This window comes from Platichthys flesus, chromosome 11, assembly GCF_949316205.1.
Source record: "Platichthys flesus chromosome 11, fPlaFle2.1, whole genome shotgun sequence".
Lineage (NCBI taxonomy): Eukaryota > Metazoa > Chordata > Actinopteri > Pleuronectiformes > Pleuronectidae > Platichthys > Platichthys flesus.
The window spans coordinates 4,856,426-5,144,783 of NC_084955.1; the positions used below are offsets into that span (position 1 = coordinate 4,856,426).

The window sequence follows — 288,358 nt, forward strand, 5'->3', positions numbered from 1 at the left end:
TGACACACGGATAATACCGATCAACTCATAATTTCTCTATAGTATATTGATCAATTTGTTGCAAAATCAATTTCAATTATGCTGGCAAGTGGGATTTGATATGAAATGATTACTTTAATGTCGAAAGCCAGATTTCAGAATTAATTACTAGTGTGTACAGATTTAGTTTACGTTTAAGTCTGTAGATAACAAGCCTACAGATAAAACTAAAAACTTGCCAAATTTGTGAATGCAAGTAAATTAAAAGCAGCTCATTGAATAGTTTAAACAATATTTGAAGTATTTGATGGCATAAAGTCCTATTTTTTTTCCCGGTATACAATAGTTGTCATAGATAGAAAAGAAACACAAATTTGAACAGGCCAGACAAGTTTAAATTACATTCATGAGCCATTTAGTTGTTATTAAAATACAATTTACTTAAGGTTACGAATAGTTTTAGGGTTGCAAAAAGGGTTAAGGTTAGGGTTGCAATTAAGGTTAGGGCTAGGCAGTCCATAGGCAAAGGAAATATTCTTGAATAACTTTTTTGGTGGAAGAGACTTGGGTATGGAGGACCATACATGACATAAGTAAAAATAAATAAATAAATAAATGTATAAATAAATACAGAAATAAATAAATAAATGAATAAATAAAAATGGAAATAAATAAATAAATACAGAAATAAATAAATAAATATGCTAATACCAAAAGAAATGTCAAAAGAAATGTCTTAAATATATTTTAACATTTATTTTTTCCCTGATACATTTCCTTTGCATTTGCAGTGTCCTTATGCTAATGAGAAAGGCGGGCCTAGCCGCAGTCTCATGCAGGATTGGTCACAGGAGTGTAATGATCCAGCCCTACTACTTCTGCCTTTCAATGCTGGTGTTCAGTAGCTGTTTGCAGCGTTGAGCCAGTTCACACTTAAAATGAACTAGTTCAAGTTCAGAGGGTTAGTTAAGGTTATTTTTTATTGGGATGATTTAGCTGTCAGTAGTCCTGACTGTGAGCGTCACGTCTCGTGTTGTACTGAGCACAATGAGCGAGCCGAGAGGAGGAGGAGGAAACATAAACTCCAGCCCGGTACAAACCACCTGCAGCCTCTGCTCTGATCATGAAGCCGCTGATCTCTGAGCAGATGTGACCAGAGAAACTCTGTGTTTCCACTGTTTCCACTGTTCCACAGAGTCACTAACTGCCTGCTTCACGGTGAAGAGCTCAATCTCAGTCACTGCCCGTGTCTCTGAGCGAGTGTGTGACGGAGCGCAGGGGCTGTGTGTGTGTAGCTCAGTTGACCAATCCTGCTCGAGACTGAGGTTAGGCCCGCCTTTCTCATTAGCATAAGGACACTGAAATGTGGAAATAAATAAATGTGGAAATAAATAAAAGTTGCAATAAAAGTGGAAATAAATAAATAAATGTGGAAATAAGTTTAAGACATTGATTTATTTAATTCTGCATTTATTTCCATATTTATTTATTTATTTCCACATTTATTCCAACTTTTATTTTTCGATTTCAGTGTCCTTATGCTAATGAGAAAGGCGGGCCTAACCTCAGTCTCGAGCAGGATTGGTCAACTGAGCTACACACACACAGCCCCTGCGCTCCGTCACACACTCGCTCAGAGACACGGGCAGTGACTGAGATTGAGCTCTTCACCGTGAAGCAGGCAGTTAGTGACTCTGTGGAACAGTGGAAACAGTGAAAACACAGAGTTTCTCTGGTCACATCTGCTCAGAGATCAGCGGCTTCATGTTCAGAGCAGAGGCGGCAGGTGGTTTGTACCGAGCTGGAGTTTCTGTTTCCTCCTCCTCTCGGCTCGCTCCTTGTGCTCAGTACAACACGAGACGTGACGCTCACAGTCAGGACTACTGACAGCTAAATCATCCCAATAAAAAATAACCTTAACTAACCCTCTGAACTTGAACTAGTTCATTTTAAGTGTGAACTGGCTCAACGCTGCAAACAGCTACTGGACACCAGCATTGAAAGGCAGAAGTAGTAGGGCTGGATCATTACACTCCTGTGACCAATCCTGCATGAGACTGCGGTTAGGCCCGCCTTTCTCATTAGCATAAGGACACTGCAACTGCAAAGGAAATGTATCAGGGAAAAAATAAATGTTAAAATATATTTAAGACATTTCTTTTGACATTTCTTTTGGTATTAACATATTTATTTATTTATTTCTGTATTTATTTATTTATTTCCATTTTTATTTATTCATTTATTTATTTATTTCTGTATTTATTTATACATTTATTTATTTATTTATTTTTACTTATGTCATGTATGGTCCTCCATACTTGGGAGTGGGCTCTACCCCAACTAAGGCTGGCAGGCCCATTCAATTGCTACCATCTATGAGTTGGTACGACCTTGGTAAGTGTAGGATACATTACATTACATGTAATTTTAGTCCAAAGTGACTTACATTTTTAGTACACTCAACATTTATGAGGGGCCATTTAGGAGTTCAGTATCTTGCCAGGGACACTTAGGCATGCAGATGGGAAAGAGTGGGATTTGAGCCGGCAACCTTCTTGTTGCAGAACACCCACTCTATCCCCTAGGCCACGCTCTCCCCCACAGGATAAAAATACTGAATGTTTTAAGGGCGGCTGTGGCTGAGTGGTAGAGTGGTCATCCTCCAACCTGAAGGTTCCCAGTCTGACCCATCTGTATGCCGATGAGTCCTTGGGCAAGATGCTGAAACCCGAATGGCCCCCCATAGAATAACAAAGTGCTGCGAATAGATGCACTGTATGAATGTGTGTGTGTGAATGGGTGAATGTAAAAATGTACTCTAAATCGCTTTGAGTGGTCATCAAGACTAGATATGCGTTATATAAATACAAAACCATTTATAGGTTTTTTGTTTTACAACGGTTAATTTAACAAATGATTTGTGTGAAGCAGAAATTTGATTTCATTTGTTTTTTGGCAGGGGAATGTGGAATTTATGAATTTCCCTTGTTAAATAATATGAATAGCATTAGGATTCTATCCACTGAATACAAAATTTAACGTCACAATAGATAAACAAATTGTTACATTAGTTCTTATTTTTTCACATCATGAACCTGTATAACACGTCTTTAACAGGACAAAATCTGGGCAAGTGAACTTGTTTTGATTTATTTTTAATTCAATATGTGTTCAGGGACGAGCTTTCTATCGCCTACAAAGAAAACAATGGTTTGCTGTAGAAGGTGAAACTCAGTTCAAAACTGTGTGTGTGTGTGTGTGTGTGTGTGCGAACGTGTGTTTGTTACTGCAAGGTTTACTCACGTGCGTGTGTGTTTGCCCGTGCCTGTGCATGCGTGTGCTGCGTTTGTTGTGTGAGTGTATGTGCGTGTTTGAGTGTCGTGCCACCACATCCATTCAGAAACGTCGGTTACTTTCTGGCGCGTCACGTGATCACCGCTCTGACGAATCACGTCGCCCCGAAGCGGTGACGCAGAATATTCAAAGTTGCAGCGACGTGCCCTCTCCTCCGCGGCGAAGAAGCGGCTTCCACCTCCAGCGCTTCTGTTTGGAAACTTTATCAAAGTTAAGCGTCTCCATGTTTCCTCACGACTGAGGCGGGCTCTCGGTGTCAGAATGGAGGGCAACGTCATTGGACCGGGTCCGTACCGGGCCACGAAGCTGGTGAGTCCGCTGGTAGCGTTAGTGAGACCCGGTTAAAGACCCAACTAAAGGTGGTTACCACCGTGAAGGAAGTCGTTACGGAGGATCAACAATCTCTTTTCATGGAGCTTAGTTGAGAGTGTAACGTCTCAGTTGAGTGTGTGCATATCTTACTTACACGGGGAGTTTAAGTGTTTGAAGTCTTGTACACTACAGCTGGACGTTTAGAAGGTGCACTGCCTCTTCCACAGCCTCTTTGTCTTAAAACATATGGTCCTGACATTGTGTGCACTTAACCTGCCATGTCTCAGTGACAACGACGAAGTATTAGCGTTATTAGAAGTAGTATACCCATTTATAAAGCATTTACCCACATTTTGTTATGTATAAGTACTTCCATTACTAACCGGTTCCTACGTACAACTTTATGTACATCACATTAACAACTGTGCTTTTTATTCTACGTCACAAGTGTATCTACTGAACAGAAAATGATATTTCCAATACAACAGAAACACATACTGTATAACATTAAAGGAGCAAACCGAATTTGTATTATAAACAGATAACTAAAACACCCCAAAATGGGAAAACAGAGGGAGGAAGGTGTTTGTGTTGAACAGAAATATGATGGATTGTTTCGTTATTGTGGGTTGACATGTTGAGGTAAGGAGGATATGGTGAGAGGAATCAACTTAGGATGACTGATAGGAATGGAGACTGGGTGTTCTGGATCCTGCAATCTTGGCTTGAGCTGGTCTAGGTTTGCTGTTTTTAATTTCATGTAAAAGCATCATGCACAACTCAGTTTTCTCTAGCCGCTTTCAGACATGCACTGAACTCTCCGGACAGCCCCCATAGTACAAACTCTGGAGACTGTCCGAATGAGCCCATGTGAGAATACAGCAGAAGGTCCTACAGAGGATTCACCCCGGGCGAGTTGGCGTGCTGATGACCTATCTAACACACGAGGGACACAAACAAAACAAAAGCATTAAAAACAATGACACGATTTATGTCAGTATGAAAAAGCAGTGCAGTGTACATAGAAGACACCAATCAAAATATCAAGACTAGCTTTTGGCGATAAGCGTCGACACAAGTGTTGTTGCGCTGTAAACAAAAATCATGTGATCTCCGCAGCAGAATTTGAACATTACCTCTTGCCCCTGACTGCTGCTCCACCCCTTAACATGAGCCACCCCTCACCTGAACACTCCGGAGATCCCTCTGCTGTTGGAGAGTGGAGAATCTCCTGCTGAGAAGTAGCTCCAGAGAAAGCCTGGACCTACTTGTGCGGACAGTTCATATGTGACTATGGCTTGGGGTCTTCAACACTCATGGATTAATGTGTTTATTATTGCACAATAATATACTGAATTTATGGACATGTCATAACATGAGAGGTCAGAATTTATCAAACCTACAATGGGACGTTATTGCATGAATGCTATAAGCCATTTTTCTTTTACAGGAGGCTGTTAACAACATGGATGCAATGTTCTACTCAAGTTCCCTATTACAATGTAGCAGCGAGCCAGAGTGAACAATACCAGGACCCCTTCCCTCCACTGTTAATATCATTGATATATTGTAGGGAAAGCCGAGGCGTAGATAATACAATGATTGATGGCATAATTCCCTTTAGCTGCTTCAGGTTTATAAATCACAAATAGGAAGTCATTTGCTGAATCAGCAAACTTGAGTTATAAAGTTTGGTTATGATAATCTTGAGAAGCAAGAATAGCCATAGAATATGATTTGATGCTTGCACTGTTAAGTCAAAAAGACATAACACAGTAGATTGAGACAACAGGAAACATGCCAAAATACAAAGACATCAAAAACGTGATGATAGCAGATTAATAATTTATTTAATTAATAAGGTCAGTTGTTGGGGGGGGGGGGGTATATAGAGCTGCATGTATATGTGTGGGAAGGTTTGTGTGATCAAATGATAAAAGCTTAATGCATAATCTATGGAATCAAAAATCATTACAGCTGCCACTTTGTTGGTTGTGTTTTATTACTTTTTAAATGATAAGCCACTCCAATCCCTCCCCCGATGCTGTGAACTCTTGGCTCTCGTCTCTGCTTTTTAATCTCATCACACGCTGAGCTCTTGTCAAGATTCCGAGCTGCCTGTCAGCGGCCTCTGCCTAATACAGTTTAATGCTCTGTGGAGTTGTAATGACCTTGTGTTTCCTCATTCTCTCTCTGTCGCTCTCACCCCCTGCTTTGATTTGTTTTGTTCATTGTCATCCTATTCATTTGAATACTTAGTGAGATCTAATGATCCACAACCTCTGTAACACCTAAAGCACTACTGGAAGATAATGCTCTATTTGTTGTGATGCTGACTACTTTTCTGATGTCTAGAAGAGATGAGGGTTATTTCAGGGCAGCATTGTTGGGTAGCAAAAATGATGTGCATGAACAAAATGAGTTATGAATATTAACAGGCCATATTTGATTGAGCTAGATTGATTGCAAGCAATGTGAAATATGCTACTGGACTGAAGGGACTGTATCTAATTGTGGACATTCTACAGCATTTCCTGAAGCTCACTCTTGTATCTCTCCTTGATATGTAGTGGAATGAAACCATTAAGCTCTTCCGTGGGGGCATGCCGCTGAGAAGGCACTGGGCAAACTTCCGCTACTATGACTGCAGTTTCACAGGATCCGAGGCTATTGATTACTTGCACGAGCTACTGAGGTGCAACTACAACTTTGGGCCTGAGGTGACTCGCAACCAGACGCTGCAGCTGCTCAGAAAGTTCTTCAAGGCCCATGTCATTGAAGATATCAAAGGACGTCACGGGACAGAGGACTTCGAGGACAACAGTCATCTGTACAGGTACACCAAAACACCACAAGACATTTTCGCTGCGACTTTGATCCCTTTTTTCCTCCTTAGGCTGAGCTCTTTGTTTTTTTCTCTCCAGGTTCCCCACACTGTCTCCTCTGAAATCTTTTCCAACAAGGCCTCTGTTGAGAGACAGCTGTGACCTGCCCAGACTCATCCGCTGGGATGACTATGAAGAATTGCCTCAACAGGAAAATGTTGCACCCCTGAAGACTGCTGTCATGGTGAGAAAGCCAAAAATGTTTTAGCCCATCCTGTGTTTTCTTTGATTCATGCTGCAGGAATTCTAGGCAGCTTAGGCGCTGTGGTGACGGTAATGAGAGGATATTCGTCAGTGTGCATTGTGAAACTACATATTTTAACATAATAATTTGGACTCGTATTGTTATAATATTTACAAACACATAATACAGGTTGTTTTTCACACTACAGTCAGACATTAGAAAGAAGGAAAACTAAGCAATTCTGCTCATTGATGAAGTGAGCCAAAGATCTTATAACTCGTTTAACAAGGCCTCTAATTGACAATCATATTTTTGTGAGTGATGACATTAGGTGCCATAAAAAATATCTCTGGCAAAACAAACTGAATTTAAAGTGCAATTACCTCATGTTACAATGAAATTGCGTTTGGCTGTTCTCCTTTTGGTCCAGATGGTAGATGGTAGCAAAATCTTTGCATAGTTTCTTTTTCTTTTAATTTCTATAAGGTGCTGTGCAAAAAACACAATGTTTAAGTTGTGCTTGAAGTGTCTAAATTTACGCAAACTTATTAGAACGCAAATAGCTAAATGAAATAATTCCAAGTATTTCAATTACTAATATGTAATATGACATTTACATAATATTTACTAAAATAGAAAAAAGTAAAAGGTACATTTGATTTGATATGATGCTGTAAAGCAGCCCAACAAAACAACAAAACACTTATTAGAGTTTCTGGTTCAGTTCAGACCTCGACCTCAGTTTTTTCTTGGTTCAACAGCATTGAAAAATTAAGATTCTAACATTTGGTCCACCACATTTATATATATGGAGGAAAAAAACAACTAACATCACACCCAACAGTGCAATCGGTTCCTTTTGAACAAGGAATTAACTACTTTTTGACAACAAATTTCCATAGAGTAAACATTACCATATCTGACACAATGTAAAAAGAAAAAAACACATTTTTTACAAAGTTTCATGAGACTGTTATTGGATATGTAGACTGAATCTATTTACTATCTTCTGCTGCTGTTGTGTCATCTAAAATAAATGTTTTGTCTTCTCTTCTTTTTGATCAGACTTCAGATTTGTGGAATAAAAGACACAGTGTAGCGATTGGAGATGTAAGCGAATGCAAGCTCATACGGAGGAAGGAGATTACTTCAAAACAAGTTGACCACATTTGGAAATCAATGACTGTTGCACAGTAAGTAATTCTGGTACATTACTTTTTGGGAACATTTCCACTGTTCATGCTGACTTAATTAATAAATGTCATGCTGTTGCTGCTGTTTTAGTTTACAGAGAGTGCTGGGCCTGCAGTCATTGGATGGAGTGTTAAACCTCAAGCATGTAAACAGCAAACACGTTTTTCACAATGTGTTCAGTGTTAATAAGACTGGGATAGTCATTCTGGAGAACAAAGCTGGTATGATACATCAAATCACTAAAGCAAGAAAAACTCTGTGTCTTGATGCAACTTATACGACTATTTAAACTCGCCAATTTGTTTTTCTGTCTCTAGAGGACATGCCCTATTGGGTGGTATCCGCAATGAAATGCCTCGCCAACTGTGAGTATATATTTTATATGTGCTGACTTTAAACATAAATGTATTAAAAAAAAATTACCATTTGAAGGAATAACTAATAAATAAAAAAATGACAAGAATCCATCCGAAAACCTTGTATCTTTCATTCCCTTGGCCATTTTGGTACTTCTCAGTCTTATGAGATTTTAAACTCAGGATATTGTGATGTGGTCCTGCTAGTGGAACAATTTAGGTGTTCTGGCCACCCTAGGTGCATATGCAGGGCTTGCTGCTGGGAGCCGGCTTCGGTGCTGCTAATACCAGCCCAATGTTTTACATAGGGTTGAATAAAAGTAGTCATACATCTTCTAGTCATGCAAATATTTTACAATCAAATTTGTATTAAAACAAATGTATTGAGTCATCACAGCAAGTCTAACAAATATTGATACATCAATGACACATTCAACAGATTGAAATTGAAACTGTGAATCTCTTGAGGAGCAGCGCAGCTCACACAGGCAGTGTGGCTGCTCTGAATTGGTAAAATGGGCGACAAAATAAAAGGCAAGATGTTCCATGAAACAAATACGCCACTCGTGCATCCAGTGTGGCTCGGCTGTTTGCTGTAATCCTAGTGTACGCATGTTCCATCAAGTATTATGTGTCATTGTGCTTTTTTATTTGCATGTATTTAACATTACGTTTGACTTCTTTCTCAGGGCCTAATGGCAATGAAACCAAACAGCCCGTGTACCCAGGATTCGAGAGAGATGTTCTGAGAACAGTAGCCGATTATTTTCAGAGACTCAAAGAACCCCTGCTGACTTTCCATCTATATGAAGTCTTTGTCAACATTCTTAGTAAGTACTTCAAAATTTGATTCAACTTCTAATATTTGCTCTGTTCTACAGATAAACCCTGTGATCCAGTGTTGATCTTAGTCAAGGCTTTGTGTGTTCGCTCTCAGGAGAAAGACTCTTCTCTCTTCATATCTCTGCAGGTCTGCTGCAGGAGGAGGAGGTAGCCACTGAGGCGCTTCAAGTCAGCGGTCTGTTACTGCCGCCACCCAACCGAAGACGCCTCCAGCTGTTACTGCGTCTCATGGCGCGGGTCTGCCAGAATCCCCACCTGCCTCCACTCAATGACACTATTACCACCCGCACACTGGTACCACTTCCCATCAATCATTCCCTACATGTACACTACACACAACGTCCAGCACACAAACAATAAAAAAGTGGCAGTATATTGTTAAAGGATTAATTAACAACGAGGAATCATTCTGAAGTAGCTCTGGAGCATTAGAAAAGCCGTGGCGGTTTTTCAACTTTCTGCTTGTTTCAACACATTTGCCATACTACTGATGTAGTGTACATTATCCATGAAAATGTAGTATTTTGTATTCAGATATAACTTTCACCATCAATGCAAAGTTTCCAGCCGTAACACTTCTACACTTGAACTACACACTCCACAGAATAGGGAATACTAGGCCACACTTGTCCAGGGAAAGTAAGATACTTTATAACCCACATTTCACTGCGTAAACAAACTACATGCTTCAAGATAAGGTGCTGAAAAAAGATATAGGAACATACCAGGAGAATATATTCTGCATTCTAGATTTGAGTGAGAATTTTCTTACTTGACTGTAGGAAGAGATATCTCTGGCTGGCAGCATTAATTATGCTCCATTTTTTCGTGTAGATATTACCACTAGATTCATAACTATTAGTATGCAGCACTGTGCATAGACAATTTAAGTTTAACTGCTGTGGCTCAGGGGTTACAGTACGTTGTCCACAGATCAGTAGGTTGTGGTTTGATCCCTGGCTCCTCCTGTCTGCAAACCAAAGTTTCATTGGGCAAGATGCTGAACCCTAATTGCACCTCTGTGTGAGAGCAAAAGTGCAGCATATAGTAGTGTGTATGTATGTGTGTGTTTGTGTCAGTGTGAGAGAATGTGAGAGTGTGCAGGGGTTTTACTGTAAAGCAATTTGTGGTCCATAAGACTAGAGAAGCACTACATAAATACAGTCCATTTACGATTTAATGTATAGTGTATCTCAAAGTGTAATTGATGAACTGACATCATACTTTTCTGTTTTGACAACAGACATCATAGTTTCACCAATAGATACAATTGGTGGGTTCAATATCACTTCAATAAGCTGACTGGAGGAGCCTGGGTTCAACTAACAACCTTCTGATTAGTGGACAACCCACTCCTATCTCCTCAGCTAGAGTTTTTCCAGTTTGGCAGCTGGTTTCTAATCTCTTAATCCATCTCTTATCGTGGTCTCTTGTCCAGATGCTGCAGATGTTCTCTCACTGCGTTCTGGGATCAGTAGATGAGATGGACTTGGACGAGCTGCTGGCCACTAAACTGGTAACCTTCATGATGGAGCACCACAACACCATCTTCCAAGTGCCCGCCAAGCTGCGTGGCCAGGTTGAGGAGCATATGTCCCATCTCAAAAGAGTTCAGGTGAGTAGATTTTCTCATGTTACAATCTGTTAACAAACGAGTCGATTAAACCTGCTGCACTTCTGCTAGATCTGTTCCCTGCAATCCATACACACATATCAATTATGGTGCATCACCATTGATGAATATGTGCCAAATGTGATTGGTTCCATAGTTTTTCATGTGAATGGAGATCTCTTGACTCTTTACAGGCCTATTATTATTGTCTGTCTTGGGTGATCCAATCAAAAGTCGACTGCTTTAAGTGGCCACATTCTATATCACTGCATGAGTGCAAATGCATCCTGGGCCATATATAAAGAACGACCTAAGTATCTCTATACTTCTCTGTGTTTCCCATACATCATAACAAACTGAGGTCTGTGACAAAGAGCTGTCAGGCCTCGGACCCAGCTCAATCTTCTTCTACGTCCTCAGATTAACTACAGCAACTGGGTCAAATCACTGCAAGGTCACTTCGATGATTTTCTTTCTTATTTCACTAAATCGGACTGACTAAGACACGGGTGCAGTATTTTCCGATCTCTATCACAGCATTAACATTAATAGAATCTCTTCCAGTTTTGGCAATTTGTAAAAGAAAATGTTCTTTTTTGTTGCTCCCATGCTTTATATCCACCTGAATTACAGAGCTTTTATTGGGAAAATCTTTGAACTTGGGTCTGAAGATTGTGTCTATTGCTTAACGGACCCTGTTAAATAGCTGACTTGCAATTTATGAACAAACAACCCCAGTTAAGTTAATCATTCAAACGTATATATCAACCAAACAAGTGAACATCTAAACTAATGCAAATTCAGTTTAATTTCATGAAAAAACAAGCAAACAGACCATTCTTAACAGGCAGGTTTAGAGCGACAATGCACAAGTACATTTTAATTCCACTTACTGATGTACTTAGAGCTGCGCACTTGTGATCAGATCAAAATTATGAGCGGGGTCAAATGTTTTGTTTTAAACCTGTATGTTTAGCTGGTTCATATGGATGTGTATTGTTCAGAAAATAAGAAAATATGGAAAACCCACTGTTAAAAGAGTCTATGTTCTACATACAAAAGAGCTGATTGATTTTTTTCTTTGAATGCGACAGTATTCAACGGTTTACACTCCTACACTGTGAAGGGACCAAATGCTTTTATCATAATTGAATGCTATAGATGCTATAGATTTTAAAACCAACCCCTCTGCACACTCTATACTATTCATATGTTCGAGCCATATTAATTATCCTCATTCAAGTGTACTGTCAAACCAGCAAATCATAAGCCACCCACTGAGAATTGTTTATTAAAATTTCTGAGAAACCAACAACATTTTAATGTTGACTCATTATGGGCTTACTGATTTTCAACATAAGGCAATGATATTCTGACTAAACACAATTCGGTATTACACAGTTCACATTCTTTTCACATACTGACGCCTATAGCATTTTATTAGACCATGCTGACTTTGCTTTACGCAGTGCACATTAAGAATTTGATGGTTTGTCACAAATCCAATCCACCATTATTCTGTTTTTCCCATATTTGCTGTCTAATGTTGAATGCATTTAACTTTATTCAAATCCATTCCCTTTGTGTCTTCCATCAGATCAAATACGCAGGTTCAGATACAGACTTTAGTCTATCTCCAGCCTTTTGTAAACAAATCCGCAGGGTGGAGTCTGAGGAGCAGAAGGTGATCGGTACCCAGACCCCCCTGCAGCAGCTTCTGGAGGGTCTGATAGCAGACAAAGAACTCCCGGCCAAGGACAAAAGAAAAAGGCTGAAACAGGTACGTCCACGCGATTAGGAAAGGATATGTGGTAAGTCTTTGGTCAGAGGAATACGGTAAATTAAGACTGCTTCTGTGCAATAGGATGTTAGCATTTGTATATAGTCACTGGAATTAATTGAGTTTAACCAAAGCAGTTCTCTTTTTCCTCAGTTTGAAGGTTTGTAGAGGCTTAAAAAGAGTTGAAAGAATGCAGTATAACAATAACAAAATATAAACACATTTCTGTGTCAGAAAACAAACACGTTAAGATGGATTCCCTTCCCCTTTCAGTTCCAGAGGTCATACCCGGAAGTCTACCAAAATCGATTTCCAACAGAGGAAAGCAAAGCTGCTGTCATACCGGCGAAAACTCCTCGACTCAAACCTCATCTCATGTTCCTCAAGAAACCTTTCCAGCCTTTTCAGAGGAGCTGGAGTTTCAGAGCATGATTTGCCACCACTGACATATCTACACTGCTGGCTGTTTATACATCTCAACCTCAGTGTCCTGAGAGTTTGGCTGACATGGCGCTCTGGCCACAGGCTTGGTACCTCTGATTAACCACTACGGTTTGTATTCAAAATAATGAATTTGACTTTGTAGCACTACTGAACTTAAGACATTAAAGGTTCAGTTCACTCAAATTTCAAAATAGTTTTGAGATTTCCCACTGATTTCTTGTAATGCACATTGTGTTGTTGCTGTGGAACATTTGCAACTATTTTCCAACTTTTAACAAATAGTGCATATAATTAATGTGGAGGGGTGAACTGACCATTTAAGGGCATCTCTATGTTTTTACTTAATATTGCCAGAACACTTGAATAGAATACAAAATATCTGAAACATTTACTAACTGTAAAATAACCACTGATGTTTCCTAAAATGCCTGTTTTGTAGTTTTTGTAAAATTGTGTATGGGTTAATGTTTCTACTTATATGATACTATATTTTACAAAGCCTTATATACTATTAAGTGGCTTTGGTACCTCAACACTCTGCAGTCCAATGAAATGCATACAAAATAGACAAAACACAAGATAATTACATAAAAACATCTTCACCAATATCTCAATGCCTGGCACATTCAGCAAATATTCATATCATTTTCAATCTCTGACAGGAAAATATAAAATATAGTGTATATATAGTAACCTATATACACAACATGCATGCAGGGTATGTATCGTACCTCTAAACTGCCCTTAATTTGCTTATATTTTGTCTATTTTCACATGTTTTCAAAGATTGCATTGCATTGAGCTCACAGAGCCACCGTACTAAGACATCAAATTGGATAACTTGAATGAAATGCATTTCAAAAGTGTTAATGACCTATTTGGTTTTGATGTTGTAGGTTCAAAAACTATTAATAATCAAAGTATGTCAATCTTTTAAAATATTTATATTGATAAACAGCTCAATATTGTAGCTTGTTAAACTGTACTGCAGGTGCAGTGATATTCCTAAAAAACCTTCAGCCCTGGAATTCCATGGGCTAGTCTCATTTCACGATCACTTTTCATATATGGAATTTTTGATGCTGCATCATAAATGATGTTTGAATTAACATATCAAGGGTTTGTCCAGAAAGGGAGTGTCTGTGTCTGTGACGTGTTACCTAAAAATAACCTATAGTTGCGTTTAAGTGGATAATTATGTTTGTAACTAAAACACAGATGATAACAAAAGCCCAGAATATGTGGGTGAAAATTGCTTTAAAAACAATTTCTATTGGTTTTATATCATACCTAGTCTCAGAGAGGGGAGGAAGACGCATGAGGTTTATGATGTGCTGTTAATTGTCACCGCAATTTTTTCCTAAACCCTTCCTGTAATTTACTTGATTACTGTATGTGCCCTCTACTTTCATTTCATGGATCTACTTGTTGGTTTTATTCTGTATATAAGAACTATTGTCTTAATTGGTACATATTTCAATGTCTCTGATGATCCTTTAGATGTGTTCGTCATCATTTTCTGTTACCTGCTGTTCTCTCATGTCAGTCAGGTGGTTTCTCACTTAATTTGAAACCTAAATTGTTTAAAATTTTTATAATGATTAACTGCTGAGTTTCATAAATGCGCTTGAACAAAAGTGTTAATGCTGGAAAAACTGTTACACTTGAATTGCTGCTGTGTGCTGGAAAAAATCAACAGGATAAAAGTGAATTTGTGTTGATGCTGATTTTCATATAAAAACTACTGTAATTGGAATCTGTTCTCCTCTTGTGGGTTATTGGTTTTGTTTGAATTTGTCAGATCGGCAAATGGCTGTTTACATTTAACTTTTAACTGGAAAATATTGTGTTATGCGTGTGACATTAATACATTTAATCAACCATTATCCAGTTATGTTAACAAGAGTTCTGGTCCTTGAGGTATTTGTGTCTCAATGGGTCTATAAATGCAGCTTAATTAAGCATTGCATTAAATACAAAAAAAAAGCAAACACAGCATAGCAGGGAATTCAATTCTGCTTTCATGCAATGTTTAATTACCATTATTCTTTAATATACAACTGTTTAAGCAATGTGGTTTTCTAGAGGATGAGGGGGGGATACAGTTTTTATTTTAGAGGAGATTTACAGTTGTCTAATCCTTCCCATTATCTCTCATTTCTTGCTGTGTGCACATATAAAAATCTTTCATCTGAAGGTAATCATGCTGCGTAATGGAGCTGCAGGGAGGTAAAGTGATAGTGAGATGATTAGCTGCAACTAGGGGGGGGGGGGGGCTGCAATCAGCAGCTGACACCTGCATGATTTCATAAGGAAGCGTCCCACGGGATAAGCGCTTTGGGCTCATACACAAGAAAACGTCCACTTCGCTATCACGGCACTACCTTATTTGCAACCATGCTGCCAACAGCATATGTTTTGTTCAGGGTGAACATACCTCTAGGTTTTTATTTGATGTAGATAAAAAACACTCAAAAACTATAATAGTTTTTGAGTTATAGTGAATATGAGGTAATGGAGCTCGCATTTTCTGGCGAGGTCCAGAAAATGCAGGCAAAAACTTTGTGCTAGAAAATGTGTAGCAAGTAGCAGACTTGTTGCTTAGACCCATTTCCATCTCTGATGGATCGAATGTGATCCAGTTTCATAATTCTAGTCTGTTGTGAGGAGCGAGAGTCATCTGTAGGGAACCACAGGTTAAGGAGCTTTGTCCAAGCAGGTTTGTTTAGAATGGGCACTGCACTAGTAATGGAGCTAACACTTAATGACTGCAGCTCTCAGTGAAAGAGATGTCAGTAACACTCAAATGAACAGTGGTGTGGAGAGGTCTGCGCTTATCATGCCCACGGTATTATTAGAGCATTAATATTCCAGCCTGTGCGAGTGCAGATAGTCCAGTAAGTGTTTCATCCAGGGCGATAGGGCGTAGCTGGTCTCTGCGGTGGAGTGGAGGAGTGGGAATTATCTCTTAACTCAGGGACCTCTTCAGCCTTTGTAACCACGGGGGGGCAAAAACCTGACGTGAATACGAAGCTGCCAATTGGCTGACATGGATGGAGATTACATAAATAGCATCTCACACAGCCTGGAATACTGTTTATGGTCACATGACTCAACTGAGTTGTGCCGATATGATCTCTCGGAAATTGACCGAAACATCAGAGGTAACCCATGAATTCTGGGAAACTTTCATTTTCCGGGATGCTGTCTTAGAAAAATATTAATTTCCTGTCAAGAGTCTTACTAAGAGAGGGCTTTTGCATTTGTATCCAGCTGTGTCCCTACCATGGCTATAATGATGTTGCTATAGTCAGTGGCCTCTCGCAGGGCTTCAGCTGATTCTTGGAAAGTCTAAAAAAAGTCATTAGCACTACTTGTATGATTAAAATATGTCTTTTGTATGCATGGTAAAGCCTCTGTGTGTTGAAGTTCATTCATAAGGATTACAGATATTAGCACCGTGCAATAAAACTACAAACAAGACCAATTGATAACCTGCAAAAATACTAGACTTTACTTAGCAGGGTGATGGGAAGAATGTGAATACCGACTGTCTCTGTCTGTAGTTTGAGAGAAAACATGGCATAGAAGAGTAAGTAATTCTGAGACTTTTTTAAGACATAGGTCTTAAATTTAATTTATAACGATTGAAGACCTTAAAAAGTCTTAAATTGAACTTGTGCAAACCTGCAGAGAACCTGTCCCGTTCATGTTTAGTCCATGTCCGTGCAGTTTTGTTGCTGCTTTTTCCCCCACGGATGCAAATATGGCAGCTTCTCTTGATTCTGTGAGTACATCAAACTGAATGTTTGCTTCCCACATTCTTTCTCTTCACTTCTGAGGCTGTCAAGGTCGTGTATGCATCAACATCTTCGGGTACTATGTGTTAGTGAGTCAGCCCGTGCTCTCCACTTAGGAAAGCCCATGCTGTTTCCCTAATGCTTTTCTGGGAACAGACATGTAGCCTTGGTAATTGTTTTTTCAGTCTGGTAGGGTTTTTGCCGAGCTGCGTGTATAGCACGACCACAGCGACGGAAAGCAATGCAACACAAGGATACATAATACCTTGCTGTACATGCAATGTTTTCCCACTTTCACGTGCGGAAGAATGTTAGAAAATAGGATACTGATTGCAAGAATTTGTTGCGCTGCCAACACAAATGTGCTGGCTTAACTGCTGCTACTGGATTATAGTTTGTTTCAGCCAGCAGCAGAAACATGGTGTTTCAAGTTAAAATCCCCTATTATCCAAAATTAAGAAAAAAATCATCCTAAGTACAAACCATGCATCAATTTACTAATTCCCATGTACAGTATATCTGTTATTCTGTATTTCTGTTGGTTTGATTCGCCCCCGGGAAGTTCAGTCCTGAGTTTGGTGTGATTTGGACAATATTTATAAAAGTGGATTCAACAGCTGTTAGTCCGATAAGGTGAAATAAAAATGTAAAAAAAATATCAAAGCGATCAGGCAGTGAATTTCAGAGCATTTATATTGAAACTTCACTGTAGACTCTTTATCAACATCTCTGCAGACAACGTCCAGCATACAAACAACAAAAAAGTGAGTCTATTGTACGACCCACTAATGACAAGGATGAATCAGAAGGAGCATTAACACAGACCATTCCAAACAAGCAGGTTTAGAACGGACACTGCACTTGTTGGTCATAATTACAAAAGCTCCAACATTCACAGGATGACATTCACAAATCCTCTGCAGCGAGGCAGCACAGTACACTACCGAAATTGCAGTACATATTGGTGAGGACCAAAACAAAGGTCAGGGAAGGTAACGTAAAATTCAGTTCACACAATTATGTAAATAGTTGTCATAAAACCAACTTGTCTAGAGAGAAAGGCTTTCATTTAAGATGCAGCTTCAAAAAGCCAGGCAGATATTTATACGTTTCAGGGAATTAATGGCAGCTTACATGCATTTTAAGGAATCATCTCAAAGGTTAAATGCAGCAACACAAACACTTCGTAATGGGCGACCTTTTCCAGCCTGCGCTGCCGCTCGGGCGAAGACAAACTCAAGCTCGTTCCCTCTCTCCGTCAACGTCAACCGGATAGCGCCAGTTTAAGAAGAAATGAGGCTGCAGTGTGTGTACGTGGGCAGAGTGAGCAACAGGCTTGTTTATGGGCGAGTGATGGGGAGAGTTATCTTATCGTCTAGATGCTGATTTCTGCTCGAGTCCAGTGTTTTTCTGCTGCTCTGCAGTGAAAGGGCTTTTTGTCTCTTATCCTCTTAGGATTGTAAGATTAGCAGCAATATGGTTATTTTGCAGATAAGAGAAATAAAACAGCATTATGTACTCCTTTAAGTAGCCTTAAAAGCATCCAGACCCTGTTCTTCCTCTGTGTATTTCTTCTATGGAAGAAAAATCTGTCTATTTGTAATGGAAGGACAGTAATGACTTATTATGTAAATGCAGCTCGTCTTCCTAAAAAAACATGAAATGCAAGATAGTGTTGATCCTGAGTTGTAGAGCTACTTATACTCTTATACAGGTGGAAATTTGAAGTGTTCATCAGTGGCAGAGTTGCTCTCTTTTGGGAGGAGGGGGAAGGGGGGGGGGGGTATCACTGACGTCTATCTGATTCGTGATCATAATGACTTTTGATGGCAAGTAGCCAGCTAGAGTCTGCCCCCATTGAGGTGTGCGGCTCAGAGGGGTTGAAAATATAAGCAGCTATCAAAAAATAAATGGAGGCAGTCGCAGAAAGTGGGAGTAAATCCACTGTCACGCGCTGTGTGACAGAGAAGGCGTCCATTTAACACCTCCATGATCACTGAGTTATCTGCAAACATTGGATAGAAAACACATAATTGTATGAGTGAATCCAAATCCTGGCTAACTAATACATTTGTCCATGTGAGTAAGTTTTTTTTATTTGTGTAATTATCAGTCTGGCTATTTAAAACTACCATTATTAACATTGTTTTGGATAAACAAAATGTACTTAGCCAACATGCATATCACGGATATGTCCACACTCCCAGGTGTGATCCCACAGGCCATGAAACTGCCGTCATCTACTAAGGAAAATCAACTCATCATATTCACCACCATGCCGGTGGAGGGGTGGGTGAAGTGTATGAGTCCACAAAGCACTTTGGGAGTTTCAGGGGTAAACAGTGTTTCAGCCCAGTCTACACAGGTACTGAACTAGTCCTCTCTCATTCTCCTTTTTCAGTTGTTTTCCCTGGACCTGATTTTCATGACAACAACCGCAATGTCCCATTTGTGATTTCATCTCGGTTGTGGACCTTAGAAACAACTCCTCCAGTAGTATCTAAATGTTTTGTCTATTTTATTCATGGCAATTCTTCTGCTCTGAAAGAGGCCCCTCCTTGCTCGACATTTACAGTACAATGCATCATGGGAAGACAGAGTGTTTCCACAGACCTCTTAGGGACCATTGAGTTGATATGATGCCAGGAAGAGGGCTCCACTGGTGTGTGGGAACCTACACTGCTGTTTTCTTACTTTTGGCCACAGCTCCCTGTGACATCGAGGGAGGTGAGAGTTCTGTAGAAAAGCTCCTTCTGTAGAAGTGAAGGCTTCAGTGAGACTGAGAGATTTCCATTTATAAGGCCGGAGAAGGTATAAAAAGATAGAAGACATGGCAGCTCCTTTAAAGGTCGTGCCTCTGCAGTGTAGAACGCCACCTCTTCCATGTAAGTGGTTTGGACTTGGATGTCATTTCAGGTAATTTTGATCACACTGATGTTTGTTCAAGTTTTATTTTCCCACTCAGTTTGGTTTCAATTACTTGGTTGATGCTGTAAAAACCTGGTGAAACATCATGATTGACAGCTGAGACTGGTTCATGATTGGTGGAGCGTGTGTTTCAGTGGAACCTTGCTACCACCACTCAATTCTCAGATCACTACAGCAGACCCATTCGTCTTTATGCACCGTCTATGGAAAAAACTATAGACGTTACAGACTATTGACTATAGATGGAAAAGACTTCTAATATATATTTATAAAACATAAGATGACAATAGCAGCTATCTGTTACAGCTACCCTTTCATGAAGGTACAAGCTGAGTGGTCCGCCTCCACCATACAGTTTAAATGTCATCAAAACCATCACCTTCTGTCCTGTGGTGGCGGCTCCAGAAAGAGAGAAAATGCAAAGCAGGTGCTATTTATGAAATACGAATATTTCTTCAGTCAAATGCCACAGAGTTTATTAGAATCATAGAGTATTTGCACTGCATATAAACAATCAAAGCCTGGCTTTATTTCAAAATACATCAAGATATGGAGAACTTCAGAAAGCCTCAGTTCTTTCTCACTTGTTGCATTTCAAGCACAAATAGACAAAAATAATCTTTTTTTTAATAATTCTGGCTAATCACTTGATTTCACTTCTGAACTACAACAGAACATTTTACAGAAAAGTAAGCTCACGACAGGAAAACGTCAATATAGCACACAAAGCACAGAAAATCTGTACAGACACTATCATCAAGTGAATAAATAAATAGAAACTGTCAAATGAAATGTAGATGCCACAAGAAAAAAAACTACAGGAAACAGTGCCTTTATTGTATGGCCACAACCAGTGTGTGTTTGTGTTTGCTGCACACACTCAATGACTTGAATGTCTTTAAGAGAAATGTCATGTTCAGTCATAAAAACTGATACAAATCTGCAGAAAGGTAATAGATTAAAGGTTACTAAGATACAGCCTGCCAATTAAAATCACATCATATTAAGTAAAACAGAAAAGATAAAGGGAAAAGGATGGTAACAAATGAACCTGTAATTAGATATTTGCCTTTGTATGCATAAGACTATTTATGTATATATATTATCTATTAGTATTTACTAAATAATTAAACGGTCATTTTATGGGCTGTAATATAAACATTTTTAAAAAACAATGCATTCTCTGCCGGAAAAGTTATTTTTTGATCATGTGCTCGTTAGATGACGTTATCGTTGTTCCCTGTCTGTATCATTTGCAACAGAAACTCTATTTAGCAATGAACGTCCGACATAATCCCACCAACAAAAAAACTGTGTCCTTCACTTTCAACAAGATTAGGTCTCCATGCACATCCCCTTTTTTTAGAAACCGGATATTCCTCAGCCTTGTGCAAGCATGAAGAAACATCCCCTTCTGTACAGCCGGCACTTAGGCATCATCAACTGCACCCCCTTGTGCCCTGTGGGAATAATCCTTATACAGATCCTCAGTGGGAGGAAGGATGAGAGTCTTCTGATTACACTGAGGAGTTCCACCTCTAAGGATGGAGTCGGCGGTACCCACTCACATCAGCTGCTGCTGCAAGGAGCCCCCCCCCCTTCAACGGCGCATGGTTGCGTAACCTCGGGCTGAGAATCCATGCTTAGATTACTTTGTGATGTTTTATCAGGTTCAAGATACGTCACATTCCTTCAAGTCAACAATGTTGGAGATGCATGTCAAAATACTGTAGGTCCAAGTTTAAGGTCTCTTGTTGTTTCGTTTGATTGGTTTGTTGAAATGAGGTAAAGCTGCTGTGCAGAGGCTTGGCACTTCACATAGAAACATGGCTACCAGACACAGAGCAAGCATGGAGCTTCATATGCCCAACAGCCTGGCTCAGTCATACAGCACAGCACAATGTGAAAACTGTTAAAATAGCATAACAAAACAATATAGACACAGGCAAATGTAAATATCAGCTTCAGTGTCCATTACATTTGCTGATTAAAGTACAGACTTTATTCATTCTGGGTATAATTAATGGCAATGGTATTTTATCTTAATCTACGGTGACAACCTTTCTCTGGCAGTGTTTGGGCAATTTAATGAAAAATGTAATCAATGCGGCCTACGAGTAACACATCCCTTTTATTTTCCACACATTGAGTCTGCGTTTACAATATCTAGAAATAAAAACAAAATGTTGTACGTTAATAAGGTTCCAGCGTACATACAGTTCGGAGGTACTGTCTGTGCATGATCTGCAGTTAGAGCTGACACTGTGTAGCAGATATTGGGCCTTGTTTAAAACAATTAATATGAACATATTAGTTGTGTGTATGGGTAATTTGAGTAGGAGAACTTGCTGAATTCACCACTTCTCTCATATTTAAAATGTTCTTCCAGATATAAAACACTTTTGTTGAGTGGTCGAGGGCTGTTGTGGGAGTCACGTGAAATGTCTCTGCTATTATTGAAATCAAGATCTTTTGTTTTTTCATTACTTTAAAGTAATTGTGAATGAATACATGAATAACACCTCATAATATGGTGATTCATCTTTTTAACTCTGCAATTTGCATAACAATTTAATTTTACATTTTTGATGTACGTGCTACATGTTGTTGCACATTGGGCAGGGGAGCAGACGATTCTTTCATGTTGTTAAGCCCACAGAGTGCTGGTGGCAAAGACTTTAATGGAGATGGCTGGTTTAGCTTGTGAGATATTTTCAGGTAATTTACCCTAAATCTCACTATTTTCTCCAGGTGATAAATTGAATGCTTGAACTCCCTGGTTCATGAAACCTAGAGCCCCCATATATGCACTTATACCATGGAAGAGAGCAAAATGGTTGTGAAGGCCAGGTGGGTGTGCCTTGAAACAGCTGGTGAGCCGCTCTATCTGCCAGAGAAGGTTTGTCAAATTAGTTTTGCATGCAGCATATTGCAATGAACAAAGGTGCAATGATCAAGCGTCAGCAGAAAACATGCTAGTGCAGCATTGCAGTGTTTGTCTGATGGACAACCATGCACATTTCACAAATATAAAGAGTCATTTCAAAATGAATTTTCCAGAAAAAAGATAATAAAGCTCAGCATCTGTGGTTCTTTTTACAATGTTGTTTTCCAAACAGGGGACAGGGGCAGGTTTTAGAAACCACAGGAACCTGGTGGAGCAGAGAAGACTTTTGTGGCTTCTGTTTGCAAAAGAAAACCGCTGAGGAATGAACAATGACTGTTACAGCAGCCTAGCCTGTCTACTACTGATGTTGTAATCATCTCTGTAAAATACACTCTCCCTTTTTTTCCGGAACAAACAGGGTAAAAAAATCTTTCATGATTTTACAAGGTAGTCACGTTATTATTGTCTCTATTTATCCCATAATTTATGGCAATGGAGTTCTATTTAAGCTCGTCAACGGCTTGTCAGCTTTGTTCCTTCTGACAACTATCTGAAGTATGAAATCCATCCAATCCAACGTTGAAGTCTGTCTTTGAGAAACTGGTAACTGTGGTACTGACTGGAGTGCCCATGAAAATCGACCTGATGCTATTGAAGCATAAAATCATGTTGAGGGATGATGTAATGTACAAAGTTTAATTCACATTATGCAGCAGATTGCAGTGAATAACATTGATCCTTTTGGAGCGACCAATACAAACAGTGGAAGGAAAAAATGGGGAAGCTGGCAACTGGCTAGCGGTGCGTTTTCCTTCCTGTTGGTCCTGGATGTTAAAGCAGGATACACGTGGCTTTGCCCTGATGCATTTAATTGCAACCGGGCAAAGCCACAGATGCAATTAAATGGCAGCGGAAATTAAACTGCCTCTTAACTAGAATAAAATAGGGGATTTCTATGGGTTTGTTGGAAATGCTTTATATAATGTAAGTACACAAGTCAACAAATGTATAACATAGGTCATTTTTATTCCTTTGTAATGTTTCATATTTTATGATTTAGCTTTAAGCTAACCAAGCTCTGTTTTCCACTGAATTCACAGAGTGGAAACAGACATGAACCCATCATCTGACTCCTACTGGGATTATTAAATGGTGTTATTACCTAACTCCTACTGATTCCTGAAGAGTAATCTCAGTTCTGTAAAAACACTGCTCCTTGGACAGAATTTTTTTTCAAAATGGGGCCTTTCTGATTTATTGGCTTGTAAATGAGTCATATACATATTGTCTGCAATCATTAGGGTTTTCTCTCCAGGTTGTCCTCTTGTTTTCCTGAGTTTCAGACGCCACAGGCTTTAATGCAAGGAAGAGCTGCAGGAAACAGAGACTGGTCAAAGAGTCAGTATTCATGTTGTGCGTGGCTTTATCTCTTCAGGTCCTATGAACAGAGCTTATGTGGAACAGCACAGGTGTACCACTATCTAAGCAACTACACCTACCTACATTGAAAAAACATCCTCATGTCACTTCTACTTTACGCTGATTCCCATTGTGGCCATTGCCTTAAATTCGTTTTCATATCACCTTCCAATCCTTGTCCGTCAAACGTTGGTGCAGTTAGTCGAGGGCGGCGTCTCCGCTTTGCTGCGGATCTCCTTAATGTCGTTGAGCGGGGAGTCACTGCTTCCGATCTGGCATTTGAACACCTGCTTGTAAGCCTTCCTGAAGTTCTCCGACAGGAAGGCGTAGATGACCGGGTTGACGGAAGAGTTGCTGTACGCCAGGCAGTGGGCGGCCACCCGTAACACGAAGGAGGCCTGGTTCAGCGGGAAGGTCCCAAACACCACCCAGAGGTGAACGACGTGATGAGGGAGCCAGGAGAGGCAGAACACCACCACCACCACCAGCACTGTCTGAGCCGTCTGGGGATGAATGGGTGAGCAAAAGAAAGCACAAAGGAAAGAAAAGGGGGAGGTTTAATCTTTGCCATTTTGTCAAAATCAAATTATAAAATCCATCTCATGCGATATATATCAATCCTGATAATGTCGTTATCCTGATAATCCACCCTTTTACAACTGAATCAAATTAATCATCTTTTGTTACAGTCACTTAATAATTATATTAATGCAGATTTCACTGAAAGGGCAAAGAGAGAAGTTAAGGTTTAAGCTGCACTTGGGAGTTGTTAATGTGATATTCGTAGTACATCATCAGCACTTTGTTAGACTGGTATTTTTCAGGGTCGCAAAAATGGTGCAAGACTTGATTTGTTTTGTGATAAACTAAGGGCAAAAAGTTTTATCATGTCATCATATTATTATGGGCTTATTAAAACATGCTACGGGCACAATTTTATGCAGTGTCTCAAAGGAAAGTGGTGGTTATTACTCTATTCCTTTGGCCAAGACTACATCAGTTAGGCCAAAGGCTAGCGCTCCAAACTGTGCTCGTTAAAAAGAACAAAAAACCAATTATATGCTGCCTGATCTTCTGGGCCGCTCCACTGCCTTTCTTGAGAGTAAGTCCATTTTTTCCATAAGTAATTAGCTCCCATCATCTAACATAAATATAGAGAAACCTGACATTAGCTTGGTTTGCTGCTGTTTTCTGAACTTTTGCTTTAGGAAGAATGTAAATAACAAATAAAACATTACAACACTTGTGTAACAGTCATCGAGTGCAAAGAGACAACTAGAAGAAAGACAGAAACACAGTATGAGACATTGTTAATGCATTTACATGCAAAAACTGGAATGGCACTTGCATACCTCCACCAAGCTAAACACCAAACAGTCCGCGTGTTAAACCACATTTAAATTCATTTCAGGCTTTGTCCTGAAAACATATCAGAGAAGTATCAGGTCAAAAGTTTCTGCTTGTTGAACGTAGGAACATGCGATGTGGTTTAAATCCTGCTCTTTTATTCTCCCATGATTAAACCTGAACTTATCATACTTCCAACTTAACAGCTGATCAAATGACAATGTAATTAATACCAAGCTCTGCTCCTAGGCACATCTCTATAAACCTGTTTAGCAAACTTTACTTTATGGTTCACCCTCAACCGACTCAACAAATGAATGCCAATATTGCTCGTTGTCTGCTGGGTGTGTAGCTAGGGAGCTGTTTGCTAAGAAGTTTGCATTTGTTATTGAAGTGTGTACAATTTACTTACAATGCCAAAGGCCCCAAACAAAAAAGCAAGAACATAAATCCAATTAACTCAGATTTAAAATAGCATGAGCACCAAAGAAAGTCAATATTGCAAAAGGACAAACAGGTTACTAGGGTTGTGTTTGATTTTTTCTAATTAGATTTTTTTTTAGAAACACAGATAGTTAACTTTTGGGCTCAGATCAAAATCTATGAACTAACTGTAGAGTTGTAGCCTGTTCACTGATGAGAAGAGCATTAATAATAACATGTCGGTGCAAATTTTAATACAGTCTGATCGAACGCTGTATTGTGGAGCGCAGTATTGATCTTTTATACAATGAATGTGGAATGAAACTACACGTCATCGATCAAGTCAGATATAAACATCACCAAGTGGAACGTGTCCAATTTAAAATGAAATGTCAATATTGGCCTGAAATATCAGCCCAACCCTATGCACAAGAATGCACACACGCACACACACACACACACAAACACACACACGCACAAGCACACGCATACACACGCACACGCACTAACACAGGAACTAGGGACAGGTTTCCCACAGTTTTTCACGTGGCTGTATGTTAACAGCCTTGCTTTGTTTGGCCAGCCTCCATAAAACATTCATATTTTCACCTCAACCCCCTGAGAGCCATCAGTTAGGCTTATGGAAACAGCAGCAACACCACAGGAAGAAGTAACTGATGAACTAATAATAAAAAGACAAATAAACTCTGTGCCTTTCAACCCTGTCTCTGCAGCCACATTGTCTCACTTGTCACAGACAGCTGGATGGTCTCTAAAAAGTCTTCATTAATTGACATTAGGCTATATCTTACATTTCATTTTTACAGTGTGGAAATTTGGTAATGTGAATATATTGTACTGAAGGTTGCCTTTCCTTAGTATCAAAAAAACACATTTGAATCCCCTTTAAACACTTATCATAATGCCTTTCCAGCCACTGCTCTTGTGTAAATATGGTGAGTTTAGTGAATAAAGATCAACAGTTGAAGGCAGTAATTCTCCAGTCGAGTGCAATGAGAGGTTTAAATGCAGCAATTTAACCTTGAAATGTGTAAGACCATGAAGGAATCATGACTGAAACAAGGCATGTATGTCATGTATCACTTCAAGAAGCACTCTTGATATATTTTGTATTATTATTTAGTATTTACTCAGAGAAATAACACCAACCTGCTGATCTGCAGTTAGACCATTGTATGGGTGTGTTTTGCATTTGTGAAGCTAAAAGCCGAGGTAATGTTACGAACTAAATATACCGCTAAATAAATTAGATTTAAAGAATGAAGTATTCATAACATTTTATAATGTTTATTCAAATCTCTCAGGAAGACACTTGATTACTGGCTGATGTCGAGGGACACAGTGAATTGATTAAGTTTGGATAGTGACAAGTACATGTTTTGCAATAGTTACACTCAATTGATAATAATGACACACTGTCAGCAGTTTGTTTTCTGATCATTTAGCTGTCTTAATTTCAATCTGAAAACGACTTGGCCAAATATTATTTTGTATAATTACCCACTCCTATTGCTCTTTGTCGAATGCCTGACTCATAACATTGAGAGAACTCTCCTCAGGCTACAACGCTAATTACTGGCTTTTTAACCTCTGGTTCAGCACAGGGAATCCATTAAAAACATAGCTGTTTGCTAAGAAAAATGAAATCCCTCGACTGGTATTCCCCAGAACATTACGCAGGAGCCACAGTGAATGAGGCCAAAAAATGTTGGAGATATTGTTTATCTCGACACAACATAAAACCACAGGGGTTAAGAATTTATTAGAAACTGATTTTTCCCATCTTTGCACAAAGATAAGTATACTAAAAGAAGATTGACGATTTTCTTTGGAGGCGGAGTGACTCCCACTCTATGTATCTGACAACCACAGTGGGAGTAACCTTCCTCTTCCCAGCTGTCACTCACATTATGTTTCACAGGCCTGATGTTGAGCTGCACCGCAGCACTACAGCTGCACGTTACCATACAAACTATTGATGGAACACTTTTTTAATAAATTAACTAAATTAAACTAACCCTAACCCTTTCCACCGAGCACATTGTTTGACCAACTGTAAACTGCTCACTTGTCTCTTTCTCTTGCAAACATGACTGACCTCATAATCTACTGATGCTGAAAGGTAGTAAAATCATTGTTGGCCTTTTGAGATCTCGTAGTTAATGTTTAAAGTAAAGCATTTGGAAGAAATCCTTATTCCTTTTCTTGCAGATAGATTAAGACAATTAAGTCAATATGATTTTTGATGAAATATTCACCTCAAATCTCTTCAGCTGCTTTTAGACATGCAAAGAGCTCCTTAGTCAGTAGCTGCAGTAATTATGTGGAGCTTTTCCTGCCACTTCTAGTAACAACTCCAGATAATCTCTGAGTGAGTTCATGGGAAAATAGACCAGGAGATTCTCCGGAGGATTCACCGCATGGAGTTGGTGTAAAAAAAGAAAAGAAAAGAAAACAAATATCTGCAAAGGAATAAGATGTCTGGTTATGTAGAAGAGACCAACAACGTTTTGAACTTGCAAAGACAACTAGATTTGAGAGGCTTTGTTGATAAGACGTGTGCTGTAAACTAAAGCATGCATGATCTCTGCAGCTGAATGTATATTTGCAATATTGACCTGAATAAACTTTTTTCTATAAATTACAATTGAATAGGGTTGTCTTGTTGTCAACATCAGGTACTTTGAATCTAGGGAGTGTTTCAAGTCTTCTATTGCTTTACTGTGTCTCAAAGCTCTTGTGATGTTATGCTGCCATGAAGGAAAGAAATTTGTGAAGACCGGTGCGGTGTCCGCAGTAAGGTGGATGTTGTACTTGAGCACTGTGGTAAAGAAGGGGCTTAAAGACACAGCTCTCATCCACCACTTTGTCTATATTATGACTAGTCTAGACTACATTGCATTTCATGACATTTCATCTAGCTGACGCTTTAACTATGGTCATAAGCTTTAGGAATTGACAAAAAGAATATCATGGATACAAGGAGAGACAAAATAAACAGTGTCCATAGGAGGGCCGGCCCTGGCAATGTTGGAGCCCTAGGCAAGATTTCAGATTGGCCTGGGAACAACGCAGGGCTTAGCCTTCTGCCGCCAAGACCTGACCTCACATACAGCCCATCAAGTAGAAGAAAATAAAGGGCTAGATTGAAAAAAAAAATGTATAGTATCCCCGGAGAGACTTGCTGCAGAAATGAACCAAAGAGAATGTCTATCAAGCAGCCAAGAATTACAGCTGTCAGGGATGATGAGATCAAAAAGAAAGATACTTTCTGTGAAATGATTTTGACCACTTCCATGGGAAAAGAGAAAAAGCCTTTAGCAGAGATGACTATTCTTTCTTTGGATTAATATAAGATGACTGTTTCCTATCCCAAAAACGAATTTCTCAACAGCAGATTTTGGAAAAAGGGGACTCTCTTATAATTGGGGTCATATTACATACATTTAGGAAAAGGAAAATGGTGCACGTGACAGAGTCAGAATAACGGTGTATTATTCTGTTCTTTCCATTCTGATGATATAGTGTAAAAATAGCTATAACCCCTAGTTTTTGTGCAATACTAGAGCAGTGCCTGTTCTAAACATATAATGGGCAGGCAACACAATTGTTTTGTGCTGTTTTGAGCACAGGACACACACACTGCAGCAGCCAGGCTGTTTACAGCCTCTCACTAGACTGAGGAGAGAGCAGCGGGTGAGTTGTGTAATTTTGGGACCTCCAGTTTGACAGGTGACAAGTTTCGTCTCCTCTCAAAAATGTGTTTTGCCCGGTAGCACCACATTATTGATTTTTTAATCGCCAAGCTAAAATCATCTATTTGCGTCTCATTGCAAATTCATTATTCCACTTCCTACTGATTTTATCAGTTTTGCATTTTTTAATTTGAAATTATTGCACCAGTGTCCATGTTTCTCAGTGTTTAAGTAGCTGATTCTTTATTTTAAATTGAACTTGTGCCAACACACTATCTCATCTGCTGTGACACATTACATTACACTACATAACATTACATGTCATTTAGCTGATGCTTTTATTCAAAGCGACTTCCAATTAGTGCATTCACCATCTATGAGGGGCTATGAGGGGTTCAGCTTCTTGCTCAAGGACACTTCGGCAGGGGTTGGGATTGGAGGACCGCTCTTCCCCCTTAGCCACAGCCGACACTAGGTGAACAGTTGCCACCCTGTTGAAATCTATAGCATGTATCACAGTCAGGGTTTAATGAGGTGTTTGCGGACAGTTTCTCACCGAGCTGTCAGTGTCGCGTCCCCTCTGTGAGTTCTCCATCACTGCTCTGCACAGTAAATCATCACAGTGTGTGAGCTCCATGACATCTCCTTCCCCGGTCTGTTTCGAGCCCCGTGCCATAAATCATCGGACATAGGTTTACACCAAGCATATTTTATTCTCATCAATCCTTCCTCTACCGGCTGACCCAGATTATTTACTCCTGGCTTCATAGCACAAGGCTGCTAAACTGACCAGCTGTGAAGAACAATGGATGGACAGACAGACATAACAGCAATTAAGCAGGAGACAGCAGATAACTGGCTCTCTGCAAAGCTAAATTACCTCCTCCAAGAATAATGAAGACCAGATGATAGAGAAAATTTTGAGTGTGGTAGGTAAATGGTAGGTTATATTAAGTATGACTAGATTTGTAACCACGAGGCAGGAAATAGTCTTTTATTTCAGATGCCTGCTGAATTGGATGAAACTGGTACCACGTACGGTACTGAAATCCTAGTTATTATCATGGTTTAGTGTGATATATATGTATATATATATATATATATATACTTCTAAAGGTCAAGAAAACTGACCTCTGCTGTGAATCCAACCATGTCATATGCTTTGTAAGCCATGAAATGCAGTGATCAGGAGAGATAAAGGATATACGAGGCAGGAAATAGTCTTTTATTTCAGATGCCTGCTGAATTGGATGAAACTGGTACCACGTACGGTACTGAAATCCTAGTTATTATCATGGTTTAGTGTGATATATATGTATATATATATATATACTTCTAAAGGTCAATAAAACTGACCTCTGCTGTGAATCCAACCATGTCATATGCTTTGTGAGCCATGAAATGCAGTGATCAGGAGAGATAAAGGATATATGAGAGAAGATATGACTTACGAGTGCCCTTTCTCAAGATTTACATAAAGGCTGACTAGCATTAACAATCAGTGCAAATTTCAGTATCACAAGTATTTCCAGTGATTTAAATATCGTTTTACTGGATTTATATCTTTCTCAGACTAAGAACCTAAAATTCCAAAGTCATATGATGTGATTCAGCAGATAGCAAGTCACCATCATCGCCTTCTCATCTGTCATTTAGTCTTGATTCAGTGTTTGTAACTGATGACAGTCCCTTCCCCAAAAGACTGGAACAATACATACCTTTTTCTTTGATGCCTCTGACTTTTTGGACATGTTCCTTAGTTTTTTGTGCAAATGATTTAAAACCTGTAAGTTGGAAAATAAAGGTAAGATATTTATTTTTGATAGTTCAATCTTTTCCACTATTGGAAAAAGACCCGTGACCCAGTGTGATGAGAGGTTCTTACCTTTGCGTAACAGAAGGAAATCAGCAGCAGAGGCAACACATAGCCAAACACGAACGTGCACACCACGTAGACTTTCCTCTGGTTTAGACCCGGCCACTCTTCCCAGCAGTAGGTGTGATTTCCCCTGGGGAAAATGTTCTGGTAGTACATGACGGGCGCTGCCATGGCCAGGGAGAGTATCCAAATCACCACCACCCCGATCAACGCGTGCCTCGCCACGCGGATGGAGGAGGACTTTCTGGAGTGCACGATGGCAACGTACCGGTCCACGGACATGGCAGACAACGTGAAGATGCTCACCAGCATGGACACCGTGAAGAAATAGTGGATGAACTTGCAGATGAACGCGCCCAGGACCCAGGTCGGCATCATGTAGATGGTGGACTGGAAGGGGATGCAGAAGAGCAGGTAGGAGAGGTCCGCGATGCTCAGGTTGAGGATGAAGATATTGGTGGTGCTCCGCGGTTTCCCCGGTTTGCTGCGCGCCAGCACGGTGATCACCATGGAGTTGCCCAGCACGCCGAGCGTAAAGATGAGCCCGAACACCAGCAGCGTGATGAAATTATCCGTGCCGATGCCGAATAAAAGTTTTTCATCGTCTTCCTCCTGCGTGCTGAGGTTCCAGGGCTCGTCCTCGAGCCAAGCAGAATCGGACAGGTTCATTGTTGCCCTTGTTTTTAGATGGACTTTTAACGACAGCAGGTTGACCTGTGGAAGGTCTGTGCGCCAAGGCTACTTCATGGCACGCACTTCTCAGAGCAGGTGTCTCTGGTCCGGTGCGCCTCCAGCAGCGCCCCTGAACATGTTGTCTCTATCTAAAGCTCTCGAGAAGAAATAGTCTTACTCCTTTCTCCTCACACCAGTTAACAAATCTCCTAAAGCTATTTTGTTCACTGGTCGTGCCGCCGTGAGTCTCTGAGTCCTTCTCTCCTGGCGTCTGCGCATCCAACGGGCTGATCCACTCTCTGCTCTATCTGTCTGCGTTTGGACTTCTCCCTCTTAATATTATAGCAGGGGCTGGGCTATGCCCATTCACGTCAGCACCTATCAGACCACATCCAGAGAAATCCTCAGAAAAAAAGAATATATAGCCTATCTCTATGTATGAGGATATATTTCCCCCTGCACATTTCACAACCCATCCCCGTAATTTAAATGACAAAGGCCAGTCCGTGCTATTTTCTCAATCATTTTGACACAGTAAGGGTTGGGTGCAAATGTTATTATCATTATCAGCCTGATGGACTGTCACAATTACTCTAGGATCAAATCCTCTCTTCTAGCTCTCATTTCCTTTTTTGAGTTTCATTCTTTTTCACTATGGAGAAATAAACTGAGAGTGTGGTCATTTCTGTCCACATTATTCCACTAATCTATGTGCATGAATGACAATGAGGAGTTGAGTGATAGTGCTGGTCACATAACATTACACATATGTCAAAATCAAGAAGTCACGAAATAAATCAAATGGATTCTAAAGGCCAATCAGCTTTTATATTTCTTTAACATCAGACAGCTCAGAACAAACACATTGAGCGAACAGCGTAACTGTTCAAAGATCTACTGCTCGTAATTAAAGATATCAAATAAACACTCCCCTGAGAGCCTGACAAATGTGAAACTGACATTTTTTTAAGAAAATCCTTTTTGTTACAAACAATGCTGCTGCAGTTCTAATGGCAGCTGTCCAGATAAGACTCTGAAGTGAACAGTTTTTGTCCAAAGGCCAAACGGAGATCCCTGGAGATGTGCACATTCCCCTGGAGACAGAGGGGTCAAGTTGTAGAGTTGCTGATGAAAATTTCATGCGAGCCAGGTCACTGTTATGGAAAACCCTCTGAGCTGCAGCTTATTGTGCCGTGCTTCACTGAAAACCCAATGTTGAAACACTGACGTAGACGCATTTATCTCCATAATCACACGATTCTTCCGCTGACATAGCTTGTGTTTAATCGATTAGCCTGACAATCTGGCAATACCTGATATGGTCCATCAGTTGGGATAATCTATATCCGTCAGAAAGTATAGGAACCAGAGGGCTGCATGTTTAGTCTCACCATGTTAAAGAAAGTGAGAAAAAGAAACTGGCCCTTTAGCTGCATGATAATGGGGTTCTTCCTTGGATCATGCCCCATGAAATCCATTCCGTGGTTATTGAGTTATCCTCCTGACAAACAGACAGACAAGCACCATTGCAAACAGTCAAATCCTCTTTACGTCCTGATAGCCATCAATAAATGACATCATCTGGTGTCTGTGGCCCTTGCAGGACTGTTATAAACACAGTCAATCGCTTCATCGAGACGAAATGAAACGATTGGCTGGCCTGCTTGCTTGTGCCAACCCTGTACGTGTTCTCACTGCACATGACCGGAGTCTTCAGTCGGAGAGACCCTGAAGCAGAGACGATAGTCAGAAGTTAGCGGGTGAGTTATGTTTTTTGTTTGTGTTGGGGGCATAGCTATGACGAGGGCCGATGGGAGGGGCTGGGATGCATTGGTGTTATTTTTTAAAGTTTTGTCAGGATTAACAACCCTAGCTTTAAACGAATAATAGATCCTCAAAATATTAGCCTTTTTTTTCCAGTTAACTCACCAAACAATTCCTTGTAATTTTCACGACATGTGAAATTAGATGAAACTCCACTTGGACATCCTGCATACTTACCACGCATTTATCCATTTATTTCGAGAATTTGGCCATGCAATGAAAAAGTACACACTAATACTCATCAGTTATACAATATTTAGCAACAAATGAGGTTAAAGATATCAAAGTAATGCTTATAATATAAAAGTTGCCTTCTGTCAGAAGTCAGATATCCATTCTCCGTTTAGCTTGATCTTGGTCTTCACCAGTTCCTGGGGGAAATATCTGGCTATACGTGCTAAAATACTCAGATTGTCAATAGCTGTCAGCAGCCAGAGCAAAGTCGGCTTTGAGAACTAGTTTTAGTCCTGATAGCAGCTTGGTGGAGATGAGAATGAGCCAATGAGAGCAGTGAGTGAACTAAAACAGTGAAGCTGTGGGCCATTTAACTGACACTATAAATCACTGTAAAGCCCAGGAGAGCTGCCGATTCAGGTGATATCTTAAACTTATAATAAACTTCATCATCACTAAGTGAGCCCTTTTTCCCATTGTCATTTGATACATTGCTTTAATATTTTCTGATTATTGTCGCTTTACGTTTCTGTTTGACTTCTGTTTCTGTAGGTGCAGTTATTTTCATTTTCTCTACCAGTGCCTCTACTTCTAATCGCCCGCTTCTTCTTCTTTCTTTCTTCTTCTTTTCCCCCCTGAAAAAACTTTTAATGTGAAATACAACACTCCCGTATACAAGAGTTTTTGTACACAAATGGTTTGGAAGGGTAAATACAAAACCTTTCCCCAAATGGATATAGTGCTTTATTGTAGTGATAGAAAAAAGCATTTGGGATATTTTTCAATGCAGCACTGTTCCGACTGCAATGACACATTTGAATACGAGACACTTTTTTTCAGCCCTCTGCGAACACATTTTAGCTTTATTAAAATGAATCTTGGCGCACAGAGATATACTGGTTCTAGGCCTTTCCCTGTGGTTAGTAATTACCTTCATGTCAAAAGGCATGTTCCTTTCCTCTGTCCATTGTTTGCCTTTCTGCTCCTCCACTGGCATCCTTTCTATTGCTTTTTGTCCCATTAGACTCAGCTGAGGTAGAAAATGAGACGGTGCAGGTTCATCGAGCTCTGTCAGCGGCAACGGCAACCATTTGAAAGGCACAGGTGAGGACGGGTCAAGGAGAAATAATTCAGTGGTTTCTGCTCCAGTCAGACATTCAGAGGCCGCCAGTGTAGCTCTGCACTTGCCATGCCTCCCAGCAAACAAGGACAGAACTGAGAAGAGGCCCCACAGCAGCCATCCATCCGTTTGACAATCATTCGATTGTGTGTAACCCCTAAATGTTCAGCCTAATTGTTATTCAAAGGTCAGACACACAACAACAACCAATACAAGATGGATACGGTTATTCTTCTGTGATATGATCATATGAACATTTTGTGATTGACATTTTGTATATTGTATATGTACTATACACATATTTACTGTCTCTGTAATAACTGTATTCCATGTGTGTGTATATCTTTGAATATTTACTTTTTTTATCATTTCTTTATCTCAGCAAGTTCTGTAGGTTCTCATGAAGCTAAAGACTGTACACATTTTTTATTACAATTTTCATTGTTTTATTATACACTCACCGGCCAATTTATTAGGCACACCTGTTCAATTGCTTATTTACAAAAATAGCGAATCATGTGTGTTAGATGTAGACCCCGGAGTATCTTACCTGTCCTCATAGTCTCTGTGCGCACAAAGAAAAGTTACAAAGACAAAACAAAAGTAGGCTGCTAACAACTTAAATGATACAGTTTAACAAAGGTGGTAAAACTAAAGATAAATCAATACACCAGAAAACAACCAAGCAAGACCAAGCAAAAACAATCAGAGCTCTGCCACAGCTCAAGCCAAAAAAGAACACTGTACGTAACAGTAGTGCAATGAGGTTTCGATGAGTTGACCAACTTTTGCAATCTGCAGGTGGCGTTGATAGAGACAGGAATGCACCAGCAAAAGCAGAGAAGGAGACAACAGATTGCGAGTGAGCACAAACGATAGTCTGATGCACATAATAAACAATACAGTTTGAAACCCTCATACTTCAGTAGAACCTCACAGACACCCATAACACATTTTTTGTAACGTAAATGCAGATGTATAAACTCCATAGGAATAATGCAACAATTTAGACTTGATGCTTGAAAGAGACAGCTTTAAAAATGATGGTCAAAGTCGATGTCAAGACATCCTCGGGATGTTGGTCCCTAGTACTGCATGTGTCAATCTCTATAAACACTGAATCTTAAGAAGACATAACATCATCTGGGTTATTTCTTCTTCACAATAAAAGAGAGAAACACATTTATGCCAAAAAGTATTTTTGCTGGCTGAGTAGAGCAAACAATATGTCTAAAACGGTGTTTTGATTTCCAATGTGGGCAATAAAAGTCTTACAGCAGCAATAATAATCAGTTTCAATGATACGAGAAAAACAAGGAGATAGAGCAGAACCAATAGTTTATTAAAATCATAGCAGCCTGTTTGTTTTTGACATTTTTTAGGATATCTTCCACTAGATGGGGCTATTTTATTTTGAAGAGATGCATTAAAGAGTTTTTTTGTAGTAAAACAATCTGTGGTGGATATGTATTGTTTATACTTGTAACAATTTGAATGTTTATGATCTGCTGAATTACTGTTTTCTGCTGTCTCTGGCACTAATTTCCTCTCTATTTGGTGAGCTGTCATCCGTGGAAATAATGAGAACACTGTACCAGCCAATTTGATTTAGGGGAGTCGTGCAGGTTAATCACAGTGGTTTCAAACATCATTTACATATACAGCTTCAACATTTACTAATGCAATAACCACATTGGGAATGGCCCTGTGTTGCCACTTCCACAAAAACTGCTGCAGTAAATGAGTCTTTTTATGTTGTCGTTTTGCTGCACATGAGAGCTTATTTCCCGCATTCAAAATTTTCCCTGGTCTGAATCAGGCATGCTGTAATGTAGGTTGCTGTCACATTACAGAAAGTTGATAAAGTCAGAGAACAAGCAGCTGTTATAATTTTGTGAGATTTTTGAGGGTTTGGCATTAAGTCTTTTGGTTTCTTCTTACGGTCAGCATAGTTGTAAGACAATAGCTGCTCACACAAACAAAGCCCTAAATAGGATAGCTGCGCAAACACATATGTGGGTGTGTGTGTGAGTATACACAAATTTCTGTTACCTTTTACTGTCTCATAAATACTGGAACAGAACACGATACTGTACCACTCAGGATCAGTACACCTCTTGTGGAACAAAGCCTAATAGGGTTAACATGCCATTTATGTGCTTCCAGTAAAGGTTGGGATAAGGTTTTAGGTAAGCTGTCCATGATGAATGGAAGACGGGGCAAAGTCAATGTCCTAATAAAAATAGCGGCACAAACCTGTGTGTGTGTGTATGTGTGCGTTAGCTTTAGACTGGCTTAAACTGGCCTTTCAACAGGCTGAATGTATTTTCCATTACACATTCAGAAGAGACTAAATCCTTCTATCTATTTTCTCCGAAAAGCTGAATCTGTATATATTTTCGGGGGGTAAATTTGGACTATTCTGTGTATCTGCACCACACAACCTCTATATCCAAACCATGCAACCATATCTATCAGTCAACCAGAGCCTGTGTGAGATGAGAGTCTTTGTGTGAATGATTCGTGTTTATTGCCATGCCTGGCAGTGGTCAGGGCTTTGCTCTGTGTGTGAGATGTTATCTGAGCTTTTTCCCCCTTCCATGTGATTAAAACCTAAGAAGGTGAAACCAGGTAATGTTTAATATCCATCAGTTTTCTTGGAGGTCATTAGCCAAATGTGTAGAGATAAGGTGCAACTGCTCGTCATACGCCCTGAGGTGCCCTTTCTGTGGAAGTGCCATTTTTTCCAACTATATAATAACTCTAATAGCATTAGAAAATGTCATCTTTAAATTTAAGGCACTGAGATGTCTCACATAAAGAGGTTTTTGCTTCATTACTTTTCAAATATTACATGTTCCAGATGCGCTGCTGCCTGTGGGGTTTTTGAGTTAAATATTTAGCATTTGTTATTTAATTGTTGTCATAATTCACCTAGATATAAACAACAATCGATTTCAAGTAAGTAAGTTGGAGACTTAGGAAGATAGTCTAGCTTGAGAATCAAAAAGGTTCCCTGCGGGCAGGTATAGACCCAGCAGACAATCATAGATATTCTTATTTACAGTTCTCAGCGAACGCCATTTAACAGAGGGAAACAGACAAAAAAAGAAATAAATTTCAATCAAACCATATAACCATAGATACTGGTGAGAACGCGGCTTAACCTCCAACTTCTCGTTATTCAGGATCTACGATTCCCTTAGCCTTAGACACAGCACTCTGACTCCACAGAACATCTGCTAACCTTCTTTTACACATAAAGAAGCTCATGTAGAAAGTTAAATGGGTCTATAAAAGTGATTTAACTGAAACATTACTATCACTGCCTAAGAATAACGAAAGCAAACTTTCCTGTAGAAAAAAGAAAACCCCTGAATTCCGTTTGCCCCAGTGACATCCTCTATGATGTCACTAGGATTTTAATAATCAGGTCAAGCTGGGCAGTGCCCTTCCAAACCATATCCTACACGTTGGCTCTAAACGAAGGAAAAAACAATTAGACAATTTTCTAACCTGCCTCGAATAAAACATAGGGTTAAATAAAACTAAATAAATATAACTCAGGGTTGTGTGTTATCTCAGATATAATGATGAACTTGAATGTAAACTGTAACATATTGACAACTTAATAAAACGGGGATAGAGAGAAGTGCAATGTGACAGAGGCATAAATAAAATTAAGATTAAGATACATTTATTTATCCCACAGACATGCACAGGCACACTCATGCAATTGTAGGGAAATTTAACCTCTGCTTTTGACCCATCTGGTGCAGGACACACAGAGCAGTGAGCGACCATGTACAGCGCCCGGGGAGCAGATGTTGGGGGAGTAAGGTGCCTTGCTCATGGGCACTAGACAGGGTAGGGAGAATCCTCTTGGATTTTTGGACAGATCAATCCAGGTTCGTCTTTTGTTTTTTTCTCTGTGGTGTCGAACCAGAGACGAACCAGAGACCTTCTCTGCCCATAGTCCAAGTTTCTGCCACTAGACCACCGCCGTATTTAGAAACTATCAAGTGTGTAATGTACTCGAAAGAGACCAGGGACTAATCATGACTGAAAGGGAGTTCTCACAACCTTTGTTACAAGAGCCGACGTGTTATCACTTCCTGCAGTTATTCAAGGTCGCAATATTTTGCTTTATTTATGCAATATCCTATATCAGGCCAAAATGCGAGAGACTAGGAGCCAGCTGCATCTCGTCTTAGTCTTAATTTGTTTGCACAAGATGGCTGAGCCTATATCCAAAATATTGTATAAAAGCAGGAAGTGTTGGTACATTGTCCATCTATATATTATGTCTGTTTTTATACCTCAGAATAATGCTATAAACAAAGCGCATGACTTTAATTGGCTTGCTATATATGTGTGTACATATATATATATATACACCAAGCCAAAACTAAAATATATTGTAATTTCTCCCATATATAATATAACCATTAGGAAAAAGTCAAATTTGTATTGAAATAAATTCACTTTTGACTGTAATTCTTTTGTAATGTTTTTGAATCACATTACTAGGCACGAACCAGCCAGAAAACAGCATGAGAGAACTGCCCACTTATATAGCTACAAGATCTCCAAGCCAGATCTAAACTAACCTTTTAGTTAAAGATGAGAGGAAATCCTTCTTGCTGCTCCATTGCATGAGGACATCCAATCAAGCTAATTACATCCCAGACAAATAGAGATGAGTGCAAGACACCTGAATTTGTTTCCACAGAGTAATCACGCTAAACATCCGGCGATACATAAATACATGAAATCACGAGGATTTGTCTGTTTCAGACCTGTACTTCACCATCTGTCCTTGTGTACACCTGCACCAAAAAGGAACACTGTTGTCCACTTTCAATAAATAACTGAGGATATCACAATTTCTACTTTTCAGGAAATATGACCCGATACATCTGGCTAAGCAATCAGCATAAGTCAACAACACCGATATAGAGACGACAAACAAGTCCCCCCTCTTCCCCAGACTTACTGGGATGGATAATCCATGTGTTTTTAGGCCCATTACTGCAACCAAGGCTGGGCTATTTCCATGACAACAAGTTTCTGTATCAGTGAAAATCGCAGCAGGCTCTAAGCTAATGGGATATTATTATATGACTGAGGATGTCGAGTCAGTTCCTCTGCCTTAAGCTGATCCCCATGATAAGCCATCGGATTGTTGATTCTGCCAGCGACCCCCCCCCCCCCCCCCCCCCATTATCCAAGGCTATTTAACATCTCTGGCAATCACTGCATCATCGTGTTACAGCATCAAATCTGATCATCTCTAAGCAGGATTTCCGTGGCTCGAATGTGAAGAGCCTCTGAAAATTTTCAACGGAGACATTTCACACTCGGTTGCTGTTAAACTGACACTGGGACTATTTTACCCACATCTCTCTGAAGCGTTTGAAAAGTTTGGAATGACGGTATGTGGTTTTCGTGTCCCCAGGATGACCTTTGTTGATTTATCTAGCACTGCCTCATCAATATTTCGGTTTATCAACAAATAGTTTCACCCAATGTCAACTGGGATTGGCTCCAGCCCCTCCTAGATAATGGATGGATGACCGCAGTTGCTGCAAAGCTAATGACCTTCCCTCCAGCCTCAGCTGCAGTTTCAATCTAATTTGCACACTAACACATCAATTCATACACCAATCAATCTATCAAATTTGATTTGTATAGCTCATAGTCACAAATCACAATTTGTCTTATTGGGCTTTATCAATTTGTGACATCCTCTGCCCTTAACCCTCAACAAGAGTTAGGAACAACTTTTAACAGGGAACAAAGAACGTAGTAACCTCAGAGAGAGCCACATGTGAGGGATTACTCTCTTAGGATGGACAGAAGAGCAATAGATGCCACGTGTAAGAGAGAACATCAGAAAATAAGAGTATTTATTTGAGTAGACATATTGTATTTCAAGCAGCCCTGTTGTAATCATAGTCCATGATCAGCAGCCACCATCACGATCCATTTCATCATAACCTTTAAGGTATTATGGTGCCATTTACTGCACTGGTTTAAAAGAGAGAAAAACTGATGGCCAACGTAAATAACTACAGTAAAATTTTATGAAATGAAATAAATGAACAGACCATGTCCTCTTGTGCCTTTCAGGGAAGGGGACACAAGTTATTATAAAGTTGGGTTAAATTCAAACAATTGGATTTAACTGAAGTTCATCGCTGAAGTCTGATTTAAGTTCACCTTCACTTTCAAAGCCAGGGAAGTTTTTTCCAGTTTTGCTCTTAAAGGATAAAAATAATAAGAGTGTTATTTTATCAGTGTCAGCAGCAGGAGCAGGAGCAAATTTGATTACATGGTTCAGAGAATTCATGAGATATGGAAGTCATCACAGAGGGATTGTGGGAAAATCTTTCATGGTAATATTTTTTTTAAACGATACAAAAATGGAAAATGAACAAACCTGATATTTAAATGTTCACTTTTCTGCAATTATTATAGTTAGGATCAGTATTAAATATCCAGTATATTTAATTTCACCTCAATTACATAAAGTACTTTTAACACTTATACTACTACTACTAATAACATACTAACCTACTACGTATACTACTACTAATAATGATATCTTCATCTGTTGAGCACCTTTCAACACAATGTAAAGTATCTACTACACAACAACCAAAAAATGGTTGAAATACAGAAGGAAGTTCTTACATATTGGTAATAATAACAACAATGACAATAACATGAATAACAATCATCATCATCATCATCATCATCATCATCAATCATCATAATAATAACCTAGCAAACCAAAGAGATTCAGGGCTTAATTAAAGGACGTAATTATGCTCTGGTCTCCAGGAATAATATAATTTATCTATATAATACATTTCCCATGACTTTTCTCACAAATCATGATGCATTTAATATTTTTAAGAAAACCATATGTCATTTTCATACACATCATAAGTGAAATCTTTTACTTATGTGTCTTCAATTTGATTGAACCCCACCTATTTTCATAACACAATCAAATACTTACAAAAGCCTGGTGTTTAAAGTAATCTGACTAAAATACACTTAATTAATTGAGAAACGGGCTAACGCCACGTTGGATAGTAATATAAAATGCTAACTTTATAAGATCTTAGTCGGTTAGCATGTGTTTTCTGAAGTGGCAGTGCGTTGAGCCGTCAGAGCCCGGAAGGACGACCACCTCAGCAGCACTGCAGCTGTCAGGCATCTCATATGATGGAGTGGAGAGACGTAAGCCTCTTGGAGGAAAAGGCATGCAGCCCGGAAAAGCACAGGTGTAAATAATACTTTTTCCCGAAGGCTCGGTTGTGCTTCAGTTCAAGTGAACCCATGTATTCCCTTGACAGTGTGACACAACATCTACAATGCTCGGTGACAAATGAAAAGCCTGCCTTCAAAATGATTGAGGCGCTGTCAACAAACTGCACCTTAAGTGTCAGAAGTGTAATACAGCAGAATCGCCTCTGTCATTACTATTAATATTAATCTTGATACAGGCTTGTTTTTTACAGATGCATTAATATGTGGGCAGAGTTGTAGCGTTGAGCTCATTGTGAAGACATCACAGTGACGTACAGCTGAGCCTCGGCAGCTGTGACACACATGTGGCTGAATGAAAGTACAATATGTGTCCCTGTAATGTAGAAAGTACATAGAATAGTGCAAAATGGAAATTGTACTTTAGCCCAGTAAACCATCAGCCACTGATCAGGTGCAGCAGAGCATGATGGAAGACTTTAACATGTGGAAACCGTTTCATGCATGAGTCAGTGGAACCAACTCTCCTCTGACGGAGTTCAAGATGACTTAGTGTAAAATTATGTGTGTCTTTGTTAAAATGAAATGTATTCATTAACTGTCATCTATTGTTTACTGTCATCAACTGTTTCTTTGCTGTTATCAAGTTAATTTTACACATTAGCATCTTCTTAGTAATCTCTACAATGTATTAGCCCAATGGTTTCTGCACTCATAAATCATTTTGTAACATTTTGTCAATCGCTTGTGAAGCAATTTGAACTGTTTGTTTGAAAGGTGCTATTGATGGATGATTGTTCAAGCACTTTTACTTGGGCAGCCATCAGAGAATGTTAAATATAAACCAGTGACCTGTTTTAATATGGCGATCCGTATACATCTGTCTAACTGTTAGATAAAGCATATACCATCTGTATAACAAATATGAATCAAATGTATTTAGAACATCTATATAGTATATAGTATAATCTGATTGTAATTAAACTGTCAAATATTTGTGTTTTCACTCCAGCATTATACATTTCCTGGAAGCAAAATTAAAAAGCTACTTAGATCAATTCATCCCCAGCAACATGCAATCATTTTAAGGAGATTATTCACCACAAATGAACATTCACTCATGATCTACTCACCACTCTGCCGATGGAGGGGTGGGTGAAGTGTTCTTCTCTTGAGCTCTCCTCTAAGAGTATGCGTGGAGTGCATATTAGGATCTCTACACCTGTAGCGGACATTTAGGCTTAACTGTGTAAAAGAAGCAGTTTCAAGGTCGGGTTTGAAGGTCGGGCTTACTTATAAGTGGGTGACACCACAGCAGCTGTATGGAGGCATGTTATGTTTGTAATCTTTATTACGTTTTTAGAAGTGGTTACCATTGACATGAATTGTTTTTGATGTGGCTGCAACACTGTTTACCCGTGAGACCCCCAAAGCGTTTTGTTGTGTCATCCACTTCACTGACCCCTCCATCGGCATAATGGTGATTAGATAGTCAAGGAAATTTCATTTTTCAGTGAACTATCCCTTTAAATATTAATCTATAGTTATAACAATAATAATAATTAAAAAAAAAATCAAAAGTAAACAATGTGGGATATTTTGAAAACTTCCAGGACCAACCAACCTGGAACACCTTCCCCACAAACACTGTCACAAGAGTTTTCACCCCTTGTCACCTGTTGGTGCCCTTTAGCAAGGCACACAGACACTGTCCAGAGCAAAGTGAAGTGGTGCAGGAGGTGACGCTCACCTTTAGTTACTCACAGCAACTGAGACCCTTTTCTGTCATATTTCAAAATAACATGAGGAGACTGGTGCCTGTGTTGAACCTCCTCCTTATCATGCACGGACGTGCACCAACGTGCCCTGTAAGCCCACATATCTTGGCGGACTGAAGCTGCATTCCGCCCCACCCCTTACAAACATCATCATTGCCACTGTACCTCAATCAGGAAGCGCCGAGATACGTTTGTGTTTTTCTTTTCTTTTTTTTACTTTATTTCAGATTTTTTCTGGTCTTTATTGTGAAGGAGTGATCGGGGCAGCGGTGGATCAGGAAGGGGGGGCGAAGGTGTTTCTCGTAGCCGAGCACCGTGGATCTGTGCTGGAGGAAAGGAGACTGACAGTTGGCCATATCCAGTCCAAGGCTCTCAGCTGTAGATGACACAACCGGAGAAGGGTACGTGCACACACCGAGGCAGATGCTAGCGAAGCCCGTTCAGGCGAACACATGGTTTGCATCCCACTCCGCTGCTTTGTATTTATTGTGGTTCGCGGTGTAAACACGGGCTCCACGTCCACTTGTTTACTGTGCGTAAGGGACGGACATGCAGGGGGACATGTGGTCGTGGTGTGGCCGTGTCCTCCCGGTCCACCTTAAGTCAGCCTGAGCATATGTTGTTTAATAATAAGCATCAGCCTGTGTCTCTGTTTGTCATGTGCTTCCACTGTGTCCCCCTCCTCTCCCCGCAACCCCCACTACTACAAACACCCTCTCTCCGTCTGTGCGGCTGCACCAATCACAGCCGACACACCCGGCACTTTAACGCGTCTTTGCTCAGAAGTGATAGAATTCCCAGCGGTGATTGAAGGACGGAGGTCTGATCTCGATCGTGAGAGGGTTCTCTTGAAATCGGCGTGCACGCAGCAAACCAAACAAGACTGTGAGCTCATAATATTCACGTTTCCCTCTGATTGCTTCGTGCCGCTCTCTACCGGAAACACCACTGCGTTGTGGTGGTAGAGGGCTGGTGCACTAACAGGGAAGCCAGCTGTTCAGTTCAATTACATCAAACATAACCGTTTACATGGGGGTCAAACATAAGCCGAATTCAATAGGAGGTCCAGTAGATTCTTCTGATGTTAAATGTGGTGTTACACGAGGTATGGCAACTTGTTCCAAAGCTTGCCACATATAAATTAGAGGATTCTAAAGGGAGTTTGCACTCAGGAATGAGAGGGGGATGTGAACATATTAGCATTGACCTACTGTGACTGTGAGCAGTTTTTTTTTAATTTAATTATAATTTATGAATGATTCCAAGCACATTTGATCATGTGCATAACATAAAGGAACCAATCATCTTGTGATAACAACAACAAACATTTCATCATGTGACATCTACTTGGAATTTACCACAAATACAATTGCATCAACTTTAGAATACTGAATTATTTCCTGTAAATGTTTTCATCACTGCTTTAATGTTAAAGACATGCGGTTTGTTTTCTTTTAAAAAAAAAAAAAAAATCTGTGTTCAGTAGAAAGTCACTCAGTAAGCACACACCAATGCCAAGGCCCAACAGTCTTTTTTCACACTTTCTTCTGTCTCGCAATATTAAAGAAAGTGAAGCTTTTGATCCACACCAAAATGTAGCGGGTTCTTCCCTGATGTACACAGCATCCTTCCATCATGTTTTGTGTATTTATGCGATCAGTTGTTTTTATGTACTCATGCATACAAAACAAGCCATATCGCAAACAGACAGGGGTGAAAACATAACCTCCTTCAGTGTTGTCTCTCTTGCCGTCTGGTTTTCCTATCCTGTATTTTCCTGTCTTGTCTTGCCCAGTGGACACACTGGTCTGCTGTTATCCATAAGACAGAAACATACATTGTTAAGCCTGGAGGACATTAAGTATTACATCACTGTGTATAGGCTAGAACCCGTCGGCAGGAAGCCCCACTTGTTACTTTATATTAAAAACAGAGCAACAGGAAGTGTACAGGCTTCATAGGCGTATGTGTAGAAGGCAGCTGTTAACCACTGCACTGTCGGTGGAAAGAACAGCATCACAGGACAACAGTCCAAGATCCCAGGACAGGCTTTGAGCTTTATAGATTTACACATGGTTACTTCGATATAAAACAAGAAATCGGAGGTCAAAGCTTTAGCGATCTGCTAACGCACTGTCACTGTTATACACGGTCTATAATTAAAGAGCTCACACATGAGTGGCCGCTTATGTCTGAACTGCGCTGATTTATAAAGCCTGCAGCCCTGCAGATCCTCTGGTCAGACAACACTCATCAAGGTAACCTCTGGCTCTGGTTTGATGCAAATTACACCCGCGTTTATCCATCATTGTGTCTATCTTCAGAGGATGAAGAGCACAAATCATGATTTGCTGAAAAACAGAGGAATCTCACGTTTTGATTAATCCTGTCAGCTTCACCATGAAATTTGAATATCGCGCCGTCACGGTCACAGCATTGTCAGATAAGATGATTGTGCTAATAATGTTTCACTTTAGTGACAGATTGGAGCAGCGGTGATAGGAATCTCTTTTGGTAAGATCTAATGGATTTGATGGAGGGTCAGTGATTATGAATGGGACAGAAATAGCTTCGAGTGACTGTAGATGCCGTGGAAAGGTGCCTGCTATTGAAATGTAACCTTCACGCAGTGTTAGGAGAGAGCTGTGTTTGCCCGGCGAATACCTGCATTCCTTTGCCTTCTTACAGGATTGGCCTCAGCTCAGCTAGGAGAGAAAATGCCAAGAGGTTTTCTCAGCCGTCTCGTGTCTCACTTGGCATTCCTTTGTCGTTAAGCACAAGACGGCCTTATAGCAGCAAACCGACCCTGAGTGTAGTTTTGCAGACAGTTATATGGAAAGTTAGCCGGTCTTTCATAATTTTCCATAATTAGTGAAGCTTTTCTTTCTGCTCACTTTATGTATGAGTGACTGCACATGCACCACATCCACATCTGCTTTATCTTTGCAGGTGATGCACTGAGGTTAGTCAACTTCCGTGCTCACTGACTCGTAAACTTCCTCTCTTCTCTCACTTCCCCTCCTGTCTGCGCCTGTTTTTGGCAGACAGGTTGAGTCACATTACCTATAACACAATCGTCTTGCGAGTTCTTGCCGAAGGCGTGGTGCTGTCACTCCGTCGCCTCAGGGTGCTACGGTGACAGCGTATCCTGTCATCTGCTGTGGCGTCACAGCCTGTAGTGTGTCACCTCCTCATGGCAATCACACCATATGGTGGAGTTGAATATATATTTTCCTCCAGATCCAATGGAGAGGTTGTAGCTTGTAATAAGGCAAACCCCAGGTGGCAGTGGCAGTATCTCCACTTAAAGCCTGAGGTCCTATCACTAGAGCACCCCGGGGAGTGACAGGAGGTGCCCATGCATAACGAAGCAAAACAAATATGTGCTTGAATTACCAAAGCGATAATTTGACAAAGCACTAGACCCCTGGGGCTGAGAGTATTATCCCCCCACCATTTTTCTAATACCGTCTTTAAATAGAAAAGACACATCATTTTTGTCAGAAAATGTGCACAGTAACAGCTGTCCAGATGTTCGCACCCCCTCCATCATTATCTCGTGGTAGAGAGAGTAGAGATCTGAGAAAGCGCTGGTCCTGATGCTTCAGACAGGCAGCTGGAACCCAGAGGCGTCCTTCTGTGGTGGAGCCGCTGTTCAGCCAGACAGTCAGGACTTGCTGTTCACTGAGCTGACAAACCTATGACTTATCCTCCAGCTTCATTCCAGTGAGCCACTGCCCTCACTTATTCACAGAATTGAGCTCCAACCACACTGGCTGACAGTGTTGCCTGGGAGCGGTGATGGTCATGATGAAGATACGGTGATGTTAGGATGAGAATGAGTGTATTCCGTATGATTGTGACAGTCAGAAGTGCTCCACAGATGCACCCTCCATCTTAAAGGAATAGTTAAACCAGAAATGAAAATTCACACTTAATCTCCTCCCCACTAAGCTTCAGATGTAATAACACAACAGAAAATACAAGCCTCCATATTGCTCGTGTGGTGTCATCCAAGTGTCCGCAAGCTCGAAACGAGGTCATTTCCACCGTGTTTCAGCCTAAAAGGTTTTCTGGAAGTAAAGCTCATCATTAGTCAATCAATCAATAAATCAGTCAAGCTTTATTATTATATTGAAAAAACCTTTGAATACAGGTTTGTGCATTTCAAAGTTCTTAATTTTAAAAGCTAAAATAATACATTTTGATTAAAGTATAATTAATTTAGAAAATAAAATTCAATAAAAAATACTCATAGTATTAATAGACGGATAAAATGGTTTACAAATAGATGAAATAAAAGTAGTAAACTACTTAACTGTAATTAGTTGGGTAGAAAGCTATGAAGACATAAATCAAACAAATGTCTTACATCATTGCATTTGTATTTCAGGTTTTGTCAATGCTATGAAACAATGTAGTATTGCTCTTAATAAAGCCATGTTTTGATATGTAGGGAAATCCAGAGCTTGAACAACTTGTTTTGGTAACTGTGTTTTCTAAGCTGCAATTGTTGCTTTGAGAATAGTTTTGGTGATGGTCACTTTATTATTATATTGCCAGGTTGACATTAGTTTTGTTGTTTTGTTCCTCTCATTGTAACATAGAAAGACAAATAGGTTAGATTGAGACACTTGAGTTTCAGGAGTCAGTATTAGACAAGCTCCAGGCCCTGCGGTCATGTCTTTATCCTCTGCTCCCTACAGAAAAGGAGTGTGGTGCATCACATGTTGTATATGTGCATTGTATATACCCATACAATGCATGTTGTACCTTGTTCCTCTTCTTCACTTCCTTTCTTCACTCAATGGAAGTCACAGTCTTAACCTTATATTCTTATTCAGTTAAATCTCTCAGTGCTACAGATATTACAAGGGATATCTATATCCTGCAGAGCAGCCACTGAACTCAGGATCAAAACCTGTGTAGGAGTCCAGGGGTTCATCCAGAACTAATGACTGGGCCTGGAAAAGTCCGGATATGACTGAGGTATTGAAGCGTAGACACATTTATATATATATAAAGATCCATCTATCCATCCATTGTCTTCCACTTATCATTGCGAGGGTCCAGAGAGCTTTCCAGCTCTTCCTGAGGGGAAATGTAATCCCTCCAGTGAGTTCTGGGCAGCCCGGTAAACCTCCAACAGAAGGTGCCCACTGGGCATCCTGATGAGATGCCCAGACCAACTCAGCTGTCCCGTTTCCATGTGAGGGAGCCGTGGTTCTACTCCAAGCTCCCTCCAAACTCCTCTAGAAGGCAGTGCCCAGCCACCCGATGGAGAAACCTAATTTCTGACGCTTGTACTCACAGTGTAGTTCTTTGCCTCAGTACTATACTATGGGTTTTGTCTTTTTTAATGAATGAAAACGGTGTGTGTTATACTGTTGGAAGATATTAGTTTGCCTGGTACTAATGCAAACATTTCACACAGGCCTATTATGTATTATGATTCGAAATTTAAAAATGTATGATTAACATTAGAAAATATGCTAGTGTGCTTGTTTACCTATCAGTGGCAGATTAAGTTATGTTGGCCTTTTTTTAGAAGATGGCTTAATGTGGCTTTTCATAGTTTTCTTAATAACTAATCATTGCAGCCTAACTAATCATAATAAGAAAAGCCTTTTTAAAAACAGATGTGCATGTTTCGACGAAACTCCTAGAGGAGAGACGGCCACGCCTCTGGATCTCCCGACGTTCCCACCGGTGTTTATACTGAATGAACATCGGTTGACATGCCTTTTCAGGGCAATGTTTTATTTCTTGGCATTTTTTGACTGTGGATTAAAATTGATGAAACTAACCACAAGAATGCAACACAAGGTGTATTCAGGTATATCCCCAGAGTAAAGTGCTTGTGTTGTTTTTAATATGTTCTGAGGGAGTTAAGTAGAGAGTAAAGCAATGGAAATAAGATAAATAAATACAAGCAATAATAAAACAGAATGTGCGTGGTGAAGACAACACCCATCATGTTGCCAAAGTCCTGATCGAAGGCACCGTCACACCCTGATGCAATGGGACACCTTTGCCATTATACTCCAGCCTCCACTATCACGTTGGAAAGTTGCGGCTTGGACAGTTCTTTGCTCATTAGTAAACAGGCAAAGCAGAAAAACAACTGTCTATGCAGACTTGTGATGGACACAGAGCCGGGATACACAACCCTCCCTTCTTGTCCCTGAGATGCAATGGGAAGGAAGCAGAAACTCTAAAACAAGAAAAACATGGAGCTACAGTGCTCCTTGCGTGGATTAGTTTACACTGGTAGGGAGACCATAACAGTCCTCAAGCACTCAAGACAATCCCATGAGGGATCACTGTATCCAACCATAAGCCATAGTCAGGCCGTTCCCTTTAAAAATGTATCACCAATGAAAGTGACCTGTGACAACTCTTCAATCAATACAACAAGCTGATATAGCAGCCAAGTGCACTTTAACTGTAGAGATGCAAATACCCTACCTCAACAGCTCCTGCAGGAAAGACAAACCCTTTTCTTAAAGATGTTTCTGTTTCACACTGTATGTAAAGTATGTCTAATGTTCATTTTCCCTTGCAACTTTTGTCTTGATTGGTTGTTTAATGCCATGAAATCAATTGTCATGATTGGCAGCTGAGACAGACTCCCAGTCAACCTCATTAACAGGGCTCCACGACACAAACACTACTGTGCACACTCTAAAGCCAGAGTATATTGATATGCAGGGTATTTTAGCTTCCGTTTTGTACCGGAGGAAGTGGAATATCTGTATTTTTGCATCTGCTGCAGAGCTTGTTTATTCAGTTATCAGATGTGGCATCATGGTGAACACCACATACTACACCTTCTCCTTCAATCGTCACAGAGAAGAACACGCCCTGGCTGAAAGAGAAGACTTCCTGCTGTGTGCACTCATCACAATACAAGCAGATGCCCTCTCTCGTGGACAGAGGTTGACCTTTGACCTCAAATCTCTTGTTATATAGAGCAGCACACTTCCCCGGGTTGCGAGGCAGCGTGTAACTGTATTGCTATTTCTCATTGCACCGTCTCTTCTGCACCCCCCGTTCATACACACAGACCCACATGCTCCGTATTCATTACGTAATTGACTCTAGCAGTACAGCATTACACAGTGCAGTCACTGAGGGCAGCTGCAGGGTTAGAAGGAGCCGTTGTATTGCTTGCACAAGAGCAAACTTGAAGCGAAACAAAGGAACCAGGAAACGTCACACAGATACACATGTGCTCTGGCTACTTCCGGCTGTTATTGCCGCCTGAGAGATGGTTTAATTATCAGCAGGACCCTGCGCAGTGTTCTATATCATGCAGGCCTTTTATTGAATCAAATATGCATGCAGTGGTTAAAGAATACATCTACTGCAGATAAGTGCATCTCTAGTGCTTCATGTATTTCTCAGTCATATGTTTGTGTTTGAAAAGTCATGAGGACAAGGCTAAATAGGGATGTGCGTGTGTACCTACTTCAGAGGAGAGAGGTGTTATCTGTATGTCCACACGGAGTGATTCAGGGGAGGGAGTGCGGAGAGCCAGGGTGACGTGTTACTGAATGTGTGCACAATAGTCGAAGCAAGGTGTGCACATGCTGCACCACAAAAACTGGTAATATGCTAATATTCAGTTGATTCACATTATGACAAAAAAAATGGAATGTTGTTATTACAAGAAAGGTTTTTTCATCTTGTTATAGTACAAAGAATGTCTAATAAACTTTTCACATTATGACCAGATACTAATTCATTTATGTTTTTCTGGCATGGCAGCTTCGCACTTCTGAAGCTTAATACTAGTGTTGCATGAAGCACTTCTTATCGTCGGAACTTCAAACATTGGAATGTATTCTACATTCAACTCGGAGGGGACTCAGTAGAGTGCTTACCTCTAGCACAGCCCAACGTTCCCCCCCATTCGACTAGATCCTGATTTTTTTTTTTATTTGGATTTGCACCAAACACTCCTGAATAAATATAATATTGAAAAGCGACCTATTTTCCAATGCACACATTTCTGGATCTGCCCTGTGCTCTGGATCCACAAAGAAATCATCAGAATTTCCTCCCAGTTAGCACATAATGGAAAATGAATGTCTTTTGTATGGAGCTATGCAAGGACTGTCAGTTACAGATGTAGAGATATGACCTGTGATGGTCCCTTTGAGCAGAGACTCTACAGGGACAGAAGGTCTGCTCACTGACTCATCCGCCCGTTAGTGTTGATGGTACCTGAGATCTGTGGACAGATATTAGCACGGACCAAACTGACTAGTTTCCACACACTGCTCACTAGAATTCCACGCTCTCACATCTGTTAGCCAGAGATAATATCTCTGCAGCAAACACAAACCGACTTTAGAGTTTCAGAGTTTTTTTAATTGTCTGTCCCTCTCATAAATGTGATCAGCGGATTTGCGATGAGATTTCCACAGACAGCTGACCATCCTGAGTCATGACGCCCCTGCAAACTGCTGGGGGTCCTTACAGGTTACAACCATTCTCATCACAGTTCATAGAGTAGCCATGACCCAAGGCAGCTAACATAGCCACCTATCATCTACAAGACGTTTTAGAATCAAATAAAAACCTGTTGCAACAACTCAATTTCCGTGAAGGAAGTGTTTCATACCTAGCGCAGCCTTACCCGAACTATTTACAACTAGAACGGCACTCATAGAAGACACCCCTCCACTAAGTCCCCTAGATTCAGATTGTTATTTGGATCTGCACGAAATTAAACACACTCATAAATATCAGAGCCAGGACAAATGATGATTGGCCCCTTCATCACCGTACTGCATATATAATGTAAGAGAGAGTGAGATCAGATTCACCATTTACACAGACATTTTCTTCAATTTGCTCACATTAAACGCAGGAAAAGTATCTGTTCTCTAACATAGTTGCTGGGGATATTTGTTACTGTAAAGTAAGAACCCCTCCAAAAGATTTACTGTGATGGAGAAAATATGGATAATTGTCCAGATCTGCACATAATTTCACCTATTCTTAGATTTTTTTTCTTACTATTTCCATTAACATCTCTCTAATATTCCCTTAAAACGTTGTAGCCAATCCCTACACCAAGTTTCAAGGCTTCACTAGTGGTAGTTAACCCTGCCACTAAAGCTTAGTCAAGAGGGAGGTAACAAGTAGCCACTGCGTAAACATAATATTTTACGGAGAAAAGGAAATACGAAGAGTGATCTTGGGAAGGATACAGCCATTATTACTGTGTTGCTGAAGCAGTAGTGTTACCCGCTGCAATTTAGTGAACATCAGTTTAAAGGACCTGTTAGAATCTGCTTATTTGACTCTAAGACGAGAATCAGGAAGCAGCTAGTTAAGCTATACCATGATTACAAGTAGGAGTGAGAAACCTTTAAGCTGGCGCTTTTCAAACTTAAGTTATTTTGAGGGTGTCGTGTGCTGGAACAGTTTATTCATCCACCTGCTGCTTCTGTGCGGCATCTGGTTGCCTGGCAACCGCACAGGGATGATTCTGGGAACTCGCTGCAGCCGGCGGTTGCTCACCAAGAAATAGTTACAGCAACTTCGACAAATTTGTGAAACCACAAAGTTTCATTTGTACATGTGAATAACTTTTTTGCACTTCTTTTGGCATCATGCTTATTTCCACAGTCTAACTATGTGCAGGTTTATTATTTCACAATCCCCTTTTTTTAAATAATTTTCACCAATAATAGCTGGATCTGCACCAAATGTGGTTTCTTTCCTGACCCACTCTGCACCTTTCTAGCAAGTATCATAAACATCTGTCCATCAGTTTTTAAATTATCCTGGTAAAGGACAAGTAGTGATTAGAGGTGGGATGTACCAACCAAATTTAAGGTTATACATTCTTGTTGTATGTAGGGGGGCGATATAGACAAATGTTATGCTAAAAACAAAATTGTTATTGAACATTATTGATTATTATCAAGGTAAATAACATTAAAGTCTTTATTTCTCTCAGGTAAAATGTCAGATTATTTTGCTCTGGAGTCAAATATGAGGAAATCTGACAAACACTTAACAGCTAATTATTTCACTAATCCAGGCAAGAGCATTTGAGGTTGTTATTTGTCATGCTCTCACTTTGCTTTAACAATACAGAAGCGTTGTATGGATTTATATTGTTATATTGCTATTATGCAAAACTATATCCCCGTCCCATGTTTTCCCATGATCTCAGCCTGCCTTTAGTACTCACACAGGAGGAGACCAGGTAGGAATGACCTACTTTTACACCCCCCTCCTCTTGCGTGATGGTTTTCTCCCTGTGTGAAGGATCTTGAAAAAAGGTTGTTTAATCTTCTGAACATCATCACACCGACCTGTTCTTGAACTCCACAATAACCGCTGTTGATTTGTGCATTGATCAGCGGACAGGATGCATGGATCTATGCTAAAATGATACAACTCTGACTGCCCATAGTGTTTTTCTGCTTCATCTCCTTTGTTAAGCCTTCAGTGACCTCTGCCTATAGCATATCTGATTAAATCCCATAAAACCAGAAGCTAACCACCATGAGGTCCATATCCCCCAAAGATGTTTATATTTCCTATGTTTTTTTGTGGGAAAATTGAATGTATGTTATCTACCGGGTGAGAGCATTTTGATGTGCAATCCTGGTGCATGGTAGCCTGGATGCCAGACAAATTTAGCCCCGCCCACAACATTTGAGGTCGGGAAGTTCGGTCTGGAGTCGCTCCGTTGGGGAGAAATTATGCCCGGTTCGAAAAACATCCGGACCAATCAGATTGTCAAGGCGGGCTTTATACGATGATGGACAGATGATCAATGGTAACGTAATCAACCACGTCATCAAAGTGCCCTTGTGTTGAACTTGTTTTCAACAAACATGCCTGCCGCTGGAGAGCTGAGATGTATAGATGCTGCCATTCAGTCTGTTTTAGAAGACATCGACAGCGCATTCATTTTGAAAGAGGAACAGAGAACGCGGAGGCGACACCAAAGCACCGCGCGAATCCCTATCGCGCCGGCGCTTGGCTGTTCACACCGGACATTGAAGCGACGCTGAACCGCCGGGCAGCGCTAATAATATCACCCGTTGATCCAGTAGTATAAAAGCATATACTTACTTGTTGCTCCAACATTAAGCAACAGCGTCCCGACATTTGTCTTTCTTGGTGTTGTCTTTATACAACATGTTCCGAGGATCATACAACTCACTGTACTTCTCCCCTTCAATTATTAATTTAATGTCATCCATGTTGAAGAACTTCACTGTTTGCTCCGTTAAATGTCGGTGTCGGGGGTAAATTACGTATTCTCCACTCAAGCCTATGTGGAGAATACGTAGTCCCCCCCCCCCTCTCTCTTTTTATCTGTATCACTGCTTGTGTGGCTGTAGTGGATGGGCAGAGGGGGACATTTAATAATGTCATTGGTCAAATTAAAACTCCAGGACAACAGAAGGGGACTTCAAAGTATGGGATGCATATTTGATCATTTATATCATATAAAATATGTTATCAATATAGTTTAAGATCGTTTTTCAGTGTGTTTTCTGGTGCGATACACTCGCGTCAAGCGCAAAAAATAGACTCAATGCCGAAACGATTGCTGCACGGCCTGAGGCAGCCTTGGCGCAGGGCGGCGTTTCAGCCTCTGGTGTGACCCGCACAAATTTTTAACATGGGAGTGGATGGGAGCCAGCTGTTATTTAAGGCTTGACGCTGCGCTGAAGGGTTGCTTCGGCATCACTTCAGCGTCCGTTGTGAACCCGGCGTTAGTAAATAACTCACAATGCGTTGCTTAACATACGTCAGATACTACGTTGCTCTGATTGGTTGTAGGTCTATCCAATTGAGCGAAGAGGAATTTTATTTCCTGGTCAGTTGAAACACGCCCCATAATCACAGCCCAATGGAGCGGTCTCAGACTCACATTCTGACTAGAATTGTGAGTCTGACAACGTCAGGCTAGGTGCATGGAACAAAACACACCACATTGTTGACTCGGCTCCTCACTTCCGTCTTTTCTGTGAGTCATAGTCTCACATCACTTGGTTTGTCCTCTCTGACCCTTTGTTTGTCCTCGCTCAGACGGAGGAATCGTGGTGTGGTTCGTAATTGTTCCCCTCCAAAAAATATAAACAAGAAACATAAGTTTCTGAGGTCTGATAGAGCAAAGACGTGATCTTTTTTGATACCTTAATCTCCCCAGGAGTTTTACTGCTGAAGCGGTTGTAGATTAATCCATCCTCCCTCTTTGTCAGCATTATAAAAAAAAACAAAAAACTCACCAGGTCCTGACAGGAAGATTTATGTTGCAGCACGGTAATATCCCTGTTATCTTCACAGGCCAGTGAAATAAGTAGCTGTACCACCTCTATCCTCACAGAATTAAACATGGAGGATTGCCTTTATCAGCTGATCAAATGTTACCTGAACTGAAATTAGCAGGACGGGCAAGGAAAGGTTTTCTGTTGCCCTGCAGCTATCACACACACACACGTTTATTTTTTCAGCAAAATGGAAAAGCACGGGTTATCCTCAGGGAGATAAACTACTTTTGATGATCTCGATTAAACTCTTCAGGTGTGAACACTGATCCCTGAAATCCCAAGGAAGAAGAAAATGGGGTTTGTGCTGCAAACAGATAACATATGGTGGGAAGTGTGTTTAACTGTCAGAATCCAGCACCCCCCCCCCCCCCCCCCCCTGTTTTTCAAGCAAATGAGCCCTATGTCTTGTCCGCCAAAACGAAGCCGTGCAAAAACATTAGCGGTTTATGAGGACATGGATTTGAAATGGCCTCAGGTAATAGGGTTAGGGTTAGGGTTAGGCTCAGACAGACGTAATTGCTCATACATACTGCCTGCAGACTCTGCCTTGAGCTGCTAATGGCACCTGCAGGTGCTGGCCTGCATGTAGCCTCGCCCTAATAAGAGCATCTTCCATTTTGATTTAAAAGACAAAGAGAAATGTTTCAGAGGACGCACTGAGCTCATGGCAATCAACAGCAACCTATATGGGATGAATTGTGAAATGTGACTTTTTCCTCTCGCTGACTGTTTCCCCGCAGCTTCAATTCTCTAAATTACAGGACGATGCGTGAGCACACAATAAAAACTTTTTCTTTCTTTGCCGAGATGTAATTGCAGCTTTCTGTCACACTCGCACTACGTCTTCCTCTCTGCTCCTCTCTCTCTTCTCTCTCTCTCTCTCTCTCTCTCTCCCACTCATACTCTATTATGCAACCGTCTTTTCTTGCAAGTCGTCGCAGGATCTCAGGTTTGATTGTGTAACGCTCGAGAGTGAAACTGCCTGCGAGGCCCCTCATCCAGCCAACAGTCTTTCCTGGATATACATTTCACACAAAACTGAATGTGCAGCTGCTAGGAGATATTGTTGTGTTTTGTTGGGGCCTGTTTCAGCTTATTTTTGTCCTTCCTTGTTTATGCTTTCTCAAACTGTTTTGGTTCAACCACAAGCAGCTTTGCTTCAACCCCCCCTGTCCCCCCCCCCCGTTTGAGGTTTTCCATACCAACATATCTCTCTGCAATTTTAAACCCCAGACAAACATTATGTCTGGTGATGGCGTGCTGGCCTCTAAAAGTCACAAGTCATGAATCTTGGCTGACTGTATCATCAAGGTTGTGGACGATCACCGTAGCTGAGTAAAGATATGCTATTAAAAGACAGACTGATTTGAGGGTTTCTGAAACTGTCTCCACAGGCTCGACCGATTTCAATCCGAAAAACGAAAAACATCCAGAGAGCAGCAGCTCTGTGGACGTGAGCGTTTTGTTGATGACAGAGATCAGCAGAGGTTCATGCACATTTAACGCTTGATTTACTTAAATGGATCCACTCATTATCTACTCCATACCAATGGAGGGGTGGGTGAAGTGTTTGATTCCACAAAGCACTTTTGGAGTCTCAGGGGTAAACATTGTTGAGGCCAAACCCAATACAATGGAAGTGAATCTTTCTCAAGGTCTTTCTCAATGATAACGATATTAGCTGTTACTAAGCTACAAGCAAGACCAACGAGGAACTGATAACTGATGCTGTACAAACACCCCGGTCAGACTTGATCTCAGCACACTCAGCTTGGCTTTGAGAAAGACAATCGATACCTACTGTCTGTAGATAACACAGTGTTTTGTGGGCTTGTCAAGGTTTATTCTCCGCCAGTCTACTTCACCTTATCCAAAATGATGGGGAAGAGTAAGTAATCCCGCTGATATTCTCACATATCTATCATTCCTGACATAACACTTTACAACAGTGGTGGGCAGCACAGCATCTCAGAAAGCACAACACGTCCAGCCTTGAGGTGGATGAGCTACAACAGCAGGAGACCACGTCAGGCTCTGTTAGTGTCCGACGATAACACACATCTGAGGCTGCAGTGGACACAAACTCTCCAAAACTGTACCGAGGAGCTTTGGCCACTATAAGTCATTGAATACTGACAGCGGTGTCCACAATGCTTATCTTACAGCTGCACTACCTTCAAGTAATTGACTTGTCTAAGAGATTGCATAAAATGGTCACGTCAAGTCCTTTCGATAACATATATTTGGTTTGTGACAGTAACTGCATTACCGATTTAACGCATTATCGCAATACCACAGTTTTTTTTCTTCAGTATTTGCCGACTCTGTCAGTAACCTACCGCTCCTCTAAGTGTCTCTATCAATCACGCTGCTCACTGCCAACCATATCAAACCAAACCAAGCAGAGCATCTCCTTAGGCTCTGCATACATTGTCTTAGTTTAGTGTGTGCATCGTGTGTGAGAGAGGAAGAGAGCGAGCAGAGTGCGCACTGCTATAAAGAAAGATTCAACTCATTGAAGAAATTTATCGGTCATTGTGTGGTGATCAGTGTTGATATTGTGGTTTCCTTTCAAACAAATCAACGTTTATACTGTCGCAGGGGCCGGGACGTCAGCTGAGTTTGTTTCAGTGTGTGAAAGAGAAAGAGGGAAATGTAAGCAGCAAAATAAGCGGTTTCCACTGTACTAGAATTTTGTCGCGAGGCGGCATGGAATTTGACAGAGGCCGCAGCCACATCGCACCTACGCAGGAATACACATAATTAAATTTATGGAAGGTGAATGATCTGAATATCTTAAATTGCTTTACAGGATTCTTCTTCTAGGGGTAGCAGGCAAACAGTGGTAATAGGTCTATTATCACTGCGGTGCATACTAATCCATACCGTCACAGCCATACCATATATTCACATAAAGGAAACGACAATAGCTTTAATCTTTTACCAGACTTTATCCTTACTTATTTTTATAATTTTAATAATAATAATTATTTTGTATTCTATTTGAAGAACACCTCAGTGACTGAGTGAGAAAACCTGGTGGTAGACTAACTTGTGCATCCCAGCGATTACTAATCATTTTTCCCATTTCCTTCTTTATTTGTGTAATCTCCTCTTTTTTTCTGCTGGCAGTGGACGCTTGTACATTGCCATTTTTTTTTTTTTTTTTGTGTCTGGCCCTGCTGTCAGATGTTTTTGGGAACATAACATGACAGAGAGGCTGAAGTGAGAGCAGGAGGGTTGCCTTTCATCTTATACAGCTCTCCCCCAGTGTGGCTCATGAGGTAGTGGGTCATCCACTGGCGAAGTGATCTATAAATGCGGTCTATTTAACATTAAGCCTGTCTTAATTGTCTAACATATACAGATGTATTATTCTTGTATTGATCTGCACCGAGGTGCAAGCGATCAGCTCAATAAGGGACATCAATTACGGGAGGATTTAGTATTTAACATGATTGACGCAGATCGAGAGGAGTCGATACGTCACCTGTAAAATAAGACAGATTTTGAGAAACTCTTAGAAGAGTTTCAAGTTTTATTATTTTATTTTATTTTTCTAATTCTGCTCCTATGGTTAGAGCTGTTTACTTTGAGCCATGTGGCTGCGATTCAATATCTTTGTTAAGCTTCTTGCATTTTAATTACCCGTGTTCCTCCCTGAGATCCTGAAGCACACTATCTTAAACTGCTGCTGGTGGTAAACAGTGCACCCCAGTGCTCCCTGTTCAGAGGCCAGGGGATGTAATAACACATCTCCATGGTTAATCTTTATTCACTGGGAGCTCTATGCACACAGTGTTATATTCAATTAAACTTGCTTGACCCTTACATAAGGAAATAAGGAAATAAAAATCACACGTGAATTTGCAGTTTGATATTATTTTAGAACTTTCTTCTTCTGGAAATCATTCAAAGGATATATTAACATAGTTTTTGAAGTGTTTGGACTGATTGACCTATGAATATTGCATGTGAGAGGTGGATTTAAAATTCAAATAACTATTCTGTTACATACTGAGTTCTAAAGTTATTAAAATCATTTTTCAACAGAGTTGGCTCTGTGCATCAACAGACCATCATTAAAATTCATTACCAAACACTTACAGCTTATATAAATATTCTTCAGAGCACGCACTATCAAATAGTGTTCCACCACCTTATTCCAGAAATCTGTCTGTCCGTATGTGGAACACATATCTTAAGATTACCTTATCAACTTCACACTCTGCATGTTTACTGTTATGGGCCCCAAGGAAGTGCAGTGTCCAATTTGTTATGATTTGGACACGATTTGTTCAATAAACAGACCTTAACTGTCTAGTTGAGCTGGTCTTCTTCTATGCCCTCAGGTAACTAGCTTTTGTCAACTAGCGGGTTCTGGGCTACAACCGCAATATTATCTCTCCCCCAGATCATTGTGATAATTGTATTATTTTTGAATTGACCATATTGATCTAACACAGACATGATGTCGTGGGTGCTGATCTCCATCATGGCAACTAAGGCTTTCATAGAATCACTTCCTCTTCATGTATTTGTCAAAGTAAGACCACAACATTTATTTTAAGTAATAATTTTCTGTTTTTTATTGTGAACTTGGGTCTAAAGAAATGTCAAAGTTAAGTAAATCATTCAAACTCATATATATAACCCACAGAAAATTATAACTTTTTATCAATTATATAAGATAAACCAGGCAAGATGAACACAAACAGTTATATTATATAAAAAGCTCTGCACACAATGTCCAGACCACAACCATAAAAAAGTAAAAGCATATTGTAGAACTGTTTGAGCAGGACTCACTAATGACAAGGAATACATCTGAAGTAGCTCCAGAAGTACAACTCTAAAAGGAAAAAAATACTGTTTTCAAGTGGTCTGTGCAGGCAGATATTTCCTATGCACTATTCAGAGTTTGTTTGATAAGCATTAGTTTACTTCCACCAAATATCTAAGGAAGAATCTTTGACTTCTTGCATCTCATTTTCAAAATGCTTGTTTGGTTGGTTAATGTGTTTGTGAACTAGGAGCTATAAGATCTCTTGTCACTTCACAGACATTTCTCACTTCCTCTACATCGTGAACACTGAGACTTCCTTCCGCTCTGCTTTGCCTCTTGGAAGCGTATCTTTCAGGACTCAGTGATTTGTAGAGACTGGGCTATACGCCAGTTGTCAGTCAGTTTGCTGCAGGTATTTAAGCAACATTTGAGTCTGATGTAAACTCTTGTCCGAAGATGTGACAGAGGAAACACAGTGCGATATGGGGCTGAGCTCTGATTTAGTCAGACAGCACGGCAACAGGTGAATGTGAGGATAAACAAGGTTTGAAGTTTTTCTTATAAAAGTAAAAGTTCATCATCGACTATGGAGAACTGTATCTGATTCAGAGATGGTGGTGCTAATGAAGAATCAGCTAATCACTGGCAGGCTACAGCAGCACAAAAAAAAAGCATTAGTGAAAAGGATTCTAATGGCACTTCAGAGGGAGAGAGAGTTGGCTAAGACCTGGTATCGATCAGGACAGGCTTCGCTTTTAAAATCGGGGTCAGCCTAAATTCGGGGAGTCTGACACCTCACTAAAGGTGCTGCGAACACCTGCCGCGTTTGTATCTGCTTAATCGAAATGGGGCACGTTTGCTGATTTCATTCAATTTGGTTTTGGCTGGTGTGAAAGCCTTAAATCAAATTAAGAGCGGAGGCTCTGGGCCCGCTTCAGAGTGGCCATCTTTGTTTGTGGTGTGAAAGCAGAGCACACCAACCACAGGACTGTGCGATACTCTGTGATAGTAGATGAGCTGTGCTATTTTAGTTCTAATTTCAAAAGTACAGCTTGAAGATAGATGCTATTACATTCATCTGATGATTGTGAACTATTTTTACTTTCTCTTTCTTATAGTGTGTTTTATGTATGTAAAGCGTCGGTAACCCTATAAAGTCTGAAGTAGAGGGCGCAGCCCTCCCCACAGAAACTGTCCTGAAGCTCCTGAAACATGTCCGCGGTATGATTAATACTCCTGCTCCATTATGATGTAATGTGGCAATGATGGCCCACATTTGCATAAAGCACATCCAGCAGCTTGTCTGGTTTACCCCCTAACAAAGCCAGGTAAAGCAAATGCGGAATGGCATCATTTCCTACATACACAATTTACTAATCACAACAGAGTGAGTCAGCTGGCCAATCACAGTGGACTGGGCCTTATGGGGAGGGGGGGCCTTAAAGGGACAGGAGTGTTTCACACAGAGGCTGAAAAGAGGAGCTGCAGCAATGGACAGTGCGAGGAAGGTTACGTATTTGCTGAAGATTAGAGCATGTCAATATTTTCAAAGAATAATATAAATCAAAATTATAAAATCTCAATATGAGTGTCATTGGTCTTGATTGGTTTTCCTGTTGAAGTCAAAGTTCCATAACATTTCAGTCATTACAAAACGGTAACAGATGAGCATTGGATACCCCTGTGTTGTTATTGTGGTTAGGGTTAGGGTTGTTTAAAGAGAAGGAGGAGTAAACAATCTTCACATAACATGTTTACAGTCCTCTCCTGGTGTTAACTCTGCTATCTTGTGTTTTTCTTACAGTCTCTGTCACTAGCATGGGCCAGCATCTAGGAAAGAAGGAATCACCCACAGACAGCATGGTAAGTCTTTGCTGTGCAATAGCACCTTTAATGTCTTGGTCTGTGCATGAGGTGTAATAATTACATGTTAAGCAGTTTTGTGATGTGGGAATGAAGCATGTGTTGGATTACTTGTTATCAGTGAGAACACTTGCCTTTATCAGCAGGACTTTGGACTGTGTTCCAGACAAGCTCAGCCTCCTTCACTCACACTGATTTACTGCCTCTACTGTGCTTTCAGTCTGACGAAGTGTGTGTGTCTTGAATGTGTTTTGAAAATGGCACATTATGTAACTCAGCACAAAGGTGAACATTTCATTATGAACCTACAAATGCAGTGAATTTATGTCCAAGGTCTGTGGATAGATATATTTATAGAAATTTTTATGTGATTTTTATTTATTTCTGAACCGCCTACATGTTTTCGGCAGCAAGGATTATATACATCATGCATTAACAAAAATACTTATTGTCCATTTCTTAGATTGTTAATTTTTGCATATTTTTTATTCTCAGTAATTGTATAAACATTAGATTTGGTGATTTTCTTTTTTTGCGTTTTTAATATAAATTATAGATTTATTTTGAAAATCACATTTTGGAAGGTTAGCTTTTAAAGTATCTCTGCGTAGGTTGATTTTGATATAGTTTACAAGCTGCGTTTAAAACAATCATTGCTGTAATTGTCAGCATCCCTCTCTTAATTAAACTGTGTTGTCATGGCAGCAACCAATGCACAATTATTCTCCGTGGCTCTTGTGCGACGCCCTACATTAACCCTTCAAAAAACCACAACCCTCTCTGCAACAGCGCAGCCGCGACAAAACCCATATGAACTGGAGAAAGTTAATAGATGATTGTGTGCATCAGGGCTGACACTAAAGCCAGGTACACACATCTCATGGCTCCATGATCATCTGGAAGGTTCAGCCGTCTGACACAGATAATTGACCATCCATATGAAATTCCCTCCAGCACTCTCAATTTTTTTTTTACCAGGGCAGAAATGAAAAGTGTAAAACTGATGTTTCATTGCTCGTGCATCATGTAATGTGTTGAACCAGATGCTTTACACGGGGAATTCAAGTCTCACACTGCACAGCAAGGATGTGATGCCAGTTGATGGACTGCGCTTCCTCCTGTTACAGTATAGTGTTGGAACAAGATTATATATTGCATTGAGAGCATCAGGCTGGAACTGTGAGTTAAGGAAAATACACAATACTTTATAGTGGTACTCAACAGAAGGTGTGATCAGATGGCAAGTAAAATGGAGTCTAGTGACCAATTATGTCCAATTCTGTAGTAACAAACAAGGTGCTCTTCTGTGTCCCCGGAGCTACTTCACAAAAGCAGTCTGCCTCTCAGAGTGCTGTAATTCAAGAGAGCAAATATGTTTGAGAGATAGATTTTTTCCGACACCTCGTTTTGTGAAGTGAGTGCAGACATTACAGGCTCCTGTGTGCTGGGCACAGGGGAGGACCATGCTCAAACTAGGCCAGTAATGTAATTAAATGACATTGTGTAATTGACCCTAGCCTTGTTTAAGTCCCTTTTTGTCGCAGCTTTTCACTGCAGATATAATGACTTTGACCTATTATGCCTGTGGCTGCAATCAGATTTGTAGAGGATTGCGAGCTTGGTGTGAGAGGACCCTCACCACAGACTGGGAGCAAGGACAAGCGAGGAGGTGAAGAAAGTAGAAAAAGAACAAAACAAATGTCAGCATGTGAGGCCAACCGCATATTAAGCTTCAGTCTGCCTTTGGTCTCACTACCTTATATTGGGTGCCTTATATGGGCAAAGTATTATGTTGGCGTGCTGGGGAACAAGAGACCCCCGACCAGCAGGGAGGCCGAGGGCTTAGCCTGCAGCTGATGGGTTTCCTTCGCTTGCAGAGCACACCCTGAGGAGAATCAGAGCAGGAGTCAGAGTGTGAAGCTGACAGGGAAGGTGTTAGAGCAGTATGTTGCACCGAAGCAACGTTATTTATTAATTTGGCTTTGTGGTTAAGCTGTGTGTCCCTCTCGATCTGTCATTTCCTTCCCCCTTACTTTCTTTGGGATTGATTATCGTGACATAAGAGTCAATTCACAGATCCGGCAAAACCGCCCAGTTGTCATAGTGACAGTGGAGCAGGAACAGAGCGTGACACAATAAAGAGGGTTGTGTTTGGATGCTGTTGTCTGAGTCGTGATCCTGCTTCCAATCCCTCATCATTTCAGGAAGGGTGAAATGTACCTGTATCTCTTTAACCACACCTCATCAAAGGCCCCGACAAAATGTTTCTCTCTCAGGCACCTGAAATGTTCATACTGCTGATAATTTAATGCCATAAAGTCCACTTGGAATTATTTAACACTGGCCCCAGATTGGTTCTAGAGTTCCCTTTCACATATGAAGATTGTTCTGATCAGACATGTCACAACAACAGGAACATATCAGAACATTCAGACGAGGGGTGGCGCCTGGTAGAACAGGATGTGATGCTTAAATTCTGCTGCAGTTTTAATTTATAGTACATTGCAACAAAGAGCCCTTTGTTGCAAAAGCTCTTGAATCTAATCGTCTTGCCAATTTGACGTCTCATTCTCTTCTGGGTGATTGCGATCCTGAGATATTTCTATTATTTTAGTTTTTTCTTCAGTTGGGTAACCGTCACATGTTATATATCATCAACATGCATACTTCCATGAGTTTGATGTTTTACTGCTGTATACTGACAAGGACTCACTCAGACCTTCGGTAGACATTTTACGAGGCGGCTGGCGAGAAAGCTTCTGGAAAATGTCCTGAGCATCTGACCTTGACAGTAACATTCTGAATGGTTACATGATCCATGGTCTGAATGTTTAATTCACACCATAAGAATGTGAAAGAACTACACCTCCTGATTGGTTTAGATTCACCACTGAATTATTACCGCAATAGTATAGGAGTACAATAACAAGATATCAAGAATATATTCATCCTCTTTTATCCTCTCTCTGGAAAGGGGTGTGCCAACAGTGAATTACAGACAGAGGCATGAAGTGGGGTATGCTCAAATCTTGCCAGATTTACCCATCACTGTGTGTAAAGCCTGAAAATTCCTCCATAAATAAACCGACAGGTAGTCTCCCAGTTTCATATCTGACTCTACAAATTCAGTCATTTGATATTGTATCTCTTTTTTATCAAACACACTTGGTTGATAAGAGAAAAAATCTAAAAATAATGAATCCACATGTAAAAACACTTCAATTTCACACACACTTTATATTTCTGACCCCACATGGTGTTTGTGCAGATCACTGGCCAATCAGAGACTTCTTTATTTTGTGGCTATTTCCGATATCCACGTGGACATCAGGATGTGGTATATCATAATACATCATTTGACTCGACTTGAGATCTACTGATGCTGAACAATCAGAGATAATCTATGTCAGCAGTCAGAAATATCATTTTTCTACTGACAGTAACATTGGGACCATAGCCAAAGACTTTGAATCAAGGACATACAGTCACTGTCACTTGTCTCCATTTGACATGACTCCCTGGCTCTTGCTCAGGGCTGGGCGATAAAATGAAAGAGATAATTTGATAGAAATTTACGACATGATCGATAGAACTCATTACATCCATGTTTTGACAGACAACACAAATAGCCAGTGACAATTACAATAGCGCTGCACCGAACCAATCATGTGGCTAGAATAGAGTTACAGCCACTTCAAGTTAGGTTGACGGGATCAGCACAGGGCGGAGGAGCAGCAGCAGCACAGGTCCTAATGTTCCTGTGTGAGGAGGGACAGAGATGTGCACACACACACACACACACACCTGCAGACAGAAGTTCTTTCTGCAGATTGGACACACACTACTAAGAAACATAACAGCAATAACAAAACAGGAACTGACATGGAACCCACAAGGCAAACAGGGTAGAGGACGACCACAAAACACCTGGAGAAGGAGCACAGAGCAGGAATTCAAGAAGAAGGGGCGGACGTGGAAACTGGAGAGGATGGCTCACCTATGTTCCGAAAGGAATATAAAGGACAAATAGAAATAGTTGTTTTATAAGGATCAGTTCTAAGTGTGAGTGATTAGAAAAGATCAGAGGAGCAGAGTCACTTGTTGACCTATGCAGAGTAATGCGTGTCAGTGCAGTGGCGCTGATTCCAATTTATATCATGTAGGGGTGCTTCGTCAACAAATCAATGAAAAAATATTGACAGACGAATTTACTCGTTGATGATTATTTGGTTACGTCATAGCGCGTGTTTTTTGTGCCGTGCAGCACGTTGTTTTACCAGAGCTGCTGATGGAAGTAAATACATACTAAACTTGACTCACAACAGAAACGGGAGCGCAGACGTCTTTAGCTTCTCTGTCAGGAGAACAAGACGTATATCAAACGGTATTATTCATCCGATATGTGAGTGAAACCTGTCCACAGTCTCAGGTCGTATTAGCCTGTTAGCTCAGGTGAAGCCGAGCAGGCAACAGGCTAGGAGCTGGAGTCGCGTTTCGCATTATTCGAGTCGAGTTGCAAGGCAGATTTCCTGGGGCACATCTGAAAGTGCCCCCTTACCCAATGTTAACTTCGGCATGTGTGGTTCACGCTCAATTGTGTTTCCATGGCAACAGTCTTAAGCTTGGGCCGCTGCCCCAAGAGCAGAGACGGACGGCAAGAGAGAAGATCATTTCACAGAGCAAGCACACAGACAGAAACACACACAAATCAAATGACTCCAAAACAAGACTATAATGCTTGGAGTCGATTTTATTCACACACAAATTCATGCTACTTTGCATATAAAATAAAATAAAATATACTTTTTGACTAGCACTTTTTCTGTCCTTGGTTTTAAAATCTGTTTGCTAAATAAGAGCAATTGAGAATTTGTGTCATATATAATCCGATTAGTCGATTAAACGTTTCAAGAATCTGTGACTAATCGACATTTAGAATAGTAGTTAGTTGCAGCCCTAATATCATGATATATATCGATATCGTTGCAAATAAATCATCTTGATAAGATTTTTTTCAATATTGCCCAGCCCTACTCTGACATGATTTCTGAAAATGATCTCACATGTTCATTCTGTGGTACACGTATTAGCCACAGTACAGTTCACATCAGATGTTGTCACAAGTAATTTTGTGAATTCACAAACACAGTGTCAGATCGAGTATTTTTGATACTTTGGGTTCAATAAAGTGGTCACAATTTACACAGATGAGCCAATTACATGTCCAACATCCACTCACACTTCCTGATTCAGTAAGGTGCACATTAATGTCGTTTCAAAGCCAAATATCATTGAATATATGTTTTAAAATGTTTGAACTCCTTGACAAATTATCATATTTATCAAGAATTAAGAATTAAGTTAGTAAGTAAGTACCTCTGACAGGACAGGGGCACTTCAGATTTCAAATGGGGCACTGGCCCTGCCCCTGGATCTGCCTCTGTCACAAACAAAACATTTGCTTATGTGCAATTCATTTTTTTAATGCAGGAAATGACATGAAAACTGTTCAAGTGCATCTCTTTAAGGTATGTTGCACATTAGCTTTTTTCGTTGACTACATCTATATTCTTGTCTTTTAATTTCCGGTGGCTATTGCCATATGTAAGTACAAGTCAAATGTCAGGTTCACAGGTCTAATATTTTTGAACACATGTCCATATTTTGGAGGTCAATGTACCAGTGAGGGGCTGCAGGTTATTAAGTTAGGAAATAATATTATTTGCAGCCATCACAAATTATCCCGATTTTTTTTTTAGATTTAATTAATTGAGATCCAGCCTCTCAGATTCAATTCATGTTAGTTTCCCTTCCACTTTGTCTGGAAGAATTACAGTTTGAAAACTTCTGACATGAAGGCCGAGTCTCCAGATGAGGGAGCTTGAGGCTCAGTTTGTAGCCAATTAGAGCGCTCTGAATTGAGACCAGCCCAGCCGGCTAAATCCTGTCTCTACTTTTCCTCTGTGTGAGATCTGTCAGAAGAAGATCTGATTTCTTCCAAGTCTTTCTTCCCTATCCCGAGACTTTACAGATTTGACCTGCAATGTTAAGTTTTAGCCAGAATACCCCTGATACACACAAGCACAGAGTAGAACAATGTTCAGCTTTTTCCTCATTCTGTTTGAGTTAGGACATATTGACGAACGTTTGCTAAACAAAGAAAAATCTACTGAATCTTAATATCATGTTATTTTATCTCAGTGATGCACAAAATATAAGATTTTGATAGTCTTAAACAAAATTACCATTACAATTCTGAACGTTATCTTTCTGGCCTGTGGCAGTTTGGCTCAAAACTTAATTACTTGCATACAGCTGAATAAAAAGATATGTGATTGTTTTCTTGACCTCCAAGGAACATTATTATGATGTAAACGCAGCCTTCTGAAGATACAGCCAGGCTCCGCAATGTTTCCTGCTTTTTATATCCCGGTGGACATATGAAATGCACATGCTCCATTAGTCTTACATCTCTAAGATGTGGACAGGATGAAACGCTGAAGGGTTCCTGTCCTTATATCTGTCACTGAACACGACTGGAATAGGGACTTGGGTTCCTTTGAAAATATCGAATCAGCCAAACCCTGGAAGGTGTTGAAATCACTGCACTCTTCTTCTCCTCTTTCTACTCAATAAGGAGTACTTAGGCCCCCTAGTACTGAGAGGAGCTGAAGTGCAGCCACCTTGGCTCAGTGTGGCTGCCTGAGACACCCCTCAAACAGGCTGAATACACACGCTCACAAACATTAGCCCTATTGTCTTTTAAGCAAGGTCATTTGCAACAGCTCTCACACAGCTTGACAGACAATAAATACAAAATGCCCTTGTAAGTGAGTGTTTGCTCCAAATGTTCCAGCACTTAGTTCAAACCTTCTCTTTTCGCTCGGCACATGCACAGTGAGAAAGTTGGCAGATTAACCACTTGAATTCTTACCAAATCGCAGATTCAGCAGCAGAAACAGCAGATTCCTGATTTCAAACAGAGGTATGAATCGGTCACTATCTGAAATGGCCGCTGTCTCAGCAGCAATCGACCTCATCAAGGTGATATTTGTGCGTTAGCTTCAAATTCAGACTGCGGCTGGAGAATCAAGCTGTAATTTTATTCCAGTTTAACAGCTTGGTTGTTAAGGGTACATGTTCACATTTTGAGGGTTAGGATAAATGACGCTATGCTGCCTGTATGCAACATCCATTTCAAACTATGTTACCATCACTGTCCACAAACTTCCATGCGTATTAATGTCGGCATGGTAGTTAAGCAATAGATCCACTAGAGGGCAGGTCAGAGTCGAGAGTTTCTGGCAACAACAAACATTGCGAGAGTGGAGGAGGTTGCCAGAAGATTCCTCTTAAGAAAGTCACCATTGAAAGCATATTTTTGTACTTTAACCACACTTTTCACTATCATCAGCACTCATCTATTTTTTATTACCTGTGGATTAAAGAAGGGAGGAGACTAAGTTTAGCATCTTGCTCAGGTGAATGGGTAACTGAATGGGTAACTACAGGTATGTCGAAAGACATACCTGTAGTTTCTTACAAACACGCAAAGTCTCTCCTCAAAAACTTTCGCCATTGAAATTTCTTCCTGTGTACTCATTTTGGCTACGGTTCTACCCAGAGATTGCTTTTCACCCATGCACAACGACGCGGGTGCAGCAGGCAAAGGCAGGAAGTGAGGTGTTAACTCTGCTGTGATTTTCTCGACAACACACAGACACCCTGTCGGCTCATCACCACGAACTCTCGACATGCTCGTCAGTGTCTTTTTTTCCATTTTTCCTTTCCTTTTCTGTGTCTGTCGCTAGTTAGAAGTTTCATCAACCCCCCCCATTCGCTCACAGTGAATCCAGCGGGGGATCTTTTGCTATCTGCACACCAGTCAGTTCTCACCATAACTTTAGCACGGGCGACGTTTTCACACACACGACACTAGAGCAGAGGTGAGGACCATCCAGCCTCTGGGACGAATACAAATCACAAGACAACGTCATTGGACCACCAAGACAATTCAAAGGCAGACGGAAGTGAACATTCACCTACTGAGTGTCATCTGAGTGGATCCTGGAAATTAAAGAGGTGATAATTACGTGGGAGATTCTGTACATTTCTGTGAACGTGGTCTATAATTCAGAGGAACATGGCCTGATACAGAAAACTCAGGCGTCAGATGAGGACAGAGAATAGCAGGAGCATTCAGAAAAACATTTATAATTGGCAAGTGTGAGCTGCTTTCGTCATCTCGCTTACACCCCGCAGGGTGGTAATGCTTTTTGTGCATTACCACAGTATATAATGTGCATTGAAAGAAAAAACATTAAGGCAACGGTATCACAGCAACACAAACAAACATAGAGGAACCTGAACACGTCACAGAACAGGGTAATAAATTGGGCAATGTGGTAAATTCCAAAGGACTCCGATCAACCAAGATAAAACATGAAGCTGAAACTCAAAACATGACCATATGATGAAACTTTGCATTATCGTTAAAAAATATACACACTTGGATAATTTCCTATTTTAATCAAGAATATGATTTTACGTTTAATAAGCAATGGGCGTCTCTATAAACTAGGTTTGTATTCAGAGATTTGGTTATATATCCCTAGGTCAGGCAATGTTTCACCATCTCCCTGCATCGACCTGAACAAGAGCTATATTTAAGAAGTCACTGTTGGCATCAAGCTGTTGCTCTGGTCAACGTAGGAATAATCAACAACGATATTCTTCTCCTCCATATTCTCCCATCGACCCACTTGTTAATCGTGAAGGACAGATTCAGTGGAAGATAATAATTGGAAGCAACAAGCTAATGGTATTTTGAAAGGTGAATAATTTGCAGTACATGGGTCCAAGTTGTTGTTTAGTCTCTTGAGTGTTATTGTTTCACAATGTGGTTTGTATTTTAACTGTATTTACCTATAGTGTCTGAGGCCACTTTCCCATCTCAGATTATTGGACTCCTCTGTCTCTCTTAGTACAAATCGTGGGCTTTTCCTAAATTTCAGAAAGCCCCAATACATGCTGAACCATTCCCATCAGCTCCTGGAATGCTCCTGGAGAATGTTTGGGGTTTCCATTTCTAATTGTACACTCACAAGAAGTACAAAGCTGAAAACTGACGCAGGACACCTGTATCCTTGCGTGTGTGTGTGTGTGTGTGAACAAAATCCAACAAAGGTTGAATGCTTAGTATGCTGTGGGAATACAATGATAATAAAGCTTTATCGTTCCACAAAAATACACGTGCTCTCTCTGCTAAAACAATGATTCCGGTACTTTGGATCAGCCCTTTTTCTTTTTCTTGCCACCTCAGCCAATTTCCTACTATTTTTTATATGCATTCTTAATTTTAAATTATTTTTCTTTCACTTCACATTTTATGTGACTTTGTATTCAAGTAAAATGAACCTATTTAAATATGTGTCTCTCGGTGGATGCTCCTGCTCAAAGTATGTAATTAGTTATAACTTTAACTTTAAATTCTATTAAAAGCTAAATAAAAGTGTGATTTGATTGACAGGGGTTAAACAAGCATGGCAATTTATATCCTGATTGGTGAGTGTTCAGCTGAGACCTTCCCACTTAAAACCAGTAAAGAGAGCACAAACACACATTAATACAACCATCAAGGAAATATCTTACTGATATAAATAAAAAAAACTGTTATAACCCACTTAAAATTGGTTTGAGGAAATCTCCTAACCCCAAACCTTACCCTAACCAATCAATTCATCACCCTTTGACTTAAAGAAGATTTAACTAAGTCTGTGAATAGCAGTAAAACTAAACTTCTTCTTCTTGGTTTGGTTTATTGGTGGGTGGCAACAAACGTCAAGGTGCATTACCGCCATCCACTGTGCGTTTCAGTATCAATAAATCGTACATATCAATATCGTACTTCTTCCAAAGAAGTAAAGGTATAAGGCCAGTCTTTTAAGATAACAATCACACTCTATAGTAGGAAGAGTCAAATCTAAGTCGAATATTTGGGTTAGTGTCTGATATGAAGAGATAACACATTTCTTTATTTCAAAGTATTAACATAATTTGTTTACGTGATTGTAAGGACAAACACATTTTCGTAAGGAGGGTGCACTTGCTGGTCTCTGTATGATTTGCAATGTTAAGTGCTTGCTCGCCACACTTATCCACATCCCCCCAGGCTGCCAGGACTTTGTTACATGCACTTCCCTGTATGCTCATTTAATGTTGATCAATGTGCCCACAGTTTTGGATTAACCTCATAATGGAAAACGTACTCAGGAGTGGAAATGTTGAAGTGCCAGCACAGATAGATTCAGTTTTTCCCCCCATATAGTCTAATAGCTGTGTGTGTTGTGCGTAAAGTGTTTTGCTGTGCATGTGTTGTGTTGTGCGTAATGAATTGTGTTGTCTGTAATGTGTTGTGCATAATTAGTTGTGTTGTCTGAAATGTGTTGTGTTGAGTGTTATGTGTTGTTTTGTCAAATTGAGGAAGATGTTTTCTTACTCTGGTTATGTTTTGTCTATGTTACCGGCACCAGACCCAGGGGAAATCTGGACTTGCACCAAGGGTTACACAGGCTAGGGAGCGCTGCGTAACAAGTAGATAGATGGATATAGTCTGTGGATTTAAGAAGGGAGGAGACAGAGTTTAGCATCTTGCTCAGGCTGAACTCATTTATTATATAATATCACAATTTACAGATCTTCACACATCATCATCTCAATTCTCCATTCTGTTAACATTATACCCCAAAATAATACAAAAATGAAATGACAAATACATAAATACTAATTTACAAGACTGAAACACATTCACTTTACATAAATTCCTACACTGACTCATACACACATTACTCTGATTACACACAGACAGACACACACACACACACGACGAATATCTCTCATACACACATATAATATTAACCAATTCCCGTTTCTAGCACTTCCTTCATCAAACATTTCGCCATTTTACGCTCCGCACACACACACACTTCAACTCATCAGCGGCATCTAACAAAATGGCGTGACCCGGCTGTGACCGATAAAGTGAAGCTCGTTAGCATATAACATTTCACTTGTAAACATGTGCTGGCTACAGCACATTGAAGAACAAATGTTACATTACAGAACCACAATATTTGTTATACAGACTTATTACACCAGTGGTTGAAACTTAAGTTCACCCGCCATGACGAAGCCCGTCAGGACGACGAGTCACCAAACATATTGTTGTACTTTAACCATACTTCTCAATCAGCAATTTTCCTAAGTTGTGGTGTAGTGAGCTCTCAGGGCCACTATACATGACAATCTGCAGAACAAACATCTCAGACCTTGACTTGACATCTCTTTAAGTTTTGTTTGTTTTGTCTGGGTCCCACTGCCAGGTTTTTTCCCAGCAGCCCTCTGTAGTGACAGCTAAAGAAACTTTTGATTATTGGAGCCTGACGCTTATATAAACTATTAGGATTTTAAATGGGTGTGATCATGCAAAACGTTTAAATTAGATCACAGACTTTGTATCAAGAGAAGCATCAACCCCAGGCTCTTTTCCCACCTGACACGGTAACATCTGTGTTGACTTTACAATTTCAGTAACCTTTTTTCTATTCAGGCACATGCTCACTGTAGCATTTTACCGTAAGGGCTGAAGACGATAACATGTAGTCTATTGGCAGATTGTTACTTTTCAACTATCGGCTACTTTTTAGGTGTTCACCCCTGCCCCTTTTTTTCTGGTTTGTATGTAGTTATTCCCACATAACATGGTTGAAGGATGTGGTATGGGTCTGGGAGGAACATGGATCAAGATCACTGATTAGCCAGGAAATAATTAATGGAACTCAAAGACAATTAGCAGTAAGGAGAGTAATCTCTATTAGTGTGTGCAGTTTAAATTAATGTAAGGGGACTAGTGGGCCATGTCAGAATTATGCACACTACTGATTGCCATTCTGGTTCCATCAGGTTTTGCCTTGATCAAACTCTGTGCCATACTTTCTGACGAATGTGAAGAATAATCTTGCAAAAGAAAACTTTCATTAAGATGTGTAGTATCTTTTTCTCTGGGATTTTCACACGTTTTCTGCCTGTACAATACACGTAGCGTTACGCATTCCGCTAACAACACAATGTTCGCTAAGCTTGCTTACAGTACCTACACGGGCAGCATCTCCATCACATGCAGGTTTACACAAATACAATAAACAACAACACAACAAACTAACATGAAATCATTAAAACAACATTATATAACATGTACACTAACTTCTGATGTTATTTACAACTTAAAAGTAATGAAAGTCAGAAGAGAGACAAAAGTGCGTACCTTCTAAAGGGAGCCCAAGGCAAGAGGAAGTCCAACCATGGATGTGCTGGTTATGTCATTATCAAAGTAAAACTCCAACTCCACTTCCGCCAGTACTCCACGACAGAAACAAAAATAACACCAATATCCAAACTGATGACGAAATTCAGTGACCAAGGCATCAACACTTCCCTCTGCAACTGGATACTGGACTTTCTACCAAACAGACCGGTCTGTTAGGTTAGAGTACCACACCTCCTCAACCCTCATCCTGAACACTGGCGTGCCACAGGGCTGTGTGCTAAGTCCTCTTCTCTACTCACTATTCACCTATGACTGCACACCTGCACATGGTTCTAATACCATTGTCAAGTTTGCAGACGATACAATGGTGATTGGCCTCATCAGCAACAACCATGATTCGGCCTACAGAGAAGAGGTCCAGCATCTGGCGGAGTGGTGACAACAACCTGGATCTCAACACCAAGAAGACCAAAGAGCTCATTGTGGACTTCAGGAAGAAAGGTGGCACACACACCCCCATCCATATCAACGGGACGGAGGTTGAGCGTGTCACCAGCTTCAAGTTCCTGGGTGTCCACATCTCTGAGGACCTCTCTTGGACCCTCAACACCTAAACCCCCCTGAGGAGACTGAAGAAGGCCCATCTGTCTCCTCAGATTCTGGTGAATTTCTACCACTTCACCATTGAGAGCATCCTCAACCAACTGCATCTCAGTGTGGTATGGCAGCTGCTCTGTTGCGGACCGGAAATCACTGCAGTGGGCGGTGAAAACTGCCCAACGCATCACCGGCTCCTCACTCCCCACCATTGAGGCTGTCTAGAGCAGTGATTCTCAAATGGGGGTACGCGTACCCCTGGGGGTACTTGAAGGTACTCCAGGGGGTACTTGAGATTTTTTTTATATATATTTAAAATTAGCATCCATTCAAAAATTCTTGAAAAATTGTTATTTAACAAATATTCAATAAAATATAAGTGTAAGTTCATGAACTAAATTTTATATTCAGTAGGCTTTTCAATTAAATTATCCTAAAAAAACAGAGTCTCCCCCATACCGATGGTTTGACCCAACCTGGCACACGCCACCTGTCATCACCTGTCATCACCTGCCTTGAAAACTTCAACAATGGAGTCGAGTTGAAGTGCAGCAGCATTGCTGCTGAAACACGGAGGGACAAGTACCAAAGATGGCGAAACCAGAGCAGAGAGCCTTCCCTAAACAACACCGTGAGAGCTTGTGCCTCTTCGAAGGGGCGCTAAAACGTAAAAGTTTTCCGTTGTGAAGTTAATGATTCATAACAAGAAGTCTGCGTCTCTACCGGTACCCTTTCAAAATAAAAGCATGTAATACAAAAGCAGAAATGAAATTGTATGACCTAAAAGTGAGAAAATATTTCACAATAAAATAACAGAAAGACACTTCAATAATTGGGTTATTTACACTTTTAGTTTTTTTCTGTGGGGAGAGATTAGCCAACAGTGGCATTAAGCCACCACATCTTCAGCGGTATCTCCAGAAAAAAACATGATAGTCATGTTGGTAAGCCACCTGATTTTTTTAAGAGGAAACTTTCTGAATTCAGGTCATCTCAAGACACGATGCGAAAAGCCTCCCCGAAGCAAACGGAAACAAGCTACCTGTCAGTATTCTTTTCGATCCTTAAAGAAGATATTTTAAGATGATAAATATTAAAAAAATATGTTTTGAGCTCATCTTTTATTTAAAACTAAGTTAATGATTTATTTTTTGGGAAGAAGTGTTTAGCTATAATTAAGTTCATGAGTTCAGTTTGAGAACATATCTTTATTATGATCCCAAAAGAGGTCACTTTAAGTTGATAATTATTTTGATGTGCACAAATCTTTATTTATATTGAGATAATAATAAAAGTCTTTAGTTATTTTTATATCTTTTTATTTCGAAAAAGTTAAAGAGAGACCACTACAAATGAGCAATGTTATGGACATTGATGAAGTTTTAAATTTGAATGTGTCTAGTTACAAGGCTTAATAAATCACATTACATCTTTCTTTCAACCAAAAATGCTTGCGCTGGTTAGGGGGTACTGGGCAGAATTTTTTCTTCGAAGGGGGTACGTCACTGAAAAAAGGTTGAGAACCACTGGTCTAGAGCAAGAGATGTCTGCACAGCTCTCACCCCAGCCACAGACTGTTAGCCTTCTCCCTTCTGGAAGGCGCTACATGGTCCTCCATTCCCGGACAAGCAGGTTCAGGAACAGCTTCATCCCTGCGGCTGTCACCCTGCTGAACTCTGTGATAGCAGCCGCCCCCCCAACCCCACACACACCTCCTCCAGTGACTATACTTTCCCCCTTCACCCTGGCTTGGACTGCCACACCCCCTCCTCCAGCCACTGAACATTTGAACATTTGAACATTTGCACTAAATAACCCTAACCCTCTATAGAAGATGAATCAGTGTAGGCTACTTTAAATGTAAAGAGCAAAAGGAAATCACAAGAATCCTGTTAAAATCCTGATGAAGACCACTGATAAGACACATACAGTTCGGAGCTGGCATCAGAATGAGTAAATACTATTCATAGAACATGAAGCTTCTTTTGAGTATTAAATGAATAAGTCTGAGTCTAATTCTGCTGTAATTACATAGCCTAATAGTCTAATAGCCTAAATTGCTGTAACTGTCTCTCTCGCTCATTCTCTGTGTGGCCCTCTCATTCTTTGCTCTGTTGCCATGGTACCTCAGCGCCTCACCTCTTAAATCTGTTTTTGTCCTCCTATTAAAGGCTTCTTCACCTGAACCCAACGCGGCACCGACAGCAGCAGCAGCACCAGTAGCAGCAGTAGCAGAACCTGAATCACAAGACGAAGTCTTCGGTAAGAGGTCTTGAATGTACATGCATATTGAGGTGGCGGTAGGCACGATCAGGAAAGCCCACCACCCTGAGCAGACTAACTCCCATCTATAGAATCTGTCCTGCTGCTTAATGTGACTGATGATTCCACAGTTATCAAATTGCATCAGCCTGTAAAGCCTCTGTGATCAATTTCTAATCAGGGAATGTGGTTTGGTGCAGAAGAGCATTAGTGTTCAGTAAATATGAATATACATCACAACATTGTCACTCAATGATGGTCAACATGAAATGCTTTTAGGATTTTTTCAGATATCATAATTAAAAGTGGAAGGAAAGTTTAGTTTTTCTTTCATGTGGTTCTTTTTAAGGCCTTAGTCTTAAATCATATATGACAAATGTATCACTGTGAAATTAGTGGAACCTTAAATCCTCATGAACACAGTAACTCCTGTAGTGCATCATTTGACTGAAGTGAACAGCCTGACCTGTAAAAAGTTCGCTCTTACCAAAGATGAATGAACAAAGTGGTTTGTGTTAGACTGTTATTATTCCTCATTATGAGAAAAATGTTCAAAGTCAGTGTTCCACTCACCTCGACATCTCATTTGTCACAGTTCTGCTCTCAGAGAAGTTCAAATGTGTTAATGGTGTTTAAGGGCAGGGGTTAAAAAGTTCCTTTGTAATACTACAGCTCAGCAGATGAGGGCAGAGTCTGATCCACTACAAAGGCCTTCTGTACGTTGGCACTGTGCTCATTGAGTTCAACGCTGGATATTTGTTTACAAAATGGGATGAGGCGGATTATCCCTGAGGACAAAGAAACTGTTCAATGCTCGTGGAAATTTGCTGAATTTTCTTTTTTTCTATGAAGCAACATCTTAGATTTAAATTGACCTTCTGTGGAGATATTGTAAATTAAGCACTTTATTTTGTAGAGCAGATTGTTTTATATAAATTGCTCATAATGGACCAAGATACTATAGGTGAAATATTAAGAAATATAAGCTCTACTAAGACCTTAGATAAAACACAAGTTTATGAGATATTTCCTATGAAATCGACTGCTTTATTGTCTTTTTTTCTTTTGTGAATGACGCCATTAGTGTATCTGAAGCTTCTGTAGGCTATTGTCAACTTTGATGATTGGAACGGAGTGAAAATGCCGCCTCAGGCGCTTCTCAGAGTGAGGGAAATTATTTATTTTTTGTCCTTGCATACAATATTGTGCTGTGGCCAACCACCCGGAGCCAAACATCATCTACCGACTTGGCTTCTCGTGGCTTCTTGTTTGAACTCGGCGGCATTCCAAAAAAACGTAATCACACCCAGTAATGAGGAGAGACAGGGGTTCGGGAGGAGGAAGGTTGGTTATTCACTCTGAGAGAGACTGAAACCCACAATAGCTTGGCCTCGTTTGTCTCGTCGGAACACGGAGCATTCAAGAGATAGGGGGACGGAATATAAGTGAAGTTTGCTTGTCTCTGCGCCAGTTTCCATTGTTTTCAGGGTGAGCTGAGGTGAAATGCAAGAGAGGGGAAGGATTTGGCCACATTAAGTCACTGCAAGAGCAAAGGAGAAATAATAGTTTGTTTGTGTAAGCCTCTTTGAATGTGTGTGGGGGAACAGCATGAGATGTAAATGTCTGATGCTAAAGCATTTTTGCTTGTATCTGCCAATACAGAGACAGCAGCCATTGTGAGTGTTAAAAGCATCACTGTCCCCCTCCTGTAGAGCTCTCTTCTTCACAGGGCACCTCACAGTTAGATAGAATGTCTTCACTCAAACTGCAGATATGACACAAATATCTGTGATATTTGGTGGACTATGAATCTCACTAGCAAACATTCTATGTTTTCCACCACTACCTCTGCAAGGGCTGTCTATCTAATAATGCTTGGGCTGAAATTGCAACTTTTGCTTCAAAGTGCAATTTTTACAGGAGCTGCAGTTTTCTTTAGGCTATAACTCCAATAATCAAACTAAAAGATATGAAAGAGTTGCAAACAATCTCACCAGCAAATTTACTCAGCTACAGCTAATTTACCCAATTTCCCTCTCCTGGTGAAACTGCAGATGTGAATTCCAAAAATTGGCTCTTTACATACAAGTGTCAGTAACCATGGAGATTGTTAATGGAGGGATTTTGAAGATTAAAAGAGAAAATGTAAATTACAGCTCAAAGAGACCTGAATATGCAGTACCTGTAAGGGAGGGAAAGCCTTCTGGTCTCAGCTTCTGGTTGGACCAATCACATTCGAGCAGGCAGTAGTTTCCCACTGGTAAACCGTCCGCAATCAGATGGCTGTTTATAGAGGTTAGAGATTAGCCCACTGATTCTTGTCTGGACCCAGAACATACAAAAGGTATCACAAAGAATCCAGTCATATAGATGTCCTCTATCAGCTTTATTCTTGTTCAGACTATTGGTGACAGCCGCCGTGAGCGATTACAACCTGGTTACTCAACACTACTGAATGCAAACTACCGACACACACACACACACACTGATTGTGTCTATTCCATTGGTTCAGGTCTTCTGATACACACCGAGCAGTATTGATTGATTATACAACAATGCAGAATCATTCAGCCTGCATTAGGGGGTATTGTGCACTAACCAACGGATTTTCAAATGTCAATATTGACCTACTATTAATATTATGCTCAATCTGTGTGTGTGTGTGTGCATTGAATTTGTGTTTTCTTATTTTATTCTACAGCAGAGTAATCATGTCTCCTTGTTCAAAAAGAAATATGTATTACAAACCTGCTGTTCTCACTTATTCTTTATTATCAACAGCAAAGCTAAACCTAGCAGAGGCTTCATCACATTGATCAGCTAGTTACTCGATACGCTTCCTCTCCTGCAGCTAATTATTGTCCCTTGTGTTTAACACTTGTCCGCATGGGGCAAGCAGTGTGGATCCACCATTGACACGTGCAATATTTCAAAGCAGCCACCCACACAGCACACTTAGACCTTTGGGGAAATTGTATTATCAGAGGAGGGACAAGAAGTTATCTGACACACTGAAACTATTACTAATCAGGGTTGTTTGAGGCTTCAGTGACCTTTGTCTTCTGGCTTTACATCACCAGTGATGAAACGTGACTACTTCCTCAGATGCTTCTGGCAGCTCATGATAAAAAACTAAATTTATTAGGATGTAGAAGTGACAAACTCTTTAAAACGGGAGGAAAGCAGCAAAAAAGCAAAACCAAACACATGATCTGACTGCATTATTCAGATTTTCTCAGACAGTTGCTTAAAATTGACCATTACAGAGCTGTGCAGCATGAAGAGAAATAATGAGCTTAGTATTTTGGTTGGTTCATCTGCTAAATGAAGGCAGGTGAGTTTAGAAGCTTTGCATAATGAGTAGCCTGTCTTAATTAGTTTTCTGGAGGGGTAAGTGGAAATCAAAGTGTGTGTTTCTCAGTTATTGGTCAAAAAGCTGCTGATGTGGAATGTTTAATCAATGCTCAGTCGGCACTGCTCTCTAGTTTTGTTTTAACTTTCTAATTTGGACTGAGGGAACATTGCTGTTAGACACATTAAATCCTTCCTCTCATCTGTGCATCAAGGCTGAACTAATCTAGAGCCATTAGGTTCCTTCGCAGCGGAGGGCTAAAGGAAATACGAGGAATTTGCACCAAATTGACACAGCGTGAGTGGTTTATGACGGGCAGTTTAGCGGCGCTTTATTGGAGCCTGCTTTGGTGTGGTTGTCATCAGCAGGCGTCATGACTCATCTCGGCCTGTCCAGTGTCTGGGGATGTCTCCATGCAGCACTTCCTGTTTGCAGTGCTTTTCCATTAAATAGCAAACACCACCATCGGCCGCGCGGCTGTTAAAAGCCCATTACGGCTCCATTACCTGGCGCAGCCTGAAACAGGCCCCCATTCGGCAAAACAGACCCACTCTCTCTGTCTGACTGCCTGTTCTGTCCTGACTCTGTCTGGGTCACAGTTTCTTCATCTCCACAGGCTGACCTGCGGAGAAGCCAACAGCAGTTGCGGACAGAAACTCAGGAGTGTGCCAGAGAACATTGGGATGGACTTAGCAATGTTTGCTTGACAAGCCATTGTAGGGCGAGGGTTGAAGATGGTTTTGTTTGTTGTGAACATATAGATGATGGGCTAGACAATTCTTTCAGAGGTGTCCTGTTAAGTAAGCTTATTTCGACCCTATAAAAACTACTCCTAGTCAATCAGTGTACTCCAGAAGTAATCATAGAGTGAAATGGATCTCAAATATTTATTATTCCTCTTATAGAAGTATCAAGAAAAATGTTTGTCCTGTTTTCGAACCTACCAGCATGGATTGCAGTCCTAAGAAGCAGTTACTGTGTTGCGGTATACAATAAACAATCACGTTATTGATTATTTTTTTCTGGGGATTTTTCCTTTTCCCCTGTGATGCTCACTAACCCAAATTCCAGTTGGATTAGATGGTTGAGTTAAGTTAACTTGGTAATTCAAGTTTGAAAAGTTTTGCAATTTGTGGACGATTTTTGCCATTGTGTCCTCTGCACAAGAAGAATCCGAATCTAAAATCCGAATCTATTCTATTTAAGCATTAAGTTCAAAGTCATCAGATGTCAGAGGATACATTACAAAATGGCTGGCAGGAATGTGACGTTTTCATTAGAATGAATGTAATACAAATTATTAAAACTGGCAAAAAAGTGATTTAGTTCTCTTAAATTAAGGGAAGAGAGAAGCCATCTTTCAGAAACAATTCAGACTTTATCTCTGAGACAATCTGGCTCCAAAGGATTGACTTTTCCTTGTATAATGTTTTAGTTGTTATGTTTCAGTCTCCTTCACCTCACACATTCTCACGAATAACACTTTAATGAGATGAATCAATATGGTTACCTAAGCTCTTACACAGTGGGTCAATCTGTTCTCCTGCAAAGAATCGATTATATCAAAAAAGCATTTGTTGGTTTAATAGAGGAGCTTTGACTATACAGTAGCAATGTACCTTTAATTATCCCTATACATTCTATCTTTCATTTAAGCATACACAGGCTTTTAAAGCAAGTTAATCCCTCCCAGTATGGAGTATTGTTTCACCACTAGAAAGAGAGAGGACAGCTAGAAAGCCGAGAACCTTCATGGAGTCAAACCGGTCCTGAGTGAGAGAATCCATGCTCTCTTAGGGATTAGGTTTGAAAACGGCATGCAAATCTTTGGGACAATTAACACTTCATTCAATGGTTGATTTAAAAAACCTTCCTCGGATTTTTACAATTTCTGTTCTTTTCCAATGTTTGACAAAAATAACTAACGAGGTGTGTATAATGCCCCTATAATCTCTCTCTGTAGAAACAAAGAATCGAAATGAAACAAAGCTTTTCATTATATCTTGAAAAAAGCCCATGCAGTTAGTAAAGTAATCTACAGATAAGCCGTGTGTGTGCTGTATACCCACGCTGCTGTGATTAACCTCTGTATGAACTAATGTAAACATAAATTAGGTTTTACTTCACTTTAAATTCCATATAAACCAAGTTTATTATTTTGTACTCTGCAAGGTGCAAACTGTGTTTGTACTTAATAAAGTGGGATAATAATAATAATAATAAAAATGAAATAGAAATAGTTAATATTCACATCCTTGATCGTGGCATATTTTTAATCATTAAAGGCTCCCTCTGCAGTTTTTGACCTCTATTCATGCAATGTGACAACAAAGCAGTGTTCAATTAAATAAACAAATACACGACTGTGTGACATGAAACTTAATTACAGAAAAACAGTCAAAGGACCATAACAATAAATATATTACAGAAGAAGTAAATAGTGATAACAGTGCAATAAAAAAACGACCTCACATGAAAGTCAGTCTATAAAAATGAGAAGAGATTTAAAAGAAGTCACTGACTCTGCGAGCCTTATCTCCAGGTTGTTCCAAAGCTGAGTAATCCTGAAGGGAAAAGCACGGTCACCTTTAGTTTTCAGCCTCGATTTTGGAACAGCCAGCAGGGTTCCACCTGAGAATCCAAGGCTCTGATTAGGCACAGAAGGAGTCAACATGTTTATGATGTAGCATGGGGCCAGTCCCCACGCATGCTTTTCAAAGTGATAAGTAAAATATTGAAATCAATTCCAAAAAGGAGAGGGAGCCAGTGGAGAGAAGCAAGGAACTGGGTGATGTGAGTCTGTCTGTTAAAACCTGTAAGAAGCTTATTAACCCTGATATACAATGCTCCGTTCAAAATACTTACATGATTGGCCCTCTACTGTTTGTTATGTGTTATGGAAAGAGAACTGTTTAGAGATATACACAATGCACTTTGCTCAGTAACACTAAAGACACCCTTAATGTTTTAGTTCAGGTTGATTCATCATTTGTATAGTGCCTTTAACTTTATCAATTTAGGAAATGAGAATAGAAATAAAAATAAATTAAGGACAGAAAAGTACTAGTAGTATAATGCTCGCCAGGGAGGAAGAAACCAGTGGTCAAAAGCCTTTGTGAGCAGGTGTATTTTCTGGGTGGAGTGGGGTGGAGGAGGTCAGTTGCTGGGGTGTCAGGGCATAAAGGGATCTATTGGTAAGTGGGAGGACTTTGCATGAGATACGGGACTTGCCCCGTAGCTAGTGAAGAATGAGTTAGGGTGCTGCTAGGGCTTAATTCAGGTGAGAATACATGGCAGCTGAGCTCTGGACATACTGTCTGAGGATCTGGACAGGCCTCCGGCGCAGTGGTCCAGACGAGAGGGGGTGACTGCGTGGAGGGTCCCAGAGAGGGGACTGAGCGTTATCTTCTGCACTATGTGAAATCCACCCCAGCCTCTCTCGTCCTCATCCAGTACACTAATGCATATCTTGTTTCCTGTCTAACTCAATGTGAATCTCCCACGGCAAAGGCGTAACAGTAAAGTATTGTACGTACGGATGGAGACAGCCACAGAACGCAAAAGCCATTGAAAGGCCATTGTTGCGGAATGAAGGAGAATAGTTTAAGAAATTGACTTTTAAAAAGTAGCCACATCTTGCTTATTGTAAAATCTCCTGACAGTTCAAACGACAAAGTAAATTAAACCGTCTTAAATTAAAAGAGGCTTAAATAGAGATCAGCATTAGATGGAAAAACTAGAAAAGCAAGCAGCTGATAAAGTTATGCATTTTACCCGATAAGAGGCTGTCCCCTGGTGATCTGACTTCATTTCGGAGTCGTCCCCCTCTCAAAGTCGCTCTGGAGCTTTTATCAGGGAAATTGAACGATATTGATGTGAGCCAGTTATCACTCATCTCATACCCTGCGTGCTTCCCACACTAATTATATTTGGGACCCACTGGCCACTCGTAATGGGTGGATCAGAGACCTCTCGGATTGCAGTGATCCCGTCCAAGCCTGGCAGGGTTATCGTGTTAGAAGTGCTCCTCTTTACCGCTGGCTGAGGCCGAGCCGAGGGGGCGAGCTGAAACTCACCAACTGCTCACGGGCTCATTGCAAGCTGTGTAGAGAAGCTTCTGAAAACACAAAGCATCCAAAAATGAAAGATAATTAAAGCATGCTCTGGTAATTATATTTCCCCCCCCATGAAGCCTTGTGCATGTTTGCTTTGGTGTCTGAGGATTGACAGCGGCATGGCGGTGTTAACGCAGCACTGTCTGTGATGTACGGCTGGGTTTTCGTTTACTCACAAGCCCTTCATCTGCTCTGCACGCTCCTTCTGCCTTTGTCCTTGGGATTGTTACTCTTTTCCCCTTCTTTAATCTGCTGGCTGTCCTGCTTGCCCTAAACACAGAAATTAATATTGTTTTTCTTTGGATAAAAGAACAAGTGTTATGGATTGTTTTTGCTGTACCCCAAACAGCTCACTCCATCACACTCACATCCCACACCTCTCAACAAACATCCTCATACAGATCCACTAGTTGCCTTTAGAGTGGCACAGCTTAGTATGTCATTAAGTCTTTCATTATTACCTTCCATAGAAACAAAATCCTTTTTCTTTGGACTCATCTTATGGAGCTGGCTTTGGAACGCCCTCGAGCACTAATTAATGTTTATCAGGTGGCAGATTTTTATCAAGATGCTGCTGTTCAGGCAAGGCCAGTGTATTTGTGGAACACATTTTATACAAAAAGGCAAATTAAAGTGCTTTGCCTAATGCATCACATGCATTCCAAATGATTGAATAAAGCATGAGAATGAACATTAAGTTTTTAAACTTTAAACTCTGTGCCCTCCTGTTTTTTTATTTTATTTTAGTTCCTTTCCTTTTAGTGTGTTATATGTTTTTTGTATACGTAAAAGGTCTTCAAAGTAAAAAAGCCCAAAGTCCTCGAATGCTGTGCCAACAATCAGGCCAGTACTTCCGGGATATGGTGATTTCACATGACACCACGATGACCCACATTTGCATAATGCATGTGTAGAGGCTAGTCTGGTCCATCCCCTAAAAAAGTCAAGTAAAGCGAGAGTGGAAGGTCACATTTCCTACACGCAGTAGGCCAATCAGAGTAGACCAGGCCATATCAGGAGGGTGGCCTTAAGCAGATGTATCAGGTGTATTTCTGATATAGTCTCTACCATTTGTATCATTCTGATCAAGTAAACAATGTTATGAAAACAACACAATTGTACGTGCCATGGGCGGCCAATCCAAACCAGTGTATAACTTATATTCATACAGCTTTGACTTTACAAGTCTTTGATATTTTTGATCAAAGACATGTAAATGCAGATAAGTACATAAGTACATCATTTACACCGAGTCATATAAACATAACAGACTGTCACTTAAGATTTATATTCAACCTGTGGCTCCGAAATAATGAAGGGATTTGAAGTTTTCTTTTCATTTCGAAACTATATTCCAGTGAGCATCATCATTACAGCTGAACCCCGTTTATTATGGTGCAGATTTTTTTTCACTCCCTTGATATTCATTCATTAAGTCTTAATCTGTCATTGGACCAGCTCCCACACATCTCTTCTCTTTTTTGAATCTATTGTCGACAGTAACAGTTATCCCTTGTGGCGAGGAGAGAAAACATCTGCCTGCTGCTGCTGAAACCCACACTTATAAGAGCAGTGGCAGAGAACCTTGGCAGTTAACTTGCATATAGTAAAAACACAACAATCAGCTCACAGGCAAAGCAAACAAATTAGGTTTGGTGATACTCTATAGCTTCATCACAACAAGTAAATACATTAATTGAATCAATTGCTAAAAAGATCTTTGATCAATGAGTTTAAAACACCAGATTAAGATTAAGATGCATTTATTAGTCCCAAACACATGCACAGACATGCACAGGCACACTCATGCAGGTAGGGAAATTTAACCTCTGCTTTTGACCCATCTGGTGCAGGACACACAGAGCAGTGAGCGACCATGTACGGCGCTCGGGGAGCAGATGTTGGGGGAGTAAGGTGCCTTGCTCAGGGGCACTAGACAGGGAGAGACTCTTGGATTTTTTGACAGATCAATCCAGGTTTGTTTTTGTTGTCTCTCCGTGGAGTCGAACCAGAGACCTTTTCTGCCCATAGTCCAAGTTTCTGCCACTAGACCGCCGCATCTCCTAGTCAGCACTGAGTTGGAATTCATTGCCAATTTTGTAATTGAATTGGTGTCTATTAGTTCAAATTTCACTGTGGAGCCAGATAATCATACGAGTAAATATTGCTTACTGTATATTCTCCTTCCTCTTGTCACGCTCTGTTGGACTTATACTAGATCCTCATAGGTTAACGCCAAGTATTTTCGGTATGAGCTAATGGTTTGGAACGAATGCATGTTTTAAACTAAATCAAGCAGCTCCTTCGGGCCACATCATTTATTGCAGTTTGCGAAATTCTAGCTCTGCTGAGCCCGAGATGCACTCTGTATTTTATATCCAAATCCAACATGAGCCCATTGGTTTGTTACGTGTTGGTGGAAATCCCTACCAACATGACCAAACACGACCCAAACCAAAATATAATTTCAAAAATATAAGTCATTGAGCTCCGTATGTACTCCGTAAAGTACATTTACAAAAGTAAATAAAGTTTTGGATTTAGCTCTTTGAAAAGAATATTGTTTTGGCTGTACAGAAAACATACTGAACCGATGTATAGAATGTTTGTGTAGCGTATCATCCTAGCATCTACACAAAAAATATTTTATTTGCTTGTGGGTTTTGCAGATCCACATCTCTCTGTATGTATTGTATGTGTATGTACTGCTGACTAGGCCTACAACACAGTATTGAGATAATGTATGAGTTTGTTCCTCTTCTGTACATTTCTTAGTTGTACAGTTGTGGCTCAGTCATTTGTCTCTGTGGCGCGGGCTGACTCTAGCTGGTACAGGCCCTGGCACTGCCAACAGGGAGCACCTCCTCTCCTCCCCCCTCAAAAGCTCTGATTGTTAAAGGGCAGCACTCATCACTGGACCAGTGTTCGTTGGTTTGACACCATTGTTCACATTCTCTCTCTCGGTCCCCTCTCACCTCACTTTCTCTTCTCTGATCCCTTCACAGTTTCTCTCAGGGTTTCTCTCTCTCTCTCTCTCTCTCTCTCTCTCTCTCTCTCTCTCTCTCTCTCTGTCAGATTGATGAATGAATCTCACGATCACTAAAAAACATGCAAAAGCTACACCATGTAGGGCATGCACAGGTTTTCTTATCAACCATCAGATTAGACCCGGTTTATACAGGCATCTTCCATCCCTCGTGTCTCCATTTTTGATTCCTGATGGATTTAATGTGGACAGAAAACATCTATATGTGCATTCTGCTTCTATGTGTGTATGTGCCATGTCTCAGATTGTGCCTCTGTGTGCCCATGAGTTCAAGAGACCACGTCATCCAGCCTCGACCATCTGGCAGGACAATCTCTGTGTGTGTGTGTGTGTGTGTGTGTGTGTGTGTGTGTGTGTGTGTGTGTGTGTGTGTGTGTGTGTGTGTGTGTGTGTGTGTGTGTGTGTGTGTGTGTGTGTGTGTGTGTGTGTGTGTGTGTGTGTGTGTGTGTGTGTGTGTGTGTGTGTGTGTGTGTGTGTGTGTGTGTGTGTGTGCGTGCGCGCGTATGCTATTGTACAGCTATCTTTGTGAGGACCAGCTTGAGCCTACAACCCACATTTTGGGAAAGTGAGGACATTTGGACCGGTCTTCACTTTGTGAGCTCCCTTTAATGGACTGTTTAGGGTTTAAGACTTTATTTTAGGGTTAGAATTAGGTTAGGGTTAGGCATTTAGTGTGGATGGTAAGGGTTAACCCTAACCCATTATGTGTGAGTGTGTGAGTGTGTGAGTGAGTGAGTGTGTGAGTGAGTGTGTGTTAGCAGCTGGGTCTGTGAGAAGAGTCCAAGGGGAGGGGATGAAAGACAACCAAGAGTACTAAAGTAATACCTTAGCCACTGTATCCCATATGTCCCACAAGACGAAGTGAAGAAGAGTCTCATAACAAACCCCATTTAAACAGGAAGTGCAGCTGTGGATCAGCCAGTGTCGGTTCCTTAATGGATTTTGCTTCATTGTTGTCTTGTTCTTTGCTCTTTGTCACCTAATATTCCAAATATACCTAAGGATTATTCAGCATACCAATTTTAGTGACTTTCATTTTTTTTCATTATGCACATATACAGTGTAATCTATATATATATGTAGTCACATGAGCCTGAGCTATGAATCTCATTGACTATATATCTTCTGTTAAATTTCAACCATCTATATTGTGTATACATTTGAGTAGAAGTGATTCATATCAGTTTCTTTAAATGATAATTAACCTGTTATCTTTAAAAAACTGAAAAACATTTCTAACCATCTGTATGAAACAAAATATTTCCGCTGCAACATAACATCGATTTTTAAACCTGTTTCCCGAGTTGCTGTTTCCGATCCAGCATCTTGGATTTCGTTTTGAATAATTTAATTAGACAGAATGTTTTACATCCAGATGGATATGTATTCTGAATTCTGTAGACTCATATTGAGCCTTGGACAATTTTCATCTAGTAGTAAACATCTACCAATCACATTTGTGAGCTGGCAAAACAGAGATTCATATATACAGATAAAGGTTTGGTATAAGGTATAAGGAACAGACCAGTTCATGTCTGACCTTTTCCTGAATTGTCTGCCCCCACAGAGAGGATATTCGTTTAAATGGAGTTATTTTGGTTCACTTTGAGTCTTTCTTTTAAAGCAGGGGAGTTAAACTAATTTCCACCAAGGGCCACATTAGAATAATGGTTGGCCTTTAAGGGCCAGATTAACAGTATGACTGTAACAAACTGCAATGTAATTTAAAATAATGAAACTACGACATATTATATTGTTAGATAATTGTTTATGTATTTATTATGTATTCAAGTCAAGGGGGCTAGGACTATGGCACAACCAACATATGACAGAAGCAGTATTTTACAAAACAATGAGGTAACGCTGCCTGTCCTTGAACACACACAAGTAGATCCCTCCTCATCCTGAGACGCCATCTCACACCTCCTCATTCATAGATCATGTTCTGGTAATAACAGACACAAAACATAATGCAAGCACAATCATTAATTTGTACACATATTCTACTGTTCTTAGTCTTGTCAAATAAAACGCATTTATTAAATAAAAGTAAAAACCAAGTGGAAAAAAAGGATTTTTGAAAATGCTTACCTAATTTTTCTGGCCGGATGTCTGACACCGTTTTCCCTTGGTCAGGGTGTCAATGTCTGGTTTTAGGTCTTGTGCTGAGGCAATCCTCAAAACAGCGTGCAGGTTGTCATCTGTGATGCATGATCTGTGCTTGGTCTTGTTTAAATTCATTATTGAAAACATCTGTTCGCACAGATAGGTGATCCCGAACATGTACAGAACACGAGCAGCATTAAGTCGGAGCTGTGGCATCAAACCAGGGGGCAGGAGACGGTAGAAGTCCTTGATTGCAGCATCCTGGAACTTTGCTCTCAGGCCACTGTCACTTTGAAGCTGATGGGGGGGGCGCACTAAAGACGTCGGTGGTGAAAGGATTGGTAAAGATGTCAAGACCAGATTGCTGCGCTTTAAAGTCAGAGAAGCGCAGATCAAACCGGTTCAGTTTGGTAGCCAACCGAGAACATGAAAAAGCACCGGGAATGGAGGCTGAGATGCTTTGACAAACAGGAAAGTGGGCGAGATTGTCCTGTTCCACCTGGCACTTCCATAGGTCCAGTTTGCAAAGTCACACAGATAGTTTGGATCTGACAGTTCAGGCAACGGTTTTCCTTTGCTCTGCATGAAAAAAGCAATTTTTTCTCTTAGCTCAAAAAATCGTTTGAGGACTTTGCTCCTGCTCAGCCACCTTACTTCTGTATGGTACGGCACATCTCTGGGCTCTGAGCCCATCTCCTGCAAGAGCAGCTGGAACTGCCGCTGATTCATGTCACGTGCACGAATAAAGTTCACTGTTTTCATGACCGTGGTCATTATAATATCAAGCTCCAGAAACACACAGAGCTTCTTGATGGATAATGAAATGATAGGTTATCAGGGGCGTGGGACGGTTACTTTTTTGCAATTTCTCCTTCACTCGTCCAACCAAGCCAGATTAGTCCCACCAACTCTTCCCATGGCAATTTATGTTTACTTACGGACTTCTCCACTGCCTCAAAATTGTCCCAACCCGTTGTGGTCCCATGCATGATAGCTACATCCAACAGCTATTCAATGACAGAGAGGTCCGGCTTCACGCCTCTAATAAAAATGGATAACTGCGCTGTATCTACGTTGTCTGTGCTTTCATCCAAAGCTAATGAAAAAGCTATACAGCTCTGTGTCTCTTCAGCCAGCCGTGTTGAGAGATTTCCTGCCAGTTCCTTAACTCGGTCCGCGATGGTGTTTCTTGACAAACTGACATTCTGAAAAGTCTGTATCTGGTCGGGGCACACCTGCTGACACACCTTCAGCATGCACTGTTTCAAAAATGCACTCTCTGAAAAAGACTTTGAAGCTTGGGCGATTTCTTCTGCCACGATAAAGCTGAATTTCACCGCTGCATAGTTTTTGGCCGTAGCTTTTGTGAACACATTCTGCTGCGACTGCTGTCCACCTTTTAATTCTGCAATTCTTTATTTTTCATGGAGGCTGAATTGAGCATTTGGTGTCAAAATGCCGACTTAGATTATATTCTTTTACGAACGACACAGCCTCATAACATAAAAGACATACCGTTTTTTACGGTCAACGTGCGCTTTTAAGCAGCATACAGTGAACTTATTTTAAGACAATAATGCACCACCTCTCGCAGGCCACTTTTGGCCTGCAGGCCTTGAGATTGACACATGTGTTTTAAAGCATCCATAGTGTGGCACTTGATTGAAAGAAGTGATTGTGCAGCAACTGTCTCAACTTCACAACCCCAGGCGTCGCTGTGTAGTTGGGATGCTTCTCAGACTGTGACTTTGAGAAAGTTTAAATTGTGGGACACTGTTTCCCCATTGAATTTTAAGGTGCCCCTAAAGGCTGTCATCTTGTGATAAGATCTAGATCCATATCAGTGAACTGCGCCCGGAGTGTCAGAATCCACCTCGGTCCTTCTCTCCACCAAGTACATCTGTCCCACATCACTGCTTATGGACCTGTCCTGTTGCAATAGAAAAGCTTTGTCTGCTAATGTGTGAAAACACTGAACGGAGGATTGTTACAAAACTGTGTGTTCAATCGTAGTATCACTGACTAGGGATGGGCATAATTAATCGACGATTGATTATTGATCATTAAGAATTTCGTCGATGACATTATTTTTTCTTCATGTCCGCACACGTACCGAAGGGAACCCGGACAGACCCGGGTCTGGGTGAGGGGTTCCAGGAGTGAGGGCGTAACAACAACAGGACTGAGACGTCGAGAACCGTCAAATCCAGCTAGCTCTCCGTGGCTAGCTGCTGCTCGCTCATCGGGGCTTAAGAGTTCAGCAACGCATATTTTCAAGTGTAACCAGTGAACGGATCCCGTTTAACTGCCACAAGAGTTATTCATCTTGTAATAAAGATCTTAATGAGGAAACAGGGTGTGTTTTTTCTATTTTCACTGCATTTTAATATAGCCTATAAATAGTGGATTTTATTATAAAAATATTAATGATTAATCGAAAATCTATCGTCAATTCTCCCGACGATCGATTTAAGACAATTTAATCGAATGCCCATCTCTATTACTGACGTTTACTGTAACAGTTGAAAGGTTTGGAGTTTTGACATGTTTGACAGAGTAGATTGTTTGTAGATGGTTTTGTGTCCTAAAAGCTCAATGATATAGTTTATCAAAAATCAAAGTGTAATGTAGTAGCTGAAGCCTCTGACCCAAGCAGCCCGCAGGTTTACGGCTTCAAGACAATAGTCATGTCCACTGCCATGTTGAAGTTGGTGTATATGTAGAAACTGCTTTTCAACTCCAATGTCTCCATGGGTGAGAGAAGGTCAATGAGCACTACACTGATGGCATCAACCAGTGCTGAGAAGTACTCTTTCTCTCACGCTGACCCATTCACACTGGCTGCCAATGAAATACTCCACAGACACAGCTGTCATGACTGAGATAAATTACAGTGTTAATTTACCAGGATAAATTCATCGAGTGAGCTTGGGAAGAAAAAATAATTTACATTAAATTAGAAAGTTCTCATGCCTGAAAGTTATAAGAATATATCAAGTGGGGTTTCAACTAATTAATAGTAATACTTAAAATGAATCATGAAGTATATATAACTTGTAAAACATCTCAAGGGAACTGTTTGTTTATTTCTTAATGGGGTCAGATCATGGTCATTCAGAGCTTAGCGACTGAAGAGATGAGGGGGATTTAGCTAGGATCTAAGGTGTGGGAAATAAGTCAGATTTGTTTGTGTGGTCCAACGTGAAGTGGTTCGGTTAAAGTTAAGGTTAGGCATGGATTGATCATTGGTCATTGGTCAGGGACAAGGTTTGGGTTCGGTTGTCCATAATGAATGTAAGACAAAGTAAAGTCCTAATGCGAATAGCTGCTGTTTGTGTGTGTGCTCTTTTACAGCTATCTTTGTGAGGACCAGTTTGACATTTAGTTGGATGGTTAGGGTTAGGGTGGGGGGCTAGGGAATGTATCATAACGATGAGTGTCCTCACCAAGATAGCTGTGCGTGTTTGCATGTGTGTGTGTGTGTGTGTGTTTTTCAATACCTGTCATAAGCAAATGCACATGGTATGACAATCATAAATTTTCCTATAATGCCATTACATTTTTGTTTCCGTTTTATTTCATAATAAATGAAAGACCTATATTAAAAGTAATAGCAGTAGAATGAGATGGAGCCAGGTTATTTGATGTTGTATGTTATTGTTATTTGAATAGGTGCACATTATGTGCACCTATTCAAATAACAAATGAATAGGTGCACATTTAACGACACACACTGAAACTGTTGTGAGAGAAATCCTTTTACATGTTTGATCCACTCCTGTCAAGAAAACGAGAGTGATGCCCAAATGGGTGTTAACAAAAGACAGAGAAAATGTTGTGTCTGTTTGTCAGGTCACACATGGTTGTGAGGAGTTGTTCGTAGTGACGAGGGCTTTCATTATATTTGGTAATGCTGCAAGGTTAGCCTCACATCTGTTTGGATAAATACTGCAGCACACAGCTGTGCATATAATGGAGCTTGAACACCAGCAGGAAACACAGGTCAGGCCAAAGGATCCTCATCATTAGATGCAGTTTGGGACATTGTAAGTGTTTTGGGGTTTTGATGCAACATGTGGAGAAAACAGATGTTTATTTAATCGTTATCATCACAGCAGAACACTCTGACCTCTGAGTAGCGCCCTTACCCATTTGAAGACGCTGTGAATTCGAAAGGTCACGAACATGGCTCGGGTTGTAAGAAGGGAGTGGATCTGCTGCTCTTATCTCGTCCAGAAAACTCTCTGGAGGACTAACGTCCTGAATGCCAGATGGGGTTTCAGAGACAGAGAGCGTCTTTTTTCTTCCAGGCCTGTGGGTGCTTCAGATCCACCATGAATGCAGTGGCATGGGGAGTGTTTCGCCCCTGGGTAGGAGTTTTGGTCTGGGGCCACATAGCGAAGGGTGTTTTTTCAGAGGAATGCTTCCCGTGCCTCAGTCCCACCACAGTCCCTTGTTGTTGTCCCAGATGCTAAGCTGCACATCCTCTTCACACTGATGAAGAGGAGGAAAAATGAGCTTGAGACCCACTCCATGCATACCTCTTCCCTTCTAGATGCCGATCTTTCCCATCTTCCACGAATTTCTCGGCTGAACAGATTAGACAGGCTGTTTTTGTGTCCTGTATCACGCAAGTGACGGTGACTCCAAGGCAACGGATCAAATCCATAGTCTCCTATAATTTCACCAGAATTATTAGGCCATTCTGATGCTTAAGTTTCCGTAGAGACATCTTGAAGTTGTCCTGGTGACTTAATCAAGATGAGGTAACAGGCTAGTATCTCGTCACCCTCAGACTGCAACTGTGTCTTGAGGACATCATGAGAAGCTGCGGTCATATTTATAAGTATCTCTAAGTGCGAATAAATGCAGGCGTCGCTACCGATGCATCGGTAACAACAAATATGCAACAGGTGTTGAACTCACTTTCCTCTCCTCTTGTGTCCTGAGGACCCCTCTGCTAAATCAGTGATGGATACTCCTGAGAAACTATCGTTATCTTGAAATGCAACACGTTAATAAATGTGGTGTTTACGAAAGGAGCCAGCAAAGTGAAGGCAGCACGCTCTCAGCAGACCCCAGCTTCTGTCTGCAGTGTTATGCTTCAAAGTGCTGGATAATTGGCCCTTAGTGTTGTTTACAAGTTGTTTTGAATAACCAGTGTCCAAACAGTGATGGCCGTGCAGCTGGAGGAGTTTGTTTTTTAATGTAATGAGGGACAATAGAAAGGAAAGAGACACATGCTGCTCTTTCCTGTCTATTGCCCCCCCCCCCCCCCAACAACCCCTTGGCCTCGTTCTCTAAACGATTAAAAAATAATATTTCCCTTCACATTTCAATATTTCCAAGGGAAACACAACAAGGTTCAACCATAAATTGTCACAGTAAAATTGACAGTTAGTATCTGAGAAGTGACTTCAACTTACACATTCGAATGTGGAGAGGAGATAAATCCAGGTTCCCAGGCTGAGTGGCAGAGACAATTTAAATTAATGATAATTAGTTGGGTGTGTGGAGGGATTGATTCAGGTCTGCTCGCTGCCTGACTGACTGACTGCAGAACTCATGTCATTAAACGAAAGGGAAGATTAGTCATGGAGGAAACATGGCAGTGTCTGATTGACCATAATTAAGATATTAAGCCTTGGCCTACTCAAAAAGTATGAGCGCAAGCAATCTCACTGGTATTTGTGATGGGCTGGATAACAAAATCCTATACAGCCAGTACTTACTGGCAGGATCTCTGGAAGATTGTCAGAGTTTGGGTTAGTGAGACAAAGCCCATATGTTGCTGCAATATTACATGCAGTGCAGCTAAGCAGCATTCATGATTTTTGAATTGATTTCAAATTGTATAGTATTTTAGAACAATTTTAGAACATTTTACATTACAAAAGGCAGGAAATTAGTTTTTTAGGCATTTCAATTATTCTCATATTGACCAAGATTTCAGGCCACAAGATACATTCTATATCAATGGCACCTCCTTGGTCAACATTTTTTAGACATATTTAACCCACCTTTACAACCAATTGTGCTACATCTATAACACATTATTTTAGAATGTCCTTGCCTACTGAACTGAAACACAACACTGAATGCTGTGTCTCAGCGTTGGCGCAAATAGTTGTCATGTTAACAGGTTACATAAACAGCATATGCTTAATTAATATCGCATTTAATGGTGGCAACACCTCCTCATGGCTCTGGCAGCATGTAACCTTCAGTTAGCCTTCAGTTGGCTAGATGTAGCTCAAACCCAAGTTGACAAAACAACAAAAAGAGTTTTGCACTTATATATTTAAAATATGTAACCTCCGTTTTAAGTACTTTAAACTGTCAATGTCCAATTTGCATAAGCAATAAATTCTTATTTTGGGTAGAGTTACTTTTATTTTAAAGAAAAAGGTCTTTGACCTGGCACAAGTATCGGAAAAAACACAAACAACACCTATCACTAATCAGTGATCCAGCCACTGAAACCAGGTAAGCAAGCTTTACCTCATAGCTTGCACTGTAAGAGATGAACCAGAAGAAATTGATATAACAGGAGCAGGAACTTTCGGCGAACACATCATAGACAGTTATTGTAAACTGTGTAGAAAGCAGGCAGCTGTTTACTGGTTTGTAGATGGGGCAGAATGCAGAAAGAACAAATCCTAACATTGTGTCCTCACAGATTCCTTATCTAACATACATGACTCGTCCTGATGCATTACTTACAGTTCTTGCGACCAGTCACGCAGCAGGATATTGTCCAGATTTCCTGTCTCTCTCGATAAAACATAATCAAGAGAAAATGTTATAGATTAAAGGGACTGGCTGCATATAGTCCACTTGTTTTATATCACATTTTGCTTATGTATTAAAAACTCTTAAAGCTATTATAACAATCTTTCACAGAGACATTAGGCTCCTACATGTCATCTTTCACAAACGATGCAGCTATAATAAGATATATTTAATAATGGATGTTTTGTGTGTAGAAAAAAACATGATGAAGTCGAGATTAATTAAATATAGCTGATCGCAATCATGAGTAGCAATTAAAGGATTACAATCTTTTTCAATGTGACAGATTTCCTTTGGCACCCAGAGATTAAAACAGCTCTGATCATTGTTTGATATGCGTATGATGGGTGGTCACTGTACAGATGAGTAAGCTATGTTATATCTGCTGAGATTCAATAATTTGATTAAAAGGGGATTAACTCAATGATACATTCAGAACAACAATAATAACACCTTGTCATATTTTTTCTAGCTTGAAAACAGTTGTACAGTTGCAAAGCCAGGAGCAAAAGTGACCCTGTGATCCGCCATGTTTGATGTGTGGTTGAAGTGATTGCACGTGCTGCTCGGAAATCGTATCCATTGAAATTATGGTTTGGCTGAATGGCTCTGTAGGTTGTTTATAAAGGGTTAGCAAGCTGACCCAACTTTGAACCAAACCTTGATATTGCTACGACTTATTGGCACTGGTCAACAATCGTGTCATTAAGCATCTTTAACAAGAGGGATTAATCTGGTTCATCAACCAAGTTCCACATCAGCACACAAGCTTTTTATGGCCAAACATGACATGTGCAGATATTCGGGGGTATTACTGACTGCGGCAGGTTGTTGTGGCTTTAGTGGCAGCTAGTTGCAGTGCTGGGCTCAGAAATGGGAGCAATGGGGACCATATTTTCATGAAACTGCTCCATGTACAATGACCCAACACTTTAATTAGGAACACTATCTGATTGTTGGTAAGAGTATGCAATTAGCTACACCTGCAATTTGTACAAGTGCAGCTAATTATCAGTATCAGAAGCAAGTGCTGCTTTAAGACATGCACGTAACTCCAGATAACTGCCTGGAAATCCCCAAGAGGCTGTAATTGATGACGTTTCTAACATGCGAAAGGCGAGTTGCCGTTAAAAATGTGATGCCTGTCTGTTTGAGGTGTTTTGGTAAAGGTACTCAGAGATCCCCAAAAAGGACGTACACAGGCTTTGTTACTTCATCCTTTTTGGGCACTTTAAGCACCAACACCGCAAATAGAGAAGCTTCACATTTTAAGCATGGACAAGCTTGTCTTGATCAATTCATCTACGATGTATCCATTGTTCTTGCGTTTTCCATTGTGTGTGTGTGTGCTTTTGTAGTTTTGTTCTGGCCTTTGAAGTTGCTGATCTATATATATATATATATATATATATATATATATATATATATATATATAAATAGATCAGGATAAAAAATAGGAGCCATTCACGCAGAAGATATCAATAAAGATGTCCACTTCAATGTTTTCCAAAAGTTGTAACAGAATTATCTTTGTTGACAGTTTACTTGTGGCTAATATATAAGTTAGAATGGATTACTCTACTGGTGTTGTTTGTTATGTTAGGTCTATCAAGCAAGCAACACAATTTTCCAACAGAAGTTGACAACTTTTCAGATTAGGTGTTTCCACTCTAGATAAAGTTTTGCACTTTGTAGAAAAACATGGCAAAAGGGGAAGTTAATCCGATGTGGTGTTTTGTTGTTAGAGCCGGTTCACCTCAAGTTTTGAGGAAGTGCATTCTGGGATGCTTTTCTCACTTCATTCAATAGAAATGTTCTCACATTTTCAGCATTTTCAAACCCAAACTTATCATACCACTGAGAAGTTTTCCTCATTCAGATGTTCCATGTGAACATGAATGAGCAGATGTTCAGCTGTACTTAATAAAGTGCTTAGTTAGTAGTAGTAACTGACTGATTTGCTAACTGCATGGTAATACCTCTAGAGAACAGATCCATAAAACATAATAAACATGCAGAATAACAGCACCCTGCTGCCGGCTACCACGACCACGACTCCTAAGTAGAAACTTGAAAAAGCTAGACACGTCTTTTAAAGGTTTTTCTTGAAATTGTTTTCACAGTGAAGAAAAACATTTCAAGCCAATGAAGTAAAAGAAAAACACAACTGTGCTGACCAACACAAACTCCTTAAAAGAAAATCTATTATCGAGAAATCTGGCATCAAGCTGAGTGGGATAGAGTCGGTTACTTAAAAAAACAAAACACGAATTTTCACAGCACAGAGGAGACTATGGAAACCATTCACTGCAGGTTGAAGTCATAGATCATCTTTGTGCACAGACGCTTATTGTAACAATAAATAGCTCATCTCTTAGCGTCCGTATCAATATTTTTTAAAGCCACAGTGTTCAATCCCCACAAGTGGGCTAAAAGCGTCACTGCAAATAATAATAATAAAAAAACTCACAAAATGCCTTAAGTTTGCTTTATTTGTTTAAGCTTCATCCTTGTGGACATTACATTTTTCCACATTTTATTGATTTATCTTCTGTTTTTCTGATAATAACGTTGCTTAAAGCAGCTTTAAACCCTTAAAGAATCGGATTAATTTCTACTGGGAACTCGTTCACCTTGACGAGGATGTAATTACGTGGGAATGAGAAGCAAAGAGCGAGACAACATTCACAAAGTACTTTGTACAGCAGCGCGGGGCAGGGTGTGTGTCGAGCCCTGCTGTTACTATCGGGGTCGTGGGATAATGCTGAAGAAGGAGGTATTATTAGATGTTTTTTATGAGCCCTTTTACCATCATGTTGCAACGCACAAAGACGTTGAAAGTCATTTTCTGAAGGATGTTTTAGTTTCTTGATCTGTTGGTCTTTCTATTTAATAGGGAAGCAATCTGATAAACAGTCAAAATCAAAAGCTGCCATGTCCCCCTAAAGAACAGTTTTTTGACAGTCCATTTAAAATGACTGAACTAAGAGCTGAGGATAATCCATCTGGTGGGCGACAGGTACGCATCACTGAGGGGCATAAATGTCCAAGTTAATGGTCTCCGAACATTCTCCGGATTTTTCTCCTGCCATCACCCCTGCTCCAAATGAGTCCATGTGTGGATAGTGTCCAAAGAAATCACCACGAGTGAGTGGACGTGTCGATGTCTCACAAGTGAAAGACACAAAGCTATAAAGATACATGTAGAAGACAGGGGCACAGACAAAGACGTCAAACTTGGTATTTCTGCAGCAGAGTTTCTACGTTACGTCTTATCTCTTGCATGCTGAGCCACTCATCATCTGAACGCTTTCCTGTTGTCTCACCACAGACTCTGTGAAAGACACACTTTGGAGAAACTCCAGGCCTCGTGGTGCAGATATGTTCCGGAGTTCATGAAATGCTCAAGTCATATTTGCATCTATTCTCCAACGACAATCACAGCGGATACATGACTTGCGAATATGCCAGGAGGAAAACGAGCTGGAGAACTCACTGGACCAAATAATGAGTTAATGTTGCTGTTAAAGATTTGTTATCAGGAGTAATTCCATGTAGCAAACCACTGAGTGAGTTTACAGAGGTAGCAGGAACTGTTGAAGCAGAGACGGTAGCCTCGAAGCGCTCGGGTACCAAATCAGATGAGTGTCAGCGGGCTTTGGGCTGAAAATCCATACTTATAGGAGTTATTTTAGTGACACTAGGCCTTTTGTCTCTCCGTAATAACTATGCAGCTCTGACAACGACCCACTGTTCCACTGGTATTAGCATGCAGATTCTCTGTAGTGCTACACCATTTCTGCCAGTACAGTGTGGATATTGTGTCGGAGGCAGGAATGTGCTGGATGTCCAACGCTGTGGGAGCTGAGCGGCTTAATGGATAGCTGTCAAAGTGGACTCAACAGGAACAGCTGTGTCTCCGTCTCACTGGAACTTTCACACTGAAACACACTTTGAGCTGAAAACATGAATTGTGGTACTGTAGGGAGATGAGATCGGATGGTCTACGCAGTATTGACTGTGAGGTGGTGCAACCTGAACATGTCAGGAGGATTTATTTCTGTTCATATTTTTAGACGCTGTCTGCCTAAAAACAGCTTAATCCAAGTTATGTCAGAAATAAAGTTGTGTTAAAGCCAGTGTGAAAGCCAGTGTGATACACCAGTGAAATTAAACTTGCGATTGTTGATATAACATTTGACTTGTGACCTCACCTCTGAAAACAGCAGGCGGTGAAAGAGACCTCAGAGTTTAGGGAGTACTTTTCAGTACACGACTGCCATAACAGAAAACACAAATGCAATGATGACAACGCTACTGCAAAAGCCACAACATAGAGCCACAATGTTGACAATGAGATGAACATACTTCTGCTTTTTTTTTCTTTGGTCAAAATGAGTCATCGTTTGTCAAAACGAGGTCAGGCCAGTTGCCGTTAAAAATGTGATGCCTGTCTGTTTGAGGTGTTTTGGTAAAGGTACTCAGAGATCCCCAAAAAGGACGTACACAGGCTTTGTTACTTCATCCTTTTTGGGCACTTTAAGCACCAACACAGCAAATAGAGAAGCTTCACATTTTAAGCATGGACGAGCTTGTCTTGATCAATTCATCTATGATGTATCCATTGTTCTTGCGTTTTCCATTGTGTGTGTGTGTGCTTTTGTAGTTTTGTTCTGGCTTTTGAAGTTGCGTTTTCATTTCTGCGTTGTGGCTCTTGCATCGATGTTTTCCGTTATTGTGCTCGTGTCTCGGCCAATGTACGAACGTCTTGAATCTCTCGTCATCTCTTCCACTTCAGCAGGTTCACCCTAGTAAAGATGTGAAACGTTAGCTGTGCTGCTCCCTGCTACAGCAGGAAGGGCACGGCCGCGTCAAAAGAGCCCATTGTGCTGCTGCTGTGGTTTGTTATGTGCCATGCAGGCCCGAGCCAATAGATGACCCTTGTTTGTTTCTGCACAGGACTGGGTGAGGCAGATGCATACCAGAACAATGGCAGCATCTCGACGAAGCCGGCGGTGACTGACTCCACGGGCGCTGAGGGCCCCCTCCAGTCCTGGACCCCCGCCGACACAGCTGACCCTGACACCGCTACGCCACGCCCCCACCTGGCCCGCCTCTTCTCCCGAGATGCCCCGGGCCGCGAGGATAACACCTTCAAAGAGCGACCCTCCGAATCGGATGAGCTACAGACCATCCAGGAACACAGCGGAGCGGCTTCAGAGTGCGGATCGGATAACCCAGAACAGGACCTAGACTAGGCTAGCTTTTTTGTCCTTCCTCTCCTCTCTTTTCTCTTCTTCCTACTCTGTCTTTCAGTCTCTCATTTAAGAGAGAGACAAGAATCCCATTTTCGACAAATACAAATATACCAACAACTACCGCTACCACCATGGCATCTGCTAGCAGCTCCGCACAGGCCGCCTTCGGGCTGGGCCGCAGGAAGAAGGACCCCAGCCTTTTGGATCAGATCGGAAAGTTCTTCGGAGGGGAGAAGAAGAGGAAGAGCAAGGTGAGAATGCAGGGAGAGCTGAGGTTGAAAGAAAACTTGACCTGTCTCATGTAACTCGGTTCATTCTGCTGATTCACTCCCAGAACCACTTATTTTTTAACTTCTAATTCTTTAGATCTTGTAAGAATTTTTTGCTTTATATACAAACGTGGTGGTTTTAATGTTGTTTTCATGGTGGACCTGAGTCTGATACTGTCCTACAATTCATGGTAACCGGCTGATAGTTGACAAATCAACGCTGTTTAATGGCTGTGGGTGCAGCTTGATTTATTTGATTTTCTTTTATTACAAAGAGGCTGTGATTTTGAATCATTTTGAGGATACTTTTCTATATTGTTCCGTTTTTCTTTAAATGGTACTGACATGCGTAGCTTTTGTTTTTAATATATCTGTTGTAAATGTGAAATGGTGGACATAGTAACCTTGTTACTGTCAAATTACAGTTTGCTTATTACAACTTTCGACAGAGTGGAGATAAGAACAGCTGTGTATGAGTTCAGGTACTTCCCTTGATGATGATGGTAGGATTTGATGCTGACACTGAGATATGATGCTGGTACATTTTCAAGGCTTTGGGAATTCTTTAGAGAGTTAGTGCTGCTTCGTCTCTGGGCTCATTTTTAAACATCTGTGATAAGTCGGCCCCAGGGACCGGTACTTTGCTGCAGTTTGCACAGTTCAGCAGTCTGCAAAGTCCCATTAACAATTATATTAAGACAAATGATTATATTATGCTATGAATGATCAAAGAGGAAGACAATGTTTATTAAGATATAATGATATGCAGTATATTTCTGTAGGAGCATATTATCCCCCCCCCTCTTTGGAAATATATACACGACGCTGCATCTCATAAAGTAAGAGCAGGCTTATCCAATCTGTCAGACAAGTCATCATTGCTATTTAATAAGTCTGTACTTTAAAGAGGTAAGGGTAGCAGAGTTTTTATGATAAGTAAATATGAAACCTTATTAATCAGGTATACTTTGTCAAAAAAGTAAGAAAAAGATAGCTTTTTGGTGTTGGCTTATTTTTACTGTAGTGAAAGTTCTGTTTTTGCTCCTGGCACCACTTTGTCCATCACTCCAAACAGACTGGGATCTACTTCCAGTCATGATGGACTGCCTGGCACTGTTGCCATGGCTATTAAGAACCAGACTGCAGCTTTGCTGGTTCCACGCCTTTCCACTCCATGGGGCCATTCACTCAGTGATACCATCTGGGGGTGGTGTTGAAACTGGGATTCAAGGCTCAGTGTCAAATGTGGTGTAAATGTTCACGGACACCACTGAGCATTCATTGGGATCCTGACTGCAACAAGCTGAGGCTGAATCCCTCAGCCTCCTGTAGTGATTTCAGGAGGAAGGCCTGGCAGTGTTACTCTGTATGTCCCCAACATGAGTCACATCTGCACAGCTGTGCACGTCACTGATGATGGTGAAAGGAAAGCAATGCTACTGAGAGCTAAATCCTGATAATAACGTCCACCATTTCTAACTCTTGGAGCACTAGTCAGTGCTTTGGCAAGGACATCACTGAGCAGGATGAAAAAACACAGTCCCCCCCCCCCCCCATGCCTTATGTCAACTATGAAAAGGTGTTCAGAGTAAGATTCAGGATGAGAACATTATTTGATACATGTATGCTTCAGGTCTCAAGGCTCATTTATGCTCAATGTCGTCTGTATGTGTGGGCGTTTTCTGAAAGCTTATAGTCAAAATGGGGCAGTACCACCTGAAATCGTGGGGGGGCAGTGTAGCAACTTGTTCAAGCGAGATGACCCTAAGGAATAAACCAAAATGAGGATATTTCATCAATGTCTGTACTTTGTGAGACTGCGATTTTTTTTTTTAAAGAAACTTAAGGCATCTATACCATATTTTAGCATGGCACACAGTTCAAGTCCTTAGGCGTGGCCATGATTGTATTCGTCAGAAATGATTGACTCTGCACTGCCCTCTAGTGGATGTGTTGCTTCACAGCCATGCCACTAAAAAGCACACAAAGAGGCGGGAGCCCTAAGAGCTTGTGACAGTTTTATCATTCGAAGCAGGAGCATAAATGAGCCAGTAGCAGGAGCCTGTTCTGCTGATCAGATGATTTTGTTTAGCTTTTTGTGAAAACTGTTGCTTCTTGAAATGTTCAGGGAAAATGTCAACAGAACAAGTTGTGAAGCTTTTAATTAACATTTAGGCTTGTGATCAATTTTCTGCAGTATTTAGTTCAGATTTTCTTGTTCTCTTTTTGCCACAAAAAAAACTTGTACAAAGATATTTATATACTATATATATATATACATATATATATACATATATATATATATATGTATATATATGTATTCACCAAGGGTTTGCCTTCAATATATGAGTGTTAACATCTCAACTTCTCAAGTAAATGACAGTCAGGTTCGCCCCACCTCTGTTGCCTAGCAATGTAAAACAAAAGAAAAAACAGGCTGCGCTAACTTTCTGCTCAAACACTTATTTTTCCAGAAACAATTAATAATGGGGACAACATTTTTTGCATAGATTCAGATCTGCCCTGCCTGTGTGCACAGATTCTCCACAGACACTCCTAACATGTACTCTGACTTGTTGGCTGCAGTGTTAGAGGGAAGATTGTGTCCTTGCTTGCTGTTATAAATTATGCTATGCATGCTTATTTCAGTAAAGCTCGATTGTTTTATTGTTTAAAGCTTTGTCTGATTTACTTTATTTGCAATCTAAGCCTGAGCTGTGACAAAGTGTTAAAAGGATGAAATGAGTGACGACACCAAAATAAAACCAGAAACGACTGCAGGAAATCAGCATTTGAATGCTAACAGGTTTTTTATTATCATTTCAAATTACATGGGTAGTTAATTGGAGGGGAAATTAAGTTTGCATGAACATTAGTAAAGAAAAAATGATTTGCGTATGAATTTCTTGAATGCCTGAAAGAATCACACATATGATTCGAGGCAGGAGTGATTTATTTTTATGAAACAAACCTTTTTCTGAGAAACAGAAACCCAAATCTGTGTGACACTGTTCTCTTACCGCCGGGGTCTCAGATGGAGCCCCACATCCGCTGTAGCTCACCTCAGGTTCACATGTCTTTGACCCAGTGGGGGAGTTTGAACGGATCGCTGCTGATCCCCGCTCTGTAACGCCTTCAACTCTTGTAACCATTTGTATCTGTTTCTAACCTGATCCTGTTCGGAGCTTTTTTTCCTTTTGGATTTCTGCTTGATTAAAACTCTTTAACAAAACTCTCACGTTTTTTTGGTTGTTTTAATTCATGTCTCCATGTCTCATTTTTTTACTCTTCTATTGTTGTGAATGTGTGGCGAATTGCTCTAACTGCTCGGCTATGTCCTGTTAACAGTCCAATTTTTGCAATATTACTGTCGGCGCCGTGCGTCTAAGAAAAGCAACGAGTGGTACGATGCTTAACTTTGAATATTCATTCAGCGTGTCTGGGCTTTGTTTGCATTCTGGCTCTTTAAGATTGTAGACGTCAAGACAAACAAATATATTTCACATTTGAGTCAGTCAGTCAAATTTGTTTTATGGGAAACGAAAGGAATTATCAGGGGAGGTTTAATGGAAAGTGGAGCTACTGCTTATCTCCCTTCTGATGGTTTGGAGTAATGGGTGACTGGCTTCAATTGTTTTTTTTTTAGCCTAAAGAGGAAACAGCGAGAGGAGAGAATGAAATAAACTCTGTGATCACCGCAGGCTCCACGTCCATGTTTCCTGGAGACACATGTGAATGTAAAGTCATTAATTTAGATTTATTTTGGAGAGAAGCGCCGCTGCTATTGAGTCATTTGTATTCGTCAGAAGCAACTTTGTGTTAACGTGACCAGCAGCATGTTCGCAAGAGTTAGGCCTCTCGTGACTTCCGCTCGCAAATTCAGTCGGTGCAGGCTTATTTAAATTTCTGTTTTCAGATGCTAAAATGTGCAATTGTATTCATCTCCAGTAGCCGGGTGCCCTGAGACAGGAGGCTGTTACACTAGACAAACACTGCTTAGGAGCTTGGAGAAACTCCTATTCTGTGGAATGTGGTTTTATGGGCTTCTTGTCAAATGTTTAAACAAATGAACCTTATGGGGCTGTGTGGAAATTATTGCGGTGGGGTGGAGGCCTAAATATTATGGGTCTTAATTTAAAAAAAAGAAGAAGAAAACCGTCTCTCCAGAAATTATAGTTTCCATCATCCATCATTTATCTACACCACTTCTTTGAGGGTTGCAGGGGGGGGCTGGAGCCGGTCCCAGTTGACATGGGGCACAAGACAAGGACTGACATACACACACCATTCAGACCTGGTATTAACATCTGTCCTGAGTGATCCGATCACAAGTGATAAGCATTAAGCACGTGTGAACGTACTCAAATGCCTCCTCAACGCTTCCTGAGATCCGAACACATCCTGGTGTGAACACGCAGGATTCACCAACGACTCTCAACCTGTTACAGTTTAAAAATGACTCCAGAAGTAATGTTCTTCTCAGTGCACATATCTGGATTGGTTTCTGGTTGCTATATCAACACTCAACAACACATGCGTTTCAGTAATTCTTTACAAACGGGTGAAATCTTTCTTTAGAGCAGGTGTTAGTGCAGCTCATCGATTCATTTCCGCAGACACTCAGGCTCACGCAAAAGATCGTCGCAGACATCCGTAAACTCAGGCTGCGTTAATAAGAAAACATCATTTGGTCTTCAGGAACACAAAGGACCTTCTTGGTTATTTTTATTTTCACATAGAGCGGGGAAATGAGTCACAAATGCTCACCAGGTCTGAACAGAGCTACAGAGACAAACAACCAATTATGAGGAAAGTTTGAGTTTGACCCTAAATAGTTCAAAGATTACGACTTAATTTGCCACTACAAATTATGGAAAGAAAAGTTCTACTGTAATTTGAAACCTACTGATATCAAAACACAAAGATTTTCAAACTTCAAACAAAAAATGAATGTATAGATCCCCTTCACTTTTCATACAGTCCCTTAGTAATTAGTTTTTCCCTCATCGGTCCTGAACGACAGCACAGATAAAGGTTTAATTAAGCGTTTTACTCTGTGCTTGATTTTGCCGGGTGCGAGACCTGATTGCCTTTCCAGTATCGTGCTGCGGCTGCCAGTGGAGTCTGTCTATCGCTATCAGGCAGATCGATTGGCCCAGCACCGCCTCTGCAAGTCAATCTGAAAAAGTGCAACTACAAAACAGAAAGGATATAGGTGCACAGGCTGATATGTGCATTTCAGGTGTGAAGCTGCAGAGACGCTGACATCTGTAACTCTGCTTCCTAACAACCACTGGGGGGGGCATGGCCGTGTGAAACAGAGGAGTGCTGCTTCCTCCCAGGAACGTCTTGGCTAATGATGAAGATAACAATTCTCAACCATGCATTTCCAGCTCTCCCCACTCCAAGATTAATTATTAAGCATCATTCATAATGAAGCAGGCTGGCCGAACTGCGACCTCTGACCTCTGCGATCGTTAACCTGCACTTTGCGGTAAGCTTCGGGTCGGGGACGTCTTCGTCCTGAATCCTGATTTCTGCCATCGCCCTCTTCGTTTCCTCCGGCTCCTAATACCTCCTCTGAAGAACAATGTACAGATGCATCGGAGAGGTAAAGATTAAAGAAATAGTTTGGGTGAGAGTTAGAGAAGAAGATCGACACCACACATCTGTCCGTTAAAAATTCAATGAATGTTTTTTTGGCCACATGGGGTCGGGTGTATGTATTTCTTATGTACATTCCCCAGGTTTTTGGTTCCTACCTGCACATGTTTACGGGGATAATTGAAAAGGTGACATATTAGACATGCCATTGAGATAATAACCCTAACCCTAACCCATCTGCGATAAGTACTGAGTTGTATTTTTGTCAACTCGACTACCTTATTTTGTCAATTTCCTTTTTATGTATTCAATAATAAGTTAAATTTAGTGTATATATATGTTGTTTGTCTTTATCCTAAAATATAGAAAGAAAAATGAACCTACAGACTATTTTGTAAAGAGATTATTTACAATTAATCTTTTATACAAAGCATTTTTTTAAGTGCGGATAAAAAGAATAGAAGAAGAAATGGCTGAAGTGACGACAAAAACTGCAACACACAGCAAATCAAACACTATTATAAGGAAATCCAAAGGAAAGATGTTTCAACACTGATTGTGCACAAATAGAGGTTTGTGTGTGTGTGTGTGTGTGTGTATGTGTGTGTGTGTGTGTGTGTTTTACATGCAGATGAAAGTGAGCTGTTTCTCATCTCTTTACCTTCTTCTTCTTCTTCCCTCTCTCGTACAACCACTTCTATTCAGACATCAAACAGGGTCATTGATTGCGAAGGGAGATTTTGAGGAGAGGTTTGAACAGCAATGGCTCCACCGGTGGCCGCACAAAATACTGACCACTTACCAGAGCGGCTTCATATTTAGCAACAGGAACAGCTCAGACCTGGCTGAAATGCTTCTGTGCCACTGCTGATGATCTGAAAGTAGCCATCTTGATTAGGAGTGTGCAAAAATGGAAACGTCACACCCCAAAAATATGTTTACATCTTAAATGAAATACAGATACATCTGCTTAATCTGAATGTAATAGTCCGTCCCCATGAGAACACACACACGCAAGTTCTTATTTTTTCTCTTTCAAATGGAATATAAAGACAGAAAAGGGGGTTTTCACATCAAAGGGATGAAATTGGAGACGGCTCCATCCTGGATTCATACAGCTTCATTTCCTCTCCTGTTTCTTCTCTCATCTCTTCTTCTTCTTTTCCGCCGCAAACAAAAGGTGAGGCCGCCAAAGCCGCTCTTTTTTCTCCCTCCTCCCTTTTTTCTCTCTGCCTCCATCATTTGCATCCATTCAAAAAACATAGGTGTTTTCACAAACTCACACACACACACACACACAAACAGAGACACACACACAGAGGAGCACACACATTAAAGTGGACATAACTGATGGGGTTCACTGTTGAAGTACTGAGGAAGCAGATTTTACACGTTCGTAGTAAAATCTCAAAATAAAGACATTAAGGTGCTCGTGATGTGACAGCGCACGTCTCTCACATCGTGTGAACGGTGCTGCTGCAGATCCTTTCCACCCTTTTGGTTACCTTTAGGCTCTTTGATGTGAAGTAATGGGTGTGAATCATCAACAGCGCGGCCTACCCCCCCCCCCCTCCCCCCCACACACACACACACTGATGTAGACATACACATTTTCCTCCTGCATTAATGGGGTCACAGAGAAAAGGGCTGAATGAGGCAACATTAACGGAAAAGACTGGACATACTGAGTGGGTGGAAATGTGTTTGTTATTTTGCCCCTCCCGTGGGAAGAAGGTTGGAGCCGTACTTTTCACCCGATATGTGTCTGAGCTGTTTGCATGTTTGATTATATGATCCTTTCTCTCTTTTCTCGTGCGCACAACTTTTTCCGGGCCTTATAGACAGAGCGTATGGACCTGCGTGTGTCTTGGTAAAGCCTTTGTTCATCTGACTTGGAAGCGCTTAGCTGCAGTGGTTTGTGTGTGCAGATAAGAATTCATTTTCTTGTTTGAGATAAAGCCATGACAACAGAATACAAAAAATAAAAAGCCTCTGATATGAACTAGTCAAATGTCACTTAGGACACACACTAACTCTCAGAAGTGCTCGACACCAGACTCTTTAGCCAGTACAGACGCTTTTATGATGAACATTTTAAATACTTTTTTTGCCTGTCACATCTGAATGGGGATAAAAATGCTGACTGGTCTCATCCTGTAATAAGGTAACAATTACAGTAATTACCATGGTGACTGGGTGACAGCCAGGCAGGCGGTTCCAGAGCTTTAATTCAGTTGTTGTCAGAAGGAACCGAACAATGGAACTAGCTGCTTTTTCATTTCCTGTCTTCAGTATCATCATGATATTCTAAAATTACTTCTTTAGCGAGCTGAAGCCTTCCTTCTTCAGTGTAACCTTTGATACAGTGTTTTTATTTCTAATATATACATTCCTCAACTCAAGTTTTAAAAATGTTCGGCTAAGTGTAGCAATTATAACGATAACCCTGTTTATTTGCTCCCTATAATTATGTTACATGAATTTCTTTATTTGCAAATATTGTAAAAGGGTGTTGAGATGTGGTTTAATTGCCCTGAAAACATGAACTCAGCACACTTTTTTTTACAGTGTGCATGCTTTTCTCCACATCACCACGTCAAAGCACATGAACACCAAAGTCGGAAAAAAAACGCCTTCTCAACTTCACGACCTTTTGAGGAGCATGTGAACGCACAGTTCATGAAATTCTGAGGGTGGAAGTAGAGTAGAGTCGGCAGCATGAAATTATATTCAAATTCTCAGGTGGTTCCTCTCAGCAGCCACGTCTTTCTGTGGTTTGTGAGGTCAAGAAGTTCAGACCTTGATTCAGTGAAGTAACTCTTTACACAGGTGTTGGAACAGACAGTGAAAATGATCAGAAAAACATTGAAAGAAAAGTTATTAAAATTATAAGTTTCTAACCATCACTGTGCTGCAGATTTGTATTTCTTCCCTCCACTGTAACAAACCACAGCTACGTGCACAACACAACACACGGTACATGCACTGTAGTCTGATCCATACAAAATAAACACATCCTTTTTATATGTTGATCTAATGTACTGAAGTTGAATATTACAGCATTGTGTTTTACTGCTGCCTCCGATGATGATAGATAAAGATAAAGTTATTACATAACCTGTAAATTGATTCAAAATTCAATTCAGAACTAAACGCTTGTTAAATAAACTCATTTATGCAACAGCTCTGAGCTGCTGTTCCAATCAGCCACCTCCTGTGGTGCTGGGGCAACATGTCATTCTGGTGCTTTTGTCTTCATCATTCAACAGGTAAGTGGAACAAGCACCAGGACGGCCTGTTCAAACAGGAGTGATTTTCGATTGTTCATTTATTTCATTCCCTGGAGGTAAATAAACTCTTTTGTAACAGGGTTACTTCTCCATCAGTTAAGACACTAATCCTACACTTAATGATTTTCAGTATTTGAGGAGGCATTTCCCTCTCAAGAGTTTAAGCCCAAGTTAATTTTGTTCTGTGCATAAACATACATTTTACACGTATGTCTATTGTTCCTCTTTCTTTCTTTTTCTCCTTTCCTTCCCAGGGATCCTTCCGTGGTGCTCTCTCTCCAGGCCCTCAGAAAGCGTCTGCGACCTCCCCTCGTAAGCGCGGAGCAGAAAACGCTGTGGTCACCTTCTTCCGCACAATTGTGAGTAATGCTCCGAACGAACTCCACTGATCGCTCGGCGACTCTCTCTGACCTTTCCCTCTGTCGGTTTCTCCTGGTCTCTCACTAACTGTGATGAATTTCTATCATCAACTCTTCTTCAGGTGTCCCCTGCCCCTCCTAAGTCCAGGGTGAGTCTGATTCCCACTGACCCTTTTCTATATGTTAAAGTGCATACAGCTCCAAAATGCAATGCTGAGACTTGTTCTATATTTGCCTATATCTTCATGATAAATACAATATATCATAGACCGTCTTTGTAAATTGTAGTGGTCCATTTGCATACTTTGTGGCAAAGAAGAGCACACTAGTACTTCTACATTAATTCAAGAAATGCAACAATCAATCTGATCCTGCTCAGAGACTAAACAAAGATATTTTAAATATTTATGGTCCTAATGTGCACTTTCCAACCTTTGCGACTATACTTTTGCCAAGAAAGGATGACAAGTGTGCAAAGAGATACAACTTAGCGATATCGATTTAAAGGGATCCCAAGTGTATTTAATGCTTTTATGTCTGTGTTGCTGCTGAATGTCACTAAACCTGTGCCCTTTCCAATGTGAGCATCTGCCTCGCTCCTCTCTCCTTCCCCCCACATATCTGCCCTCCTTCCCTCTGTTCCTCATCTGCTCCTGCCCCCCCGTGACCCTGTGACTTCTCCCCCTCCTGGACGGACCCTCCTACCTGCCTCCTCTCCTTCCCATCCTGCCTTTGCGCCGAGTAAGACCCCCGTTTCTATTTTGTCCCCTCTGTCTTTTACCTCCTGTGCTTGTCTCTCGTTGCTCTACACACCCAGTGGACAGGACTAGCAGCCAAGATGGGCATGGTAGGTTCGGCTTGCCTGATGAAATTGAAGCAAGGGCGAGTGAGGCCATCCTCTAAAACAGTAGCTCCATTTCCATGTTGTCTCCATCAGGCACTTTAGCCGTTGTAATCTTCAGTCCATTTCAAACAGAACATTTCCATTTCGTGGCTTTTCCTGCCGCCTAACTCGTCCATTTCACGTACGTACATTGTTATAAACATGACAACACAGGCATTACTCCTCTCTTCATTATCCTTGTTTCATTTCCAAATTCCTCTGCGGCTGGCTGAAGTGAGGTTGCCTTCTGCTTTAAGTGACGTTATCCACACTTCATTTAAGCCCCTGGTGATGGTGTGTGTTTGGGAGCGTGTGTTCACTTAATCTGAATCCTGAGGCAGCTCTAGGCTGGATGGGCGTAAAGATTGACATGTGGCCAAAGGAGACACTTCTGAGTGGGAAACAAGAAAACTCTAAAGAGCGCATTCCTCCCCCCAAATTCCACACACTCAATGAAAACAATTCCATAAATATGCCTGATTTTGAGGGAAATCAGTTAAAAACAAAAAATGATTTTCTCGAAATGTTAAAGAAAGTGAAATCCAATTCATTTGTCCCCCATTTAATGGGTTCTTCCCTGACCCATAGCACATTCTTCCACCAAGTTTCATGGTTTAATCCATCCAGTTGTGTTTGTGTAATCGTGCTAACAAACGAACAAACCAGCAAGCAAACAGACAGGTATGAAAATCTCCTTGGTGAATTCATGGCTGTCAGGCTGTTTTCCTTTCTTTTTCACTAATCCTGAATTTAACGTCTAGTTGCCTCCGCTTTCCTTTGCAATATGTTGCAGTCAGTCGATACATGCAATGGTTCATAAAGGACAGTTTTGCCTGTGCATACTTAATCTGAATCGTTTTTCAATCTGCAAACTGAGGCTTTCCAGACTCAGTCGAGCACATACCTCCGCCGAGGCTAAACAATCCCACCAAAGTGAACTTCTCATAGTAGAAATGTAAAAGAAATAATGAATTGCGAGTCAAAATAAAGCCTCTAATGGTCTCTGTGGTTGTTCCTGTTAAATATGAACACACAGCAAATCCAACAACTGCGTTTTAAAGTTCTGTTTGAAGGGGATTAACCTTCATATCAGTTCCCATAGCTCAGTTTCCATTTTATGATGGGATTCAACATCAACATCTCTGCATGTTTGAGCGTTACCAAAATAAAATACAGTTCCTCCACTTTATTTCCTCCTTGGAGGAAGTGAATAAAGGAACTTCCTGAATGTCACAAAGACAGAACGGGAAACAAACTCTTCAAGAACTGATGAGCATCGATTTGTCCTTTGCTGTCGTGTTCTTAAGTGACGGCTCTCGGTCTTGGTACTGTAACCTGCAGGTATGTGGATTGATTGACATGTGGTCTCGAGAGGGTGAGACCTTCACGTTTATACGAAGAAAATTCCCGCCTCTTTTCCACTAAAAGAAAAACTCATTGGTGTCTTGAAACTTTTCCCTTTTTCACCGACCCTTGCTAATTTATAGCTCCTTCGCTCATGTATAATTCAAATAAAGCTCTCGGATGAAACCCCTTCAGCAAGTGGAACACAATTATACTGTAAGAGTAGGGAGGAACTGGATTGCACCAGAACGGATGGCCGGATACTTTCATACATGCCCTGGAGAAGCAGGTTTTATGTATAGTATTCTCTCCTGACTTTTCTGTTTGTCTTTTATCATCCCCCTCTCCCCACTGAACTGAAAAGCATTGACGGGCTCCATGCAACAGCTCAGTCCCCAGTCAAACATCTCCAAGACTCTCTAACACACTGTCTGTCTCTTGCAGGGCAACCAGAAGTCCCAGTCTAAAGCCAAGAAGGCCAGTGCTGGGGACGGAAAGGGCTCCCTCACTAGGATCTTCAATATGGTAAAGAAAGACACTGTGTTAGAACCTGATATCCAAGTGGCTCCTCTCAACCTTTTATATCGCGAGGAAATTAAACCGTATTGAAATTTGAATATTTCATTAATCACTTTCGTTGCCCTTTTTTTTTCTTTCTGCCGCAGTGATGATATCACCAGCAGAGTGAGTAACTGATACCTGATGTAGTTGAGTTGAAGTCTCTGCACATTCGTGCAACATTGATATGCTCAGAAGACATCCTAATCTCATCACTGCTGCAGCTGCAGAATAATAAGAGGCTTTTAGAGGCCAGATTGATCAGCGTGCACGCTACAAGCTTTGATGCCAGCTCGGGTATAATCATGCTGTGGATGGATCCAGTTTGGATAAGGGTCCAGTGGGGGCTTTAGCTAACGTACTTTAACTGCTTTACAGGGAAGAGGTTGCTCGTGCACAATGTATAATACAGCAATATTCGGCAGTGCCATCAATCACTTGCCAAGCCCTGTGAGCATCTTCAGGCGCTTCTGGGGACCCACTGCCCACTGGAATATGAAACCAAACATTGGACTCTCTCTGTCCTGATGTGCTCATATTGACAATCTGTTTTATATGCAGTCTATGAGATATTCTGAAGTTTATTTGACTAACTTGCTACACATGAAAGCAGTAGCAGGGATGATGACGCCAAATTCATAAGCTAGTTTGTAACATGTTTGTTCTGTTTTGTAAACGTTGTTTTTTTGCTTGTTTCTTTTGATTAAAGCTTTTTTTTTAAAGTCTTTATTCAACATAGGCAAAATGTGTCCCTACCACATAAAAAACAAGTCTCTTAAATGTTAACGATATACAAAGTATTGATTTAAGTGTCTTTGAATACAAATAATTTATAAGCTGGTTAAAAATGTGTATAATGTCCTGTCCTTTATAAGTTACCGTTATATATTAATAGCTGCCATAATGCATTATTTTATAGTAGCAATCACTCAGATTACTGTGGGGCTGTTTGAACTTAAAACTAGTTCTGATGGTCAGAGGCCCTGCACCAGAAAGACAAGTAACCTTCCTCCAGTGGCTCTCAGTATGAACTGGGCTGCAGAGATCAGGTGCTTCTGTTCACAGCACATCCACACACTCTATTGACATCTTCCGTATTTCTCACAGCTTTTTCATCCTGAGATATTTGTATTCTTTACTTATTTTCATTAATGGGACGTTTCACATGTCAGAGACATCTTCAGCATGCACACTCGCTCGCGACGAATCCCCCAGATAATCTCCTGCCATTTCCTCACATGGGCTCTTTGGGCATTATCCTGCTTTTAATTGGGGGCTGGCATGTGAAGCTCGAGAGAAGGTCGTATACTTGTCATTTGTCCCCTACTGATAATGTCAGGAGATTATTTTGGGTTCAGTGCATGTCCGAAAGCAGCTTTAGTGTTTCTGATCTGCGGTTATCGTGGAATACCACACTTTTAAAGTAAGACATTAGAGGAGAGATGATAAATCCTAAGTCAAAGGAAAAAATTAAATGTCAAAAAATTAAAAGTCAAAATTTCTCATAGCACAGATGGAAGATATGACTCGTTTCTGCTGTTGTGATTAAGGAGACCTCAGGGATCAAACCCCCAGAGATTCAGAGTTTCAGGACATGTTATCTTGTGTCTCACTCACCCAGGCCTGCTTTAGACCACTGTCTTCACAGCGACTGGACCTTTTAATTTACAGACACTTCTCATTTGTTTTCATACTGAATGCCATGAACAGGAGTGGCAGCTCCCACGCTCTGCCGGTTCACCCCCGTCAGTGTTTCATCAGCCGGGCTCTCTAATGGCACCTTCCATTAGTTGGTTTAGCAGCTAGATACTGACGATGGACAGAAATCCTAATTTCCCCGGGGGCTGCATCCTCTTCTGTAGTGGCTAAACTGTTGTCACTAATCTGCATGAGAGTAAACAGTGTGGAGAGGAAGAACTTCTGGGACGCTGGTTTCACGTCTCTCTGATAGGACTGATTAGCTCTGGGCCGTCACACCATCACTTCTGTTTTTTTCTGCCCTCGACTGGCGTCACGTTACAAATGTAAATGAGCACAAAGCCACATTCACTTTCAATTAATGTTCAACACTTAGTTTCTATTCACTCTCTGCTTTCAGATAATCTCATTTCACTTGCTGTGTATTGAGTTTTCCTCTTTCATGACAGACAATAGATTTCATTTGAGGAAAAGCTTAGAACAAAAGCACAATCCTCAGCCTTCGCGAGCCATCCATAAAGATTTATCTCATGTGTATAATCCTTCTTTCTCTCATCTGGAGTCCTCTACTCTTCCTGTTTAGTTTTTTTTTATCTGAATAGGAGAGTGGGAAGAGAAACAATACAACGTGGTTTCGGAGATGGCTTTGTTGTAAACACAGAACATCTTGTCTGGAATTCAGGGAACAATAAAATGGAGACACAGGGTGTTTGGGTTCTCCCTTGAAAACCTTAAGGACATATTTGAAGGATTTGTGAAGCAATATGTTCCAACAGCTTTGCCTCCTGTCCAACTCTATTTCCTCTCATAGGACAAAAACAGCACAAACCTGCTGTAGCACAAACCATTTTCTATAAAAAGCTAAATAATAAAATAAGGTGTAATAAAAGTTGGACGTTTTTGCGTCAGAATAAAATTCTGAAACATTTCCCTTCACCTGAGTATCTGCATCACATTTCTGATGCGCCTGCTAATCCCATTGGCTTTACTTTGATTATTCATGTATTTATTTATAACATATCGTATTTATATAAATTGTAATTTATTATTTTTGAATAACATTGTTTAATTCTCAAATTATTTTGCCTTTGTTTCCCAAAATGTTGACTGCTGTCTAACTTCTCTATAGCTCTGATATTATCAGAGTTATTTAGCCTTGGTCTTGTTTTTCAGTTTAAAAGCAGGAGAGTTATGTGATTTAGTGAACTCGCATGTGAGCATGGCTGTGTCTCAAATCTCTATTTTACTATACAACTATTAAATATACTATACTCGTTATGAAAGGACTTCTATAGAGGACGGTACACCCATTGTTCACGATGCACTGTGGGATACAAAGAGTGCACTATATAGGGTATACCAATTGATCTAACCTCTCCGACACCACTACAAAATGGGCAGAGTGATACAGAGTGATTAGTGAGTGACAAAGAATGAAAACAGAAACATCACAGTGGTTCTTTAACGGCACGGCCACCTGCACATATTCATCTGGTGATGTGTTGTGTGTTTTGCAGGGAAGCAGGAGCGCATCTCCAGCCAAACGCTGAGGTCCCTCTCCACTCGACAACCCAAACCCCCCCCCCCCCCCCTTCCCACCTTCCAACAGCTCGAGGGCAGACCTTCAAGAACACGGGACTAACGTGGGGGAGAAAAGGAAAAAAGAAAAAAGAGGAAGAAAAGGAGGAAACCTTGTCACCCGCTCACACTCGACCTCCCCTCCGCCTCTGATAACACTTTAATGTTTCGCTAAATCCCTCGCCTCTCCTTGCCTCTCCCTACCCCCCCCCCGCCTCCGCCTTGGCTGGTAGATAGCGACACAATCTGTTGCCCCCCCCCCCCCCATCCCCCCATCCCTCCCTGCATGCGTGGTGCTGAGTAGTTGTCATCATGAACTGTTTGCTGAAGTTGACCCTGAAGCCGCTCACATGTGCAGCCTGAATGACCCCTGCTGACCCCCCCCCCCCCGCCGCGGCTCTCTCCCCCCTTATACGTGTGCTGCTTGAGTTCCTGTGGACGTCTCACATAGTTTCTCTACATTTCAAATTAAGGTGGCTGAACTGAAGCTCACCCGGAGCATCTGAAAGTCGAGGCCGGTGCAAGTCCAACTGACTTGACCGTCACTGCCGCTCGTGGACTCGGATGAAAAGGCCGGGTGGCTTCTGTTTTTAGTGAAGAGTGATTTTCTGTCTCATCGCGCTGTCGTTCGTCGAACCCCTCCGACCTCGTGTTTGATTTTTTTCTAATAATTGGTTTAACAGTGTTCACATTGTTATGGGAGCCATTGTGTTATTTTTCCATCCTCGTGTCTTTAGCCGTTGCTAAGTGTCCTGTCCTGAATGTCACGTCAGTCTGTGTTTGTCGTTACGGCCGGCTGCAGGTTTGTTGTGGTGAAGGATTCACTTCTCAAACTTTCTAAAATCCATATCCTGTAGCAGCCACCGTGAGCAGGAGATAATTGAGTCGTTTCTAACGCGTTGTTTTTCTTTTTCAGTCCACGAGATTATGATTCACACTCATTCTCACTTCCACATGCAGAACTAAAGAACTTGAAAGGGAACTATTTTCCATTTTTAAAACCCTCCCACTCTGAATCCGAAGCATGAAGCCAGATTCAGAGCTTCCATCTCTGCTTCAGCGTAGTCTTCTCTGTGTTTCGTAAGCGCAGCACAAGTGCCTTTTCCTCCTGACTACCAAAAAACAATGTGCTGTGTCTGTGGATAATGATAAAGAAAACACAATTTCAAAAAAGGTGCTCTGTAACTAACTCTGTATTGACACATTATAAGGTGTTTACTTGGGAATGTTGTCTGACAACACTGTGCCACTCGGGCTGTTCCAAACGTCCCCCCCCACCCCCCTCCCAACGCAGGCCTTTGTGATGTGTGGCGTCCGCCTCTCCTCCTGTTTGTGTGTGCTTCAGCCTCATCGAGTGCTGTGTAGTGTTTGTTTCTTTCCCCAAGTGAACGAATGTAAAGATCCTCCTCATTACTGTATGTGTAATAAACATGACCAGCCACTTAACTGAAAAATAAATAAAAAGGATAAAACCAACTCTATTTACTGTCTCGTGGAGTGTGTGCTTTGTTTACCTCGACACGACCGCCGAGGCTGCACCACTTTATAGCTGAAGAGAGATCCTGAGTCGGGTCACGGCTCCACAGCAAACACAAGTGGGACATCGTTTCTTTCATAAAGCCGCTGAGTGAGTGATGGTCATTCAGGATACTGAGCTGCAGCAGCGGGAGCTTCTTCAGGCTCAGGTGTAATCACAGTGTTAGAGCTGGGTGAACCCTGTGAGATAGCCTCTGGCCTCCAGGCTTGGGGAAGACACAGGGGCAATGAGTTTGGGTTTATTAGACCCAAAGGTGATTTGTTCATTCACCTGTTGCTTTCTGAACAAACACACATGGGAGCTGCAGGCCGTCTGTCCCGGTTATTAAATAGCTTGACACACAATCTGAGTCTTTATCCATGATTAGAACAAAAAACCCCAAAACTCATGACAAAAGTATACGTCATAGAACATAAGCCTAAAAGAATAGTAATTGAATCAAAGTGATCCATTCTAAATTTAAAAAGCTGATAACCTAGTTTTTATTCTTAAAGCCTGAAAGGCGCTAAGGTTTCCCCACTGCACAGAAAACGTGTGACTAAATTATGTAGAGGAAACTCGCTGGTGGATTCATATTCCTACATCTCTAATCTCTTTAAATAACCAGCTCAGTTGGATTTTTATTGATAAGCGAACCTGCCCTGATGTAGGATTTCCACCTTGAACCTGGACAAAAGTCGACATGTCCTGATTGAATAAAAGCAGTAAAGGAAATTATAGATTAAAGGTCTGTAATAGAACATCTTACATCCCATTCTAACATCTACCGAGCACAACAGGTTGGATTTGTACAAAGACAGACAGAGGGGTCATCAGACATTTGGATGTTAAAGTAAAGCAGGGTCGGCTGGGGCATCTTGTCTCATGTATCACTGAGACATGAAACCTGACTCGAGGCTGCTTAGAGGATGAGACTAAAGCTCTATAAAGCACAACAGATTACGATACAATGAGACAGGAGTTGAAAAGACAATAGACATATTGTGCTTGAATTACTAAGTCATCTACCTGGAGTGTGGGATTTCACGTATTTGATTTGCCAGCTCAGTAACATGCAGGAGGATTTTGTGAGATGATGTTGGAGAACCGAGAGACAAATAAATAATCGAGGCAGCATTTTTACAAGCAGGGCTCAAGTTGGTCTAAACGAGGCATTAAACTTGTTGCATGAACGTGCACAATGTAAGAGATATCTACCGAATCTATACTGAGCCCTGCCTGCCTGCTGAAGACAGTAAAACCATTATGGGTGGCCGCACACCACAGGGCACTCTTTGTAGGATTTCACCTGGTGCTGCTGAAGATGAAACTGACAGACTGTCTGCCCCTCTGCACACTGTAGGTTATGTGATCTGATCACAAGTGGAGAGCTCTGAGTGTGTTCACACGTGGCATTAAGATATGGCCCCACTTGCAGATCTTAATCCTTCACATGGGGCCCAGGACGGATTTGCGTTTGCGCTGCTAAATGAATGTGGACACACGGCCCAGACCACCTCCATGTGCGGTCTGGCCTGATTGGATTGCTATCCGTTCTGATTGCATTCACACCTGTACTTAGAGTTGTCCACTTGTGATCGGATCACAAACAACACATTTTAGTACCAAGTGTGTACGGGGCGTGCTTGTGTTGAAGAGAGAGAGGGAAACTGAGAAACTGTCAAACAGCAGGAAACCAGCGAGAGGAATCAGTCACCAGTGGATCTGTTATATGAACACACAAGGATCATGGTCACACAACATTGTTCAATCGTGCAATTACATCGGTGTTGTAAACTCCAACATGCAGACTATTTTAAACAACAACAAAAAGAAACAAGTTTAAATTTGTAGAAAAATTACTTTAATCTCCTTAATTTACTATGGACAATAGAAAATGCAACTGCAAAATAAGAAGGAAAAAAAAAGCTTATCGTCTGTACATTGGCTTTGCGTCATAACAAATGCAACATGTTTGCCCAAATGACATAATTCCAAACAACCTATGTTGTGCCTGTTCATCAGAAAATATATACACAAACTAACTACACTATTTACAGCATGAACTAAATGACAGGATGGCTGCAGGAAACATGATGCTGACATGTTCAGTCAAACAGCTCCAGAGCAGCGTCCTCACAGACGATCTTTACAAACACGTGCGATTCTGCTTTGTAACTGAAACAGACATTTAATGACAAACTGCAATTGATATTTCACTTCAACACAAAATATGTTCAGTATAAATAAGTTTTAAAAAAACTCTTGTAAACCAGTGAAAAAACGATTTCTACGCTGTGTGCTGTCACACAGATGCTTCATAAGCAATGGCAGCAGGGCGCTTGTTGGCAGCTCCGTGTTCATAACTGGGAGCAGAACAATAATACACACTCGTCTCTGGGGAACTTCCTTCTCGCAGTACTCATGATTCCTCTCTTTTGAACAGAGGCAGCATTTGAGGGACTGGAGGAGAATACTTCGGGATGCCTGTGTTTGTTGAGCTGGAACCTCTCCGGAGGTTGTCATATTGATGGAAATCAGAGAGTAGAAAAACAGATAAATGTCATTAAGCCAATCAGAGGGAAGCAGACTCTCTTTAGTTCTCTGCTCATTTGGACTAACAGCAGGGGGCTGCTGCCGCCACTGCAAAAGCCCTCGATTTACAGTGGAGCAAATCTAAAAGGTCTTAAATGTCTCCTTCGAACCGAATAACCCTTTTGAGAGGAGGAAAATGTTCGACATATTCATTCAGTTGTAAAACTCAGTACGCTGCTCAGTGATTTTTGACCCTTAGGACTCGTGGTTCGTGTTTAGGAAAAGACATTTTGCCAGTCTCCTGATGATTCAGGAACGACCTCCAGGTCAAGTTCCGACGTTACTTCAACTTGAGGTGCTGTTTCGTCTTGGCTCAGGGACACTTCTTGGATCTGACCTGGAAGCACAACGGAGGGGGGGAAATGAAGAATAAACTTTGCATGAGTCTCATGCTGCAAAAAGTAACCCTCCTGAGCTGGGTAATAATGGAGCTTTTTGAACCAGAACACAAAGCCATTAACAGGCATTACAGAGCAGCACCAGCAGCTCAGATCCTGTATTCAATTTGCCAGCGGCTGACATGCAAATGAGATCATCCTTCAAAAAACAATCTCTGCTCACCACTCCTCCAACATTTGTTTTAATATCTCAACTACCCCCCCCCCCCCATTTGCTCTTTCTTCAGAGACCATGTCAATTATATAAACGACATAATAAGAGCTGACAGGTGTGAAATATGCTCATTGTGAATACGGCATGAGTCATGTGTCACAGCACATTCAGCCAGAAATAACTTCAGCACTGAACAACAAGCGAGTCGGTGCAGAGCTTCAGTCTCCTGCTGGAGGCCACACGAGGAATTGAGTCTAACAGTGGGAGTCATTTAATTATTCCCCTCTATTTTCACTCTATATCTCAAACACTTCAAACAGATATTCATTAAGTTGCAGGCGTATGAGTGTGTGAATCCTCTGGTGTTTGTCACAAGCAGATGATTGCACCAGAGTCCGTCTCAATGGAATGGACAACAACAATGACTTGTCAAAGACTGTAAATAACCACTCGCACATGAAACTGATGAGAGAATAGCGCGAAAAGCAGAGGACCAAGGAAGCCTTGTGTGATTTCTACCACCTCAGTGAGATTATAATATATACCTGCAAGAGGTTTATGAATAACACATAAGAAATACGAACTGATGTGATTGAATATTGAAATATTGTAATGGCGTCACCACAGACAAGATTTCCATAACAAAGACAAACTTTCAGTTCCCCTTCAGTAACCTCTCTCTTACTGTTTTCTTACGAGAAAAATTATATTTTCCTGTAGTCTCACGTAGCTGGGATGGTGACTGTGTGACCCTGTAACCTTTTCAAAGTCGTACTTAAAAACTGGGCACCTTTCCAGATGTTTAACAAAACTTCACACGTCTCCAAATATTTGACCTGACCTGGAAATATAGGCTTTACTTTACTTTACTACAGCTCTTGCAGGATGTGCACAATGAGGCAACACCTTGAAAGAAGCTACCATCTTGCTCTATGCCTGGCAACACTACAGAAGGCTCACTTCAGACACGACTGTTTTAAATAATCTGACACCCAGTCAGTGTGAGGAATAATCAAGTCCCAGAAAGTTTTGGAAACTTTCGTGGAGTTGATTTTTCGAGTTGAATAAGAAGAACAGATCGCTCAGCATAGTTCTCCTCCTCAGGCCAACTTCAATAGGTGCCTGCCAGGCTGCGAGGCAGGGATGAGTGAGTGATTTGAAAAACAGTGAGGGTGTGTGTCTGTCCCACTCTTGTTCAAGGTTAACGAAAGGTGAGCTACAGCCTGAAACCTTGACCAAGACTGACAGAAAGATTTGACGACTTCAATTCAGGACACGTGTCTGCTGATATCAAAGATATTCAAACGAACAAAGATGACAGATCTGTCATTGCAGTTTTCTGGCTCTAAAGTACTGTGTTTGTGTGTGTGTGTGTGTGTGTGTGTGTGTGTGTGTGTGTGTGTGTGCACATTAGCAGTAAGTGTGAGGGTGACTGAGTTCTGCCATTGTCCGTCATGTTCTCAACAGAAGAAGAACAGAGTTTGAGAGACGGTTGATGTTTGAGCAGAGGATGGACGACACTGTCCGTCAGCAACCTCAAGTGCTCAAGGACACCATCTAATTACCTGTAACTTACAAAAACTTAGTCACCACAGTCTGTTTATGTAGGAAATAGATAAAAGTAGTTATGTGGACTGTGTGTGATGGAAAAGTGACACAAGGACATGTACACATGCACACCTCAAGCTGGAAAATGGGACCAGGGTTCAAACTGTTGTATTAGGGGTCGATTAATATAGTATGAAACAATGAAACCTGATGACAATGAAAATGAATACATGTTTTGTGCAGCACATGAACGATGGGGAATCCCAACCAACTCTTTAAGGTCATTTTGTTAGTATTGAGATTAATGTTACCAGTTATTTTTAGAAACCTTAATGTTAACTGTAACGGTAAAATTGCTGCTATTTTTTGCTTGCTAGAATACAAGTTCTCTGTTACTCCTTGTATGTGAAGCAGAGCTGCAAATTTTCCAGTTATGTAAAATGTTATTGTTAAATTTAGTGATATAACAGAATATAACAGAATCTTTCAGGGTGGCTCCTGGAGGATGGCGAATACAGTTCGAGGCCCCAGGGACTTCATTATCAAATTTGTATCTATCCTGATCCACTGGTAATTACTATTCCTCAAAGAAAGTAAGATAAGAAGAAATAGAGAGAATAGAGAAATGAGAAATGTCCCACATATGCCCAACGGCAAAAACAGCCTGCACGTGGGTATGTGTGTGTGTGTGTGTGACGCCATCCGGCTGCTCACCGTATCCGTGGGATCTCTTCATGTGGTGTTTCATGTTGCTCTTCTGTGTGAACCTGATGCTGCACATCTCACACTTGAAGGGCTTCTTTCCAGTGTGTTTGACCATGTGGACCTGCAGAGCGCTCTTCTGGTTGAAGGCCTTGTCGCACTGGCTACATTTGAAGGGGCGCTCGCCTGCACAAACACATGGACAAATGCAGCATTTAGCTATTTTTCATCATCTTAAAACCACTGTCAGAGCACTGGATATTTGGTATTGTGCATCGACCCGACTAGTGCAAATTAACAGCAAAAATGGCAATATACAGTGGGGTCCAAAATTTCCATTATGGGAAAGCATGTTCAGACTTTTTGTCTTAAATGCAAGATAAAATGATTTGCTGCAGATAATTGACTAATATCTGAAATCAATAATTGGTGACAGTCTAAACAATAATGGAATATATTATATAATATAATATTAAACCTGTTTTCAGACAACCGAAGTCTGGATCAGCAAATCAGCACTCTGACTCCTCACGAATAAAAACCTTAGTTAGATGTTTTATCAGAAGCATTCAATGTTACTTATCTTTTCTGGTTTTATTATGAAATTATTTAAAAATGCAATGTCAGTAATACTTCATTCAATCAGCTGCTAGAATCTTCAATTAATATCCTCAGTATATAAGGAGCATTTCATAACATCTATATGCTTGTCAGTGTCTTCTTGAGACAAAAGAACAGAATAGCAGGGAAAGTTTAAACTTTTGCTTTTGTATGATAATATTCCCTCTAGCAAAGATATGTTGAGATGTTCTGATATAAAAATGTATAAAATTCACAAAATAGCAAACCCTTATCTAACTATAAATGCAAAAAATATGCCATCTAAATCACTTGAGGGACCTTTTGAGTGATGGCCGAGCCCTTTCATTCAATGCACATTCTTTAAGCTGAAGATGGGGACACGAGGGAACAGCAGCTACACTACAAAAATGTAAGATTAGACACAGAGTGGGAGCTTTAACCCTGTAACTTTTTTTCAATGATGCTTAGAGACAAAAGGCAGGAAAAAAAGACTCCACAAGGTTATGAGACGAACTAATCGTAATCTTTCATAATGGTATTCAAATATGTCTATTCAAATGGTAATCTGCAGAGTGAATAGTTTTCTTCTTATGTGCATTCGGGGCTGATAAACATGCCTGGGTGCCTGGGCTTTCACAGGGACGAGAGACATTCGAGGCATTTAGCTGCTTAGTCACTGCGTCTGTATAAATGTATGAATTAGTGAGAGTGAAAGCTGACAGCTGTTAAATACCACATCCGGCTGGGAAGAATGCGGTTGTTCAGGACTGTGTCAGGACTCTTTATTGATCTGAACACTTTTATATATTTTTACATGTCAATAATCGCTCTATGATGGAAGACGTAGGAAGCTTTGTCCCTGTGTAAAATTAGGAATTTAACAACATGGAAGCGGATAAAGTTCTACATGTTATCAAAGGCATGTTGCCCTGGAGCACACGATGGGATTTCTGACATATTGTATAGAATAAATAAACCATGACACTGATAATATCTACCCACGATAAGACATACATTTGTGATGGTGGCAAATGTTTAACTTCCTCAAAACTCAGAGATGTTCGATGAAAATAATCCTGTGAAAGTCTGTCCTGTTATATCTAAACCCCCCAACTTTTTATAATCAAATTCGACATTATAAAATAAAGAAATGAATAAATTAATACAAAAATAACTTGTTGTTACTTTTTTTGAAATATATTGAATGAATAAAATCGTTATTGTAATAATAAAACAACAATGGCAAAACTGTCATTTAATGTTCATGAATAAAGTTGAATTATTATTATAATTATTACATTCTTTCACAAATTGTTGGTTCATTTACTTTTACAATGTATTCATGATTATTTAATGATTACTATATTTAAGTAGACAGTTTTCAGGCTGCATAGGTGGTGGAAGAAAAGAATAAATAATGGCTTTTAATGCGAATCACACTGCTGTAATTATTGTTATGATGTCGTCAAAAGTCATAATAAAAGTTGTCTTCTTACCTGTGTGTGTTCGGTTGTGTCTCTCCAGCTGGCTGCGCTTGGCGAAGGCCTTCACGCAGGAGGAGCAGTTGAAGACTCTGGGCTTCTGGGAGCTGGGTGAGGGGCCCGGCTGGTGCACCCGTTCATGTTCCTGAACACAGATCCAAACGTTTTATTTCACCGTTACAGCCGAGGACACAGGGTTCCTGCTCTACCAAAAGAAGTTTAACCTTTTTTGGCTTTAAGAAGAACTGACCATTGAAACAACAATAAGAGCGATTCTGGATGTGACTGCATCAAGCAAGGGTAGAGGGTGTTTAGGGTCATGTTGGTGGTAGTGTTTGTTACAGTCCCTTGGGTACGTTTGGGAAAAAAACACGAGGGCTGAGTAAATATGCAACAAACTGAAAAATACTGCTGTCCTGTCCTCTGTATTTAACTTAATCCCGATGTTTCCCCAATTTTATTTTATAAATACTTTTTCTTTTAGAAAATTCTACAACCTTTGAAAAAGTCCAACCCTTCATTGAGGTTAATTAATGCATGTTCTGATTGTCTGTGTATGCATGTGTTGCAGATTAATGACCAGGTAACTTCGAACGGAATGGAGGCTGGAGGCCACAGTGGACCGATACACCAGGTCCCCTGTAATCTATCTGGATCATGTGATGTGAAATGCTCGGCTCTTCCCTGTGAGAGGCTCTTCCCTGTGAGAGGCTACCAATGCTCTCTAGCACATGTAGCACTCCCCGTCGAGCAGAAACTGATCTAATTCATTCGTTCTAATTATAAAGCCTTGGTTTAGGTATTCTGGCTATAATTAAAAATGGCAAATTTATTATCCACAGGCAAATAAAATGAAAAAAATAAAAGCTATACCAATTTGTCTCTCTCAAGGCTGGGCCTTTAAAAATCTAAAATCAACACCCGACATCTCATTGTAGACTAATGAGCAGCCTGGGGACCCGGAGAGCATGAAGATTGGTCACTCCCACTGTGACATGTACCTTATCTTTGTGTCATGAGAGACAATTACTGCTCAGCATATTGAGGCACGTGGATCAAAGTACAAGCCTCTGGCACAGGGGCAATTTCTTAGAAACATGATTTGATGGAAAAAGAATGGAGCCATGTCCACCCCGTCCTCCTTTATCCTCCTGATCTGAGGAAGTCAACATTTATGTGCTCGGATGTTTCAATGACATGTAGAGAATTGCGAGAATAGAGAAGGGCACATGCTCTCTCCGTAATTGGGCTGCAAAACACTCCTAAGTTGAAGTATTTTGTTTTTTTGTGGAGAGTGACAGTTTACAAGAGTCTATCTGAAATCAATTTGATAAGATTCATTATTTTTGCCTCATACAAAGAGACAACACTTTCCTCGCTGACCCCTAAATCTATTGTGTTTTCAGCCTGAGGAGGAAAATAAGATATGCGTTTCTTTCATGAATGTTATTCATTCATATGAATATCAATTCTGTTACAATGGCCACTTTGCCTATAGAGAGGAAGCAGTGCAAAATGCCTGTCTTCCGACTCTTACCTTCAGGTGCGTGGCTCGCTTGAAAGCCTTGTTACAGAGACTGCAGACATGGCAGCGGTCCTTGCCATGAGCTTGCCTGCAATGGCGTCGCAGTGAGTTCGCATTCTGGCACACCAGGTTACAGTAGTAACACTGGTTCCGGTTTTCACCCTCCATCTGTGTGTCCTTCTCTCCCTTATCTCCATCGTCAGGAATCTAAAACACACAGAAATGTATAACTTAAGATAAGATTCATACACATACATAACTCTAGTGTTTTCAGTCTGGTTTAGTGTCAAAAACTTAAAACTGTCTGAAACTCAGGGTGCATATTTCCACAGGCACAGAAGTTTTTTTCAACTCGTGACTTTATATCCTTTATAAAAGCACCAATATCCATACACATTAGTGAAAAAGTTAAAGTCCTAGTTTCCGTGTCCACCAGTCAGATGGGGTCCGCTATGGAACTCTCAGCAGACACACAGTGCAGAAAGTTTGGTCAAACCTTAAGAAACCACTTCCCCTCAAGAAAGCTTGAGTTGCCATTTCAAGTACTTTGTTTGGCATCTCCCCCTTGATTCAAACACACTCACGTTGTACCCGTTGTCTGACGCTCCGTTTGCAGAATGTGAATGGTGGCTGACCAGTATGACCTGCTGGCCTGAGCCGTCTGACTGCCCCGACAGACCAGAGTCATTCAGCACCGCAGGAAATGTCTGACTCTGAGGAGCAGAAGGATAAAAACATCAGTCAAACAACATTGTGCTACCTTTGATCTTCACACAACGATAATTACATCGCTCTGCAGTCAACTCATTTTTGGCCAATTTGGACATTAAGTCTGTTCACAACTATTTTTTACCTGTGTGTTGAGATTTAGCGTGACGCCATCCAGCATGCCCTGTGCATCAGCGAGGGTAAGTGTCACACTGCCATCGCTGGCGTCGCCTCCTGGTGACATCACTAGGCTCTGGGACACAGCTGTGTGTGACAGGGTGGTGCTCGGTGTCAGGCTGTTTCCTGAAAAGTTGAAGATAGACACTGTGTGTTAGACCCACTGAGCTTTTTACTGCAGTGACTAGTTTTCAGCCAATAGCAGGAGTCCGACCCCTTTATTGGTGCAGGATATTAAAGGGGTCGGAGCAGGTATTGTCATGATGACCACAACATGTCTGTGTTCACTGATGTCACTGTAACCAACTGGGTGCTTAAAAATAGCAGTGACCAAATGAGGGGAGGAACTTCCATTACGTTACTGGTGATTAACCAGCATAGAAGTTTAATAAATAGGGGCCCCGTACAATTTGTCTGTCAAAGCATCAGGTTGAACTGTATTTGCATAGAGAGAGACAAGAATGTGACACTGACTAGAAAACATAATATAGAAAAGTATAAAAAAGCTGACAGAAACAGGGGGATTGGTTTATTTGTAACCATGAATTTCTGAGAGGCTTTTCCAATCTATGCTATCTTATGGAGACATCATTTAAAAAAGGCAAGGAGGTAATTTGATTGATATGTATATGCATTCAAAAATTATTCAAGCAGTCGCACAGAAGGTGATACTGCATGGCTGGCAGTAAGGCAACAAATTGAGATGGAGTGAGAAAATAATAAAACAATAAAAGCTAGCTCCTGGACACTATGGAACCTTTCAAACCTGCTTTTTGCTGTTTGGATCTTGCAGTGACATGACTTCAATTTAATTGTGTTATAGATGAGAGGAACGGAGAGTGAGCATTGATTCTTTTTAAAGGAACTAAAATTGCACAATTATCAGCCTTTCCGCTGCACAACAAAACAGTTGCTTAAGGGACTGAGGCTGATTTGAATTCACTGTGTGAATTTTAAGAAAGATATTATTTTTGCCCACACATTTGTATACCAGTCCTCACCTGCCATTCCAGTGCTGGCGGGGCTCTGAGGTAGGAGGTGGTCATTGCTGATGGTCAAGGTTGCACTTGTGGTCTGGCCACTGAGCGGTGATGCCAGTCTGATGCTGCCATTAATCTCGGCACCATTGAGGTTGCTATGCTGGGGGAGCAGATCCTGACCTGCAGGAATGTGGCAACAAGGCTTTTTAAATCCAGAACTAACTAGTTATTATTTTATTTTTATTGAATTAGGATAGGATTGGGCGTAGAATACTGTGGTCAATTTGAGGAGGAATAATGATGTTCTTTACATCTTCTAGGAATGCTTCCTAAATTTGGACCAACTTGAAGACTGAAAGTGACTTCAGACATTTAGCCTGGAACGCAGGCACTGAGAACTATTCACTTCTTTGACACTTTCTGTTATTAACAAGAACAAAACAGTAATCAGAATGTCATCGTGCAGAGACAGAAAAATACATAACAGGGTTAATCAGAAGTTTAAAATAAAAGTTTATAAATACATATGATACTTTTGCTATTTACTTTGTTTACTAAGGGTTTAAATCAGAATACGATGAAGACTGTATATCAGATTTTTGTATGAAAGAATAGTAAAAGCCAGAGGAAATCTGCTGATATATATATTTATATAGTCTTGTGAAGAAGACGTATGGCTCATGACCTCTTACACTGAGGCTTTTATTCTTGATTTGTGAAGCAGCTTCGAAGTAAAACATTTTTTTTGTTGTTAATGGATTTGTTATTTCTCTCCTGGCAAACGAGTTCAACGGGGCGAGGAAATCAATAAATGTGGTGCTGACCCTTGAGCATATTTTTGTTTGCTATTGATAGTCTGATTTAGTATTCGTTAAAAGTGAAGGTAAATGTATACAGCCTTGTAATTTTATGTTATTTTTTTAAAGATCATACTCATACCTGATATGGTTAGGGTAATCTCTTGAGGGTTTCCTACCCCGCTGCCAGAACCAGCAGCTGAGGCCTGGGCCTGTACCTGGGCTAAGGCTTGCGTAAAGCTGGAGTTGTTGATGGTCAGTGTGATCTCCTGACCGTTGCTTCCTCCGGCTACCAGCCCAGAGCTGGTTATTACATGGCTTAGGTCATGAGAACCTGCAAGAACCAAAGTAAATGATGCAGTTATTCAGCGTTTATGTGTCAGGTTACATTTTCCCCAAGCAAACCTACCTGAGGCATCCTGCTCAGAGAGGCCAGCCATCGTGACCTGAGCAGGTGTGATGGTGGAGGGCTGCAGGGCTAGGCTGGTCATTGGGTGGATGACGACATTGGCCGACACAGAGGGGTCGTTGCTGGACATGAGCTGGCTGTTAGAGTGGGAAATTAGGCCGTTATCAACGCTCAGGGGATGAGAGAGGAGGCCGCCCTGTTGCAAGGTCTGCTGGAGGAGGGCATGGTCAATCTAGGAAGAGGAAGAATAACATTAGATGACATAGGCAGGCTAAGGTTTCAAGGGAAATCTAAATTTCGTTCCACTACTCTTGCACGATACTGCAGCTCTGCTGAATCTCATTCTGGTGCTCTGGGATTTCACTCTACTGCTCATTTTCATCCCTCACACTTTATATCACTCTTAGTCCAATTCTATTTTAGGGATAATCACATTCTCAAGTTCTAGAAGTAAAGTTCACATCATGCCTAAAGGGAATGTACAAAGTACATATAATGTTGGCAAGGACTCAGTGAGCTGTGCTGTGAGCTAAAACAGCTCTGTTTATTTTAAGGCAACATTTGTTGTACAACAATTATCAGCGGATTACTTTGCTGCCTTCTTATAGAACTCTGCCTTGTGGACATAAATTATTTGAATATTCAGGGAGCTGAGCAGCTGCTCAGAGGAGCCTACGGCTACTGATTGAAGGTTTGAGGAGGAGGGTTTGCATTGTGCTCCTTTCCCTTTACAATCTAAACTGTAGGAAGCAAAAATAAGGCTCTAATGTTGCATAAACATTTAAAAATGTTTCATTTTTAACTATGCATTTTGTAGATCAGTCCATCTTCTACTTAAAAGTTCAGTCTGTAGAATGGTGTGACATCTAGTTGTGAAGTTGCATGTTGCAGCTGAATACAGCTCACCTAGGGCTGGGTGATAAAACGATATAGATAATTATCGCGATATAACTTTTACGACATCATCGATTATTTACTATTTTAGAATATATGACTAGATGGTGAATATCCCACGGGCTTATTAGTTTTTGTGTGAAGAGGGGCCGAGACGAGCGGACACACACACACTGCAGAAATGACGTAACGTGGCGTTTAAACGTCATTGTTCATTGGAGTGATTCCATTTATAAAGATCAGTTCTAATTGTGAGAGATTAGAAAACATCATTGGAGCAGAGTCACTTGTAGACCAGCGGAGTAATGTGACTGAGTGCAGTGGCGATGATTCAAGATGAGATAAGATAAAACGTTATAGATCCACACACCAGGAAAACTCATTCGTTGCAACAGCAGGCAGGTCGTAATGATGTAGACACGAAAATAAAGACAAAGAAAAAGGCAATAGAAAAAATTAAAAAAATTGCTGACTATGTACATTATATACACTTTTTCACTGTAGTGGGTTGTATCAAATGTTATAAGTAAAGTGCATTGGCACAGGAGGATTGTAAAATCGTTTTTTGCATAAGAAAAAAACGTTTGTACATCAGAAGAATATAGGACATAAAACCAATTGGAAAACATGTATTTATATTTTCTGGTTAATGGAATTTATATCATGATGATATATATTGATATCTGATATGAAAAAATATTATTTTCCATATTCCCTAGCTCTACCCTCACCTCACTCTCCCCTTCCAAACATGAAAGAAAACCTGGGGTAGCATTTCAGTGGCGACCTCCATAGAGCAAACCTGCTCCTGATGTAAATATAGTATTGAATTGAATGTGAGTATTTAAATATAAAGGGCCCATTCTAGGTAAAGAAAACAATTTAATCAATTAAGATGATTAGAAACTAGTGAAAACATAACTATGATTAGTTTATATTCATTTCTGCCAATAGATACCATTTACATAAATCTTACACTGAACTCTTAATTCACTGTTCCAGAAATATTCACTGTACAAATATATAAGAGTCAACATATATAACCCACAGACATAAGGCAGCCTGAATTACATGTTTTATCCAGCATGTATACCATAATCACACATTATGGACAATTATGGAAAATGCTAATACTTTGCCATATTAAGCGATAAAACAAAGATATCATTATATATAGGACCTATTACAGATAGTACGTGTCTCTATTATTGGCTCATGGGCTCATGTACAGCATTTTTAACATGTTTACAAGGCTTTTGTGAAGTCACAATGACCTTGACCTTTGACTACCAAATCTCATCAGTTCTCTTGATCCAAGTGAACGTGTCAACTAAATTTGAAGAAATTCCCTCAAGATGTCGAGATTTTGGGCTCACAAGAATGGGATGGACGGACAACCCTAAAACACAACTCAAGGTGATTCCAAAAACATGGATAATAACACAAGGCTCAGTAGGAAGTGTGTGTAACCTGTAGCGTGATGTTGTTGGTATCGATGCCAGAGATCTGTACATTGGGGCACACCAGGTTAGTAGGCGTCAACTGAAGGTGGATGCCATCCAGTGTGGTCAGACCTTCTGGGAGAGACACAGTTAGGTCCCCAGCAGCTGCAACACAAACACACACACATAATATCAATATTTTGTTTAACATGACTAATTAACCTTCCAGTTAGCCAAGTGTCACCAAGAACTGCTTTTCTGCATCAATATTCGTTTACTTCTTATAATCAGCGAATATTGAATTATCATCAATTCTTAACTCAATGAACTATTTATGACTTGGTAAGCAGGTTACAGCATGTAAAGATGATTTCCTTTAACGTAAGAATATCCCAGAAATACAGGTTGTTCAAACGCTCATGAATAAGTTCCAAAAGGCTGAGTGACAACAAGGAGAACCTTGCCATGTTTTTAGTTTTTCCCCCAGATGGTGAAAGGATAGTTTTTCCCTCTTACTGTGAACTGAAACCTCCAAAATGCACAGAAAGAGAGAGAGAGAAAGAGAGAGAGAGAGAGAGAGAGAGAGAGAGAGAGAGAGAGAGAGAGACTATTAGGCTGCATCTTAACACCTTTACATGGAACCATGCTGGATTGTTTATTTTTGAGCTGTATATACAAAATTGATAATGCAATCTTATGCATTTGTAGCCATAGTCTGTGCAGTGGCAATCCAGGGATGAAGCAAGGTTCTGTCAATACAGGTAATCCAACGATCATATGCCTCAAGGGTCATGTATGTCATATCAAGAGAACTCATAATGTAGATTTCAGAAAAAATCTTCTTTCAATACTGAGGCTTATTATATTTTCCTTCACCTTTTATGTATTTATTGAGAACCAAACACTTTTATCAGCACACAAAGGGAAACCTTCGTCACTAGGCTGCTGAGGTGTGAAAACCTGTTACAGAGGCCTAAAGAGATACACACAAATGCAGCTGAGTGGAGTCAGACATCACAAGGGAATGAATGGGACCTCTTAAGTGGGCTTTTAGTAGCACATTAACGATCAAAAGGCATTTGGTGATTGGAGGAAAGAGAGTACACGGAAGGTGGCCTGTGGTGATAAAGCATCTTCTCATCAGGTATGTGATGTAATTCATCTTATCCTGAGCTACAGCAATGATGGTGCCAATTGAATACCAAGAGACCAAAGGACACTATAAATGAGGTTTGCTGCAGAATTTCTGTTACACCCACAAACTTCAGTGCATTAATCATCGATCCGACATTAGGAGTAGAAGCCAAATGATAATAAAAAATTGAAATTGGTGGGTACTCTATTTGACACTTGGACACACTGAGTTAATATAGCAATCTAATCACTGTAACAAACAGACTTGCTGCAAATGCCAATGTGCTCCCACTGCTCTACCCGGATTTATCACAAACCTCTCTCTTTGGCTTTTTTTTAGACATGAACTCTAGAGAATGTCCACACAATTGGGTCTTGCCATTTTGCCTTTCACATATGAAGAACGCAGCAGGACACTGTCCAGGTCAGACATGTCAGTCCACAGCGTTCAGGTGAGAGGTGGCGCAGCAAGCAGGACATTATGCATTAATTCAGCTGCAGAGTTCACATGTTTTTGTTTACAGCAGCCACATCTGCCCTCGTTAACGCAAGCTCTTCTTTTTCCATCCTGAGATATTTATATCTATTTAGCTTTTTTACATCGTCAACACGCCCATTCACTCGCAGTGAATCCTCTGGACATAATCCTGCTGTCCTCTGACTTGGACATTCTACAAAATGTCCGCAGTAACTGATTATTGATATTTGCGTTCTCACATATCGTCCCTCGGGATATTCTTCAGAAATTATCCAGAGGGATCAGTGCATGTCTGAAAGCAGCTTCTGTTTCTTTGAGTATACATGTATCAACAGATTCATAATCCCTACCTGACATAGAGGCCGGCAGGATGGCCTGTCCCACCAGCCCCGGCTGCAGCAGACTCTGGTCAAACTGCCCTGTCAGGACTTGGTTGGCAGGGAGGTAAATGCTAGGGTCAGAGTTGGTTGCTTGTAGAAGACCCACAGATTGTAGTTCCTCTGAAGCACCCGGCTGCTGCCCCTCACCCTGAGCTTGTGATGTCTCTGGGTCCTGACACTGACCGGCCTGACCAGCCAACAATGCAGACCGCTTGGACTTGCGGCTCTCGCTGTTTGGACGGAAGTGACACTGGATGTGGGTTTTGCGGTGTCCTGATGTTCTGAAGCGGAGTTCACAGAAGGGACATTTGAAGGGCTTGGAGCCCGTATGGAGGCGCATGTGCACTTTTAAGCTGCCCTTTGTGGAGAAGGAGGTGTTGCACATGTGACAGCTGAAAAGTTTCTGACCTGCAAAGATAAGTAGGGGGCGTTAGGTTAGTTCAACTAAATATGAGCTCTATCACTCCAGACTTCAACTGCTGTATGTCAACTTTGTCAAAATGTCCTCTCTTTTCTTTGTCTTTAATAGGTTATTTAAGCAATGATGCAACTGTCCTGAATTTTGCCAAATTAAAATAAAAGTCTGCTCCTGAGAGTCTACAATCAGGTGAGGAAACTTTTCGATGTTTCATTTAACTAAACTTTTTATTCTTCTAAAATACAAGGTTTCAAGTTCACATTTGAACTGAAAATATATTATACTAATAACAGGTATATAATGCCATATATAATGCTACAAACAAACACACACACACACACATATTATTTTCTTGCTGAGAGTCATATGCTTTACCAATAGAAACATGGGAAAACAGCAAACTATTTATATCTTCATTATTGTATCTGAACAAGGTGTAAAATGTTATTTAAACAGAGACGTTGAGCCAGGCTGTGTATCTTCCTGCAGTTTGACAGAAAATAGCTATTTAGACCTGGTATTAAAATCCGTCTGGAGAGATCCGATCACAAGTGGTCAGTGTTAAGTTCCTGTGTTCAAATGGGTCCTGAATGTGTCTCCTGTGACCATTCAGGGCTCCAGACTTACTTTTGACACTAGTAGGATTGGTTTTAGGGCCCTGACTGAAGCTCATCTATTCGGCCTTCTTAGCATCCATCTCCTCCAAGCTAGTTCCCTCAAGACTTATTCCAGTCAGATCCTCAAATGTGTACACACGCAGGGATCCTCTGACATCAGATTGAATCATCCTCTGTGCTGAGAATCCTGTTATATCGTATTTGGAAATTGGCTATTATGCACTTTCACTTTAAGTACATACTGATTAGGGCATCGCCACTGATAATCCAAATCAATTTGATTACGATTCACAATGTTCCTTAAATTATATGACCGATATGAACCCTGTTATAAAGTAAAACAATATCAAACTCAAAAACATTGAAGTAATGAATTGTTGTAATAAAACACTAACCTGTATGCGTCTTTACATGACAGTCCAGAGTAGATTTCACTGTAAAACTCTTCCCGCATTCATCACACTTGTAAGGTCTTTCTCCTGTATGGATCCTGATGTGCCTGGACATTGAGGTAGATTAACACAAGCACATTTGAAAGAGCACATGGATAGATGGGAGATTATAGGTGGGGAGAAATACAGCAGTGATTACTAGTTATCACCCAGGGGAACACTTTGATCTCCTGCCTTAAGCTCCTACTGCCTGTTGTGACATGAGCTTCCAATGCACTCTGACTCCAAGTATGAAAACCTTATTGATAAATGTGCTTCACTTGTCAGTGTCTGTGAGAACAAACGCCAACGCTTGGTTAAAAGTGGAACATCTGGAACTGGACATGTCCAATAGAGATCCCCGGAGGGATTTTATAGGCCCATTGCATTTTTACTTTTCATTAAGTGTCATATCTGTTTGGTTCAGACCAAAGTTCCTCTCTCCCACAGGAAACACTGGTTCTGAAACATCTCATAAAGCATCCTTGAAACCTTGCCCTACAATTATTCCCCAATGTCAGAATATTTTCACACCCTTTGAAGCTATTTTCTGAATGTTATAAAGATAATCAAGAAGGTGGCCTTGTGCAGTCATTGCCATTTTTATCTTTAAGTGGGATGTCTGGCACATAACTGCCGCTGTTGATTGCATGGAGAGAATGGGTGACCTGCTGACCTGCGACTGGATTTCCGTGGACGAGTTTCATTAAAATAGACAACGAATTGTAAAAACTCTTGCCACATGGATGTGGGGGATAACAAAGCTTGGTTTATTCAACAGAAAAATATGACCTGACCTCCAGCAATGTGCTGTGTTTGCCAATTGGGAGATGCTACCTCTGCCTGTTGCCAGCAAGAAAACAACTGAAGAGATCTACACAAAACTTGGGTGGAGGTTGCAGTATAGGTCGGGGTAGAAATTGTGATGTGGATCCGGATCGGTTTTCTATGTTCCTGGGAGAGCGTTCATGGTTCTTGATGAAACACATTTAGGCAGTTAACATCTACAGGTGTGTGCAATGCAGCTTGATTGAATTTAAGGGGACTGTGGGGCCTGTATTAGAAACATGCAGTGTGTAGTGTCTGATGTCCATATCAAACTAACATGTTTCCATAACTGACCCAGATATTATTACCTGACTAGGTCACTGGGCTTTTTGAAGCTCTTGGGACAGTAATCGCAACAGTTTGCAAACTTCGGTTCTGTCTCCAGCTCCACAGCCTTGTCTTTTATCTCGCTGATGCGATCCCTCTCAGCCGCTGACTGCGCGAGGATCCGTTCTGACACAGAAGCCTCCTCGCCGGGATCCTTCGCTAGCTCGGCCGCCTGCTCCTCCGTGAAAGTAACGATCTCCAAACCCCTCCTCTTTGACAGTCTCTGCTCGCTGTCCTCGTCTTCCTCATCTTCCTCAATGTCTTGACTATCCAGACCAATAACTGGGAGAATAGGGTTATATTATCAATACTTGTCTTATGCTCACATTTCATTATGGGCAGCTAAAGCCCGTCCACATTGAAAAAATGTCATCTTGAGGTAAAAAAGGAGACAAAAATCGATCTGTTCAACTTTAAACAATTGCATGTACATTCTCCTGTTTACTGTCATTCTCATATTCCTAGAAATGTATCTTATATATTTTGAAACCTTCAAATTTGTTCAGACACACAGAATGAATATAGAGCTGCAATAATAAATTACAGTACGTTAGATCAACATGTCAAAAGGAGATTTTTCTTTTGTGATCAGATTTGTTTTAGAGCACGAGATAGTGTTTCACAAGTGTAGCTGTATTTTGTAAAAGTGGAGATAAGAAATAAGCTATTGTCCTCGTATTCCTCAATATCTTGACTATCAAGACCAATAACTGGTAGAATAGCAGTGTTTTATCATTATTTGTCTTATGCTCACACTTAATGGTTAGCAGCTAAAACCCTGTCCAAATTCATCCCTTCTATTTTGATCATTTGCATGTATATTCCCCTGTTTACTGTCATTCTCATGTTCCTAGACAGCTTATATATCTCAGTTTGGAAAGAAAATGTGTCATGAAATCAAACATTCAAATGGTATATTGGCATCCTTACTCTGATCGTCCACAGAATGCTCCTTCTTCATATGCTTTTTACACAGCTGGCTGGTCCTGAAGCTGTCGTCGCACATGGAGCACCTGAAGGATTTGATGTGGATAATCATGTGGCGATTCAGGCTGCCATTGGTGGTGAAAGAGGCATCGCAAACGTTACACTTAAAGGGCTTCACTCCTGTTGGGGAGAGATGAGAGTAGCAGGTCTCAGGAAGTTATATTGAAAAAACAAAAAAAACATTTTAGGGAATTTTATTATGGAACTGCGTGACTGATCATGACCTGAATGTTTTTCCTAGGCACAATGTGTACCTTTTTCCCACTTGTTGCACATCACTCAGGAATGGACGATTATGAATACATTTTGCAATATTTTTCAAAACCATTCAATTTGTAATTGTGATGTGAATGAAATGCAGTGCCAAGGCTTGGGGGATAATTTCACGTGATTTAAAAAACTACATATTTTCCAATTTAAACACAAACAAATCTAGTTAAAAGCGTCCATCCACTTCTAATTAATTTCAGTAGAAATGAGGAGATTTATTACAGCGAGCTCACCTGTATGTGTGTTGAGGTGGGACTTCAGCACTCCGGCCGACACAAAGGCTCGTCCACAGAGGTGGCATCTGTATGGTTTCTCCCCAGTGTGGGAGCGCACATGCTGCTTCAGATGGCTGGACTTTTTGAAGCCTTTATTACACCAATTGCACCTGAAGATGAAGAAAGTGGTATATTCATAATGGGGAAAAAGAGACGTTAAATGACATTACATTTAATTTAGCTGACTTACTATATAAGTGCATTCAAACATGAAAGTACTATTTCTTCAAGAAAGCCAAACTACAAAGTGCTATAAGTAAGTGCCATTTAAGTGCTACGAAATTGTTAGTTTAAACTGTAATTCAAGGTATAGTCAGAAGAGGTGTGATTTTAGTTTGCGGCGGAAGATGTATAGACTTTCTGCTGTCCTGATGTCAATGGGGAGCTCATTCCACCATTTAGAGCCAGGACAGCAAACAGTCGTGATTAATATGACATTAATCAATATGTGTGTATGTGTTTCCTTCATATAATGCAATTAAAAGAAGATTTAGAAGCAGCTTCTGAACTAGGAGTCATGCAGACTGTTTTTTTCAATCTGATTTTCAAGAGAATGCTAAATGCTCGCAACAAACATGACTCATCATAAGCAATAGTAAAAACCCCAGTGAAGTAACTTAAGTCCACTTCCTCTGCATCATTCTGACAGCCAAGTGTCCACTGTCCCCACAGCAGCTGACAGGGAAAGCAAAGTTTGGTTTGTTTATTTGCTGCGTGGACAGGTTCTGTGCCGCTGACTGTTAATTATGTTGGGCTATAATCTGAAGCAGAGGATTTTCAAGGAGGGAAAAGTAAAAAATTTAAATAGTTAAATAAATTTTGGATTTATGGGAGCTTTTATGCTGCACTGTGGACAACTGACTCGTAGTAATAACTTGAATGGAAGTCAGTAGAGTGTGTACCCCCATCAAGACCCAACAGTTCACTATAAAAAACAATCAAGCCTCCCGGCTAAGGCCATATCTGTTATCTCAGCTACACATTGGTGTTAAATACAAGTTTCTAGTCCTCTTTATTTCTGTATAGCAACGGAAAAAACCCTTAACCCTAGATCAACAAAAAGATAAATCCAGCCCCTAAATATGCCAGATATTGTTCATCAAGATCCGTGAATTACTCTCCTAGGGAAATTCTGATCTGTGCAAAAATGTAATTGGTTCTTCCTTGGCCCTTGTCCCATCCTTTCACCAACTTCTATGGGAATCTGTATTTGCATAATCCTGCTGACAAACAAACCAGCCAACAAAGAAACAAACCAAAGGATAAGCCAAAACATGACGTCCTTGCTAGAGGTAATAATACCATAGCTAGTTGAATGAGATTGTTTTCATTAACTGCAGCTCAGTCCTTACACAGTGATGCCTGGGTTGAGTGATTAAAGGGATAGTTTACCCAAAATGAAAAATTCAGTTGCAGCTAAATCCAATAAAATTAAGTAAATGATGACCAATTCTTCAAATGTAATAAAACAACTGAATAAAAAAAGCTTCTGTGGTGTCATCCACGTGTCTGTAAGCCCGCGACATTCTAATTTGCATAGAAACCGTGTCATTTACAATAAATATGGGAGGACCTTAAGGCTAAAAACATGGTGTAAATTAAGCCGTTTGAGTCCAATTTGAAAATCAGGGTTTCATGACACTTGGATGACCTCACAGGGCAGTATGGAGGCAGTTTCTTTCTGTTCTTTTTTTTTTAACATCTAAAATTTGTATTGGATTTGGCTGCAATGCTGTTTACCCCTGACACTAACACTTCACTAACCCCATCCATTGAAATAGAGGTGAGTAGATAATGAGCTTTCATTTTTGGCCGATCTATCACTTTAAGCTGCTGCCCTAAAAAAAAAATCATCCGTATCGCACGATTTAGAATGTGAATGTCCACATATGTGTTTATTTTTTAGTTTCTGCACATCAATGTTTAGCACCAGTGCAATCAAGCCTTAACAGTGGTTCACATTGTACTTAGAGTGCAGATTCCCATTGTTTGATGGCACAAACATTAAACAATTTTGCCTGAAAAGCAAGCACTTAGGTGAAAAACAGGTTTTGCTTTATTGCATGGTTAATGCTGTGGCAGCATCCAGCAGAGAGGCGGCTGCATGAGGGGAGAGGATTGAAAAGGCAATGGACAGAGTGCAAACAACATCAAGAAGGATTACAAAAAATGAATGACCCAATCAAATGCAGGATTTGACTATTGAAAAATGATCTAATGGATCACACTTCACTAATTCTCTTCTGACAGAGATTTCAGAGGGTCCATGGAGAAGACAGGCAGTGATGGGATTGAGAATTAATAACTATTAAAACTGCTGCTTTTACAAAGGTTTGGAATTTAAAAGGTGAAGAGATGAGCATAGTTTATATAGCCACTCGTACCGGCACGGACTCACACACACATGCACGCACGTGCAGACATAATAGCACAAGAGTAAACCTGTAGGCTCTTTTGGTGTTGTCTTCACTGTTGTCCTGGTAGTCCTGTGTCTCAGTCAGCTGAAGCTCACTCTCACTGCTCTGCTGAAGAAGCCCATTCGTCTGGATAACCAAAGACAAAGCAACAGGACCTTAATGCATAATTTCACAAGCAAATTAGTCAACAGATGGAATAGCTCGTTCAGGAAACAATTTCCATTTTTGTCATGTATAATGATGCCATAAGTATAAATGGAACATAGGGAAACAGCAAGCGTGGCTCTCCAGAAAAATTAAAACTACCATACCTTTCAAGAAGTTGTATATTTAACTTAGGGTTGTCTAAAAAACCCTTTCCCTTGATAATAATGTGCTGGGTGGGGTTGAAAGTAAAGCAGGTTTGTAAATTGAGAGGAAAGGGACAAAGAAGCAATGTCTTACCAATGTTGTCAAAACTGGAATGTGTGTATGTTAATAAGAAACATTAAACCAATCTGTACTCTGACAAAAAATGTAAAAAGGACAATTTGTGGCTTTACATGAAGTTGCATGCCATATGTACCTATTGACAGGAAATAATAACCAGTTTGTCTAAGTGTCTATTCTAGGCTAGGTTAATCGCTTCCTGCCTCGGCTCCACTTTTAACACAAGGACTTGAAATTGATATCCAGCTTTTTTTAAAACTGACCAGAAAAAAAACAAGCACACATTATTCTCTAAAAATGTCTAACATACTGTTGAGTTTAATATATCTGTTTAATATAATAACGTTATATTATAAACCGCTAATTATAAACTGTAATGATTCATATAAATGAACAAATTAGAACAATTATGCTTTCCTTTATCACACATAATCATTGATTAACAGTCCATTAATTAAGACAATCTTTGCTTTAATTTGAAAAATTAATTATATATGTAATAGGACGGTCAGAAACTTACTTTCAGTAAAATTTCAGTAAAATTTCAATTAGTTCATGTTCTATCAATATGCAAATCTATGCAGCTACTTATTCCAAAATCAAATCTCTTTAATCCATGCTTTATAAGAAGGAGCCGGTGCTGCAAGGTCAATACTACATCTACAACTCACTGGATTTAAATTAATCACATACCATGCTATAAAATATTCAATCACAATTTAAAAAAAAAAGAGTGAGATAAGAAAATTGTAGGCCAGGAAAATTAATGTTAGGCCCAATCAGTCCACTACTCACCACCTCATCACTGGGGTCGTGCATCAGATTTGGGGGGTGATAGCTGGAGGACAGTGCCTGGGACTCCAGGGTGCTGGAATCCTGCAGCTGCTGGACAGTGGTGAACTGGGACTGACTGTAGTTCGATTCACTGATGGTGAAGCCTGAAAAGAACCCACAGGTAACAATCAGCCTCTGAGTCACTGATCAGATTTAAAACTATGAGCATTAAAATATTAGATCCACACAGAATGGGATTTGTTATTACACATAAATAATTAAAAACTTTTAATAAAAGCGTAAACCAACGCCAAAGTGAAGCCAGCAGATCAGTCGTAACAGTATCTGCAACTTGACAAAATTGCAGTTGATAAGTCAATAAAGCCAAACTTCCTCTGAGCAAAAACAATGATTGGAAACTAGGAAACTCAGGGGACTGAGTTTATTCAGCTTCAGTCATAAGCAGAAAGATATTGGATAATTTACAGCAACAGACTACAGCTTTGCCTCTACTCTGTGAACATAATGGCTGTTTCCAAGGCCATATGTCATTCATCGGCTCCTTCTCAAAGAAACTGTTGTTTGCTTGTTGTGTAACAGCTTGCAGAAACCAAAGTATTTGAAAAATGGTCATGCTGTGTCACAGAAGGCACAGTCTAGGTTGTTTTTTCCTAGGAAAGAAAACTTCATACAGGCTGGATTACACAATAAAAACAAAGGCTTTAATTGAATCATCCTATTTTAGCCAGGTGAATGGATGGATGGGGAAATCAATGGCTGCCTGAAGCAGGAGATTTTTATCTTCCCTGTTGATTCCCAGAGAGTTACTGCAGCCGCTTTAAAGCTCAGGTGACTTTCTCAGTCAGTCAAAGATATTCCACCTGTTCAGAATATCGCTTCAGGCATACGTTGAGGATCTTTGTCCTCACAACTATTGAAATGTCATCAATGAGCTTTGATGAACTTGGCACCTTTATACCTCTGCATCCATCCTGCTGCTTCTGTCAGCAATGAAGTTATCAATAAATGCTTGTGTGCCACTGAGAGCCACACATTACAAGCCATAACAGATCCACACACTTTATTTGATGGATGGGTTTTTCATCTGAATTCATAGAACTTTGCTCCATAACTCTGGAAATGTTCCTTTTGTCTATGTCAGGAAAGTTTTTGACTTAAGTTTCTTTTATTATGCTTGACCAAAGTGTTGTTTTGCAGGTGGCTGACCTGAGAGCTCACAAGGTTTCAGCAGGAATGCTTTAGATTAGGATGTTTTACATTTTGTGTTAGTGTATTCTGCACCTGCCAAGAGAAGAACCTTGAAATTCTTTGCTCTCACCAAGATAATGACGATCCTGACATGAATTCCAGTTACCTCGACTTACCATCTGTTGCCTCCCATATCTAATGATTACTCTGCCACGGAGGTTGTGTTTTAACCATTGTCCAATATTTCTATGTTTATCTGCTGGATTACAGTGCAGGGGCAGAGCAGGTTTTCACTTCCTTAAACATTGCAAGAAAAAACGTTTTCCCAGATTTCCAAGAGACTAAACAATGAACCGTGATGCAACAAAACTGGCACATTTAGGGAATTGATTGATATGATGAGTGTGTGTAATTTTGTGCAACTTGAATTTAAAGTGGATTGCTAAGGTGTGTGCTCCACTGAGCGCTGCTCTATTGTACTTTCTATCTGTTTTACATCAATATTCTAAATATATTCTACTGATCCTTAAGGCTTGTGTCATTATCATCATCTTCACTTTCCTCATCAACGTCAGGGACAGCTCAACTTAAAACTAAATTGCAACTCTCATCTATCAGTCAACACTTAGCTACAATGGAGCACTTTAGAGCTGAGGACCTAAGGCTGAAGTGACTAACAGCTGCCTAAGCAACATGTAGGTGTCAAATTGCTTTCCAGCCCTTGTAATTTGTGCGCTAAATGCTACATATGTGTTATATATACCGTATAATCCATCAAGGAAAACAGCCAAAAGCTTCTTGTTTGTGGTTTTGAAGGTGTATGTTGTCTGGAAGTGTAGTAGCTCAGTATTCATACATTCTATGGCAGAGGGTCACTAAATTTGCTGCAGATCCATTCTTTGAGTGTTAAACAAAGCACAGCACGTCCACCTGTAAAATTGGAGATGCAGCAATTGACTGAACGAGATCCTGAGATAAGAGAGACGTCTGTTGTTAGCAAACACAGCATATCGGACAAACTTTAGGACTTCAATGAAATAATAATGCCAGTAATAATGCTTGAGCCATAACAGCATTAATATTTGGGGCTTCAAATATGATTAGATGCTCAAGAGTCATCTTGCCAAGCTCATGAAGTCTGTACCCTTGAAAATGTAATGACACTCAAATCCATACGGCCCCGTACTTAAGATGATGAAACTCCAGTTCTGTTTCGGACGGATTAAAAGGATAAAGATAAAGTGGCTCCTGAGAGAATGGAAAAGGTAGATGTGCCAAACAGATGTTTGCTGTCAGTTTGCTCTGCTGCCTGCAGCAGCTGCCCAGGGACCACTGTTCTGATGACACAGATTCCAGACTGGCAACAACAATCAGTCGGAATGCTGGGAACATGGTGAGTTGTTTGGTGTGAGTAAACAAGCGATCTTATGTTTGAGAGCACTACACTGTTTTAGACAGTGGAGAGGGAAGAAAGAAAATTTCTCAGATGGCTCATGTACCAAATTAATAATTCTGTTTGGAATCTAGCTTTTTAACATAAACAAAAACAGTAATTTCACCACAACAGCTGAGCATTGAAAGTTGCTATTGTTAATTAACGTTGTTTTTTTGATGATTTCTCCTTAAAGCTCATGTATCATGATGTCTAATGTGGTTGCTTGAGTCAATTGACCCTCACAGCAGGAAACACTCAAAGGTAATAACTGGAAAATAAATGTGTTGCTACAGTTCATTGTATGTAAGCAAACATTTGTTTTGCACGATAAGAAAGAATACAGTTTAAATAGATTTTCTACTTCTTTGTTTTATAGACAACACCCAGAAGCAAATTTCTCTGCCTTACAGATATTACAGATTTGTTAAATGGTTGCTGCATCCTGACATGAATAATATCCAGAATGAAAGAGACTTGATGAATGAAATCTGTTTGTGTGTGTGTTTTTGTGTGTGTGTGTGTGTGTGTGTGAGTGTGAGTGTGTCCGTACCTTGCGTTAGAGCTTGTTGGTCAAAGGCAGGCTGAGGAAGTGCTGGTGTCTCAAACTGGCTGATATTCTGAGGCAAAGCATGATGGGTGGCCACATATGAATCTGTCAACACAGAAAAGGATTCTACTTAATTGAATTATAAAACTGAACTTTCTTTGTATGCAATGTAAACAGAAGTTCATATACCATTGAAATGTCATTAAATAACAGGATGGCTGAGGTCAAGACTACTGCACTGGACCGTTTATATAGTGTTTTCCATTAGAAAACCCTGAATCACACATTAGTTATTCTTACCCTCTCCTTGTACCAGGGCCTGATCGCTCAGAGGTGCCTCCAGTGTCACTTGTTGACCTCCATTCACAACCTCTGTCTGACTCAGTCCCAACATGTTTTGCTGCTCTACTGAGGTGGCAGGTTGTTGCTGGAGGGAATCACCTTCTATTTCCACCTGCATATCATGGGCCACAGAGCTTGCTCCAAGTGGATCATCTGTTTCCTCGGGCTGCAGCTGCTGGGCCAATTCATACCTGGTTTGGTGGATCAAGAAAAACAAATCATTAGATCTAAACACCTCAAATCTAATTTAGAATTATTTACTTTATTTTTACTTTCTAGTATTCATAGTCCTTTCTTGTATCTAGTGCACTCTAGGTTATGTAAGAATGTGCTGAGAAGTAAAACACAACAAGGTATAACCAGGCAACCTGTGAGTCTTCATGTGCTTCCTGCAGTTGGGTGATGACTTGAAGGTCTTCTGGCAATAGGGACACATGTAAGGTCGTAGGTCACTGTGGGTGGTCATGTGGCGCCGCAGGCTGCCGCTGGTGGTGAACGTGGTGTCGCACATCAGGCACTTATACGCCTTGAGGCCCGAGTGTGTCCTGATGTGGGCTTTGAGCACACCAGAGGAGGCGAAACCTCGACTGCACTGGATACACTTGTAGGGTCGTTCTCCCGTATGAGACCTGCCGTGAAACAAAAGGATGGCAGTTAAGCATTAAAGTGCAGTTTCAGTATTTTGTCTTAAAGTAGACACTTTATGCTCAGAATTGAATTTCATAATATTAAATTGTGAAATTACTTGAAAAGGTTTACATGCTCTAATGGTCAGCAAATTAATCACTGTCCTCATCCTGTCCATTGCTGCAGCACCTCTTTTCAGGCTGTTTCTGAAACTAGCTACGGTCTCTTTGAGACATTTTGCTTAATATGAGTTTGTTGGGGGCTTGTAGTAACATTTTGAAATTATGCATTTGATGCCAACAATCTAAAACATTTATGCTGTAAAACCAGAAATATTTCGGAGAAAAATAAATGAACAGAAACCACTACATGATAATGTGCAAGTTGCATGCTTGGCTCAGAGTGAGCTGTCATGACAATTTATGACTCAAACCCCCTGATGTGTTTTTTTAGGTGTTGCTGTTCCAATTTCATCAGGGAATCCAGGGAACTGTCACTGGTGGAAGATATTGATGCTCTATTTGAGATACGAGCCATTATCCTAAATCTGCCAGCAAGGAAGACAAATGGAGGGGTGCCAACCATCTAAAGGCATTGCAAGGACGACAGCACCATAATATAGATTAAGTTCTCAGTATTGAAATGAAGACAAATGGTATCAAAATGAAAACCCTAGAGAGATACAAAGATAAGAAAAGTAGAGTGCTCAGGCTACTTATCTTTCTTAGTGCTGCTGTTTCAATGTGCGATATCTTATGCAAGATTGACAAGGTCATGTTTAAGTTAGTTTAACTAAGGGCTTGTACTGTTCATCTATGTCAGGATTTCAAACAAGTCACTAATGAAAAACCTACATTTCCGGAAAGGACTTTTACATACAGTATTGAATTTAGAATACTATGGATATGAGTTTAATAGGTTGTTTTGATATTTCTTTTTTTATGGTATATTGGGGACTTCAGGTTTTGGAGAACTATAAACAGATTTCTGAGAATTGCAACTGTAATGACTCCATCAATGTCCTACTTGTAGAGGTCAAACCATTTCTGTAATATTGTAAATGGTAAACATTCTTTCTCTTCTTAAATATTCTCAAAATATTTAAGCAGACATTTTGGATTGAGAGTGGTGAAAAGGCGTCACCTCAATCAGCATATTGTTCTCTGAGGACTTGTTATGCAAACCAACATGGTTGGTTAATATATTATAGAACTAGCAGTGACCTGTGGTGTTTCCCAAGGCTCCATCCTTGGCAAACTTTTTTTCTCCTTTTGTATAAATACTTCTGTCACGACATATTATCCATAAAAACTAAATTAAAAACTACTACTTTCCAGAAAAAATGGCATCTTCCATTTCATACGATTTTGTCACACCATTAAGTTTTGGACGTTCTCAGCCTTTCTCAAGCTATAGTAAAAATAAATCTAATATCAAACCTTCAGCCAATAAAACTGAGTCAGTGTCCTCTGAGGTAAAAGGTCACTAATGTTTCCCAATTATACTTCCTTCAATTAAATTCTGAAAAATCAGGCCTTTCCTCTCCAATGCTCATACAAAGAACATCATACGTGCTCTCCTATCATCACCTATTGATTTCACTAGTAATTGGTATTAATGCTGCGGAATATAATTATCTAATTAGTTTGGTCTAGTTTGGCATCCAACTGTCAAATAGAAGAGCGATAAATAATCCCCATCCAAGTTTCAACAACCAGAATTATAAAGAAGCCTCACCTGACATGCTGTTTCAGATGGCTTGATTTCTTATAGGCCTTACTGCAGAACTGGCACTTATAAGGCCGGTCACTGCCCACCACCTCCAGGTACTGTTGGAAAGCCAGGCGTGGGTTCTGGGATGGGATGAGGCCTGTTAAGCAAAACATGGATAAACAACATAGGTCTTGAGAGAAGGGTTATTTGATTTTGTGCAGAAACACAAGCAAGAAAGCCAATGGACAATGCACTCCGCTTCATCAAGGACACCTGAAGATGTATGTGCATGCTTACAATCAGGAAACAGATGGAACAACACAACGTATATATATATATATATATATATATAGCACTAATATTAGTGATAGCACTAATATATATATATTTGATAGCACTAATATATATATTAGTGCTATCAAACGATTAAAATATTTAATCGCGATTAATCTCATTTATGTCATAGTTAACTCAAAATTAATCGAGATTAATCGCAAATTTGTATCTATTCTTAATGTCCCTTCATTAATTTTTCTCCATCATTTTTTGGGGGTATTAATGCTCTATCAACATGGAAAGTGGATTGGCTTGCTTAATGCAAATGTTTTATTTATTGAAAAACAACATTGCCAAACAGGGCGGTACGAAATAAAATTATAAAGTGCACATTTCAGGTAAACAAGGACTCTATGGACCTATAGTGCAGTTAAACCATGGCTTAATATTTTCTTTTTTACAAGTTTGCTGTGAACATAGCAGTCAGGCCTCTCAAACAGGCAAGCAACAAAATAACAAACAAACAAAATACACAGGCAAGTGTCGGTCTACTTTGAAACAAATTAAAGAACTGTGTAGGGCTATTTGAGTCCTCCCCATATTTGTGGAAAATGTGTGAAATAAGAAGTACCCTATTTTGAAATAAATAAAAACATATATAGCTGCAGCCTAGTAGCTTAAAAATATATATTTTAGTTGGCGAAATATTAAAACAAAAAGCGAGAGCAGGTCAGACTGGAGGTGAACACAGATACTGAAGCTCGATAGAAACCAACTGCAGCTTCTGCTCTGATCGAGAAGCTGAGGCGCTGATCTCTGATAAGCTGAGACCAGAGAAACTCTGTGTTTTCACTGTTTTCATAGTTAAGAAGCAATGAGTCAATGAGAGGCCTGATATGATGATGTTTTAAAAAATTATTATGACTTAGTCAACCACCAACATGCAAAAGCCTGTGTCACACGGCGAAAGCGTGAGGGTTGGCAGCTCTGCGTTAATCTCGCGATAAAAAAATTGACGGCGTTAATATGGGTTTGCGTTAACGCCGTTAATAACACGTTAAACTCACAGCACTAATATTTATATATATATATAACATATGCCTGATGACATGAGCCCTTACTGAAGTCCGTGATGAGAATGGGTTCCTGCAGGGGGATGTCAGGAAGAGGTAGATTACTCTTCGACACTTTGGCTTTGTTGGATTTCCGTGGAAATTTGTGTTTCTTGTGCTGCACGCTTTTGAAATGAGAAGCAACATGTGTTTTTCTGTGGCCTGATGTTCGGAAGATCTTGTCACAGTGAGGGCAGGCGAAAGGACGGACACCTGAGCAGAGAGGGGAAAGCAGTGCATATGGAGAATTAGGTTGACATATGATACAAACTTGAGAAATTCAAAATTTTACTCAGAATTACTATCTCTAAACCAATCTAAACAGACAATATGAAAGTCAAGCATATTCCAAAAAACGTGAGCTCCTGCTATTTTATTTATTTTTGGCTACAAAAGGCCTTTTGATTACCAAGAGACAATATGGATTCCTATAGAACCAATTTACAGCACAAGAAAAACGGAGTTATATGAAACCATATAAGAACAAAGCTGCAATGAAAAAAATAATGCTTCTCACCTGTATGCAGCCGCATGTGTACCTTCATGCTGCCAGAAGTGGAGAAGCACTTCAGACAGCACTGACACTCAAAGGCCTTAATACCCGTGTGCGTTTTCATATGTGCCGTGAGGGTGCTCTTGACGGCAAAAGCTCTGAAACACTGTTTGCATTTGAAAGGCTTCTCGTGGGTGTGGATGCGGATGTGGCGAACAAGGTCACTGGGTTTCTTGAACTCCTTGGCGCAGTACGGGCAGCCATGCCAGCGTACACCATTCTCTTCCCGGATGGAGCCTGGAAAAAGAAAAAGCTTGAGGTAGCTGTCCATCGTTCATGTCAGTTTAACGCTACAGCAGCTTAAAGCTATATTTTTTTTAAATGATCAATTCGTTAATGACATTTTCAAACGTAGAAAAATCATGCCTATTTACTATTGATCACAAGCAGCAAGGCAAAACATTATTTTAAGCCCTATAGATGCAGATATATTCAAGCTTTAGAATGTTTTGCCAATTACTGAACTCATTAGTAGGAATAAGAATTGGATATAATAAATTTACTAAGTAAACGTAGCTGGGTTTAAATTTTAGGATTTTTCCAAAGAGACAATGAGGGTAAATCAGTAATTTCAGTGAAAGGCACGATCAACCCTGTAGAGCTTGAACACAAATTCAAATCAAATAGGCATGAAATTTACCCCCTACCTGGCATTTGTATGGGTTTCTTGAAAATGCTCCTTTTTTTCTCCCTGAATGGTTTGTCTGGGCCTTGCACTTTCTTGCTTTCTACAGCAGCGCCATCTGTGGTCTGGTTCTGCGATTCTCTCGACATGGCATCACCCTGTGGCTGGACCACACTCAGCCCACTGTTCTCCAGAGCTTGCTGCAGGTACAGAAGAAATATGTGCTCACAGGCCACTTACCAATCAAATCATTTCAAACATAATGAAAAATCATGAACCATAACAAAAAAATATATATAAACTAATTATGTATTAAATAGTTATTATTGTAATTTAATATTCAAAAATATTGGCTATGGTTTGTCATGATTTGGCAAATACTGACAAAAAAGCCATGGTCTGAAACCAAATTTCAGTGCTGATCACAGCAAATTGTGCTGCAGAGCACAGGCTCTATTCAACTCTCCTGTAGAACTCATCCATAAAGCTGTCCAGCGGAAATTCATTACAATACTGTATCTTTCCCCCCAGACGGATCCATCCGCGTGAAAAACCCTATGATTCTGGCTTTTAGCTGTGGCTTCTCAGTTTGCTCTGTGGTTTTCTCCTCTCTCTTGTCTGTTTACAGAGTGTGTGTGTGTGTGTGTGTGTGTGTGTGTGTGTGTGTGTGTGTGTGTGTGTGTGTTTCAGTGTGTGCAGGCATGGCCCTGTTTCCCATTTCTGAAGACCTTTGTCCATTTAGTACTATGTGATAAGGCAGTATAAGAGCACCGGCTCTCCTCTCACTCATCGACAGATGGTTGTTATCGACTACCGGTGGATACTCGGCCGCATCTCATTATTATTCAGGGACTTTTTGATTCCACGTGTTTGCTCCTTGCTCTTTTGTAACCGTCTTTCTCTCTGCTCATGATCACCTTCACCTTCATCTGCCTGCACGCACACCACCGGCACAGTAAGCTCTAGGTTCAGTGCCGTTACCTACCCTCACTCCAGCACTCTCCAGTCTGCCCTCCGTTCACCTGCTCCACACTCCAATCTGCCTCATCCACCCACTCCCACACCCTCCTCCAGGCATATCGGTTATTTTACATATCCTGTAAATATTTTCAGTGCTCCCTGAGCTTGTTCTCTGCTCACTGGTCCACTCTAAACACCCTGCCATTCAGTGGGCAAAGGAAAGCACTTTGACAGAGTACGGTTTCTTGGTTTCACACAAACATCATTTCAGGGGAGTTTTTGAGTTTAAGGAATATATTTATTTTTTCATCTCTCTCTCTGTGTCCCGATATATTGCCTTTGCAGCCTTTATTATCTCTATCTAAATCAAGTCCATATAAATGGTTCCACTGACTCTAACCTGACAGCTGACAGGTGTGCATGTTGGTTTTTCCTAATTGCAAGCACCCTGCAGACAGGAAGACAAGGAACATTTTCCAAATAACGAAATTGTTCGTACTTAAAATCCTGAATGTTTGAATAATAAAGGTTTGGTCTGCAGTGTGTGGTTTCCAGTCAGCCCGCAGGGTCCAGAGTACTACTGGCTTTTGTTCCTATCATCTAATACATTTAGTGCGAGTGCATCTGTTTCATTCACCTGCAAGATGTCCTGGTTGATGGAGGTTTCCATGGTAAGAGATGCCTCTGGAGGTTGGGGCTGCGCCGTCTCCCCACTGACCTGTGCAGACAGCTCAAGAAGTTGCTGGATGACATCTGTCACCCCTTCGCCGCCCTCTGACACCCCCGATTCCTGGCCTGTCGTCTCTGTCTCCTACGGGGGAAGAAAGAGGGAAGGGAATGAGCAATGGGACAAAGGGACAGAGCTAGAATTAGGGCTTCTGTGGAGCGTGGAACTAGCAAAGCCTTTTGGAACCAAAAGTGAATAAGTGTGTCTCTGAATCAGTGACTCTTTGATATATCATGAATCGTGCCAATAAAGACACAAACATGAAGACAGGGGCTATGCGTACATACACTGATGGTACCTCATTTTGCTCTCCAAACAGCCTCAGTACTTCATGTCATGGATTTAACAGGACATTGACATGATTGCATGACATAATGTCTAGACATTCATGCAGCCAATTTCCTCTTCTATCACTTCCCAAAGGTTTTCTGTTGGATTCAGATGTTGTGAGCAGGGAATTCACTGACATTACTGCACTCATTGTCATGTCTTTGGAACCAGTTTGAGACTAATGTTTTGTGACATGGTGCATTGTCAAGCTGGACGTTGACATTAAAAGATAGTAAATTATGGCCATAAAGGGATGAGTATTGTCAACAGTACTCAGATAGGCTATGGCTTTCAAATGATGAAAACAATGAAGAAAATATGCCCTGCAGCATTACACCATCATCAGCCGGGACTGTTGACTAAAGGCAGGTTGGGTTTTTGGATTCATGCTGTTGATGCCAGAAAATAACCCAACTATCTGTGTGCCTCAGCCAAGATCTATATCAGACCAAGGTTTTACAGCTTGGAAAGACATGAATCAAATGATTTAGTGATGAAGACAGAGACCAGTACCGAAACAAAAACAAAATATGTGGTTTATATGTCCTGCTTCCAGCATGCCCAGCCCAGACACCACGCCTGAATGTTCGGGAGATTTTCCTGTTGTTTGATCCAGAAAATCTCCTGCTGCACCCTTTATATATATACAAGGCAAACTCCAGAAAATGTCCACATCAAATTTTCCAGACATTTTCAGGAGTTCATGTCTGAAAACAGCTTGGGGCAGTTTTTGGCTGATTGCATGAGTAGGCAGGTGTACAGGCGTAAACATCACTCAAGTGCAAATAATAATTTGTAATTCATCACCTTATAATTACCCAATAAGGCGGATATATTATTACCACTGCTGTAGACATGGGAGGCTCAACTCTGCATTTCAGACTCTGAGCCAGGGAAAATCTGGCACAAAAGCTCCTCGATTGACAGAAGGGAAAAAGCTTAACAGCAAATGAAGCGGAATGCTAAACAAGTTTTTGGAATTGGACACAGTGAAAAGCCAATTGTGAAATATAACCAGCTTTATTATCTAGCAGTAAACAGAGGAATGAAAAGAGGCAACACGCTGAAGGGAAAGTAAAAGCCTGAATTTTAACAAACAACATGGGTATAAGATAAAGCTACCAACTATCTGGAAAGTTGATTTGTTTGATGAAACTAAAGCAACAAATCAATTTTTGCCAATAATGCTGTGTATCAGTCCTGCCGTTGTTCCCTTGTTCCTTTGTCCCTGTCATATTTCCATTAAAAAGACGATTAAAAGGGCTTATCTCATTCCCAGTAAAATGGTGACCTCATAAATTGAGTAAACAAAGTTATCTTTTTGATATTAAAGTGAGCCACTAACATGACCTGTGAAGCCATAGAACCTTATTCTCTCTCTATCTCTGTGTGAATAAAGACATTGACTTCTAACATAAATCATAACTAACTGTGCCAAGAACTCCAGTATATATTAACTTTCTACAGAACAGTCGAGCGACTGAAAGTTTTTGCTGAAGTTTTCGACATGCTGCTCTCTCACCTGAGTGCTGGAGGGCACCTCGATCACAGAGATGTGCATCTTGCTGATGTGGGCGTTCAGGCTACCCAGCTTCTTAAATACACAGCTGCAGTCCATGCATGGAAACAGGGGTACCCCTTTTGTCTGTTACACAACAACAACAGATAAAAAAAACACATGCACACATAAAAAAGATATTATTCCTTGGCTATTAAGCAAATGTTTCCCCTCTCAAAGGTTCCAAGGTTCATAGGCTTTATAGTCATATGCAGAAGTAAAAAGTTATCAATGCAATGAAATTCGTAGTTCTCTGGTCTCTGCCTGGTGACATTAGGTATTAAATTAAAATTATAAATTAAAAAGCTAGATACATCGAAAGAAAAATGGAAACATTTAAATAAGTATACATATATATACTGGAAACTAAGGTTTAAATTATAAATAAAAGGGATACGAGATAAACAGCTGAGGTAGATAAAGGTGATTTCAATAGAAGTATTCCAGTCACTGAACGTTGGAATACATATTAAGAAATTATCTCCATTGTCACAGTCACAAAATGTATGTACAGGAATGCAGAACCATGTACAGTTGTTAGAACAAAGCTGATGGTACATATTGACCCTCTATTGATAATTGTTTGTTTACAAGGCCTCAGAGATAATCGGCTTAGCACAGCCAACTATAACAAGTCTTGTAATGGATCACCGTTTCACACGGTGATTGATTGAGATCATCATTTTCCACAACAAAGCAACACTGCACGACTCTAACGACAGCACCCTCTGCAGCCACACATGGTGATTATTTTTGATGGGCTTAGTATTCAAGCAATTAATTTAATAACAAATCAATCTGTTGACCAAAGGTCTGACTGTCTAGTCCCAATATGATAAGCACTACAAAATAAGCACTACTGCTTTGACATATACATCAAACTTTGTTTAGGATTTACCAATCTACAGAGGAACATAGCTGGGCCAGATTCTGGAGCAACTGACTGGACACAAGTTTATTTCAAGTCTTAAAGCAGCTCCAGTCAGATATGCACTTCTTGTAGGATATAATACCTGCTCTCCAAAGTTACATCGTTCAAAACAAGTTTTCAGAATGAAGTATGGGATTGAAAGCAGCACCAAACTAATTATGAAGCTCCTATCATGTTGCTTTAAGGACACTACACTTAGTGTGTCTTCTGGAATCTGAATGTCTAAGTTGTACATGATGGGTCTGACATAGGGAGATCTTTCTTAGCTGGTAAATAGTATATGAACAGAAAACATAAGGAGAGGTTGTAAATACTGACATACACTATGTGTTGTTGTAAGAGGTCTCGGCATGAGGGCGGTTGCATTGATATATTTGCCTTTTTCCTGGTATTGTGTTTATCCATAGGAAAATGAATTGCTTGTAATTACATTGTCCCCCTTGGTTAACTCAAGATCTGCTCAAGAGTATGTACTTTAATTCACAAGAGTGAAAAATTAGTCCGTTTTTATCTAATTTCTATAAGAGCATCTATAGGAATAAAAAACTGTTGTGAGCACCACCACCTGAGGGCCCCCTTCATTATTATGAGGTAAAAATGCAAATTGGGCGCTTGCTAAGATATGTCTTATAACCATAATATTCAGAGTCAACGAAAACGATGAATTGTTAAGTGTTTCTGCTGCTTTCTGGTCTGTCAATCTAATGAATTTGGGAGGAAGCAGTGGCATTTGTTGAATTTGCCTGAGGAGAGCTCGGGTGAGCAGGTTTCTACCATGGACACAAGATGATGCTGAAAAAATATCTGTAAATTTAGCCATTGAAAAAAAAATGTTTCCTTCTGAATGACAGTAAATGGTGGTAGCCAAATAAACATTAAAGAAATGTATGAGAGTTGTAAAACTGTAAATCCAAATCTTAGTGTATAGAGTGTGCAACCACAAAAAGAAGTGTGATAAAAGATGATGCCTCAGCGGATAGGGTTTGTTTACAAGAAGTGGAGCGAGCTTGAAGATGGTTGAGCTCCAGAGTCACTTTAAAAGATGAATTTTGAGTATGTGTGTGAGAATGCGAAGGGCACTTTGACATAAAAGAGCTCCAGTGAGGTGTTATCAGTTCTCAGATTATGTGTGGGAGGTGGATGAGTGTGAACAAGTGTAGGGCATTTAGGAAAAGATGGATGGAATGTCATGTGAGTGGTTGTGAATGTTGAATCAGATGGTCGGACATTTATCCTAGACATCCAATGTCCGAAAGATTGAGGCGAAAAATAACAGATGATAATAATCATTATTATTATCTTATACAATTATTAGTATTATAATATTATATTTCTTGAATGTCCCCACTAATCCTCTCTGCCCAATGTAATTATCATTATTAATAAAAACAAAAAGTGGTCCTTGTCATTTTAAATTGTTAACTGGCCTTTATTTACTGGTGTCTTGTCTCTTGTCTTGCAAAGCCAAATACAATTGAAAATATTAACCAAAGTGTAGCACCAGGTTAAATACACATTTTTAGATTTTGCTTTATAAAGCAACATACTATTTTGTCATGAAAATAGATTCTTGACTATGCTTGTAGCCTCACGACTTTGGATCACAGACTAATGAAAGAACTATCTTCTCCAACATCCTGACCTTGTGATGAGCAAAGGTTTTATAAGCCATTCGTAAATCATTAATAAGTGCACAGTGTTACAGCCAGTGTTAGAGACTCAAACTTACCTACACGGTACATAACAAAACAATTTGTTGGATTTAGCCATGAGGATTTTACTCCTCTGGCTCCTCAGTATGCATCTGCTCATGAAATCTGTTGCGAACAATGCCTGAACATAATTTATTCATAAAGCCAGTCAATGATAGGGACAACCTCATCTAGAACTGGGAAGCTGAAGAACACTTGCGAAAATTAGATGCATTATTCAAATTGTCCTGCTGTTTGGCTTTCCAGGAGTAATTCAATCAATTGGCCCCAGCGCAGGCTTTTAGCATGTACAATCATAGTGGCAAGTGAGAAAAGGGAAGAAAATTAATATTTTCATATTTAATACAGTCCAAACATACAGATTTAAAAACAGACAAAGAGAAAGTATAAGAAATAACTCAGTTGGCGACTTCGCCAATTTAGCCACTTGAAGGAATTAATAATTAAACATTTTACTCAAACTTGCTGTGTTTTCCATAAACAACTCAGTGACCACTCATTATAGTTACAGTTACTTTGTCAAATAGATGCAAAACCCTTTGTTTACATCAACCAAAGAAGTTGTAGCAACGTTGTTTGATGTAGGCTTGATGTTCTTCATTTTGTCTAAACTTCATTCAGGAATATGACATATTAGACTGACTCATGTTGGATGTTTCCAGTGATAAAATATAAGTAGTGACTCTGGCTGCTCTAGAAACAGTATTAAGTTGTGATACTTGTTCCCACAAGCCATGTTATGGAGCTTCCAGCAGGAACATATATATGGTTTACGTTTGTTGTTGTCTTGTCATTGAGCCATTTCCACTGACTCGATTGCATATAAGGAAGTAAAAGTGTTAAAATCCCTGATCGTCCTATACATAACTCCTACATGTTAACAATTAGGTACCCAAACTCATCAAAGTGGAAATGCAATAGTTAAGATCACTATTTACGATGGGATAGTGTTGTTACAATGTCCAGAACACAATTAATTAATTGTAGGCACCTTAACTTCACTTAATGCATTTTGCATAATAGCCATTCTGGCTATTCCCTGCCATATGCTTTATTTTCACCGAATAATTGACTGATGAAGGCTGTAACATTGTAATTATCTCTGTCCAGTCTGGCATTTTAAATTTGAATAAAAAATGTTGGAGGAAACTTTTGTGATTATTGTCTTCTATGCTTGTGTATGTTTGGTCTGTATTGTATGTTTTGTAAGGGTGTTGATCCTTGTTTTGTTCTTTGTGATGAAAGTTATATATAATTAAAGGAAAAAAAGTTATGTTTGTATTATAATGCACATTATCTGCAATCAATTTGAATGTAACAGAAATGAGATTTGTCAACCCTTTATATTTCATGATACAATTAAAGGCTCCACTATAGGCTGAATGTACACCAAGTTATACTGTAAAAAATTTGTAGCCATCTTTACAAGATTGATGAACTTATGGGAACTTGCTAGTCTGAAGATTAAATTGTTACATTATGTGTCAAGTTTCATAAGAGAACAGAAACAAATTGTTTTATAAAAAAAAAAAAAAAAGGATCCATCAATAAATCAATCATATTCTTGTTCATGTTCTTGCACCAGTAGACATGTCACATATGCTCAGTGTATCAACCAGTTCGGCTCCTCAGGTGCTCTGTTATGAGGCTGGTGGCTTTTTTCCAAAGTGCAAAAGTAAGACCTTTGGTGAGGCAGCTTTTAGTTGTCATGCTTGAAGCCACTGAAACGCTGAGAGCAGCCGGAAGCGTTGATGTTATAACAAATTCTTATGACCTTAAAATCTCTCTATCCCGGCTTTTGATTAAGTACGATTTTTAGACACATTTTATTTACTCTATTTATTGTACTTAAACAAATGTTATTGTTTGAATAGCTTATAAAAGCAATCTAAGATATTTTCTTGGGGGCATGAAGATTTGGGTTGTTTATTATTGGCTCTTCAGTCAAACACTTTGAACGGCATTAACTTGTATGAGCGGTGCTTTACAAATTAAGTTTAACTTAAAGCTTGATTGATGGTTGTTTTGGTTGACATTGCCTCACTGACATTTCTTGTTGATGGTGAAAAATTGACCTATTGATTTCTACATTCACATTAATATATTTAGAGTTGTTTGCCGCACTCAGGTTAAATAATTAAATCAAAGAACCAGTTTGTGTGTTTTCAGAAATCATCATCCTAGTTCAAGGGATTTTGCTTTTTGTTTATACTTGTTAACATGAACAAAGCTAAAGGATTAATGTCACCTGAGGTCAACTACTTTGAACCTGCTTAGCAAGAAAAAAACTAAAAATAACAAAGGTCTGCTATGAATATCTGAGCAAGGGAAATTCTACCTGCTACTTTCAGCTTCCTATCTTTAATAGGATTGGGAGTAAACTATTCATGTTGTCTGTCTGATCCTGCACATCTACAGCAGCCAAGCCAAGATGGCAGGCAGTTTCTCTGCCAAAGAAATGTGCTCCATCTCTTATTGTAGAATTTACTTCCTAGAATAATGTATCTCAGCATATAGCTTTAGTAAATGCTGAAAAAATACAATCGCTACAGATGTACTCAGTTGTCAATTTCTCAGGTACACTTGGCTAAAGCTAATAACAGAGAGGTCGGTTATTAAGCCTTGCTCACTGACATAAATGAGGTAAAGGAAATAATAGAAACACTGGTAAGTGTAACACAATACAGCTCAAATGCACTACAAATTCCACGCTCCAAAGTGACAATTTGAATCAGCAGATCTCTAAAACAACTACAGCTGAACATTATGAATTCCATGAAAGAATGATTTGATTGTTGTATCAGATTGTACACGTTTTAGCTGGGTGGATAAATAACATTATAATGATATCACAAAGGATAGGTACATGCAGTGGCCTGACTGGGGTTCAGTATTTACCACTTAATAATGTGTTAGACAAGGTCACTGATTTTCGCTAACAAGTCTCTCAATGGCTGCACAATGGGTCAGGGATGCTATGAGCTGATGCCAGTGATGGGCACTGACAATGCTAACGTGGTACAGACATAGGCAACACAATGATGGCAATTTTAGATGTTTTTAACATCCAATTTTCAGAAGCAATAGATAAAACAGTGGCAGCTACCCAAAAATGTTTTCTCTATTGGCACCTGTACTGAACAAAATTTGGTGTGCAAGCACAAAGCATCTTATCTGCATTAAGTAATTTTGTGCTGAAATGCAAAAGCACATGATGTTGTGGTGTATGATGGGGGTCCCATTACACCTCCTGTGTGTTGCTTTACAATCAGGCTGCTAGGAAGCTGAGCCAGTCCAGACTGTAGACACATTAGTAAAAGTAGTCATGAAGCAACTTTGTTAACAAACCCTACAAATGGCCATCCACACACAGGAGAATTCATTATCTATCAATGTGAACATTTAGGTTCCTACTAGACAGTACTTTGATGTGGGCAATTCTTCCGACCTCAACCATAGTTTGGCACAGAAACCAAGTGACCTCGGTGACAGAACACCATTAGAGACCAAGTCCAGGCTAAATCAGGACGAATAAATCAGGAAGGCTGCTTTAAAGTGCTAACAAAAGGAGAGGAGCCAACTGAGGAACAAAGAGTGGCAAATTCACCTGGTTCCCTTTCCAACAGACAAACAATATGGCAAGTCGTCCTGCTCTATTAAGTGTAGCAAGCTGTAGGGAGGAGGGCTAGAAGTTTAGAGTGTGAGAGAAGGAAGTTCACAAAAAGAGGCACATCAACCAGAGCAAAATAAATGATAGTGAATTACGAAAGCCTGGTAATCAGTATGGAAAGTATTTGATATTGCATGTGCATGATGAAGGATTACAAATTAACTAATAACTTGAGACAATGTACCAATCTCGATGGAGGCATTTATTATTTTTTTCAGTTGTTTTATTACATTTGAAAAATGTATGCAACACTGTTTACCTGAGACTCAAGCACTTTACAGACGTCTCCAACGGCATAGTGGTGAGTAGGTAATGAGGGAATTTCCATTTTTCGACCAACTATCCCTTTAAGACCTTTTAGCTTTACATTTCTTTGTCTCCTGTTGATCTGGAATAACTTCACAACCAAACAACAAACTCTCAGCCAGCAGCAACCACCAATCCCCTTCCTTTTTCCCTCTACGCCCAAGAATGTATACCAACTTACAGCGCAAACAACATTAAGAAGTTTGCGGATGACACCACCGTGATTGGACTGATACACAATGGACAATACACAATATGAGTCTGCATATTGACAGGGTGGTGTACCACTAACTACCTGGCACTTGTCATCTCCAAAACAAAGTAGATGATAATTAACTTCAGGAAACAAGATTGATGAACCTGCTCTGTTACACATCAGGGGAGGCGGTATAGAGGGCGTGTTCCTTCAAATTTCTAGGCGCACACATCTCCCAGGACCTCACACAGCACCTCCTAAGTAAACACTGCGTTTTCTGAAGACGGTAAAAACAGCCAATCCTGTCCCAACAGATGTTTCGGTTCTATCACTGCAACATAGAGAGTATTCATATACCTATGGCATACTAGTGTCATTTGCAAGCTGCACTGCGGATAGGAAAGCTTTTCAAGAGACATAAAAATGGCACAACAATAAAGTCTACAAAATGTTTGTTTTATGTCGCTGATTATTGATGTATTATGCTTCTAGTGTCACATTCAACTGAGACAGACACTGCATCAACTCTGTATTTAAATAAACTAATCTTAAAAATATAAATATGGTGAATTACATTTAATTTATTAGTGATATTAGTTTTAATAATTTATGTTATTTTTTAACTACTTGTATAATAACTTAAATCAATCAAGTGATATAGCGTTGATTAATTCTGTGTAGTTCCCTTGACCCAAAGTCTCCTACAGGTATCTTAAGGAATTCCTAAAATAAATGAAACTGATTAATCCCGATTCAACGAAGGCAGTATAAATTAAATGTAGATGTGATCAATGCCCCTCAGTACTGTTTAGATAATAAAAGCTATATGGAATTAAAACGACTGAGATAGAATATGCTATATTCTGTCTAGTGTCATAGCATGGATAACAAATCATTAGGTTAATGTTTAATTGTTAAAATCTGAAGATATTGAGTATTTAAGTCGTGGACCAGTCGTACTTTCTGTTTCAGTCAGTGATGGACACTATTTGACTTGCAAATTGGATGTGCGCTTGGAAGCAACTTAATTCCTCATTATCCAAAGTAAACTTTTCACACTGTTGCAAAACAGCTGTTTGTTTTTGGTGGCTGATTTTATTGCTATGGTACCCAGCACAACAATCACAGATGGCATCCCAACAAACATAGACATTTCCTTCTGAGGATGGAAAAATCTCAGTATTTGAATGTGCACTTCTGTGCTCTTACCTCAGAGTGAACTCTGTGAACGTGGGAGTGCAGGTTCCCCTTCTGGGAGAAGGATGCGGGGCAGAACATGCAGAGGTGAGGTTTCTCTCCAGTGTGTCTCACCATGTGAGTCTGCAGCACCACCTTCTGGTTGAAAGCCTTGCTGCAGTGTGAGCACTTATAGGGCCTCTCACCTGAGGAGAAGGGGAAGGTTGGGTTTAAAACATGCTCTAAGGAGGTGTGGAAGTCTGTCAACATCACACTTTTTGACACAGCTTCTGAGGCTGGTTCCAGGTGTGGTAAATCGGCATTATTGTGAATTATTTTTTTAGGAAACTATTATGCTTAAATGTATGCAGCTTTTTTACTGTATCAATAAAATGTGATATTTTGAAACTTTTTACTCCATAGAGCCAGAAGAAAACGCACGACACTGTGTTGTGACCATCTTATAATTCTAAACAAATTCAGGAAATCTGTTTTATTGTAATTCAACCTTAGAAAATGTCTATCAGTAAACTACGCAAATCTGTCACCACGGCACCAACATAAGGCCATCACTAGTATTATTCTAGGTCTGAATATAGACTTGATCGTGTGTGTGAGATTGTGTGTTGTGTAGCCTCTTCATCGGCTAAAGAGCATTTTGAGATTCAAAGCAAAGAGGAATCAGCTCCATCCACTATTACTCATCCAGCCGGTTGGCCGGCAAAGAAAGATAATGGAGATATGGATGATGTGTAAACACCATGTGGGTGGATGCTACTGGCTACGTTGGCTGAACTCAGGCGGCCCGAATGACTGCAGAGAAACACATGATTAACAGGATTTAAGCACCATATTTCAATTCTACCCACGCAGTGTCGCTGCATGAAAGATGAGCGATGGACTGAGAAATGGATGGTGAACACAACAAACTACTCGGGGAGTTGGAGCTGATGGTGGAGTCAGAAGAATGAAGAAAACCTAATCAGAGTAAGTTTTGAAAGACAAACAAGAGACAGTTGTATAACGCTGCCTTGAGTCCAGTTTAGGGGCCATTAAAAAAACTGGAATCAAGAAGCAAAGTCTCAGTTTTGTGGCAGCACTGCCCACATACCCACAAAATGTCTCATGCTGCACCCATAACCTACATGGATTATAGGTTGAGTCCCCACTCATTACCACCTAACCAGCCTGACTCTGTTCAGTGCTTCAATCCCTCACCTGTGTGTATTCGTATGTGTCTGACGAGCTGGCTGGGCTTTTTGAAAGCCTTTCCGCAGTGATGGCAGCTGTTTGTGAACCCACTACGATCAATGTTTTTCTTGTAGTTCCTTGAACTAGAAGAGAGCGGCCTGAGGAAGGAGGAAACACAAAAACATGTCAAAATAGTTTAATATAATATGAATTGACAGAGGATCACAGATAATTTTGATCATTGGCAGAATATTTAACGCCTGTGGTTTTCCCATGAATCAGAACCTCTGACGTTGTGACAGCACAAAGTGTTAAGAATAGTACTTTTAGACACTTTTGTTTAGAAGGCAGTTTGTTGTCACATGACACATTTAAGTCAAGTAAAACCAATTTAAACTACAGACTGTGCTACATTAGTCATCACAAAAGCAAGTTACAACAGAACAACTTCACATTTTGGTATGGCATTTTAACTAAAAATGACTGAAAGTTAAGTATGAAACTAAACATTCCTCTTTTGGCATGAAAAGAAGAAATTAGAACTTCACTATATAAAGTGTTTTTAAACTAAATAAAATGATGTGATCTCATTACTCTTTTTAAGGACTTTAAGGACAAATCACTTATTTGAGCATTTACAAGCTGGTGCTACTGAAAAACGACCTGCAATGTGGATTCACGTCATGGGAATGAAAAAGGTCTCTCTTAAGTCTACATTTTATTCCAGGGTATTTGCGTGTCCACAGGAGGCCAATACAAGCTTTTAAAACGCAAATATGACTGCAATCGGATGGAAGTTCATCCCTGACCACCACTAGTTGTATTTTTCTTCCGTCAAAATGACTCACAGAAACAATTCCATCATGGAGGATTGTAGTAAATTAGTCAAACCTCCATGATGCAGATATGCACTTGTAAGCATCTAAATCCTTCATCACCAGTCTAATTCTGTAACCTGTTACAAAATGTTCTCAGCTTTGCCTCACCAAGCTGCAAACCCCTCTTAAAGACTTTCAAGTACCTTGACGGTCATAATGCAGATCAGATCACAATGTAACTTATTTGGCATTTAATGTAAAATACTCATAAGGTATCGCAGGCAGCTACATTCCAAACATATCACAGTGTAGTGGTAGACTTTAGACTGTATATTGCCTTGAACAAGACCCTCATCGTTCCTTTTAACAGCTGCTGGACTCAATCTTTCAAATAAATCAGAGCAGTTTTCCGCTTGACTTGGTCAAATTGGATAAATCAGTGTCTCAAGCCCCATCTGACCTCATCTTGGCATGACTCCTCATGTGCTCCTTAAGGTGCGCAGACGTCTTGAACTCCTTGTCACAGGTCTTGCAGGTGTAGACCTTGATCCCCGACAGCTCCTTGCGGTGCTCCTCCAGGTGCATGGAGAGCTGACTCTGGAGGACAAACTCATCTCCACACTCTACACAGATCAAATTCTGCAGGGGTTGTCACAGCAATGAAAAGAGGAGATAAAGCACATCAAGGAGTTTTTTGTTAATAAACAGCAATAAAACATGTTGGCTTGATGGTGGACTGATGGGGTGACTAACCTCCTCCTTCTCGTGCAGCATGATATGAGATTTGAGGCTGGCGATGCGTGAGAACCTTTTCTTGCAAACTGGGCAGGTGAAGTCGGAGGTGGAGTGTGTGGACTTGTGGAGGATGAGGTTGAACTCCACGTTAAATGTCTGTGGGCAATGGTCACATCGATGGGGCTGCAAGGGGAGAGAAGAGATCTTAGAGGAACTTGAATGAATAGTGACTGATGGAGGTTTTAAAGATATCACATTTCTCTCCGCATTGCAGTCCTTTGTGCTGCAAACTCATAATTCTGTTGGAGACCGACTGAGACAGTGTAGACACACTAACTAGAAGAAGTCTCTACTGCACCTCAATCAGTGTCGGGCTCAAGCAATGAAATTCGCTGCAGTGGGAAGTGACAGAGAAAGACAAACAGAAAGACAGAAAAAAGCAGCGCTACAGAAATTTGCAATACAATATTAAAAAAATTAGGCAGAAACTGCTTAGATATTAAAAAACTTTTTCTATTGGGGGAGCTGAATTTCAGAGTAGCTGAGATGGTCGTGAGCACCACACTGACACTGGTGAGTCTGACTCAGAGTGGCAGCCCCCGAGGCTCTTGCTCTTCAGCCTGGAGAAAGTGCCAGTGGAAGTGAAGACAGTGGCCCTGAAATGGAAACAGTCCACGACTAAAGGTGCAACTGCAAATGAGGTGAGGCAGGCAGGGTCTCACTGTCCTCTTTCCATGCCAAAGAAGTTGGTCAAGAGAGGATACTAGGTACCAGGGAAATAACATTCTCTAACATACTGGATAGCAAACTATAGCACCTACAGTTGAGTTAAACAGAGACACAGCAAGACAGCATGTGAGGGTATGTGTTTGGGCTGGGCAATAAAACAGCTCCAGTTATCACAATCTAATATATGTCAAAATAATACAAAGAAGAGCTTTAACACATAATTGATCTACCTCAGACTTGTAAAATGTCTAGGTGTTTATCAAGTGATTGTCATTCTTTGCTCCTTTAAAAACTCAACCTTCACTCAGGAGCAAAGTTATGTCTTTAAATTTGACAGAAATAATAATGTGACATTTACAGTGATAATTGTCAATATTATTGAGTGATATTACTGGTACTTTCTCTGGAGTTGTGCCTTTCACACATGCAGTGGGAGATTCACTGCTCAAACTCTTTCATAACACCAAAGGCGAGGGATGGTGCTGCAGGCAGAAGTAGGATATAATGCTTTAAATCGCTGCGGATATCAAATGTTTTGTTTGCAACACATGACACCACACACTGTCTTATCATCTTTGTTAGGGTCTCCTAAGTGTATAGCACAGCTTTTTCATGCGATGATTGTCTTCTTTTTTCTTGTGTACTTTATACAAGGGGGACAGGCGGAGAGAGGCTGCAGAAACTCTGCAGGTTCTGACTTGGACATTTGCATTCACACATACACTTCCTCTGAATAAACTCCAGAGTGAGTTCTCTAGAGTTCAATGCATGTCTGAAAGCAGCTTTAAAGTGCTTATCCTAATCAATATAGGGCTCTAAATGTTATTCTGGGTCTGGGTTTGATCCGGAGTTTTCAGAAGAAGAGCGAGCAAGGAGAAAGAGAGAGACGCCCCATCCGAGGAGGAACAATGAGCGGTTGCAAGAGAGACTTCTCTTTAGGATTTATTTACGACCCCACATTTATGAACATATGGCCCAGGTTGAAAAATATTTGAAATCCCCTTAAAGGTTTTTGAGACAGAGCAATGTGTATTTTAGGATTTCCCCATGGAGGATAAAATGTAGGGAATGGAATCTCATACAAACAGCAGCTGAATCTAATCTGCACTATAACTGGAGAGTGATAACTGCAACAGACTGCAGCTGAGATTACTGTGCTATTTCAGACAGTTACTGGCCACCACTATTGGCAAAATTACAGTGTTGAGTTCTGCTGAGACATCTCTACAGAACAGGAGAAACAATGCAGCGATGCCACAATGCAACAAATCGGGTCTACTGTATTAACACCAAGACCCGCTCACATAACTCACATATTGTAATTAATCCTATAAAGAGTTAACAAAACTCACAAATTGATTTTCCATTCATCACATTGTGCCCATTACAGTTCCACAACAGTTTCTACTTATCAAAGGACAGGAGCAGAGAACATGCGCTTCTGTTCTCCTTTGCTTTGCAGACATACACGTGACACGACTTTAACATCCCTACATCAGGTCTTCTTTGGCAGCACTTTATTCAATCAACTCGTTTACATTTTTTCAATATAAGTAATCACCCTGGTTACATTAAATGTGGCAATTATTGTTCGTCTCTAATGTAATCATGCATATAAGGATGAGTTAATTACTCAAGATGTGCAGTGAAGAACATACAGGAGAAATGTGCACCTGTGTGCATCTGAGTGGAAGACTACCTCTACACCTGTGCTGAGCCTGTCAAATAAATAACAGCTTCTGCAGCAGATTTAAAATTCCACATTGTGAAAAATATCTGAGCTGAAAAATCAAGGACATCTCCAGCTTTGACAGTAAGCCACTAGCTCTGGAACAGCTACAGGCTGGGATCCCTAACAGCTTTGACCACGATGGACAGAAAGTTTATTCTGCTCCTAGAAGTGTTGACTTTTTGTTGTACTTTGTGAGGGCAATCTTATAACAGGTCAACAACCTCACAAATGAAGCCCACTAATGCAGAAAGGGCGTGAAATACTGTCACCTCACACCACCATCACATCTCTGAGCTGCTCAGCTCTGCCCTGAGGTGCCGGGATGTTTGAGAACATATCATTAAACTCTCTGGTAACCAGGCACATCAAATATTTGCATTTTTAAAACCAACTGAAGGTCGAAGAGCCAAAACTTTGAAAAGTTAGCATCAATGCCATTATGCTCAATAAATACTGCAATACTACATTGTCAAAGCACTATATAATGCGTTAAAATCTCCAGTGCAGCTGTTTTCAACCTAATAATAACAGTGAGGTTCTACGGGGTAGCTACTTTACAAATAGCACGGTGAGAGAGAACAAATATGCTCTGCTGATTTTATCTTTGAACAATAGTCTACACTTTCTTGTCATGGCAACCCGTTATCCTCATTTACCTTATCGTTGCTCTCATGCTCACGGAGATGCTTCTGCAGCTGGCTGTCAGTGGTGACGACATGACAGCATATTGAGCACTTCTTGTCCTTGAGCTCTCCATCACTGTAGCTTTCCGGTTTATTTTCACTGGGATCCGCATCTGAAAAGAAACACAATGGAGCACATTTCAAGTAGTTTGAAGTAAATAAGACAGCGAGCATCTCCAACTGCACCGATGCTGTGTTCAGTGACATAAACACAAATTTAGCACCAGATGTTTTCATCTGAACAGTGTTTTTATACACTACATCATTACAATAGTCCTCTCTTGTGGTAGATGTTGATGTGGTTACATAATAAGGATACACTATGACCTGGTACCTGTATCGAGTATCTTTTTTTGCTTCATATATACTTTTTATGTATTCTGTATTTCTTGGAAGTTCATAGTTTCCAGTTTAAATGGAAAGAGGTTAACAATAGAAGTCCAACGTGCTAGCAATCAAGACTATCAATCAATCAATCAATCAAAATGTTCTTGTATAGCCCATATTTACAAATCACAATTTGTCTTATAGGGATTTCACATGGTGTGACATCGTCTGTCCTTAACCCTTAGCAAGAGTAAGGAAAAACTACTAAAAACCCTTTTAACAGGGTAAAAACCTCAGAGAGAGCCACATGTGAGGGATCACTCTCCCAGAACGGACAGAAGGGCAATAGATCATCAGGAAAAAAGGTTTTAGCAGCCTTGATGAGGCTAAACATTTAGACTAGTGATGATGGTACTGAAGTACTGGATGATATGGCCAAAAGTTATAACAAAATAAGATTATTAATATCAGTCGATATTGACAATGATCATGAACATTTTTAAATTATCATTTCTTTACAGTTAAAGACTTATTTTATTCCTGAGAAAAGGTTGTGGTATTAACTCTTCTTTGTGAAAAGAGACTGACCAACACCTGATAAACAGCAAATAAATTACAAATCTGAAGTAGAACAATTGTGTCATACCTCCTGCCTGAGCGTGCACAATAATTCATAAATGCATTAACATAAATTGCACTTTTTGTATATTGCTATTGATAATACAATATTTAGTTTGATATATTGATTTGCTATGCCCTTAGTAATAATATCAAATTAGACTTCCATAATGTATTTTCCAATATCAATTTACATTTAATTTTGTGAAAAAAAGTTATGTGAGGTAATGTAACATCTTTTAATTTGATCTGTCAGAACAAAATTAAAACATTCGACCTTTAATGTAACATAATGATGATATATTGGTCTGTGTTCAACAGCCGAACCTTGAAGAATGGGGTTTGTGTTCATCACGTAGGTTTGCAAGAACGTTTTGCTGTCATCTTGAAGGTTAACGGAAAAACAAGGCTGGGCAATAAGACAATAACTATTATTATTGCGATATAATTGTCATTACTTCTGCATTGTGGAAGTACACTGAGGAGGTATTATAACAGTTGGTTTTATTGTTGTACCTCAGGTGTTTGTCATTGTTCTGCCCCTCAAGAAGAGTTTCAAGAGTTTACATTATTTCTCAGCCCTGTGACACTCTATTCTATCATTTATCTTCACTCTTTCATCTTACAGAAAATAAACAACATAAGTCAATTTAATACTGATGGGTCAAATTGAGATTGAGATAATTTCCCCATGATGTTTACAAGTAAACCTGTTGGGGAGTCATTGCTATTACTTCAGATAAAAGTGTGTCCCACAGTTCACACACCCATCTTTGCCTGTGACAGTAACTAACACCAGCATGGACTTGGTTTATATGACACGGATCCCAGGGGAAATCATTTCTCTGGGATTTGACCTTGTGTTAATGATATTGTCATCAGCTTGGTGGAGTCGTAACTTCAAGTTTAGCTCCTCCAACTGCAGCTCATGTCACCGAGGTGAACATTGTATCCCGGTGATAGCATCATTGCGCTAGCAAAGCGAAACCAGCGCGGCGACGCATGTCAACACATGTTTGTGTCACGTTTGTTTGGTGACAGTTTGTTGTGAGCACACACACACACACGCCTCAGCTCCTTCGGCAGCTGGACAGCCTCCATCCACCGCCTCTCCGGGACCGGAGCCCCGCCGAGCAACATTACGGAGAGCTAGCGGCGAGGCTAACGGTAGCAAAGGCGAGCTAGTTAGCAACAACAAGCTAACGACAAATGAGCAATAAACACACATTAGTGGTGAACGGGTCACTCGAGCCGATGCCAAGTGACGGCGGAGCTCTTTCCCTCGCGGACACCAATTTAGACTGGAAGCCAATAAGAGGAGGCACCGACATGTTATTAATATCATTCCGCCTCAATCACTCCTTCGCTGCACAAAGCAAAGCCCACCCGCAATACTATATCCGGGGACTATATACACTCCACTCAAGTGTCATTATATGCGCGGCGGAGATGTTTGACAAATTAATAGCCGGCTATTTGGATAGCCCACAGTCTGTATTTTTTATTCCTTGCGTTTTGGTACTTGTTACCTGTTCCGTCGCTGCTTTTAACTCTCAGTTTGCGAGGCCGGCCCCGCGGCATAGTTCCAGTAGTCGGGGCGGGTGTGCTGTGAACGCTTCGCTTTTCAAAATGGCGATTCGGTCATTTGTGCACAGCGCAGACAGCGCACCCGAGGAGCCGCCGCTGCGCGGAGTAGGGAGACATCTACCGTCGGGTCCGCTGTACATGCAGCTACAGGTACTCACAGAGAACAGTGGTTCATATGAATAACAGTGCATGTGTGGAGTTACCTTCACAGTGCTCACTATGTCGTTTATGTCATTTTTTTTTGTTATTTCATGATATGGCTGAATTCATTGTAAATGCTATACTTACAAAAAAAAAGGTAAAGTCAGGAACATGCATGAATACAGATATATTTCAATCAGCCTTTACTAGCATAAATAACTTCAATAACTGATACATCTTTAAAATAGAGTTTTGAATGATGTTTGCGTAATTTTCGATTTTTCAAAATTCCCGAGCCTAACTTCCCATGGAAAGTTTCCGGAAATTGACCGGAAAATGTCCGCCCCTTTGCAACCCTACTATCGACTGATATCAATGTTTTCATTTTGATAGGATTTTTGGCCACAGTTCATGCTCTTCATTACCATCATCACTAGTCTTAGTGATGATGGTAATGTTAGCTCGTTGGATGCTCAATACAGGTACCAGTTCATAGTGTGTCCTTATTATGCAACCACATCTACATCTACCACAAGAGAGGACTATCGTAATGTGCTTCATCACCTGGTCTGTATACTCCTGAATATATCTTTCTAAACTACACTTTTCAAAAGAGGCATAAGAGGGCAATTTAAATCAGCAACGTGCACATCAGTAAATAAGCTGTACAAGGTATCTATAGTGAAAATAAAGAAATGGGGGGGTTGAATAGGAAGTTTTTTCCATTTTCCACTCAAATATGAATGTCAGGGCTTCCAGACACTTGGATGATGCCACACGAGCACTATGGAGGCATTTCATGTTTATTTTCTGTTGTTTTTTATAGGTTTGAAAAAATCCCTTTAATGTAACATAGCAAAGCACTTAAGTCAAATTTAGGCAGCTGCAGCTAGCTGTAAAACACCCCAAAATACAAAGTAAAGGACACGAGAAGCTTCTCCTCTGTGGCAATAGATGAAGATGTTATTTTCTCCTCCCAGGACTCTTGGATGGCGCAATCCCAAAGACAAAGGAACAAGCTTCCCTCACGTTCACCACATGTGATCCATTAATCAGGTATATTAGGGTCACTGCGATGCAGTAAAACAGGTATAATGAGACATTTCATTAGAAAGTAACAGAGTTAAAACACTAAACTGCAAATGCCATGAATACTTTGGAGATGAAACTCAGTATCCATTTTCAGTGACACACAAAGTACATGTTGAAATATCACTAGAATGTTACAAATACCACATGAAATATACATATCATAAAATGCAGTAAGATAAGGTGACCATAAACTAATCCATGACATAGTTTAAGTACCTCTATTGTATCAGACATAAACCCATCATAAAGTGTGATATGTTAGTTTTGAACTCACAACCCAGTGCCCTGCATAAGATTGGATTGATTTCCCAGCAGGGTGTTGGAGGCACGTTGTAAAATACCTCAACTGTCACCAGCAGAGGGAGGCAATGAGTTATGAATGGCTTAAGTCATTTATGGGCCAATAATCCCGCATATGCCAACAAACTGACTGTGCTGATGAAATGAGATTGGTCCTGTTTGGGAGTGTGTGTGTGTGCTACTGATCTCAGCTGCCTCAAAAGAATGTGCTTCACTCACGCCTCCTCTAGATTTGAAGTCATTTGAATGCTGAACACATGGCAGCAGATATATGTGTTTTAAGAAAAAGGTAGAATTACAGAGTATGGATATCTGGACTGATTGAAATCAAAACACAGCGCTTATTTATTATACTTGCTTAATTGATTTTGATTAGCCTAGTGGGTGAAAACAATAAATCACACAGTGCTCCATTGTGTCAGTGCTTAGAAAAATAAAGTAATTTGTGTTCATGTTTATCTCAATAGAGAAATATTTACTGAAGAAGCTATAGTGGTCGGACTAAAGACTGTAAATAAAAAACGAATCACATGACTGATCCACAAAAGTGAAACCAATGGGTCTTGACTGCCCCCTAGTGGCTGGTTGCAGCGTAGGTCACAACCCCTGGTTTAAATGAGTTATTTGATGCTATATAAACGGTGTTAGATGTCATGATTAACCATTGGGACTGAGTCATGATTAGTCGACCGGATGTGTATCGGAACCACAAAACTGTGGCTTCACTCCACAATCGCTACTGCACAGTTTGTGGCTCCAAACCTCCAAGATGGCAGGGTAACAATCTGAGATATTTTGGCTTGACTTACTTAGTACCCACGGATAGTGGGAGGAAGTACAAAAGTGTTGTCTTTGGGTCCGACATTGGAATAGAAGGCAATTGAGAAGCCTGACACCATGTGTCCTAAAACTAGAATATTATTATTTTAGATAAGCTATAGTATCTTCATGCTCCATGGAGGGAAGCATTATAATTGACTCTGTGCTAATTGCCATGAATGTAATATTCGTAAACTTTTATGTGTGCAGATGATGGACCACAACTAAATTTTCATCTGCAATTTTATCTGCTGGTGGTACAATGGTTTGGCGAGTGCACCTGCTTAACATGGCACATGTTCCCCTGTTCATATGTTCCATATGTTGTAGTTTGTGTAGTATTAATGGTGGTAAGAAGCGTTAATACGGAATAAAAGTAAAAATGTAAGAAGATCTTTAAAGAAAAGTGACCCTGACTGGACAAAGAAATAAGGTGTCACCTAATTGCGACCTTTTTCACTGAGAAAAAGTTTGACCCACATACACACAAACACACACACCAGGATTATCTGCAACTTTAACATATCATCGTGCCCATAAATAGACGTCCATCTGTTGTATGGATGTATCTTTAGTGCGACGTAAATCATATGTGATACTGATTGCATCAGCAATATTTTTCCACGAGAAATACCTATAGGTCGGCAACGAGCCATCGACTCGTTGCTGTATTATCATTTGTTTCCAAAAAGGGGAAGTCAGTCCCTGGACATTAAGCGAACGAGCAGCCAATCAAGAGCATGTTCATTGTGTAAGAACATCTGTTCCTGCCAGGCCGCCAGTAACTCTGCCTGTCCCCCCTCGCGGCTGCACAGGCCACTGATCTCACCACGGAAAACAAAAGACTGGACATCTCTCTGACCTTGTAGGATTGTCCACGCCCCTCTTTCCTCCCTCTCCTTTTTTTTTTTTTATTTTGCACTGTGGTCTGCTCCCTTTCCTCTCACCGCAGCCAAGAGGGGAGTGATCAATCATTAAAATTGTCATGGGCTCTGGGTGGGAGATTGTCAGGAAGCCCACCTCTCCCAGAGACATGCTAAACTCATGTTGTGAAAAACATGCTGAGATGGGGAAGAGAGTGAGAGAGAGCCGCGGTTGGCTGTGTCCTATACCTCGCCCTGTCATTCATGCTAACAAGCCTCAACACCAACAACAACACTGGCATCAATGATCCTGGGTGTGCTTTTTTTGAGACTAGGCTGTCAGACTAGAAAATGTGGCTCCTGTTTGCATATGAGGCATCTGATGGAAAAATCTCCTGTGCAGTTATTAAAGATGTATTCCTTAATTTCTCAGCAATATTTTTTTTTTGGATTTAAATGTATTGACATCGGACTATTTGACCAGATACATGCATTGACTGAAGGTGCATCTGCTGATTTCAACTTGTATGTTTTCCTTTTCACACCAGCACCGCGTGCTGAGGCAGACAAAGGCGAAGTCAGACTCCCATCTCAAACAAAGGATAAATTCACACCTAATATTCTCCACAAGAGGCACGAGGCCCAGGCTGTAAATTCCTTGATAGGGTCGGTAGTGGGGGGGTGACAAGTGACAGGTCTAACGATGACCCTCGGAGTGACCTTGTTCAGTAACGTTTCACGTCCTGCCAGGGCTTCTTCTCCCAGGTGTGGCAGCGTCTCCCCCTCCTCCCGCGCTGTCAGAGAGCACTGTCCAAATTCATGAAACCAATCATTCTTCGGCATCGTGGAAACAGCATCTGACAGCCGCGGTCACCATGGGCGTCCTCCCCTGTGACCATCCTCGACGGGGGACCGGGAGAGGTGAGGCCGGCGTGCTCAGCTACACTCTCAGGACGGCTGGCTCTCTGCTTTGGAAAGAAGCTTTGGACCATGCAAAAGATATTTTGTCGTTTTTACAATGAAAACTAAAAAAAAAAAGATGAGCCCTTTTTGCAAACATATTGACTATTAATAATGATAATTCAGCTAAATGAACATGTATCATCTCACAGTCAGTGACTGAAACCGTATAATTAATTAAGATTTACAATGAGATGTTGCTATCAGCACTTGAAAGTCTCACATGTAAATTTATATTATTTGCCTAATTTCAAATACTTATATGCATGTATACAGATGTGTTCTGTAGTAGCTATTTATTTTGTCACACACAAACTGAGCTCTAAATAAATACACATGTAAGATGTGATAACCAATAGACTGTATTTCCCCCTCCCTTTGTTGCACATTGGTTGGTCTCTCTGCCTACCTTTGTCTTTTGTCTTGTGCAATCCTCAGTCAGCCTGCTGTGCAGAGGGATGTAGAGATAAGGGAGTTGTTTCTGCATATCCACCATTTAGCCTCCCTCTGGGCTTTAGAGGGAGGGGGGGAAGGAGGGAGAAAGCGTTATAAAAACAAACTGTGAATAGGTGCACACATTGAGGCAAACTAAATCTGAGCCGCTCTAAAAGAAAGCTCAACTCACGGTAAGCTGTGCTTGAAAGGTGAAATAGCATTGCAGGAGTATTTGGTAATCAATAATGCATAGCTGTCCATCTTCGGAAAAAGAGAAAGCCCCTACAAACACACCAGAGGCATCAGACACTCTTCATTCCATGCTGAAGGTCAGCAGTACAGCATGGACGTCCCTGTAGTACATAATACGAGGAAGAAAACACACACAGGGAAGTGTTTTTGATTTAAGCTCGCCCTGATCATGCCTGTGCATCTCTGTACTGTACTATAATGGAGGGGACAGTGTTTAAAAGATGAGCTGGCTGATGAAGTGTTTGTAATGTAACCAGGATTGTTCCAAGCTGTCATGTAATGTTTCGTCGGACACTTTCATGTACAAGTTTTAGATGAAAATCTGCTTTAGATTACAACGAGAGATAAAACGGCGTAAAATAATAATTATATATAATTCTAATTATATTGTCCAAAATGATCATGGTTATCAGTCGTTTAACGGTACAATTAAAATGTGTATACATAAGCTGAAGTAATTTCACAGCTTTGTTGTTAAATAATATATAGATTTTTTTTATAAAAGTGATAATATAGCCAACACCATATAAAATGTACTGTATTACATTTAAAAACTGGGCCCTTAACTTGCTAAAGAAGCTTTTTTTTTGCCAAGAATACTTTGGTTTAAATCAAGTGAATTAAATGGTGTTACCTGCAGTGCTTTCTCTGATGTTGTTGTGAAAAATACTTTATTATGATTTTTATGTTTGTTACCCAAATTCTGTTCACCTGTTTATTTTCAAATCTGTCTGAGTGTCAATATAGCGTTTTACTGTTAAGTTTCTCTCTGTATGTGGACAAGGCTGACGCTGTAACAACCAAATCACCAGTTATTATGGTAATAATGGTTTGGGTTGAAATGGTACAACTAACTTTCACAATTATTTCCATGGTTTATCGCAAAATCAATAACCGTGGTCCACCCCTAATTACGACCAAGTTAACGTTTGGTACACTTGGGCACTGAGGAAATACCTATAAGTAAAAGTGAGGAGATATAGGGGGTGATGAGAAGGGTACAAAGGATTCAAAGACATAGTATGTTATTTTTCCAGTTTCACAGCAAACATTATTAAAACATAATAATACAAAATTACGAACAGCAAAAACACTTCCCCTGTGACTGTCCTCGACGGGGGACCGGGAGAGGTGAGGCCGGCGTGCTCAGCTACACTCTCAGGACGGCTGGCTCTCTGCTTTGGAAAGAAGCTTTGGACCATGCAAAAGATATATTACCTATAAGTAAAAGTGAGGAGATATAGGGGGTGATGAGAAGGGTACAAAGGATTCAAAGACATAGTATGTTATTTTTCCAGTTTCACAGCAAATATATAATAATACAAAATTAGTATGTTATTTTTCCAGTTTCACAGCAAATATATAATAATACAAAATTAGGAACAGCAAAAGCACTTCCCCTGTGACCATCCTCGACGGGGACCGGGAGAGGTGAGGCCTGCGTGCTCAGCTACACTCTCAGGACGGCTGGCTCTCTGCTTTGGAAAGAAGCTTTGGACCATGCAAAAGATATATTACCTATAAGTAAAAGTGAGGAGATATAGGGGGTGATGAGAAGGGTACAAAGGATTCAAAGACATAGTATGTTATTTTTCCAGTTTCACAGCAAATATATAATAATACAAAATTAGTATGTTATTTTTCCAGTTTCACAGCAAATATATAATAATACAAAATTAGGAACAGCAAAAGCACTTCCCCTGTGACCATCCTCGACGGGGACCGGGAGAGGTGAGGCCTGCGTGCTCAGCTACACTCTCAGGACGGCTGGCTCTCTGCTTTGGAAAGAAGCTTTGGACCATGCAAAAGAGCAAAGCAAAAACACTTCACAAAAATCCTTGACATTACAAACTTATGTACCACACAACAATACAATAATTACAATGAAATTGAAGTCAACAATGGCAAACTTTAAACAGCCTTGTATTTAATCATTTTAATAACATAAAGATGAACTATGAAACTATCAACTTTTATATAGTTATACCTATAAAGACACCATAAAGTCTAATAAAAGAAAACTGTAATATAAAAAGAAAATACTTCAACAAGTCGCACAAAATCCTATATATAATATTGAAATTCAACATTGTGGTCAATAGTTCCTGCCTTTAAACCTTGTTAATAATACTGTTGTATTGATACCATGTGGCCATTACACGAATAGTCTATTTTTATTTGAATAATTTCCCTGTTATTCTCCATAGTCTTCCTCCCTTTTAAAATACACAGTAAAGATAGTAAATATAAAAATCTAATCAACATGAATATTAAGGATAATCTAAATAATTGCCATTATGTAACAAAGTCATTTGTCAGCTCTAATCTATTTGTAAGTGTTGGTAGTCATTGACATCCCCCTGATTATATTTAGACTTGTTCTGACGACTATATCAGCGCTCACCGTGACCTCTTCCTCACACTGCTCCACATTTTTTCTCCCTGCCCATCTGTTCAGTCCACATCACTGTTAAATAGGAATCCCTCTCCTTCCTCACTGCACTTTGACAGAATGCTCATCACCTGCTTGAGAGACATCATCTGTATCGATTTCCCCCGGCTTCCGCACATCTGGATGTTAAATTATTCTGGCCACAGCGCAGCCTCTCCTCTCCTCTCCTCTCCTCATTCACTATAAATACAAACATGCATATACACTCCCCTAATCCCCCCCCCTACACACACACACACACACACACTGTATACACAGCAATACAGAGCATGCTCATCTGTGACTGCCTGAGTGCAATGCACTTATAGACATAAGCACAAACCGAAATCCATCCCCCATCTTTTCCGTCCCATGTATACAGAGTGCATACAATGTGTAGCTTTTATTGGCCGACACTTATTCACACAAGTGCCGACCTGCGCGCACACACTTGCATGCACACACCTTATCCCAGTGAAAAAGCCAGAGCGTCGAGCTAATGCTTAGACGCGACGAGGATGACACGCAAGGATAATCAGCTTCCTTCCACATGAAAGCCGTGGCCCCACGGCAGCTCGGATCAATTAGACACCATTAAAGGCTGGTCCCAGAACAGCCACAGAGACTTCCTAATGTCTCCTTTTACCCTCTGCATGGTGCTAACAAACTCCATCCTCTCCCTCGCCCCAAACCTAATTACATGTAGAGATCTGCACTGTGAGATGAAAAGCTCGGAGACGCTTTGATGGATGGCAGGCTCCTGCAAAACGGAGCAAACATGCAATTAACATGACAATAAGGACAAGGCAGGGGTCTCATACAAAGACACAGGGGTGGTGCTGGCTGGGAGCAGAGGTGTGCACATGTGCATTATGTGAGCCCGTTAGAATGGACAAGGACTCCAAAATGCGTAAATGGAAGGAAGCTGCAGGCCGAGAGCTGGAAACTTTGATGTGTTGTGAAATCCTTTTCGCTGTGTGTGTGTGTGTGTGTGTGTGTGTGTGTGTGCTGTGGTGAAGTGGAATTGATAACAGTCCTACACAGTCCTGCTGGGAGTGACCAGACGCTTAATGGAGGTGTTGAAACCTTGTGCAGGGATAAATAATTCATTCTTCGACAAAGTATACCTTATTAATATTTCATCAGGGTATATTTATGGGTGAATCATAAAGATGTGATAGCTGCATCACTTTAAATTGTCAGGTGTGTGGCATAGTGGATACACGTCCTCATCAGGGTATAGATCTGAACACATTATCCACCACTCTTATGTTCCTTGTGATCTCAAGCAGAATGGGACTCATTTGAAATATAAACCATTATCGTTCCATGTTTCAATATGTCATTAAGATAGAGATCACACTAAAGGTCTTTACCATGACATAAAGCTCATGAGAATAAAAAAACAAACTTTGGAAATTCCATGCAGAAGTGAATGATTTTACAATCTGATTCCCCTGCCCACAGTCAGTTTGCTTCTGCTCAAGGTTTCTTCCTGTTAAAAGGGAGTTTTTTTTCACCCCACACTAATGTTCTCTTGTAGTGGGAACTGTTGGATTTCTCTGTAAAAGGTCTCACCTTTTAGTGCCTTGACAGTCTGTGCGTTGTGAACTGGTGGCTATACAGATCCAATTGAACTGAAATAACAATGCAAGATTTTGTGGTTTTCCTCCTCTCTCCCCCTCCATCTCAGCAGTGTCAAACGCTTAGAATCACATGAGGCAGAGCCGGTATCGCAGAGAGCATTTACAACAGCACTTCTGACAGTCAACCGGCACTTCCTGTGACAGAGCTCTCTGACAGTGTGCTGCAGCGCGCCACTGAGGGCCTGAACACACAGCCCTGTGTTTCCAATCCAATGAAACACACAGCAGACGCTCGGACCCCCATGACCAATGTCAAAGGGTAAGTCCAGCGTTTTAGGCGTTTGACCCAGATAGTCAGCATGTTGCATTTGATGAAAGACAAAATCTCAACTTTGTGTCAGTGTCTGAAATAACTGTCTCGACTGCAGACAGACAGTGACACACTCAGTCTCTGCTGACAGTGTTTTTGTGCTGAGAGTGGATGGTTACATATTTGTAATCATATAATTACATCGGTATGGGAGGTGGTAAAAAAAACAAAAGCATTGTCAATGCAGGATATCTCATCCTACAAGGTATGTACTGTAGGAAAGAATAATATGTGTGGTAAGGTCAGAGATGGAGGAAGAATGTGAGGGAAATATCCAATGTGTTATTGCAAAAATACAAGAAATCCTACTACAGTCAAATTAACTGGGTGTTATAAGCAAAATGTACTTTAACTGTGAAAAGACATGGCAACTGATAATCATCAATATATGCAAGTGATATATTATACCCCTCGGAAAAATAAAACAATTCTTCTACACAAATGGCTTCCCAAATTATCACACGACATCAGAATGACTCTCAGAAGGGAGCATACAATCGCCAAGGTCCCAAAAGTCCCCTTAAAGTTAATCAAGCGTCACCAAATTCACACACATTGATATCAATTCCCTAAAATGACCAATTTTATTCATGAATTATTTGTTGGGAAAATTGTGAAAATGTTGATAATCTCTAAATGTTAAAGAAAGGGAAAAGAAATCCACCAGGTTTTGTGGTGATCCGTCCAGTAGGTTTTGTGTAATCTTGCTTTAAAACAAACATACCAACCAAAAACAAAAAGGACAGGGGTTAAAAACAGAACCTCCTTGCTGGGATACAAATAACTTGTACTGTGGCTGTCAGGTAAATGCATGTAGAGTAAACTGTTCAATATTTGCCCCTGAATTGTAGTGGAGTTCAAGTACTAAAAAACATCAACAACAGCGTATAAGGGACACTTATATTGCAAATGTTCCCGTTGTGATACTGATAAGAGATGATCTCATCTTAACTTATACCACCATTACGAGAACAGAGTCATAATGTTTTAAGAATGAGTTATAATTTGAGGCTATGTGTCATATCAGAGGGGGAATATCAGAAGATTCCCCTGCTGCCTGTGTTGAAACGACGAATGAGGAAGTTCTTGTTATACTTTAGTGTAGGTGGAACTCATCAGCTCCACGTTATCAGATCCATCAGGACTTTGGGTACGTTTTTGGATCCAGATAGAGGGAAACCCCGGAGAGCACAGCTTCTCATTGCTGCTTAATTCCTAATTATTTTATCTTTATTCTTGCAATATTATGACCAACACATTTTGAGATAATTATTTCCCCCTAAAATTAACATTTTATCATAAAATATCAGAATAGTTTCTTTCTTCAAAATTCCCTAATATGTCTGTCCACATAATGTTGGATCTTTGTTTTTATTAGTGAGCCTTTTTCAGAATCGTCTCACTATGTCCCCCAGAGTTTTAAAAACAGTATGGTGAATATGAGCACACCTCCACGTCCTTACGTTATAATACTGAAACACATTATTCACCACACTATAAAATACAGCTTTATAAATTCCTTGTCATTGGTCATCAGCTTAGGCTACATCCAAACCCAAACGCTCGAGAAAACGCTGTGACCCTCGTGCTTGATGGCCCATCACATGATTGAAATACACAGTAATTCCCGGTCAATGGCAGAAATGTTCCTGTGGGATTAGTGTTGTGGACAAGACTCCTTTGTTTTGGATTTCAGTCGAACATTCTTCCTGCTCTCAAATCATTTCACAGCGACACAACTCTCTTTCTGTTGAGCCACTGAATGTAATCGGCCCAATCGCACTGACCTGCCTCCATTACTTTAAACATATCTCATTATTCTTTCAGAAGAAAATTAGAAAAAAATAGGGGGCCGAACAAAGATAAGACCCAGGCCCACCACAAACTGCCTTTTCACTACAGTAAATATTTCGGCAAAATATTCAAGCTGAAAGCAATTAAGCGACAATAACCGTGCGTCTGTAGCCAAGCTGTACGTCTGCTCAGCACAATACAGCTGTGTATCTGGGAAGAAAGGGGTGTGAATGAGAGACTTTGCAAACGCTTTCAAGAGGGACGCTCTGAAACTTCCAATGCACATTTGTCATGCTTTTAACTGATTTACAAATGAGAGGCATGCAGGCCTTTTGTGAGGGGGACGGGGAGAGCGGGAGAGGAGTTTTTCAGTGAGGAGCTTTGTGTGTCCCTGCCTACCCACGGCACATAGATTGAGCTGGAAATTGTGTGTGTGCGTCATCGGAGGCCATTAAAGCAGGAGACACACCAGAGCCAATTGCCGTACTGTGATTGAGGGGAGAAGGAGGAACAAACAGGGGGATGATGAATATTTTCCCGAGTTGTTCTTTACTCTCTATTCATCATGGAAGGGAGGAGGAGCAGTAAAAAAAGATGAAGTATGGTAATAAAGCAATAAAAGTTTTGTTTTTGACGTGTGTGTGTAATGCAAGTGAAATAACTGTGATCATTTAGGTCCACTTCACTCCCCTGACATCCTACCCACTCATTCCCATGGGGAATGCACTCTTTCTTTCAGTTTCTTTCTCTCTCACACATACACACACACACACACACACACACACACACACACACACACACACACACACACACACACACACACATGCCGCACTACCACTACACAATAATTGTATACAACATCTTAAGTTAACACACACACATACAGTGTCTAATGACTTTTGACTCATGTGTTGTGACTTTAATTCGGCGGGGGCTGGTTTTAGTGCGACAGGTCTTGAACAAAGATGAGAGGGAAGAGAAAAAATAGGAGGAGGGACAATCTAACACGCCACCCATCCCCCATCTCTGTAAAAAAAAAAAAGCATGCCTTGTGTTGATTTCCTCTCTCACCTTCCTATATGAGGCCGGTGTGTTTTTCAACTTTCACTTTACCATATTTAGGCCATCAAATCAAGATGATGTGAAACACCTATTAATCCTAATGCTCACGATTTCATGGCATTGACACACATTTGCTGGTGACTCTTGCTGTTTGAGGCAACAGGTTTGTTTCTCCAACTGTTGAGAAATAAGTGATTTGCTCATCAGCTTGGATAATTGATGTTTCAGGGTGATCCCCGTGCAAATATGCACAGGAAATGTCCTCAGCTCTTTTTGGAATGAGGTCATAAACACACACATCTCTTTGTCAGCTGTTTTGAACATGGCTTCTGTGTTGGAGCTATTGTTATTGGCTGGAGTGTGTGGGTGATCCAGGCTCTACTTTGCAGTAGGGATTGGGGGTGGGTAGGGCGTTGTGAAGTAGTGGGACGTTGCTGGTGGTTTTAGAGGGGGGATAGGGAGTCAGGGTGCCCCCCAACTAAATACACACACACACGTTCATCAGTTCTGTAAAGTAAAACACATAGAGTTGTAATTACAAAGTCGATTCGAGCAGCCGGGACAAGACAAGCAACAGCTGTCTTTGGCATGAGTCAAACACACAGTTGCATACATAGACACACACCAAAACACATACACACACACACCTCAGATATAATTAGCAAGATCAAGGTAAGTGGAGGGCAACAAAGGATGTCTCTGTGTGTGTATGCGTGTGTGTGTGTCTGCTTGTATGCGTGCGTGTGTATGTGTGTGTGTGCTGCAAAACACGCTTACCAGAAAAGGGTCCACTGTACAGAAATCTGGTTAATCTAAATGTGTTAATGAGTGTTGGGAGCAGTGTCCTTTTTCCACAAGTAACATTTTTAATATAACAATTAAAGGTTGTATATTAAAATCTTACATGAATAAAATTACAGAAGTATAATACCTCAAGTATCCAAAGGGCTCATAATGGGAGTGATGCGACACACATTTATTGTCACCCCGTCCCCCTGCTGACCACATGTTTATTGTGTATCAGTGCATGCTTCATCACCTCAGGATGGTGACTAACTATTTAAGTATATCTAAAGTTCCATCACACAAAAGTTCTTTACATTTATTTGGTTAAAATATCACTACTCTCCAAATATCTGTCCACATTCTCAGAAACATGTAAAAAAGTGTCAATCATTGAGATGGGTTTGCAATCTTGTGATCAATGATTTAGTCTTTAGTCTTTTTTTACCACCTTCTTGTGAGGCCAACTAAATAAAAGGTGTATAAATTGTAACAACCTGTTAGATTAATGTTTAATTAGTCACTAAAGCTTTATAGAGCAGATATAACCCCTTAATAAGAACAAACTCTGGGTTGCCAGGTCCGAAACATGGGTTCTTGTCTGTCTTTGACTTTTGGAAATTATGCAGATGTTGATATTATTTTAAATAAATGCTCTTAAGTTTATAAATGTCTATATAGCCACCAAGATAAGATAAGTTAAGATAATCCTTTACTTGTCCTAAAACAGGGACATTTGCTGTGTTACAGCAGCATAGAGGACAGTCAAAAAAGTAGACATCAGTAGAGTGAAACAATTTGAATATAATAGAAACATTTTATACAGTCTGAGGAAGCACACATACACATGACTCGCAGTGACAGAGTGAATATTTTGCAGTTAAAAGAAACCGTTACAATGTGTTAACCTTTTTGAAAAAACTGTCTGATACAAAAGTCTGCCACTTCTGTGAATCGCACGCAGTAACAGTAATACTAATTTTACCTTTTCAGGACATATAGAGGAGTATGTGGGGGTGGTTATGATGGTGAGTGAGTGGTTGAGGGTATATTAGGTGAGGTGCTGACTGTGTAAGCAGGTTTGAGATTTACTGTAGCATTATTTCCGATTCTGTACCTGTCTGCAATGCAGGTAATGTGGGGCCTGGGCGCCGCAGCACCTCCAGCTGAAATCCTGTTTCATGCTTCTCAGTAGAGCTGAGAGAAAAACTGAAAAAGAGAGTAACAGTGGGAGTAATCTAGATTTGTTTATGTCAGTGTTTTTGCTCAAAGACCTTTTGAAAGCTGTCAACAAAAAACAAGTGCTCCTTCTACATCTTAAGCATACATTTTGGACTAACTGGAAATGACCCATGAGTGTGATTGGTTCTTAATGGGCCTTGTTTTATTTACTATTTCCAGCTATTTAACAGCTTTGTTTAGAATATGACATCATGAAAATAGTGCATATGTGAGCACAGAGAGTTTAATAATTGATAAATTATATAAATTGTTATACGATTTAGCAACATTTAGTTCTTTTTTGAGGAGGCTTGAAAATAAGATACCTCATGAGATTTGATGGTCAAAATCATAGACTGCATAAAGATGGACGACGTTCAGAGTCATGATCGTGCCAATGAGGTATAAAGGTACAAGGATTTTGCTTTGGTGAGTTTGTGCAAGTATAAATATAGAAAATAAAGAAAACTTTGTATCAAAAAATATAGAATACTATAAGCACCAGGGCAGGGATTGGGCAATATGTACAGTTAGTCTGTTATTTGCCACAGGAAGTTAAAGTGTCAAAGGGGCCTGCGGCCTCCTGCCAGAGGGAAGTGGCTCTAAGAGTCCATGTCCAAGGTCTGCATGTCTCAGACTCCTGGAGACGTATAGGTCCTGGAGAGAGGGCAGAATGACGCGCTACAGTCTGGCCCAGTCCCTGGCAGTAGCAGCAGTGTGCCATACGGTGATGGTGGTGGTGAGGATGGACTCACTGACGGCAGTGGTGAAGTTCACCATCATCTGCTTTGGCAGGTTGAGTTTCTTCAGCTGCTGCAGCAAGTACATCCTGGGCTGGGTTTTTTTTTTATGAGGGAGCCGATGTTCAACTCCCACTTTAGGTCCTGGGTGATGAAGGTGCCCTGGAAGCAGAATGACTCCTCGGTGTCCACTGGAGAGTCACACAGGGTGATGGGGGTGGGCGGGACTTGACTCTTCCTGAAGTCCGCACTCATCTCCACTGTTTTGAGAGCGTAGAGCTCAAGGTTGTTGTCACTGCGCCACGTGACCAGGTGGTCAATCTCCTACTTGTAAGTAGACTTGTCCCCCACCAGAGAAGAGTCCAATGAGGGTGGTGTTGTCCGCAAACCTCAGGTCTGGAGAGGCAGCTGTTCGTGTACAGGGAGAAGCCTTGGGGGGGATCTGGTGCTGATGGTCTGGCGGCCAGAGACTTGTTTACCCAGCTTCACATGCTGACAGGACAGGAAGTCTCTGGTCCACCTGCAGATGGAGTCAGGCACGCTCAGCTGTGAAAGCTTGTCCTGGAGCAGAGCAGGGATTATGTGTTGAATGCCACAAAATCCACAAACAGGAGCATTACAGTTTGTGTTAGGGTATCCCAAATGTAGTAAAAATTCTATTGTAAAAACTAGTATTTGCTCAATAATGTCTGACATTTGTCAGATTATAGTAATTGTTACAATCTAGGATGTTACTCGTTTAAATGTTTTCTTTAGTGTATACATTTTATGTAACAATTACATGGATGTTTTCCTTCAGGAGCAGAATGATGGCTGAACAGGAGAAAACTCTGACATGGAGAATGTATTTAACTGTGAACTGCTGATCCTGGTGCGGAACTCCAAAGTGTTGACAATAATATTCCACCTGTTTCATCCGAATCTGATCAACAGGGCAGTGATGTATTGTGCACGAGTGGATCACCACTCCTAGAAGGGGGGGGTACTTGGTCGACAGGATGATGAGTTGATACTCAATGACTGTCCAAAGTAATGGGTGGAAACTGTGGATCTGACTCATGTCACTGATCTGACTTAAGCCAACAGTTTTTGGTATGTGGAATGTGGTACACCAAGAGAGGCCATAATGCCGTTCCTCAAGTTTCCAAAGTATACAAAGTATTCACATGACAGTGGTCACGCACACTTGAGGAAGTGGGACAGTGATGTCGAACATGTACAGGAAGAGAAAAACCCGTGCTTTACGTCTTCCAAGATGGTCAACCTCAAAACTCAGAGAGGCAGAGAAAAAGGGCCAGATCCAGGAAATGTCTGACATGTTATGTGTTTCTGTCAAAGGTGTGACTGTTACTGCAGACAAATACCACATTCATTTGAACTTTCAATTGTTTGCAAATGTGTTGTTGCATACTGTTTAGTCATCAAAATAAACAGGTTCACTGGTGACTTTTATATGTCGAAGTAAAATTAACCCATTGTCCTAATGAGGATTATTTCTAAAACTACTTCCTGTTCCAAGACAATGCTAAGTTTTGATCTTTGAACCACCCCAACCCCTTTGGAAACATACAAAATGCCTACAAAATCAAATGGATATTAAAGAACAGCAATCAAAACAAAAGAAAAATAATCAGTTCACAAAAAAGAAGTGAATAAAATGAACTTATAAGATGTTGCCTGTCGGATTCAAATAGGTAAACTGTTCCACAGTTTCAGGCTCTAGCAGCAAACATTTAACTTGAATATGGTTCCTGTTTACATTTTGTGTAACTCTGCAATATCTGAAATCTTTCTGTAATGATTGAGGTCTTATTTATTTAAAAAACTCTATGTGATTGCTTTTGAAATCAAAGTAGATCATACAATGTTGAGTGGGTTATCAAGCTGCAAATATTATCAAAAGGTACTAACTCTAAAAAATATTTGAAAAATAAAAACATCATCATATAAATATATAAAATATATAAAATATTTTGCATTAAATAAGTAACTTTTAAAGTTTTTGTTTACATTTTAATAAATTAGTGTAAGAAACTGAAGCTTTAAGGCTCCAGCAAAGTTATAAATAACTTTGAATCAAAGTATAAAATAAAATAATGTTTAGCAAACAAAATCTCAATTGCCAGCATACACAATTTATTTGGGTCAACACAAAAAAAAACGAAATCACTGAGTGTTGTTTCTGTCTAATCAGTCCACTCACATAGTAACACTCACTCACACAAATCCAGGGAAATGTATTTATGGTTTGAACTTGTGTACCACATGGTGTGCAAGGCAAAGAGAATCTGACATGTTTGAAGTGTAAATCAATTCTGAGTAAAACTGAGGAAGAAATCAGGGTAAACAATACAGAGCTACCTTTAAAGTTATCACTTTTACTTTCATTACTTTCTCCTCTGTTTTTTGATTTCGCTTGTATTATACTGCATTACATTGCATATTGCAATCTGACACTGTTCACTGTTTTGCATCCTGCATTTCATTTTTTACTTCACTTTTTATATCTTTTATCTATTATATATATTTTATTTAGATATGTTTATGTCTAAATAAATGTTACTTTGTATAAATATTAGAAAAAGGGAGTAAATAAGAAGTAAATAGTGAGTAAATATATATTGTTTATTTTTATTGCTTTTCTTGTGTGTTGTATTTATTGTGTTTTTATGTTTCTATGTTCATTGTATGCACCAATAACCAGAGCAAATCCCTTGTAGGTGTAAACCTACTTGGCAATAAATACTTTCTGATTCTGATTCTGATTCTGAAAGAGGTGAAGGCATGAACATTCACATGTAACTCAACTATTGGTCTTTAATTGTCCTAGTAGAGACAGTCCAACTAAAACTTGAAATATTGAACTGCCTTGTTGTAGGACCTCACAAACACCTTTCAATAGCAGTGCCTTCACCGCTGGTTGGAGAGCCTCGCTAAATTGGAGTAATGGTGCCTCATGCCAGACAATAATGTGAGTTAGGTCCTTCAGGGCAAGGAGCTACAGAGATAGCCAAACAAAAGATAATCAATATCATATGGTGTGTCGCCCGGAGTCTAGTCCAGCCTCTCTCTGGCATATACTCACCACATGCCTCTGAGCGCTTGTCTACCGCCTGATCCAATGTCAGACACAATGTCAAATAGGCAACACGTTCTGGGACAACGTGTTAATTACAACATCATCACAGGAGTAAACACGGTAGCGATATGACAGCTTTCCAAACAAGGGTGATAGAGGAGACATAAATAATCACGCATACTCCTGTCACAGATATGACCTTTTCAGAATTTTAAGGAACATTGATTGACCTCAGGTATGATTGGGATGTTTTTATTCTACATTTGTGCGGGTGCGTGTTTCAGACCTGCCATTTGGAATGGGCTGTTCCCTTGTCCTGTGATAATGCTCCAGAGCTACCTCAGAATTATTCCTTGGCATTGGTGAGTCCCCCTCAAACAGTTTGACAATATGCTGTCACTTTTCATTGTTGCCTGCAGCGATTTAAAACTTGTAAAGATTGTAGTGACAGTAAATATTGTAGCATTCATCCTACCTGGATTATCTGCAATAAAGAATTTATAGTTCTTCATATGGCCTATCATAAAATGATACAGATCGACAGTGATGGAAACGTGACACGCAAGTGAACGTGCTAGTGTATTCTTCATTTTAGAAGACTAGACACTGACGCTAAACATTTTTGCTGCACAACGATATGACACGCATTTAAATTTTGGGCGTTAGGGAATAAATAACCATGAACCACTTTGTACTCATAGTTTTTTACATATTTCGGAACAATATGCAAGAGATATTTTATCTTTGTATCATGCAAAATGCAATACTGGCCAGGCAACAAGGTCAGAGAGCTTCTCAGTTTACCATCACAGTTGTGACATCTAAAATGAGTCTACCATCTTTTGTAGCGGGTTGCCCACATTTAAAATAAACTTCTGCATATCTGCTCATTTTGGTTGTAAAAGAAGAATACGGGAGGTAATGACAAAGGATCTTTTCCGTATATATTTTTTAAGTGCCACTGGACACCATCCATGAGTGCAAGCAGCACAACAGTGGTGGCTTCTAATTGCAGTGTGTGCCGATGGAGCGAACAAGGCTTATACACACACAGTCATTCAATCGAGCATATATGCAGCATATACAAGCTTTAGGCTCCTTTTCCTGTTGGCCTATACTAGACAAACAAACACACACACACACACACACACACACACAAACACACACACACACGCACAAACACACACACACATTACCAACACCCTCTCTCGCTCTTTCTCTTTTGAACCTGAGGATAGATAAAGGGGCCTCTGTGTTTAAATTAAAGGGCTACGACAGGAGTGGGTTTACTTACCCCTCCTCTCTGACAAGCGGCATGTACCATTTGGTTCACTGTCACCAGTAAACTGAACTAATGCATAGCAAGGTGGAACGACAGCTCCCCGCCTGACTTCCTGTTTGCCTTGTGCGAGTCAGACACGGGATCCTTGTGTGAGCCCTGCAACACACTCACAGAATGACATAAGATTTGATGATGAAATCCAATGCTGTGATAATCTCTACGTATCCCTGATGGCTGCTTTCCTTTCATAGTGTTTGCTCTTGCGGCCACCTTGCCTTTGAACATGCATGGCTGCTTTTGAGTGAGTTGAAAATTGTGTGTGTGTGTGTGTGTGTGTGTGTGTGTGTGTGCACTGACTGCATGGCAGGGTTGAGGCAGGGACAGTGGTTTGATGTGGGGAATATGCAACTGTACCTTTTAGGTGTGAGTTTGCATATGTGCACCTTTGGCCAATCCTGCAATCGGCTTGTGCACTTTTCTCGGTGTATGGCTCATGTGTCCATGCAGTGAATGTGAGGCTGCGCTTGCTCCTGCTGCTGTGTGTGTTAAGGGCTACTGTGTGTGTGTGTGTGTGTGTGTGTTTTAGAGTGATAATTCTGCTGAGAGGCAGGCAGACAGTAGGGGAGGGTGAAGGAGGAGGAGGAGGAGGAGGAGGAAGAGGAGGAGGAAGAGGACTGAAGACAATGTCAGCGCTGCAGTATGATCCTGTATCCATCAGGCTCCCTCCTGCAGTCACCATTGCTGTAAATGCACTGCCACACACACACACACACACACACATACACAGGAAATGGCCTCAATCACTGTAGCACACAGTCCGCTGTTTCTCATTCCAGATGGCATTATGATGTTATTATTGCACGATTACACCACATAACTTTATTAGCAACAGAGCACAACCTGGGACTTCTCAATCAGTCACCTTCCCTTTACACTGGGAGGACTTTTCAACAACCCCTCCCTCCTCTGCCTCACACACTGCACACACACTGCACACACCCTGAACCAACAACAGCAAGAGTCAGCCATTTGCCCTCATCTGTATCCTCTGTGCTGCTGCTGCATGGGGAACTATTATAAGCAGTGTTTAATGAGGTTTGTGCTGCAATGTATCACCATTTTTTTTTATGCTTCTATCTTGATGTTGATCCAGTTGACACGACAAGATTTTTTGCAGGTGGATGTTGCGGCCCAGCTGAGAGCAACGCCGCTAAAATAGCAATGAATAATCACTTCATGTGGGGGTGGATCCACCCTCACTTCCCCTCCCCACCCTGTGGAACTTGATAAAATGGAATGGAAAAGGTGGTAGAAAGAGGAACAGAGAGAGAATAGGCGGCGGGAGAGTGTAGAAGGGTAAAATAAGAGATGTTTTACAAAGGGCGAAGAGAGGAGGGGAGGAGTGCAACAAGGAAATGAATGAGATCCAAAAAGCAGTTTCAGATAGAGTCAACGAGAAAGAGAGAAGGAAAGGGAGGGAGCAGTGCTTCCTCCTGGCATCATGAAGAAGTAAACGAACCTTGTCCTGTTGATTAAAAAAAACACATACAGTCATTCTGGAATCCTTTGTCACTACTAAAACCTCACCTGGGGGGAGAGAGAGAGAGCGAGAGAGAGAGTGAGAGAGAGAGCGAGAGAGAGAGAGAGATGTAGCACAAGCTGCGCTAAAAACGCTTCCGGTAATTCTCACAATCCTCTGTGAAGAAGTGAGATTCATCCAGTTCATACATTACAAAGCACATTTGACCTGAGCATCGGTTGAGTCGACGTGAGCGAGGCGTGGCACCCGAGGTCTTATTTGCCTTATTCAAAGGAGGTAACATGATATCCCTTAAATATTTCAAGTTGTACAGCGAGATGCCATCCCCCCCCCCCCCCCCCCCCCCCTGCTGCTCGCAGACACTGTGTGTGATCATCGGCAGGTTGGGCAACAAAGCACGCAGCTGCCACCTCCACCCACCCACCAGCTACCCATCCTCTCTCCTCCCCACCCATCACTCCCCGAGGTATCTCCTTGGTGGTTCTCCTTCCACTCCTTTGCCAACTGACAATTAGCATGCGGTCGCTAATGCACTACAAGCTAATTGAGCACAAGGGGGCTGGAGGTGCCAGTCACTGGAGAGGGCCTGTAATAGCTGTGTTTTCCGAGGACTCAACACTGCTCCCATTTAAAAAGAGGAGATGGTAAACCTAAATGAAGCATTTGAGAAATGTAGGTCACAGCAGACCCCCACTGAGGCAAATATTTTTGTAAAGTAGATGAAGTAACAAATATGGATAATAAAGTTTCTTGTTGTTTTTCTGTTCTCACATATGCTACTCAAAATACAAAATTTACATTTCACTTCATTTTGAAGATAGCTCGAGCATAATGTAAATCGGCGTTGCAGCTACATCCGCGCACAGCACTGTGTTGGACACCATGGGTGGCTATTATAAGAGCATCCCTGAGGTGTGTGTTTGTGTGTCTGCCACGCATGCACAAGCCGCTATGCATGCCATGGTGTCGCAAATGCACGCCCTGCATTATTGACTGCATGCGCTGCTGGTACAATGGGAAGCTTAAAAGATTTTCAAGCCCCCTCTTTTTTTTTTAAAGGTGAAGGTTCACTGTTTGGTAAAATGCTGAGTGGGTCCAACCTGCAAGCTGGAAGGTGTTCGACCAACGACAGAGGAGCCTCTCTGCCGAGTGGTTCAGAGAGAGAGAAAAGAGAGAAAAAAGACAGAGAGGGGATGGGGGGGGGGGGTTGGGGGGCACCTTGGTGTGTGATTGGCCTGACATTCCCACTGACTTGGAAAGCAGGAGTGGAGAGCAAGAGAGAGAAAGAGAGAGAGAGAGGGAGGCTGTTTTAAAGACGGCTGTCTTATAACAGGAAGTATGTGAACAGTGACTCACAGAGAGAGCGAGAGCTGGGAGGCTCTGTTCATTGTGTTGTCATGGTGTGTCACTAATATGTGTGCGTTACACATATGACATGTAATAACAAACCTCAATAAGGATGGTGTGTGTGTATATGCAAAGCATGTATGTATTTCAGTAGTTCTGTGGAGTGTTACATGTGTATCTCTATCTCCTGTGTGTATCAGGAAGCCCATACACGTGCATGCGTGTGGGTGTGGGTTGGTATTATGAGTGTGAGCAGATCACATTTCAAGAATGCAGCGCTGCATTTAAGCAGATATGTGTCTCTGTGCTGAAGGGGCTATCAGTGTGTACAGCTGAGTAGCTCATATTTCATTAATGATGTAATGACTTGTTTGACGGTCTGGATGTGCATGTCCACATACATATGGATGAGTCCGGACATACACCGATTCGAAGAAGCAGCGATGCATTTCAGTGCTTGTGACATCCACATCGGCCAATATGTACGGGTACTTGTGATTCAGTACATGTGTGTAAATTGTCCGGGAGCCCCCCCGTGGACCTCCGGGGGGGCTGCATATACAAAGCAGCCACAATTCAAGGACCAGTTTCTGAGAAGATGCCCGAGCGTCTTAAGTCACTGGTGCATCAGCAACATGGCGCATGCTGAGCAAACAAGCCTGACCTCTGCACAGCACCTGCCCCCACGCACAAGGATTGACAGTTATTATACGAGACTTCAGCACACAATGGACTGGATAACATTTAACAGCAGTATCGGTAGACCGTAAGTGTACTGCCACATTATCCAGTTGTACACACTCACCGCAGGTATCACAGAAGTAACTGACCTACAAATATGTGTCAAAACAAACACACCTTTTCGATCCTGCAAGGGAGGCAGTGTCAACCTCACCTTGTCTGGGCAGTTTTTAGGTGTGTCCAAAAATAATGAAAAATAATCAAAAGTTGAGATAGATATATTAGAGCTATAACCACCAGGTACATGTGTATTTACACCTTGTAGTTTTTTATGAATATCAAATGGACTTTGGGGACAGACTGACTGGCTGTGTTATTTTGTTTGCCATTTCCAAGACGATGCTTTGTGTCAAACAGGATTGAGAACCTGCTGGACTGAAAATCAAGTACTCTGACTACATTCACACAATCCTGTAGCATTTATGTGAGGACACAAAAAGTGAATAATAGACTTAGAGATAGAAATACAAATTTCATAAAACTTTTCTTAAAAAATTTAAAAAAAAATCCATACAGTTTAGTTACCCACATGACAAAGTTAGTGTTATTGTCAGCCCAGGATTGGACAATATGCTGGTGCAAAAATGACACCACAAAAATATAATATTATTTCACTAAATAAATATATTTTCAGAATTTGACACAATATAAAAACGTTTCTATAAAAAAGGTAAAATGTCAATATATTTAATTCAATTTTGTTTTCCGAACAAAAAAGTCAGACAATATGCTGGTGGAATAATGCAACTATAAGTCATCGTGTATCACACCCTTATGAAAACTGTGTGTTTTGTCTTCACGGGTGCATCGAGTTATTTGGTGTGTGTAGAGTGTTACAACAGGGTGGTTGATGGTGGAGTGCTCCTCAGCTGTCAACACCAGGGGCTGGTTTGGCAAAGATTTCCATTCTAATCACCATGTGAGATTTGTCGTCCTGGTTGAGCCACATCATTATTTAAACTCTCTGAATAAGTATGTAAAGATGCAGTTTGTCGCTGTGTTTGGGCACTTTCTTCAAAAGTCCTTCGCACTATCAACAACTTTTCGCTGATGAGACAATAGCAGATAGTTCCATTTAATTCGGGCGGAACCAGTCAGCCGCGGAACGGTGGGTGTCAGGAAACTCTCAGAGAAGCACGGCGGGGGCACTGAGACGACACGTGTTTTATAACAGCCGTTTCCACACTTAACAGAACGGCGCGTGTATATTCAACTAAAATCAAAACCCAAGTGCAGTATCGGAGTGACACGAGCCGGAATCCCCTCTGTCATCACCCCCGCGGGACGGAATGGACTCGACCTACTCAATCATGCACTTCAGCAGACACTGCAAAGAGCATGCTTTCACCTTTAGGATTGTCTGAGCCTGGAATATCTGGGTCTGGATCGAGCAGGTATGTACATCTCATCGTTTCCTTCTCGTTTCATACACACACACAAACAAACACACTCTCTCTCACACACACACACACACACACACACACACACACACACACACTATCCCGGATCACTCCATGTTTCTATAAGGGAGAGAGAGAGAGAGAAGGGGGGGGGGTACATGGGTGGCAGGCGATTGTCCGGATCTTGATTTATAAATCGGGAATACCAAGGCAAGGGGGTGAGGGATGATTTAAACTCTACAATGTGAACATATGTTTCCGGATTGACTCTCCTCATGGTGATCGCAGGTATTACTCGTGTTATTTCTCCACTTTTCGTTGGCAGGGTCTAACTCGCGCCGGCTCGATGACACTTGTGAGTCATCACACTTAATGTCTGAAGTCAGTTATTCAAATGAAGGAAATAAAAAGAAGTGGGGATGTGTAGTGCGCATGGCTGCTCCCATGTCCTCCACCAACATCCCTGGGGCTGATCAAACTTTCCACCAGCTCAACACACGGACACACACACACACACACACACACACGCAGACACACAAATCTCTTCCTTTTTTATTAAGATTTTGAAGGCACACTTTCATGTCAGCAGCATTAAACGCACGGATGAGGTTCAGTTACATAGTTCTGAGTAACATCCAGGAGAGGAGAGAGTTGATCTTTAAAAAAAAGACATTTTCACACACATGCACGCACACTGAGTGGAGGTGGACTTTAGGGAGGAGTAAGGGGGGGGGGGGGGGATCCATATTAAGAAGTCGTGTCCTACATAACAGGCCTGGCACCACTGCCGCTGAGCAAGGCACAGGTGCCAGCTCAGTAGTGCGCGGCCGCGCAGGGGAGGCTCTCTCTCTTCTGAGGATGTGAAACCGCTGGAAGCTGATCTCAGGTCCGCTCCTGTCGCATTTCTTCTGCTTTCAGTCTGTGAGCAGCAGCCCCGACACTCATCTGCATGCGCTGCGCGTGCACGTGCGTGTGTGCATGTTTCGGTGGGGTGGTAGTGGTGGTGATGGGGGGAGTGGAAACATGTGGAGAGGGAGGGGCAAATGGGGGGGGGGGGTATTGTGTGTGTCTGTGTGTGTGCTCGTGTATAGTGTGTGCAGGGGGGGGGGGGGGGGGTGTACTGCGCATGTAACTTTGTTTTCCCCTAATGATGATGCACCTCCAGGATGTGAGCCTGCTGTTATGGTTAAAGGGACACAATGGATCCCACCTCCGGCTGCTTGGTGGGGGCTCCGTATCAATGACGCGCATACAGGTGACCGTGCGTGTGCGTGAGTGTGTAATGTGAAAAAGTATGTTGTCTACATACGATAACAGAGAGTGCGTCTGATTGCCTGTGGAACCAACACGTCTTTTTACGCACGGAACCGATCGCGAGGGTGCGTGCAATGGACTGCTGATGATCCAGGAGCAATTGTTCAGTGTCACCCTTCTCTTCTTTGGACACACACACACACACACACACACACACACACACACACACGCACACACAGACACGTCTCCATCGCTGGATCAGCTGGTCTGTATGTGTGTGTGTGTGTGTGTGAGTGTGTGTGTGTGAAAATCTAACACAAACTTTTTTCTCTTTCTTTGCCCTCGCTCTTGTCCTCACTGTTTCGCAAACACAGGGCTTCTTTCCGTTCATGGTGCCTTCAGGTGTGCTCCCATAAACTTCGACATTTCCATATGACACGTACAAGTCCCATCAGAAATCCCCTTCTTAGTTATTCTGATTGGGGGAAGTTTGGTTGATTTACGGGATGTTGGATGATCTAATGTTTTTATCACAACGTATGTGGGGCTGCCCAGTGCACTTTCTTATAAGTGAGGTAATTATGGGAAATGGATTGTACATAGGTACTATTGAAACACACCTCACCAATAATACATAAGATCTGTAGCTTGAATCTTGAATATAGATCGATCTGATTCAGATTTGAATTTAATCAAAATAATATAATACTAGCTATTAATCAAGTGAAGCTTGTGAATTTACCCATTAACTGTGTATCCTATCTTTAAATTAATTTATCATTTGCTCTTTGAATTCAGTCAGAAAATAGAGAAAATCTAAAATATATGGATTATCATTAAAAAGCAACACATCTTCTCAGCTGAAAGACTGGAACCACTGCAGCTCCGTCCATGACACCATGTAGCTATAGGTGTACTACTATGGTGTTACTGGGCTAATTAAGAAACTTAGTTGAAGTGATGATATTGAAGACCGAAACTGCCGAAATACAAAATACATAAACAAATATATAAACAACAACTCAATAATGTATAACTAAAATAAATGAATTTCATAGTAATGGCCTGTAAATTAGTAAGTAAATGCCAAAACAAATACATAAAAAACATTGAGTTACATACAATTTGGAATTGGCTATACATATATTCTACATTTTTAAATTCATTATTGAGTCCTTAATTGATGTATTTGTGTGTACTTTTTTACTTATTTGGCAGTTTTCGCTCCTTGATATACAATCACTTTGAATTACCCAATCCACTCAATATCCCATAATACATTGCCAAATCCTGGTCCCCTGTAGACAAACATTATGGTATATTAAGTTATACATAATTAAATACATGTGTATATTTATTATTTATATGAATGTCCTGTGGATATCAATAAATGTTGAAAGTGTTCATCCGGAATTCCCAGTCTCGAAAGTTTGGCTTGAAATTGAAAGATTTCCGATGACACCTGAAGGCAGCACCAGTGAAACGACGAGAGACAGAGAGAGCGAGAGAGAGGGAGTGTGAGAGAGCGAGGAAAGAGAAAGAGAGAGAGAGAGAGGAACCTGTACTGTTACTACAACACAAGGAGACGGGAGTCGGCCACAGATAAATAACGATGATAATAATATTGGTAATAATAAGTTGAGCTCGCTCCGGTCAGACAGTCGCGGTCTGGAGGACAGAGCGTATCAGTCTCTCTCTACCTCTGCTGGATCTGGACTCTATATTTGCTTTTGGAGGAACTGCGCCGGTCCCTGCTCTTCTGTGTGTGTGTGTGTGTGTGTGTGTGTGTGAGAGAGAGTGTGTGTGTGTGTGCGTGTGTGCGTGTTTGTGTGAGCGAGAAGGTCCTCAGAGCTCCGCGGTGTTTTAACCGGTAAGGAAGTGACTTGTTTATCATTATTATTGTTTGTTATTATGAGGGTGTGTTCGCTGCTGCTGCTGCTGCTGCTGCAGTCTGAGGTTGTTTCAGACTCTTTCTGGCTGAACCCGGTCATTTCCTTTATATATAGTGCACAGGCACAGGACTGGCAGCAGAAGTCGCCTGAATGTGCTACAATGGAGATAAGGCTGATTTAGAGGAATGTTTGATAAGAGAGTGCAACCCTGCCCTAAAGAGCCACAGCAATCTCGTGATACACTGACATCTTATGGAAATAACAGGCAGAACAGACTTTATATGGACATTTTAGTATATCACAGGTCATATAACAGTGTTATAAAGTATAGCACAAAGGCAGCAATAAAGTTATGTGTGGCTGCAGGAGCCAGTCGGTGAAAATTACAGTGGATGGTAGAGAGAGAGAGCACATAAAGCTGAGCTCCAGATCACTACATACAAGCCATTTAACATTACAAATGTGTTTATCATAGAGATGTTATAGGACTGTCACAGCCATTCTCCCTCAGGGGGGGGGGGGGGGGGGGCAGGCTAGAGTATCAGAGGAGATAGTTATGTAAAAGCTCCGATTGCAGTCAAGGGAGAGAGAGGAGACAGTTGTGCACATGCTCGTGCACAACTGTCAAAACATGCCCACATCCATGGTTGTAGTTGGAAGAACACGAATGGTTAAAAAAAAAGTGGGTAGGGAATTATGCAGTGTCTTAACTGGCGTTGACTTACAATAGTAGTGTTGTAAATAGTGCTTACTTTGTACAACCACCCTCCCCCCAACACACTCACACACACACAAAAACAGCCACACACACAAACACACACAGAGAAATCACTCTACTCCATGTGTCACTTTTGTGTAGGAGAGTTTTACAACATATTCACTTTTTATACTAACATTTATTAGAGTCTACTGTATATATTCACAGTATATATTCACATTTTGTAGAGTTAACTACATAATCACTTTAGATATATTCACATTTAGTAGAGTTTTACTATATATTCACTATATTTAAATATATCCTTCAGGATTCCTGCATTATCTCTCACTGTGCTCTGGTTCCTCAACTTCTTGTTTTTGTTGTTTTCTGAACTTGGCAGTGTTTTTTCCCCTCATCTTCTCTTGATATTGACTTTCTGAGGTGTGCTGTTTTTTCTCTGTATCTGTTGAGAAATACACCAATTTGTCTGCAGGTCACACACCCATAAAGAAAGAGATAGAGAGAGAGGGAGAGACAAGGGAGAGAGGGAGGAAGAGAGGCAGTGCGTTGTTTTGCAGACAGGATTACATTGTCTCTCTCTCTCCCCCCCCCCCCCCCCCCCCCCCCCCACGTCAGATTTCAGACATGATTTTCTTTCCTCAGCCCTGTAGCTCTCACCCTGTGGTTGTACGAGTGAACACGGCGCACTAAAAACACCACAACAACAATAAATGATCCGACCTCACCAAACTGACTGTTAGATAATAAATAGTGTGTAAGAGCTGCACCATCTGTTTTCCCAGCCCAGGAATAACACCAGGAATAGATTTAAAGGTAAACACATTTGGTCGGCGAAGCTTGAGGGAAGCTGTAAATAAATGCTGTTTGTGTATGTGTCATTATTTTCTTGTGTAACTGCAGCACAGCAGGTCATTACAAATCAAAATAAAAAAGCCACAAACAGGCTTACTTCTAGATGTCAGTGGGGCGGTAGTTTTCTCGGGGAGTTATGTCATGCGAGCGTCTGCCCGCTGTCACGTCTGAGATCACTTGTTGAGCACTATGGAGAAAGAGGAACATGACCTATGTTTCAACGTGACTCGTCGTGACAGTCGGTGATTCATGTAGATCTGAGCACTTGCCACGGGCGCAGAAGGACAGATAGCACAGAAATCAAAAATGAGATTGTTTAGAAAGCCGTTTTTTTTTTGGTTTCGCAGATGCCTCCCATTCACATAGTGATCCAGTGAGAGCTCACGCATGACTCGAGTGAGGTTCTTTGTGTTTGATTGCCCCCCCCCCCCCACACCATTGTGCGTCCACTCATATACTGAGTAAATGCTGCCTACATTTGGCTTTTGGGAGCAGGACGGTTGGTCTTTTGTAAGCGGTGTGTTTGCTTGTTTTTTTGCGTTGCCGTGCTTATCATGATCAAACTTTCAACTCTGCCATGACACTTTATCTCGGACATGACAATTTTTTTTTTTTTGGCCCCAAAGTCCCCCCCACCCCCCCACCCATCTCCCCTCCCCCCTTTTCTGTATCTGTGGGAGCAAAATTAGCAATTTTTTATTTTTCTCGGACGTCTCCCTTCAGAATGTGGTAGTGTTTTATTGGTGGCCAGAAACAATGAGGACAAGGCAGGGCTTTGTGGTGGCAGAAATGCATTTTTAACCCATGTGAATGAATGGCGCCTCACATTCCACAGCAGCAGGCCCTTCACTGAATGGCAGCACTAACTCGGCTGTTTTCATTACTCATTACTGCCTTGTGCCTTTTTTACCGTGCTCATAGTCATTTACCTTCCCTAAGAGAGAGAAAGAGAAGAGAGAGGGAGAGAGAGAGGGAGAGAGAGAGACGAGGGGGGTGAACACTACATCGACCCTGTCAGTAGATTTTTTAGGTAATATCACAGAGCTAGATCCGTTTTTTCTCTTTTCTTCTAATTATTATCCTCCAGGTTTCTCTTACTCCGCAGTTAACATAACGGAATGATAGGTTGTTTTAATAATGGTGATTTGTAATGTTGAAGGTGTAGCTCGTAGCAGTCAACTCATTGACTAGAGCATTTTGCTGAGCGAGATCTGTCCATATGATTATAGGACTGCAGCATTTTTACTTAGTGTGTAAAAGAGGAAGTGTTTTGCTAACTATTAGCAATATTTACTTTACACTTGGTCTAATTTATGCTGCCTCCTAGTGGCCAAAAACACTTGGCCCAGGTTTCTGTGGGTGGTTTGCAGCACCTGGTTGAGTCCGCGTCTGAAAGCGTTCCAGCGTGTGCTACAGTTGAGCCCTACATGTGCATACTCATGCCATGAGCTGAATCCATTCACTTCTTCTCCGAGAGTAACTACTACCCCGCTTTGACTCGGTTTCTTCATCTCTGTCCAAACTGGTCACGTTAATGTTGTGCAGCTTTGAACTAGAATGCCTATGAAAAAAGTAAAGATAGAGAAAAGCCCAAGACAGAGATGTTTTCCTGTACTGAGTCGGTTAGGCTGAGGTCTAATGCATTCTATTCTCAGTTTTATTTCCCTTGTTATGTCCTAGATTTTATCAACCATTTTCTTCATGAAAGCAAAGATAGATCTTCCTTCACAGGCTTAAATAACTTTGTGTCATATTGAGGTTGGATCGTATCAAGAGGCAGCAAACAACAAGTGAAAAAAACGTTTTTGGTGCTGCTTCCTCTTTAGAGACAAATTAAGAATTGCGTGTATATCTTTGTTGGTGGTCCACACAGTCTCATCATTTTATTATGGGCTCTTTTCTGTGTTGTTGGCATTGATTCCCCTCTGCATGGTGGGGGTTTCCACTCTGAAAGGGCAATCTCTCTCTGTGTCAGCCTAGAAACACCAAGCTCCCGGATTAAATTATAAATGAGCCCTCCATGGGAAACGTATTGCTTACTGCCTCAGGATAATCAGAAGGAATTTAGATTTCCTGCAGCAGTCACCCTACAGCTGTGCAGTATGTGCACTTGTCCCCTCATTAAGACCAAAACCTTCCTAGATGCAGATTTCCTTGAAACTTTGGTGACAGATGGGTTGTCTTTATTTGGGTCACACCTGCACGCTCCCCAGCGATATTGGATCAATAGAGACTACACCAGATATAAACTGTGAGGGCGGAGAGCTGTCCAAATTAGTCCCACAGAAATGATGTAGTAATCGGAGGATTAAGATTGGAGGGGGGTTAAAGTTGACGGGGGGTAGTGGAGGTGCTGGCGTGGGGATTTAGGCACGGGGCCATTTTAGCCTTCACGCAGAGTGGAGGGGAGGGAGGGGGCAGGGACATGGTCGTAGTGTTGCATGGGGCTCAACTGTTGCACTTCAATGTTCTTTTTTCATTTGTGCATTGGGGTTTTTAACTTCAAACCGTTTTTTTGCTGTGGTGGAAAACCCATCTCACACACTTAGTCATCCTGGGACTCAAGAAGCCACCCAATAGAAACTACACTACATGGATCCTTTCAGACAAGCTGGCTGTTAGGGGGCTTTGTAGATTTGCATAAAGTGACATTTTTATCACAATGCACATTGTGTTGATGTAGAAGGTGTCACATAATTTTCTCCTTTTTTGTTTACTGTCATTATTTAATATAACTATTTACTGATGTTTTCACACTACGCCTTCATCAGGAAAAAAAAAAAGATGGCTGGTATTTATAGACGTACTGTCAACACACAAAGCGACAATAGCTGAATGTGGGATGTGGAAACAACCCACATTAATTGCTTGTAGGGTTTATTCCTTTTCATATTCATTAGAAATTTTTACAAAAGACTAAGCTAATAATGATGCTAAGCTAATAAAGCTAACCACAGCTGTACACACAAACAACTTTTTAACACTGACAGTTTAATTAACGTCAACATCAGTTAAAACTCAACACTAAATTAAATGAGATCAGACTGGATATTGAAGCCAACGTAATCTGCTCTTGAAATAAAATCACTGGCACGTGTTTATAGCAAACACTTTCAGTGTATTTATCCCAGTGATGAGCACAACTCAACCCAAATATACTAGAGATGAAATAGTGTGAGTAAAGGTCAAGCTAATAAACAAGATTCAATGTGAGTTCACTGAAACGTAAATCTTGTTACCAGTACGTTATGGACAAGTTATTAGTGCTGTTAATAGAACTTGTCAATTTGAATTTGAACAAACTAAATTCTGTTTGAAGTTAGTCCAACAACTTCTATTTTTCTCTGTATTAAAGTGCAAGGAAGATTGATTTTTTTTCTGTATGCTTTTGTTGTATTACTTAAAACCGATTTGAAGTATTTTCCAATCAAAGTTATTCATTGTGTTAACATGTCTTGTTAACTTTAATGTCAACAAATTTAAATTAATTTGTATGTTATCATATGAAGTACTTATTTTCAGTTGGTTCAACAATTTCCCTTTCTGAGTGTATTATGGTGCAAGAAGTCCTCTGATTAGATTTTCTGTATGTTTTTGTCTTCAAACTATTTCAAACTTAACACATCAAATAGCGTTAAATTAAAAACACCGGTCATGCTTGACAATGGTAATCCTCATCCCTGATGAGTATTTCCCCTGTCAGATTACTACTGGTTGTACTAATAAGTGGCTGTGTGAAGACGAGAACAAAATCCAAAGGCTGACCACACTGAGTAGCTGATAATCTGTTAATCATGGCTGGATATCGACCCCATTTATGAACTGAGAACACAGTACAGGGGCCGGCAGCTTTCCAGCTCCTCGTCACTGCATCAGTTGAATTGAATAGGATGTGTCGGAGTTCTACAGAGAACAGAATCTCACTTCAGTCCAAATGGAAGCACATTAACCACTTTACAAGCGGCCTTATCCATCACCGTCACTCACGTTGGTTTCCCCATCTTACACATTATTGATGATCCAATGAAATAACAATCACGAGCACAGAGAGCTGCGCCGAATGTGCCGGATTCATTAGCAGTGCTTATCGGGTTGGAGCTGACATCGTGATCATAGTTAATAGATTTCTGCCTGCGTCTATGAACCCGACACTTGGCATTGTTGCGGTGATTGCTGCGGGATTAAAGAAGAGAAATAAGCTTAGCCGGGAGAAATAGCCCAGAGAACCACGTGGCTGTGATCGGGGATTGAGGGAAGGAGAGAGAGGAGAGCTGGCGGGGGAAGGAACAGCACTCTTTGTCCAGCCCAGATGTCACTGTAGTAGACTACCATTATTGATCCACTGCTTCACACACACACACACACACACAACCCCCCCCCCCCCACACACACACACACACTCACACACAAGTATACAGCATTAATGGGAATTAAAGACAGCGTCAATTCCTTACTTATGTTACATAAACAGCTTTTAATTCTGATTCATCCTGTATTTATTCATAAAAAGTAATCAGAGTGATGAAAAAATATGTCAAATAGATCAGTTAATGCGTGTTTTACTATATTTTACACAGTGCATCACGGATTTGTTTGCTCTTTGCTTCCCTCATCTGTCTGGTCTGTTTATCTTCCTGCAAGACAATGGCCCTCCTCAAATTTGATAGTCCACTAGGTGATATGCTAACTTTGCATGTAGGTGTTTGGGTGTGTGTGTTTTGTGGTGGTGACAGCCAGGCTTTGGTAGGGAGGAGACATGGCAACCAAACTTAATCCAAACTCACAGCAGCCTGGAGGGCTGTAAGGGTGGGATGGGGGTTGGGTTTGTGTTGAGCTGTTTCCCAAGCAGAGAGGCTCCTCTTTAGCATTCACCATCCTGTTCCAGTTAATAAACACCCTCCGACCTATACGTCTGAAGACAAATAGGTCCTAAATTACACTAGGACATATCATTTTTTTATGTATTTTTTTCCTAAGAGAAAACATTGACTGCATCTCTGATGAACAGAAGTCACGTTTTGCTTCAGAAGAAAAACAAGAAATGGTTAGGTAGGTGAGGTACAGGCGTAAAAGGGAGCGGCAGCTGTTGAAAATTCATAAATAGAATAATCCAGAATTTGACTGACAAGTGATTTCTGTTAGGCAGGAAGCAGACATAAAACGTACATGCAACCAAAAACAGGAAGTTCTGGATTACCACTTAACAAGTTTTGAACTTTCATTTTCAATTTAGTTTTACTTTGATACAATAAACTGCTACTTACACCTACCATTCACACACACCTACAAACACAAACACACACACACACACACACACACACACACACACACAGTGTTGTCTTTTCTCCCTCAAGGAACTCCTGTTGTTGCTCCTCCTCCTCTTGAGTATGAAAACACACATGAAAAAACTTGTATGCTCTTCTTCTATTTCCCTCTTTTTCAACTGCCCCACATTCACTGCATCATATGCATCATCGATCAGTCCGTAAAAGTCTTTTCCCTGTTTTTTTTTGTACAGAGTCAGAGCGAATGGAAGAGAGTGGATGTAGTTAGTGGAGACTGAAAGCCAACGATATTGCATGTCTGACTAACTTAGGGGGAAAAAGCTGGAAATATCTCCGGGCTACTGCAGCTAATCACTCAGCCCACAGAGGAACTGATCGTTAGCCGCTGATGTCAGTCTAACCTTGCTACGTTATGCTGTAGTTAGTGTGTGCATGCATGTGTGTGTGTGTGTGTGTATGTGTGTGTGTGTGTGTGTGTGTGGAAGAGAAGGAGTCGAGCTGAACGCTAGTTTGGACATTGTCCTGTCAAAAAACTTGATTGTTATACAAGATAAAGACAACCGTTTGTGATGTTGCTTTTGAAAAACCACAATTAGTAGTGATTTGATTCTTTTTGTTGAAATGCTGCGCTTGATGTGGCTGCTCCTCGCAGTCGTTATGTCCTTTTCTCCTTCTATGGGGAAAAGAAAAGACCCACTCAGATGGAAATACACGGGCAGTCTGACTTCTTGTGACTGTCTGAAAACATGTCAAAAGAATGAAAAGTATAGTAACAATAGAATGTAAAAACCTAATTATCAGCCAAATGGAAGAACCGAAACATCTCATCTGGTTTTCTTGAGGTAGTCTGAGACCCCTGTGAATTGAAATGCAGTGAAATTAAACCCTATACACAGGGATCCATTGCTACTCCACTCTTAACTTACTCTCTTCATTTGAGCAGTGAAGGGAAGTAGGCAAGCGGAAGAAGGGTTAAGGAAGTAGTTATAGTAGCACCTCTGTCTGGGTCAAGCAGACTGTGGGGTCTCTGAGGACAGAGGTCAGGAGAAGCAGGAGGTTCGCCCAAGGGCTAATCAGCCCAAATCCAGAGATACGGGGGAACCACAAACATGCTGGAAGCTGGATTCAGGAGCAGGTTGCCGGCCATGTGCCCCATATTTTCAGTTTTTTTATTGTTCTTCAACGAGGAAGGGAAGAGGTAAATTAGTAAAAGTCTTTAAAACCTGCTATTGTTGCTCCGTCTGCGTTTTATGTAGAATACAAAAATCACAAAGACAGCATTAGGTTAAATCCTAATCTCTCAGTTAGTGTTATGACCATGAGTGATTTATGTTATGCTCTCACAATGAAGAACCTTGTTGAAGCTTGTTCATGTCATAGACTGTAAAGATGGAAGAATCCCCACAAGTGAAGCAAAAGGGTCCAGTTCATGAGGCTAGTCGTTAGCAGTTTGTTAACTGTATACTAGTGGTGGTGTTGTTTAGTTATAACTAATGACTTAACTAAATCATATGTTATGATAACTAGGTGGTAGTTCTATATCTCATTTAGCCTACAGAAATTATTTTATTTTAGCTGTAACGCTTTTATAATCCTTTAGTCATTTATTGGGTCTTTGTGGTATCAAAATAGTGAATCTATTTGTCAGTGTGTTTTATTTTCTGTGATATCATTTGGACCTTCACACCTCTGCACCATAGACTGTATTTAAAGATGGACGACATGACGGCTCCTCAAAAGCCAAGGTGGTCATTCACCACACCTCGTCCTTGCATTGATGTTTGTCCAAATATAATTTTTTCTCCGTAAATTTGGTTTTAAATAGTTATTTGATGCGATAAAAAATGGGGGAAACATCATGATTGACTGACCAGCGATTGGTCGAGTGCGGCCGGACATTGATTCTCTGGCTCTGGCTCCAAATACTCAACATGGCAGCCCTGGAATCTGGGATATTTTGGTTCGTTCCTGGATAATGTGAGCAGATGGAATGTGGAGACGCTTCATCCTTCTATATTTACATTCTATGGTCTATGATGGCAACTTACATTTTTTTTTATGATTTCACTTTTCATACAAATAGCTTACATACAAAATAAGTGTGCAGATTTTACCCGTCAACCTTTGATACAGGTCATGGGATTAAAACGGATACTGTGCCAAAATGCTCCTGGGTAAAGAGATTGTTTTATTTTGAAAATACTGTTTTAAACTAAAACAGTAGTATGGAAGTAGCCTCAATAAGTATTAAGACCATTTAAAAGTGTATATGGTAATTTGAACCTGGTGTGATTACAATGTGTCCAGTGTATTTACCCCATTAAAGTTTTAAACGCCAGATTTTCGCCTCGTCCAGATTAGCCCTCTCTCAGTGTGTTTTCCAGGGCCTGCTCACCTCAGTTCCCAGCTGCTTCTCTGTCTGTTGCTCGGGGGCCTTGCAGACGAACTACACAGGGAAGAAGAGACCAAAGACAGGGAGCTTTTTTAGAACCCCCCCCCTCCAACTTCCCACCACCACAACACACACTACCCCGCCACTCCACTTCCACCACCCAATGCAGAAGCACCACCACCTTCTCCCATTGGCTCTTGATGTTTTGTAAAGAATCCCCCAGCACACTCGCACCCTCCCTTCAGCTATCCCCCTGGCCTTGGTGCCCTGTTCCTACATTGTATCCAGATGTGAGGAGAGTAGTTAAGGCCTCCTGGTAGTGCCCCCCCACCACTCCCTAACCCCAACCTCCAAACGCACCATCCGTGTCAAACACCAACCTTAGGCTGGAGCTCTTCCAATAATCAGAAATGATCAAGACCTGCAGAGTATCCCTCCTTATGCACAAACTTTCATCAAAAAAACCCATGATGTTTTTTTTTCTATTTGTTGTATGCACTGGCAAAAACATTTGTATACAACATCATGTCCCCCCTCAACTTGCTACTACATTATTTCCCCTCAAAACCCTAAAGATGAAAATCTGTCGCTCTTGAGGCCGACTGGCTGTGATCATCTAATCCCCCCCCCCCACGCCCACAGAACTCTATTTAAAGAGGATAGCCATTAATCCCATCAGATTATACCTGACCAACTCCACAAAATCACCCAATTAATAGTTTTAAGGATGACCATAAAAGCCTCTCTCCCCTGGAATCCCCCCCCCCCCCCCCCAACAAAAAAAAACAATAAGAAAAATCTCATACTGAGTCTCTAACAGGGCGGCAGGCAGGGTTCAGCCTCCTAACTATGACCATGACTCCTCATTTAGAATATAAGCAAACAATGGTAATGCCAAATTTGCATTTTTACAAGAGTAAGAGCAACATTTTACACTGAACCAGACAGATCCTAATCTTTAATGAACATTATCCCCAAAATACATGTGCTATGGGTACAACATGCATGACAACTATGACTTTTCAAGTGCTTGACAATAACAACAAGGTATCTGCTGTAGATGCCACCGCCACCTGGCTCTACTACTACACTGCGCTAAACCCACAGATGAACAACTAGCCTACAAAAATGCACAGTGTTGACTAATGCCACCTCTTTATTCAAGCATCAGATGGTCTTGGTCCAGCTAAGAGAGGAATTACAGATAATGTGAAAAAACCCTAAACATTATTCATCTAATTCTACTAATTGTAGGAAGCCAATCCGAGATAACTCATTAGAATTGACATTCAACAAGTGTGGTGTTTATTAATTCTAGAGTGACTGTGTAACTAAGTCATTATTACATAAATAACAGTTTGGCAATGTCTTTCATTCTCCTTTCGTTGTGGTGTTCTTTCATATCACTAGGTATTTGTGTAAAAAATATTTCTATTTCATATTATTCGGAGGGACATACTGTTCATGAGGGGGCCCCTTAATAATGTCTTTCTTGAAGGGGGTCCTTAGTTTAGAAAAAAAACAAAAAACAAGAACCACTTTGCCACAGTATTTTTAGTCGAAGTCCTCCTGTTCCTTTCATATTAGTTTCTTTACCTCTCGAAACATCTGTCTGTTCTTTCTATGGGAGATAAATTCATCCATACCCACAGTCTGATTCACTGATCCTAGATTCATATAAATACAGACAAGTGTATCAGCACACTCTGTGTTTGTGTGTGCGTGCGTGCGTGTGTGTCTCTCTTTAGAGGCGAGTCATCTCCATTTTCAGTAACCCATCCAGCAGTCTCAGTTGGCCATAGTGTGTTGTGTAAAGCTGTTCACTGGGGCGGTGTGGAGATAATGACGGTGTGTAATTTCTTGTATAACTGACCTGTTGGTTTGCAGCAGTGCTGACTGGCTGGCTGTTTGACTTAATGGCTGTTTTGCTGCCTGACTGATGCAGGTAACTCCCGCTGGAAGCGCCTGTTCTCTCTCTCGGGGGGACGCTGCGTAAACATGACTGCTTGATGCAACCATTGCTTTCTCCTGTGTTACCCTTTGTTGATCTTCTGTAGTAATAAATCCACATGAGGTGGAGTGCAGGGTGGAGCTGATATTTTGCAGGTTTTTAAATTAATTATAACATCATACCAAAATTTATAGCTACTTAGACGTCTCCATAGACACAGCGTTCTTATATACATGCTATATGCTACTACTACTGCTATACATGCATTTGTAACTGATACTAATGTATGATTCTATTGGCCTGACGAAGTAAAACACATTTCACATCACACAATTTCCTATGTTATATTATGAAGGGATATAAACTTATGTCATGTCTTCTATACAAACTGCATTCAAACTGAATCTGCTTGTCTCTGTGCTGATGTGCAAGTTAAGGCCAAGCAGCATTTTATACTTCAGTTTAGCTTGTCCTTGATATCCGGGGCAGTTCCAGAGTAATCATTAATAATTGATTATCTGTGTGAGGCATTCAGCAACAAAGGATGACAACAAAAGCGTAGTACTTTGCGGTAGCTGTATATACAGAAAGTATATATATATATATATATAGACCTATATATATATACAAAAGTGTTATAGTATAGGCTATAGATGTTTGTCAATTACTGCAATATATTATTGTTAATATTATATGCAGAGTATGATAGTATATTAATGACACAATTTTAAGTATATTATAAAGAATTATTATAGTATATTAATGTTAATACTTTTAAGTATTTTATTACAAAGTATTATATTAAAAGTTTAGTCAGCGAGAAAAACAAATAACTAATGAATATTTTCTTCAATTCTTCAGCTTCAATATAAGAGAGGCTCTAATAATATAGCATTTGTTGAGCTAGACCAAAACTAAAGTATGATGATGTTATCTGGGAGGTAAAACCCCAAAAGTAGTCAATTTATTTCTATGTGAAAGGTTTTGATAAGCCCTTACTCTTGTTTCTCCTGTTTCCAAGCCTGTAGGGGACAGGCTCCTTCATTTGAAATAAACACTCAGCCTGTACACCTTTTACTTGACAGCAATTTGAGACCATTAATATCCCACTGACAAAATGTGCCCATTACCGGACAGGTTGTCAGCCTGACATTGATGCCAGCTCAGTGTGGGTGTTGAAGGCTTCCAGATGTCGCTGTGCTAAACCCACTGCTGCTTAAACATCAGGTTGTGTGGTTGAACTTTATTGCCTCTTGTTCATCGACAGGATGCCATGAGCTGGTTTCCTTAAGCCCACCTGCGTCAGAAGAGGGGAATAAACTAGAGAAATATATGTAACTGATTATGCTACATAATGGAGATGTATCCAGACTTACTTAAATGCATTTCTGTCCTTCGCCACAGTATTTTCAATGTTCTTTGGTCTTTGATGTCATTCACTTAGTCAGCCAGACACTCTTTTCCTGTCTTTATCTTAAAAATGTCAGACATGTAGGTGTCGTTTATCTTTGTTCTGTGTCATTTTTTGCAAGCAGCCATAGCCGCAAACGTCAGGCTTGTAGCTCTCTGCTTTCAACAAGTGATCTTTTCTAGTCAAACCTCCGGAGACAGATGTTTTCCAGTGGAATTGGCTTGTTTGTTTTTCAACAGGTCACTTAGGAGCAAAAGTTGGAACAGCTATCTCTTAATAGAGCTTTTTTTCCAACTAAAACATCTGTCAAAGTAGAGGAAAAAAGAAAACGCAAATGTTCTCGAAATCTCACCGTTTCCATGCCCCCCCCCCCCCCCCCCCCCCACACACACACACACCCACACACACACCTATATTTGCACAGTTTGTAACTACACCAGCAGATTGTCTCTGGTGCACAATTGGATGAATGTCGTGGATCCGCCAGTTTCCTGTGCTGTTGTTACACTGCAAAGAATATCTGTCCTAACAAGCCAGGTATAGTCTGGCACAGTTTCAGTTTCACCTTCTTAATGCAAGTTTGAGGGAGAAAAACCCAGACTGAGCTAATAACCACAGAGACCCATTTATTTCAGGCACTGATCCTCTCATTAGACGACGCTGATCAATAGTCCAAATTGCTAAGAAGTCGTGGGTACCCCTGTGTGATGGACAGTTTCTGCAGCGTGCAGCCCACAGCCTGCATTTCTTTCTCTCGTCCTCGCTCTCTGTCTGCCTCGATCTCTCTTTCTCTCTCTTTCTCGGTCAGCTCTTATTATCCCAATACATCTCCTGCCTTGACTTTACATCACTATTTACCACTTATCTTCCCTCTGCTGCCCCCCCCCCCTTCTCTCATTATTTGCTCTGCCTTCCCTACTCCCCCTGACATGCATCTCTCCTCTGATGCCGCCTTGTTTACCTGAGTGTTAGTTTAGAGTTTCTCCGCTGGGCGGGTTAGCGAGCCCTCATCATTTCATCAATGTGAATCAGTCAGCCCCGATAAGACGTGACCCAGATGGGATCTCCAGCTCTTTTTTATACAGCCATCCATCATGACCATGCAGCCCCATAAGCTCCCTCTCACGGTATAATGCCTGTCAGTCTGCGTATGAAAGAAATGTGTCATGTAGCTTCGGAGCACTCTCTAGAAAAACTCGGGGCCCTGTATAAAAGACTAACAGTGTTTGTTTTTCTCATCTAGCAGCCCCAGTTCCTGTGTGGTGCTACGTCTTTTTTATTTTTATACTTGGACATTACCTCCTGGGCAGATGTTTCAGGACACACACAAACACACTCGCTAGCTCGCACACACTCATAAACAAAAGCGCTCCTAGAATATTCCTCCAGGGACTGACGATGGTCAATAATGACTTTATTGTGACCTTTGTGATCCTTCATGTGCCAATAATAAGCCCACAGTGACTTTATGTGGACCACGTTACAATCTGTTCTTGTAGTATCTTTTTTGAGGGAATACTTTGACATTCAGGGAAATACTATTGTTCAATTTCTTTAATTGATTAATGAGAGGATCATTGTCACTAACAACTTTTTGAAACTAACACTTTAGTAGCACTTAAATGGCACTTACTTATAGCACTTTGTAGTTTTGCTTTATTTGAAGAAATTGTATTTTCTTGATTCTTGTCGTCCTTGGTATGTACCCTCGGGTTTGAATGCACTTATTGTAAGTCGCTTTGGATAAAAGCGTCAGCTAAATGAAATGTAATGTAATGTAATGTCAGCACAGAGGCTAACACCAGCAGCTGGCTACTGTAGCTTAAAGCACAAAGTCTGGTAAAACTGGGAAACAGCTAAGCTGGCTCAGTCTAAAGGTGACACAATCCACCTCCTAAACCATTTAAGCTCACTAATCACATGTTGTATCTGGCTTGTTACCTGTACTAAAACTAAATGTGTACACATGGACTGCTTCTTGACCAGACTCAGTACTTTTCCATAATAAGAACAAATTCATATTTTTGTTAGATTGATTTTTTTAGACCGAGCTAATGTAGCTCTTACTAGCATCTGTGGTGAATTGTGGGGATTTTGTGTAATAATTATTAATAACCATGTCATGTGTTACGATGTATAGTTTGTAGTTTTAGCTCATATACCAGCACACCATTATATTTAGTGTTATGTTTCCCTTATAATCCTATAAGGATTTATTGTGTCTTTGTAGTATTTAGTATATTTAGGGGTATTCCGGTGATATCTTATAGACATTCACACTTATATGCACTAGGCTGTACTATATAAAAATGTATGAATTGACGTCCCCACCAAAGCGAAGCCAAAGTGCCTTGATCACCACCTGGTGGCTGACCTGTCATAAATCCTGCCTCCTCCATGTTTGTGGATGAGGTATAGACTAAATGTAAAATTTAGGTAAAAAAACACGTGAGATACATTATCTCACGGATCGTTGTTCTTATCACACTGATGTGTGATCAAGGGCAATTTTTTCTTGTAAGTTTTGCTTTAATTAGTTAGTTGATGGTATATATAAAAGAGGTGGAACGTCATGATTGACATTTTTTATAGATTGGTCTAGCGTGTGTCTCGGTGGGACCTCGATACCATAGCTCCATCTGCCATTCGCTGGCTCCAACTTTGCAAGATGCAGTGTCTGCAGCCATGATATTCTGGCTTCATACCTGGATTGTGAGAGCGAGGGGAGACGCATCATCCTTCTTTATATACGAATCACTAACTTTATATACTGTCTATGCACAGAGAGGGTTCAGTGCGCAGTATTTTGTTCCATACAGAGACACCTTTCCAGTTGTTGAAGTTGGTTTTTACCCATAGGATACTTTGTTTGGAAATTGTGCTTTTTTATACTATATGTACTGTGTGTGTGTGTGTGTGTGTGTGTGTGTGTGTGTGTGTGTGTGTGTGTGAACCACTTTGCAACAACAACTGCCCGTTTGAGCCCACACACTTTGTGTAGCAGAGCCAGCAGGAGATTTCTTTAGAAACCATCCTATCCTGCCAGTGTGTGCGTGCGTGTGAGTGTGTTTGTGTGTGTCCAAAAGCAGATCTGTTGCCCTGCTATGTTCTCATATCTCCTCTTGACAACTCTTACAGGATGTGTTCTTCACATTTTGCCTCGAGGTAAAGACAGGTTTGAAAACAGAGCACGCAGCAAGAAACAAAAGCAAAGGAGCCAAGTAGATGATTTGGCAATGAAAATTCAAACAGACACACTGTGTCCACGCACACACAAATGATATTGCAACACCGCAATGCATTTTCCTCAAAGCAGGCACTGGTTGTCACTTTATCGACCTCTCCTCACAAGCCTTTTGGTTCTGCATCCTAATCCCCGCCCTTACTAACACGCCTGAAAACACCAAACTCGTGTAATGTGGATGCCAGGCGTATTTGTAGCAGAATTTATGTTTTTTCCGATGAAAACGTATAAATGTGGATTAAGCCTCAGAAGATTGACCCGACAGCTTCATGCTAAAATAATTTAAGGACTGTCGTATTGAACAGCTAATAACTTGCATTAGAGATCCTTTTTTTAAATGCTGCATAGGGCATTTTCTTATTAGCATTCTTTGGGGTTAATGACTTGTTGCTCAAATTCATGTAAAATTATCCTTTAAGAAGTTCTCCTTCCGGCAGCCAGCTGGTGTGGTGAATATAGGACACACGCCTCTCAGATAAATTTTGCTCTGTGAAATTACAATTATTTGTTGTAAATTGGATCAAATTTAATTAATGTTGAATCTGTGAATCAGCCAAATTACAAAATACACCTCTTGGCTGTTGTCTCATTAATGTTTTGCCTCTGTGCACAGATGCACATTCATACACAACTGTGGTTAGTTTGAAATGTTTGCTATTTGTTGCTACTAACACCAAACCACTGGATCCAACCGATTCCCTAATGTCGCGCGTGTGTGTGTGTGTGTGTGTGTGTGTGTGTGTGTGTGTGTGTGTGTGTAATTAACCGCCGTGCCATCTTGCAACAGCGAGCAGAAAAATAAAACGGTTACATCAGAACTTGTGACAGTGAGAAGGACCGGGCGCTAGCTTTCAGGTCAGCGGTCTAATTACACCTCAGAGAGAGTGATTTAGGTTCAGCTGCAGAGGTTGAGGAGCTGCAGACGGATGGAGGAGAGAGAACAGGCAGAGGACGAGAGTTGTTGGAAGAGTGGACAGTTTGAGTCATGGAGTGAAAAGAGAGAGAGAAGTTTCAATTAAGATTGAAATTAAACACTATCACCACGAGCTGCTCTCTTGCTTTCCCTGCGATTACACAAGCAGCTTGGACCTTTGCTGTTTTTTGCTCCAGCCTCATTCTTTGGAGTCATGTTTACCTTTAGGAACGAAGCAAGGGGAGGCTTAGTCATAGAAGGCATATACTTGCATGGTAACAATGCGACCCCTTCAGTCTGGTGCATTCAGTTGTTTACACATGAGGAACGCTGTGTGTCCTAAAAAGTCTCGCCTTCTCAGTAAAATGAGCAAGATCCTGTTACATAACAACATTCTGATCATACTCACATCTACTCCGGCACTTCAGGATCAAGATTTTGGATTGAGGTTTATGGATAGATTAAGGTCTAGGCCGGGGTTGAAGTTGGGTTTAAGCGTTTGAAGATTAATGATGAAAATCTGAAATCCTGCACAAATTAAGTTTATGCAACAGTGAAGATATCTATTGTTTCTGAACGCTACAAGACAATAAAGATACATGGAAAGATAGTTTAAACTGCACTGCACAGCGACATTGGATCTCAGTGGACTTCATGCGTGTGTGTGTGTGTGTGTGTGTATGTGTGTGTGTGTGTGTGTGTACGTGCACAAGAGGAATGCTGCGGTTCGGGGGGGAGGGGGGCGACTCCATGGGCAGGAGCATCCAGGGGTTAACGAGCGGTGTGAGAAAAACAGGCAGATTTTGAGAGGGAGGGGGGAGGGAAGCATACACACACACACAAACACACACATGCAAACACTATTGAAACCCAGAGGAAGCTGAAGATGGTCGGGCCCATGAGAGCAGGCAGCTCCTGTTGGTTAAACTGGGATACATCATAGCAGCAGGTGTCAATACATGTTGATCAGTTTAGTGACGTTATTATGAAAAATCTATGTGCAACAAACAGAGAAGTGATTACATGTGCTTTTTAAAAATCTTATTTTGGCACAAACAGAATAGATAGGAGGGTCAAGCTGTTGTAAAAGTGTCTTAAACTTTGTTCCCCCTTTTTATGAGAAATGCAGGAAAGTTTGAAAACCAGTCAATCTTAACCAGTAGATGTAGATGATTAGATGTTGGTGTGTAGTTGCCTCTGTTATGAACTCTGCTGGCCTGAGAACTGTCTCCTTCCCCTCTGGACCTGACCTGTAATCCCACTAGCAAGGACCGGTCAACAAAACGTAACATGACAGTACTGACCCAAACACCTGCCATTTCTTACACACACACTCCCATGGACCCAGTGGACTCCTTTCTGTCTAAAGATCCTTCTCACGCAAATAAAGTAGGCATGCAAGATCCCCTCTCAGCCTATTTATCAGAGGGAGGGGGGTTTGAGAGAGGGGACAGACAGCATGGACCCCCTCTATTGTTCTGGCTGGGTTTAAAGTATGGGAGGGGCAGGGATGGAACTAGGGATAGGATGGGAATTGGAGACCCCAACAATGCCACCGAGCCCCCCACTGCTCTTCCTGCTTATGAGCATGACCTGCTCTGACAGAGCCGGGACAGACCCCGACAAGAGGGGGAAATATCACATAATAAAACTGCCCGAACTGGACTTCCATTGGATGTGAATGTAACCCTATAGGCTAGTCCTGGATTAGACCTGTCATTTAAATTCAACCTCCAGTAAAAGTGGAGCTGAAGTGGAGTCAAATATGTCAAAGTCGAGCGAAGCTGTTGAACTCCTGTCAAGCTACACAGAACCTCCCCCTGACCTGGATACCTGCTATATGAACTGTTGTGATGAGTTATGATGAGCTGGGAAGTCATGTGGGCTCTGCTCGTGTTTCACAAGACAGGTACGACAGTGGATTGGTCAGAGTGTGTGTGTGTGTGTGTGTGTGTGTGTGTGTGTGTGTGTGTGTATATAAAGTATATGCCAAAAAGAGTCAAGCACCATTCGAGAGCTATATGAGCAGTAGAGTCAGTAGAAAACAGCAGTGACCTAAACTCACAGCTGCACCACAACCACCCACATGCAGCCTATAAAGGGTTGTCCCTTCTAACTTGTATACACAAGTGCACACATTACCAGATGTGGTCAGCTGCAGGTATTTGAAGAATTTAGGTGCTTAAAGTGAATCTTCTCATGAGTGTCTACATTTTGATAGTGAAGTGATGACAATGTAATGTAATACATACTGCAATATACAGTACATGCAACAGTGGAAGGTAGCCTATGAGCACAGCTATTTAAATGTCTTCCTTTGTACTTTTCAGTTACTGGGACCGAAATCTATGACATGAAAGATGAGGCTGTCAACCTCAAACTTTGCGTCTTTTTTTTTGTTCCACAGCTGACACGTTTGTTACCCTCAAATGTGTGTGTGTGTGTGTGTGTGTGTTTGTGTGTGTGTGTGTATCCAGCTGTGCCTTATTCCCCTCTCTCCTCATAGTGGAGCTTACAGCAGACCTCTTTGTATGCCAGTTTAGAGCAGGGTGAGAGGTGAAGAGCAGTTTGTTCATAATGGATTATTGATTGGTCTAGGAATACACTGGCTGTGCACTATGTGTGTGTTGGTGGTGTATGTGTGTGTATGTGTGTGTGTTTAAGACTCCATACCATCCCCTCTGTCGCACTCTGAGCACTGAATGTCTCCACTTTATCAGCAACTGTACGGAGGATAGTGAGGTTTTTTGTGAAGTGTAAAATGCTCTGTAAAACAGTATATGTGTGTGTGTGTGTGCGTGTAAAGCTGTCTGTATTGGCTGTTAAGCTTTCAATGCTGCCTGTATGAAACACTGTTAAAGCCCACAGTGTGCTTGTGTAGACTTTCAAAAGCTGTATGTGGACAACATTAAAAGCCCCTTCTGTTTGGCTTCATGACTCCTCAGTTTCCCTGCATGTATGTGTGTGTGTGTGTGTGTGTGTGTGTGTGTGTGTGTGTGTGTGTTTAAACAGAGGGTCCACTCTTTATTTTTCCCCCCACTGTGTATTTCTTTCTCACATGCTTGTCTGTGTCTATGCTGCTGGGAGTGAAACCGATCCCAGCGCGGCTGACGTATGTCCCACACGAGGACGACCTGCAGTGATTATCACTGATGGGGTGACAGTGTGAGTAAGTCAGTGTGTTATGAAAGCCAATCTCTGCACCCTTGGGTGCGGCAGATTTGTGTCATGGCTGCCTCGGAGATGGTTGCTATGATGAAGGCGCTTCCTGGCTGGATGACAGTGTTTCTGTCGCAGAAGGTTTAGCACCTTCTGCTAAACCTGTGTGTGAGTGTCTGTTAAACACCAGCTGTTTAAAAAGTAGACTGCAGGAACTCAATTTTTTTTTTCCTGAACAATCTTTTTCACATTCTTGCACCAGATGTTTTGTGCAAGGTGAATCTGTCGCCTCTAGAGGGGGCAGTTGAGCGGAATGCAATAAAGACTGTAATAGAGAGGTTGCAGTACATCTAAACAGGCTTACAGGTGTGATCTCTCTAAAATAAACATTATTATATCGTAAACAGCAAACATTTATTCAGAGCTGGCCTTGCTTCATAAGATATGACATATATCAAACTTATATTTTAGGTCAGATGTCTGGCTTTGTGACAGTGCCAAATTTTGAATACTAATACAAAACAGAAAAACGTGACATGTGTGAGCAGGTCCTGTACTGGCCTGCACGCACAGTTTGACTGTTTGTTTCAACATCCACTACAGATGTGGACTTCAGGGGTCTCCGATACAGAAATAGAGCAGCTCTCTGCAAAGGTTGTGCGTGGTTTGGAAAACAAGAGCGGATTTCCTCCTCTTCTTTACGGACTTCAGTTCAGTGTTCAGAAAGCGGAACAGCAAATGCTGAAGAGAGGGGGGGTTTCAATCATTATCAGCAGTGTATACCACTCACTCCCAGTGACTCATGGAAGGACAGCTTAAGTGTCCATTAATGGCATGTCTGATAGACAGGCATTCCTGAGTAGGTTCAGATGGATCTCTGCAAGAAAAGAATGCAGCATTAAAACACAATAAACTAAGAAATAAAACTCTAATTTCAACTCTAACTTCGGCTACACACCATATCCACCTTTATTAATCCCTGTGTGTATGTGACATTAATTAGCCGGAGGATGCCAATGGCAGTCAAGGTTTACAAACTGGACTGTTTCTGCCAGCCGCAGGAAAGACTTTCTATCCATTTATTGGCCTTTAATAGAGCTTTGATGCCTCTTCTCTTTTTTGATGACTCTGATGATTGGTAATCTTGTCCGTTTCTTCTGGACAGTTTCTCCCTTCTTAAGCCAATTTGTCGTCCCGCCTCCCCTTTTTGGCCTGGTGATGTGGAGCCTGCATTGTTTCCCTTCTGGTGGCTAATCTTATTACATTTCAATTTGCACATGACTGTCTGGTAGATGACAGGCTTACTGCTGAAAACCCCCCACCCTCCTTTTCCTCCCGACCCTCCTGGCCCCAAATCAGCAAAGCCATTTAATAGGAAATAAGATCATTCTCCTTTGTTTTTAGCACCAGGACGAGAAACTACTAACTTACATGAGTGATATTTGGAACAGATGCAGGGACGAAACTGCAGTGGGTGAATGAATGGAGCCGAGCGTCTTTGTTTTCCCTATTTTGCTGCTACACGTTCATCATCCCCTGATTCTCATATCATGTCATGTGTTGGCTGTTGCCTACTCATGCTTCCTTGTTCCCCAAATGAAGAGGTGCATTAAAGGTCTTGTGTAATTGAGGCAGAGGAATAAGTCCGATCAGACACTGTAGCTGTGTGACGTTTAAATACTTTTCATAACACAGGTCAGTATGGTGCCATAGTTTTAGAATAATGAAGCCGTCCCTCCAGGAAAGGACGTAGCAGCCACTTTGAGGTTAGGGATTAATGTCAACGTTAGTATGCTATTAAGACCTTGGACAATGCTAACATGGTAATATTTAGTAGACATTTTTTTCTATCCTCAAAGTGATTATTATTCATCCTGAGGGGGATGTGAAGGTGTTTCTAGTAGTTCATGCAATAACTGTTGAGATTTGTCACATAAAACAACAAATGTGAATCTTGTGGAGGCACTAGAGCAAGTGTGGGGAACCTCTTTCCCATCAAGGGCCTTTTCCATTTTTTATCACATTCTTCACAGGCCAAAGTAAATTATTCAACACATACATCACACTAACGTTATGCATTGGCATGGACAGCTTCTCATTGGTTTGTTGTCTGATGTCAGATGGTAGTGATGACAACGAGGATGCCACTCGCAGCTGGTGTCGCCACAAAAAGCTTCCCCAAAGAACACTAAATTTATCAGTACCCTGCTTGGCTAAGACAGCAATGCATCCCTCTTGTGAAACGCTGACTGTCACTGTGATCCAAACATTAATACTGCCTGCATGGCTGAAGAGTTTTCAAAAGCTAGCAGAAAAAGTGAGCTTCTATCTTTTTTTAAGATCTGCATGGATAGACTCTATAGGTCTCTATCTAATTATACATTTTGTTTCACAGTAATGTCAGCCACAGCTGCACCTCTGGCTAGAGCAGCACTTGTTCACTGGAAGCCTGGGCTTACTTAACAATCCAGGAGGAAGCATGGTGAACCATTGCGGCTGTGATGCATTTCAATATCATAAATCATTCTAGATAGATAGGTTGCTCGGTTGCAGGGTAATAATTTTCAGTGCACAGGTTTAAGACATATGATTGTTCTTGTGCTAACTTCCCTCCTCCACCGCCTTATCCTCTTATGATTATGATCAATTATCCACTTATAATTAGAGCCTGGCAGTAACTCAGCTTATGGGCCCTGGCACTTTATATAATAGCCTGTAATAATGCTGTCACTCACGTTTCATATAGTCCACACTTTCGGGCTCCAGCATCTGCTGAAATGAATACTCTAGCTTCCTGTGGAAAATTCTTTTCATGTTGTGATCTTTATCTGAAAGGAATTTAGAAATTGCTTCTAATTTTTTTGAACGTTCAAAAATGTGTCTGCTGTCAGTGAGAAAAGAAGAAAGACGTGATTAACCTCTAGTTATTCTTAGTGAGAATATTGTGTTAATCCGCAGCAAGAAATGACAATAGGTCGCAATACAGAAATGTAGACGAAACATGACAACTTTGGCAAATGGACAGCATTATATAATTTAATTTATATATATAATTACAGCAGGTATCATTGACATCTGACTATCGAAATATTCCACCCGTATATAATTACTCTCCTTTTATCACCATGGCTCTTTCTCTTTCCGTTTGACTCTCTCCCCAATGCCATTCAACTCCTGTTTGAGAAACAGTACAAAGCAAACTGTCTGAAGAGCCACTTCCTGTTGTGTACTTAAGATCCCTGTCATGTGATATTGTCAGTTGAGGCGGGTGTGTGAGGCCAGTATGGGGAGGGAGTACGGAGGCACTGCTGATCTTGCTGATGTGAACATGACCCCCCCTCACCACCACCCTGATTGTGTAAAGTGTCAACTCAGCCAGTGTGTTATCAGAGCGCTGGAGCCCTGCACTACTAATGCACATTAACAACACACACACATGTACCATCATAGTGGTGGTGTGTGTGTGCAGTGTAATCCTTGTAGACACGGTGGACTTTATTCATGACAACAGTGCGTCAAATATGTAAATCTTCACTCAAACTCATAGTTTACACCACATTTTGGGGAATTGCAAAGATGTATCCACAACATGGGTAAATATAACTGTTACAACTGATTCAATGAATTAATACAAACATGAAATTCATATATTTAGGGTTTGGTTATAATAAATATAATATTTTCAATTCACAAATTGCTTGTGGATTAGCATTTGCAGTCTCAAACCTGTAAGGGACTTGATCACCAACCTAAAGTCTCGGTTTACCCTCTTTTTAATTCACAGATACATTAACAGACAAACATATGCGGGTCTACTTCATGACACATACGCTCCATAGGCAAATGCAACCATCTCTCCTACGTTTATGCAAATGGTAACTGAATGTGGCTGGAAACTGAATTTGTTCAAAAAATTACTGCAGAATCACTAATATCTTCCATTTGTCTCTTTTCTCCCATTCCTCCCCACTTGCTGTCTCCCACCACCTCTCTCTTTGTTCTTCATTCACAGGTGGATGATATACATGCAGGCTGCACTACAGAGAGCTCCCTATTACATGACCTGAAAGCTGCTGATACACAAAAAAACTGAGGTTGAAGGAGAGACGCCAGTGACATGAAGAATAGAAGTTTGTTGAATTAACTGCGCTGACACAGAAACCTCTAAAAAACTTCCTGCCACTGACATAATGATGACCTGAAATTGCATGAGAACTTTCACTTAATTCTGAGAACGAGAATCTCAGGTTTCCATTTTGTTCTAGGCCTCTGTTAGGCTGAAAACAGGTTCGACATCTTTGTTAATGGTCAATGACAGTGCTCGTTGAAGATGGATTGATGGTGTGGCACTGGAGAGAGTGCTGAATGAGCTGCTGCGTTAGCAGTTGGATTTCTGGATGACTGGAGGCAGATAGCATTATAGTTGGTCAACCAGGGCGCTCTAGAATTCCCTAGATGTCCAACTGCAGATAGCAGAGTTTTCAAGTTCTTTTTAGCTCGCTAGAGGCAAGAAAGATATAGCAGATTAGTACCATGAATACTAGAGACGATATGGAGGTGATGGAGACCCAGGCTGGAGGTCAAAAGGAAAAGCTCTTGAGAGACAAGGTTAATCATGCGATTGAGATTGAGGGTGAGGATGACAAAATCCCTGGGAGTTTCGACTGCACTGTCTGCGGACGCAGCTTCCCCTTCCTCAGCTCTTTGTCGCAGCATATGAGACGCCACACTGGTGCACGTCCTTACAAATGCCCCTACTGTGACCACAGGGCCTCTCAGAAAGGCAACCTCAAAGTGCACATTCGCAGCCATAAACTGGGCACACTCTCTAGCCATCACTCCAACGAGGATGAAGAAGGTGGGGCTGAGGAGGAGGAGATGAGTGTTTCTGAGGGTCTCGATGGAGGTACGAGTCCAACTAAAAGTAGCTCTGCCTGCAACCGGATGATCAATGGGGATAGTGTTGAAGAGAGCCGGAGGAAAGGGCCTGCAAGGAGCATGAAAAGAGAGAAGTCTGTTACTGACCAGCGGCCTTACTGTTGCCGTCTCTGTGGCTATGAGGCCCAGCGAGAAGATCAGCTCCTCAGCCACATTGAAAAGGTCCACATTACTGCAGACGCAGAAGAGGAGACGGCTGTTAAGGAAGAGGCTGTGACTGAACCTGATGCCAACCCAGCCCAGGCTGATGGGGCCTTCCCCTGTGAGACCTGTGGCCAAATCTTCAGCCAAGCCTGGTTTCTGAAGTCGCACATGAAGAAACACGCAGGGGTCCTGGACCACTGCTGTCGTATTTGTGGACGACGGTTCCGCGAAGCTTGGTTTCTCAAATCTCACATGAAAACACACAACACCAAATCTAGGTCACGGTCAAAAGCAGAATCAACTGAGCATCCGGCCACCATCAACGATGTAGCGCAGGACCCTGATATTGCTTCTGGCGCTGTAACATCTACCTATCAAATGTGCTCTAAATGTGGGAACCTGTTTCACACCAAAGAGAGCCTAAGAGTCCACGAAAAGGTTCATGGTGTCAGCTATGGCAAGAAATCCCAGAGCCAATGCAGAGCCAGTGATGAGGAGGACTCACCAGCTGCTAAGAGACGTTTTCTAGACTATTTAAACATCCGACCTGTTGAGGAAAAGACCCTGGACAAAGACAGTGAAGGGGAGAAAATTGTTGGGCAAAGAATTCTTGAGCTAGATCCAGTTTGCAGCTACCAGGCCTGGCAATTAGCCACTAAAGGAAGAGTTGTGGAGCCAGTAGAGCATAGTTTCAAGGCCTCCTATGGGGGAGGAGGTTTCGGGGAGGATGCCCTTGCTGGAGCTGCTGTGGTCTTTGAGAAGGCGAGCAGTCGTTATGTCCTTCAAGGTCAACAGAAGCGCAGCGCAGGCAGACGCAGCAGCTCTGGGTTTGGAAGTCATGGCTCTTCAGGGGACCGGACGCCAGAGAACCTCAGCGACTCCGAGTACCGGCCATCGTCTCGCCATGACCGACGACGGTCATCCCAGTCGCAGTCGTCCTCCAAGTACAACGAGTGCTTTGAGTGCGGGAAGGTGTTTCGCAGTCGTCACCAGATGATCGTCCACCAGCGGGTCCACAGGAAAGACGGACGCAGGGCGTCCGCAGGGGACAAGGAAAGAACTGCAAGGGAAGACCGATGGGGCTCCACCAGTGATCCAGAGTCAGGCTCCCCCAGTCGGCCCTGCACCCCAGGGTACGGAGACTCTCCACCGGCCTCTACCCTGGGAGATCAGGCCTCAGAGATTGGTAGTGCAAACTCTGGAGGGCTTTCAGGTTAGTCAACAACATCTTTCTTTGTTCCGTCTTAATGCTGTGTCATTTTCATTAACTTTAATACAATCTATAACTCAACTAAACTTACGGTTGGTAAATGTCTGTGATTTGGGAAAGTATTTAGGAAATTTGCACTGTTTCAATCTTTTCATCACAAACAGTTTAAATGAAGAATGTTTTATTGTTATAGTTGATCATAGCATCAAATGATCTTTTGTATGTAGTGGGTTTTTCCTTAATTGAATGTCAGAGCATTACAGATTGCTTTATTATAGTCACTGATGAGGCCATTTTTACAACCGTTATCTAATTTGATTTAATTTACTCACATAAAACAATCAGAAAATATAACTGCCTAAATGTAAAAAATAAAAATGCGTGCATGGGTAAAGTCTGCATTAGTCTTTTTGTTGCAGAAATAACTGTAGCTCCTTTCAAGCCTCCCACTCAGGGCCTCTGGCTCTGTCACTCTGTAGTAAACATCTGTTGATGAGTTGTCCTTTGTGTAGGTGCAGCTCCTCAGCGCCTCAGCCCCTATGGAGTGGGAACTAGAGCCCCCATGTGGGAAAATAGAGAAATTGCATCATCTTACTTCACTTCTTTTCACAGAGTTGCACATAACAAACTCTGTAATATATGCAATAAACTTCAAGTTCTTCTGTAATTTCTGTTTACTACACTACAATTATCTTGTTTGACAGAGCAAGAATGTGGTGAAACTTATTTTGTCTCTTCTGTGGCATGTCAGTAGAGCAGAGGGCATTTTTGGAATGCCTATCATTTTTTCACCTCCACAACCAATAAACACTGCAGAACAAAAAAAGGGAGACAAGCCACCCATGGACGAGCTAAACACCCACGGTCACTCAGGGTTGAAATATGTTGAAGGGAGGATTCCTCTGTGTGCAGGACCTGAGATCTCTGGCTTTTGTCTTTAAGCTTTCAAACACCCTGAAAACCCTGTTGGTCCAGGTTAGGACAGTGCAGTGGATCGCTCAGAGTTGTAGTGATTGTTTCCATTCCTGCGTGTAAGTGCAGACATTCAAAAATAGCAGCCACATTTCTTCAGGCCTGATCGAGCTGCGTGCTATTTCAGGTCTTCCTGTCTCAGGAAACCCCCCTCCCCCCCACCCCTTATCTCATGTGAATATGTCCTTTTTTCTGTCTTTGCCATGTAAATCTGGCTGCATGTTTCCTTTTACCCTTCACTGATGTTTTGATTTGTACAATATAGGATTATTTGACTTGAGTAGAAACATACAAGTCCGGTGCTCCAGCAGTTTAAGGTGTGGTTAGCTTCTTTTATGAGTGAAAGCATTTTCTCGCCAAAAACATTGGCATCCTGCTGGGTGGCTGCAGGAATTACAATTTAAGGGCTTTTAAACTCAGCTGTATATAAATGTACAGTATGTAATCAGACCTAATCTGCATTTGGTTGGGACCATGGATCACCATGAAACTTGGTGGGAGGATACAGTATGGGTCAGGGAAGAACCTTGAATTTTGTTGCAGCTCTGGATCAAGGGACAGATCGAGGATTTTTTCTCCACTTTCTTTAACATTTCAAATTTTTTTCTACATTTTCATTGATTTCTCAAAAATGAACCATGGGTCTTGATGAAAATCTGACATGTTGATATTTATGAGTTTGTGCAATTTGGTGCAGCTTGATAGAATTTATGAGGAGTTTTGGTCCTTGGGCTCTACAGTGTTAATTAGCTGGATTATGCAAAGATAAATTTCCTGAAATTTGATGGAGGAATGGGACATGACCCATGAGATTTTACAGGCGGTCCTGGAATTTTATTTCATTTTCTTTATATTGCAATATAGGGTGATTTTATTTCTCAAAGAATAATTCATGGATCTAGATATCACTCTACTGAGTGTCGGTCTAATTAATATTAGTGACAAAGTTGTCCTTTATGAAGATATATGAGCATTTGCCCAAAGAACATTCTTGTCAAGATCTAAAGGCCTCTGTCGATTTGTCCGTCCTTCTTCCCTTTACCTGTCTTCCCCATCCCCACTGACTTCTTCTCTAATCTCTTAGGTTACCTCCTGTGACACCTCCTCTGTCACTCATGCACTCCTCTTACCATTGAGCCAACCAGGCTGCCTGATGTCTGAGGGATTGGTTATTTATAGTCTCCTCTCGATGGAGAGGGATAAGGGCAATGGAGAAAGAGACACTCAGAGGACAATGTAGTCCCAAAATACTCTGTCGTCCCTTACAGCCATTTTGCTACATTTTGGGAATGCAAATGAGAAGTGGGAGTGTATACACACAGATACCAACATGCACGTAGGCCTTTTTATTTATGACTGATAAAAGTAGTGGATTGTTAACCCTCAAACATAGTTGACGATTTACATGAAAGAATTAGAGTTGTATTGAGATATATGCACCAGTCACTCTCACAACTGTAAAGCTATGGACATTTTTCAGTTCAGCTTCTCTCCCGGTGAGAGCTGACACCTGAGCGTTATTCTCACCAGCTCTATACAAGTGAGAAATTAGGAGGCAGTATTTTCATGGATAGTTAAGATGGATCCTTCGTGTGCTTCTAAGATACATATGTGGTTTCCTCCTGCTTTCACAAGTTACTGCAGTGTCAGAATATGAGGCCATACGGCTGGGCAGGGTGTGTGGGGCAGGGTGTGTGTTAGTCGGTGTTCCATGTTTGTGTGTATCTGTCAGACTGATTCAGGTTTACGCTGATATTTCTAAAACATGTATATAAACATGCTATTTCAGCTGGTTGTATGATTTTTATAAGAACAGTATGGGCCCTATAAAGAGGCCACATCAGTGTTACTACCCTGCCTGCTAAACTGCCCAGTCCTGGGGCTTCACCTTGGCACAGTCTGAGCTGTGAGTGTTGGCCAGAGTTGCAAACAGGAAGCCAAATGAAAAACAGATGGCAGGTTACTGGTGTTGTTGTAAAACCGAGGAGGGGTGGTGGAGATGGTAATAATGGCCTAGTTACAGTATTGTGATCTGTTCTTCTGTAGGAGACTTTTGTAAAATATTCATGTGTGTAAGGTTCCATGACCTGGAACATGTTTAAGTTCAAACAATCCAATCTGTGGATTTTATATTTTACAACACTGTATTTTCATGATCATTTTAACTGTAATTACGATCCTTTTTGTTATTCTTCATATTAATCTCCCCCTCTAATTCTATAATTAGACATAAACTTTTCCAGTGACAGATGGGGCATATACGCCCCCTTGTGGGGAGATTGCAATAGTACACAGCAGGAATCAGCAGCATGGGCTCAATTTAGTTAACACATGTAGAATCCAAACCAATGCCAATACATACACATATTCATACAATAACTGATCTAAATTTTTAGCCTTCATATTACTTACGTATTTTACTGTGGAAAAAGTAAGTGTTGATTCAGCTCTATCTTAATGTTGTATGTTATCAATTGAGATTGCTTATCAACATGTAGAACATTTGACATCCCAACAGTTACCATAGAGATTAATCAACAGTGCTCACTGACACAAGCTGAATATATTAACCGAGTTAAAAGAAACGAATAATTCACATAAATGATTGGAACATCTCTCAATGATGTGATGTAATAATTGTTGTCTGTTTTAATCTATATTTATTTAGTTCTCTTACGATAGCAGATGTAAGAGGCCTGGTTATGGCAGAGAAGTTTCTGTCAATGTAAAATTAAAAGAGGGGATATGAGAACAGTGGCCAATACTGCACCCTGGTGGCTGTTCTTCAAAACTACATGAGGTTTCCGATTATATGAACTGAAGTAATGAGTTTAATCTAGACTATTTATTTTGCAGCCATTGACCTTTATGTTGTCACATCTCTCCCCTACAGATGAGAACCCTTACATCTGCAGCCTGTGTGACTTTGTTACCTCTGAGTCACAGGCTTATCTGACTCATGTTCGTGTCAAACACCCGCCCGCCCCCGAAGACAGACCCAGCCCCAGCCCCAGCCCCAGCTCTAGCTCGGACAGAGGCACACCCAGCAGTTATCCCAAGCTGAAGAAAGCTCTTCTCCAGGGGCTGAAAAGCTCAGCATACCCTTTGGCTTACCTCGGTGCTCGATCGTCCCATCTGGACCCCAGCATGACCCCTGTGGATCTGTGTGTGAGGGCTGATGGCACGAGGGGGATAGCCTCCCTCACCTTGGACAGGAAGAGCCTCCCTAGCCACAAGTGCTCCTTCTGCTCCCACTCCACCCGCTATCCCGAGGTGCTCTGGATGCACCAGACTGTGGCTCACCGCATCAACAGCAGTAGCTCCAATCTGGCTCCTAAATGGGCCTTTAAGAACAACTCAAAGGGCTCCCGGGACGGCTCGTTATCCTCCAGGAGGCGCACCGGTCCCCCACCAGTCCTGGAGGGAAAAGAGTGTCCACCGCTGCCTCCACTGATCCGCACCCAGCGTACCCAGCCCCCAACCGACGCCAGTGAGGTGCAGAAGAAGAACAAGCCAGCCAGTCACGCAGCCACGCCATCATCATCATCATCATCTTCATCATCATCATCATCATTATCAACATCATCATCGTCATCACCATCATCATCTTCCTGTACCCCCTCCACGTCATTCTCCAGGGGTTCCTCCTCCTCCTCGGGCACCCATGTGGGGAGAGTCCCTGTACAGCCAGGCGTCAGCGCCAACAGCAGCATCAGGCACACTGAGGACCAGAGCTATCCGTCCCGCTTCAGACCCAAAGTGGATATTTACCCAAGGGGAAGTTCGCTCTCATCCTCAGGCTCCACAGAGAAGAGCAGTGGCGCCCTCTCACATTCCTCAGCACCGAGCCCCAGCTCCGCCACAGTTTCCAGGATGGCCGACCGCTACTTAATGCCTCAAGAGGGTCTCGGTTTCATGCTGTCCAGCAAACATGGCCTTGCTGAGTACAGCCGGGCCAGGGGCTCCCCTCATCAGCCGCATCCCAACTCCAAGAGCCAGGGCCGGGCTAACGCCACAAGGCCCAGCGCCATCACCCATAGCTCCGCAGCGGGAGACAACTATGGAGCCCCCCAGGCACGCAGAGGCACTCTGCATAATTCCGCCTCCTCCTCTACTTCTACTTCATTGCCTTTGGAGTCTCGTGCAGATGTGAAGCAGGAGCCAATCGCTGAGACACCGGAGATGCCAAATGACGTCCTCAGCTTCCTCAAGAACTACAGCCCCCACGATCTGGCCACTTTATACCACCGCTGGGGTGCAGCCAACGCCATGTTGGATCCCACTGGTAAGGAGCCATTTTTGATCTTTTGTCCTTTTTTTGGGCTGATTAACATCTACAAATTTTGCAGTAACACAAAGCAAAATTTGTCTTTTGCTACTTTGAAATGCCATAGTCGTCTTCATCCCCCATCATCAGCTCACACACAATATGCCCAGGGAGCTTTGGCCTCGGTGAAAATGCCAAATGTCATGAGTTGAAGGAGAATGTTTTTCAGCCACTGAGTATCTTGTTGTTTAGCTGCTACTGGACTTGACAAGGTAAACCAGTAAAAGACACACAGATCCACACTCAATGTTTCGAGCCATATTCGGTCAGATACACGTATTTATTCTCCCTTACACTCTCACTCACTCATCATGGCCGGCACACATACTGCCCCACTCTGACAAGGTTTGAATATTAATGAAGGGGAGATACATTAAATGAGCAGACACACGTTTACCTGGTACGATAAAAGAATCTAGGGCAGCATGTGTGTCTGTCCACTTGTGTCCGTGTGTGCTCAGGTTTTCAGATTCAAAAGTGTGTTGTTTTTTTTGTATGAAAGACGTGACAGAACCTTTGCTGCTCTCAGGTCTGCGAGGCATGCCTAGTCTCCAGCTCCACTCTCCCAGAAAGCTGTCACAAACTGTTTAGGTCATGGCTCTGCCTGACGAGGGGCTCGCACAGATGCGAGTGGAGGGGGGGGGGGGGCAAAACACAGAGAGCGGGAACGTAATAGGCAAAGAGGGAGATGAGACTGAATAATTACCCCACCAGCTGCTTTGGAAATGGTCATTACCCAACATCCGAATTATTTGCCTATTTTCAGTTGTGTCTCTAAGGTCAAGTGGGGCTGTGCGGAGCCAGGGGTCAAAGACAACAGCCCCAGAGCGGACGCATGACATCGCTGTCACCCGTCCAGGCACATATCGTCACCATCCGCCTTAGCCCTTTGAGTCACATGCTATAAAGTGACCTTTTTTGAGCAACTGAGTCGTTCTCCCTTCTCCCTCTCTAATATTCGTGCCAGTGTGTGTGTGTCTGCTTGTGTGTTTCCATCCAGCCTTGTCTTGTCTTTCATTAGTGCATCAGTGAGAAGGGCTGGCGGCCGCAGAGTAGAAGTAGAGTATCCAGAGGCCAGCAGTCCGGCTGCCAGAGACACTCTCTGTCACCTCCTCCGCCTCCCCGTCCTCCTTGTCGGGCTGCGTCCCTCCAACACTCACCGCTTTTCACGTATACACACAAAAAAACACACAACTAGTGGGCCGGGCACTGGCCAGGTATATGCCAGCTTTAATGCTTGGGGCATTTGAGAGGTAAAGCAAACCCCCAGACCCTCAGGTCTGTTATATTTCAGAAAGAGAGGTCACAGGATTGCATGTGAGTGTGTTAGGTCAGGAGTTCATCAAACGGACTCCAGGTCCTTGTTACATAGATAACTATATAATACAAATGTAAATGCCTGAATTACAGTCATTTAAGTTCCAACAAGAGGTTCCTTTACGCTGAGTGGCCGCTTGCTTAGACTCTGCTTTACCATAGACAGTTGGACTTCATATCCCATAACAATTCATTTCTCGGTGCCACTTTTCTTATACTGTCTCTATGTTCAGTTGGAAATTGGCTGGTTTTATTTGTTAGGGTTTCCTTTTGGTTTTTTAAACTGCACTTAAAATAAACACCTGTAAACATCTTTGAAAGATTTGCATTTGAATTAATTTACCTGCAACTACTCCTGTGATGCTCTTCATAGGATGTGTGTCACAGCATTGGAACTGTAACTTAGGTTAAAGAATGCTGCGGCTTCATTACATTTATGCAGTTCTGCAGAATAACATTTGAGAAGTTGTCCGAAAATGTTAAAAGTGTCGGTTCAACTTGTTTCTTGTAAATAATAAATAAGTATATATTTTTAAGTGCATAACAATATAAAAAAGAAAAAGTTGGGAAGTGAAGACAACATCTGAGCCTCCTCAGCAGCTCCTTGAATAAGAAAGAAAGATTATCCTTATTTTGCATTTAGTCAAGTCATGTGATGGGATATGTGAGCTTTGAAATCATCAAAATTCGACAAGTTGCTTCTGTATGACATTTAATTTGTAAAGGTGACTTGTGCATGTAATGCGAGTGTTACTGCATCCCCCTGTGCACGTGGGTGAGTGCAAATGTAGCCAGTGTGTGCCAGGACCCAAGCAAACACACACACACACACATAAATATAACTCTTGGAATGCATACACTTGCGGACACACACCTGACATGTGACACACGGGCAGCGGAGCGGGCACATCACAGCCGGGGCGTTTTAATTGCCTGTAATTTATGCGGAGTGTGTGTGTGCTGTGTGTGTCTGGCTGTCAGCCGCTGAGATGATGCTGTGTGACAGCTGCAGCCCAGCCCCTGGAGCTAGCCGCTCATAATGACACATTAGACATACTAATGATGCTCGCGCAAGTCCACTACTGACGCTGCATACCTCCACCGCTCCAGCCGGACTCCGTGCTCCTGTGCAACCACTCACTTTCTGCCCATCACTGACCTTTACATCTCCATTCGATCTCTCCGCAAACACTGCCACGCAAAACCGTCTCCTGCCTCGGAATCGACTGATAATGAAGTCCACATTTCCCACCGGTCTTCGTAGAAAAATGTCACATGGACACGCAAAAAAGATGTGATTGGCCCGTGTGTGTGTGAGAAAAACTTGTCTGTCATGTGATTTCAATTTCTGCTTCTTCTTTGATGTGTGTGTTTGATCTATGAATGTAAAATTCCCGGGTCACATCTCGGTTCTGCTGGGGTCTGAGTGGAGTTTTCTCCAGGTACTCCAGCTTCCTCCCACAGTCCAGAGACAGGTAGGTTAGGTTAATTGGAAACCTTTAAATTGGCCGTAAGTGTGGATGTGAGCGAGAATGTTTCTTTCTCTCTATATGTTGGTGAGCCTTAAGGAATAAGTAGTATAAATGGATGGATGGACACACATCACGTTTCAAAAAGGGCTTTTATTTTCAGATCAAAGGACTGACCGGTGAGAAGAGCCGAACGAAAAAAAAAACTCATAGGGATCAAATTTAGCAAAATGCTATCTGCTGATAGTAAGAGAGATATAATCCATGTTCTATTTTTTAGGCCTCCTCTTCTTCAATCCTCAAAAGGCTGAATCAGCTTCATGTTCCCTCCATTCATTTGATTCACATCGTACACCTTTTTTTTTACCAGATTAAACTTCCAGGTTGAAATGATTTGCCTTATTTATATTTTTTGAATGTGTGTTCCTCTCTTTTTTCCCTGTGTGATCAGGGATGCTGAGGTCTCTCATGCGACAGGGGCAGTATATCTGTCAGGAGTGCGGGAAGAGCTTCAGTCAGCCGAGCCACCTGCGCACGCACATGAGATCCCATACAGGTAAAATACAGCCAACAGGAGCGCACACACACTCAGAGGAAAACTGATTACACATAAACACATGCAGGAGATAAAAAAGGAAAAACTGAATGGATTCCTAATCAATATAAAAGGCGATACAATATCAGTACGAGTGCTTTCAGACATGCACTGAACTCCAGAGAAAATCCTGACATTCTCCGGAGGGGCTGCTGACTTTGTCTGGGGTTTCTCTCAGGTAACACCTCTGGATAATGTCTGCTGGCCCATACAAGAATATGGGTATGTTGGCGACATGTGATGGGCAGAAAACAGAATAAAAAAAAAAAATCAGGTTGAAAATGTGGTGCCATACATGTAGAAGACACAGAGGAAGATGTCAAGAGAGCTTTTGGTGATAAGGGTTGATACGTCAGAGTGCTGGAAACAAAAATGCGTGACCTCCACTGCATAGATTTTTTACAACCCTCACCTAACCACTCCGGAGATTTCTGTCAACACATCTGACCGGGAAATCTCCTGCTGCGTCGTTCAAAGAGAAACTCTGAGTTTGCCATTCAACCTCTGTTGAAACCTGCTTAACTTGCTCATCATTAGAAGTCGCGCAGACTAATCTACTACATCTGTAAAAACTTGACTCATTCCAGTTTTTGAGCTATTGAAAAGGACGCTGGCTTTCCAGGACCCCGGAAGAGGACAAATGGATTAAACAGATCGATCAGTCGAGTTTTTAAAGTCATTCGCAGGAACAGTTAAAGAAGTTTTTGCAGGAGCATCCGTCACTGAGAGTCTATCGTAACACAGACAAATGACCTCTGCAAAGAGCAGCCCGGCTGACAGCTTCAGTGCACTGTGCTGTGGGTAGGAGAGGTCTCAAACCTGTAGAACAACCTCATTAGCCACTTGTTATTCATGTATTACTCGATGTTCCCATTTTTTTTCGGCACTCCTTCAACAGTCACTCATTCCCCTCGCCACCCGTGTACACACATCCTCACCCGCACGGCTATTCATCCACCCAGAAACACTCACGTGAGATGTGGAGAATATATGCATGGAGATTCACATCCTGGACGACATTTCATCATCCGACTCTTCATACGTCGACTGTGCTCCTGCGCTCGCCAAAATAAATCAACACCGATCTTTTTTGTTCAGCTGAGTGTGACAGCCGGTCTGTGAGTCCGTCCCCGCCCTGGGCCGGGCAGCTGTCTCTATTTTTTAAACTGAAACACGATTTGCTCCGGATACTGACCTGTGACAAATTGTATACATTATTAATCACATGTCAATTAGAGAGATGGAATTGTGCATTCTAATGAAGCAGAACAGCATTTGTCCACGCCAGCCTCATGAATCCATTTGCATGTGTCCCGATGTCGTTCACTTGATTTAGACGTCCCACCTTTTCCTCTACTTTATCCTTTCCCCGTCTACTTTTCATTTCCTCCTGTCCTCATGTCCTCTTTTCCGTTCCGTTCCTTTCCTTCCCTTTATTCTTTCCTCTCATCTCACCTATTTCTCCTGTCAGTCTTTAATTCCCCATCATATCTCCTTTACCGACACATTCTCTTTTATTGCCTTCCTCACTTTCATCTTGTCTCTTCTCTCTTCCTATTTACTTTATTTTGTTGTTGTTTCTCTATTCTTCCTCTTCCTCTATTTTCCCTCTCATCTAACTTTTCCCAATCATATCTGCTTCCTTTCCTCTTCGTTCCTCCACTTTTTCCTCCACCTCTCGTCTTCTCCACTCTCCCTACCTCCCATCCACTCCTGTCATGTCCATCAGCCGAGTTGGCGGTGATCACAGTAGACAGTGAGTTAAGTAGCTTCTTTATAGAGAGTGTGAATGATATGTGGCACCGCCAGTGATTCTAAGTGACAGAGGCCAAATGGTAAGTGATGCAGTGCTCAGCCTCCCCCCGAGCTCTATTGTAAACACACACACACACACACACACACACACACACACACGGCCATGCATAGGCTCTGTAAACACTTGCAGAGGCTGTAATTAATGTTGTCACCAGCGGTTGTCTTCAGCATGGACGTGCACACGCCGAAAAAGGCCAGCCACCCCGAGGCCTCCATTAACATGCGTCATATTAAATCACTGACTTGCCTCCACCAGGTTCCATCATCATCACCACCACCATCATCGCCATCATCCTCATCATCATCACTGCCAGTTCCCCTCCATTAACGAGGGCGCTGGTGGCAAACCTTACTGCATGCCGATGGTGGTGGAAGAGAGAGAGAGAGAGCGCGAGAGAGAGAGAAAAAAATTGGTTGTGTGAATCTGGTAGAGCTTTTAACCAAATGCCCTCCTCCCCTTCCTCCCCCTGCCTCCCTCCCTCCCTCCCCCACCTCCCCTCCTTCTCCCCCCACAGTTGGGTTTGATTTTAACGGACTCCACAGAGGTACTGACGCTCACGCCACCGCTTCTGAGGCTCCCAAACAAGTATGTGGCACGATGGCTAATCACTGGGCTCCCCACCCACATCCATCGCTTCTGCATGTTTTCTTACCATTGTTATTATGATTTTTCTACCGCCTCACCTCCGCATGTGCGTGTCAGTGTCCGTCTTGCACCGCACCATCTTTCTGTTTTTCCATTTCTTGATTCTTCTTCATGTGTAACAGTCACACGTGGCACCCGGCATTAACACCTGGCATCCTCACAGCTGGATCACACCTGACATCAGACTGTACACATTCAGTGGCTTTCATATTTTAATTAGACAGGGTTAATGGTTCTCATATTAATTGAAAAAAAGCAACTTGGCATTTGTAAAGTTTCCCTCAAAACCTTAAACATTGCAATGTTTCTTATTGATATGAATTTGCTGGGTTTCGATTATATATTCATTTCATAAACACATGAAAAACCTCTCAAATGCAAACACAGTGTAGTGTCCAATAGTAAAGTTCTGCTCTAATAAGAGATATGCCAACACAACACAGTTACATGCTCATTACCTGGAGTCGGATACATCCTTCAGTTCCTCCATTGTAAGTGATGAGCTTTTCTGTTTCTGGTCTATTTGGGACATACATCAGAGTAACATACAGGCACTTAGCATGACGAGTGATCGTGCAGCTGCAGCCATCCATCATCTATAACTCTTCCAGTATAACGTCTGAATAAGTAGCATGTTTTCAAGTTGACACCTTCAAATGTGTCTGTAGGGAGGTGCAGTTCAATAACACCACAACTTCCATGACTAAAAAAAGAACAGTTAACTAATTGGCAGGTCATTCGATAATAAATTACTGATAATTTTAATAAATATCCGCTGGCTTCAGCTCATCCTTTTCTTTATCTTGTATTATAGTAAACGTGTAAATATCTTATTATATTATTAAATATCTGACAAATTTAACACCTTCCCAGTGACGTGCATGGAGGCCGAGGGAACACAGGAGTATATCTGTTCTGATTTGACATTCGGAGCGAGCTGGATGCTACACACGCTGCGCCTCCATCTTAATTAATCAAACCCATCACACACAGACACAGCCACACACCCTCGTGCTCTCAGATTTACCGCACGCCATGAATGATGGGAGCAGGCGCGGCAGAGGGGTCCAATTAGATGTAGTGTTGACGCTGCTTTACGGTGACGATAACCTTTAGTATAATGTAGTGCATCGGTCCCGTCAGCCATGTTTTCCTCACAGGACGTGTCGTGGAGGTGCTCGCTTTCCTCTCACGTCTCACCCTTGCCGTCTTTCCAGCTGTTTCTTTTTTCTTTGATTTTCGTGTGATTAATTATATCTTTTTTTTTTTTTTTTTTATCTCTTGTTCTCACCCCCTTCGTCTCTTCCTCTCTGTTGTGTTACTGATGATGTATGATAACAGCTATATTTCCCTGTTTCTTCTTCGGGGAGAGGGGGTGTGGGAGGGGCCAAGGGGAGTCATTTGTTTCCCTGCTTTGATATTCCTCCATTTATCAAAATGATAATTAGGTGCAATTAAATGGCAATCTCATTTGTTTTGTTCAGGTGCTTGTTGCGTACTTTATTATTATTTTTTTTTTCCTCTTTTTTTTCTCGCAGAGGTGTCTGTGCCATTGTAGGTCAGTCTAATTAGAAAAGAGAGTATAGTGTGTGTGTGTGTGTGGTGGAGGGTAGGCTTGTGTGATTGAGAGAAAAGCGTAGAGAAGTGTGTCACAAACAGAAAGGAAGCATTATTCCATTTGGGTCAGGATAGAATGGCAGAGCGTTTACTTTTTAAGTTGAATTAAGTGTAAGAATAAAGAAAAGGAATGTGAACGCTTCTCTTAACCTGCATCATGTTTCCCTTCTTTCCTCTGAATACCATCACATGTCTTGGTTTTATGTTTTTCTGTGTTCGCTTGTGTTGTTTCCACCGTCTTATCTGTGATTTATGTTGTATTCTGTTGTATTCATCTATAATGTCACTTGGGGCCTCTGTACCTGACCTATCAACTGTGTGTGTGTGTTTGTGTTTGTGTGTGTGTGTGTGTGTGTGTTCCTCAGGGGAGAGGCCATTCTGCTGCCAGCTCTGCCCATACCGAGCATCTCAGAAAGGGAACCTAAAGACGCACGTCCAGAGTGTCCACCATATGCCTTTCGACAACAGCCTGTACCCAGACACACGGAGCTTGTCATTGAGCCTGGAGGAGCAAGGAGCGCTGGCTGCCAAACACCCACCAACGCCACAACAATAACAATCTCCTCTGGATGTACTATGATCTGGTTTTGGGGGCCAGACTAGTCAGGGCATCAAACATCTCCAAAATACAGCCACCACTCATAGAAATCTGCAAATGGGACCCGAGACACATGATTGACTTTTTGAGCCTCTCCTCTCCGCTGAGTATCCTGCGAGAAGAAATGTATAAAATGAAGGTTCTTGTAATTTTTTTGAAGTACTTTTGTTTTTGTTAAGAAGCTAGCTAAAGCTGTGCTAGGCAGTTGTAAAAGCAGAAAATATAGGGCCACTGAGGAAGGAAAGCATAGATGGAAAGGAAAAGAGGATTCGCCAACGTTTGCTCTTTTCAATTGTGAAGTTTGGCAAAATAAGGACAGTTGTTTTAAGTTTACATCAACGTAAAAGGACGATGGAACACAGGGGTCCTACGAACTGAAATTCGTACCTCTCGCTGCCATTTTGGAGGCACCACCACCTGCTTAGCTCATCTCGACAAAAGGCAAACGATTTTAGTCGAGGACTGTGGCATTGCATGGCTTTTTTGTTTGCCTTATTGTATGAGTTTGTGCGTTCCTCAGGACACCAATCATCCAGGAAATGACACGAGAGAGGAGAGGATGCTCTGCCCTTCATCAACAGTCCACTGACACATTGCAAGCTCGTCTCATCTGGGCTCTAAGTGTTGTGGATGGCGACTCCTATGTGTGTGAGGCTGCACAGCTGATGATTAGGGAGAGAGCGAGACTGAGTTGGAGAGAGGTAGGATTACAGAGAGAGAGAGAGAGAGAGAGAGAGAGAGAGAGAGAGAACGCTAATGGGGGTGTCTGCTTTAGTGCTCATTAAAAAGAGTGTGCGTTTTTAATAGCCAATATAAATGAGCGTACCACTTTTATGGTCATTCAATTATTGTCCATTTAAGAGGAAAGAACTGAGTGGAGGCAGTTTTCCTCCATAACTCCATCACGTCAGGGAGTGACTTTGAATTAGACTCCACAACCGAGGGAGTGGCAGGAACTCGTAAGTGGATCAGACAGATCAAGCCTCAGATTATGTCCTGTTCATGCAAAGGAGAGCATGGTACTGCTAGTGTTGGAAAAACTTGCTTTTATTGCTTTTTAAAATATGTTCGTTTTCATTCTCAAATAATTGTGAAACATTGCAGCTTCATTTGCTTAATTTGGAAAGTTAGAAAAAAAACTAAAATTCAAAATAAAACTTGAGTAGCTGAGTTCTCTGGATCAATGTGCATTATTCCAAAACTGTTCATCTATTACTTTAAAACCGGCAAATTAAACAAAAACAGACATATGGTGCAACATGTACTTTTGACATAACAAATGATTTTGTCAATGAAACATTTAGGACAGATGCCCCGAATCTTACGCTTTGTTCATACTAATGCAGATATTTTGCTATAAAAAATCTTCCCTGGTATTTGACAGGTTGTTGACATGGACTTTTTTGCCGCTGACCTGGCATGCTTGTTGGAGTCTAGTCATTTTTGTGTACTCGTCTGGAAGGAGATATTTTGTAAAACAAGGTTCAATATGTATGGGAAACATATCTGCAAAGAATATCTGCAGTAGTGTATGCAAGGCCTACATTTCTTGAGTTAAGATTAGCATTTTAGAAAGACAGAAAGGAAAAGGTAATAGAGAGAGAGTGAGAGAGAGAGAGAGAGAGAGAGAGAGAGAGATAGGTCAGGAGGTCAGGCTTCCAGAGAGATCAGGGATAAATACACAAGTTGGACACATTCTGAGGCCTATTAAACTGTAGCGCCGTCACAGCCTTAACACAGGTGTGTGTGTGTGAGAGTATGTGCAGGTGCATTCTTTTCAAACCTCTCCATACTGTGTAAGAGGTTCACCCGCTCCTATGTACTCCAGCCTCCCTCTAGAAGCTTTAGTGCAGCAGCCTACCTCCTCTGCGTTGAAAGCCTGTTTTAAGTTTTGGTCGGCTGGTTATAAAGGTATAGAACTGCTCTTTGCGAGGATGACATGTTCTTTTCTGTGGTGTCCCGTGCTTAGTTTCCCTCCCCTCAGCGGTCTGCAGAGATTGAATAAGCCATGCCTTGACACGCTGGGGGGAAAGAAGAAGAAGTAGAAGAAGAAAAAGCAAAGGTAGCTCAAAGTAGCTTTGACTCGAAAAAGCAAGGGTAGAACTGTTGATTTGTGGAGACCTTTTTTTTTCTGTACACGTTAAAAAATCCAAATTTACACCAGTTAAAGTCTACGGAGAGAACAGAGTACTGTACATCCCATCTATTTTGAGACGTTTTTACAGGATGACAGCATGGTGTGCTATACCAGAGGGTTGTTTAGATATGCATACAATATTGTGTGCTTGATTATGCCTAATAATACACATACAGTGTGTATATTGAAGGTGTGGGTAGTGAAAATACTTGAAATGGATACTCTAACCTTTGTGGTAGTGTACTACTAATACCAATGTACAGAATTCCCTTTAAGATTAACTCCTCAGTTATGAATTTGTACTCCGAAGTGTGACTTAGAAAAACTATGAAGTGGGAGTGAGTGTATGTAATATAAGCTGTATATCTGTAATCCACTTTTACCAAACCCTTTATATACAGCAGTAGAAACCAAATGGCATTACTAGTGCACTTAGACTAGGTTACTGCTTTAACTGCTCTCATTTTGTCCAGTTCTAGCCACAAGGTTTCTTTGAGAATGTCTCTTTAATTGTGCCGGCTAACTCACTGCAACGTCATTTCTGTTCCAGGGGCTTTAGGACGATTCCCGTTGGTTTTTAGCGGTGAATGATTTGTTCGGTGACGGCGGTGTGGCACAGCTTTTTAGCTAAGTCTCCTCATGGGAAGTCAGATAATGCTAGGTGCATCAGGCAGTGCTTATTTTTTTCAGAAAGATGTAAGAGTGTGTTTTTAGTCTTTCTCTTTGCTAAACTGTAGGATTTGTTCAGTAGCTAGTCATGGCTGCCCTCCCAGGCACTGGCAGGTGTTGTTCTTTTTCTTTTTGGTTGTTTTTTTTTTTTTTTGTCATGCCTCTCAAGTTGTTTTATTTGTGTCCTTGTTGCTTTTTTTATTTGTGATGAACTTCATGAGTAATTTACCTTAGAAGACATTATTATTATTCCAAATGTATTCGGTTGACATCTGTATTTATTATCACTTCAAAAAGGATAAGAGGACAGGGGTAGACAGGAGGGTTTGTTTTCATTTGATTTGTCTGGGGTGTTTTTTTGTTGTTGTTGTTTTATAACGTGTTGTTTTCAAGCCAGCAAGCCTATGTGAAAGCTCTACCTCGTCTGAGCCATTCTCAGTTCTGTTACACTTTTGTACATCATTTCAAAAAGATGTAATGTCATGTCCACAATAAAGACACAGAAAATGCCACCTGTTGTCACCGCCTTTCATCTGGCTCCGCTTGTTTTGCCGCTTTGACTGAACACGTCCAAGTTGAGATGAAAAAGCTTGGGCGGCTGTTACAGTTTTCCGATTTTTAATTTTCCATTTGACTCACACTAGAAAAATGCAGTGCGCTGTCTGTGATTTTTGACAGTATTACAAATTAAATGTATTTAGCATTTTCTTGTGGTCATTCATAATCAGATACTTTCTTACCTCACTTTTTTTATCTCATTTGTTGAAAGCTTCACATCCTGATAACCATCAGTAAATAAAGTTATCTGAAACATACCTGTCTGTCACTTACCGACCAGCCTGGGAATCAGGGTCAGTCAGTGTAAGACGGGGGTGAGGACCTAAGCGTGCCAACAGGTAAACTAGTTTAAACAATCTTCTTCCCACGCATGCTCTTTGTCGCTTGAAACTCTACCACACGAACATGCTTCCTAAATACAGTCTGGTGCGTCTAATCGTGCCTTCTGGCCGCGGCGGGGCTCCATACATAATCTCCATTGCCTGCAGAAGAAAGTGAAAGTGGTCATGATTCATGGACACGAGGTGAAAACAGATCAGACCTCAGCCACACCGCAAGCTGTTCACTTTCATAGCATGTGACACATTTGATGGATGGAGACTTTGATGTCGGCCCGGGCCCGTTGGCACCTTGATGTCCACGTGTGGCCGCGCAGCTGAAGTCGAGCTGCCAAGCAACGGTGATGAGAAAACCCTCGCCCTTCAACTACGAGGGACCACCTAGGGATCGGTTGCTACTCTGCCAGTCCCTTTCATGTTCGGCGTCTATGTGCACCATCTGTCTGTCGGTTTGAGTGACAGCTGAGTGACGGGTTCCCTCTGAGAACATGGCACAAAACGTTAATGCCAGGCAGGCCTGCAGGCTGAGAAAAGACTGCAGCTGCCCGTCACTCTTCCCAACCTCATCAGTCACCGCGGAGACAGACGTGACGGCCCTGAGCTCCCCGGAAAACCTGTTCGCTGACATCTTTTCTTTCTGTCACCCGGCGGAGAGAAGCTGACTGACTGACTGAGTGACTGACTGAGGTGGAAACTCCGCTGAACGTCAGGCGAGCTCGTATTTGATGGATAGGTGTGCTGGTGAACAGAGTGTAATGTGCTTTTTTTGTATCTTTTCCAACTTCATTGTAAAAAAGGGAGCAGTTGTTCTCCTTTTTTGCTTTAAGACTTAATAGAGGTGTTAACAGCGGCTGTAGCAACACAATACTTTTCTCGCATTGCACAGGAAATCTACAAGGTCTTTTTTTACCTTTTCAAATGCATGCTTATATTATATTTCTGTGTTGACCAGATTCAGATTGGATGGGATTAGATGTTTAGACTAGCTCTTGGTACCTGGATTTATGTCAACATTCTTATTCCCCCAAACTTTAAAGAACAAACACACTTTACTCAGAGTTATATTCTGACCATTTGAGAAAAGACTGAAACATTATTTTGACCTCCACAGAATGCTAGAGGCTAAATTAGTGCATTTTCCATGCCTCACACATCGTTTTGTTTAAATTGTTCATATTGTTCTGACAAGTTTGCCAAGAACTTTGTCTAGACAAAAATGTGTCATCCCCATTTGATTGATCATCATGTCTCAGACCTTTCTATGAAGCAGCCTTCGAGCTTGGCCGGAACAGAGACCAGAACTGCTGTAAATCTATATTTAGACGTAGTGGACGATTACATCAAAGTAGTTTGTTTCAAGCCCACTCAAGACATTTTAGTTTATTTGCTTTCTTGCTGAGTTAAGAAGATCAATACCATTGTGTCTGCAGTTAATATAAGGCTAAGGTCATTAGGTCAGAACAAAGACGGTCAACCTTGTCTGATAAAATCCACCTCCCAGCACCGCCACAGCTCACTAATTAAAAATGTAACTTGTCTGTTTAATTCATAAAAACTGAGGTGTAAAAGTTGTGGTTGTTTATGTGAACACTTCAAGGTAAGGTTATCAGGACGTATCCTCAGTTTTTGTGCTAAACCAAACAAAGATGAGCATGTGATAACTTTCTTACAATTATTCTTAAAGGTTTTTTCTCTGGCATTAATATTCATCAAATCAAATAATAATGATTCTATAATTGTTCAAAGCCGTTATGTCTTCCTTTAGCCCGATCCTGTGGTTTTGTCTCAATAACAGAGAATAGAGAGAAATATCAAATACTACACGTTCACCTACAGACCCAACACGTGACCCTGCATGTCAAACAATAAGTCAAGTTATCTAACCTTACACACGACCTGGAGTCAGTTTCTAACCCTTGTAAACCCTTCACCATGTTTCAATAGCCTTGCATTTCATCCATGTTGCTCTGGTATCTCTCACGCTGTCGCTGCAAGTAGAAATGAACAGTGGTCCTCCCTCTGGGGAAGGTTTCTCTGTTCCTCTTTGCATGTAACCCTTTGAAACTCTGCTGTGTGGAGGCTATGTCAGAGGGCATGATCTATATCTGCCACCAGGGAGCACTATCACTCTCTAATGGCCGCTAAACGGCCTACCTCAGGAAGACGAGGGCCACATCACAGACCAAATGGCACTTGTATGTGTACTATAGCCGCTGCGGTGTGGGCAGCGGAGGGGTAAATATACTTAAAACACACTACGGCGTAAATCAGCATGGCAGCCTTGACTACCCCTACCACCAGAGAGTCCGACTCCTCCGCATTTCCCAGGCAAAAGGCCAAACGCATTTACAACACTTCAAGTGTCTGCGACACAAGAACGCCCTCTCCACTGTGAAATATGTAAATATTGCACTAATCAAAGGGTGGTGGAATCGCAAAATGCCACGGAAAGGTTATGACCTGGAGCCTGTGCTAATAGGGGAGTGAGGGAGGGGGAGAGAGAGGAGGATAGGGGAGGAGGTGTAGGTAGGGAGGGCTGGGGGTGGAGTTGCGGTGGTGCTGGGGAACAGAGGAGTGACAGCTACCACAGGCGTTTCTCCTGCCTGAGGAGGACCTTCACATGCTGACCTCCGCCTCCTGCACTCCAGCGCTCTGACAGTAATGAATAGGAAGGGGCTGTTTATGCATATCAAATGTTATTTACTCTCCCGCAGTCGACTGTAGCCACAGAGGAAAGAAAGGGAGAGGAGCAAAAAAAATGGAAAAAATAAAAACAAACAACAGGATATTCCCAAAGACTGTGGGCTGCCATTAGAACAATGTGGACAAGTATGCCGAGGCCTCCGCGGTGCACTGAGGTTAATCTATCTATCGCAATGAATTACACCACATGGTTTTTGTGGGGCCTGAGCTTGACTCGCTTCTAAAATGCGGCATTGTTCCCTGCCTTGATTTTCTTCCAGGATCTGAGCGCCTGACAGATACAGAGCACCTACATGAAAACAAGCCTCTGTAAGCACCTAAGTGAACTTGACAATGAACTTCTCTTGATATCTAAGCCCGCATGATTATTTACTTCAACTATCTCCTGCTCCGCCAAACTAAAGTCTATATCCAGAGACAGGATCAGAGAAATGCTAACATACATTCTAGTCATGTAATATATTTTTTTTAAGCAGGATTAATTCTTTTCCACATTGACATGATTGGTCTTAAATAGCGCAACCCTTAAAGCCAGAGGGAGGAAAAGCCTGAGCGGAATTATTCAAGGGAATGACGTTCGACGACAGGCTCATGAAAATGACCTTGAGCGCGAACAATGAAGAATCAGCCGCCAGAAAACGTTTGTGTTTTTGCCGAGCCTGCGTGTCATCGCCATTGGTTTAAGGCTCGGCTTCATTTTCCATCACCCCTTGTGAGAATTAAGTTGGATCTTAAGTATGTAAATGAGAACCTATTCTGTGCCCCCCACCCTCTCTTATACGAATCCCAGGACAGACCATGACATTTAACATCGCCTTCACTAATTTGTGCTTAATAGCCAAAAAGTGATTAGAATTAACATTAATGACATTTCAGATGTCTCCCCTTCTACATTCATTACCCCTTCTCTGCTGCTGATACTTAACCAGCTAATGCTGGTGGCAGATTCTTGCGGCTTAAATTTCATGTTACACTTATGGCAGAAATCTTTCAGTCGCCCTTTTTTTTCTGCTCCTTTGCAAGAAGACAACAACGATAGTGAATTAAGGGGGGGGGGGGGGTATAAAGCCTTTAAGTTGGGAATCTATTCTATCGGTCACACCCTCTTTACCAATTGACATGAGGATCACAGCAGATTAAGAAAAAGGGGGGTCTTCTCTTTTCCGGCTCAGTGCTTGTTCTATCACCCTCAGCCCGTCTTGTTTAAACAAATGCTGTCCGATACCCTTCAGCTCTTCTTCTCCTTCAGCACCTCCTGCCTCCCTCAGCAGAGCCAAATCACCAGGATAACAGTCTCTGATGAAAGGCCAGTGTTTCAATATCTTTTTCTTTTTAAACTTAAAGTTGGATGTGATTATTCCATAAAACTGTGCTTCTATCAAACAGTCTCCAGCCCTCTGCCCTCCTCTCTGGTAATTAGAGGTTGTCTCCAACATGGTTCAAGGGCTCAGAGCTTTTCCCATATGCCGTCACAGGCAGGTCCCACAATCCCAAAGCAAACATGTGACAAAGGTGGATATAGGGGGATACGGAAACACAGTAGGTCATGTTATATTATACTTCTCTTTTTAAAAATCAATGTGTACATTATTTTGATATAAATTTTGTAAAATTGAAAGACAAATTTCAAATATTATTTAAGAATGTGATAACATTTTGTGTATTCCTGAGTAATATATAATAAATTGATTTGACTTTGGGAAACAGCCATACAAGGGACCCAGACTAAATTTAAATGAGTAAAATTATGATTACTTTTAATAAATAAATTAATTGATTAATACTTTTGTTGACCAATTCAATTTGAATAATGAACAGATTTAGATTTATCAATTCATATCGGTATTTGTATCTCCAGCACTGCAACAGTATGATAATATTACAGAATAATTAAAGTGTTACATTTTAATTCTGATCCTAAACAAGCAAATGCAACGTTTCTCAAAAGAAGCCTGGTCAAGATTAAGATGCATTTATTTATCCCAAACACATGCACAGACATTCAAAGGCACACTCATGCAATTGTAGGGACATTTAACCTCTGCTTTTGACCCATCTGGTGCAGGACACACAGAGCAGTGAGCAGCCAGGTACAGCGCCCGTGGAGCAGATGTTGGGGGAGTAAGGTGCCTTGCTCAGGGGCACTAGCCGGGGTAGGGAGAATCCTCTTGGATTTTTGGTCAGATCAATCCAGGTTCGCCCTGCTTCCAGGAATTAGCCATTTGTGAAAGAGAGACTCTTTAGAAAAGCTTTCACCTTCTCCCCCTGACTCAGCTTTTATATGTTCACACACACTAACTACCAGCCATATAAATTAAAACTTTACAATCTTGAGTAGTGTAGCAATCTCACTTGAGTACTGTGTAATAAAGTTGAGCTTTAAGAAGTGCAGGTGGTGACTGACACGTTTCCCCCTCAGGGCCTTACTGAAGCTGCATGTGCTCCCTGATGAGACCGATCAGGATTACAAACACGTACAAACTAAAAACTACAGCTGGACGGATACTGATACCAAAGCTCATACATCCTCACTGACCTGAGTGCTTCCTGTACATCCCTAACTGTAGTCTGTACACAGAGGAATATCTATGAATTACAGAGAGACCACCTGGAGCGTCCATGTGTCTAAGTTCTTGATTGACTCATAGTTCCCCATATGTTTACGTCTGCGTGCAGCCCAACATTTGTGACTGCACTGACTGTTTAGATCCACTGTGCATGCTTCGGAATCAGAATCAGAATCAGAATCTGAATGTATTTATTGCCAAGTAGGTTTACTCCTACCTGGAATTCGCTCTGATTATTGGTGCATAAAATGAACATAAAACATACAAACACAATAAATACAACACACATAAGAAAAGCAATAAAAAGAAACAGTATATATTTACTCACTATTGACTTTTTATTTACTCACTTTTTCTAATATTTTTACAAAGTAACATTTATTCAGACATAAACATATCTAAATAAAATATATATAATAGATAAAAGATATAAAAAGTAAAGTAAAAAGTGAAATTCAAAATGCAAGACAGTGAACAGTGTCAGATTGCCATATGCAATGTAATGCAGTATAATATAATATAATATAATGTCTTAATTTAACACATCCTTGAGGTGTGGGGGCGGAATAAAAGTCAGAGTCAGGTGGGGGTCCCGGGCCTTGTTGATGAGGCCAACTGCAGCCGGGAAGAAGCTGGTCTTGTGGCGGGCGGTTTTGGTCCTGATGGACCACAGCCTCCTGCCCGAGGGAAGAACCTCAAAGAGTTTGTGACCCAGACACCATATACAGTATACTGTATTTTCACAATATCCACAGACTGGAATGGAAAGTGGGATCATGTGCAGAACGCCAGACTGTTAAAAAAATTCAAGTTTGTTTGGAGGAAAACTAAAAGATCCCCAGTTAATGTTTTAGAGCATTAATTGGAGAGTTAAACACTTCTTCTGTTTACCACGGCTACATCGTAAAACACAGATGGAGGACCGAGATGTCGGTAGAAAACGAGAAAACATGGAGGATTGTTGTGGACAAAGAGAGAAGAGGGGGTATTTCAGAGCAGGAATAGGGGGTTAAAAGGGTCAGAAGTGCTGGGGGTGATCATGGGTAATGGCAGGGGCCTTGCCATTGACAGACAGGCCAATCTCCTGCCTGGACAGACTCAAGAGAGATGTGTCAGTCTCTGCCTGAGCCCCGGGCCAGCCGCACCACCACACTGCTAAATGTGTATTGGCAAAGTGTCGGTGCCAATGCCATTAGCCAGCAGACTTAAATTCCCTGTAATTTTCTATGGCGCTCCTCGTTATTGGCACCTCTGATGGGTCGAGTATCTGAATCCTGGTTCACTGCTTAATGGATGGCTGGTGATGGTGCAGGAGCAGCGGGGCGATTTGTTTTCACTCTTACGAGACACGTATACACACACACACACACACACACACACACACACACACACACCTACACACACACACACAGTAGTGTCTCCGTGACTTCAGAGCAAATTACATTGACTGACATTCTTTTCCTGGAGACTTACTCTAACTCTAACTCTAACCTTAACCTTGACCTTGACCTTAACCCTCACCGTAAAAATGTCTTCTCCTTAAATTGTACTAGGACCTCATGAGATAATGCTAATTTCTCATTGCCTCCTCCTTGCAACCTTCACCGATCAGCCACAACAACAAATGAGTGATTGTTGTGGCTTTATCGTGAAAATGAACACAATTTTATGAAAACAATTCTAAACTCAAGTCACCATTCTTATGAGTATTGAGGCCATATTATAGATAAAAAGTATCTGGAGGTTTCAAAAATAGCGTCATAATATTTTGAGAATAATGTCTTAAAGGGACAGTTAACCTGTTCATCAAAATACCACTTTTAATCAAAATGAATGAGAAAAAAGTTGTAATATTTCAAGACCTAAGATGTATTATAATAAGAAAAAACAGTATGTGGATGTTGTTATTATTGAAACCTATGTTTAAGTATAATTTAACAAGATGCTCCACATTCCTCTTTTTAAGTGTGCGGCTGATCCTCTGATATCCCCCCTCTAAAATGACACTGACTCTAATCCCGTAAATTAAAAAGAAAAATTTGTAGTATTATGAGGATAAATATTGGTGTAATATTATCAGGTGTAATATTATCAGAAAAAAAGTTAAATTGTATTCTCGAAATCTAAATGTTTCCTTTAAGAGCGCATTGTCAAAGTTAAACCAGTGGTTCCCAACGAAACCTTAGCTGCTCCACAAATGAGACAGTCGCCCTCTAAATGTTTCCTTTAGATGAGTTGCAACTGTCTGAGTCTCAGAGTATAGCTTTAATGATACCACATTCAAATTGTTTCCAAGAAGAATCACTTACAGTGGCCATTTCTCTGCAGATTGACACCTTTTACTTTTAATACTTCTAGGTTATATTATGTTGAAAATATTTAAATACATCCCATTACATAACAATGTGTTTTTTTTACTTTGTTGTACTTTTACCCAAGTACAGAATTATAATACTTCCATCTTCCAACTTAAAGAAAAAAGTTAAACACATGCACACACACATTTACACCCCTCAGTGCTACAAGGACACGTCTCATGAAAGAGAAAGGACAAGAAACAGAGTTTTCCTGACTTCAAGTGCTGATCTGAGATCTGGCCTTTGCCAATCAAACCTCACTCATTAACATTATAGAGAAACAAGGACAAACTTGCATGTGGTCTGATTGTGATTAGCATTTAATTTAATTTAAATGTTTTCTGCTTAATTCTGCCCGGATTATGCTACAATGAGTGTGGTGCAAAAAGGCTTTTTCTACTTTCTTTTACCACCTGGGACCTAAAAACACATTAGAACTTTTAGAATTTTCATGAGCTAACGATTGTTGAAGTTGTTTTGGACTCTTCAGGGATTTGTAGTTTTGAAAGTCTCTTTCACAATTTTTTCAAGCCTTCCTCTTACTCTTTGCTCCCTCCTTTCTAGGGACGTTCCCCGTTGAGTATCGAGGGAATACTGCCTTCAGCGGGCCAAGACAAACACCCAGAGAAACACATGGATACACACACATACACAAGTTAAATAACTATATACCGGAGTAATTTAGCTGCGCTGTAATTTGTATATAGTGTTTGACAACCTTGCTGGAGAAGTTCTCACCCCAGAAATGCTAAGTAGTCCCAGCAGGAGTCAGTCAGGAAGAGGAGAGGAGCTCTTTGCTGTTTAATGTATTCTTCAGCAGCCCAGAGGCCTCCAAAACACCCTGCATGTCTCTACCACAGTACACACACACACACACACACACACACACACACTCACATATCTGTCGGCAGTCAGGCTCTAAAGGAACACTGCTAATGGGGCTGTTTTTAATGAGTCAGGAAGAGGAGAGTGACCCTTCGAAGGTGAATATCTCTATCTCTCTCTGTGTTTTGCTGTGTGGAAGCATATGAATGCATGCCATTCACACACACACACACACATACACACTGACACACACACGCACTCGCATGTACAGCGCATGCACGAGGGCTCCTCGTGAATTTACACCAAGTTGTACTATTTGCGTCTAATTGTTTTTAACTGCCATAATTACTCTCAGCTCTCAACTCGTTCCTTCATCCAATCCTCCCATCAGGAGCGAGCGTGCAAGACATCAGAAGGCAGCAATGGGTGTTTTTACGGCTCGAGAGCCTGCATAAATTGTGAGGGTTTAAAAAAAAAGAGGGAGAGAGAGAGAGAGAAGGAGAGAGAGAGAGAGAGAGAAAGAGAGAGAGCCCTGCAGCAAAAGTCCTCTTTAAAGCTGCAGGAGATCCGTCGATTTCCTCAAGTTCCACTTCACGTTGCACGGGACGTATCCATCCCCCAGACAACCATTTCACTTTATTTCACTGATTTTATGATCTTTGCCTGCAAAGGGGAGGGATGGGGGGGGGGGGGGGGGGGAGGCAGAGGGAGCAGTTCCGCGAGCGGCCAAAAGATGGCACACTACGTATGGCGGGAGGAAGGAGCTGCGAGGAGCGTCGAGGCGGCTGCGGCGTCTGTATTTAACCTCGAACCTGGAGAGCGTCTGTGTTTCCTCTGCTGGGAATCTTCTGCTTCCAGGATTCGGAGAGGAGGAGGAGGAGGAGGAGAAGGAGGAGGAGGAGGGAGAAGAAAGAGCTCGGTAGGTGAACGGATGTCATGCCTCTGCTCGTGTTGCTCAACACACCGCACTGTGCCTGCTTCTACACTAAAATGAGCCTGAGGATATATAGCTGTGACATTTCATCTGAGGGCCTCCACCGCCGGTTCATCCTGTCTGAGGCGCATGTGGAGTAACGGCGCAATCTGACAACGCAGCGGCTAAAAATAATAGTTATTCTGATGAGTTGTGGTTTTCTCCTTTTTTTTTTTTTACGTCTCATAAATAAATGCCCCGACTTAGCCGATGGGACATACTGTGTGGTTTCATATTTTTGGGTTCCCCCCTCCCCTCAGGGAAAAAATGAAGATAAAAGTGGAATGAAGAAGATGACTTCATACATCATGTTTTAAACAAATTTCTCGTGACGCATTCCTCGTTGATTCCGCCAAAATTGTCTTTTTATGGGGGCTGCTGATTTCATTTAATCATTCTTTCCTTATACGCTCGGGCTGCGGATGCACTTTCAGATCTGTACCAAACAATTTCTTTTTTGCCAGACATGAGGGATTGGAACGTCTCTTTTCTGGGGGGTTAAAATACAACATGGGGAATTTGCTCTCTCGGAAAGGCTCGCGATTCAAGAAGTGCCAATGTTACAATTTGTCTTCACACGTGTTGAAAGCGGGTTAGGGTTAGGGTTAGGGTTAAAATACGCCGATACGCATGTTTTCAAACGTCAAGTACATTTCACATGAACCTTTTTAAATGTATTTATATTATTTTGTATAAAATCACTTTTATTGTACTCTACAGTCTTTTCCTATTCAGTGTGGTTAGATTTGTCCTGCTGCCACACAAACACTTAGCATCGGGGCTTTTAATATGGACATGCTCCTATACTCTACTCACACACACACACACACACACACACACACACACACACACACACGCACATGCTACAAGACCACTGAAAATCAATGTGACAGGTTTCAGTCGTCCCTCAGTGTACACATCCCCTCTCAGACTCTCTCCTGACATCTGCTCGATTACCTCCTACAGCCACACGCACACACACATACACACACGCACACACACACACACACACACACACACATAGCGAGAGAGCGAGCGATACACCCTCCTCATGGCCGCTCTAAGCCCCTCTGAGCCATATGAAATGTAGTCGGTGCAGGAGAAACCAGATACTGCTGGCTGTGTCACATTGCGTTTGCCGCCACCCGTCAGGAGGATCGGGCCTGTTTGACTGCCAGACGTTATGACAGCGTCAGTCATCCTCCAGCCCAGCAGCAGGCTGAGGGACAGAGAAGTGTGTGTGTGTGTGTGGGGGGGGGGGGGGGGGGGGGGGGGGGATGGGGGGGGGGGGGGGGGGGGGGGGGGGGGGGGGGAGGGGGGGGGGGGGGGGGGGGGGGGGGGGGGGGGGGGGGAGATGGTTGCCGGAGTTAGACCTCCACCACAGGCTGACAAGGAGGTGGCAAGGATGGGATTAGAGTCCCGCGATTACAAGGCGAACGCCACCGGAATCAGATTTTATGAGGGAAATACGCAAACACACCCTCGTGCTCACTTCACAGTTCAGACGTTTGGATGTAGAGGAGGTGATGGAGCTGGTTCACGCAGTCACACCTGCTTCGAGAGGGAGGGCGATACGTACAGTGTGTCTTCAGCTGGTCCGAACGCTTTGAAGCGACTCCCGAGTGGCTCACCAACCTCTTGCATTATGCTTGTGTGACCGTGTCTGTTTGTGTCTGGCTTGGGGTTTTGACAGCTGGCAAGTTGATGATTGAGCTGCTTATCCTGTCAGACCTGATGGCTAGTCCACAAGTACTCATAACACACACACACACACACACACACACACATGTCGTGACATGTGTAACTTCTTATACTGTTTTCCAGGATTCTTAGTCTAACCCTAACCCTAGTTAATGCCAAACATTAACCATACATCTAACCTTAAAACATGTCTTCACCTTAGAATGTAATGATTTACATTATAGGGACTTGTTTTCTTTCCAAATAAGGATGACATGTCCCTAAATTTTTACTGTGTAAACAGATTTAGGTACCCACATCATGAGTAATACCTGGAACACGCAGACACACACACACAAACCCATAAACAAACGCATGTGTACACACAAACCACCCTGCACTTTATTCTTCCCATATATACACACAGACGATGTGACGGAGGCCCGGTTTGTCAGGTTGTCCGACAGCGCCGACTGAGCCGCAAGCTCCCATGTGGCTCGGAGAATATCCAGACAGCAGGACAGGAGGCTCGGGCAGCAGCAGCAGCAGCAGCAGCAGCACCTCATGCCCTCGTCACATCTTGCACCCCCCAACTCCTCCCACTTACCTCACCTCGCTCCTGCTTCACCGCCAGCCTCACCCTCTGCCTCTCGCCGTGCAGGACAGCAACCCTCAGAAGAGAGGCGCCGGATGAGAGGTGATGGACGGGCCGTCTCTGGTGTGGACTCTCTCCTCTCTCTGGTGGACGTCTCGGACAGACAGCTGGGGCATGAAGCAGCAGACGAGGGGCCACGGTTTAAGTGGTGATCCTCAAAGTGCTCATGTTTTGCGCTGGCTTTTGTCTCCGCACGTTGCTGTGATGTCTTTGCCTGGTGGTTTCATTTGTCAGTCAAAGACCTGCTTGTGGAGTCTTTTACCTTTGTGAGCCGTTTAAGTAAGGTACTATAGGTGGAGCTCTTTTCTTTGTCTTCTCAGCCCCAGCGAGCGTTCGTGCTCCCGCTAACACTTCTTCTTGCATTCATCCACCTCAGCCTTCACATCAACTCAGATTTTTAATGTGAGTTATGGTAAACTGTATTTATACAGCACTTTGCTCGTCTTAATCTCCACTCAAAGCACTTTAGCGTACAATTTTACCATTTATTCATACAGGGCATGGATGTGCAGCACTCTCTCTATCACACCTCACTCACGCACTGTTTGGGGTTCACTGTCTTGCCCGAGGACACTTCAGCACACAGAGGAGCCAGGGATTGAATCACTGAGCTTCTCAGAGGACATCCAACTCTCCATCCTGGGTTACAGCCGCCCACAAAGTTGTAGAATGTTTCAGTGGAGGAAGGAGCACTCCGATACCTTACATTACTAAAAGTACAAATACATCAATGTGGATAAATTCCTACTTAATATATGCCTATGTACAGAATTCATAGTGAATTGTAGAGTTATGGCACACAATTAATATGTATGACACACATTTGATCTGATTTAGCATTTTGTTTTTATCTACTGTAGTTGCTTGAGTGTTGACTAGTTATAGCCGCTCATACATTTCAATGCAGTAAACTTAGTCCAGTGGTTTTCATCATACAGTAGGGCTCCGGCCTCTTCTAATGGTTCGGTTGTCATGAGTATTTGATGAGGTGATTCTTCCATTTGCACATGTTTTCTCTATATGAACGTGTTTTCTTAAGTTGCAGTGTGTTGAGCTCTCAGGGCCATTCAAAGAACTCAGTAACATTTACCCATTCACACACACAATCATGCAGCCTATGTGCAACATTTTACTATCTCACATTCACAGAATAACCATTCCAGGGGGATCGAACCACCGACAACCAGGTAAGTGGATAAACCGCTCCACATCCTGAGCCACAGTCGCTCCAGGCAGATATTTGTATTTGTATTTAGAATGTACAGCATTTCCCTATGAAATGTACTGTTGTGGAGTACATGTGAAACGAGGCACAACAAGGAAAACCTTCTCAAGTAAAGTCATCGTACTTAAGCACAGCACTTGAAGGGAACTTCATTTCCTACACTGCATCTGCTCACATGAAACTGCTGAGTGCTTCAAATGCAAACAGTGTCCACTTGCATTCTGCACGGAGCTCACCCTGAGCTGCTGTCATTCTCCTTCATAGCATCGTTCTCTGTATCACTACCTCAGAAATGAAGGACCCTCTCCCATGAATGATTAATAAACAAAGCTATTAACAATGCGGCAGACATTCCACAAAAGGTTCATTTTCGGAAACACAATCTCCCTTTTGTTAATAATGTCCATTAATCACGCGGGGATGTCACTTAACGCAAGGTTAATGAAACACTGCTAATGCCTGGCTAATCTATTCCCAGTCCGAGCGCCACTGTAACTGTAATTCCTATCCCTCTAAACTATTTTTTCTGGTGGATTCTCGCCGTGTGATTGATGGACGCGGGACAGGGGATGTCCATTATTTTTAAGTGGAACACAGAGGCAGAATGTGGGGTCAGCCGAGGGCCGAACTCCGAAAGCTTTACCTGTCCAAATTGCTAATGAACCGCTGACAAGATATATGGGAACACTTTGGGGTGGAGGGAGGGGGGGTTTAAGTATGACATAACAACTTGATAATGGATTTATTGTGTCGCTCTGAACCATTCATTTACAATCAGGCATAATGTTCTCGTCCCTCTTCCTGAATAATCCTTCCGGCAAAGTATCGATGGCGATGGCGACTTCCACCGGCGCTGATCCTCACGTGTCTGTGGGTGCTGGCTCGTCCCGACTGCCATTTTCCAGCTGTCAGACCGACCTATCACACGGTGTATTATTTGATTCTTGTATGTCTGTGTGCATTGTGTGTGTCTGTGTGAGCACGGTGTGGTGTAAGCACAGCATTAGGAGAGCTGTTTATTGTAATGTGAGTGTCTGGTGCCAGCTGAGCCGAGCTGCAAGCTGTTTAGAGAAGCGGATGAGTGTTTGATTGTTTGATGACAATGTGAGCCTCGCATCTCTCTTCCTTTCGTCTGTGTCTCTGAAGAACGCTGACATTAAATGTTTGATGTTGGCATGCTCAACTGATGTACAAATAAAAACTTCACCGGTGAGACATGGGTTTTTCTCTTTTTTCTTTCTCCGCTTCCTGACAATACATTTGTTGTTTCCAGATTTCGCTTCAAGGTTTCGCTCCCCCCCCCCCCCCCTTTTTTTTTAAGTTTGGTTTGTTTTTATCTCTTGTTTGTCTCTCCTCGAACCAAGAAAGTCGGCAGAAAGGAGGAGCGGAAACAGAGAAATCTACTCCGGGCTGCACGTGACTTTAGGAATTAATGTTTTCCAGCCAAGCACCTCTTGGTTCTCAATAGGCGGTGTATACAGCATGACGCCATGATGCCAGAGAGTGGAGGTGGTGCTGGTGGAGGAGAGGCAGGTCAATATGAGTCCTAATAAAGCGTGAGTTCATTTCCCCGCTGCACTCCCCCTGGCCACCAGCCGCTCCATATACAAGTCAAATCGGCTTTTTGCCTCCCAAAGCCCTGTGATTTATGACCCGGCTCCATTGACCAGACCAGCTAGTTTTCATTTTTGTTAAATCACGCGGGCCTTTAAATGAAACTATTGATTTAAAGTCAGCTTACTGAGGATTTAATTTGTATTTGGAAAATTAAAGCAGGTAACGCTTTATAATTTCACACTACAGTGGAGTAGAACCAGTAGCACAGCAGGTCCCCTGACGCCGGGACCTGCTGTGCCCAAAGAATAGACGCTAACCCCCCCACCCCACACACACACACCTATTCCTCCCCCGTTTCTCCCTCCATCTGGTTCCACTGGCCACTTTGTGTGACCATTAATGAATTTTGGACAGGGAGAAGAGGGATTTATAGCTGTGGGACTCCAGCTTGGACTGTCCCATACTTAGTGCCCCCCCTTTGCTCATGGCTGCTGCCACAACACATCAGCGCTTCACTTCTGTCTTTACCCTGATTTCCCAGTGACCTTGACCATCGCCAGTGTGGCCTCCAACTTGACTTTCCACATGGTCAACTCCTCTGCGGTAGCTGTCAGGACGCACGGCCGCCGTCATTTCATCATACAGAGACGTGGAAATCAGGTTTGCTCATTCTTTTCATCCGCGCATCAAAGAGGGGCCTTGTGTCAGTCTGTTTGTTTGTTCGCCCTGTTCCACCTTGTGAGAAAACTCGGGGAAATGATGCATCAGATCACGATAAATCACAGGCCCCCGAAACAGTAACAACATCAGCCCACATCCACCACATTCTGGTATTTTCAAAATGGCACGGCGGGGGGAAGCTACTTTGTTACTCTCTCCATCACATTTCTCTGACAGCCTTGCCTCCCGGTTTTTTGACAAAACCCGGAGAAATGATGTGCCTCACCTTTTCAAAAATTACACTTCCTGGCCAGAATAGGAAGCTACAATTACAGCTCAAAACATGGTGACATATTGGTTGCTGATTGTCCCTCATTTGTGGGGGAGAAGACATGCTCACTGTCGCCTTGTCTCAGCTTAGTCTCCCGGTCTGTTCCTGCCGTCTCCTCCGCTGACACCATGGCAGCCAGGCATCCCTCCCCGCCGTACTCATCCCCTCCGCGCTCCCTCACCCCTCACCCTGCCATAAGCTCCTTCACCAAGCCCCTCATTAACCCCTCCCCTTTCCCCTGGCATTGAAAAGGCGCTGTCTTTAAACCTGTCCCCACATCTTCAACAGAGTTTTCAATAGTGAGCATGTGGGCGGAGGGGTGGATCCCTTTCCGTGTGCCCCCGCACCGACTGTTTTATATTATATTTAGTAATAATAATCACAGTTATCACGCCTCCTCCTCCTCCTCCTTCCTTTTTGTTAGAGCCTCCCGCTCGCGGGGCGGTGGGACGGCATGGCTGTCTCCCCGGCCTCCTCACCTCCGAAAAGGGCTGTGTGTGTCGCTCAGCCTCCATAAAGGAGAGGGAGGAGCGTCGGGTGGGGGTGAGAAGCTCTAGGGTGTCATTAACTCCTTTCTTCTCCCCAGGAGGAAACAGCGGTTCGAGTACCATGATCCTGACCCCCCACTCCACCCCATCCAGCATCCACTCAGCCCCCCCCTTCACACACACACACACACACACACACACACACACATACACTTTGCCCTAACCAACCTTTTCACCCTTCTTGCTTCCTTCGATCCTCACACGCACCCCCACCCCGGGGCTCTCCATAACTGTTTATTAACACGTCTTTGACTCCACCAGACTCTTTAAACGGAGCTCACCCCTCCTCCCACCACCTTCACTCAGACGTCACTTGAAGCCCTTTCATTACCAGGGACCTGTTAGCGCTCGGGACTCGTAACCTTTCTGCTCGGTTCATGTGGGGGAATTTCCTGTCACTTGCTTTTGTTGCCCTCATCTGCATACACTTACGGTGGAGGCAGCCACTTCTCTAGTCCATTGAAGAAAAAGAGCTCTCCAGCATATTGATGATTTGGACTGTTGTGTTCCAGCAGCAGGTTATGAAGCAGAAATAAACATATTCTACTGACTCAACTAAATTGGCTGACTTAAGTTGATGTTGTGATTAACCGTATTTGTTTAGTTGAATCTTAACTATTTATTTTACTACAAATGTACCTGCTTTTCTATCGAACCAATTAAAAACAAAAGAATTGACCTTTTGCCACAAACTAAACACAGAAATGAAAGCACTATTATTACCATCCCAAATAAGGAAATATTGACAAATGGCTTATACGAATAGTGGCGTTGCTTGTGTTTAGGGTCAGGACATCACAGAGAGGTCGAACAATTCAATTTTCTACAAAACTAGCTTTTATGTAAACTTCAATAATTGATCGAATAGACGTATTTGTTATTAGGGCGGAAAAGTGCTGCCTAAACCGTTCTGTCCAACCCCATCACATAAATGCAGCAGATGAGAATTAATTGTGTTGTTACGGAGCAGTGCCTTCTGAGATACGTGAGGTAACGTGGCGGCTGTGGCTGAGGGGTAGAGTGGTCGTCCTCCAACCCGATCCCCAGTCTGACCCATCTGCATGCCGAAGTGTCCATGGGAAAGATGCTGAACCCTGAATGGCCCAAAATAGAATAACAAAGTGCTGCGATAAGATGCACTGTATGAATGTGTGTGTGAATGGGTGAATGTAAAACTTTACTGTAAAGCGCTTTGAGTGGTCATCAAGACTAGAAAAGCGCTATATAAATACAAAGCCATTTACCATTTAACTTGTAGACTTCTGAAACATTTCATCAGATTCAAATCCTGGGAAATAGTGAGCTGTAACATCGGGCCTGGGGTCTCCTGAACATGAGTCATAACTCCACTACACCATATAAATTATTTTTGACATATTATATTAAGTTGAATTTCACTTGTAATAATACATTTATTAGGTTACTTTAGCTGCTTTCAGACATGCACTGCACTCCGCAGGTGGATGCGTGAAAGCAAAAGTCTGAGTGAGAGGCTCCAGATTATCTGCCGACTCCCTCCACCCAGCCTCCTGGTATTAAGTCCGTAGAGTGTCAGGAGAATCCTTTGCGAGATCACAGCGGGGGATCCTCCGCTGGATTTACCTCGAGCGAGTTGGGAGGTTGATGCAAAAACTAGCAAAAAAAAAAAAAAAACTAGCAAAAAGAAAACAAATATTTCCCCGTGAAAAAGCGGTGTCATACACGAAGAAGACACCGGCTCCCGGCTGCTCCACCTCTCGCCTGAATAATGTGGAGGGATTTGTTGCTGTTGTGAACACGTCTGTGCAGAGAGCCTCCCGCTGTGTGGTGCATGTGTTAGAGGCAAACTGCACGTTAACTCCGGAGCCAAGTCTACGGATTTTTACCCCTAGGTCACATCTGAAAACAGCCTATGTGGACATGATCACCTCTAATCAGGTCTTTAGATCTTACGTTATAGTGCTGACTCTACCAAATAAAGTGACTAAATCGTTTTTTGTGTGAGTGAAATAGTTTGAAGAAAAATGATCATAGATACAGTGCAGAGTTTTCTCCCACAAATAAGTATAATTAGAGTAGTTACCATGATTAAAACATGCAATAATTACAATAAATTACTGAGCACTTTGAAAGAGAGTGTTTTATAGTCCTTTTAATAATAAATTACTAATCCATTAAAACTGTAAAATCACGCCATTAAATCAGAGTTGACTATTATAAAAATGACCACATCTTGGTTAAATATGTGTGCGATTAGTCTTCATGCAAGTTTCTATAAACACCATCAATCATAGATGCGGAACAGCTGTCGGTCAGGTCTGGATTTGATTGTCTCTCTCTCTGGAGGAAGGAAGTTCGACTGTGTTCGGGATGATCCAGCACAGTAGTAGCTGACTGACTGGAAGAGTGTCCCACAGGGAGATTGCACAAGGGTCTTCAGGCTACAGGGCTGCCAAGCCCATATCTCTCCCCTCCCATAAACACATCACAGAGCAGTGATGTCTTTAAAAGGCCCTGAATGACATCTGGGAGTGGAGGAACACTGTGATTAATCACCGCGTTGATTCTCATGGAAATTACCCCGAGTTGACGCATAAAGAGAGGAGGAGGAGGAGGAGCAATAAACCGTGTGAAACCTACTCCGGCCAAATACACAGAGAGGACGGCTCACGGGGGAATTCTCATTTTATCCCAAAGTTTGTGAATGTGCTTCGTACAATGGGCTCCATCCTGCTCTGGTTCTTGAGTCCATATTTCAAATCTGGTGCTCATAAATTGGCGTATGAGGTCATTTAGAATAGGAATTACATTTACATGGTTTCCTAATCACATGCCAATCACTGGACCAATCTATAAAATTACAGAGAAAGGTGCTTAACATAGATTTTCTTTTCTTTTTTGTACTTGAAATGGTTATTAATAAAAAAACAACCTTTTACAGCTTGCACATTGTGATTGAGTGAGCAGCATCAATTAATGACAAGTGCTGTACTTAGAGTGTTAGGCTTCGGAGTGATAGGCAGTAAACATAGGATTATACTTGATTTAACAGGGATGTTGGGTTCTGAGTCAGTGACTCTGATTTCCCACAGGAAGAAAACCCTCTATCTTTTGTAAATGCTGTGCATGTACCGGCTCAGGTAATTTGTCCAGGGGATCATTCAAATGAACAGATCTCAATGATGAATGCAGGCTTTGGAAAGACATAGACAGATGTGCATTCTTGAAAAAAAAGAAGGGGGTGTGCCACAGTTGAGGAACGGTGGACTTCACAACACTACTTCTTCATAACAAAGCCTTGGAAAGTTGAGGCTGACACCCCCCAAAAATGAATGAAAGTTCAATGCCGTTCTGAATGTTTGTCAGGAGGTGTAGTTTATACTGTTTGGCACAACTGCCTTCCTCGAGCCATAAGTCTATGCCAGCATTAAAAACAAATAGCTGTACCGAAAAAAAGCAGGGTAGGAGGAAATTTGCCCGAGTGAGGAATTGATTTTGTCTGGCCCAAGAGAGTACTCCATTCTTGGTCACGGCAGCAGGAGGGCTCCGAGACGTGTTTTACTAACAGGAGAGCAAAGGCACCCATGCAAAACTATTTTTTAACAGCGCCTGGAGAAATCACCCTCTCCTGTGCACCTTTTTTTTCTTCTTTACAGGTGACACAATACTTTCCAGTCACTCGTCACCAGGAGCACCTCACGGCCACTTTTCAGATTTAAAACTGCAGCGGTGCGACAAGCCATTTGCTATGCATGCAGGGCTGGACACATGCTCTTGCCATGTGAGATTTACAGTGAAGGTTGGCATATAGGACTCCAACGGAACCCCAAAACAGGATTTCCCACAGGACCCTTGTATGTCAACAGCACATTTTAATCCCCATATTTGGTTTTAGATCTTATTTGCAACAGGCTTTTGATTTTCCAGATGATTATGTCGAATGAGAATAAAATGATCCTCGTATAATTGAATATCTCTTTTCTTTCTCCATCAAAACACAGGACACAGACACGTCGCATACTCCGCCTGTCTCCGTTTCTGTCCACCTCAGCAGAAGCGGCGGGTTTTATAGGGCTGGTAAGGAGAGGAAAATGTGAATAAGCAAATTTGGAAAGCTCCACTCTCCTCTGCAGTGCTAATTTAGTGTGAGAGCTAAGTGGCTCATTTTTATGTGTACACCATTGTGTTCCTAACTGTGCAGCAAACAATTGCTGTTCCAAGGCAAAGAATGACACAATGTGAACAATGGAACAATGAGGACCTTTTTTTCCCCCCTCTCTGTTGCTGCCTGGAGAGAAAAAAAAAGATCCTTATGAAAAAATGGGCTGGTATAATTATTTTCTAAGGCTGTGATTTGGAGATGTTAAGTTTTTTTTTGTTTTTCAGGGAGGAGACACGATGATGCTATGCACAAAAGAATGTGAAGTGTGTGCTGTGACACCCACACAAGCATGTGGGGGTCGCGTGAAAACACAACACACACACACACACACCCACTCAGGTGCACATATGCACGGCGGGTATCAGCCCACGCCACCCGATGTCATGTGTGTTAGTGTGTATGTTGACAGGGATCAGCGAGGGGTGTAAAACATTTCGGGGCCCCTGCTTTTCCCCACAGCCACAGCACTGACAGTGTGAGACCTGCCACTGAGCAGCCTAACCTGACACTATCTATCACTGGGAGCATGCAGGAGTCAATGCTACAGTGAGCACACCGACACACAATCTCCCTCACTGTCGACTGCACTCTGTCTCACTTCCGCTGCTTGGCTATTTCATTCGCTCTCTCTGTTTTTTATGTGCGTCTCTTTGTCCCTCTGCCTCGGCACCTCTCGGAGACACTAACGTCCTCCTAAAACAGAAACCCCCCCCCAACACACACACACACACACACACGCACAGGGATTCCTGGAAGTTTCGCGTTCATGTCATAAATCAAAGTGATCATATCAGTCTTGCGCACCACGCTGTATTTATTGTGAGGAGTGATGATACAATAGATTTCATCCTCCCCCTTGCTCGGCGGGGTAACACACTATCAGCTGGTGTATCAAACTTTCTTTTGTGTGTGTCTACGTGTTTGTGGTTGTGTGTGTGTGTGTGTGCACGTCGCTCTCTGTCCCACCCACTGTACACTTCACTCTTTCCAAAAAAAAAGACGCCCCCGGGTGGCTCGTCGGCCTACATCTGTTTGTGATATACAGTGCAATACAACACCTCACCCACACGCTGCAATGTCACAGATCCCCAGTGCGACGAGGAATTGACACAGTGCACTTTCCCAGAAGGTCTGACTCTTTACGGCCCGCAACCAACTCCCCCCCCCCATCCTACCTTCAAATTCTCACCCCGGTAACATGGACAGCCCATAATAGCAGACATGAATCTGTGTCTCCCCGTGCTCCAAACAGATGCTGGCTGTCCATAAATCACATGCCTCCATTTTGTTGAGGAGAACAAAAAGCGTTGTTTCCGTGGGCCTGGTAATAATCCCCGTGCCCCATGTTGTGTTTTGTCTCTGGGCCGGCTCTCGTCTCCCCTCTCCTCTGTCACGCTCCGGCTTCTCCACATGCATTACAATAGGGGCAGCCAGGTGATGAATATTTGTGTCTGGCCTGCCGTTAAGATTTCATTAATCACACCGAGACTTGAGAGCGAAGCGGCGTACCTGGCTGGCCAGCAGGCAGCGGGCCTCTGTACACAACCTCCTGGGGACGACGCGCAGCCATGTTGTGTTATGTTATGGCAAGGCTTATTTGTTGCATTTGTCTCCCCTCTCTCTCTCTCTCCCTCTCTCTCTCGCTGTCTTAGTGTTTACATTGTTCTAAGTTATACAGTTTCTCTGAAAAGGAGAAATTTGCTGAGAGGAAAAAAAAGTTTTCACTGTCCGATAGTGCAGAGTAACCATGATTTACCAGCATGGGCCTGTTATGTCTGCTGATCAAAGATTATTTGGCTAGGTGTTGAGATTTCCGGCTTGTAAACCACTCTTTATTTCCTGGTGGACAATAATACAAGACAGTGCCACAAACAAGTGTCTGGAGCTGCAGCGCACTCACCCTAAAAATCCACAAAGGGTCATTCTGAAGGGAAAGATTACGGGGTCGTAATATTAATTTAAGAATAACTTAACACTTCTTCTTCTTCTTTCGACAAATTTCTGAATTTTATTCTAACTGCTCAGCTTGATCGTCTCCTCAGTGAAAATATGTATTATTATATACGAGGAGATGGTTCTGAGAATGAGTGGAGCAGAGCTACTTCTGTCAATGATTGATCTATAGGTTTTAAAAGATGCTGGTTGCCAGCATGTAGCCTAAAGGTCGTAGGTCACGGCTCCTTCAGTAAATAAAGAACTTTTGTTATTTTCCAGAGTGAATGTCCCTCGTCGCTACTTGTCTTACTAGTTGAACAATTATGCTTCCCAGTCTTCGCCACTAGTGCACTTTTGTTGAACTAGTTCTTATACAGGCTACCCTGGCATGTTTAACTCATTCCTATGTTTACAGATTTCAGCTCGGCCAGTGCCCCCCCCCCGGCCCGTCCCTCGGCCAAACTAATGGAACTAGGTCTCCGACTAGTGATGATATAGACCAGACTTGTAAAGGGAAATACTGCCATCCTACCAAGGATGTAATTTGAAGGTAAAATGGTTTTCCATTCCCTCATAGCTGTGTTAACCTGGGACTTAGGTATTCGACATAATGATTTTCCACACAGACAGTCCAGGATAAGACGAGGTCAAACATGCACTTGTTGATGAAGCATCTTATCATTAAATATTGGATATTGGTATTATATCAGATCTGTCATTCTATTCCCATGTAATCAGGTTCCTCTCAGCAGTGGCACATGATCACAGGTTATCTAAGGTTCAGGTTAACAGCTTAACCCGACCCAAACTTTTACCTACACATGTCTCCAGGCTCACAACGTAACCAGCGTCTTTCAGTCCCCGTCTCTGTCTCTCTCTCTTTTTTTTTTTACTTCTTTCAAGTCCTTACTTCTTTTTTAACGGTGCCGGCGAGGGAGTAACAGATGGAGCGACAGAGCGCGGGGATGATGAGGACGTAAAATGTGCAACGTTTACTCATTCGCTCCTTTATTGTCTTTTCGCTGCAGGAGCGGCGTGAGGGAGTGAGCGGAAAACAAAGCGGCGGGTACAAGGACACGGGCCTCCCGAGCCTCATTCACCAACCAATCGGCCTTGATAGGATCCACCAGCTGCCAAGGATACGCAGACTCCCGCTCACTCTCCTTTTCCCGCTCACCCTATACCTCTCTCTCAATCCACCCTTGCCTCCCCACCTGCTCTCTCACTGTCAGTCAATTTTCACTCTCTTTTTTTTCGCTGCCTATTTTTTTGCCCCCATTGCAGCCCTTCCCCTTCCCTCCCTTTCTTCCCGTCTGTAATGTGGAGCGGTGATGGATAGACATGTGCTGGTGTACAGAGGAACCTATTTGGACTGGTGTGTCAGCCCATCTTTATCAAATGTTGCAGAGGTATATTCTCTTGCTATGCTTCATTACTCTGGAATGGCGGGCCCTGAAATGTTTGACTGCTCTGTCTTCTCTCCTCAGACCCCCTCCTCCACCTCCACCTCCACCTCCCTCCCTCCCTCCCTCTCATTTAGCGGCTGTGAGCTGTGCTATTGGAGCTGTGGAGTGAGTGGGAGCATTGCTGTCTTCCTCCCTCCGCCTCAGGGGTTGATATCGATTCCATCGCATGGCTGAGGCCCTAACGAAGCCCCACCCCCTGGCTGCCCATTCTCATGACAACCAGCTGCCACACCGGGCCACCATTGGCTGAGCTTCACTGGTGCCTCTGCCAATCATAACGCCACCAACATCCCCTGTTTCTGAGCCTGACCTCAGGATGACATCACTGGAAAGGCATTAAAGTAATAAAGAACTTGGTAGTACAATACTGTAAAGGGCAGCGCAACATAAGGACTCATTGATCAGCGTGTATTGAATCTAAATTGAGGTGTTTCACTCTTGGTTGAATGAGGGGTCAGCTCTCCAGGAGTAGCCTCTGAGGGAAAAGTTTTCTCTCGCAGTCCATCTGCTCTGTCATAATATTCCCAGTGTATCTCCGTTGCACACCTTGTCGGTAAAATCGAGACAGAACGTGTGTGTGGATGAAGGTATATCACCCCGTAGGAAGTGGGGATCAATAGTAAATCCTCCTGAGCTGGGGGTATTTCTCCAGAGAGGTGGGAACTCTAAGCCAAATCAATGAGGAGCCCAGACAGCATCTTGGACTTGATGGAAGTTCGGACTGATGGGAATCAGGCCAGAGCCAAATTATTGCAACTATCAAAACAGAGGGGGCGACAGTTGTCCAAACCCCAAACACAGCTCCAGCTTTTGGTGGAGTCTCGAAACAGAAATATCTCCTCATCATTAGATCAACTGTGGCCAATTCATTGTGGTATTTTCCACATTTCAAAAGAATGACGCTGAGTATCAACTGGGTTCGAGCCAAACTGGAGGGCAGCCATTTCAACTGCTAGATTTGTTGCAGTCATATCTGAGCTCTCCCTGAGGCCAGTGGAGCCTGTGTTCTGCCACAGGTCCCATTTGGACCTTACTGGCCTTTCCCTAAATAGCCAGTTTGGCCTGATAATCCATGACTGGAAAGAGGGGCACTATGGGATCAAAGGGAAAGCGTGGAACCCTAAAGAAGCAATAACTCTGGGGTTTAATTGTGTTTCGAGTAAATGTCAGAGAACCCCAGACGTCTGGGAATCATCTGGCTCCCTTTAATACCAGTCATTGTCATTCTATCAAACAAAATCACATTTGGACCAAAATATTTGGAGAAGAAGCATGTGGGAGATGCACTTCATGCGGAGCACTAAATTAGAGAATACATGTAAACGCGGAGCTGTTTTATGACACACACAGTAAACATGCTGTAAATTGGATTGTCATTGGTTCATTTCTTTAAAAAGCAGCAGAGAAATGTGTGCTGGATGTCGAACAGAGAAATGATGCAGATCATCTGCTGTAAGATCGTTTTATAACTAGAGTTAAACAGAGTGGCTCCTGTGTATGTGATAATTAGGACCTCTGTTTTGCATAATCACCCAGAAAGATAAAAAAAAAGAAGGAAAAGTTGAGATGAAGGATTATCAAAACAGTGATAACTGCACACGGGGACGTTATCAATATCTTTGCTTCACATCCTGAATTCTCTCTCATATTTTGACAACCTATATAGCACGTTTAACCTTCGGTGTCTGTTTCTCAAAATGAAATTGCAGGGTGAAAAAAAAAAAAGAAAGAGGAGAAAGACTCATATTACCGTGAAAAAAAGATGGCTTTTCTCTGGAACAATAAGCAGTCCTTGAACTCCACGTCATTAAAGTGAACGCCATCATTTCCTTTCATTAAGATGACTGTGTGCAGACACATATTGCAGTTGGAAGGCGAAGCTGCGGCAGGAGACTCATTTAAAAAACCGCCCTAATCTGGAAAATGATTCTAATGTTTCTCAAATGTTATATCCTCCCAACCTAGCATGTGAAGCGCTTACGAGAGAGCTGTAACGGTTTGAAGCATTTAAACGAGTCTCTGCTTTTAAAAGAAATGCAGCAGTAGAGCTGCTTTTAATGCTTTCACATATATTGCCAATGTTTTTGACAATAAATATAGAAAAACTGAATAAAATCCATATCGCCTCCCCGTCTGAGATTGTGGTTATCACATGCAAAGAGGCCTCTCATAAATTCCGATCCTCTGCTGCTGCGTTTCGTCTGTGCCAAAGCACAGAAATGGCCATGCCCTCTCCTGTTTCCCTCATTTGACTCAACGGGTGTGAAACACTCCCTCATATCCTTGTCTTGTCTATAAGAGATGAAATGACTTTAAAACTGTGCAGTGTTGCCACCGGCAGGCCGGCTGAAAGGCTATTTCAGGAGAAATGGACATGGACATAAATACTCTCACAGGGTGCTTTGTAATAAGAAAAAACACAATGTTATGAAACGCAATGAAACATAAAGAAAGGAAAGAAGAAGGGTGTGCGTGTGTGTGTGTGTGTGTGTGTGTGTGTGTGTGTGTGTGTGTTTGCCGTGGCAGAGGGGAAATATCCATCAAATTAACACATCAGTGGCTTTGATTGTAATCTCTCCGCCCTGGCCCTCGCTCTGCCACGCTAGACAAGCAGCCAAACGTGATTTATCAATGCAAAGCTAATGGCATCAATATGAATCTAACTAAAAATCAATATTTCATTACCAAATTGTTAGCGAGAATGAAGAAAAATGGCCACGGCCGGAGCGTTCTCCAGGGTAGGAGCATCTGGAGTTCAATGTGACAAGATGAGCGATGCGTGACTCGGAGCTCGAGGAAGGACACGGCGAGGACAGGCCTCAGTCTCGGCACACTTTGAACTCTCTCTCTCTCTCTCTTTCTCCCTCCTCCTTGTTTCAGCCACTCCAACAATGTTCCCTTCACTTTATTATGTTTTCTTGCCGTTCACTTCCTCCCTCTCTCCCTCTCCCTTTCCTCCTTTCATATCTTTATCACACCGTTTCCTCTATCAATCTCCTCTTGTGTGTCAGCGAGGGTGTCGGCGGAGGACCACACAGTGTTTCACATTCCTCCTCAATTAATGACCAACTCGAACATGGAGCCACTCAATCTCCCCTCACCGCTCACACACACACACACACTCACACACACACAGACCATTTCAATTATTTTTGCCTCCTTTGAAGACAAGTCAGCATTTTTTTTTATCTATTCCCCTTCCCCTTCTGTCTCTCTCTACCTCTCTCCCTCCCAGTGGATATATCTCCCAAGGCTCATCACACGTTCTCCTAACCAGCGCTGCATGGCTTCTCCTGTAATGAGTGCTAGAGAGAGAGAGAGAGAGAGACAGAGTATGAGAAAGAGGGCTGGGAGAAAGAGAGGGCGAGATGGAGGGAGGTTGGGTTGATGGCATCTACCTCTGGACTAGATCACGCCTCCCATAGACGTGACCTTCACTTTATTTATATTCTGGTTTTAAGTAACGAGTATTTATTAGGGAGGGCCTGTGATTGTGGCGCTCTGTCAGGTAAGTAATGATGCACCTTTGTGCTTGTGCTGCAGCCCCGGTTGCAATTAAAAACAAACACGCTTTCTCTTTCTCTCCTTCCCCTTTCTGCATCATCCCATCAACACCCCCAAACACACACTTCCTCCCTCCCTCCCTCCCTCCTCTTTCTTTTCTTTTGGACACACTCCAGTTCTACCTTCTTCCTCTCCGTCTTCCTATAGTCTCCCCCTTTTGCCACTCGCTCATTTATGTCTCCCCTGGGAGGAGGTGGTAATGTCCGAGAGGCCCATTTCTCTCCAGCAGGAGCGGACAGGTCCACTCCTCCGAATGAAAAGGGGAAGGGGGTGATTGTAAAACATGTGTCATTACTGTGTCAAAACACCACGCAGGCACAATGACTCCATCCTCCATCCTTCGCCCTCCATGTTTCGGAGGGAATTCATCCCCTAATTTATGGCTCATGAGATAAGCATCCCTGAACTGTGTTGGTGTGCTAAAGGGCTGGCAATGACGAATATCATACATGGGCAGAGCGGCTAATATGAATGCTAATATCGCCCCTGACATACAGTAAATCGACCCCGGGTGTGAAACATATGCAGCTTTGGATAAAGTGTTCATGTTTCCATTGGTGGGAGGTTAACCTGCTATGGATTTTATTGACATTTTTAGATGGTGGAGCCGGAGCATGGGAACAAGAGAGAGAGAGAGCGTGTGTGTGTGTGTGTGTGTGTGTGTGTGTGTGTGTGTGTGGCTGTGTGTGTGTGGCTGTGTGTGTGTGTGTGTGTGTGTGTGTGTGTGTGTGCAGGGAGGGGAGTGTGGGATTCAGGGGCTCTCGCACAAATACAGAGGTAGAGAAATAAAACACTGCCTCCCACCTCCAGCCAACACATGTACAGATCATAAAGGAATCAGCAGCAGCAGCTCCCTGCACCAGCAGGACCGTCACAGACAAACTAACTGTGGTGGAAGAACAACTCACATTCTTTACTTGAGTGCAGCAGTAGCACAGCGGGGAAATACTTTTACTTTTACTGAAGTAATCTTAAATAAAAAGTTCAGAATGATGTAATTAGAGAGTTACAATGCATGTATTTTAACAGACACACCAGCAGGTAAACAACATTTAAAATAAAATACTAGTGCCAAGTAGACAACAGACAACTCAGGACATAGCAAAGTCACAGTGTTACAGAAGAATGTGAAAACAAAGACTTATTATATAAATTATTTGGCCAATTAAAAACTGTGCTGAGAAGGATAGGTTATTGAGTGTGGGTATAGTGCATGAGTGTGTGTGCATATAGTCAAGCATTGAAATATAAAGAAATGAAAAAAACTGAAAAAAATTTATGCTGTCGATTTAGCGATTGTTGTTGTCTGTACATTTTGTTTAACTATACAATGATATTATTATATAACTTCATTATAATCAGATAAATATCAAAAGATATAAGATAATCCCTTATTGATCCTTGAGGGGAAATTTGAATATCACAGCAGCCCAAGTAAAAATAATAATAACCCTTATAGTGAATAATAAGATGTATATAATTTGGGCATTTAAAAGTAAAACGCGATAAACAACAGACATATAAATAAAGTATGCAAATATATTAAAAAGCAAAGAGGGAACATGTGTGACAAGATAAAATTAATGAAAGAAACAGTAATATTTATACTGATATTCAATTCTGACATATTCAATTTCTTTGTTATTTCTATTCTTTCATCTATCTGGCTGCAAAAAACTAAATAGTGGTTAACATGAAGAAATCAATAATCACCAAATAAAACAATAGTTGCATTTGAATTGTTTGTGATGAATCAGCAGACTGCAGTCGGCCTTGTGATGCTGTGTGGCCGTGTACAAACAGTGAGTGTCTCAGCAGAGAGTACAGTATGAGCGGCTCGGGCTCATGTCTAAGAAATGAGGCTAACAAGACTTTCGTTTTGTCTTAATGAATAAATTAGAGAAGGTAATGCATAATACATAGATGATCCCATGTTGGATGGAGTGATAGATAATACATATCTTTCATTATTTATTTAATGACATTAACTTGGTCGGGAGGGTTGGAGCCAAGAGTCCAGCATATATAGAGGCTGATTAGAACAGTAATCAGGCTGAATCACCTCACGTCTGTCTGTCTGTCCAACACGATGGACAACCTGACGGACTGGAAAACACTTGCTGCCTTCGTGCATGTTCTGAACTCAACAGGTCTCACGTATTTACTCCCGATGGAGGGGCCTGTGAACGCAAAGGGGATCTCAGAGTGAGTGAAAACGGCTTGAGAAATTCAAACTACTACCACTGACACACGAGGCACTAATACCTGTAGAGAAAGACCAGGCCGCAGTTTTTAATCTGAACCTACTTTTGTTTACGAGCGAAACAAAAGTTGATAATAAGAGAAATGTCACTCCATCATGCTGATAACACATTCATCTGCTAGCCAGAAGGCAAATAAGTTTCCTTAAACCTACATCAGCTAACTGTGTCTGCTGTTTGATGCTGGTGAGGCAACGCATGGTGGGTTTATCAAAGCTCTTTAGCTGAAACAAGATCTCTATAGGGCTGATAAAAGAAATGACACTTAACCGAAAAGAAAAGGAGGTTGGCTTGATGGCTAAGACACCTACTTTGTGGAAAAACGAGTGGGGGGTGCAGTCAGGTGATCATTCCCAATGGGTTTTTCCACGAGTGACCTTGTAATTATTACCTCTGGCAGGGAGGTTATGTTCTAGATCCTTTTCCGTTGGTTTTGTTTATCAGCAGTCTTAAAAAAAAAAAGCAATGACAGAATACATTTCAGGGCTGATCCCAAAAAATTGAAAAAAATTTCCTAAATATTTTACCCATATGCAACTCTTTTACTGGTATGCTCAGGTGGCTGATCTCTGTGACTGTGTGTAATTTGGTGCAGCTTGATTGGATTTAAGGGGGCAGTTGGGCCTCGGTCGAGGTATGCACTCTACTGAGAGCCGTTCCAGTAAAATAAATCAAACGGCGCAGCTTTAAAAGGTATCTATCACATTTTTCTATCCTATTTTACTCATTCCATGTCTCCTTGGTGCAGAGTCCATGAAAACAGGCCAAAACATGGACATTACAAATATAATGATAATGTTGTTTAAACTGTGTAAATAAAATTAAATAAAACAGATGAAACAACAAACACTGTAAAGTGAAGCTGGTCGGACTGTGAGACGTCTGGTTAGCAGCAGTACTCCAACCCTCCGTTTAATCCCCCCCCCCCCACCCCCCTCTGTAAGCGATTACAGGTTTTAATCAGCCGTCCAGCCCGAGACCAATTAATTGTGGAATAAATTAGCCGGTTTGGCCCAGACGTCGCCTCTCAACAATAGAAACAGAGCAGGAAGAAGAGGGGACTGATGGTGTGGGACAGGGCAGCGCGCTGCATGGAGGCAGGGCCATGAGGTGGAGCTCACAGGGCTTCAGGGGAGTAATGGACCTGGTGTGCTGCTCCTGGCTCAGTTGGTTTACAACATGTAATTTAAGGCTCCGGGCCTGACAGTGCATTACTACCAGAAACAAATCAACAATCATGTGAAAGTCAATAGTTACAGTGATCAGTAGCCAGAGACCGAGTAAATGTTGATTCCTGCTTTTCCACTCTGTCAATCCATCATTTATTTGCCACTTTTTATCTCATTGATTTATGTAATCTGTGCAATCTCAAATGATTTATTATAAAATTTATAATTAAAAAAAAAGAAATTGGGAAATGTAGTTAAAAGAGAAAAGACAAGAGGATTTTTTTGTCACATATTGTATTAATTTTCAAGTATCAGAAAATTCCTGACATCAGCATTCAAGCGTCCCATTAGCACTCCCACCATTTACCTGGGGTATGTAACCAATCAGCCGCTCTGTGGTCCTGGAGGTGGGGGCGGTGGAGGGAGGGGGGACAGAACGGCCTCTGGGGTTTATCTGTGGAACATTGGAAGGATCTTCATGGAGGCAGGCAGGGTTTGATGGGCCAGGCGCACTTTAGTGTACGGTGAAGGCAGTATGACTAATGTGTGGAATGGGACATTTACATAGGAGAGGCAGGCTGTGCTCGCTGCCTCCCAGAGGTATGTATGGCTGGGCCCAGCGCTGTGTCTGCTGCCTGTCCTCAGGGCTCCCTCTGCCACTTCATTTCCATGCTCCATTTTAGATCAAGGCTTCTCTAATATTTCCACATTATCCAAGGAGGCAATCTTAGATTGGAATTTGATCCACTTTGAAGGGACGTGCTGTCACACACACTCTCCTCTTCGCTGGGTTTTAAGGCAATTTTTTTTTTTTTGTTGTGTACCTGTGATGAGAGTCAACGATTCGGTAATTGTTGTTACCGCTCAAAAAAATGTAATGAAATGAAAATCATTACGGTGTTGGATTAAATGACTATTTTCACTCTCAGCACGGATCTAATTTGACATTTATGTTCTTCCAGTCTCCTCGTTGTCACCTCTGACAGGTTTCACACACAAAACAAAGTGATTTACTTAGCAACAGGCGACAATCACGTCGCACTGGAAATTGAAAATTAGGCAAAATAACAGTAGGTATTTATACACATCTCGCGCCTACTATAACTCATTCTGCGGGAAGTAATTATTACCGACAAACCTTCTCAGCTTGAACATTATTAGTGCGCATTAACTAGCACTCCCCTTTGTAATTGTACATGGCAAAAGCAGCAGGTTTTAGGGTAAATTAGTGGCGGGGAGAGCCGAAGGGAGAGGCTGAAGGGATTGGGAAGTAAATCACGCACAGAAGATGGAGAACCGGAGGGTGGAGACAGCGATGAGGAAGGAGGGACAGTGGAGGTAAATACAATAAACAATAACACGGATGAAACCGCATGTTTTGCAGGCCGTCTCCCTTTGGACCCGTCCTCTCCTCCACATTGTTGTTGTTTTAATTAGGTGTGCGAGAGCTGTTTGTGTGTGCATGCACTGCACATGACATATGTGCGCATTTATATACGGTTTTCTTTCTTTTTTTCAGGTGAAATGGATGAGGAGAGAGAGGTAATGACTTCACCCTCCTAATGCAGCTCTGTTTCCTGCAGGACGTCTCAAGTCTTTACACCATTTTCATTCACCTCAAAATTCAATATGCTAAAGTGTTAAAACAGAAAGTTGACTCATGGAAGGGAGAGAAATTGCTTTCTGGAAGAATAAAACAGTCAGTTTTTCTTTTTCTTCTTTTCCAGTTTTTAGGATTTACCAATACATGTCATGCGTGGTGCAATTTCAGCTGTCCCTTGGGCCTAGATTATGTTAAAAAAAACATGCATATAAAAGAAAGAGGGATAGCATTTTTTCAGGCAAATTCAAAGCAGTTTAGTAGCAGGACCATTGTGACGGGGGACCGCGGAGAACAGCACTTTCTGTCTGCATTTGTCTTCATATCTTTTGCTGGATGTCACTGTTTTGTCAGTGTGGGTTGCTTTTTAATTTGTGTCTCATTTTCTCACAGATTGAAAATCCAACTTTTTTTTCCTGAATCTCAGCATCATGTGGGAAAAGAAATATAAAAATATTAGAGAACAAAACTCATAGGCTAATAAATGTGGACTACACTCTTTCTCAATTACTGTTCTTCTGATATTCAACATATTTTATTCAGGCTGCTCCAGTCAGAGAAACGCACTCTGTCTTCGGTGGGTTTATTGTTTTGTTCACTCACCTCTGTAAAATGTACATAACTTGTATGTAGGCTAGATATTCTTATAAATTATGTTGTTGTCACTTTGATTTTACACTTGCATCCAGCAATGTATATATAAGTATGCACTGCATTCGATTTATTTAACATTGAGTTCTTTTACTTAATTTGATTTAAATTTTCTTTGTTCATTGCTCTTATTTTACTGCTCTTATAACACTTTCATTGGACTGTTGACCCTGTGTTAACTTACACATGACAAATAAAATGTGAAAATGTAACCTTTGAACTTGAAACTATACAGGAGATTAAAATCAAACATCTGGAAAAATGTACTGCGACACAGTATGACGATAAATCACACACAGGACCCTCCTCTCTATCTCAATCAACAATTTGAAATAAACGGTCAGTGGGAGACTCAATTCAAATTTTGTTTTGCCAAAGAAATCACATTGTACAATGTCAAATGCTGCAAATGTTTGATCTGACACACACACAAAAAAACATTTCAGTATTCTTAGGGAAACAAGCCAATAAAAATGAAGTTAAAACGGCTCTGTGCTGTTTTTTTGCTCACTCGTCCAAACCCTGATCTCGCCCTCGCTCAGTCAAGCTCCTGAAGTTTGTTAATGGCTCCATAATAGTCAGCCTAAACACACAAGGAGGGTGGCAGAATGCCGTCGAGTTGTGCAATCAGCGATCTTTAGCGTAACACGGTCCAGATGGTGGAGGTGAGGACTGACGTCCACGAGAACCCACAGGCCCAAATGGAGCTACTGTGAACACAGTGAAGTCATTCACGTTCCTGGGGGACCACCATCTGCAACACCATTAAAGAGGATGCAAACATCTCCAATGTAATTAACGAGGCCCGACGCAGGATGTTCCTCCTACGTCTACTCGGGAGGACATGTCAACATGTCACCGGTTTAACTGCATCAACCCCAGTGCCTCTGCCTTTTCTCAACACAGCAGGATGTGATTTGAGGAGTGGAGGGGTGAGCGTTCTGTTGCTCGCCCTCCATCAGAGACCTGTAGGACGGCGGAGCGGAGAAAAGGGCAGAGAAGAGATCGCTGCTGGCCCTTCCTGGCCAGACAAGCACCTATTTGATATCTTACCCTCTTGACAGTTCTTGTGCATCAGTGCAGCACCACCTGCCACAACAACACTTTCTTCCCAAAGGCAATCACCATCCTCAAATCTGCCCTTCTCACTCTGAAGACCCCCCCCCCCCTTCACCACACAGCAAGGCCTGCTCCCACAAGCACACACACATACTGACTGACCCTGCCGACCTGGACATGAAGCAGATAAAAGGCCCGGGCTCACTCATCTTAGGCTATTTATCCAGCCGTACTTTGCATATCGGATCCTATGCAAAGGCTGCAGCCAATCCTCCTACCTTGGGCATTGTTAAGGATAGTGGACATGGGCCATACTTGTCTATCAGCAGGTAATGGAAAGCATCCGAATAAGTACCATGAAATGATAGAGAAGCATTACAAAAGAGAAGAAAAGCTCCTTGAATAGATAACTGCCCTTGATTTTATTTAAAAAAGACCTAATTGATTTCCCTCAATCCTACAGTTTGTTGAGAAACAAAGAATTTGAAGCGTTTCTTTATGTCTCAGACATTTGATTGGGAGTACCGTTTTCAGACATTTGTGTTTTCAGATACAGCCCCTCAGAAAAAAGGCCCAAACTTAAGTGCATGGATGAAAGCAGTTTATTAACTTGGTGTAACTTACCTGTACAACAATTTGTTTCAAAATGTTAACTATCCAAAATGTACTTGTTCAAAGCCCAAAGGAAATGACACAATGTTCAGTTTGATAAGTAAGAAGAATGCAACAAATTCTAAATGGAAGCTTTACTCTCACAAAAAATACAAGGAAAACTGTAAACTGGTAAGAGTCTCAACTTACACTACATACAGCAGTTTTATGTGAATTTAGAGTTCATCATTTAGCATGCAAACATTCACACCACTGCACTTCCATTGCCCTACAACAACACGTGTCAGTCCTGGTTCTGTGTACCAGTCTTGTAATGCACAGCTCCCATTAAACCAGGTCACATTCCTTATGAAACCATCCTGCTCGCTCAGAGTGATTGATTGCAATTTCAATGGGGGATGAAATGTGCAAAGCTCTGGCCAATACCAAGGCTGGAAAAAAAAGAGTGTTTCTTTACTTCTTTTTTTTAAACTAAAAAAAGGGGTCATGAGAAAAACTGGCCACATCCTCTTGTTTGCTTGCATTCCCAGGGTGGATATCTCTCTTTTCATCTCCGTCCTCTTTCTCGTTCATGTCTCTTCTTTTCAGTCACAGGCCGTCGTCTCATCAATGCAACGCTGCACAGCATGAAGCGCGGAGCAACAACAGGCTAATTTAGCACATGGGGAGAAGTGGAGGCTCTTTTTCTCAAGGCAATAAATACCACCGTAAAAGTAATGAATTCTGGCTTGGAAAACCACACAGATGGAGTCATTTGATTACTGTATTGTATCCCTCCCCTTTTCCCTACTGTTACACACACACCCACACACACAGAGCCATCAATTTAGACAATTTGCTTTGTAGTTTTGTGTCCTTTTGGCGATTCGATTTTATGAAAGGTCTTAAAATAAGAATTTGTCTTTAACATGATAGGCATGTGTTCGCCAGGATTTTGGTTTCAAGTTTCAATATTGTGCCAACGACAAGTTTGCGTCTTCATTTATTATTTTACTTGAGTTGCGACTAATGTAACGATTCCAGTCTGAACCAAATACCCTCTTAAGAAATGTCGTAAATGAGATGGGAAGCTGCAGGAAGTAACTGCCTCCTAATGTAGCATTTACGCAGCGAGCGGCTTCCAGAAACACCGGGATGTGGAGCCTTGTGCTCGGGAGACACGAGGCGATGCTCAGCAGAGACAGAGTGGGAGGGTGGGTGAAGCCTCCTTGACCCCGAGTGGCGCTGTGGGTGTGGACGGGTGGGGGCGAGGGTGGCCTTCCCGGGGCGCTAAGTGCTCTGCTTGTCCAGCCCTGGCAGGTGAACTGGCAGGGGCTTCACCCTGAGGTTGGAGGGCTCGGCGCTGAGCACTGGCACTGGATAGGGGGGTTCTGGGATACATCCTGGTGGAGCACGTGTCTGTCTGTGTTTACGTGATTTTGTTAGTCGTTGTGTACAAGTGCGCATACATAAGAACACATGCTCTCATGTGCCTGTGCTGTGTGGACGGTGGTGCCGTCTCGGTGTTTAGCCCCTAAATGATGAACACCCTGCTAGTACCAGTTGGCAGATGGGGACCCCCCGGCCCTGTCTTTGAGTGGGGTAGCGTGCAGGCGACTGTTTCGGAGGAGGCTCGACAGGCTCTACACCAGCGCATCACAGGGGCCCTCTAACCTCTCTGTCGTCTCTGAGGGGCCCTACCACCGCTCCATGGTGGCCTTTCCCAGTTGAGGGGGCACGCGGTCCCTGCCCCCGGGACCCTGCTCCTCTCCCTGGCATGCGGTGACAAAGAGGGCAGGAGGAGTCAGCGGACACGAGGGTTCACCTGGACAGGACGGAGAGGAGCAACACGCCGAGCTACATCGTCCCGCTTCGCAAGCTGACATGATAAGAGCTGTTCCTGAGAGCCACTTTGACCCGTTTTCCCTTTATGAGCAGGAGATAATCCTTGCCTACTGAAACGCGTTTGATGCTGAAGTGTGAAACACCTTCAGCGCCACATTACAAATGAATCCTGTCGGTGCGGAGCTACAGATGAGCAATTTCTCCTTGCTTTGATTCCGTCTTTTATATTTTTTTTGCTCAAAGTCGTGCACTTTTATGCTTCCACCTCCCCATAAACACGTGTATGACAAGTTTATAATTGTAGCTCCAAATCGGCGTGTTGGTGTGTGCCACATGGAGGCAGGGGAGGCCGTAATTGGCATTCCTACCTCTGTGTGCCAGCCGGCTCTCTCTCCCCTCGTCAGAGTGAGAGTTGACAAAGAGAGCGCCAAGCGTTTCCAATCCCACATCCCTCACTTTTTTTTTCTCCGCGGCCTGCGACGAGAAGAAGGCGAGATGTGTGTGTGTGTGTGTGTGTGTGTGTGTGTGTGTGTGTGTGTGTGTTTTGGATTAGTGTCTTGCTGCACAATAAATCTTTGTTAAACAAATGCAAAGCAGATGGCACCGTGGTGTCTCCACCGTGAGGAGAGAAAGAAAAAAGAGAAGGAGAGAGAGAAAAGGAGAAAGAAAGAGGAAAAAAACAAAAAAAAACACACGCCTACTCCTTATTCTCATCCTCCACAGACACACTGATCAGGCACATTACACAGACGGTGACTGTGTTGAGCTGCAGCACACTTAATCCTGAAGCAGGAACCTAAGGTGGTGAATGCTGACGGACACCCGAACACATTCTGTTCATGAGAGGGAACATTTTGTTTATCAGCGGCGACTGTCAGCGTGCCCGTTGATATTAATGACAGAGCCGACATTTCCAGCCCCATGCGAAAGACATGACCAGGCCAAGGCACCGCATCAGAGCAAGGGAAGGGAAGGTGGGGGACTCTGTTATGTCTCTTCCTTTTCATGTGGAAGTGGCCTTTCCTGCATGAGGCCGGCCACGCTCTGCCCCGGCTGTCGCTGATAGTTATGGATCCTGTTCAGGCAGCTTGCATGTTCCCTGACACAAAAGAACGAGGAGACCCCTGGGCCATATTGCGCACAGGAGCGGCATCACAAGATGGCCGGAGACGGTCGCGTGGTGAGACTGATTTGCTCGTCAGGAAGCGACACGGGGCGAAATCCGGTGACCATTGTCCAGATCAGACAAGTCTCACAGACAGCAGGAGGGCTACAGTTGGATTCAGGGCAAATACAAAAATTCCTCTGTTTATACTTCTCGATGAGTTGTTTATTTATTTTTTTGCTCATTATAATATTCAACCTGACATCATGTCCAGTCGGCCCTGTGCAGCCCCTGAGAGGAATCATGGGATACACATTTAAAAATAAGAATAACAGAGAACACAGTCATAATTATGATGATAGGTGACAGTGCTACTGAGCCAGACGTCATTGCAAATGACAGTGGCCTGTGTGTTTATATCTGTATGCAGCCGTATAATACTGCACCAAGTGGAAATGTGCTCCTTTGAATTACCACAACTATTGCTCACAAATATGAGACTTCGACTGATCTTAACTGCTCTACTTTGCACGTCCATATTTTACCTTTATTGACTGTGGATTGTGATTAATTAACTTATTATGCAGCACACACCAGGGCCCGGATTATTTACATATATTCAGCAAGTAGCCAGTCTCATGGAAAGAGCCATTACCCATGCTGATGATGATCCTCACATCAAGGTGCTGCTCTCTTCCGCTCAAAAAGCTGAGACTGGTTCGTGCCATATATTTTTAGACTCCGTGTCTGACTGGGAGGCCGGAGTGAACTGTGTGTTTCAGCACCGCACTCTTCACTCCCTTCATCTCGCCTGGAAATGGAGGGAAAGCATCACTTAACACCGCAGCTTACCACACAATTACCTGAGTACCTGTTCTCGGTACAATTACAAGCCCAAGACAAATAATTAGTCTGACAAATGACTGCTGGGCACATCGCCCTTGTTGTGGTTGAGCTGTGTAACTTGGAGCCCCGGCTCTGAATGCTGGAGCTGTGGCGGTAATTAGCGATAGGCGATGTAACGTTACACCCGCAAAGAGTGTGCATGTGCGTGATCGTGGGTGTGTGTGTGTGCACTCGGCGAGTTCATGTGTCACCGCGGCCTCGGCTGCAATCATAAGTTTTCAGAACCTGGAGCCTGGGCTGGGGGAATCTCTGCGTGTCGGCCCTGATCTCCCAGTCAGTGACACAGACAGCGGCAGCCCACCTGCCAGCCTGTCAAGTCTCCTCCCCGGCGAGGGGCTGACACCATATTGCCAATGCCGCAGATTGAACGGCGATCCTTTTTTTTTTTTCTTTTACAATTCCTCCCTTCACTCCATCTGCCGTCATCTGTGGTCTGTCTGCGCGTCGCGGTGCATGTATCTGCTCCTTCCCACCTTCCTCCCTTCATTCACTCAGTCCCAGTTGTCACGGCTGACAGCGGCTTGTCAAATGTGCCCGCAGCTGCAGGTTCATCCATCATTAAACGGCTGAGGAGAATTGAAATCATCTCTATCAGAGCCCTCCGGTAGTGTTGGCGCCTTCGGAGACGCGGGGGCCTGCCGACTGCGAGGCCCTCACTTGTGGAAGGCATCATTCCTTCCACATCTGTCAGCTTTGAGTAAAAGGTTACACGGTGAGAGCGGAGAAGAAGACTCGCGCTGGCAATTTCAGGATGATAGAGCAAAGTCATAAAAAGTCATTTCAAGTGTCTGCTGCGAATACGTCACGTCTTGCTCTCTTCCCCACTGAAGTGTGCAGCCACGTCTTCGCACACTGTCCGATGCGCACGCACATATGGCTCAGCCCTTTTATCATAAATATGTACAAACACAAACAAACAGTCACACACATGTTTTGGGGCTCCCGCGGGGCCTCTTTAAGTACATTGGTTCTCAGCTGAAATGGATCGCAGGTGTTTTCTTCCTCACCAGGGAGGAGCTCTTGCAGGAACAGTGATGTGACCTCTCTATAGGGATTAAGTGCAGATAAATCCGGGGTGAGTTCCCTGCCCGGTGCCGACAGCCTCCGAGGCCTCGCGCGACTCCCCTCAGTGAGTCACGGCGGCCCCGGAGCCGGGAGCACACACCAGGCAGGCGCTCCTCCACCCTGGAGGCCAGCACTCGCTTACACACCAACCACTCACGCACAGACACACACATACAGACTGCAGCACAGGTGCAGAGCCAGGCAAAACAAAAATATTCCTAATTAGGTTATTTTTTAATCTATGGAGGCACGGAGCCTAATTACTACAAGGTGTAAATAGAGACGTTTCCATATTTACCACTCCTGAAACAACAGGATGCTAAGGTAAAACAAAAGGGGAGGATCACGGAAATGTGAAAAACAAGACTGAAAGAAAAAATAAACTCAGATGAGAATTAACAAACAAAGGCCCGCGTTATTCTTATCATGCTATCTGATCAATCTATTTTTGTTCCTCAACAGCTCTAATCTCCTCTCCCACTCCCTCCCATGTTGCGCCGAGAAACATTTTTTGCACTTCAGAGATAAAAATCACAGTCTTCTCATCCACTCCTCTTCTTTTGTCTCCATTTCACACAACAAAGAGATAACACACCCACGTGTGACAAGTCCGCCCACATCCATCAAACTTTGCCTCAAATCCGCCAGCAACAGAAAACAAAAGGATGACTCTCTCATCAGAGAGTGGGCCAGAGAGCATCGATCACTCCCAGAGAGGCTAAGCAGCCAGAGACTGAGCCGTGTGGAAATGTACACACTCGTTTTGCATCTTATATTGACAATAAGCCACGTTCCTCCATTTGTAGCTGTTGTTTTACATTCGTCTGAGCATTTCACCATTGTGTAATCTTAATGCATGAAACCACCAGGATTTGTCCTCGTTTCTTAGTCTCCAGTGTCATTAGTAATATGGGTTTCAAAACATATCATTTCAATCGAACAGTGTGGCCTCCATCCAGCACTGGGACAGCTTCCTGTGGATGAAGTTTGTGTATTTGTAGATGGAGCCCTTCACATTATGTGATGAGCCCCAGCTGCTCCCGCTGCACACCACACCAGCTCTCCTTCTGTTACTGCTCCGTCTCCCTCTGGAGCGAAACCTCTGCTGATTCTGCCACGGACCAAACTCAGAAAACCCTTTTGCGCCACAGAGTTTTTTTCCAGGGAAACAAATAAGTGACAGTGGGAATTCGTCATGGTGAATGTTAAAGCCTTCAGGAATTGGAAATGATTGGTGGATTGACCGACAGCAGACAAGATGGCTGAATGTATTTGATCGCAGTTGATAGTACAAGTACAGCAAATTCCTTTACACTGCTTCACACCGAATACATAGTCCAAGTTTAACATCTAAAGGTATTCCAATGGAGGTATTTGCTTAAAATGACCACTGCACACAGATCTGTATGTCCACTGCCACTAGTTTTAATTATCTTAATAAACATTATGATGGAAACTATTAATTGGCTACATATTTCGAAAGTGTGTAGCCAATTACACATTTTCTTTGGCAGCGACGACTCCCACAAACGCCTCTCGTGTTTTCCGACAATTGATTAAAATCAACGTTCCTGTGCAAGATGGTCAATGGACTAATTAAATAATTACTTTGTAAAACAGAGTCTTATTCAACAACCTGAATGCATCTGCTGAGTTGCACATTAAACCTTATGATCAGTCAAAATAGGCCGGCCCCAAATGGAGTTGACTTAGCTACATCGATTGTTGCGCTGCTGTTGCTTCCATGTCTCTGTCCCTTTTTGTATCTGGCATCACCAGTTCACAGCACTGCCCCCCCCCCCCCCCTCTAAAATCCAAAAGTTCAAACAACACACATGTTGCACACTATGAAAACATGCAGCACAATACAAGATTTATAGACATGTAAGGTAACATGATGTGGATATGGATCTCATGTTAATGTTGCTAACTTAAGAGGACTTAATAGGTTCCTGTGTCAACAATCGTCCACCAAATGTTTTTTGTATTTTTTTAAACATAATGTTTCACCAAATCTAAATTTCCATTCTCAAAACTCAAAAATCAAACCAAAACTACAGATACCAACAGATGAAGGTCAGAAAAACTCACAAGTAAACCAGGAATTCACCGATCCAACAGACGGACTCTGAAACGTGTGGGTACTTTTTTATTTCTATAAAAACAGCTGCACTGTTACATAAATCTCCCAGTTAAGGGCAAACGACGAGCACAGCGAAACAAAAACACAAATATTGCTCCACAGATGAGGTGCCAGGAACGGGATACAACAGAAGACAAGAAGGAAAAAGGTCAAGGCAAACCGGACCAGAGATTTAAAATGTTCATCACAATCACAGCTTGCCATCAGCTATTAAGCGTCCGGCAGCGGACAGCCACACAAATCCAGGCCTGACTGCCTCTCACAAAACCTCCTTATCTCACCTGTCCACCTGTCCCGCTCACTCGTCCATCTTCCACCCGCCGACCGCCGTGATTGCATCTTTAGTGTTACTACCCGAGCGACAGCTCTGCTGCAAAAGCAACATAAAGTCGACCATTAAAAAAAAAGTGTATTTATTATTTCTGAGACACAGGGAGACAGCAAAGAGGATTGCCTCTTTCTCTGGCCATGTAGGGGCACAGTGATGGAGATGGGGGTGAAGTCATCAGTTCATCAGCGCTCGGAGGAGGTAATGTGGAGCGAAGGAGGTCTTCCGATATCGGAGTTTATTCACATATTGTCCGGCTGCTTTATAATAAAACTGGTGAATGTTGTATGCATGTGTATGTTTCGGTAAAAACTCATTTGTATCTGAATCAAGTTATGATGTTAATATGAAAAATAGACTTTACACTTTAAATGAATGAATTGGTCCCCAAAGGCATAGTGATATATATAATCAGGATATATAAGGAAATAATAGTGTCTTCAGATTTCTACGTAGTGCAGATGTTTTAGCGAGAGGATGAGCTTAAACTACTATTCTTATATAAATGTATTTGTATTAACAGGCAGGCAGTATTTTAAAGTTACATTCAGATAAATCAAATACATCTGCTTTTTATAGAAATGAAGAAATAATATATGTTAAATGCATTGTAACTACCATGTTATTAATGTCTCTTTTGTTTGGCTTCAGGGCTTCAAGTGCTGCAAAATCCATTCACAGAATGTGATGCAAACATATGGGCAAATCAATAAATATATATTTATAGAAACACTATATGCTGTATCTATATGTTAATGTGCTATGTTATCTATAATTGGCCAACAAGGGATTTTCTGTGTTAAAATACAAAGCTCCTCTTCACACAGAGCAATAGTTCAGGGCTCCACAGCCCGACACTGTGCGTTTCTCCCTTTCTATGAAACTGACTGTATCTGTGTTGTCTTGTTTGGTGCCGGGGGCGTAAAGGGCTCTAAAGTCAACGGGTGTCGTGCTACTTCCACCGGGCAGCCACCCGGCTCTGAAGCCAACATGCGTCACACTTATTGACGGAGGAAGTTCCACGTGTTTCTGCAGACAGCCCTGTCCGCCCGCGCTCCCCCTTCGCTGGGCGGAGATCCATCCCTACAGAACGAGGTCAAGCCTGCATAATGACCCTGACGAGTCAAGATTCGCTGGATTAGAATATTTCAAACAGTTTGCAGGGCTCCCGTTTGGACAACAAATATCCCCGAGCCAGCCCGTGATGGTCATTTCCTGGCTGCTTCTGACATCGCAAAAAACAATGTGTTGATTTGCTTTTCACGTTCAGCCGCTCGTCGCGTCCACATGGCTTATGAGGAGAGATATGTCATTCTGGGGTTAGGCTAATTTCAGCCAGGCCATTTTCGAGGATGTCAGTGAGCGCAGGAGAAAATGGAGCTGACCTCTCGTGCCCCACGCTGCTATGCTGCGTTAGACTCGCTGCTCACCAAATTTGGTAAATCTGCCGCGTTTATTTCCCCCGATGTCCACTTCATTACGGCACGTCTCAGATATCGGGAGCACCGCCCCATGACAGATCGCCGGCCTCCTCTCCTCCTCCTCCAGCGCAGCCGCGCCGTCCCGCTCTTTTAATGCAAAGCGATGGGAGGCCATGTAAGCTGTGCTTCTAAAATAAAACACATTGCTTCCTCTGTCAGTCCCCTCCTCAGGAAACATTTTGTGAAAATGTCGTCCAAATCTGCCTTGTCTTTGGCTGTAATTATCCACCCTCTACTATAACCAGGCCTGTGCCTCTCTCTTCTTACATTGTGTCTCTTTTGTGTTTCGCTTTTCTCATCTGGTTTTTTGTTCCCCTTTTCTGTCTTTTGATTCCAGCGGATTGAAGAAGAACAGGCCTGATTGTCTCGCCTGAGGTAAGATTTCATAGGTTTACATATCAAAGTCTATAAATAGATAAGAGCTTTTGAAAGGAAAGTGAGCAGAGAGAGGGAGGATGGTGTGTGTGTGTGTGTGTGTGTGGACGCATGTTGATTTGTGCCTCAGAGTCTGTTTGTATGTCTCCATGTGTCTATGTGTGTGTGTGTGTGTGTGTGCGCGTGTGTGTGTGTTTGTGTGTGGGGGGGGGGGAGAGACAGAGAGGCTTTCCCAATTGCATACACAGCGAAAAGAGCCTCCACCAAAACAAAAGGGATTATGGCGTTTCAAGGGTGTTGTGTTTGCTGTGTTTATTCACATAGCTCATGGGGCTGCACAGGACCGGCAATGAATGTCAATGTCAGGGAGTGAAAACGCTGCAACACAAGATAAATATGACGAACAATAAACACAGATTAAGGCTGAATATGTCACGCTACATCATGCGCAGATCCCAAGTCTCATGACATTAAATAACCCTGGAAAGTGTTGACATGATCATGTTAAAAACGGTGATGGTTGTTTGCCTGGAGCGCACTGCCAGGGACGAGACGTTATTCATATGGATAGTTACGCAAATTCAGGTGTCACACCTGCTTAATCCAGCGCCGGATGTAGCAGTGGCAGTGCAACACGGAGTGGACCATATTAGCGATATCACAATTGTCCAGAGGAGAGCGGAGACGGAGGTACCGAGTGCTGAAGTTGATGGAGGCGCTTTGAATTTACTAATTGGGCTGGAGTGTTTTGTTGTGCAGCAGGTGCACTCCGTAATGCAGGTGCAGCAACACTCACTATTAATGTGCAGGGAGAACAATATCTACGCAATCAAAACGATGCGTCAGCAAACACACTCCCACCTTTACATTTCTCTGAAAAAAGTTGGGCAGGGAAAGCGGTGTCTGAAAGATAAAGCCTAATGTGCGCAATATTGCAACGTGTTAGTTAACAACTATGGCCTTAACTTTAAGTTAACCGATTGCTTTTCCTTTCCCCCCCCCCCCCTTTTTTTTTTGTATTTCCACATCTAATTACACTTTCATTCATCAATGTTGATTAATAGGTCCTGTGGCACGCCTGCCTCATTTTACTCTCAATTAAGCTGGTTGATGCATGTTCTCATCAAGCAAGATGCATTGGCCTGGTTTACTTGAGGCGCTATTAGTGGACACTGTAATTAGTATCCCAGCACATAGAGCTTCCCCCACCTCCTGAGCCCCTCTCCCCAAGCTGCCATCCATGGC

The 288,358-nt window shown here is 41.6% G+C and overlaps 6 protein-coding genes across 11 annotated transcripts; 4 read left to right on the forward strand and 2 right to left on the reverse strand.

Moving 5' to 3' along the window:
* Positions 1-3,499: 3,499 nt before the first annotated feature.
* On the forward strand, positions 3,500-14,674 carry depdc1b (DEP domain containing 1B). The gene is made up of 11 exons (XM_062398490.1): positions 3,500-3,642; positions 6,216-6,481; positions 6,570-6,714; positions 7,780-7,907; positions 7,999-8,129; positions 8,226-8,273; positions 8,954-9,094; positions 9,235-9,401; positions 10,546-10,722; positions 12,317-12,499; positions 12,773-14,674. Exons 1-11 carry the CDS (start codon positions 3,595-3,597, stop codon positions 12,929-12,931), a joined length of 1,593 nt encoding a protein of 530 aa, XP_062254474.1. The 5' UTR covers positions 3,500-3,594; the 3' UTR covers positions 12,932-14,674.
* Positions 14,675-23,690: 9,016 nt separating this feature from the next.
* Positions 23,691-32,312, reverse strand: LOC133964387 (galanin receptor type 1-like). Its single transcript, XM_062398429.1, has 3 exons — positions 31,349-32,312; positions 31,182-31,247; positions 23,691-24,480 (listed from the first exon to the last, which is right to left on the reverse strand). Exons 1-3 carry the CDS (start codon positions 32,009-32,011, stop codon positions 24,160-24,162), a joined length of 1,050 nt encoding a protein of 349 aa, XP_062254413.1. The 5' UTR covers positions 32,012-32,312; the 3' UTR covers positions 23,691-24,159.
* A 12,017-nt stretch (positions 32,313-44,329) lies between these two features.
* On the forward strand, positions 44,330-103,004 carry LOC133964913 (myelin basic protein-like). Its single transcript, XM_062399234.1, has 4 exons — positions 44,330-44,589; positions 63,093-63,151; positions 78,245-78,335; positions 102,706-103,004. Exons 1-4 carry the CDS (start codon positions 44,571-44,573, stop codon positions 103,002-103,004), a joined length of 468 nt encoding a protein of 155 aa, XP_062255218.1. The 5' UTR covers positions 44,330-44,570.
* A 116-nt stretch (positions 103,005-103,120) lies between these two features.
* LOC133964914 (myelin basic protein-like) lies at positions 103,121-120,068 on the forward strand. 6 transcript variants are annotated; one of them, XM_062399236.1, is made up of 7 exons: positions 103,121-103,255; positions 112,422-112,526; positions 112,649-112,675; positions 113,344-113,373; positions 115,198-115,278; positions 115,419-115,437; positions 118,527-120,068. In XM_062399236.1, exons 1-6 carry the CDS (start codon positions 103,136-103,138, stop codon positions 115,419-115,421), a joined length of 366 nt encoding a protein of 121 aa, XP_062255220.1. In that variant the 5' UTR covers positions 103,121-103,135; the 3' UTR covers positions 115,422-115,437; positions 118,527-120,068. The 6 variants fall into 6 exon arrangements, with proteins under 6 accessions (XP_062255220.1, XP_062255219.1, XP_062255224.1 ...); XM_062399235.1 differs by lacking the exon at positions 115,419-115,437; XM_062399240.1 differs by lacking the exon at positions 113,344-113,373.
* Positions 120,069-121,944: 1,876 nt separating this feature from the next.
* LOC133965269 (zinc finger protein 236-like) lies at positions 121,945-172,696 on the reverse strand. Its single transcript, XM_062399736.1, has 32 exons — positions 172,628-172,696; positions 170,127-170,266; positions 167,028-167,192; positions 166,735-166,913; positions 165,484-165,614; positions 164,299-164,471; positions 156,239-156,361; positions 154,297-154,470; positions 152,722-152,899; positions 152,039-152,311; positions 151,531-151,734; positions 150,158-150,290; positions 148,162-148,422; positions 147,752-147,984; positions 147,455-147,556; positions 144,282-144,424; positions 143,083-143,183; positions 140,599-140,750; positions 140,039-140,215; positions 139,090-139,390; positions 137,918-138,021; positions 136,458-136,895; positions 134,524-134,660; positions 132,160-132,391; positions 131,893-132,084; positions 130,975-131,133; positions 129,942-130,099; positions 129,673-129,801; positions 129,101-129,295; positions 127,579-127,708; positions 125,513-125,686; positions 121,945-123,035 (listed from the first exon to the last, which is right to left on the reverse strand). The coding sequence occupies exons 1-32, from the start codon at positions 172,677-172,679 to the stop codon at positions 122,914-122,916; spliced, it is 5,565 nt and encodes a 1,854-aa protein (XP_062255720.1). The 5' UTR covers positions 172,680-172,696; the 3' UTR covers positions 121,945-122,913.
* Positions 172,697-199,628: 26,932 nt separating this feature from the next.
* On the forward strand, positions 199,629-242,963 carry LOC133964996 (zinc finger protein 516-like). Its single transcript, XM_062399356.1, has 6 exons — positions 199,629-200,047; positions 224,010-226,292; positions 230,155-231,546; positions 234,826-234,930; positions 237,300-237,370; positions 239,413-242,963. Exons 2-6 carry the CDS (start codon positions 224,531-224,533, stop codon positions 239,470-239,472), a joined length of 3,390 nt encoding a protein of 1,129 aa, XP_062255340.1. The 5' UTR covers positions 199,629-200,047; positions 224,010-224,530; the 3' UTR covers positions 239,473-242,963.
* The last annotated feature ends 45,395 nt before the right edge of the window (positions 242,964-288,358 follow it).

What these genes read in the sequence shown, in the direction of transcription:
- LOC133964996 (XM_062399356.1), top strand. Translation starts at nt 224,531, where the DNA reads ATGAATACTAGAGACGATATGGAGGTGATGGAGACCCAGGCTGGAGGT. An exon ending in CGCCATGTTGGATCCCACTG is followed by an intron (nt 231,547 to 234,825) that starts GTAAGGAGCCAT and finishes CTGTGTGATCAG; the next exon opens with GGATGCTGAGGTCTCTCATG. An exon ending in GCACATGAGATCCCATACAG is followed by an intron (nt 234,931 to 237,299) that starts GTAAAATACAGC and finishes CTCCCCCCACAG; the next exon opens with TTGGGTTTGATTTTAACGGA.
- LOC133964914 (XM_062399235.1), top strand. Translation starts at nt 103,136, where the DNA reads ATGGCATCTGCTAGCAGCTCCGCACAGGCCGCCTTCGGGCTGGGCCGC. An exon ending in AGAAGAAGAGGAAGAGCAAG is followed by an intron (nt 103,256 to 112,421) that starts GTGAGAATGCAG and finishes TTTCCTTCCCAG; the next exon opens with GGATCCTTCCGTGGTGCTCT. An exon ending in CTGCCCCTCCTAAGTCCAGG is followed by an intron (nt 112,676 to 113,343) that starts GTGAGTCTGATT and finishes CTACACACCCAG; the next exon opens with TGGACAGGACTAGCAGCCAA.
- LOC133964913 (XM_062399234.1), top strand. An exon ending in AATCACCCACAGACAGCATG is followed by an intron (nt 63,152 to 78,244) that starts GTAAGTCTTTGC and finishes CTCCTATTAAAG; the next exon opens with GCTTCTTCACCTGAACCCAA. An exon ending in ATCACAAGACGAAGTCTTCG is followed by an intron (nt 78,336 to 102,705) that starts GTAAGAGGTCTT and finishes GTTTCTGCACAG; the next exon opens with GACTGGGTGAGGCAGATGCA.
- LOC133965269 (XM_062399736.1), bottom strand. Translation starts at nt 172,679, where the DNA reads ATGCCGCGGGGCCGGCCTCGCAAACTGAGAGTTAAAAGCAGCGACGGA. An exon ending in CATCTGAAACAGCATGTCAG is followed by an intron (nt 148,423 to 150,157) that starts GTGAGGCTTCTT and finishes GTTTCACGGCAG; the next exon opens with GTCTCATACGGGAGAACGAC. An exon ending in CGCTAAATCTCAACACACAG is followed by an intron (nt 129,802 to 129,941) that starts GTAAAAAATAGT and finishes TCTGCTCCTCAG; the next exon opens with AGTCAGACATTTCCTGCGGT.
- depdc1b (XM_062398490.1), top strand. Translation starts at nt 3,595, where the DNA reads ATGGAGGGCAACGTCATTGGACCGGGTCCGTACCGGGCCACGAAGCTG. An exon ending in GACAACAGTCATCTGTACAG is followed by an intron (nt 6,482 to 6,569) that starts GTACACCAAAAC and finishes TTTTCTCTCCAG; the next exon opens with GTTCCCCACACTGTCTCCTC. An exon ending in CTATTACCACCCGCACACTG is followed by an intron (nt 9,402 to 10,545) that starts GTACCACTTCCC and finishes TCTCTTGTCCAG; the next exon opens with ATGCTGCAGATGTTCTCTCA.
- LOC133964387 (XM_062398429.1), bottom strand. Translation starts at nt 32,011, where the DNA reads ATGAACCTGTCCGATTCTGCTTGGCTCGAGGACGAGCCCTGGAACCTC. An exon ending in TTTCCTTCTGTTACGCAAAG is followed by an intron (nt 31,248 to 31,348) that starts GTAAGAACCTCT and finishes TCCAACTTACAG; the next exon opens with GTTTTAAATCATTTGCACAA. An exon ending in CAGAGGCATCAAAGAAAAAG is followed by an intron (nt 24,481 to 31,181) that starts GTATGTATTGTT and finishes ATTCATCCCCAG; the next exon opens with ACGGCTCAGACAGTGCTGGT.